The 234686-nt window shown below is 42.0% G+C and overlaps 8 protein-coding genes across 16 annotated transcripts in view; 5 read left to right on the forward strand and 3 right to left on the reverse strand.

Moving 5' to 3' along the window:
- The window catches only part of LOC308109410 (uncharacterized protein), a gene marked incomplete at its 5' end in the record, with an annotated part of 40209 nt that extends 15919 nt beyond the window's left edge, over positions 1–24290 (reverse strand). The window contains 11 exons of the mRNA XM_080462949.1: positions 589–879; positions 1523–1637; positions 2150–2244; positions 2584–2692; positions 3151–3259; positions 5674–5795; positions 6043–6138; positions 6284–6429; positions 10299–10396; positions 12157–12208; positions 24194–24290. Of these exons, the coding sequence (XP_080319075.1) occupies positions 589–879; positions 1523–1637; positions 2150–2244; positions 2584–2692; positions 3151–3259; positions 5674–5795; positions 6043–6138; positions 6284–6429; positions 10299–10396; positions 12157–12208; positions 24194–24290 (1330 nt within the window). The remainder of the gene's footprint in view (positions 1–588; positions 880–1522; positions 1638–2149; positions 2245–2583; positions 2693–3150; positions 3260–5673; positions 5796–6042; positions 6139–6283; positions 6430–10298; positions 10397–12156; positions 12209–24193) is intronic.
- A 3805-nt stretch (positions 24291–28095) lies between these two features.
- On the reverse strand, positions 28096–36113 carry LOC308109988 (suppressor of cytokine signaling 1-like). Of its 4 annotated transcripts, XM_080463963.1 has the most exons (5): positions 35852–36073; positions 34807–34862; positions 33287–33712; positions 30298–30485; positions 28112–29452 (listed from the first exon to the last, which is right to left on the reverse strand). In XM_080463963.1, the coding sequence occupies exons 3-5, from the start codon at positions 33542–33544 to the stop codon at positions 29128–29130; spliced, it is 771 nt and encodes a 256-aa protein (XP_080320089.1). In that variant the 5' UTR covers positions 33545–33712; positions 34807–34862; positions 35852–36073; the 3' UTR covers positions 28112–29127. The 4 variants fall into 4 exon arrangements, with proteins under 4 accessions (XP_080320088.1, XP_080320089.1, XP_080320090.1 ...); XM_080463962.1 differs by lacking the exon at positions 34807–34862 and having other exon boundaries at positions 28096–29452; positions 35852–36113; XM_080463964.1 differs by lacking the exon at positions 34807–34862 and having other exon boundaries at positions 33287–33704; positions 35852–36083.
- A 12073-nt stretch (positions 36114–48186) lies between these two features.
- LOC308109910 (protein kinase C beta type-like) lies at positions 48187–80839 on the forward strand. Of its 3 annotated transcripts, XM_080463758.1 has the most exons (18): positions 48187–48702; positions 49198–49229; positions 63868–63950; positions 68997–69108; positions 74311–74439; positions 74958–75114; positions 75530–75664; positions 75797–75893; positions 75985–76128; positions 76214–76387; positions 76566–76657; positions 77544–77606; positions 78354–78492; positions 78592–78672; positions 78744–78851; positions 79873–80013; positions 80450–80580; positions 80632–80839. In XM_080463758.1, the coding sequence occupies exons 1-18, from the start codon at positions 48539–48541 to the stop codon at positions 80723–80725; spliced, it is 2076 nt and encodes a 691-aa protein (XP_080319884.1). In that variant the 5' UTR covers positions 48187–48538; the 3' UTR covers positions 80726–80839. The 3 variants fall into 3 exon arrangements, with proteins under 3 accessions (XP_080319884.1, XP_080319885.1, XP_080319886.1); XM_080463759.1 differs by having other exon boundaries at positions 80450–80699; XM_080463760.1 differs by having other exon boundaries at positions 48211–48702; positions 78354–78672; positions 80450–80699.
- Positions 80840–90805: 9966 nt separating this feature from the next.
- Positions 90806–98247, forward strand: LOC308110347 (voltage-dependent calcium channel gamma-3 subunit-like). The gene is made up of 4 exons (XM_080464586.1): positions 90806–91384; positions 95882–95965; positions 96107–96247; positions 97544–98247. Exons 1-4 carry the CDS (start codon positions 91174–91176, stop codon positions 98107–98109), a joined length of 1002 nt encoding a protein of 333 aa, XP_080320712.1. The 5' UTR covers positions 90806–91173; the 3' UTR covers positions 98110–98247.
- A 6830-nt stretch (positions 98248–105077) lies between these two features.
- Positions 105078–118652, forward strand: ift56 (intraflagellar transport 56). Its single transcript, XM_080463351.1, has 18 exons — positions 105078–105400; positions 105542–105685; positions 107682–107774; positions 107934–108048; positions 109136–109185; positions 109310–109455; positions 111525–111696; positions 112240–112314; positions 112468–112570; positions 113110–113165; positions 115072–115125; positions 115225–115288; positions 115367–115455; positions 116105–116188; positions 116285–116354; positions 117162–117268; positions 117975–118108; positions 118272–118652. The coding sequence occupies exons 1-18, from the start codon at positions 105398–105400 to the stop codon at positions 118384–118386; spliced, it is 1674 nt and encodes a 557-aa protein (XP_080319477.1). The 5' UTR covers positions 105078–105397; the 3' UTR covers positions 118387–118652.
- Positions 118653–121384: 2732 nt separating this feature from the next.
- On the forward strand, positions 121385–145284 carry LOC308109878 (uncharacterized protein). Of its 4 annotated transcripts, none has more exons than XM_080463703.1 (17): positions 121385–122051; positions 124026–124142; positions 125523–125621; positions 127018–127128; positions 128411–128514; positions 130944–131571; positions 132947–133017; positions 133398–133527; positions 136080–136216; positions 136871–136981; positions 137325–137468; positions 138584–138634; positions 138768–138810; positions 139078–140592; positions 140661–140868; positions 141687–141755; positions 142894–145284. In XM_080463703.1, exons 1-17 carry the CDS (start codon positions 121746–121748, stop codon positions 142938–142940), a joined length of 3891 nt encoding a protein of 1296 aa, XP_080319829.1. In that variant the 5' UTR covers positions 121385–121745; the 3' UTR covers positions 142941–145284. The 4 variants fall into 4 exon arrangements, with proteins under 4 accessions (XP_080319829.1, XP_080319830.1, XP_080319831.1 ...); XM_080463704.1 differs by having other exon boundaries at positions 136110–136216; XM_080463705.1 differs by lacking the exon at positions 141687–141755.
- Positions 145285–145945: 661 nt separating this feature from the next.
- On the reverse strand, positions 145946–193196 carry LOC308109879 (myosin-10-like). The gene is made up of 45 exons (XM_080463707.1): positions 193028–193196; positions 188766–189147; positions 182962–183118; positions 171779–171806; positions 170402–170504; positions 170041–170070; positions 169828–169842; positions 169132–169149; positions 166095–166187; positions 165492–165555; positions 165196–165294; positions 164758–164901; positions 163710–163805; positions 162790–162908; positions 162099–162251; positions 161791–161964; positions 161329–161502; positions 160451–160565; positions 158250–158443; positions 158042–158163; positions 157860–157929; positions 157481–157641; positions 157222–157330; positions 156807–156938; positions 156467–156673; positions 156216–156353; positions 155820–155943; positions 155209–155380; positions 153268–153480; positions 152984–153128; positions 152568–152774; positions 152234–152338; positions 151807–151959; positions 151170–151418; positions 150870–151082; positions 150484–150696; positions 150244–150405; positions 149982–150110; positions 149812–149900; positions 149613–149736; positions 149437–149526; positions 149035–149153; positions 148851–148959; positions 148603–148775; positions 145946–148072 (listed from the first exon to the last, which is right to left on the reverse strand). Exons 2-45 carry the CDS (start codon positions 189108–189110, stop codon positions 147922–147924), a joined length of 6000 nt encoding a protein of 1999 aa, XP_080319833.1. The 5' UTR covers positions 189111–189147; positions 193028–193196; the 3' UTR covers positions 145946–147921.
- Positions 193197–200992: 7796 nt separating this feature from the next.
- Positions 200993–227235, forward strand: cygb2 (cytoglobin 2). The gene is made up of 3 exons (XM_080463017.1): positions 200993–201502; positions 219554–219785; positions 225167–227235. The coding sequence occupies exons 1-3, from the start codon at positions 201324–201326 to the stop codon at positions 225329–225331; spliced, it is 576 nt and encodes a 191-aa protein (XP_080319143.1). The 5' UTR covers positions 200993–201323; the 3' UTR covers positions 225332–227235.
- Positions 227236–234686: the final 7451 nt, after the last annotated feature.

Below are 234686 nucleotides of genomic sequence, written 5' to 3' on the forward strand. Positions count from 1 at the left end.
CTTAAACACTAATCAGACAGATGGTTAAAACTATGTGTGCATTATTGCTTTAAATATAAATATGTTTCTCTGCTGAATGAATAAAGTCAGACACAGACTCACTCATCACAGATACACTCATTCACCTACACAAGCGTAACCACATTACTCATAAAGGTCATCACTTGTAAATTCGCACAAGTCCTTTGGTCAGAGCAAAATCTTACACCCTGGTAGGATTGCAGGAAAATTGCTCTTGAATTATAATTTAGGCCTCTCAGTGTTTCCCAAAAGGTGAAGAGAATAAAAATAAATTCAGTTAAAATCTCTATTTACTCAAATTACAGTACTCCAAATTACAAGACTCCTCCTTCACAAAGGAGGTGAAGGGAATTTCTTCGCTGTAGGTACCGCAGTGAGGAATCACATCTTCTCAAACTGGAGATTTAGATTTATCTGTATACCACACTTGGTTTTATCATGTGAATAAACTGGTCCTTTAATAAAACACTACATCTGGCCGATAACTGACGCGCCCCATATTCAGTCTGGCATAAAGCATAGAAAAGTATCCTTAACTGTGATTTAAAGTGTTACTACGGTAAGTACCTGGCTGACTTTGCTGCTCCTGAGAAGTGGAGAGAGGAGGAGGGGGAGGAGGAGGAGGAGGAGTGGACAGAGGAGGAGTAGACAGAGAAGGAGGAGAGATGGGGAGAGGCACGTACCCAAACGAGGAGAACCGAGGGAGGGACTGTATGTTGGGGTGGAGGGGGGGAGGGGAAGGCAGATGCAAGGGGAGGACTTTGGAGGGGGGGTATGAGTGTCCGTTGACCGAGGCAATGGGGCAGGGGTTGGGCCTGCGGAGCAGGAGGGTGTGGCACTGCTGGGAGGGGGAGTGACCTGGACACAAGCCAGGAGGAGGGGAGGTGCAAAACGAAAAACAAAACAACAACAACAACAACAACACAACAACAACTGATCAGTCAACTTGAAAGAAAACATGTCTAATCACAAAAATCTCAAAATGCATAAAATAATAACGGATTGAAAATCAAAACATGAGAAAAGAATACATCCATATATCCACAGGGAATATATCTGTGTGGATTAAAACATAATAACACTGCAGCGATAAAGCTCACAGACGAAATGAACAAAAGCAGCAGAGTGGAGCGGAGCAGGGCGGGCTGGAGGGTCTAATATAGAGGGAAAGCAACAGAAGGAGCAGAAATCAAGAGGATGGGAGGAGGAGGTGCGTTCGCAGCCAGTAGAGGACAGTGTTTGATTTATGGAGATGATTGACAGGTTGGGGGAACACAGATGGGCCGACCAGAGAGGCTGATGATGTCGCAGCTAGCTACAACTAATGATTAGCTATAGCTACAGAACAGCTGCCGGACTCACACGCCAAAGCTCACACACCCGTCATCCACCCATAACACACACACACACACACACACACACACACACACACACACACACACACACACACACACACACACACACACACACACACACACACAGCTGTGGTGTGGGTGGTCACCTGCCCGCTTGATGACTTCTACCATGTTGGAGGGGAAGTAGCCCACACGGTCATTCCCCGTGCGGTTGTCGTGGATACAGCCTTTCCATCGGCCGTCGGAGTGCTGCTCCAAAACCTGAGCGCAAAGATCACGGCCTCTTTAAACTACACGTCACACGCATACGACCACCCAAAAATGTTTCACTGAACACCCATCAAAGTTCGCGTTCATATAGACTGCACCTTTATGGACTTTAGATGTTGTGAAAAACAGCCAGAACAGAGACCAATGTCACATCAAGAGCTACAAACGAACCAGAAAATTGTTTTATGCAGCACAAGGTTAATAAAAAAACAAAAAACACCAAAGTGTTCTTAGAAGTAGGACATTTCTCTGCATAGCTTCCCAATGACGGACTTTTTTCATTGTAAGTTTTAAATGAAAATTACAGTCTAAAACTTTATCACCTGACAGAAAAGATGTAGTTTATCAGCACAATCTGTGTACGAAGATTCAATTTAGGATATTGTGAATTTGTGTTGACTGCTCCCCATCAAAATGTGTGTGTGCTGCCTTTTTTTACCCAGCTGTGATAGGCTCCACAGGGTGAAGTGGGTAAAGACGGTGGATAGACGTGAGGATTGTACCGTGATAATATCTCCAGCTTTGATGTTGAGGCTGGTGAGGTCGTAGTTGTTGCAATAGTCCTTCAGCGCTCGCACCTGCATTGCTGCCGAGGCATCTGCGACACGAGAGAGAGCGGACGGCTCAGGTGAGAGTGGAGGAGAGGGAGGATCAATACTTGCATTTAGTGTCAGTACGAGTCGCAGTAGGAGCAACATAACAAAACAAAACACTACTCAGATTCATCTCAGGTTAGCTCATATTTCACTTACAGCACTATTGTGTGCCATCGTGTTCACAGAACAAGACAAGTGGATGCATTTAAATAAACGCAGCTTAGACACTTCTATTAGTCATCAGATCAATAACGTTTCTTGTATCATTGGCAGCTACAGAGAGAGAGACGTGTCATTAGATTTGTGAATGTGCTACTGGACTCGTGTGCCGTTGGCTTCACCTCTCAGTAGCTGCTTGATCTCCCTGCTAGCCTGCGTGGTGGTGAACTGGTTAACAATGTCCAGGGCGGTTTGACTCAGGGTGTTTCTCACTCCCGCACTGATGCCGCTCTGAGTAAAAGCAGAGGAGAAAAAAAAGATTAAAGCCCCAATGTCAAATTGTCTCTCACGCAGTTCATAATAGGGACGTGGCTGCGTGCACCTGCCCGCCGCAAAGATTTGTCGAGCATGCTGAATCAGCAGTAACATCAAACGTGAAACACAAAAGAGCAGGAGCGCACCCTGAAAGCCTGCTCAATAGCTCAGTTAAGCATTAGCATCCTTATGCGAGAAAAGGGCAAAAAAATAAAATGTAATGAAAGGTTTGACTATTGCATGCCAAGTAGGAGGATAGCCAGTCTGCTGCCATTTTATGTAACAAGCTAACATATCCCACAAGTTTCCTCGCACGGCTTCGTTGGAGGAATGACAAACACTGAGGTGTAAACTTGCTCAGCTAAGGAGAGAGAGGAAGCGTTAACAACTGCCGCTTATGTAAATACGGCGTGCAGACAGACAGTGGGACTTACATCCAGCAGCAGGCGAACTACCTCCGTCTTCCCACAGAGGGCGGCCTGATGGAGCGCCGTGCCCGACTCCGACTGTCTATTGATATCTATACCAGCCTGTATTAGCAACCTGGAGCACAAAACAAAAAAACACATTGATATTTAAACAATATTTAACTGAGAAGGTCAAAAACGCATCTCCGGCCACTAAAGTCCAATAAAACTTGCTGATTCATGAGTATAACTTTGACCTTAAAGGAGACATATCATGCTTTTAAATCCTTCCTTTTTACATATAAATCATACAGTTGTGGTCTATACAACGCGAAACTGCAATGCTTGGGTCTGAATTCCTCATTATTATAGCTCCACAGGCCCCTTTTCAACCCCTTTTCTGATGCGCTTCTGAGAGCAACTCGTTTTGGGGCGGTCTCTTCAAATGCAAATGACACACTTCATACCCCTCCTCCTCTCCAGGTTGCAGAGGTGACACTCGGTTCAACGTCACCCTGTTCGGCCATCTTTGTAGTTTGATAGAACAGATACAATTATCTAGCGGCGCAGAAACTTTATATTCACACATTATTAACAAAATGTCAACAACGGAAGATTTGTCCATCCAGCCATACATGTTGGAGCCAGAGTCGGACCCGGCGGAGCGAGATGAAAATGACGATGATGCACCTACAGAACAACGTCTTCATATGGATGTAACGCAATGGTGTGTTACTATATTTACACTAACTTCTCCATCCATGCCCACTACTACAATACTGCCTGTATTACAACGACTATTTAACACAGAAGTTACATTATAATCTAAAACGAGCACACAGCGCTAACATATGAAGACGGTGCAACTGCTAATGCTAACAAAACAATGACAGGGACGTCTTATCATCACACTTTTTAGCGTTATATACAGCTTACCGAAGTGCTCTGTTCGTCGTCTCCATAGATAGAAGGAACTGACCGCTCAATCAGACGAAGTCTTTCGGCAAATCCTTCTTTATACTGGCGGAGGTTGCTGAAGCAGTCGTCCTTAAAGTGATTCGCGCACACAAAAATGACCTTACCCACAGATGTGGGTACATTTCTGTGAAAAATAAAACTCAACCAGGCACTTCGAAAAGGTTCTGATGCTGGGAGACGGTGTAACGAAGCTTGTGGGTTACTACATCCAACAACCGAACATTTCCACTTATCCTCTCGTAACTTCGGTTGGACTACAAAATCGCAGCGAGAAACAAAAATGGCGGATTGCTCGAAATGTCGATGTCCTAATTTGGCAGTTCCGCTGAGAATACTGTGACGTCATTGTTCAAAAAACGTAATAGAGAATAGAAAAATCGAAACCGATCGCAAAATATGACCAAAACAGAATATAAAGATATCAACGGAGCACCTGAAGAGACTACTTTGAACTTTTCTGTACTTCTAAACACTCTAAATATACAACAAAATGCATTTAAGGGCTAAAAAAGTGGATTTAGCATGATATGTCCCCTTTAAAGTGAAAATCCAACCACTTGTGAATGAGACCACCTATTTTTATATTAAAATAATAGTGTTTTTCGAAGATCCAGTTCATTTGACTGACTTGGTCCTCGAGTGCGAGTGGACACCTACGTGGGCGGGAAACAAAGAAAACAAACCCGAGCTGTTCTTACGAGCCACGTACAGAAGCACTGCACCAGCACTTACTGTAGGTGACATTTACCTTTATGTTTTCAAGCTGTTCAAGGAGCTGCAGCCAAGCAGCTCATTAGCTGTCTGACACTCACAGTTTGTCACTTGTCCCCTGTAGGTGCTTGCTTGGTCAGTGAGTGTGGGTTCGATACGAAGTGGGCTTGAGAAGGAACTCTAAGGGTGGGTTTTCATTTTGGAGTCAGTGGCTCGTGTGTGTGTGTGTGTGTTGTGTGGCAGGCTGCTGGCCGGCGCGGTGTCGCCATCTGTTCTGTCTTTGATGGAGCACTGACTGTCAGGATTTGATCTTTCAGTTGCAAAATTAAACTTTCCATCTCTGCAGACAAGTACCAAGGCGGTTTTCAAATGAAAGATGAAATAATATCTAAATAAAAAGGCAAAGATGACAGTAACAAGTCATTTCAGAGTGATTGTCAAATCAGGTGCCGGATAAAATAGATCGAATCAAAAGTAGGAAACAGGCAGAGACACCAGGGTGAATTGAAAGACTTTGCTGCTGATTAGGTCCTTCAAAAGGTTGTCCACACGTAATATCCTCAGTGCACTTAGTAAAATTGCCTCGATGGGTGGTTAATTTCTGTATTCACTAAAAGAAAACAAACATTGAAAATGATCCATGGTTGTTGGAAAGCCCGACGGAGCCTCGATCTACACCGATCCAAAGAACGACCGGATTCCCACTGAGGCTACACAACATATCGCAAATCTATCAGTGTCGTGATTTCTGCATGTTCACCTGATGATGTGCAGCCATACTTCACATTATCTGGATTATCTTAGCATTTAGTTTTTGTTTGTTTGGTTAAATTAAATACTGGAAGGAGCAGTTGTTCACACCGTATGACGTCTATGTGTCCGTTCTTGGCAGCGAGATGCAGAGGTGACACTCCGTTGGGATCGGAGGGTTTCGGTTCCAGCATGGCTGCACACATGTTGCTGCTGAGCAACAGCTGGACCACCTGCACACAAACATAAACAACCAATGTTACATATATATATTCATCAATAAGATTATTTAAAGGCACAGCAACGCGCCAACGTGATGAGACTGGAGTGAAATTGCGAGCACCGACCACATACCCTGTTTGCATAGACTTATAAACACAATATGGTCACTGTCAAGATCACATTGTGTTTAAATGAGTTCATGTTGCATAAAAATAAATAGTGATGGATTTGTGTAGTTATTTAGTTAAATATACTCACTCCCACACGTCCAAATTCACACGCGAGGTCCAGCGGAGTTTTACCAGCTGTGTCTGAGATGCACGGATTTGACTGGTGTTGTAGTAACATCTCCGACTGTAACACACAGACACACACGCACACACCAATCTTACACATCTGCATCCCTTTACAACCGCATCCCATACATGCATCATCAAGGCCACATAATAAGCACACACACAGGCTCCAAACAATGTGACGCACACAAACACACAGTTACCCCATCGTAGTGTCCATGCTGAGCTGACAGGTGGAGCGGGATCTGTCCTTCGTCCGACTGTCCGTTGACTGACGAGCCTGCCTTCAGCAGCATTTTCATTGGCTCAGTCTTCCCCTGCCATGCAGCATAATGCAGAGGACGCATTCCTACACAAAACACACACAGACAGACGGACACGTACAAAAACACACAACGGAAGAGGAAAGCACAACAAACCACAGACGTACAAGACCAGACAAGTACATGCACACAGACACACAAAAATGAGAATATAAAGACACTTCAATACATGCAAATACACTTTATTTTCTGATTGCATCACAAAATTCATTTATCATGTGTCTTTTATTGGCAATTTACTCTCCAATGCTTAGCATATTAAAGGTTGAAATATAAATATTTTCCTGAGAGGTGAACTAGTATGTTTCAAAAAATTGAATTGTCCTTCATGGTTTTAAAGAATTGAAAAAGACTGTTTGGGTTTTGGACTGTTTGGATCGATATACAAGCACATAAAGAGCTAAATAAACTAGCAAAACAATCAGGATGACAACCGTTGGTTGCAGCTTAAAGGAAACGTAACTTTTGAGTCTGATGTGTGTCACTGCGCCAGCAGCTCAGTATCCCTCCTGGAAAGACAGTCCTACTGTGTTTGACACTCTTGGCTTTTGTAACCCTCGTAGTATTGTTTACGTAAGTGTCACGCTCATGGGACGCTCGAGACAAACAGCTACCAGACAGAGGTCAAGACAATCCCCACCAGGTTTTTAACATCAGAGAGCCTCGTGGGGACGCAGTCAACTCGGAACGCACCAGGATCCATGCAGAAAATGCAAGGTGGTGCCAAGTTCTGCTGAGCACAGTGCAGAAACGAACCAGCGTGGCTCCATTAGCAGCGCCTCCAACCAGCAGACACTAAACACCACTTTGCAGTAGTGGCTGCAAGAAGCAGTGGGCATGTTTCTCATGGCGGCCACCCAAGACCCTCCGGTCCTGATAACAGAGATGAGCCATGTCGTCAAGCTGAATATAATTTTTTTTTAAAAAAGCCTCCAGGGTCGGCTGGCATGAGGGAGGCCTGACTCAGAGAGGAGGTGCTGGCAGGATAAAGAGGCGCAGCAGCTGCATGAGTTACAGAATACTAAAGCTCAGCTATATGAAGATGACGGATGGCAAGTCACTTTGAGGAGGCCTCTAAGGTCTTTCAGTTTTTTCGTGATTTGGTACAAAAAGCACGGCCCTCAATCAGACTGTAAGAAAACGCAGAGAAATCTACAGTGCAGGTCATTAATCCATCACAGGGCAAACACAGAGACACAAAACCACAAACACTCATATTCACGCCTACAAGCTACTTTAGAGTCACTAGTTACCCTCAAATCCATGTTTTTGGACCGTATTCATTCATTCAAGCTAAAGATAAATACAAGTAACACTGATGAGCATGAAATGCGTCACATTTAAAACAAGATGAGCACCGACAATGAGGGCGTTTTTTAAATATATTTACATCTAAATGGGTTTTCTGTCTTTGGAAATATCCGAGCTCTTTTGCCAGAACTGTCCTGATAGGGTTGAAAAATAAAAAATAAAAAATAGAGCGGTTTTCCCCTTTTTCCTGTTTATGACGTCTCTATGTGTTTGTCCTGTGATGGACTGTCCAGCCTGTACCCAGCCCTGGCTTTAGTCAGCTAGGATTAGCTCCAGTGCCTCACCACCCAGGAAAAGTCCTGACATGACAGTGGGGAAAATGCCTCTGAGGCATGACAGTGGGGAAAATGCCTCTGAGGCATGACAGTGGGGAAAATGCCTCTGAGGCCACGTTTACACGTACCTGGGTATATGAAAAAACGGTGATAATTCTCTCCGTTTGGGCCGCGCATTTACACATAAACGCAGCTACGACTCACCGCAAACGAGGATTCCTGAAAACTCCGCCCACAGTGGAGATCTGGATGAACTCTGTGTCTCTGTTTGCATCGAAAGGCGGGTAGGCGAATATTTACGTCACAATTCGTGACGTCCTGTTTATTTTCCAGGATTCTGATTGGCTATCATGGCTTCATGCGTCTTGCTACACTGCCCCCTACAGGTTTAGCATGCTCATAGCAGCTCTGAAGCAGCTGTATATGTGGGTCAGTGTAAAATAAGATTGTTTTTTAAACGTAGAAAGGAAAATATTCGTGTTTTTTTAAAAACTGGGTACGTGTAAACGTGGCCCGAATGTGGTCTGCTGGAACTGTGAAGTGAAACAGACTTGCTATTTGTAACTAAAACAAACAAACAAAAGACTGACGTTAACAGTTAAATTTGAGAATGGCAGAAAAAGTATCAGTACAAAATGTGTGAACCTGCTGAGTTGTATTTTACATTCCCCTGTTGGATGATATATGTGACGACAAGCTTGTTTGTCTCTTTTCTGAACTCCGACAGCAGCCAATTTACTTGTTTGTAAATGTCATGTGAACCTAACTAGAAACTTCACGAGTTCTCAGTTGCATGAAGCATTAGCTGCAGCAATAATCTTTATATTCTGCTAATGCAGTTTAACATTAACTTGAGGTTTTTCTTTTTCTGGCCATCTAGCCAGGTTGTTTAGCTCAGTTTCTGTAACCACCAGCTCCTGGGGCCGCTGGTTAATTAGATAGAAAAGTCTATCAGCTTGCATTTTGGATTCCAAACTGTTTTGATCCAGGCAGGCTGTGGACACTGAACAGAGGCCACTGCCAATAAAACCAAAAATGTTATAGATGACCAGAAAACTGAATCAAAAGAGCTTTATTGTGAGGGGGAAAAAAATGCTGATGCTGAAATGCAGCCATGTGACAACCATCATTAGGTTTGTAAATACGAGCGACCGCTTCTTCATATTAGGATTAGATATTAGTGCTGCACGATGTCTAACGAGTACAATATGACTTGCAATAAATATATAAGTATATGATGGTGTTCATGCTTTAGGATTTAAACTTCTCTCTTCTTAGACATAATTTTAACCAGACTCATTTGGGCCTTGTTTGTTTGTTTTTTTAAATCCACATGGGTCTGCAGTTCCCACCAGCAGCATTTCAGAAGCAGCTGGTTGACGTTGTTGATTTTAGTCCGTTTTCCTTGAATATTTGTGTTTTTGATTTCTGTTACCGTTGCCACCAGGTATGAAATAATGAAGTGTTGTCAACACGATCTGGGGCAGTAGGGCTCGATCTGATTGGCCAAATATGTTGACATGCAACGGATGAATGCATAACGCATAGAAACGTGTAACTTATTAGTCTGCTTTGTAGTGTCTATTGAAAATATTGATATTACAATGACTATTAATTTGTAATCTATTGCACAGCCTTTAGTAGATTTATCCAATCACACTTGAAAATAACTGACTAAGATTGATTTTGTACTAATGTAGTGACTACTGTTTCACTGGTCTGGGAGTGGAGACACAAAACCGAGACCTCCACCACTCGGCGGGGGCTTCAGTTCAGTGCAGAACGACTGATCTGAGGTTTCCCTCTGCTGACAGACACCCATTGAAGTGGTGAGACCACCTGGTAGAGATGCCTGCCAGGTGTGTGCCTCTATTTAGAGACACACTTGGCATGAGTGACTGGGAGTGCAGAGACAGTAGGCCTACATTCTGGAGGGATTATAACTCCCATCTGCCCTGAGATTTTTTTTTTTTCTTCTTCTGCTGCTGGAATCAGCCATTGTGGGATGGAGATATTCGCTGCTCTACTTCCACTTGGCTCTCAATCCTGCCACCATGAAGTCTTCCTCCTCTGCTCTCCATTGTTTACTGAGCAAACAAATCTGTCACAACGCAAAAATATACTTTACAGAAGAAATATAACAGAATTTCCCACAAGCTTGCCGTTTATTACATAAGACGGTGTTATTTGTTACACACAGCGAGAAACACCTATTTGTTTTTCTTGTATTTTGGGCTTCATCGGTTTATTGTTTTCTGGGGAGACTCGTGTGTGTTTTGTCGTACCAATGAGACACTGTGGATTTTTACCTTTGTTGTCTTTGATATCCACTGCTGCCTGGGCCTCCAGCAGCAGAGAGATCAGCTCCTTGTTGCCACTCAGTGCTGCATGGTGCAGCGGCGACAGCCTTCACACAGACACAGATTACGTATAAAAATACACATATTCATATATGTAGTCTAAAACCTGAGCAGAACTTTGCTGAATTAATCTTCAGCGTACAGCTGCTCCGCCCCTCAGCTCAGTGTGAGCGACGGGAGGGGGGAAATGACCTACTTCCATTAATAAGCAATCTCTCTACCCCGGAGTCGAGCCTGCACACAGGGCATCTGTGTGTGTGTGTGTGTGTGCGTGTGTGTGTGTGTGTGTGTGTGTGTGTGTGTGTGTGTGTGTGTGTGTGTGTGTGTGTTTTGTGTGAGTGTGTCTAATAGTTCCCTGGTGAATATAAGAGCCAAGCCCTGGAGTCAAATCAACGACTCATCAGTCATTACACAAGGAGCTGAGTCCAATTATCTGATTCCAATCAACATAATAAAAAAGATCTTTTGCTATCCGATGGAGCCAAATGGAACACGGTCGTAAACCAAGCATGTGCACACAAAAAGCTCAACCAATCAGCAGTCTAAATATAGCCAAAATCCATAGTTGAACATTCAGGGTTGATAAGGGAACCTTTCTGAGCAAATTAGGAGCTGAGAAATGTTGGCTGTGCTTTAAGGTGACGATTACAGTGCTTAGATTAGAGCTGCTCAGTCCGCGGAATGTTTCAAAGACTGATTTCAGGCAGGAATTCATCACAACATAAGTGAGGGAAAACTATTTATTTATTCCCACTTGTTGACGCCTGCTGATCAAGACATGAATCAGCTCCCGAATAAAAAGTTCTGGTATTTCCATTTATCAAACTTTCAAACCAACGTCACAGATTCAACACAAAAAGAAGTTTTAAAAGTCTTTCTCGCTCTTCAGAGCCTGACAGACGAAAATCATCCATTATTTCACATGAAATCTGAAGTGGTCATTTAGCTAGTCTGTGACAATTTCTCACTCTCAGTCTTGATTAAAATGACTAGGTGCTTATCAGTCTTCTGCAGAGCTTGATAACTACTCATTCATTTAAATCAGAGGTATTGAATCTAAGAATCTAAAAATAGGCAAGACGCAGGATCTCTGGACCTACGGGGGGGTTTCAAAGTGTGGTGAGGGGGGGAGAAAAGATCGAGGGATCCTTTTGAGAAGCGATCATGAAAACAAAACATAACATAACTGAAGGATAAAACTATTATTTCATTAAAACACACAAATGATAGAGCGAAACCGTTGGTGTAACAGTTTTGACAATATGGCTTAATGATCCCAAAAATAGCTAACAATAATATCTTCCAATGTAAAAATCATTGGGCATCCTGCCAAAGAGACAACGTACGTCTCATTCTCTCATACTGCGACAACTTATGACTTTTAGGTGTATATTTAGATGAAAATAACTTGAACATGCTTATTTGACACTTAGATAGGAGTAACAAAGTTCTGTACTTTAAGTTTTCAGGAGCAAAAAAGCTCAAATTGATGAAATAAAACATGTTAATTGAATTTATTTTAATCTAATCACATCACATCCCCTGAGATAAAACGTCTTACACTCACGGTGCCAGAATCTGAGTGAATCAGAGTTAGTCTGATGTAATGTTAATTCATTTATTTGATTCTGTAGCTACTGACTAATGTAATCAATAATTCTGTAGTAAGCTTCTTTTTGTTTTAGGGAAAACAAAAAAGGGGGAATGAATAAAACAAGGAAGAAACAGAGCAGAGAAGAAAAGAGCTGCAATAATCATGAGGAGGGATTACAAGACAATGCAAATTGGAGAGGTTGTTGCTTCTCACCCATCTGCATCCTGGATGTTCACGTTCACCCGCTTTGCAGCTCCGAGGAGCTCTGGAGAGAGACACAAAGAGGAACAGACGCATTTTCAAATCAGTCAAAAATGAAAGTTTAGTTCAGAGAGTCTGTCCTATGTTCGACACATATCCTAACATATCCATTTCATTACATTTCACTTTCTGCTGGAAACGGGACATTTTCATACATGTGACCTCATAAAAAAGGTTCTATGTTCTTCCACAACAGCTAAAACATGCGCACTAAAAGGATATTTGTGACATTTCATACACATTATTATAATTCAAAGGCAATTTGGAAGCAAGCATAAAAATAAGATGCAGAAAACATCTAGTTAACAGTGAAGTATTTGAGGATGTAACCTCTCATGAAACCAGTTTCACACGTTTGATCACAGATAACACAAAGAGGTGTTTTGAACTTCCCTCAGTGTTTGACTTTACCTCCAGGCTCCAAATTTAACACTTAAACATGACAGAGGCATTGATCTTTCCATCTGTCTCCTACAAAAAAAACATGTAAGCCAAGATGATTAACTATTCCTATACATCTCTTGTATTACAAATGTGTCCGTAGATTTAGGAGTGAGTTCACATGTACCCGGGCTTTTCCAAGAAAAGATATTTCCCCCTCTACGACACAAAGAAAATCTTCACTGACACGGACCTGCATATACAGTATATCTGGTTCAGAGCTACTATGAACAGCCGAACCTGTAGGGGGCAGTGTAACGAGAAGCAAGAAGCCACGGTAGCCAATCAAAATCCTGGAAAAAAAACATAACGTCACACCTACCCTGCTTAAGATGCAAACAAAGACACAGAGTTCATCCAGATCTCCACTGTGGCCGGAGTTTTCAGGAATCCTCGTTTGTGGCGAGTCGTAGCTGTGTTTATGTGTAAACGTGCGGCTCAAACGCAGAGAAATATCACCGTTTTTTCAGATACCCGGGTACGCGTAAACGTGGCCTAAGTGAGAAGATTCTGGTATTTAACACTTCCTAGGTGGATAAAATGTAGACCACATAATTGTTCCAATCAATCAATCAATCAATCAATCAATCAATCAATCAATCAATCAATCAATCAATCAATCAATCAAGCTTTATTTATATAGCACTTTTAGTACAAAATAACAAAGTAAGGCAAAGAATTGGGCCTACAACTGAGCCTTGGGGCATACCGCATTTGATATGGTGACTCCCTGAGGAGCACGATTAGATGTACTTATGTATATTATCTATGAGCCAAATGTATATTTTCACACTGGTGCATTTCAGTAGAGCCTCACTGTTCTAAATCTTCAACAAATACAACTCTCTCGAACCTTGAGATTAAACTTCACGCTAGAAATCGTGTCTATGTTCTACATTTGAACCAGTTCACATATAAAATGCATTTTTTTAGGCATCAGAAAAGTGTGTATTACTGTTTCTATTCATACATTATAAGAGAAATGTAAAAAAAAAAAAAAAGTCTTATCATAACTTCTCAAAGGTCCAAGGTGACCTTCTCACATCAAGATCAGGAATCTCTTGACATAATGCAATAAATGTATATGGAAAAAACAGTACGTCAATGTCGAGTCAATTAATTGACTAGTTTCTGTGTGTGTCTTTGACCTGTTGTATGTATTCACAAAGTTTGGGTGTATTAGTGTGTACGTGTGTGTGTGTGATGATTTGACTGATTATGTGAAAGTGCACGTGTGCGAGTGTGTGAGCGAAAGATAAGATTGGTATAAGTACATCAGACAAATAGAAAGAGCAGAAATGGAGAGACGCATTCACAAAAAAACAAAAATCATTCTGAACAGGACACAGAAAAAAAAGCGGCTTGTTTGTCTTTCTGGTCCTACTTTTTTTTCTGTGTGTGTGTGTGTGTGTTTGGTCAAACCCTCATAATCCACGGGCTGTAATCTGTAGCCGTTCTGTAATCTGGGGAAAAGCTTCTCCCTCTCCCTGCAGCTCGATCTGCACTTCATCCCTTCATCCTGCTCTCACACTCTAATTTTCCCTGTAATTTGCTAAAGAGCGCGTGCTGATTGGGAGTTCTGCTGCTTCTGTTTACACTCTGCAGCTGACATCATCTTCTCACGTGTGTGTGTGTGTGTGTGTGCGTGCGTGCGTGCGTGCGTGCGTGTGTGTGTGAGAGTGTGAGGGAAATTGTGGGTCCCCCCCATCAACGTATCTTGGATTAAAATAAGACCCATCCCTTCCCCCCAGCTGATGAATCAATGAGAACAGATATCTGTGTCACCGTCAGACAATCACCGGAGCCACATGAACCCACAGTCTGACCACCAAGCTCCTTTATGACCACCAACTCAGTTATTCTGATGAATTTTGCATCATGGATTATCCACATTTCTGCTCAACATTGTTGTAAAAAAAACAATAAAACACTTGATGTTCACCAAAAAAACAAAACAAAAACCAAAAAAAAATAGAGGGATTGTTGCACAATGAACGAAACAGTTTAATCCCAATATTGGATTGAGAATACAGCAAAAAAACAACAACCGGTCGCATACTGAAACCGAGAAAATACTGCAAAAAAAATCTAACTATGAATAAAGCAAGCAGCAATATTGAAAAACAGGAACATGTTCACCACTGAGTAGCACCAGCGCTTTGCAGGTCTGGGATTGAAAGCAGTTAAACTGTTATACATTTAATTGTGGGGAAAAAACAACAATTCAAGTTTTCCCCCATCATTTGATATTTCATCTCTTTTGAGTTCAAACTGTGTCAGATGTCATTTTAGTTCGGATTTGTTGTTAATTTGGTTTAATGTTGTCTTGCTGAACAAAAACAACAAAAAAACCTTCCCTTGGAAAGGCGTGGTCGAGATGACGACATACAGTATGTCGCTCCAAAAATCTGTTAATATTGTTCAGCATTAATGGAGCCTTCACAGATGTGCAAGTCACTCATGCCATGTGCACTAATGCACCATAACATCACAGATGCTGGATTTTGAACCTATAGCAAGCTGGATGGTCCCTCTGTTCTCTGGCGGAGGACACAGGCTTCATCGCTTCAGACAAAAAAACTAAACACATTTTCATTGGTGCGATTCGTCTTAAAAGTACTTGTTTACACATGATTTCTTATTTCCATGGTGGAAATACAAAAACCATCTACATTCTTCCGATAAGTGTTTTTTTTTTTTTTTTTTTTTCTAAATAAGCTTTCTGGAGCTCTGGCAGCATTTTCATCACAAACTCATGTTTGTTTTGAATGGAGAGCTGCCTGAGGGCGCCACAGTCAGGCCATCCAATACTGGCTTCCTGCCTTGTCCCTTCACATCAAGCACATTAACTGAATCTTTAATATTATACTCCACAAATAATAAAAGGCCCAATTTTTTATTTTTTTTGGCAAAGCTTACATTCCAAAGCTTTTTTTTTTTACTTCTCTTATACTCGAATATTCGTTCTACATGTGGGATGATCCACGTTCTTTTAGAATGACATTGCTTTTCCAGTCTTTGGTTGATTTTGGCCAAAACCTTTGAAAATGAAATATAATTAGTCCATCCATCTTCTTATACCGCTTCTTCCTCTGCAGGGTCGCAAGGCACAGTGTTTGGTCAAGTTACTTGGAAATAGTAATTAGTTACTGATTACTTCCCTGACAAAGTAATCCAGTGACTTTACTGATTGTTAAATGATTGTGAAAACTTACTGCACAAAGTGAATACGCTATGAAGCAATAGACCCTTCAGCCTTGTTATATTCGTTCTGCAGATTTCATCATATAAAACTGAAACAAATGAAAGTCTTTTTTTAAAGCCTGTTTTGTTCATTTCAATCTTTCAACTTTATGCACTTTGCATCGAGCAGAAGTTTAATTAAATGCAACAGCCTCTGACTTGAATGATATCGTTGAACATTTAAATCAATTTTATGCACATTCCAGCATATTTCAATGAAATAAAGCAAGTATTTCTTCTGTGAACATGTGTTTTTGCATATTCCAGCGTACAACATATAAAACTTTTTGTGCATATCCTACTTCATTGGAATAGATAAATGAAGGACATAGTCTCTCCTGACTATATAGCAAATGATTAACTGTGCCACCGCTTATATCATTACATTATATAGTCACAATAATTATTTTCAGCATCATATTAACATTTCAAGTTTCCAAGATTTTCACATATTTGTTTTTATCCAACCTTCAAAATTTCTTACATTTGAGGTGGATTATTTTGTTGCTGTAACATTTTTTCTTGGGCATAAATCATAGACTGTCTATTTCCGACCTTTGTGTCGTACATGCATTTGTAGGATGAGCATTGAGAAGGAAGGTTGGCGCCCATGGAGAACGTGCCAAATCTTCTCTGGCAGTTTATTCTGCTGTTGCTGGTTCACTTGGGTTTAGTTTCTGGTACGACGATGCCGGCAGTCCTGACCTCAGACACACTGAACCCCTTGTGGGCTCGTCTTGGGCGAACTGTTGCTGCCAGTGACACCGACACAACCATGTTGGCTGACTCGAGACAAATGCTGGTTGATAAATGGGAAGCCATCACACAGCAGAGTGTAACCGCATGACCACCATGAGGAGGAGGAAGTGGAGGAGGAGGAAGTGGAGGAAGTGGAGGAAGTGAAGGAGGAGGAGGAGGTGCCAGGCTGTTGATGCTGAATGGTTCCTCCACTACTGAGGCTCTGGTTCATTCGGGCTTCAGATACTGGATTCATCAAGTATTTTCACAGGAGATCTGACGATTTTCGATGAACTCATATATATACTGCTGCTCATCCCACAAATGCACTGGCTTCACAAATGTGGCACCGCTAAAAACAGAATTAAGCAGGCTTTTCATCAGCCACCCGAACTGGGCTGCATTTAATACGGCGGCTGACGTATATGTTGCATCACTCTGTCCTCAAACAACCCAGCTTCTCCTTTGTTTTAAGCGCTGCTTTGAGAGCAGCCTCCGATCTTTACCCTCATTAGTTCATCTGCGTCTCATTCGATCAGCTACTTGGGAGATTTTCAAAAAAAATTTGAATTCATGTATTTGCCGTCACAAGTAAGAACTTCTTGTTTGTGCACAATTATAACGACTTTGTGATGGTGTCAGTGGCTCGGGGGTTTAAATTTTTTTTTTTTTTAATGTTAATTCAGCTCACAACATTGCAATTGAGCCCATGGTTACCGCGGTAACTACTCCATGTGCAACTTTTGCATGCCGTCAATCACTTGTCTGGGATATCATTTCACTGCGTCTCCCTCAGACTGTAACTATAGCCCTATCAAGAATGTGCTTGACATGAAATCCCATCATTTTAAATTTGAAACTCTTCAATCCGAGCTGACAGGACCAGCGAGGCAGCAGTTGCTCGCTGGAGGAGAAGCGGTCGTGATTATGACGGTGCACATTCCCCAAACCTCAGGAGAGGTTGAAGTGGAGGGTTTCTCAGGGGTCCTCATTACCGGGGATATTCTGAAGTCTTGTTTCCATCACCTCTGACTTTGCCTGTCGTCACACATTTGGGGTTTGAGCGTAACACGCAGCCTTGACAAAATGCAGGCACTCACTACATCTTTTCTTATTCTGTCTTCACATAATCGCACACAAGGAGCATATTACAGCAACCTGGACTCCCTTAAGTTTGATTTACTAAAACTGTGATGGAGGACACACCAAGGCCCTTTAAACTAAAAGCACTGAGCAAATTCCTAGATCTGCTTTAAATTGAAAGAAGTGTCATATTGTGGGTTTTATTTTTCTATTCTTCTCTGTGATCCCTGGCAGCTACCCTTGGGGGTTCAAGACCCCATTTCTGAAACCACTGTGCAAATGGACCAGTAAAGGTACAAACCATGATGTGTATAGAGCATCCATCCATCCATCTTCTATACGTGATGCCAGGCACACAGTCTGAGCTTTAAAATAAAAACTACCATCAGTGATAATAATAAAAAAGAAGCCTTGTAACAGATTACCAAACACCTGCAGAGCTCTGATCTCAGCATCAATCCAAGATCACATGGAGAGAGAGATGACACTGAGGCCGACTGAGGAAGTTCCGCCAAACCAAAAGCTTTTTGGTTGATGAAATGGGTCTGTGGTGTAAACAAATGGATGTGTACATCGGTGAAAAACATTCCACCAATGAACATGTGCGGCAAAGAAGGTACAAGCTTGGGCAAGTTTTGCCAGCATTGGGTATTTGAAATGCAGCCTTGACACTGAAAAACAGCCTAAATTCACAGAAGAAGAAGTGTGACGATTTCTCAAAGTTGAATAAAGAAGGATCTCGAAGAACTGTGAGCAAGTGTGCCTGGAGAACTGGTGATAATGCACATTATTTGAAATGTAGAATTAATGCACTGCACCACGTGTTGTAGCTTTCTTGAAATACGTTTGCGCAAATATTAGATCGTAAACTACATATGTTTTTCTATTGCAGCTGTTTTTTTTATTACTATTGATAGTATCAAGTCCAATTTTTAGTAGGAGTTGCACCCTAAAAGCGAACCCAGTGCGGGTCACTTTACTTATATTAACAAACATGAAGGTGGTGTAACATGTAATTCTATAAAGAATGGAGGCGAGGACAACATTTCCAGCTATACATTATTTTAGGTTGCAAATAGCAAACATCAATAGCCTTGAAAGACACAATAACCCTGCCAGGCACTGCAATGTGAAAGAAAAAAAAAGGTCTTTTACAATTCTGAACAAAGAAAGACAGTGCATTGCTTCAACGTGAAAGAGATACAATTATGATAAGTATGATCTCATATCTTTGAGATAAAGAGCTTTATTTTAACTGAGCCGGAGATAAGAAAAGCATTTCCAATGGTTTAAGAAGATCTCTTATTCCCACGTTTCTTTTAATGTTACGTAGATGCAAGTGAGACCCTTTTAGTCTGAAAGGATCCAAAACTTTAAATATCACCTTTGAGGACAAAGTCTGAGGCCAGTGACCCCAAACTGAAAATAGATGTTTGGTGTGGTAAAAACTATGATGACCAACAATGAAGTGATCTTGTTAGTGTCCATTAAAGTGTAGCTGAGTGTTAGATCACCCAGATAGGACCACAGGGCTGCACACTGTTGTACCCGGTGGCAGGCTCCATTATCATGATGACCAAGCACTCTATAGATTATTCCGCGGTGATCACACATGCGTTCGATGCGTCTCTCTCTGGTTTTCTGTGTTTATTCAGCTTTGAAAAGTTTGTTCTGTTCTTTTTCTTCTGTTAACTGCCCTTGATGACACCAGTCACCATTTTTTCTTTGCAGGTCCGGTAAAATGTGAATTATTTAGCCATCGTTCTTTGGGGGAACAGACAAATTATCAAAATACCATGAGATCTGTTACTGAATTAAACCAGCATTATCCTCTAAGTCATTTAAATAGACTTACAACTAATAAAAGATTCATAAATGTCAGTTTTCCTTTATAAAAATGCCAAAAATCTAATTTGTTGCGGCAAATTGGTATAGTTTGAAGTGGATTTTATTTTGTTTTATCTACCCAGTAAATATTCAAAGTCTTGTAAGAGAGAGCTGCTTATAGTGCGCTCGTTATTAGATGTAATTAAAACACTGGTGGATTTATGATCAGTGGGAAACGTTTGGACACAACGAGCAACCAAAGACCTGAAGAAGTTACTGCACCTGGCAAAGAAACAATCCAACCCACTATTAAAGAGCAAATCTGGGTTTTTTTGAGTTGATGGTTTGAGCAAGACCAAACATATTTGAAGTGAATATGATCTGCAGAGTAAAGAGAAAGAAAAAAGAAGAATAAATATCACCCGTTTCAACATTCTGCTGTGTTTAGTCCGAGCAGCCAGTCGTGCAAATTAAAGGGGGTCACATTATGCAAAATTCACTTTCTAATGGTTTTTCCAACATTCCATACCTGGAATGACGCCCCAGAAGTGAAGACAGTCTGTCCTCTGTTTCCCTGACTTGTTTCAGTTTTTAAAAAGTGTGTTGCTCCAACCAGCCAATCAGAAATCAAACCCTATAGAGTGTCATCGGGGGTTTAGCCAATCACAATCAAGCTAGGCTCTCCCTTTGACTCCTCCCACAATTAGGCAGCTCTGCTCTGGCACATGGCACCACGAGAGGAAGTACTTCCTCCTCTTCCCAAGATTGGCATGTGTGGGCGGAGCCAGTCCAGCTCACACAGACACAGCAGATTCTGAATGCAGCTCCTATGATCCAATATTCAAATGGAGGAAAATCAAGGAAAAGCTAGAAACTTTGAATAGAAGGTTTGTGGATGAACAAGACAGTGTGAAAGTGCTGAAAAGCTGGATAATATGACCCCTTTAAAGTTGGTATATGTCAATGACTTGCATGTTACACAGATAAAATATACAGAAAACATCCAGATACTGAGGACCACCTTGAACTATACGCTTGTAAAAAGAAAAAGAAAATAGACACTTTCTAAAATAGAGAGCAGACCTGTAAACTGTGGTGAGATGGTGAGGCGGTGAGGTGAGGTGGTGAGGTGAGGTGGTGAGATAGTGAGGTGAGGTGGTGAGGAGGTGAGATGGTGAGGTGAGGTGGTGAGGGAGTGAGATTGTGAGGTGGTGAGGTGAGGTGAGATGGTGAGGTGGTCAGATAGTGAGGTGGTGAGGTGAGGCAGTGAGATGGTGAGGTGGTGAGATAGTGAGGTGAGGTGGTGAGGAGGTGAGATAGTGAGGTGAGGAGGTGAGATAGTGAGGTGAGGTGGTGAGGAGGTGAGGTGGTGAGATGGTGAGGTGGTGAGGGAGTGAGATTGTGAGGTGGTGAGGTGAGGTGGTGAGATGGTGAGGCAGTGAGATGGTGAGGTGAGGCATTGAGGTGGTGAGATGTTGAGGTGAGGTGGTGAGGTGAGATGGTGAGGTGGTGAGATGGTGAGGTGAGGCATTGAGGTGGTGAGATGTTGAGGTGAGGTGGTGAGGGAGTGAGATTGTGAGGAGGTGAGGTGGTGAGATGGTGAGGTGAGGTGAGATGGTGAGGTGGTGAGATGGTGAAGCAGTGAGATGGTGAGGTGGTCAGCTGGTGAGGTGGTGAGGTGTAACTGTCAGTGTTTAGCTTCACCAGAATGTTTTGTCAAATCAGAGATCATGGGGGGGTTCCAGGGTTAATAGGCTGGGAACCACTGCACTAAACTGCTAATAGTGCAGTCCTTCATCCTAATCAGCAAATCTCAGAAATCTCAGTTCCATACGACAAAAACAGGACAAAGTATAGAAATAAGGATCAGTAGGGTCAGAAATGGCCAAGTTGAGTGTAGCAAAGAAAAACTGCAACTGTTGGTTTTGGACATTGAGTTGGATGAAACAAAAATCAACATACAGTGACATCATGAGCAAGTTTAACATGTTAACTGTATGTAAACACAACAATGTACGTGTGTGTACTACTTCTGCATTAAAAACTCCCTGATTTTGGTCATAAAATGTGATCTGATATATAAAACAAGTTTCTGCAATGCTGTGCTCAACCTGATAACACACAAACAATTCCAATTGATCGTGTCTTTAATGAACACAGTCAATAAACATTCAGGAGGCTGATGTGGAACAACAGAGCTAATGGGAGTCAGGGGCTGGCAGTCTTGAATTACAATCAGTGAAAACAAACGTGAGACAGGAGTGGCGCACATTCCAGCTACAAAAATTAGATCAATTATGATCAAATCATTTTAACAGATTCATGTCTCTTTGTAGTTTATTTTCTTTCAGTGTACACACTTCTTTTCTGAAGTGCACTTGTTCGGCAGATTTCTATTTTGGAAATATTTGTATTTCAACGGTGTTGTCACTGCTTACAAAAATTTCTGGGATTAATGATGAGCACGTGGTTGGTTGGCGGCATGTGTTGACCTTCAAACTGCAGCCACGCCAGCAGTTCCCTACCGTCTCCATGCTTTATGCTAAGCTAACCGGCCAGCAGGACGGGCGCAACGCTCGAGTTTCCTGCCAATCGACCTCTACAAGAGAGTCACAACAGGTTGAACTTCTCTCCGTCGAACTGGAGACGTAAAGTGAAGATTATTGAACAGTAATGTAGAGGGTGAGAGCGCCGTGGCGGAGTGGAGTGGCGAAGCGCGGCCCTGTCCTCTCCTCAATCCCTATAATCCCTCACATCAATTTGTGGCGTTTTGACTAACAGCCACTATCGTGACTCCGCCCCCCCCCCACCACACACACACACACACACACACACACACACACCTCACACACCCCTCTAACCTGACACACCGCTGCTCTAAACTTCATTAGCATACTATTAATAATACAAACGCAGTCAGGCACATGACTAACACCCAATGTGTCAAGTGTGGGTCTGCGTACGCTGGCCTGTAATGAGTGTGTGTGTGTGTGTGTGTGTGTGTGTGTGTGTGTGTGTGTGTGTGTGTGTGTGTGTGTGTGTGTGTGTGTGTGTGTGTGTGTGTGTGTGTGTGTGTGTGTGTGTGTGTGTGTGTGTGAAGTCAACAATCCTCCAGCAGAGAAACCTGGCTTCCTGTTTAATTATTCACACATGAACCAGGAGTCAAACACATGCATACAAGTATACACCCTCAACCCCCCCCCCCCCCCCCCCCCCCCCCCCGTCTGACACTTCCCCTGTTTATATACCTCTCCCCATCCATACCTCAGAATTTCACTCTTTCTGTGGTGCACCCTTCATCCTCACCCTCATCTCCCTCACCCTCAGTCCACTACCCCCCCCTCCCTCTTTGTCAGTGTGCAGTGGACTGAGCGCTCAGAGCTGATCTGTTCTGGCATTTGAGGAGACGCATTTTTCTTTTCCATGGCAGGAATGTTCAGAGACAAACATGAAGCAGGCAACAAGAGGAGGAGAGGAGAGGAGAGGAGAGGAGAGGAGAGGAGAGGAGGATAGAGATAACAGGAAGAACGTGAGCAGGAGAGACAGGATGAGGAGACAAGACCAGAGGAGATAAGAAAGAGAAGAGGTGAGCAGAAAAGAGGAGACAGAGGCGAAAGGGAAAGCGGGAGTTATGGAGGGGACAGAGCATAAAAGGGTGGAGAGGGCAGAGGAGAGGACATAAGAGTGTGAGAAAAAGGGGGATGGAATAAGGAGAAGGGAGGAGGGAGAAGAAGAGAAGAGGAGGGGACCGGACGGAATGAGACCGGAGGGAACGAGCGGCGAGGAGAGGAGAGGGATGGAGAGGAACCTCGTGGTGAAACGGGAGAGGAGGAGAGCAGTTTCCAAGGCTGTAATTGAAATCTAATTATCACCTCGAGTCCCAGCTGACTACATGTCAGGCACCCGCACACACGCGTGCACGTATACAAGCGCCACATGTGTGTGTGGCGGGCGAACGTCTGCACGTGTGCACTTACGATCATCACATTATTACCACCAACATCTGGCGTCTTCACACACCAATAATCCCCCTGTCCCGACAGCAGTGTGGGACCTTTAGTGTACTTCCACCTCCTCTCCCTCTCCTCTCTCTCTCTCCCTCCCTCCCTCCCTCCCTCTCTCTCTCTCTCTCTCTCTCCACACACACACACACACACACACACACACACACACACACACACACACACACACACACACACACACACACACACTTTTTTGTGCATTCATGCAGACACAAACACCGAGACGGTCAATTGTGGTAAACGGGATGACAAGCATCCCTAATTTCTAATTACATCTTGATGACTCTTCTCACACTTGTGCAACGTCATCACTACCATCCTTTCTACGTCATAGCACACCACGCATACACACATAGAGAGAGAGAGAGATGTGCGTGTGCACACACACACTTGGGCTAAATGGCATCACATCAGATTTAGCCTGCACTGTCCTGACCTGGTAATGACAGTGTGTGTGTGTGTGTGTGTGTGTGTGTGTGTGTGTGTGTGTGTGTGTGTGTGTGTGTGTGTGTGTGTGTGTGTGTGTGTGTGTGTGTGTGTGTGTGTGTGTGTGTGTGTGTGTGTGTGTGTGTGTGTGTGTTGTGGAGAGAGAGAGAGAGAGAGAGAGAGAGAGAGCCAAGAGGATGGAGGGATACTGACTGGCTTTCCCGGCCGTGGTCTCTGTAGAAGCCGCTGAGCTGTCAGCAAGTCCTCGGTCTTGACGGCCTGGAGCAGCTCCTGGTCCTTCCCCATGTCCCCTCCGTCCCGCCTCGGTCCGCCCGGTCCCGCTCTCTTCCTCTGAGCGCCCCTCTCTCCTCCGTTAATCCGCTGCTACATCCTGCCGCCGCTCCCGGCCTCCCGCTGGAGCTTGAGGCGCGGAGGGGATGGATGCTGCCCGGGACTTGGGTGCTCCGGTTCGTCCAGCGCAAAGTCCCTCTGCTCTGCCTCCTTCTCCTCCTGCACGCGGTACCACCGACACACAGCCGACCAGTGACCGACCGAACGGACCTCGCGCTCCCCGTCCGCGCAGTAACACACGCGACAGATTCCACAGATTCTCTCCGCGTGACGATTTCACCGGGTCTACGTGCGTGCCCGTGCGTGGAGACGGTGGAGCGCGAGCGCCCTCCTGCACGGCGGGTCGCTCGAGCCCGCAACGGAGAAACCTCACGAGTCCTCAATCCGCAGGATAACACGCGCGGGTCGCTGATGTTTAACGTGTGACCGTTATCGCCCCCGCGGTGCTGGACCTGCACGCGCTTAATCCAACGCGCGCACACACGCGTGCACGCTTACTCTCTCTCTCTCTCTCTCTCTCTCTCTCTCTCTCTCTCTCTCTCTCTCTCTCTATATCACTCTCTCTCTCTCTCTCTCTCTCTCTCTCTATCACTCTCTCTCTCTCTCTCTCTCTCTCTCACACACACACACACACACACACACACACACACACACACACACACACACACACACACACACACACACACACACACACAGCTTCACAGCCTCTGGCATTACATAAATAATTGTGCCAGTCCAGTTGTTGCAACCATCGTGCGAATAATAATAATAATAATAAAAACACAAGTACAATCTTATGAAAAAGGCAGGAACATTCTTGTGGACAGATCAGATCAGGATGTTTTCACACGGCTGAAAGAAAGACTGACACCTGTACCTTTGTTGGTAAACCCATGTGCTGGGGGGATTTGGCTGCAACGTCATTGGCACAGATGCCAATAAAAAGTATTGCATCCTGTGGGGAGAAGAGCCTTATGCCAGCAAACAAACCACTTAACTAACTCCTGTGCAGACAGGATGCTGTTCAACCCAACGTGTGCTTCTTGCCAATTCTGACACTACCCACTGGGAAGTTCCCCTACATCACTGCAGTTCTACTTGGCTTTTTCAATTCAAATGTTATTAGGGTCAACTAGATGCTGGCTCGATGAATCAAGCCAGTATATGACTTTCAGGTTGAGTACATAATCCGTCCACCAATGCAATAGGCCAGGGGTCTGCAACCTTTATGACCAAAAGAGCCACTTTTGTCTTTCCACCAAATCAGATTTAAGAGCCAGAAAACACTTTTAACCTTCAAAATAAAGCCAACACAGCTTAGCTTATACAGTTTCATGGTACAAACACTGTATCTTATGTTTCATTTATAAAATTTCAGTTACTAGTCTAGATGGTAAACATTTCATGACATTTCCAATTGTTTTTGTATCTGATTTTAGTGGTTTCACCCTTTTTTCAGTATTCTTTTTAGACAATATTGACATTTAACAATTCCAGTTCTTTTTAAAACAGTTTTACATGTTTGGGTTTTTTTCCTATTCCATTTATAAGCTTTTTTTTTCTTTTACAAATTATAACCATTTTAGGGTTGTTGTTGGTTTTTTTTTTAAGCACTTTAAACATTTCTTGTGGTTTTAGTTTTTTCCCCCCCTATTTTACTTGTGCCATTTTTGAAAGCCAAGAGGTGAGGGTCCTTGTGAAAATGACTGGTGTTTAGATTAAATAAAAATGAGACAAAATGCTTATTTAGGTATAAATTTGTGAAAGCTTCCTCGGGGAGCCAGAGCAGCCAAAGACCTACATGTGGTTCCACAGCCACGGTTGCAGACCCCTGGTCTAGATGAGCTGAGAACCACCACAAAATGTGACCGTATCCAAGCTGAAAGGAAACTGTGACCTGACCTACCATGTCAAAGTTGTAGATACTTCCAGATGCTTCATGACAAATGTAGAAGGTTTCAAGAGTATGAGTGAAATGTTGTTCCTCCAGCAGTGAGGTGTCTTTAGTACAACAGCCGAGCTTCTGGTGACGACACTCATTGGCTGGAAATGGTCTCCCTACAGGCAGCCAAAGTTCCCAGTACTTAACCGGCTGCTGTCGGTCAGAGGAGTTTACTAAGCTTGAGAAAACTGATTCCGTCCACTCCACCCAAACAATATTGGGAATAGTCTGGAACACTACTTACCAAAGATCAGGTGATGCTCGGAGCTCTGCTGGGAGGAATTTCTGGCTCTGCGAACCTCAAGTGAGGCTCCAGATGGGTGTTTGTCTTTTATGCCTGCAAGAGAGCGGGAACTCGGCAGAGCACATACCTTCGCCAACGCCACCTTGCAATGTTGTTCTGTTGGTTCCCATTCTTTTGTGTTACTTAAACGCGTTACAGTGAGTTGACATGCGTTTGGCCCCGAGTGGAGTGTAGCCGTGTGCTAGCAGACAGGGCTTCAGCCCTGATGGACGGCTCATAGCAGAGCTCCAGCATGTCTGTAAAGGAGTAAATAACTATCTCTCTATCTCGCTTCGCCCACTTGTGCTGTGCCAGCACCATTTCTTCAAAACACCACACATGAAGCACCAAGCGACGATGTTGCGTCGCAGATGTTGTTCACAAAGCTGTGACAGTGAAAAGCCTTCCTTTGTGCCAATTAACATGGACTCTGATTGGATTATAAGCAGTTATAGTTTTCTCAGAATCAATTGTAATTATCAATCCAATCTAATTGGATAAAACTGCTCACATGATGGGATTTTAATGACATTGGATTACTTATAGTTCTTGTAAGCAAATAATTCTACAAGCGAAATCATAGAATTTTCTCGCACCCTTTCTATTTTAATGTAAGTAAAGATTTACTGGACTTTGGCATTTCACAATTGCTTTTTTGAAAATGATGACCCCCTTTCAAAGCAGTTCAACTGACAAACACCAGCATGATACCAGTGCAAAATATGTGAAGTCCAATGTAATTTTAATTATTGAATGAGCTATAGTAAAATGAATGGATCCTTTTGTGTTGTTCAAAATAACTTCACAAATAAATGTTGTGAATCAATGTTCCACAGCACTGTCGTTACGTCAGCATGTTTGAGGTTAATGAGACGTGGATAATCGGAAGACCTGAAAAGCCTGAGTATGAACATGTCCCTGATGGAGGAGCTAATTTAAGCTAAAGGGGCCACTGCCAGTCAGATTTAGAACAGGAAATGGAACAAATTGAAGGAGGCCCTGTTATTTAAAAAAAAAAGGGGGAAATGAACATATGGACATAGTTTATGTGATAATGTCTGCAAAGTCAGTGTCAAACATAGTCTGGGAGAGTCTGGTGCCCCAAGTTTAGCAATCAATGTAAAACTTATGCTGCTCAAATGCACGACCAAGCCTAAAATATAATATACACTTTGATTTAGCCGAGATATTTCAATCTGTTCAAAAGAAGTGGTCGATCAGCCCTTCTTACGGCAACGCCTCGCTGCCTCCGTTCACTAAGCCAGACTTAATAAAGTCAGGGTTGTACTTGTGTACATTCGCCTTTGAGGAGGGGGTGGCATCACTTTCATCTTCTTTTTTTTGGTTTTAAAAACTTCTCCATGTCTGTAGGCAAGTCTCCTTCATCTGCTGCTTATTCAAGCGCGTTCAACAACTGAATGAAGCGTCACTGCTCCAAGTGGTGGGAAGCGGCATTGCGGTCCGGTGAGACATGGCAGCTGAATTGAAAAAGTTTTTGTGGCCCAGTGGTTGGTGCTCACGGCCCAAGGATGGTTAAGAATCACTGCCATACAGGCTCCACACAGTTTATTGTACCTCGACTGTGAAGACAGTATACGTGTGAAAAATCATTTCAAGTGTTGATGAGTGGTTGAACAGATTTTAAAACTGCATTAATCAATACTGTTACATCAAAAAATCAAGTGACTAAACATGACAGTGAAAGTCCCACATTAAGTAATTACCATCACTTGTCAAGGCCTTTATGAGAGTCAGTAGAAGCTGGCAGTAACTTGTTAAATGATGAAGACATTCACAACTTAGTGCTTCTTACTAGACAAGATCTTTCTGTGAAAAAAATCAAGCATTAGAAATGAAACATTTTGCTTTGATACCCTTTCAAATGACTGGATCTGCAACTTTCTGGAGATGTGTATTAAGCTGATGCTGCGGCTATTCTTAGCGGAATACAGAGCAGAACAGAAAAAGCAGCCGCAAGGCTAAACTATCAACTCTCATTTTGTGATTCATCCATTTCTGGTAACAACAAACTTTAGCTTTCTCTGTCAAATTAGGCATTTGCCCCTTAACCTCAGAAAAACAGCCAATCGTTTTCCCAGAGTAATGAGATAATTAACACATTACTTTCAGAAAATGACTCTTTTGTACTGAGATATGGAGATAATTAACCCACAGGACTGAAAATGTAATTGCAACCACAGCCTGCTTCAGTTTCCACACAAATCACATGGCTCATAAACAACATCCTTCATAAATGGTTATTGATATTGTTGCATTATTATTTAATCTGTTGACATGTTGCTTTGATAATCTTTTGTTGTCAAATGGGAATCACATCAATCAATGCAGCTTTAAACAGCAGCAGGTTTGTGTCACTTAGGATTTTTGAACACAATGTTCCAAAAAAAATCTAATTTGTACTTACCAGATTGACACGGAGTGCAAAAGAACAAACACTGTCAAGCTACATATGTTATTCATAAAAAAACAGATAAAACATAAATAACATAACTTTTTTTTACTTGTAATAACACAAATTACATCTTTGTAAATGAATGCATGTGTGTCTATATACAGTGAGGGTAAGCACAAACGTAGTCTTTAATTGGAGTGCTGAGTCCAGGTAAGGTGCTTATGTTTTCTGCCCCGTGCGTACGCACGAAAGCCCTCCTGCACATCTGCTTCAGGTGCTCTGGGCGCTGCTTGCGGTAAGGCACCGTCAGCTTACAGGCCGAAGTGGTGTAATGGGTGAGGAGAGCAAAGAACGAGACGAAGGTCCTGTGGCTGCCATAGAGACTGAAGCGGAGGTTCTTCAGCTGGACGCGGACACTTGTCGGGCCGTCGTCACTTTGGTAGCTGAGAGTGAAGAAAACATCCGACTGGCCGCTGTCTCTGCAACAAGACGGCAGCGTATGGTCAGAAATCCCCGTCAATCCATGATAACAAAATCTGTCACAACTTCGTGTTTCAGTTCAAAGAGAAATGATAGTGAAGAAAGTAGGAAGTACAAAATGGGTCAGCATTGAAAAATCATTGACCCTGACGTATTGCCGGTGTCGCCGAGGTCGATTTAGGCCGCGTTTACACGTACCCAGGTATTTGAAAAAAAAACGTAGATATTTCTCTGCGTTTGGGCCGTGCATTTACACATAAACGCAGCTACGACTCACCACAAACGAGGATTCCTGAAAACTCTGGCTACAGTGGAGATCTGGATAAACTGTGTCTCCGGTTGCATCTAAAGCGGGCGGGGTGGGGTGGGGCGGACATTGTGTTTTCTTCCAGGATTCTGATCGACTATTATGGCTTCATGCTTCTCATTACTCAGGTTACAGATTTGGCTGCTCATAGTAGCGCTGAACCAGGTGTAAATGTGGGTCCGTGTCAATGAAGATTTTCTTTTGTTGAAGTAAAAGGGGAAAAATCCATTTTTTTTAAAAACCCAGGTACTTGTAAACTTGGCCTCTGTCTGCGTCCAGAGGTCTGCAACCTGTGGCTCTTGAGCGACATGTGGTTCTACAGCCCATCTGGACTGTAGTGGCTCTCTGAAGCTTCTAAATCACACGGGAAATCACCACGTTAATCTTATTTTGATTTTAATTTGCAAAAAAAAAGAAAAAAGAAAAATCATTAAAAAGACTCTTCTTATCCTGCCAATAAACTGCTTGTAATTCAGTTTGTCCATCTCACTTGACCCGACTTTTAATCTAATCTCGCCTTTCACAGACTCGAATTACCTGATGAGGAAGGTTCCCAGAGGCGCATGTAAGAGTCGGGCGTGGGCATCCTCCATAGTCATCGGGCCCCAGTAGTAGCCGCCGTGTTGAAGCTGCTGGTAGGTATGTCTCACGAGGCGATACTCTTCAGTGCTGCTGAACGGACGGAGGTGTGTCGGCAAGTCGTCAGCTTCAGCTCCAGTCAGCGGCTGCAAACACAAGGCCACGCAGGAGAGTTAGGTGATGCCATTCATACTCACTTCCTTGTTGGTTTATTTAAGGACCTCAAACATCTTATGTCCACGTCACACGAATCATTTCATTTTGAATCCCCCCCCCCCCCCCCCCCCCCCCCCCCCCCCCCCCAGCCTTACACTGTTTAAATGGAGTGAACTCATTTTTCTATTTGCAAGACTATAACTACAAGATTCTCTGTTGTACCATGCTGGTGGGACGACTCATCCTGAAGTAGCAGTATCTTTTAAGCACAAGTACAAACAATGAGCCGTACCATCTGTTGTATATCAGCGGGGGTTTGACTTCTAGGAGTTTTCCCCACCTTTAGTTTCAGGTAGATTCATTTGTTGCCCCCTTGTGTATTAGTTGGTTTTACCCAGCCACTCCAATGAGCCTCAGGGCTCATTCTGTCAGGTCAGTTTGCTGTGTCAACACCTCCTTTTGTCATTTATTTGAGTTGATTGCCTCTTTTATTGACAAAAAAAAGTTTTTTTTTGTGGAGATAGGAAAGCTTTATGTTGGTGACCTAAAAAGAGATTGTATGTTGTGGGTCATTCATTTGTATGTGTATTATTCTTCTTAACAAACAATTTCTGTCATAATACTTTTTTTTAATAGTGATTTTACAGATATAATCATCCATCTGAAAACTTGCATGTGAGCTTACTTGGTGACCCTAAATTGCCACTCAGTGTGAATGTGAGTGTGTGGTCGTTTGACTTATGATGGACTGGCGACCTGACCAGGATGTATCCTGAGCTCACCCAGATTAGCCCCAGCACCCCTGCACAGGATTAAGCAGTATGGAAGATGGATGGATAATTGGACTTGTTTCAAAGCATCTGGAATGCAGTTTAGCAAACTTTATGTTGGATTAATAAATACGGCCCAGAGAGTCAGAAAATAACACACCCTGCACCCACTCTCATGTCAAACTGGAGATGATCCTATTATAAGACAAGGGCGTTAACCACTGAACCACCATGCAGCCCAAACACCATTACGAGCCACTGGTAAATAATGTGTGAAAATGTCACATATTAGAAATGGTTCCCCAACATTCATCATGGCTTTGGCTTCGCGAACGAAGATTCATGAAGGAGGTTCACCCCGTTTTCTCCCACAAGACCTCTCGTGGCTCATAAGTCCAATGCGAGCACGGCAGGCTCGGCTGCAGTGTCGACAGATAAAGGATTGGTCATCTGGGTCTGATGTCTGTGCTATCCGGTCTTTCCGTTGTTGTCTCTTTACAGCTAAGTTGCTCCTACGTTCACTCTCAAAGGTTGAGGCGGCTACGTTGATGGTGTGACGCCATCCAACTCGATCCTCTGCTTGTGTTTTCCACTCGCTTGGGTTTAAACCACAGATGTTGAGAGACTTTTTGAAACAGTCCTTATATCGTTTCTTTGGAGCACCCCTGTCCCGGTGACCACTCGAAAGCTCGCCGAACATGATGATCTTTGGTAGACGATGATCTTCCATTCTAGCTATATGTCCGGCCCGGCGAAGCTGTGATTTTAGAAGCATGGCTTCGATGCTGCTTACTCCTGCACGTTCCAGGACCTTGGTGTTGGTTACATAGTCCTTCCAGTGGATGTTTAGAATGGTGCGCAGGCATCGCTGATGGAAACGTTCAAGGAGACTGATGTGGCTGCGGTATGGAACCCAGGCTTCTGAACCGTGGAGAAGGGTGGTAAGAACAACTGCTTTGTACACACTGATCTTAGTGTTGGATTTGAGGTGTTTGTTTTTCCAAACTCGTTTGTACAGTCTGGTAAGACAAAGTGTAACTTAATGTTGTTTTGAAAGGCATGAAGGAGGTTTTCCTGGATGTGGTAAAGTCCCCAACATTAAAGGGGTCATATTATGCAAAATGCACTTTCCAAAAGTTTTCCAGCAGTACTAATCGTCCCCATACCTGGACTGACGTCCCAGAAGTGAAGACAGTCTGTCCTCTCTCTCCCTGGCTTGTTTCAGGTTTTAAAAATTGTGTTGCTCCAACCAGCCAATCAGAAATCAAACCCTATATAGTGTCATCGGGGGTTTAGCCAATCCCAATCAAGGTAGGCCCTCCCGTTGACTCCCCCCACAATTAGGCAGCTCTGCTCTGGCACATGGCACCACGAGAGGAAGTACTTCCTCCTCTTTCCAAGATGGGCATGTGTGGGCGGAGCCAGTCCAGCTCACACAGACGCAGCAGATTCTGAATATAGCTCCTATGAGCCAATATTCAAATGGAGGAAAATCAAGGAAAAGCTGGATTTAGGGCAATAAACTTTGAATACAAAGTTTTTGGACCAATGAGATCATGTGAAAGTGTTGACAAGCTGGATAATATGACCCCTTTAAACGTTGAACACATCGTAAAATTATGGCGCCCTCTTTGCTTTATAATGACAGTTCTCAGTGTCTATACAGCAGGGGTCATTTAAAACAAATATGCATTGAAATCGTTGTTGGAGTAGTGACAATGGGTCTAACAGTTTACAACTGGTGAACAAAGCAATGAAAACACATAAATGCATCAAGACATTAATGGAGAAACTTCAGTGATGCGATACAGATTTTGGGGGTCATTTTAAAGCTCCTGTTTGTACTTTTTGTTGTGACTTGAGCCTTTCAACAGTGTCGTATTGTCACTTCAAATGTCCGTAACAGTAAACCATCCAATCCTGGTGTTTCATTATGTGAAGCCATCTGTTCTCCGTTTAACAATCTGTATCCCGAGGCGATAAAACAGCTGATTTGCAATGAGTAAACATTCAGCACTCACCTCATCTGGGGACTCGAATTCTCCGGCGAAGTTCAGTTTGCGCCACAGCAGTAGGTTTAGCTGCGTCTCCGTCGGCTCCTGGCTCTCCGGTTGACCCGTCACTGAGTTCAGTGCTCGCTCGGTGGGGCCTGCAAGTTCCTCCGGGGCCGTCTCAACTGTGTCATTCTGCTTCTGGCTCTTTACTACGGCTCCACTGAGGTTGTCTTTGACCATCCTACACAGGCGAGTCCTCTTCTTGATCACCATCAAGACCCCCATCACTGGCTCCTTTCTGGAAAGTCATCTGTTGCTCGGCCCTCCCCGACACTCCATGTCTTTTAGAATTTAATCACGTTTTCACTACCATGATGGCAAAGTGCTGGAAAACTGAGAGCAGTCGTGATCCGTCTGCCTCCTCGAAGGACTGAAACTGAAAACACTGACAGGCTGAAACACAGGAAGATGATACACGGTCAGTCAGTCTGCAGCTTTTATTTAGATTTTAAAGGTGCCATAAGTTTCTATTTTCATTTTCTTGTTTTTTCTTGTGCGCTTTTAATCACATCTGGAGACATAGATCAACTTCCTTAAAAAGAGTTTCTGCAGACTTCTCATGATTGATGACAATCTTTCACATTATCACACAGGCTGTCACCTGATCTATGAGTGTCCAAACCCTGAAGCACTTTCATTTTCTAACAAGTGCTCTATTCTTCTTCACCACCCATGTCTTTATTTTATTTAGCCCCAACAGGTTGTACCTGCCACGGAGCAAAGCAGACACTTTTCCAGAACATGAGAAAATATTTAAATTAGCTTGAACTTTGCACAAAACTTTGTGGGCAGCTCAAAACTCAAAAACAGGAGGAGCAGCAGCATTGCTGATCTGCATACCAACTGTCTCTGCAAGGTTTTATTATTTACATTATTATATTTTTAACAAAGTATGAAATATTTAGTAAACAATGGATTTGCTCATACAAAAGGGTTATCGAGTAAGATATTGCCTATTGAATGTATTTGTCCAGTGAGACTTGAAAATAAAGAGCAATCATTATGATTTTTTTTCAATAAAGAATAAGCAATAGTTTCCTGAAGACTTAATTGATATTGATTGTTGAACAGAGAGTTTATCAGGCCTAATAAAACGTGCTGTGAGGCTTATCTGAACTTGGAGTCAAACTCAAATTTATAATTATTATTGGTAGTAGTAGTCATAAATATGACATTTATGAGTAAACTTCATGTATTAGTATGAGTATTGTATGCCCAGAAAAAATATCCTGTTTTATCCATACGTTTATTTAAAATCAAAATATGGTCTTTGCACCTTCGTTCTCTGGATTCTGTCTTTCTTTGGGATCCTTATCAGTGTTCAACATGGACTCAAAAATCGCCGGACTGATAAGGCAACAAAATGAGATTTACTGTCAACCATAAGGAGGGGCGGACTGTGATAGCTGAGGTATACTTTCACTTTGTTCTCAAGAAATAATAAAGTAAAATCTGTATCTTGGCATTAGAAACTAAAAAAGACTTACTATGCACAGGTTGTAGTTTCCATTATAAGTCAGTTTTCTTATTTCTTGCAACCCCTCTTAAAAAAAACAACAAAAATATCAGAAAAATAACTTTTGTATCGGCCACAGAGTTTGCATTTAGCAAAACTGGCACTTTTAGGAATCATCATGAGTAGGTTTTTTATTTGTTTAAATCAATCATTTTTTTTATCATTTCATAATACAGCACCACAAAGTGAACACATACAGAACATAACAAGTCAAAACAAAACACACATTTAAATAAATAAATAAATAATAAAAAGTAAAATAAATAATAATAATTAATAATAATAATAGAATGAAAAATAAATTAATCAGTCAATAATAAGAACAATACCAAAAAAAAGAACACCTAAAAAAAACAACAAGTGTCAAGCCTTTCCATTTTCACAGGTGGTAAATGGCGTGTTTATGTTATGAATCAATATAAATCAAGAAAAATTTTCAGTCAATGTATTCACAAAAAATGAAAATGAATAAATTCCTATAATCTTATTCTGTTTTATCTGAGAGTCCGACACAAATCACTTTTTCCATTCCTGATTAAAGTATGAAGCGAGGGGAGACCAATTAGTGTTTTTTGTTTTTTTTTAAAGAATTCAAAGACCCTTTAAGTACAAAACAGCCTTTCTGAAGGTTTGACTGACAAGACATTTTCACGCCACATCCGAAGATGAGAAGTTTTTAACTTGCAATGCATAGACATTATAGGGAACTCAGCATAAACGGGGTTTTTTTTGCAGACAAGGACATGAATAAAACAAATTTATTCAATTATATTCGTCATTCTTTTTGAGATTGCTCTTTAGTGTCAGTTTGCACCGGGTTTTATAACTCCTGGATATATAAGATTAAACTGTTGTGACTAGAATTTTTTCTAGTTTCTTGACAGCTGTGTCAGTCCATTTTTTTACTGGTGAACTGCTGGACCTAATTCTTAATGATTTGTTTTTAGTTTGATTATTACAGTTTCGTTTGAAAAGCACATGATTTGGTTGTATTGAGAGGAGACGTGTCTACTTACGTGCAGCCTGGAGGACGATGAGCAGCGCGCGGATTCTGACGCTTCATTCCAGCATGTCGCGGCTCCTTCTCCTCACAGATATCTAGTTTTTACTTTCGCTTTAAAAAAAACTACACGTCCGAGGCGGAACCCCTTTGCTCTAACACAACACCTTGTAAACTCGATTTCAGGTCGCTGCTAATAACGCGACTATCAACAGAGAGTGCGCACCAGCGCGAGCGCGCGCGCGCTCATGCGTTGCTTTCGCTTTCACCTTCAGCTCGAGGAGTTCCTCTAAATCACGTGATGTATGTGAACTCGCAGTTAATTATAATGTACATTCTAATAAGATTGTAGGTCCCAAAAAGGATCAAAATCACAATAAAAACAACAAAAGGGAGACGAAATAGACGCGCAGCAGCTTTTTCCACGGATAAATCATTTTAAATATTATATATATTTATATATATATATATATATGGCCGCAAGGTGGTCCATTGGTTCCCACCTTTGCCTCCTCGCTGGAGCATCTGGCCTTTCTGTGTGGAGTTTGCATGTTTTCTCCCCGTGTGCACGTGGGTTTCCTTCATGTACTCCTACTTCCTCCCACAGGTGCCCTTGCCCACCCATAGTTAGCTGGGATTGACTCCAGTGAAGATATATATACATATGTAGAAATGTGTGTGTGTGTGTGTGTGTGTATAGATTAGAACACCACAACCACGTGGTTGCTAAATGTTGAGGACACTGAAGTCTACTTGTGCCTGTAACACTTGAAATTCTACTCAATGTGAATGTGTCTCTTATTAAAATGCAGTATGTTTTAGCATATTATTGAGCTACTACCCATCATACTTTGCATTCATCAAGTTCTATTTCTTGGCATGTCGTTATGTCAAAGCAAAATACAGCTTCAGGTAAGAACAGAACTGATTCACATTTAATTTAGAATTTTACATTGACTCCTTTGGCACCCAAACAGATGCATGTGGCCCGCTACCCACACAACATAAAATGGTATCACTGCATTTCAGGTAACTGATTTCTCATTCCAGTTTAGTTATTACTTCTCTTTTCTATTCACAAGTAGAGAGAAGTATGCACTAGTTTTCCTAGGCAGCTCATTTTTAGGGTGAGTCATTGCTTCCATTTGGCAACGGTGCAAAACAAAGGATTAAATAAACCAAACCATAGTTGTCCATTTGATCTTTTTACAATCTGTCCGAATGTCATCTTAATGTGCTGCGTTTCTAACAATGTCTATTCATGGTAATCGTCGTTTACCATACATATTCTCAAAGAGTAAAACAACAGAAGAATTATTGTTTTGCAAGTTAGATCTGGACTCGTCCAGGGTGTATCCTGCAGCCGCCCACAGTACGCTGGGATCGGCTCCAGCGACACATCAAGTAGTATAGAAGATGGAAGGAAGCTCGACTTGGACTGTTTAAACCAAACTTTTACTCTTCAAAACAGACTTTACACTTGACAGCTAGTACTCCACCTACCCTTTACTCTTCAAAACATACACCTCTCTCTCTATATATATAAATATATATTTATATAGCCATCCTGATTATACTCTTAAAAGTAATCCCACCCCTCCCTCGTTATTTGGCACCTCTACCCCAAAAACCAGAACTCTATTCATTTAAAAAAAAAAATAAAAAAAAATAAAAAAGGGCCACGCTCTTAACTGCACTTTAACTCTTTAAGCAACAGGCTCTTTATAAGCAGACACATTGTTTAATAACTCTTTTTAAAAAGGAGACACTTTAAATAAGTGGATGACTTAAACATTTTAGTAAAAGCAGCAACCGAATCGTCGCGTCAAGAAAGAGTCAAACTGAATATCAAAGAGTGAAAATATGAGCGACTCAGCCTTCAAAAATGTTTGAGAGAAGGTGGTTTAGTGTTCATGAAGCAAAAAAAAAAAAGTCAAATAAATACTGGAGAATGTTGAAGCAGGTTTTTCGGCATCAGATGGACATCATGCGGTGACTCTACTTTACTGCACACACTCGGTGCTGCCATGGTAACCGGCCTGCTGCTCTCATATCACTGAATAATGATCAGACACACGCACAAACAAAAGCATTTATTAACAAATTAAGCTTTTCGGCTGGAAGATTTCTCGCTCCTCGAAGTGTCACGCCGCTTCCTTCACATCGCGGCGATAAAGCGCGCCGTGTGCGGTCCGAGTTTCAGGCAGTGGAGACAGACGTCTGATCTTCCTTCTTGTTTTCCCGGAGCACCAGGTAGACTGCTGCAGCTACGGCCGTGATCCCAAAGGTAGCCAAGGTACACTGCAGGAGAAGGACGTGTTGGTTTTTTTTTTTGGTAGTGAGGAGGCGAAAAACATCATCGAGCTGCGAGTGTATGAGTGTTGCGTGCAATTCGTACATTTCGTCGACCCAGCAGAGTGTAGCTATTAAAGTGTTTCCTCCAACCAGTCAGTTCTGCTGAAGCCGGGGCCTCAATACCAAACAGCTGCTTCTGAAACACACACACACACACACACACACACACACACACACACACACACACACACACACACACACACACACACACACACACACACACACACACACACACACACACACACACACACACACACACACACACACACACACACAGTATGAGGAAGCACTGCAGTCTGGAGTGATTTCAAAAGGTGCAAACGTTTCATTGCAATCAATCCAACAGAAATCAAAAGGCAGAGGAATTTATAAATACAATAAAGTATGACATGGTAAAGCAAACACAGTTAACCCATAAAGTTTACAGCCTCAGCCACCCAGCACAATGACCCCATCAGATAGCGTAAGAGGCATGAGCAGCTGCACTTGCTCGTCAAAATGAATGTGAAAGCATCGCAGAGAAAAGCATTCTGCTTCTCAGGGGGTTAAAAAAAAAAAGAAAAAGTATTTTTCTGTTGTCACGCCAGAGAAGTTCACATGTCGCTGCAGCATTGTGACAGGGCGGATAGTAAATCAAAGAAGAAAGTATATTTTTTAAGATAAACAATAAAATTGCATTATTGTCCATCCATCTGCTATGCTGCTTAATCCAGTTCAGGGTTGCGTCCTGCTGGAGCCAATCCCAGCTAACTATGGGCGAGGACAGGACAAACTCTGGACAGGTCGCCGATCCACAACAGGGAAAACACAGAGACACACAAACAACCGCACACACTCACTCTTATAGGCAATTTCTTGGTGGCAGACCAAGACTAAGTTGGACTCAAACATCAACAACACGGTGAGTCTCCGAACTGAGAGAAGGTTCTGCTTTCTGATTATTCTGTTACAACTACCCACAAACTCTAAAACTGGAAAACCAGTAAATACTTTACAAGGCTCAGTCTTGAAGCCGAATACTGTTGCCTGTAGGAACAGGTGACCTTTTTGATTATCATGATGACAATTAATCGGAGGGAAGACGAACTGGTTTCCTGTCCAGTGAATCACAGGCGGGGCACCGTTTTAATTAAATGACAGTGTCATTTATCAGCCTGGACTTCATGTCGGCGCAGCACCCGGTCGGTCTCCAGCCTTTCCAGGAGACCAAAGAAAGATTTCCTTCTGGTTCTAGAAGTTTCTCTCATTGCATACATTATGTTAATTAATAAAATACCTCAACCCTACTAATGCTGCATAAATAGTTCAAGAAGGAATTCTTTTTAAATCATGACTGGACAAACGTACATAATCTTTGGATTGTGCTGAAGACATGACGTGACAAGTTGACTGAGACTGAGGATTATGTGTAACTGAGGTTCAGCACGCGAAGGCTGGTCGTACTTTCTGGCTTTTGCAGGGAGTCAAAGAGTCAAATGGAGGGACAAAAGTAACGCCTCAGTCAGAGAATGGTCGTTTCAAGGTTATAAAATCAGAACAATCGACATTTGTTCAACGAAAAAACAAACAAATCAAAATGCATACAGGGGGCCAGTCTGTGATTCTAAAACGGGAGCGAGTGTGTGTGACTAAAGCAACACAGGACGTCGATGGATAAATGGAGTGACACAGCACCCTGAATCCTAAATGTGAACATAAGAACCGATGAAGGAAAATAAACTGAGCTGATGGTTGTTTAAAACTATTAGTATCATGCATACAGGAATGAAGGACTCAATCACACCTTCTTTTTGGTTCAACAGGATGTTAAGTTTTACTCTGGATCTTGGGAAATCACCGGCGAGACGCACAACACATCAGTCATCATCCGAACAACATGCTGGGACACGACTGCTTTTAAGACAATGGTATTTCAGTTCAGTTTTATTATGCCACCGCTTTCTCAAACAGCACAGCATCTAAAGTGGACTTCCTTTTTATTTTTCTACATTGCTCATGTCATAATCATGATGGCCACTGGAGGTCACTATAACTAATAATGTTATCTCCATAACACCCAAAACCTCGGGTGTCGAATTCATATTAGTAAAAAAGGCAGCACGCAGCCCTATTGGATCTCAATTGCGCCTCGTGACCGGGAGATTGTTTTCTGCTCACAGCGCTTCATTTGATTCAAAAGCTCTAAATTCATGAAAAAGTGACGCTCATGTCTGAATGATCTGGTTTGCAGGACATGAGGGAGACATGGGAGTCCTCATCAGGAGGCAGACGGTTCCTAATGTTAGTCCTGCATGGATTGTGCCTTTGGAAAAGCAAAGCCAGAGCGACAGCACGGCGCTGACGAGGCCGTTCTGCTCTGCAACACCGATTCTTCTGCTGCTGGCGTTAGCAGAGTGGAGACAGAAAATCCTTCTTTTCCCCTTAAACCCTAATACAGATTCAGTTATTGGAAACCACGGAAGCGGCTGGAGCGTGATGAATTGGAGGACGGCTTTTTAAAAAATTATTTAGAAGCGGTCGCTGCACTGCTGTCGTTATCGCAGATTGAGTTGAGAACCCATCAGGAAGGACGGGAAGTCCATGTCCCACTTCAGCTGATGAAACCAACCACTCAACCAGCCCTGGAACAGCCACACAGCATCCAGAGAGTATTCACAGCACCTCATATTCTCAACATTCTGTTGTGTTATACAGCCTTATTCAAAAATGGATTCATTCATTTTAGTCCCTAACAATTCCACACATTGACGTTCCCACAGGAACCAGTCAGGCTGCAGAAGCATATGAAGGACGGTCAAAGGAAATAAGAAGCGCCTGAGCTCAATGTTGAGCTTCATGACAAAGGCTGTGAATACTTATGTACAAACGTGTCAACGCCACACGAGCCTAAATCTACTTTTTCACAGGAAGACATGTGATTTGCTTTAAAATAATAAAAAAAAAAATCTAAATCAGGTTGTTACTGTATGACTGGTCTTGAAACTCATTTAAAAGAGGAAGTAAAAGTGGAACATACTTACATAAAAAAAAAAAAAATGTCATCCTTCTACAGTGTTTGTAAACCATTGTGGGGCCACTTATACATCCCATCATTCAATAGAAAAGAGAACAAACACACAGAGAGAAAGAGGCACTGATTTTGGCCTTTCAGCTCCTCACAGCTATTATATTATATATATATAATTGTGGCGTTTAATTTTAGGTAAATCAATATGACCGCAAACAATAACAGTCAAAACGTCACGTCATCTTCGGGTTAACACGACAATCGCTGCAGTCTGTCTTGCAAGCAGGTGCACACATTTTTACTTTTGGCAGAGCTTCAAATGTGCTTGATTTTAATCTCCTTTATTTTTAATCCTTTTTTTTCTTTGACACGATGCGTGAACTTGTGAGCTCCTTACATAAATCATCAGCGAAAATAGTGATCCAACAAGGAGGGTCACCACCTGGATCTATATTATTCTGCCTCGGTTTCACGAGGCTTTATAGTGACTTTCAGTTCAATAATACTCCTACAACTGTACTCACAGCTGGAGGGGATGGAGTTGAGTTTTCTGCCCTACTGACACGGGGGAATCGATGAAACAATGGTCATATATCACAAATGTCTGTGCCTCTGCGCTGGCTTTTTATCAAAATGAAGGCTGATTTATGAAATCTGTAGTTTGCACAGACGTGTTTTTGAACGTTTCAGCCCCTCCATGCCTGCCTGAGCTGCTCCATAGCTAAACTCCTCGTTCTTCATTCATGACTTTTTCCACGGTTCCCAGAGGATTGTTAGTTATTATTACGGCCTCCCCGTTCAGACCTCCTACCTTCCAAGTCTCACTTCACATCATATTTATTGTCTTTGGCATTTCTGAACATGCTTTACCCCGTTATTTACATTCTATTATTGCTTTTGATGTTCAGTTGTTTTATATTTTACATGCAATATAAAGGTTGAATAATTTGTTTTATATTATGTAGATGTGCCAGTTGCACATCCTGCATTCAACCACTATAGATACTACTCGGTGTGCAGGGTATTGGGTGTTTTCAAATTGCATCACAGTGAGAAGCGTGAGTTTGAATGAAGAACTTTGACACAAGCTGCCCTCAGGTGGTTAGAAAATAGATCACAATGCAGAGAGTTCAGAACGAATACCTGCCGCAGTCTACCTGCAGGTTGCACTCATACATAAAATAGCTGGATATGATAAAGACTTGGTATCTGTAACCAGAAAAGGCGCTCTTTTAAATTTTGAGAAATCCTCCAGTACAAAAGCTAAATCAACATACTGATCGATAAAATGACCGGATGACTCCTTTCTTACCTTAGTCTCTGTGATCAGATGACCGAAGCTGGTGAGCGGGATCCGCGTTTTCACAGGAGATGTCGGCATTACTGCAGACAAGTTGAATTAAAAACTATATATTACACTGTGAGTGCCCAGTAAGTCCTCATTTAAATAAACATTCACACTCTGATACTTACTGCAGGCTGGAGAGAGGACAATTACACAATTATACGGCAAGTTCCGGAAGCTCTGACAGGCAGCGCATTCTGACCAATCAGCTCGTTCTATACATGGAACTGACCAATGGGCTGCAGTGTAGTGGGCGGGACTTTTAGGTCAGTTACACAAACTGCACATGGTGGTACCTGCAGTTCTTTAAAATGAACACACGAAGGCGCCAGACTACAGTTTAATGTGAGCTGTCTGTTTAAGAATAAATAGACACAAACATTAAATTAAATTAAATTAAATTAAATTAAATTAAATTAAATTAAATTAAATTAAATTAAATTAAATTAAATTAAATTAAATTAGAAAAAGCCATCGTGGTTGTGTAGGACATTTTTTCAAATATTATGAAACTAAAGAAAAAAAAATGAGCTCAGTATTTTGTGCTTATGAATGAAGTGATGAAAAATGTAAAAGCATGTATTGTTCGCCACAAATGCCTTATTTTTGTGTGAAAGCATCTATTGGAAATGCGGAACACAAATACATTTAATGAATGAGTAATAAATACATTATAATGCAGAATTTAGTGCTTTATTGGTTGTATTCATGCTTACAGTTCTTAAAACACCACACTGTAAGTACTCCATCCACCCACACTGAGCACTTTTTCCTACCATTAAATGTTAATTGAATTTAGGTGCATCATGGGACGGAAGTTCAAGTTGTGCTCAGTGAATAATATAAGTAATTATTATGCAGGCTACAATGGTTCTACCTCTGTCCCATTAATTGTCATCCTATTTCATGACTGTCAGTATCTGCGATTTCAAAATGTTAAGTAAAAAAAAGAAAGAATATGTAGATGAAAGCAATGGTATGAGCTTAGGATTAGCATACGTATAAAAGGCCTGACCCACTTTGTTGTTTGTTATGAAGTTAATCATCTCACAATCCCTCAGATTTATCTGGTATGTTGTGACCCACCGGATTAAACGCTGCCTGAAGAAGCTGAGCTGGCTGAAGCAGCTACAATGGTAACGGGCCACACGATACACAAGTGATAAACATGCAAAGTCTAGCTATCAATTAGAACTCAATTGAGTTAAATAACCACTCAAAACATTAGTTTTTTGTTTTTTTTGCTGGGTAATTTAGTTTTTTTCATGAGTGTTGTACTTTGATAGCCAAATGAGTAATTTCAGGTTGATTAAAAAAAAATTGAAAATATAATTTCAGATATCTGGAAAAAGGTTTTTTTCAGACATTATATAATAATAATATGATTAGTAATCAAAATCCATCCATAACATTCAATATGTATCATTATAAATGCCAATGGCTGCGATACGCACAAGCTGTGATTAAAACTGAAAGATGACCAGAAATCTGATTTCACCAAAGATTTACTGGATTTTAAGAATTTTTAATTTTTTTTAACCAGAAACTAAGTTTTGCATCTCTTTTTGAAAAAGAGCAGAGTTCAGATTGTAGCTGGTTGATTTTCTGTCTTTCTTCTTATTCTCTTCTTCTTTTTTTTTACGGCTTCCAACATGTGACTCCAGTCCCTGCTCTCTGAGCTTCTACCTGCACCGTCACCCCACCCCCCACCCCCGCCGTGTTGAGAAGGAGATGCCTTTCTAGGGTAAAGAGGAGTGTGATGACAATTTGGAGCAATTTCAAATCAACAACCTAGACAGGTCTGCACAGATACCCCGTACGTGTGTCTTCCCTGGAAATCAAATGCTGCATTTGTTCTTCCTCCTGGTTCGCGCTCTTACTTCACATACCGTGGGTTTGAATCCTGGCAAGGCTTTTTTGTGTGGAGTCTACATGTTCTCAATGCGCGTGTGTGTGTGTGTGTGTGTGTGTGTGTGTGTGTGTGTGTGTGTGTGTGTGTGTGTGTGTGTGTGTGTGTGTGTGTGTGTGTGTGTGTGTGTGTGTGTGTGTGTGTGTGTAATTCCATTAGATACTCCGGTTTCACGCATGAAAAACCTGCTTTTGCGATTAATGGGCGACTTTGAATTATGTCAGTATGACTGTCTCTCTGTGTCCCGGATGCACCTTGACCTCCGTCTTACTTTAAACTCAGGTTGGTTCCAGCGACTTGGATCGAGTACCAAGCATTGATGGATGAAACGCCAGAGACCACTTTAAATCCTGATCACTTCAAATTCTATCGACTCAATTGAATTGCTCTCGTCAGTCCTTAGGAGGCTCGGTTGAGGGACAGTAGGGCCTTTCCACCACGTCCAGCTGGTTCAACGTGGTAACAACCTTACATCTGACACAGCAGTGATGATGAATAAATGGAAACTTGTGGACTGACTGCAATAAATAAACGAAAATACTGTAAACATCACAACACTGTTAAAAGTAATGGTAAAAAGGATGATAATGGGAAAAAATTAATATTCGTGAAGAAAAGATTTCACACTCACGCTGCTGGCATCAATTCACTAGTTACTTACCGCAAGTTTCATGAACTTACTCGTAAAGAATTTCTCACTGTGTCACTTGCCAACTTCCGGAAGTCGACTGAGAACACTTACCCATAACCTACCGTGAAAAATACTTTGAGATATTTATAGTACCCGGTGGTTTTATCAGCTCCTTCCTTATTTCACGTGCAGAAGGAAAACCCTTCAGGCAGACAGCAACATTTATCAAGGAAAACATCATTTAAAGAAAAGAAAGTTCATTTTCCTTAGTGATCACAACATGTGTTTTATATTTGAAGCCATCAAACGTATATCGTGGTTTTAGATATTGGTTTTTTTTTAAATTGCACAAGCAAAGGACGACTGTAACAAAAGGCACCTGGTTGAAGTTGTAAGATTATTTTTGAACGTCATGAATTCAAACTAAAAAAGACATTTTGAATTAAAACATTTCAAACAATTTAAACTCACAACAAATATATTTTACCACTGACCTGGGCTACGGTTTTTAAGTGTCACATTTCACAGGAAAAGATCTTTACAGTAACCTGCCATTTAACTGTTTCCCTTTAATTTACTATAAAATATTTTACTAGGTAGTTGCGGCCAGGTATTTACTGCATATTTGACGCAGATTTAAAAATGTTTTACATTGCTGGTTAGATAAATGAAAGCACAAACAAGGCTGCCATTGATGAAGCGTGTTTGTTTCACCGATGGGAACATGCACGTGATGTTCTTACACAATCATCTGTGCGACACAAAATGAGCTGTTTTGATTGAATCAGCGGGGAGAACCTGGCGTCGCTGCTGCTGCTGCTGCTGCTGCTGCTGCTGCTGCTGCTGCTGCTGCTGCTGCTGCTGCTGCTGCTGCGGTGACTGGACGGGCTGGCGCTCTGGGCAGGTGACAGACTAACTCCTCTTTAAGACCTTCTCTGGTTCTCTGGTGTGAAACCTCTTAACTTCACAGGTTCAAATTTCAAAAGGAAGCGGTGGTTTCCGTCATTCACACACGACTTCCTACACATTTATATGGCGCTTTTCAGAGATACTAAAGGCCCAGAGTTCAATCCAAACGTGACTAACGGGCGACTAACTCTGCCAGATATATACCAACAGATATTGCAACACAGATGAACTGAATCTCTTTCCGGCTCATCGAGTAAAACATCACAACATCAACTATGACCCGTGGCCATGCAGCTGAATAGCCGATGTAAAGTTATAAATAGATACTGGATGTGACTCTTTAATGTCTGTAATACAGAAATACTGGAAAGTTTGTAAACATACACCACAACCCTTTTTTTAGATGGTACTTCTGCTTTCGCCTTGCTCCAACTTTGCATCTTTAAAACTGCCTCTAATAATTTTCTTGAAGTGAGACACAACTTCATTCAGCACTACGTACTGCGTGATGAATGTCCAATGAGACAATCTGAAATATGAGGCAATCAGGAGTTTAAAGCAACAAGTGAATTCAGATTGAACAATAAGTGTTTCACAAATATTATTGGGTTAGTTTTAGGAATGAATAAGACTAACTTTAGGAGTGAACCTTATGTATTGCTGGAGATGTTTATCGAGGCTCCTGAGGACGTCCTCTGTCTTCTCCTGTGAAGGATGCAGAGATTATTGAAAATAATCCGTCATGTCATGGGGCTGTTGCAGCTCGCTCTCACTCGGTTCTCGTGGCACAAAGTATTGCAGATACAGTCATTTTATACATTTTTGTTTAAAGAATCTGAAAAGACTCCGAGTGAAGGCTCTGTTGTTGGATGAAGGATGAGTTTTGGACACAGCGTGTTAAAGGGACGCCGGCATTTTTAGAAAAACATCAGTAAACACAACTATGGATGGATGGATGATGGATGGATGGATGGATGGATGGATCCAAAGCTTCTAATCGTCTCAGGCTGACAGTCTTCCATAATACCAGCAGGTATATCTAAAGTGAGTTAAAACTTTGCAGCCTGAATATTGATCCAAAATTGTATGTGATTTGTTTTGTTTTGTTTTGTTTTGTTTTGATGCTTCCACGGATCTGCAAAGTCATTGATGTGATGTGCAATATAATGAACTCACAGATCCTGCTTTGGAACACGACAATGATAAAAAAAACAAAACCCAGATGGTTGAACTCTTCTTCAGCAGGAACAAGTTTTAATTTGTGAGTCCATCCATTTCCAAAGAACTCAGACCCAGTCAAGGCAGCAGCATCTATATTGTGTGTATTTATATACAGCTTGGCCTGTTTTTCTTTGTATGGTAGAATATTATTAACCTTTGCTGATGAAGCGATGCTCACAGGCAATGGCTCTTCTGAGCCGATGACCTTTAGAAAAGTAAGTCATGCAACACATGATTTAAAATTACAGGTTTCTGCGGTTTCATGTTGAGAAACATCACTTTTCAACTGTAGCACTCTTTGCCTGCACTTTCTTAGACCAGTGGTTCAATCTCTGCCCCACTGCTGGAACTGATTCCTTCTGGGAAGCAGGACAGGGCGAAGCAGAGCCACACATCCAGACTATTAAACAGATTTATCCTTGGGCCGTCAGATCATTAATCAACTGTTGACGTGGGCGACTGGTGGGGCGGCACGGCTTGGTTGGTGTGAGGTTGTCTACCAATCGGAAGGTTGCAGGTTTGTTTCCCATTTCCACCTGTCCATGTGCCGAAGTGTCCTTGGGCAAGATACTGAAACCCAAATTGCTTCCAATAGAATGACCCCAGCCTGCATTGGTGTGTGAATGTGTGTGTGAATGTGATGAACAAGTGAAATCCATCTACCACTGGTGGTTTAGCGTCTACATCTCATGCAATCCCGTTTCATATTTGTGTTATGTGTACAATTTGTCTACTTTGTTTGTTTGTTTTTTACACTTTAGAGAGCGACACCTGTAATTTCATATGTGACATAAAAGCTATTCGATTCGATTCAAATCGATTCGACCCCCCCCCCCCCCCCCCCCAATGCAGTCAAGTGTCTCTTCACTGGAAGTATGCGAGAGTTTAGGTTCAAGTGGGGTTAATGAGAGAGAGAGAGAGAGAGAGAGAGAGAGAGAGAGAGAGAGAGAGAGAGAGAGAGAGAGAGAGAGAGAGAGAGAGAGAGAGAGAGAGAGAGGTGTAAACAGCAACACATTGGGTGAGAACAGGGAAGCAGGCGCGCGGCGGCGGCGGCACGGGGACCCGCCGGAAGAAGCAGCGGCAGCAGCTTCAGCGCGAGAGTCGGACGCTCACCGACACCGGTGGCACGAGCGGCACCGAGGCGGCCAGCGGGGCGGAGAGCAGGAGGAGCAGGAGCAGGAGCAGCAGCAGGAGGAGGAGGAGGAGGAGGAGGAGGAGGAGGCACCTGCGCCGCCACTCGTTCTCCCTCGCCGCCTCCGTCGTCTCTCCCTCTCTGTCGTCTCTCTCCTCACCCCCTCGCTCCTCTCGGACCGCTTCCTCGTTAAGATGGCTGACCCAAACAGCGACGGAGAGGTACCGGAGAACGCGCGCGGCATCGCCCGCCAGGGAGCCCTCCGACAGAAGAACGTGCACGAGGTGAAGGACCACAAGTTCATTGCGCGCTTCTTCAAGCAACCCACCTTCTGCAGCCACTGCACGGACTTCATCTGGTGAGTGGAGACACACACACACACACACACACACACACACACACACACACACACACACACACACACACACACACACACACACACAGGTGATTCACTTGCTGCTGCGGCCGCACTCGGCCTGCCTCCACACTGACACCGCAGCGTTTCATTCATTGTCATTGTCATCAGAAACACCGCGGTGCGCCATCAGCCCTCCGGTCCTCCACAATGCGACAGCACCGGCGGGCCGGTGGGGGGTGGGGGGTGGGATGGGGGTTAGCGCATCAACCCCCTCCTCCTCCTCCGACTCCCACCTCTGGATGTGGAGGTCTGGTGGAGGAATGCTGCTGGAGACGCAGGGCCCCACTGCTGCTGTTGCAGTAGCAGCAGCAGCAGCAGCTGTGTGTGTTGATCAGTGTGTCCATGTGTGATTGCATGTATCTACAAGCTTGCGTCTTATAAGTCACTGCTTCTCCCCCCAAAACGTTCTCATCCCTGTCTTCTTGTCCACCACAGGGGCTTTGGGAAGCAGGGATTCCAGTGCCAAGGTAAGAGCAGTGGCTCATTCACAAATCCCTCTGCTGCATATGGCTGTGGGTGTGTGGACGGACGTTCACTGTCTGAGGGAGTGTTGCTGTGTGTTTGTGTTTGTTGTGTTGTGTTTTGGAGGGGAGGTCTGCACACTGTTAGACTGACCTGTTGGCTCCTCTGTTGACAGCACGTTGGTGTTGGCAGGCAGGTGTCAAACTCAGAGCAGGTGCTTGCCAGCAGTGATAAATGAGAGTGAGAACACTCCTCCCGAAGAGACAGTGTGAGACGTAAGAGAAGAAGAGTCGGTGGAGTGGTGAAAGCTGAGATGTCTGCTATTTGGCCGAGCAGAGACGGGAGGGAGGCGGGCAGACCAGGAAGTTAGACTCCTTGAGCTGTTTGCTCCCCCCTAACATCGAGCTTGACATCTGATTGGAGCTGTAAAATGGTGGGTTTGTGCGTAGGAGTGTGGTGATGTGTGTCTGTGGGCGGGCGGCCAGTCGTGGCGATGGTGATGATGGGTGGGTGGGCGTCTAGACACGGACCTCTGCACAAAATGGTCTCATAAACGGCCCCCTGCCGCAACGTAGTGGCTCCCAGCAATCACATACGTGCCACTGTGCTGCAGCAAATGTTGTTGTTCTGCTCCCAGTATCACTTCCTCTTCTTCACTGATTCTTCTTAGACACCCACCACAGCTCAGCTGGCTCCAGTCATGTGACCAGGTCTAGAGAGAAGACAGTTTCCTCCAGCAGCTGTTTGGCTTGAGCCTTCCCCAACTGGAGTAGTTGTGCAAAGTTGTGTCATTTTTATTTTTTGAGGGGTAAAATAAAAGAAATAAAAAAACCAACTCTCTCGTCTGCAGCTATGCTTGTAATCCAGGAAAATAATTGAAATACGACTTTGTACAACAATTGTGCAATGTTGCCCATTGGTACGTGTTCAGTTTTAGCCCTTGAGCATGTACACACACGGTGTACAAGTAGGTAGTGCTGTGGTCAGATCAGGTGTCGTCGCGGAGAGCTTCCAGCAGTTAACTGAAAACGGATAACTCTTAAATATATAGAAAGCCTCTTATGTAACAGACCCTGGGGGGGGGGGGGTGCTTGTGTAGAGTCGGTGACCAAAGTTTACAGGGAAGTTATGAAAAGTAGCTCATCTTACAAACCAACTGAAGTCAGCAACTTTGAAGGTCAGAGTTCAGGCGTCTTGATTATTTAACAATTTCAGCGGAAACTGACCCGAGAATGAATTGAGCTTCATCTGGTGGAGCTGCAGCAACAAAACACCTTTCAATAAGTTTCATTATTAACATTCAAGCAAAAAAAATTCTAAATCGTGTTATTTGCTTTTTTCAAATGTCAAGGCTTGATCATTTTTTCCCTTACTTTCCAATAGAAGTGGTTTGAAATGATTTGGATTAAAAAAAACAAAAAAACATGTCTCCTAATCAGCATGAGCAGTGAAATATCAACAGTGAAATGTCGTGCGTCTGCAGATTCTCAGTCGTCCAGCTTGTGTACTTATCTTGTTTCAGCACCAGAGTGCCTGAACTTTCTTTACATTTTTAGAGACATTAATCTCTTAACTGTTCAGTGAGAAGGTGTTTTTTTTTTTTTTTTTTTTAAACATTTTACACTGTTACTAGGCCTCTGTGATCAAACAGCTCAAAAGGTTGGTGCTGTACATTGATGATCCACGATTACAGTGAAACATAGGAAGTGAAAATGTGAGAAAGTTAAGCTGGATTAAGTAAATCCTCTAAGAGGTGAAAATGATAAAAGACGGGGTGGTTTTGTTGAGTGACGATCAGACTGAAACTCTATGCAGGAAGCAAATCTTCACCTTGGACACCCAGCAAGCAACGGTTTGGTCGTCTATCTTCTATACCTTCTAAACACAAGCTTAAAGCCTGTGCTTTTGCACACTGTGCGACTTTTGTCCGTCTCAGACAAATGAAGACAATCGCGAGGTAATCGTGGCAATATCCTTGTCTTGACCCGAAATCAGTCGTCCAGTCGTCGGGTTCCAGGGGGGCCGCTGTCATGGTCTTGCTACCAAATATAACCTGCGCTAAAATTCTGAGGGTGTCAGAAATCTTGGGGTGATTGTGGCGGCTGCTGCGACCAACCAAAGACGTGCTGATCAGGAGGAAACTAAACGCTAAAACCAAAATGGATGCTTCGCGGCTTCAATGGCAAAACGCGGCGAAAAAATCAACAAAAACTTTACTGGGATTTCCCTCGAAACACATGAATTCCACAAGGGCAAGGACTCTGCTCATGTTGGGATTTCGTGAATGGATGGCACACGTTAATCTTGCGCAATCACGTCGACTCACTTGGCTTCTGTCGCGTCCCAGGTTTATTAGATTCATGTCGTACAGTGTGGCAAGCTGTGAACTAAATAAGATTAAAATCACACGGTGTGTCGCGGGCATTAGGATCCCAACCTAAGACTGGAGCAGATCCCAGTTGACAGTGGGTGAAAGGTCAGGTACACCCTGGACCCAAACAAACAAAGGCATTTAGTTCAGACAAATATTTGTCAAATTGCTGACCACTGTCATTGTGCAGCACACGTTGTAACGTGGTTCATAGCCGGTGTGTTCAAACGATTCACAAAAAAACGCAAAGTGTATTTTAAGATCCCACAAAGCTTTGGGTTGGTCATTCACACACGTCTACATTTCAGCTCGGTTCATAAAGTTCATCATGTGCTGAAGTCACAACAAGCACGATAGTCGATTGTTGGTCCAACGACTGTCTGCTTTCCCCAAAACTACACTTTTGTTAAACATCCATCTGTTGACTCGGTGTAGAAACGATGATATCTGCTTGTGAGTTGCTCTTCATTCACATTTCTCTCCATTATTTTTTGACCCAACCTAAAACATCATGGATTACATGGAACAAAAACTGTGATTCTTAACCCCCCCCACACTTTTTCCTAAAGCTTAGCTTAAAATGACTTTTTCTTGTATTTGCAAACATCAAATTCCCCTAAAATCCACAATGGTTGCTGTGACATGCCAGTTTTGGTGACTTGTTGTTGTACGGTACCAGAAGCTTTCTGTTAGTATTTTTTGGGGCTATTTGGTGGCTGAATTTGAAAAAAATAGCGACGGGAATTCTATTGCGACACTGATTTTATGTAACCCGAGTGACTCTTGGTTTTTACTCTATCTTTTCACCACCGCTCGGTTCATTCAGGGATTTCCGTCCTCTTTAACCTAACGTGAGAGCAAAGCGGGGGAATCGTGAGCAGCTCACAGTGAGGACTGTGTGAACAGTGGCGTGCCCGTGGTTCAGAGGAATGCCAGACATGTGGTGTGGACTTGTTCTGACGTGCGGCGCTGACGGAGTGTTTCAGCAAAATACGTGTGTGTGTGTGTGTGTGTCTGTGTGTGTGTGTGACAAAGGCGTCTTCTGTGCATTGTGGGTGTGTTTGGATACCTGTTCTGCAGGTATTCAAAATCTTTATTTTTTTTTTTTCCCTGTCTTTCTTTTCTGCCTGTAGCTTTTCTCTCACTGTTGTTTATTTGTATTAGTCTGCAAATCTGAGTCCGCCAAAGGCGAAAAGAGGAAGTGAGTCTCATGTTGTTTCCTGCTCAAGAAAGAAAGAAATCTCTGAGCGGATATCGGGCCGAGACTTTCAGCCTAACTTCTTTGACTCATTGGATGACATTGGTAAAAGCCACATTAGCTTATTTCGTTCAGTTGAAATGAGTGATTATAAAATATTGATCTGAAGCAGTGAATGGAGGCGGAAAAGGAAGTGTTGGTGGGTCTTGGTACAAACTTTACTGCAAGTATTTTAACTGGTCATATTAACAGTAAAGCGTCAATGACGTTATGTGATTCTTCTTCCTGCTGAAGTCCTGCTGTTTATACAACTTATACGTTATAATACTATACTGGGATCCTGATATAGAAGCTGCTCCATGGAGTTCAGCCGTCACCAAATTAATGATTCACTTTTGTCCTGAAAAAGTCATTTGTTGTCCCGAAGTATGTTGTCTTTGCGTCGCGTGAGATTGGGTGATGTTTGTGAAAGGCTGGAGCTCAGAACATAAAACATCACTTTAGATTAGAGTCAGACTCTGGGAACAATCCTTGGACAGATTGGATCACCATCTGAGCATTGATCTGATGAGACAGCAGCGTGAGTTAGAGCCTGTGAAGACAATTACATTTCCATCTCGCTCTGCATCGGTTAGCGATGGCTGCTAGCTGGTGCTAGCTCGACGACTACTAGTGTCGCTCATCACTGGCTGCTGATTGTTTGGGGGCCTGGTGAAGCCAGCTCTGAGTCGGACCACATATCGTGTCAAATTCTTTGCTTTTTGGTGTATTCCTCTGCTTGCTGTCCTTCACCATTTCAAGACTCCATGAGTATAACTAATATGTAAATAGTAACTAGACTTCATGTGCACAGCCCAGGCTTACTGCTCCCGCAGTCTGTGTTTTAAAAAGTGTGTTGCTCCAACCAGCCAATCAGAAATCAAACCCTATATAGTGTCATCGGGGGTTTAGCCAATCCCAATCAAGGTAGGCCCTCCCTTTGACTCCTCCCACAGTCAGGCAGCTCTGCTCTGGCACATGGCACCACGAGAGGAAGTACTTCCTCCTCTTCCCAAGATGGGCATGTGTGGGCGGAGCCAGTCCAGCTCACACAGACACAGCAGATTCTGAATGCAGCCCCTATGATCCAATATTCAAATGGAGGAAAATCAAGGAGAAGCTGGATTTAGGGCGATAAACTTAGAATACAGTGTTTCTGGACCGAGACCCATGTGAAAGTGTTGAAAAGCGGGATAATATGACCCCTTTATAATTCAGTCACGTCGTCTAGGAAAAAAAAGTACAAAAATTTTATGTGTATTCAGGCTGTGATGAGCTGCATTGTCTCGTCAAAGTGAGGGAGAATTACAGCGTCTCAGGGTAAACGGTGTCCAATTGGCCTGAGTGTGAAACAGCCAGCAGCAACAACTGTCACTTATTGGTCAATATCCAAACACCTGAGTTTAATTTTGTGTTTTGCAGCAGTAGATTGATTATGTGCCAGTTTGTTTATTGTGATGCAGTCTGCTGCCTTGTGTTTGTGTCTGGATGGAAATACTGACGAATGATGCTTGTTTTACAAGAGGCCGTCACTCCAACATTTCTCCATTTGTCAACATTTGTTGACTGATGGCTCTGTAGCCCCGAATAGTGGTGGGCGGCTGTATGACAGTTAAGAGGACTTGCACATGAATGAAAAACTTAATTGGTTTATCGGACTATTGTTTTTACTGCCGTCTTGCAAGAGGGTGAACATTTAATCGTTAAGCTGACTTAAGTGTACACATCCCTGAGCAGTGGAAGCATATAGAAAGTGACTGCATTTCTGTGCTTGAGTGTCAACCTTTGTCAAATTAGTTTGAGCCCTTGATCCGGACCAAATTAGCATCAAATGATATAACTTTAGTTTTGTTTGTATTCAATTCTCTCCTTGTTTTTCTCTTTCTGTGAAACAGTGTCAAATGTCTGATGACTCATCCTGCACTGGAGGGCTTTTACTAATTCTGCATCCAATAGAAATACATATGCAGCTTTTCTGCCGTCTCCTCAACACACTCCCCCTGCTTTGAACTGTTTTCACAGCAAATACAGAATTGTGTCAGGGGGTCTTTAGCAGCTGTGGCAGTGGCTCAGTTGGTGGTGCGTCCTGTCTTCTGATCTCAATGTTCGATCCCCCATCTTTGCCTGTAAATGTGTCTTTCCTTGGGCGAGACACTAAAGCCCCATTGCTGCCGATGGTGTGTGAGCACTTTTCATGGCAGCCGTCACCATTGGTGTGTTTGAATGGGGGATGAATGTGACTGTTGATTCAGTGGAAATACGCTAAATAAGTAAAGTCCATTTACATCCATTCTACATTTACTATCTGGGAGAGGGTCCAGAAACTCTTAAAAAATGTATGAATATCAACAGTCTTGGAGAGCTGTTGCTCTGACGATCCTTTTTGAGATTGAACTCGCAATATAAAAAGGATTTTTGGGCACAGCTATTCATGCTATGAATGCAAGCCCAAGAGGTGGACTATGAGCAGATAATCTTCTATTAAATCAGTAACAGAATGCCTTTCTTTGCAGGCACAGTAATGAAACGTTTGCTGATGCTGTTGTTCTGCTAAATGTGCTGCCGACACCATATTGAATAACTGTAAAATACTATACAGACTCAGCTTAGTGCTCTTTTGCTCGTGTTAATTAAAGGGAAAAACAACCTTTGCCAACTGTGCAATAGCTCGATTTAAAGTCGATTCATTTGCTATTAAATTAAAGATCGGCACAGAGCGTAATCTATAAAGACCACAGAGTCCAAAACTTTGAGCACGATATTGGTTAAACTTTGAAACGGTGGAGTAAAATTTCAATCTACCGTGCTGTGGGCCTGGCCAAGTTATTGGTGTGTATAAACCTGTAGATAAACTGCTGAATGTAGATGCAGATCATAGTGAGGGTGTGATTAGCGTGTAGCTTGAGGGAGGGAATCTTGATTGCAGTCAGATTGGTTGTCTGGTGAACACAGCGAAATCTTAACTGTGTCTCCTAAATCTAATGCAGATGTTCAAAATGAAACGACGGACCAACGTCATGTTTTTAACAGATAATATTCTCATAAATTGTGCAAAATATAAAAATTTTACTCTTTCACTATGGTTTTATATGTACTAATATTTATATGTCTGTGGTTTTAAAATAGTTTTGTATACTTAACTATTTATTGATTTTAGACATTTCTACCTTTTAATGTAATCAAACATTTCTTTGGGTGGTTATTTTTTCCCTACCTTATTTAACTTCTTACTCTCTGTGTTTAATTGTATTCATATGCAATCATACATATCAATGTCAATATGTGTATTATTCCTTGTAGAAGTTTTTGTCAATCATTTGTGAAGCATTTTTTTTTTAGTCATGAGCTTAGAAACCGGATGCTTTAACAGTTTTGATTGGATGATAACGCTGCACGACGAGTGAGATGAGCAAAGGAAATCAAGCGTCATGGAAACATTCACCTGATTTCAAGCGAAGTCATTCAATTGGTGGGATCCTCCAATATCGAACGAATTGATCTGATAATGTCCATGTTGTGTCACGCCTATGATGATACTGGATGACTGCAGATTTTGTAGAACCGACTGACTCAAAACTCCAAAAGTGACTCCAGTGAAGTATTTTTTTTTTTTTCCCCCTCTGAGGATGTTTGGGATTTTCCCTGATCGGCTGCCTTCTCCTCACTGCTGATCTGAGTATAATGGCTACTGTCTTCTTGTTGGAACTATTGTACGTTGGGCTCCTAATTCTTCCAGTGACAGCATGAGACCAACTTATTTAGTTTCTCCAGAGACATGAACAGTTCAAGACGCTCTGTATAACAGAAAATGATCCTTCATTCCTTGAGGTGATGTGATCCCATACTTAAGCTATTTGTTTCGAGTAAAACACATCTATTGTTTTTTTTGTGTGTCCTCCATTTCAAACCCACCCCAGGTGCTTGCTGAAGGGCCAAACAATGGTGGCAATTATGGTGGAGACAAGCGGTGGCTTCGACTTTGCCCACTGAAATCCCCTTGTTTGTCGCTGGAATCTGTGACCTTGCAGTTACAAGCTTGCTTCTCCACACAAGTGTCCTTCAACCCTCGCTGGAGGGTACCAGACATGACGTCACAGCAGCAGCGTTGAACCTGATGATATTTTGTGTTTCCACACTTGGCATTCCCTGAAAATCTCAAATAGTGTCAGACTGTCAGTAATTTATTGGGACACACTTTCATGCGCAGATAAGAACCTCAGCGTGACGATTCTCTGCCTTAAATAAAAATAAAATAAGGGAGATGTGTCCAAATTGCTCTCAATAGAGGAGAAAGTGAAGGAGAAGCGTCCCATAACTCGATGAGGATTTTAATTTCTGAAAGAAATCTGCTGGCATGAATCGGAGGCTTTATTGAACATTTGTCTCAATTGTGTAAAATCATTGGCGAGGAATATTTTGCAGTTTCGATTGGTTCATTCGTCCCACTCGGTGTGTAATCGGCTCTTGACCTCGCTGTTGTAAATCAGACTGACTGTAAGTGTTCTCGGTAATGAATATATCTGAGGACCATTAGTGGGTTTGCTTGTTTTTTCTTACTTTTTTTTGAGGAACTGTGTATTTTTTTAAAATGCTTAACCGATGTGTGTTATTTTTGATTAGGGGTTATAAAACAGTCAGATCTGGGCTGTTTAACTACAGATGACAGTCGTCATAGCCTCACTGACTCTTAAGACTGCTGACATTCATCTGTAAAATGTTGGTTTGACAGATGTGGTGAGAAGGAATCTTATCGGTTCATGTCTGCGGTTCACTTTTCATCGTGATCATTGCCTGACGGGCGGTTGAAATAGTAGATCTGGCATCGATTGGATGACAGGCTCGCCGGTTTGAGATATTGATTGCAGGTACAGTGGTGTCACTGACGCTGAGAAAACAAACACATAGCTGCACAGTTCGGTGTGGCCACACGAGCACAGCCAGCACTGACCCGAATTCACCGCAAGGTAACTGGACTCGATCCAGAATGCGGTCGGCCCTGAAGTGTCGGTTGTTCTAACTCGACAGCCTGTCGAGAAGGTGCTGTCGGCTTTTAGAGAGCCCTCCAGGTGCAGGGCTACTTTTTATTTTTATTTTTTGGAGGATGGAATTGTGATTGTGCGAGTCTCCGTCTGTGGCTTGCGGACTGTTACTCTTCCAAGATGGTGGAATTTCCCAGCGCGCCTCCTGTTGATGTGAAACTGTCGTCCCGCTGTCGTCCTGCTTGGCTTTTTCGCAGGGATCTTTTTTGGAGGGGCTCTGATTTGCCGCCAACGCCGTCAATCACACGGAATGGGGCGGTGTGCGTGGACTCCACTGAAGGGGGGGGGGGGGTTTAGCCTGGTTGCTAGGCAACAGAGCAGAGACCTCCTCGCCAGGTCACTAGGCCTGTCTTTCAGTATTGTGTATGTGTGTCCGTGTTTAAGAGTGTGTGTATGTGAGAGAGACGGACGATATTTATGGACAAAAAGCTTTAAAGTGCAGCGGCATTCTTCGCCGTTTTCTGCCGCGCCGCTTCTCTCGCTCTCTCTTTCTGACATGCTGCAAACACACAACTGAATCTCCACCCCCTCACATTGCCTCAAACCCAGCTGTGCCCCCATCCCTTCCTGCCCACACACACACATGTCTGCTTCCATCTTTACGAGGACCCTCATTGGCATAATGCATACCCGAATCCCCCATGCCAACGCGGAGCTGCCGAACGCCGGCTTTTACCCGTAGTTGAACTTTCACATCGTCACTGAACCGTCAAACGGCTCCTTGAAGCTTCTTTCAGTCAGAACATCCTCTTCCCTCATATCTGGTTCTTGGAGAGAGAGAGACACACACTCTTCAGTTTCTTATCGTCCTCTCTCATTCTCCGTCTCGTTTCTCTTCTTAGTTTGTCCCTTTTCTTCCCTCTGGTCACAGTTTGCTGGCTCATCTGTATTGTGCAGGGCTGCAAATTGACGGAGTTCAACTGATTTGCACTGCAAGACGCTGTTCCGCCTCTTTCTTGGTCAAAAATCAGCCCGTCTACAAATAAACGTACAATCATGAACGCTCGGCTTAACTGCTCGAAAACCTGCACTAAATGCCTCCAGTTGCCACAGAGCCTCATGAAAATATAATGAAGGTGAATAATTAAGATTAAAGCAGAGCGTAATGTCACCCTACAGGTGTGCCCGTGTGCGCTTTTTTTTTTTTTTTTTTTTTCTTTATAGATGAAGCTCGTCAGTGTTTTGTGTGACTATGTTCCATAATCGTCTCACGCTTTTTGTAAAAATGTGAACTGTATTGGTGTCTTAAATCCATTTTTAGTGAATATTCCCTGTTATTGTGAAATGGATTAAACCAGCACTGTGCAGGGCTTTTAATGTAAAAAATACACTCGTGATACGAGGCTAAACCACAAAGTCAGGCTGCTGTAAAGAGAGTGTGTCACCCGAAACTGCCCGTTTTTATCTAAATGGAGTTTTAGTGTTGGCCGTGTTCATGTCATTGTGGTTAGCATGTGACTGATCAAAATTTAAAGGCCTAGATTTCACTTTATGTATACCCGACCCAGAGGGGAGGCAGACTCTCTGATGCCTTTCTTATGACTCAGTTGTTCATTTTAAAGCACATTTATCCACGTTTAGCTCCGTCGCTCCATGTCTGCTGAATCAGCACCGGATCTGTTCAAACAAAATTCACTTTCATTATCAGATTACTTAATCCAGGTTTCTGACGTAACTGTTATCTAAAAGTTATCATAACGTTCAGGGTGATATCTTTCCTTTTCTGTATGACAAACTCCACAACTGCTTAGTAAGTAAGAAAAAGGATGGGGAAGAATTAATCAAATTAAACATGTTTACAATCTTTCTTCTTTTTCTTTAAACCTCCATTGTATGTTTTTAATGTTCTTCGGGCATTTGAAATGGCATTTATGCAGTTCTGCACAAATGATAAACCTAAATGCTTCTCGAAATACTAAAAGGTTAATTATTGATACTCCTATATAATGTACCACTTCATTCAATTTAGGGTCGCCCGGTGCTTTAGCGTATCGCGGCTCGCTACGGGGGAATTCAAGTTACACCCTGGATAGGTCACCAGTCCATAAAAGGACAAACACAGAGAAAAACACACACACACACACACACATTACCAGGCCACAGTTACATTTGTGTTTGAAGAGTCTCCAAACGAACACCTTGAATAGTGTATTTATTGCACTTTAGACCAATCACAAGAGCTTATGGATTTAACCCATCAGCCATCAAGTGGCTGTGAGGTTGGCCTTTGCGATGCCTGAGCAACGAGTGAGTGACGCATTTGGTTGACACTTGTAACCTACTGTTATTCCCACGTCTATATTAGCACCTTCACCACATGTAATATCACTGTAATAATGAACAAAGGTATGAGGCGTTGCAGAGTTTTCTCGTATTGTGATGGTTGTGTGTCGAGTTCTGCCTGAATGCATTCAGAACTGCATCCCACACACAGCTGTGCTTGCAGGGGAGGATGCTGGATATTAATTGTGACTGTTATAGCTGTGAATTTAGCAAGGAGCAGTGGCGGCCGAGAGGTTAGGGAAGCCAACTTGAGACCAGACGTTCACTGGTCTGAATCCTACTGTTGACATCAGGGGGAGGGCGTCCAGAGTAGAATCCTGTGCCAAATCATGTCACATGGTCCCCTGTGGCCCTGATTTGAGGAGCTGAAAGAAGAAGAAGATATAATGAGAAAAGGCATGAATTTAACACTGATGCCAAAATAAAATGTGTTTTTCATGATTTGGTTAGAGCTACAAAAATGGAAGGATGCTTTTTTGGGGGGATATTTTACGTCATTACAGTCAGTTTAAAATTAAAATGTTATTTACTGTAATTTCCAGCTACTTTTTTTACACGCTTTGAATCCTGCCGCTCAAACGATGACTCGGCTAATTTATGGGATTTTACAGATGAAAGAGCTTCATGCCACCGAAACATGGGTGATGCGTTCAGGTGCATCACGTAACTCTGAACTTTCTTTTTGTTCTTTTTTTTTTTATATTAAATTGGTGGGTGCGGCTTATATTCAGGAGTGCTCAATGGTCTGGAAATTACATTAGACATTATCCCGTTCATTTTCTCTTAAGTGTAGACACCTTTAAAGTCAAACGTCAGATGTGCTTTCAGAAAAGAAGTTTTTACTTGTCCCAGCACGCGCTCTCGGGTGAGGACTCCATTCTGAACTGCCAGGCAGAACTCATCTTAACAAAGACTTGAACTTAAGATTTCTGTACATGTTTGGCTCTTTTTTGTGTACTTAAGGGGGGATAACATACATACAGAGCATGACCATGAGTACTTAATAATACAATTACAATTTTTCAAAGCATCAGCAATAAAGATTTGCTATATTGTTTTTCTCAAGCATGAAATCTCCTACAAACTTCCTAAAACTGTCAAGCCCAGTAAGAATGTGATTTCCATTTTAAGCATAAATATTTTTCTTACCACGATCCAATTTACCCCAACACACATGGCAGTTATGGACGTTATTTTGCAGTTTTTTTCCATTTCATGACTACAGTTCCTACATTTGGGTGTCCGTTTACACCACAGCAGAACAGTCACGAGAAACACAACTTTTTTGAAAACGCTTCAACTTCATTTAAAAGGAAGAAGAAACAACTTTTTTGAAATGCGACAATTGCTCCTCTGCACCACGCCCGTGGTAAATAGTTCTTCTGCACATGCTTGAACAGATGGACAACAATAACAACGTTTGTCTCCAGACTGTCTTGACTCCCAGTCTATATTCTCCTGGGACTTGGTAGTTTTACCTTTAAAGGTCTCTTTATTTATTATCATTATTAAGATTTTTGCCTCAAATCCACACCAAGCTTTACCAGTTTGAACCAGAATCTGACCCAGAAAGAGAAGCTCCTGAAAAAGTTCAGACTCTGGATGTTTCAGAATGATTGTTTAAACATATTAAGTGTCTGAATATGTTACTTAGTTTTGTCGTATGTTTTGTCACAGTTACTACCAAGCAGCCTACGGTAGCGCCTGCTAACTAAGCCCTCCACATTGGGCACACAATTGTATGCATACTTCTCTCTGGGCTCACTTCCGTTCCATATTGTAACGCAACGATCCTGAAAACATCTTCTGGTGGCAGCGTTGTCCTTTCCTAAAGTAGTTTGTGTTTCACTCCAGGAGTTCTGAGCCCTCTGGCTCTTTATTTGCTTTTAAATTGTGATTGTTCAGACGGGAAGATGGTGGATCTCCTCACACAAGCACCCAGTAGGCTGTGGCGCAGCGCCGTCGGAGCGCACTGCTGTGGATGACGATTTTGACGTCACGCGGACTCTGCAGACAGGGACCCTATGAATTATCTTATGTTGAATGTCTCCTGGTATTAATTACACTACCAGTGGGGGGCAACGGGAGAGCCTACCGTGACTGTGATTGTTCAATGCCCTCTACGATTTATGATTCGCTCACTGGTGCTCTTGTCCTCTAAAAAGTGGAAAAAGCGAGTGAGAGGGATGACACTTTTTAATTTTTTTTTAACTTCTGGGTCCTCATCCCCAGGTAGAAGAACCCATATTACCGTCAGAAAACTATTAGAAAGGGAATTTCGCATAGTATGGCCCCTTTAATGGAAAAACATTGTCCGTCTACACCTCATTCAGCATTTCTGTGTAAACAGACATCGCTGACAAAACGTTGAGTAACTGTGAAACTTTTCTGAAATTAAAATTCAAAAACGCTCATGATCATTTCCCCCACATTTTAGTGACTTTGAGTTCAGGCCTGTTTCACCAAGTTCATTAAGTCTTGCAAAAACACCAGATTCATTACATCTTTTCTGTAAGAACTCCCTTGATTTTTTTTTTCCTCTGCATGTCGTTTGGCAAAAATGGACTTTTTAAGTATTTTTAATGAATCTGAACGATGAGAGTCGTCCGGGATGCGTCTGAAAGACGCTATAGCTCTTCTGGTAGAAACGGTAGGAAATGGATCACACCGCGTCTCTAGGGAAAAGAAAAACATTGTTCAACTTTTCAATATATACTTACAGCCAGTTTTGCTTCTGTCACTGTCATTAATCTAAAAAAAAATCTCCCCATTTCTCCTCCTTCATTGATTCCCTGATTTAAGAGGTTAGTGTGAGGCGATATCGGACCACTTTTATGTTCCAGTGGATTAGTATCGGTCTGGAGTCCTCAGTAAACTGTTCAGCTGGTGTATTTCACTGAAATCCTTTATAGACCTGAGAACAATCGGCTGTAAAAGAACAAGTTATTTCTTAATTATCTCCTAACATGCCTGTTGTCGCTTCTGAAATGTGAATATTTTGTGGTGTTCTTACTCCTTTGTGACTTCTGAATGTGGAGTGCTGTTGGGACTGACTGAGATGGTTAACGCTCCTGGCAAAAGTGTTATTTCACCAAATAATCAGCCGATTGTCAATGTTTATCACCAAATCTAATCTGTTTTGTCCTTTTTAACCGCTAGTCAGCAAGCATCCGGAGATCTCGAGCATTTTTCTGTCCTTCCACTGTCCCTATAAAAGGATTTATTTAATTACTGGGTGGATGTGCTATATTAGGCAGAGTGTATAAAGGGTGTTTATTTCAGTCGCTCACTCTGCCGAATGGTTTCAAGCAGCGAGCAGGAAGCCTGCAGTCAGACCACCAGGTACAGAGCCGGCTGCCATTTGAAGCTGTGGGAAGTTTCCTGCGGCAGCTTTAATTTTATGTGGCGTGATTATGAGACGTCCCAGCACGCCACGATTTCCTGCAAAAACATCCAAACAGAAGAGATGAACCTAAATATAGACTTCCACAGCAAAGAGGGAACGAATGTGAACTGCTGAAATACGAGTGGACTATTGTGCGGTGACTAATGCTGTCTAATTGACATATTGATTCATTGCTGTTGCTTTTGTGTCACTGAAAGGAGTTTGATATTCACTTTTTTTTTTGTTTGTTTGTTTCCTCTCTCTCTCTCTCTCTCTCTCTCTCTCTCTCTCTCTCTCTCTCTCTCTCTCTCTCTCTCTCCCCCACCAGTGTGCTGTTTTGTGGTCCATAAGCGCTGTCATGAATTCGTTACCTTTTCCTGTCCGGGGGCCGACAAAGGACCTGCCTCCGATGTAAGTAAAGAAAATCCGCACAAGAACATGGAGAATATCAGGTTTTCTGGCAATCTACAAGCTGTGTCCTCATCAGCACCCGGCCACTGGCCAAAATGCGGGTGAATTAGTGAAGTGGTGGGTGAGTTTGCCCAGTCCATGGGCAGTTTGGACACCAGAGCTCAACTGAGACATTCAGCCGACCGGTTGTTGGCAAAAACGTATCTGAGCTGCTCTGAATCTGCCCAAAGTCGGGAGTCATTTCTGAGTCTTGAAAATCCCTGAAAAAGAATAAATTGTTCACAGGATGATCCATTCTTTTTTTTGTGAGGACAATATTGTATTAACTTTGAACTTTTATAACAAAGACGAAAACAGAACGAACATGACAAACGCTCGAATACAGATGAGTTAAAGGAGGGAAAACAGGAATTTGAGAATTTGCTCGTTAGATGACTAAATGCATAGTTTAGGCAGGGAACAAAAAATCACCTTCAGCTATGCCACTTTATATCAAAACACCCTTCCTGTACCAGATCTGCTTTCTCGCCTGGCAGGCAATTTTAGGAATGGTGCCCATAACTTATCAAACAGCTTTTCATTTCCTTGTCATGTTGAACTTCAATGTTCCATTAGCAGAACCTTAAAAAGCTCCCCGTACCACTCGTTCATCGACGCTGGTTTAGATTTTACCCAAAAGAACTCATCTTGCTAGAAGAGAAAGTTTGTTAAAAGGTTTGTGTTGGATATTTGGGAAAAAAAAGAAAAAAAAAGCCCCTCATGTGATGGTTCAAGAGAAACAACCCAGGATATTTTTGTTAAAAATTGCGCTGATTGGTTCTGTGACTTCTACGCAAAACTGAAGTACCAGGAGGAAACTCCACATGTAAGAACCCACTGCACTTTGTACAAAGGGGAGTAACCCCAGAATAAAAAGTAGGGGTTTGAAGAGATACGCTGCACCCTGCGAAGTATCCTGTACTCTCTGAAAGAACCCCGTCGACCTCTCCCGCAGCCTGAACTTGGCCTCTTCTCCAAACCCGACCTCGAGGTCTTCCTCCCACAAACTTATGATTCTGTCAATGCTTGATATGTTGGGGGTAAGTAATTTGTTGTAGAAGTGGGACATCATTTTTTTTATTCCAAATGAATCATAATCCAAAGGGATGATCAATTCTGATAACGTTATAACATTAATAACAACCAACAACATCATAATGGTCCTAATACCTGCCACCAGTATAACAATTATTGCTTTTTTTAATGTATTAAAGCCCATCATGAAATAAAGTGCCAATAGTGTAATTAGTGATTACATTATTGAAGTGGCATTTAAAAATAAAAAATAAACTTTCAAAATGCAATAACTGCAGTGAGGAATGTTATAATACTACATAAGTAGAACACTATTTCTTGGAAAAAGAAATTTGTTTTATGCAGTTTGCTGATCAAAAATAGGTATAGTGGATGGGATAGTCCTGATATACGATGCAGGACTCTCAATCACGGTTACAAAACATCTTTTTCTATTTTATTAGTCTCTCGGCTTTATTACATTCAGAAAGACCACATTTGTTATGTTAATGGTTATTACACTGTAGGTGTTTTTTAAATGTGCAAATTCACTCTTCTCTGTTCTACAAAATGCTAAGAGTGTTAAGATTTTGGAAGTTTATTAGATCAAATCAACATCTGTCAAAATAGTCGATGGAGGTTTGTTTTCGTCATTAACTGAAGTCGAAGGCATAAACCTGTTAGAAGTGATCAGACTTGGCTCCAGATCAGTCGTCTTCAATAGGGGCTCCATGGAGGGACAGCAAGGGGGGGACCTTACATTTTTAATTGTTTTTAAATAATGAACACAGCGATGCATACCGCAGTGTTATTTGGAAGGACATTTATTATTAAAATAAGACTGATAAATGAAGAATCATCACATCAGCCACAGCAACCTGCTGACACCATGATATCAGTAAGCCATGTGAGCCATGTGCATGATGGTCAGGCTGATGAGTTGAATGCACTTACTGAAGTCGACCACTGTTGGTGTCTATTTTGCTGCGTTACGCCAGGTTGGTGTGTCTTTGATAGCACACTGGTGCAGGCGAGCAGGTTTGCAGACACAGTTGAGTAAATCTCATGTCCGAACAAATGAGATTTTCTCATATAGAAAATTAGAATTTCTCTTCCACCGTCCACTGTGGCTAGTTGACCAAGTCTTTCATTTCCAACACTGGTAAAAAACTTTTGAGGCTGCATCCTTAGAATGCTGCATTTGAAGGCTCATTATTTAAGTTGCAGGAGGCAAACCGATTCCAATGACCCCTTCATTGAATTACAGCCCACAGATGTGTCCTCCAATTCCAAGACAATGAGACCTCCGACGGGTGTGTCCTTTAAAGACTCACAGTGTTACGTAAGAAAACAATTGTAGGTGACTTTCCATTCCTAACTGGCTTTTGTCGTGAGCGGCGACCGCCATTAATCTGTGGAAGAAGCCCCTGAACTTGACTTGATCCAGAAGACAGGAAAACACTTTCAGTTTCGTCTCTCACCTTAATGGAATTCACCAAGTGAATAAATCACAAATCGGCATGGATGCACGTCATTTCATTGAGGTTGAGAGATGTATCTCGAGCTCTCAGAACTGAAGTGTCACCAGAAATAAAAGCGTTTTGCCCATTTTCAATTCCCCATATTAAGGGACTGACGCCATAGTTGCTAGGCGACCAGTGTGCCAGTTCATGATGCAACCATGAGGCTGGAAATGCTCCGCGGACCCTCTCTTTCTCTCAGCTTCACCCCACAGACCACCCAGGCCTGGAAGGGTGCAGCCCAGTGATTGAGACGTGGCTCCCTGAAGCAAATCACTGGTGTCCAGGTTCAATATTTTGTGTTGGATCTGATGGATGATGTCAGTTTTGGGCTTTGGTGTGTGTTCATGAGCACACGTACAGAAACACACAGACACAGATGTCACCTTTCGGCCTCTGTTCTGCTGACATGTCGGCCCCAAAACCCATTAAGACACAGCGGTAAAGGGAAAATGTGCTGCTTGGCTGCCTCGGCTTAATGAGCCGATGGCTCTCGTTCACTTACGCACACTCCTCCAGTGAGTCGGTGTGGCATCGGAAGTCACTTGACTGATGTTTATTAATCTCTAACTCCTCTGTTTGTCCTTTGTTCTTTATTCACAAAGCGAAAAACGAAAGAAGTTACAGTATTTGGGTGCCGTAAAAATGATCTTTTCATACAATGGGTACTTAAAATGCACTTTTTGTGCCACTTAAGACAACATTTCAGGGTTTTAACTGGAGGGGTGTCAACTTTTCTTCACTTAGTAAGTCCCTCACTGCTATCAAAACTAGCAGTTTAATTCAAGTTTAGTTGTTTAGGTGTGAATCTCTCTGCTGACATGTTCCTATTTGTGGGTCCCTGAGCAGTGAAGGACGGGTTGAATGCAGAGAAGTAACTTCCCCAAAAGGATTAATAAATAAAGTATGCTTCCTTTATTCTTCTACACAGTGTACATATTCACAGTGACTGGATGTGCGAATGGACTTTTATTCAAAGGTTTTGATATGGAGCCAAATGTAGGTAAATAATCCTTGATTAGACCAGAGTGCCGTTTAAAAATTCATTAATGGTCCACAATTGAAGCTTGGAACCACTAATGACATATCGGTAAATATGCTGGGGCCCAAACCTCAGTGAGCTTTTAATAGTGATCATTAAAAAGTCTGTTCCGCCTGCAGTACGACTGTTCAATCACAGACGAGATCCACCAGCATGTCACACATTTGTAACGTCTGCAGTCAAAAACAGTCGTTTTGCAGTTTCACTCGGTGGTGACATATTTTGTGACAAATGCACAGCCATCAAATCAAAATAAATCCAGGCTGTCTAAATAAAATTGCTCTCATAAGCTTTATGACGGCCCCTTCAACATTGTGCTGGTGCTCAAATGCCAGATTCCTGCAGAAGCGGGTTTTTCCCGATTCGGCTTTGAGGAAGTGATCTGGCCTGCAGAGCGCTCTGACATCATTCCCGTCTTTGCGATTCACTGGAAGCCAGAACTCATCACTCGAGTGTCCAACCCTCGCTAATATGATTCTAGCTGAATGGGAGCCAACCTCTGTGGCCAGTTTCCCAAAATGATATAAAGCCCCGTCCCAGAAGAGTGGAATTGTTGTGCTTTTGAACGGCTATAAACTTTTTTTTCTGCTGTGAGACGATGAGCAGCAGCAGTTTATCTCACGGATCACCTAAAGATCTGCATTTTTAAACGCCTCTGGAGGTTCTAAACATTTTGCTTTCCGTGAGCTTTAAAATCCCACCTTAAAAGGGCAACGGGGAACACCCGAAGCTGCAGTTTTAAATCTTTAAAGAAGCCCGCACAGATGTAGGAACCCCCCAGAGATGACCTTCTTGCTGGTTTTAACAGGCGACAACACAGCACACCTGTCCTGGCTTCCCTCCCTGTCTGCTTTAGAATTGATTTTAAGATTTTGCTGATTACTTTTAAAGCTCTTCATGGTTGCCCAGTTATATTACTGACCTGCTGACCCAATACAAGCCTGCTCGCAGCCTTCTGGTCATCCCAAAGTCAAAACTTAAATGTAAGGGTGGCCGTGCTTCTCCACCAGGAGCCCTGGACTTAAGAATGACATATCCGAGGAGATGCGGCAGGCAGAATCAGTGACTTTTAAATCTCTTTAAAAAAAAAAAAGACGCTTTTATAGACTCGCTTTTAATTGAAACCTCCATTTTTAATAAAAAACTGCCCCTTTTATCTTTTTACATGCTCTCTCTTTAAGCCACCGAGGCCACTGGTTTTTTGTCGCTAATAATAATTTTTGTCGATAATCTTCCATCTGTTTTATGACTGCTTGTCCGTCTGTTTGATTGCTCATCTCCTCTCTCGCCTGACTGTTTTGTTTGTGTTTTTACTGTAAAGCACTTTGCTCAACATGTGTTCTGAAAAGTGCTATGTGAATAAAGTTATTATTATCATCATTATTGTATTATAATACCGCCGTCAACGGCCTCCTCTCTCCGTTTCTGCAGGATCCCCGCAGTAAACACAAGTTCAAGGTCCACACGTACTCCAGCCCCACCTTCTGCGACCACTGCGGCTCCCTGCTCTACGGGCTGATACACCAGGGCATGAAGTGTGACCGTACGTACGCAAATATCTGTGTATGTGTGTGACTCTATGCAAGTGCAGGAGACGGTTAATCATTTTAGAAACGTACCAAACATCTGGGATGTTTTTCTTTCCTCTGTAAACCAAGTTTAATGTAATGTTCCTGCAGCATGTTTGCTTTGTATTTAAATAAGTTGTAACGATAAGATTGTTTCTATTGTTTCTCCGTTTCTTTATTTTTTTTGCACATTATACTGAGATCTTTATAATCGGCCAGAAAAATGACACAGGCACAGAGAGAACATGCAGATTCCCCATAGAAACCATGAAGATTCACATCGCTATGAGCAGACGGAACCAACCATAATATATAAATAGGATTGAAAAGCCAGACTTTGTTTCATTCATTAGCAAAACTATATTAAAGCCAGTTTAAATGGTTGAAATAATCCCAGAGTACATAAAGTAAAGTCTGTCCTAACTTGAAGTTTTTAAAAATGTACACAAGTGTTGAATGAAAAAAGAAAAAAAAAGGGACTTCAGTTGTCTTTAACTTTTAAAACTATAACATTGACGTCTGTCAAGTTTTGGACTGGTTCAGTGCATCGCTGCTCTTGTTGGGTGTTTCCGGTCTGCCATGGTTAGTGGGAGTGGACGCTGTCCTGAGTGGTCCAGTTCACCACACCTGTTCAAACTGCTGCAGAAATAAGGTTTTGATTGACTGGTCATAATGTTCTGGCCCATTGGTTTATCCATCCATCCATCTTCTCCCGCTCATCCGTTTCCGGGTCATTGCACCGATTAAGAACCTTTCCTGCGGGTGGTGAGCCCACAGGAAGGTGGCGCCTGGCCTGGGACATGAACCCTCCACCTTGAGATTGAGAGTCTTATGCTCGACCAACTGAGCCGGCCGGCGGCCCCCATTGAATCCACATTTTGACACAAAAGGTTTATATCTGTTATCTACATATTTTCTGGAAACCTGCACTTTAATGACTCGTCTTTGAATTCCTTTACTTGTGTCACCATTCGTCTGATGTTGGCAGCAAAGACACAAACAGGAAGTGCCCGGCGTTATATAGTGGGCAGACGTTTCCTCATTGTGCCTGTGTTCAGCATTTGGTGTTGGACGGACTTTGACTTGCCTCTTCCTTTATGAAAATGAGTCCCCACTTTTCACACAGAGTCCTCGACTGGTAGTTCAGTTGTCTACTGATAATGTGCAAATACATGAAGAAGATCTGAGTTTGTCAGATTTTATTCATTTAACTGATTGTTTCTGTCTTAAAACTTGTAGGAGACTAAATAATCCACTTCCGTCCAATAGAAATATCCAGGAAAATGTTCTCTGAAGCCAAAGTGATGCATCAGCAGTGTGCGTTAACTAAACTCTATTATTAGGATGACTGAAGCCCGTTTCAAAGTTCATCTGGACATTTGGCGGTTGTTTTGAGAGATACTAAAAAAAAAAAACAACCCCAAAAAACCTGTGAGCCTCTCCTCTCAGACTTTTAGTTTTGGTCTGCACTGGGTTGTTACTGTGCCACATCAAACACTTGTTTATATCTGTGCCATCCCTCCTTGGAGTGCATCAAGTTTTAATGGTTTGCTGGCGCGGAGTGGCCCCGGGTGAATAAATTACATAAATGAATGATGCGTTTTACTAAGATACAAATAAAATCATGGAGAAGAAATTATCAGATGACACTGTTTTCCCAATATGCAGAGGGAAAACATACAGACAGCAATAACTTCTCACTTTCCACCTCTGCAGACCCTCAACCTGTGCTGCTGTGCGTCAGAGCAGCCTGCCATCTAGTGGGCAGGCTGAGCAACGACAAGAGGCTCCTGTTTTCACAGCTCAACTGCAGAAATTAGTGATTTGTTTTCTTTACTATCGTCAGGTTGACTTTATACCATTAAAAGTGCATGTCAAACTGTGATATCACCACTAGTTTGTATAAGACACTAAGAATAGAAGCTTTAGTATTTTTCTAGGTTTTTTTTTTTGTTTTTGCATGCGTGCACCTCTCTTTGCATCACTTGGTTGTTTTTACTCAGCTCCTAGATTCCAGTCAGTGGGATCATGACGATGGTTACTACAGTTAGTAGTTTTACAAATTTTTTTTTTTTTTGGGGAGATTTCACAGCTTTTAATGGCCCATTAATTTTAAAGATGTTTTTTCAATACAAATAGATTAACCCCTCCTTATAAAACGATCGTTAAAATATACTATAATTGGACCATTTTCACATCACAATCTCCTTTTCTTTTCTTTTTTTTTTCTAGTGTTTCTGATGTGATGACTCATCCCCATCGCCTGGGGGTGTTGTCTCCTTCTGCATCCAATAGAAATGTTTTCTTAAAGTTCCTTGTCCTTCTCTTGTCATTGGGATGAATCTGCACTCCGTCTCGGTGTCTCTGTGTCTCGTCTGCAGCAGCACAAGCTCCTTATATCCACTGCAACTGTTGGGGGGTGTGTCACACACAGTCACAGCTATTGGCTACTGAATATATAATCGACAGGCCCCCTCCCACTATTATGTTCTGAATACTAGTAAATAGGCAGAATCAATAACCGCTGACATTTCCTTCAGAGCAGATAACTGGAGTTTGGTATAAAGATTTTGAAAAATGATATTTAAATTCTTTGGGTTCTTATTGACGCTTTCTGCAGAGTGAAGTAATGATTGTTCTTTCATGTTGTAAATATTTACTTGATTTGTTGCAGATAGTTCTCTTATTTCTGATTTCCCATTTCCATTGATTTTATTTGTGCTATTTTATTTTCTTTCTCTTTGAATTCTCTTCCTGTATGCAAAGTTTAATGCGTCTAAATTTTGCACTGACTGTTTGGGATTTTTTTTTCATTGGGTTTCTGCAGCGTTATTTAAATTCAGGCTCTGAACATTTCAGTTTGAATGAAGGAAATCCATAACCAAAGATGTTTATCATATATTCTCGTAATGAGAAGGAATCCATATATTAACTCCTTAACAGATTATTGCAAATTCACCCCAAACAACTTTTACATTCTACATTGACTTGCATAACTCTCTGCTATAGTGCTATAATTAACAATCCCCACTTAATTTAACTCTTTACAGTTACAGCGACATAAAACATGTAAACGAATAGAAAGAAAACTTGGCTCATCAGCAAACAAACTCAAAAACCCAAACTGCTTCCGATGAACAACAAAGACTGAATTGTGAAGGAGGAACTACCCAATAGTGAAATTAGTGCAAAATCCATCATATAGCAAACATTATGCAAAGCTTAGTTGCACCAACCTGACAAATTCTTTCCAACTTAGAAAATGGCTCCGTTATTTGTGCGGGAATTTTCTCTTTCAAACTTCTCGTCCGCATTGTTTCCAGTGTGTCCGCACAATGTTCACAATGTGACAAAACTCTAATGAATCAGTCGCTTTGCCTTGTCAAATATTTTCTCCACACGTGTCCAAATATATGCAGTTCTATAACCGAATGCAAATTTGCATGAAAAATACCTTCATTTTTGTCCCAATTAAAGACTAAAGCGGACATGTGCCCAATGTGTTGCATTATAACTGTTGGGACAGTGACGATGTCGGAATAAAAGTGTAATAAATGGGCTTCTGCTGATTCCACCTCATTATTTTAATCCCACAGGCTCTCGGGCAATCGAGCCTCGAAAGCTTCATTTTGTGAGTGCGGCTGGTTGTTGACTTCTGACTCCAGGAAATTAATTTAAAAAGGTTTAATCCCAAAGCAGCAAATAGGTTTAACAGAAAAACAAACCCTTGAATATACCCTCGGCTACCTCTCATGAAATCGCATATTTAGAGGATTTGATGCGATTTCCTTTTCGTGGCTTATTTATTCTTTATTTTTTTAACCACCTGTGAAGCTGCTCAGGGTGTGCGGGGAGAGCTGAGGTCAATCCCAGTCATCCTAAAATTCACATGAAAGGTAAATTTAGAGACACTGATTGACCCAGTAAGCATCTTTTTTGGGCTAAAAATGAAGAGAAATCGCCCACATGGGCTGGGAGATCATGCAAACATGGCGCAGAAAGAGACAAACTGAATCATGGACCTTCTTCAAATTCTTCCTTATGAACCAGTTTTCCTAAAGGCAGATTTTTCTGTCCGTCACACTCAAAGCATGCGTCACTCAATACACTACAATAATGAAGCCACAATACACCAGTCTGAGTTGTCTTGTTTTTAATATATCACGACAGCCTGCCGAACCTTACTCTAAGTTTTTTGACGAGGTTTCCATCTCGGGAACAGTTCGGCAGATTGTGTGTACAAAAAAGAGTAAAAGTAAAGGAGAAGCTCTGTGTTGCAGAGGAATAATTGCATTAAATCTGAGCTTAAGGAATCTGACAACTTGAAGAGCATCTTTTAACTCTTGACAGCACAAAGTTAGTGATACAATTATTAATGATGAACACAAGAAAAAACTAATTAACTGGAAATCAAAACTGTTGATTGTTTTGTTTGTTGTCTCTTCATTCCCAACATCACAAACCGAACAACAAACTAAAAAAGTTACAAGTATTTAAAAAAAAAAAAAAAAAAGTTTTGATTGTCGTTATGTCCTCCAGAATGAGGAAAAGCATCTGATTTTATGAAGGGTTGAGATAATCTGATGAGCCTTATTTTCATGACATGTAAGACAAACGTATGAAGAATGAAACTAGAAGGCTTGAATTGTTTCAGTTTATTTTAATAAGCATAACATTAACGCACGACTGAAATGGTGGTAAGACTGAACTTTTCCATTGTTTTGTATTCTAATTTACAATCTTCTTTGCCGTCGCGTCTGAAACTGATAATCAGATGAGATCGACTCAAACCACAGCTGTGATATTTATTAATGAAGCTCTGTACACTCTGAAAAGAAAAAAACTCAAAGAACACGTCATTCTTCGAAGTCTTTTCCAAAGTTTGTCTGCAACATCCTCAAGCTTGTATTCTGACGTTAAGGCATGTGCGCTCAAATTTAAGTTACAACGATATTAGAGCTCATCAAGTCAGAAGATGAGATGAAAAAGGCAGGATAATACTTGTTTTGCTGTCTTTTTGATGTCTGTTATCTATAGAGCTGCGTTTAATCTTGGGGTCTACAACTCATTCTGATGATTGACTGTGACCGTGCGTCATATATTGGTCCACTTGTCAAGCTTCCCCCTCTGATCTGTGATTTTCACCTGATTTAAGCTCGTGTCTCGTCTCCATTCAGACTGTATGATGAACATCCACAAGAGATGTGTGGCCAATGTCCCCAACCTGTGTGGGACGGATCACACGGAGCGGAGGGGACGCATCTACATCTCTGCCCAAATCGTCGAGGAAGTTCTCACAGTCACCAGTGAGTACTCCCCGTTTCTTTAAACTAGCTTTTCTCCCGCCGATGACACACACACACACACACACACACACACACACACACACACACACACACACACACACACACACGGCACCGCTCAAAGCTCTCGATCAGAGCCGACCAAGAATGAAACTGGAAAGTCCATTAGATGATCAATGACCCAACGATTGACCCACATCCCCACCGGGACGTGCGTCCACGTGCCGAACTCTCTCTCTCTCTCTCTCTCTCTCTCTCTCTCTCACTCTCTCTCTCAGACAACTGTGGATTGATTATGGAGCACAAACTAAACTGCAGTTAAATGTTGTTAAATGTTGTCAAATGTGTCCAGAGGTAAATGGGGGCAGTCCAGAGTGGGAATGGAAGCTTCACATGTTTGCAGACTCACCTCCCGCCGTCCTCTGTAAAACCCAGAATTCACCGGCTGAAGCGCATTTTTTTCTTTCATTGCACTCATTTAAAAATGAATATATAAATCCATTTTCCTCAATTGTTCACAGTCAAAGAGGCGAGGAACCTGGTGCCCATGGACCCCAACGGCCTGTCAGACCCCTACGTCAAGCTCAAGCTGATCCCGGACCCCAAGAGCGAGAGCAAGCAGAAGACGAAGACCATTAAATGCTGCCTGAACCCGACCTGGAATGAGACGTTCACTTTGTGAGGCTCCTCTCCTTCTGTGCCACCAGATCCACACATTCAGTTTTCTGACGTCGTTGAGTGGAGCTCGCCTCATTTAAAGTTACTCTCTTGGCCTGATTTTGTTTTTGTTTGTTTTTTTTGTCACACAAGCACACACCTAGCTGGAGCGGCTGCTGAGTGACCCCCCCCCGTCCCCAATTCATCCCCGTTTCTGCTCATTGTTATTCAGGCTATTCTGGGTTACTGTGACTGCTCACAGGCGCCGACATGGAAGAGTCTCCTTTGTCGAGACGTTTACAATTTTAAGCTTCTTTAAGAAAAGAGCGAGTGATGACAGGCCTTTGGTCTTGGTTTTCAGTTTTCCACCTATTTGGACAACGCCCTTCATCTCAGTTTTTGTTTCCCTGTCCTGCTATTTGTTCCCGTTCCTCAGCCACCTCAAAGAAAGTGACAAGGACCGCCGTCTGTCAGTGGAGATCTGGGACTGGGATTTGACCAGCAGGAATGACTTCATGGGATCACTGTCCTTCGGGATCTCAGAGCTTCAGAAACAAGGGATAGATGGATGGTGAGCTATCAAGATGGAGAGTTGTATATAGAGATAACAACGGTGGGAGGTATCGGCGTGTGAATATTCAAGGGCTTTGTCGTCATGTTCTGGAAGTAATTCTGGTTTCTTATCTCATTGTTTGGGATTCAGGTTTAAGCTTTTGTCCCAAGAGGAAGGGGAATACTTCAATGTTCCCGTCCAGCCAGAGGGGGAGGAAGGTAATGAGGAGCTACGACAAAAGTTTGAGGTGAGATTCCCCAAAGCTTTGATTTGTCTTCCTGGTTGTTTATTCATCCCTCATGACCTCTTCCTTTCTCTGGAATTCCGCCTCTCTTCAGAGGGCGAGAGTGGGTCCCGGGAAGCCGACAGACTCTTCCTCCTCCTCCTCTGTCTGCAAATACGACAGCAACGGCAATCAGGACCGCGTCAAGCTCTCGGATTTCAACTTCATCATGGTTCTGGGTAAAGGCAGCTTTGGCAAGGTGGGACAGGTCTTCTGGAAAAGTGTCGTTTTGAGGTGGAAATTAGCAGAAACGTTGAGTCCTGCTTTGCTGGAATCCCTTCCAGGTGATGCTGGCTGAGAGGAAAGGAACGGATGAGCTGTACGCCGTTAAGATCCTGAAAAAAGACGTGGTGATCCAAGACGACGACGTGGAGTGCACCATGGTGGAGAAAAGAGTCCTCGCTCTGTCCGGAAAGCCTCCTTTCCTCACTCAGCTGCATTCCTGTTTCCAAACAATGGTGAGGAATATGGCCGCTCGTTTGTTGATCCTACTTTTCAACCCCCGGTTTCATGTCAGAGTGGTGTCAAGTTGTTGTCGGTCACATGTGGCGTATTTAATCAAACTAACTTGTTTAAAAAAATAAACAATTAGCCATAAATGAAGTTTGATTCACTGCTCCTTCCTTCTCGTTCAAGGACCGGCTGTATTTTGTTATGGAGTACATCAACGGAGGAGATCTTATGTACCAAATCCAGCAGGTCGGCAAGTTCAAGGAGCCTCATGCTGTGTGAGTACACATACTTATTGTAAGTCCAGCGTCCAACTGACTCAACCTTCCAGAAACATCTTTCACCTTAACCATCGCACGGTGATTATGTTGTGTCCACATTTTCCCGTCTATGTCCTGAAAGATTCTTATATCTCTTCCCTTTTTCTTATTTACTCATAAATTATTTCATTATTAATTATTTTCCTTCTTAGCTATACTGTGATCCAAAACACATTATTGTGAGTTTGATTTAAATTCAAATTAAAATGATGAAATGACCTCAATATGTATATATTTGTTTTTATTCAGGCAATCCTTTTCCCTGTAGCTGCTCAATTCTACCCAGTTTTCTTTTTTTCTTGCATATGTACGTGTGTTTTTCTTGCCTCTGTAGTTTTACTGATTTCTCTCTTATTTTTCAAGGTACTGTAAAGCACCGTGTGATCTGTACCTGAGAAAGATGCTATATAAATAACATTTACTTACTATATATAATGTGTGTGTGCGTATGAAGTCTTACGAGATATTACAATTAAAAGCTTTTGATTAACATGACAACAACCGAACATTTATCTCACGCAGACCTTTTTGTTTCTTCATCTTAACAAAGACTTTATCATGTCAGACCACGTCTCAGCTTTATTTACGCTGAAAGTAGCTCTTAATAAACACTGACTGTATGTTTAATGTTGTTTTCCTCACATGTACATTAGGCTTTATGGAATTACATCATGGATGAGTAGCAATTTATAAAATGCATTGATATTGTATATTTCACCGTGATATGCTTTGTATTCCCAAAAGAAAAAGAAAAAACACTTGAACAATACTAGTCACCTGTAACGCACCCGCAAGAAATACAGAAATGCAAATATTATTAGAAACTGTTGTTTGTATGTTTTAGGTTTTATGCTGCAGAAATAGCCATCGGCCTCTTCTTCCTTCACTCCAAAGGCATCGTGTACCGGTGAGTCACTTTTGAATTTAGAACATTTTTGGTGAATTTCCTTATTCTTTTTACCGTTAATTTGACTGTTATTATTTCGTTGTGTTTTGTTTTTTTCCGTTTTATTCACTCTGGATTAGTGTTTTAAAAGGTTTTTTTTTTTTTTTTTTTAACAATTGTTTTATATTACATGTTAATTTCTTTTGCTTTTTATGTATTTATTTGCATTTGTGAGGTGTTATTTCATTTGTTTTATTTTTTCACAACTTTAATAATCCCACTTATTTTCCCTTTTAATGCTTTTTCCCCTTCTTTTCTTCATTTCTTGCATTTACTGTTTTATTGTCCTTATTTGTTTTGTTGTCTATAAAGCAGGTTTTATTCTAAAATATCAGGAATTTAACTCGATGTGGGTTTTTGTTATTCTTCATGGTTAAATATGTTTTTCAGCTCCAGACAAATTTAATTTGGTGGTAGAGAATAATAACCCCTACCATAGAAGGTGCAAACCACTCAGTGAGACCATGTGCTGTTTTATTTAGTATATAAGTGTAAATGACGTGTGTGTGTGTGTGTGTGTGTGTGTGTGTGTGTGTGTGTGTGTGTGTGTGTGTGTGTGTGTGTGTGTGTGTGTGTGTGTGTGTGTGTGTGTGTGTGTGTGTGTGTGTGTGTGTGTGTGTGTGTGTGTGTGTGTGTGTGTGTGTGTGTGTGTGTGTGTGTGTGTGTGTGTGTGTGTGTGTGTGTGTGTGTGTGTGTGTGTGCGCGCAGAGATCTGAAACTGGACAACGTGATGCTGGACTCAGAAGGCCACATAAAGATCGCTGACTTCGGCATGTGCAAAGAAAACATGTACGATGGAATCACTACCAAGACTTTTTGTGGAACGCCAGATTACATCGCTCCAGAGGTGAGCTCACGTCACGTCCTCTTACTGATCTGTGCTTTTCACATGGCCATCTTTCACCCTCAGAATGAGTCTCACTTCTCTCTCTCTTTTTCTTTACAGATTATAGCCTATCAGCCCTATGGGAGGTCTGTGGACTGGTGGGCCTTCGGAGTACTCCTTTATGAAATGCTTGCCGGACAGGTTTGTTGGCGTTTGTAGTTTTGTTGAACGAAAGATGCTGAGACTGACGGCGTGCGTTTGCTCCTCCGCAGCCGCCTTTCGATGGTGAGGATGAAGATGAACTGTTCCAGTCGATCATGGAGCATCACGTCTCTTACCCTAAATCTATGTCCAAAGAAGCCGTCGCCATCTGCAAGGGGGTGAGAACACACGCACTCGTACGGCGCGGGGCCATGTCTGGCCCTCGCTCACTCTTCACTCCCACTCTGAAGACTGGAGGGTGCCTCCTGTCGGAGCCGTTAGTCTGAAGTGGAAGAGCTCGCCCTCCTCCACACTGAGCACACGGGAGAGCAGCTCCATTCTCTGACACCTTCTGCCTGCAGATGTGACGATCTGAAAATACAATCGCTGCATCAGCTCAAGACTTTGAGTAGAACCGAACGCAGTGTTTTATATTTGGCTTCAGCAGCTCCTGGTTAAGTTACATTCACCGAATGTAACGTATTGGATTACATTTACAATTCTAAGTATTTCCAAGTCATACAATGGTATATATTTATGGACACATGTTATTGAGGTACTTTCTAAACGGTTCTGTCAGCTTTAATCATCTCTCTCAGTTTGTTTGATCTTAACGCTTCATGGTGGACTTTTTTAAATGAGTGTTGTGTAAAGGTATGAATATGATATTTTAAGTTTAAGTGAAGCCTTATGTGCCTTTTAAACATGATAAAATAATAAATCTAATCAAAATACTAACTAAAATCACACACATGTCCTCGTTTATAGTGTAAACATCTCTAAGATCGAATAAGTTCTCTCTGAATGGCTATACAATATTGGCTCTGTGTTATTGAGTATCACAGTCCTACAGTGTTCGTGTATTATTTGCCAAAAATACCCGAAGCGTTTCTTTCTAACTGCATTGGACATATGTTTGTACATTCGCACTTCATTCCTGCATGCGATCTTTTGTTCAAACACGGTTTTTCATACTTTATCATGTATTCAAGTGATATTCAACGATCATATTAACTAAAGAAGGAAATTCTGTTGTGCCCAAATAAAGGGGGGGGGGGGAGAGAGAGAGAGAGAGAGAGCAAAATACAAGCACCTTGTGCCCTAAAGGGTTAATAATAATATACATATAGCTTTATTATTTTACGGTTGCTGTGACAACAGTCCGTGGCTCAAATCACAACCAATTTGTGTGTTTTGTAGCTGATGACCAAACACCCAGGTAAGCGTCTGGGCTGTGGCCCGGAGGGGGAGCGAGACATCAAAGAACACGCCTTCTTCCGCTATATGGACTGGGAAAAACTGGAAAATAAAGAGGTCCAGCCGCCTTTTAAACCGAAAGCTGTGAGTATCCTGGCACTCATTGTCTGTTTAGTTCTGTCTGACTGTCACTGTTTAGCCGCTATTCGCCGCGAGGAAGAAAGTAACATGTTAAGTCGAACGTTCAAGGTAAGTTAGAATGGATTGGCTCGCTCATCCCCCCCCCAAACCCAACCATCACCTGCCATTGGTCACTACACTCATAAACACAGAACCGAGGTTTGTGAGTGTCGTCACCAATGATGAAGCTGCGATGTCGTCGGCTCGCATTTTGACCAATGGAAATCCACGGCTCCGGCTGTGAGCGATTTGATTGGTTGATGTCATGTTTTAGTTGTATTTCTCTTTTTTCTCTTTGTTGTTGTTGTTGTTGTCCCCCCCCCCCCTCCCCCCTCCTTTCTCATGCTTCATCAAACTCACTCCATCCCCTCCATCTCTCTCTTCTTCCTCTCCATGGCAGTGTGGGCGTGACGCAGAGAACTTTGATCGCTTTTTCACGCGCCACCCCCCCGAGCTGACCCCCCCAGATCAGGAGCTTATAGCCAACCTGGACCAGGAAGAATTCCAAGGCTTCTCATTTGTTAACCCTGAGTACTCTCACACAACTCACTGACCATGCCACATATCACCGGGCTGCTTTAGTCCCCCCCCACCCCCAACACTTCTCTCACTCTACAAAAAAAAAAAACAACCTTTTCGTCACAATATCATGTCCAGGCGGCATTCAGCGGGGTGAAACATTACACTGGAAGCTGGACATTTTGGGAGGTTTTGGCTTTCTTGGGGGGTGGGGGTGGTGGGGGGGGGGGTTAGACGAGCAGAGCAACATCGGTCTAGTGGCAGTGTGATTAGCGTAGCTTAGCTTAGCTTTGCACAGTGCAGAAGCGATTCGGCGAGTTTTCTCAAAGCTCAAAAACATGCTGATCAGAAGAAACGCCGTCTCTGTTTATCGCAGTAAATTTGCTTGCATCTTTAGCTGCCATCCTGATTTGGCACTCACTGATACGGCAGCTCCAAAAACCTTCAGAAACTTCAGGAAAGCTCAATTTGTTAATACTATCAAGTGTCGTCTGGTGAAACAATAAACCAACTGTTCATGAGGGAGGGGGAAAAAGAAAATGTAGTCGACAGCAAAAGGGAAAAACAACCGTTTGTCGTCTTTTGTTTAATTCTGGCGAAGCAGCATCGCATCCGTTACTTTGACTCAGAAGTAAATGTAAAACATGTTTTATATTCTATATCATACCAGCACACCAGACTGAGAACGTGACCACGGTTCATATTGACTGACCGCTGCAGGGTTTTCTGTTCTCCCCTCGGCGGCAGCGGCTTCCAAACACTCTGAGACAATTAGCAGACTTGTGTCGATACAAAACCTTATTTACAAGTTTACTTATGAGTTTGTTCCTGGGAAATAACAAAGTCCGGCTTCTTTTTGATTTCCTCCATCCTAAGAGAAACAGTTTGGCTGGTATTGACCTACTTCTCTAAGTCCGATACAAAGGCAAATAACTCCCATGATTACCTTCCAAGTAATATTAAGATGGAAATGCAGACAAGTGCATCGCAGGTGAGCTAATAAGTGTCAATGTGCCAGTGGGGGTGTAGGGGGGGTGGGGGGGGTGGGAGGGGGTTTCCAGCAGTGTTTTCAGTTTCACTGTCTTTAGCCCATCGTGTTGCGCCGCTGGCTGCGTTTCCGTCTCCAGCGCGGTGATGTTGCTCTCTGCTAAATGCTGCCCGGCTGCTGAACCTGCCGTGTCTCCAGCCCCCCCCCCCCCCCCCCCCCCCCCCCCCGTAAAAGTGCGTATTGATTATGGCGCCCTGTCAGTGCTGATAATGAGTGTAACTATGATCACATGTCTGTGATTCAAACAGTGTAAGTGAAAACAGACCATCTGCTTTGCTGTGATCGTTCCAGTACTAATCAGTTTCCTAACGTTGATTTTACTTTTGTCGATAGGACCAAATACTTAAAACACTTTATGTTCCGTCAGTGTTGTGGTGAGCTTATCTGCACTTTTTTTTTTTTTTTTTTAATACATATTAATTTGAGAGGATTGAAATCTTTATACAGGTTAGTGACTTTTTGACTGAAAGCTCATTACTTCTCATTCCTTCCTGAACACGTTCTCCACCTTACACTGTGTTTTCCAAACAGAAAAAGTCATATCTCCTCACTTGTAAACAACCATCATCGGAGAACTTCACACGCAGCGGGGCTGTTTAGGGCCTTGCAGGGCGGCTAGTTTTTCTAGTTACACAGACAGGATGTCCAAAAGTGCCAAAATAAGGTTCAGAATCACGGGGATTCAGAGGTGTAATGATCCCCTCCAACTGTGAAGGAGGGCAGATATCTAGTGCCATTTTGCAGTACATGTGTAATTATTATAAAATGCATCATGACGTATCAGTTGACCTACAATACAAAACCCTCGCAGAGTCATTTTCATATATAAAGAGAATTGTCTGAGTTGTATTATACTTTTGTAACCGTGTACCAATGCAGGGTAGTAACGACGTGTCAAATCTTGTTCTTTGAGCTCAAATCAATAAAAGTGAGGCGGCAGCGAGGCGACGTCGGACATCAGTTTCTGTTTTATGACGAAAAAGGAGACGCAAGACGAGCGCTTGCAGTGATTGTGGTGATGACGACGACAGATAATAATGTATAGATGTATTTGGAGTGGTTGGGAGGAAGGCTGTGGATTGTGTAAATGTCCTGTATGACTGGAAACTGATAATATACTCACTGTGGCCTACCAGACTCACCCTGCTGTGTCCGCCTTGTTACTGCCGCAACGACACCTGAACCAAAAACACTTCAACATTTTTGGCACGTAGGTCCATTCGGCTTCACGCTGAGAGTTTGATGAGAGGCTCGATTCTACTCCTGTTTTCTGAAAGACGCGTGGCGGCCAGGAGACACGGGGAGCGAGGAGGCCTGAGCCGAGACCGACAGCTCGCAAATCTTCATCCATCCTCGGTCGGCTAAAGCCTCTGATCCCCAACCGGTCTGATTTTCTTGACCCGTCGCCCCCCCCCTTCAATGACGAGCTGCGACCCAAGTCGAGGAAAATATTCCACTTTTCAAATATATTGAACTAACGTAGGGTGCCGTTTGACGCTGTGAATGTCGAGTAGAATAGTAGAGTCATCCAACGCAAACACAAGATTAGTAATGATAATAATAATGCATTTTTGCTTGTTTTTAGTACTTTGAGATTGACAAATGTGAAGTGCTAAAAACAACAATATAGGCTCAAAGCGGCAAATTAAAACATTTAAGAAACGGCAGTAAAATAAATGAGAACGCTTAAAAAAAGAGAGAGAAGTTACCCAAAAATGTTTTATGTTGAATTAGCTGCATTTTACTTAAAACTCTGATGTGTGGATAAAAAGTGTCCACCCTATAAGCTCCATGGGGAACCAATTTTGGTCCGGTTGAGGATCCCTGAGCTCGCCGGACTCGTCGGCTCCTGGTTGCTGTTTGATATTCAGGGTCCAGGTTCTCATCCTGCTCTTCCCATGAAACCAAATAATCAATAACCAACAAACTCCTTTTATATTCATGTATCTTGAACAAATGACACGTAGTTGTAAGCAGATGCAAAAAAAATTATTTGTGAAATTTAATAAGTTTGAGGGGAAATGCTTTGCTGAAATTGGGATTTTCTCTGGTGTTTTTCATATAAAAGTCTGTCAACTAATCATTTTAAAAGTTAAAAACTACATTTACGGTGCACTGATATCACTGTCTTCTGATTGGTTGAATTTATGAGTGAAAGGAAACAGAATTTATCATCGTTCACTCCGTCTGTTGTGGCATGTCTATTACTCATGCTGACCTGGCGTAAAGTAACATTTTCCATACACCGTGCAGCCCTCGTGCATGCACACGTTATTATATGCATGCTGAGACAGACCGGCTGACATAGACCTGCAGGTGACTGTGTGTCCAACAGGTTTGTCTGTCTCTGGTTTTAATTCTCCTCAATCTGGACTGGCAGGCTCACTCTTGACGGGCCATAAGCGCTTTAGTTTGCGCCTCATCCTGTCAGCTGTAAAGCCGGCATAACTGCTCAGTGATTTCATATATGACACCACATGAGCTTTATAGGAACCAGGACTGGCAATGGTGAGCCTGACAGTCTAGATGGAGGGCAAAACAAACCTGTAGTATAGCAAAATCTACTCGAGGCAGTCCAGCCTCGTGGAGACAGACGTTTACAGGTTCTAGTAGTCTGTGTCTCCACAAATCTCAGCATGCAATAAGAAATCTAATTCAGACTCACAAATATCAATTTTCAAACACAAAGCAAGACACACACACACACACACACACACACACACACACACACACACACACACACACACACACACACACACACACACACACACACACACACACAGGTCATTAAGCTGACTTTAGCAGTGAAGTTGTGGACGAGTCATAGAGGTGGGCAAAGTTTTCAGCCCCTCTTTTCAGCTGGAAGCCCTGTGATGAGACAAAGGAAGGAGGTAGGAAACTCTGTGTGTGTGTGTGTGTGTGTGTGTGTGTGTGTGTGTGTGTGTGTGTGTGTGTGTGTGTGTGTGTGTGTGTGTGTGTGTGTGTGTGTGTGTGTGTGTGTGTGTGTGTGTGTGTGTGTGTGTGTGTGTGTGTGTGTGTGTGTGTGTGTGTGTGTGTGTGTGTGTGTGTGTGTGTGTGTCTTGCTTGGGGCTCACTGCTTCACTTCCCAATGTCAAATCCTTTTCGGTTGTGGTTTGTTCTGCAGCTGGTCTGTTTAATTGAGTCCTACCTGTTCTGGAGCATCTCTCTCTCTCTCTCTCTCTACGTTGTTGTCTTGGATCTTTTCTGCATCTGTGCTGTCGAAGTGGCTCACTGTTTCTGAATTTGTCGTTAGGATGTATTTGTACGTTTTTTAAAATTAATAAACAAACACACAGATCGACTCTGATTCGACACTGCTGACTCATGACCTCAACAGGTTTGCTTTAAAGGAGTCATATGATGCTAAATTCATTTCAGGAAGGTTTTCCAACTGTAACAATCATCCTCATACCTGGACTGACGCCCCAGAAGTGAAGACAGTCTGTCCTCTCTCTCCCTGGCTTGTTTCAGTTTATAAAAAGTGTGTTGCTCCAAGCAGCCAATCAGAATCAAACCCTATATAGTGTCATCGGGGGTTTAGCCAATCCCAAACAAAGGTAGGCCATCCCAATGACTCCTCCCACAATTAAGCAGCTCTGCTCTGGCACATGGCACCACGAGAGGAAGTACTTCCTCCTCTTCCCAGATGGGCATGTGTGGGCGGAGCCAGTCCAGCTCACACAGACACAGCAGATTCTGAATGCAGCTCCTATGATCCAATATTCAAATGGGGGTAAATCAAGGAAAGCTGGATTTGGGGCGATAATAGTGTTTTTGGACCGAGATCATGTGAAAGTGTTGAAAATCTGCATAATAAGACCCCAAACAAGTGAGTTTGAACTTTTCCAAGAATGGAATTTGAAATCATTAAAATTTTCTACTTTCAGGACAGAAACACTAAAATCAACAAGAGACTTTATTGTTAATCTCGTTACTGGCTGGGATCTGAGATGTCTGGATGTGGTACTAACATTTCCTTTATCTCTTATCACATTCTTGCATAAATGCCTCGGACTGGTTTTCATTTCACTCTTGTGAAACCTGCACTGCTGTGACATCATCACCTGCAAACCAAACTAAATACACTGAAACGGCACGTTGACGTTCATATGAACTTCACCTGCTTTGGCTTCTGCAGGACTGTTAGTGACCGTGTCACAATAATCCCGCTGGATTTAAAGGTTTGAACATCAAGCTTTAGTTCACACCTGGGACTTCAGTTTCCACTGACTTCGTTCCACCTCTGCAGATTATAAGAAAACGTGTGTGTGTGTGTGTCTTCATCGCTCCGCTTCCTTCTCTCATCTCTGTGCTTCAGTAAGATCACTCTTCCTTTTGCTTCTCGTCTAACTGCCTTTTGTTGTTGTTGGGGGGTCGTTGTGTGAAGTCGCTCTGCTCTTTTTATCTCTGTAAACATTTCCCCCCGTCCTTCTCCTCTCTCCGCGGCAGAAATCTCGCCGAGACGTCGGCAACTTCGACAAGGAGTTCACGAAGATGGCGGTGGAGCTGACGCCGACGGACAAGCTCTTCATCATGAACCTGGACCAGAACGAGTTCCAGGGCTTCTCCTACAACAACCCCGAGTTCATCATACAAGTTTGAGGAGTCCCCGTCGGCGACACGCCGCCCAGAATAAACTTTATTCCCAACGCGTCCAGCTCAGTTACATCACGCTCTCATCCCCCGTTTCATGATCAAGTAACACACACACACACACACACACACACACACACACACACACGTTCACATCTGTCAGCAGATTGAGACTAAACCCGCCGATGTGTTTCCACTTTTCAGAAGTGTGTGTGTGTGTGTGTGTGTGTGTGTGTGTGTGTGTGTGTGTGTGTGTGTGTGTGTGTGTGTGTGTGTGTGTGTGTGTGTGTGTGTGTGTGTGTGTGTGTGTGTGTGTGTGTGTGTGTGTGTGTGTGTGTGTGTGTGTGTGTGTGTGTGTGTGTGTGTGTGTGTGTGTGTGTGTGTGTGTGTGTGTGTGTGTGTGTGTGTGTGTTCTATTGATCTGCAGCTGTGTGTCTGTTTACTTAATTTCCCTCTCTTTGGCCTGTAAAAGTTGCGTCATAAACATTCCATGATCGATGTGTCACGTATGTGCTCACACACACACGTGTGTGTGTGTGTGTGTGTGTGTGCGCGCCCGCGTACAGGCTGCAGTTAGTCGGGAAAGAAAGTTTTGAATTACAGAAGTCCTGTTTTCTAACCTCATGTCTAAGTTAGTCCTAAACTTAGTCTTAAGCACGTCTTGTCTTCCAAATCAATGCAAAAAAAAAAGAAGAAAAACATATATAGATATATATATGTATAAATACTCCTCTTGAAAAAGATGCCTGTTTGGCAGCGATATTATTATTAACACACAAAAAAAAAAAAAAAAAAAGTATTTCTCTTGCTTAATCTCTCTTTCTCTTGTCTCTATGGCCCTGTGTACGCGGTGGCTTCGTGCTGTGTTGGCCTCTACAGTCGTTGTGGTGCGGCTCCTCTATGCATGCCATGTTTGTCGGGTGCAGTAGTTTCTAGATCTGCTTTCGAGGTCGCGGGGGAGACGAACGCCGCGACGCCTCCAGAATTTCTCGTTGCAAGTCCGTTTTTGTAAAAACCATGCTCACGTTTTTTCCGTTCCCACTCTGAATGCTGTGTCCACTATATCTCTTAACGGTGTTTTAACTGCGCGGCCCGAGGAGTTGGCGTCACGAAAGACTGTTTGTCCTCGGCAAGTAAATATGAGACTGTGAAATGAAACATATAATATAGATGTAATACTTCTGTATGAATTGTTTTTCGGTGTATGTGTACATAGGAATGGGGTCTAGAGCGAGAAGTGGTTCTCTGCACCCCCCCACCCACCACCACCACCACTACCACCCCCCTCCACTTCCATCTCTTCACTTCCTCTGCTTTACACCCTCTTTTTAACCCGTTTACCCACTTTCTATCTCCTCCTCTCCTTTCTCCTCCTGTGCTCCACCCCTCCTCTCTTTGTTCTTTCTTCTCCAGTCCCTCCATCTCCCGGCTCACATTCCCATCACAGCATTTCCTGGAAAGAAAGAGAGAGAGAGAGAGAGAGAGAGAGAGAGGGATGGAAGAGGGGAGAATTAAAATGTTTACTATGCAAAAGGCAGGAGGAGAGGACGAGGAGGAGGAGAAGTCTTTTATTAAGCAACCTGAGAAAATCGTGCAAAAGGAGAAGTACAAATGTGCTGCATGCGCTGTCTTTACCTGCGCGTGAGGGACACCTTCAGAAAGATATCTACATTAAAATGGATTATCATAAAACCACTTTGGTTCTTGTGTTTTTGGCATCGTTTGTTTTGACAACACTGAATAATGAATGTTTCTTTATGTGAAAATACTGAAATGTTTGAACAACTCCAGTTTCATGAAGTTTTAATCTGACTGCTGTTTGTTCATGGTTTTGTTTTATATCTTTCATTTTTTCTTTAAAGGAAGTAGAAGAAAAAAAAACCCCATAAGGATCCCCTGACATATTCTAAACAAATCCAAAATGCTCCTAATTAACTTTGTAAGTCATCATATCGATAAGTGTCATAGTTTAAAACATGTATCAGCGTAAAGGAATAAATACTCACTTTCATTCAAACGGGATCTTTTCAGGAGCAGCAGGGGAACAACTTTCATTTCTTCTCCCCGAAGAGGAAAGCTCAGCTCTCATGACTCTTACTTTGTTTAGTGCTGGACATGATGCACAAAAGCATGAATCAAGGCGACTGACCAAGTTTGACTCTCATCTATTAATTTACATGGAGGCGCCTCTTTGGTTGGTCACTGCGTTGCTTTTACTCTCTTCACCCAGCATTAAATATGCATAGTCCATCTTTTATTCATCCATGTTATGATCTGTTGGTGGTCTGAATCCTGATGAGGTTTTTAGAATGGACATGTGAAGACGACCCCCCCCCCCCCTCCATCGTTAAAAAATAAATAAATCATTTGAATTTGATATGACGGATTTATTATTCAAAATGCTCTGAGAGAATATTTTATCATCCCAATTTGCATGTGAAGAACTGGAGACTTCACAGTGTATTTTAGTCTATTCTCCTCGGAACAGACGGTAGCGGCCGGTGTCGGCAGCTTATCTGTATAGAAGAAAAATATACAGGACAAAATAAAAAAACAACGGGGACACATTTTTGCTCCGACCTGAACCACAAAACGGTGTATTCTTTAACTCTGTCCTGGCGCTGGCTGCACAAACTACAGGGCGAGCAGAGACACAGACACACACACACTCGTTATCACCCCTATAGTGGCAATTCAATGTCACCAACTGACCTCAGGTGCAGGTTTTGCAGACTGTGGGAGGACGCCCACTCACGCTTGGGAAGAACATGGAAACTCCACACAGAAGTTCCCGGCTGCTGCCCATGACCTCGCTACGAGGCTTGTAGCGCCGCTTTATGTAATAACGGTGCAATATGTAGTAAGTTAATACATTTCAACTCGATATGTAATAACGCCGCATTTTGGAACAAACTTTACCGCATTTTGTAGTAATTTGTTACATATTGTAACAATTACAAAATGCGGGTGTGTAGAGTTTGTTGCAATATGTAAGAATGTAAGAAATTGTCAACTCATTTTGTAATAATCTGCATTTTTTTTTTTTTTTTAATAAATGTTGCATTTTGTAACAACTTGTTACAAAATGCAACATTACAAAATGCAGGTGCTCTTTTTTTTGGAAAATTTAATAATTTGGTGCGTTATGTAAGAAATCATCAAAATTGATGCCTTAATTAGAAAAGCCCTGATACCATCAGGATAACATTAAGCTTTCCAGCTTAATTAGGATTTATTAAACAAACTAGTAGGACGTTGTATTGCTCAAGCCTAAATCAAAAGTAACTGTATTCATTATAATGGAGAGTTTGTTCACAAGCTAGAAACTAAAGCTTATTTATTGCATTATTACATATTGCACTACGCCACCATGAAGCCCACAAAACTATATAAAGCAACTAAATCCACAGGAACATATAAAGTCCAACTCTTCATACCACAGTGAGCTCTGATGTGTCCTTAGAAAGGGCCAAATTTATCAAATTGATTTAATTCTTTCCCATCGAATATCTTTCATCCTGATAATATGGGGAAAGTTAAATATGCAAGAAGACACTCCTGTTAATATCGATGCTAAAAAATGCCTTTTCAACATTTGAAGTCGTTAAAGTGGTAGATACTTCAACTAACTATAAAGAGGCCTGCACAGCGCACATTGGTTTGTTTCAGCCTTTGGCTGGAAACTGGAATGATTAAAACACAACCATTACTTTCATAACGAGACTACACTCATTGTAAGGCCAGAAAAATCAACTCCGTCATTTTCCCTGGCCATTCTGTGTGGAGGTTGAAAGTTCTCCCTGTACGTATGTGGGCTTTCTCTGCTTCACGGTCCCAGAATCACGCTTTCAAATAGGATTAGTGACACTAAGTTGACCTTTGGTGTGAATGAGACGGCCACTGCCTGGTTCTGTGTTTGTATGATGGATTAGAAGCATGTTCGAGGTGTAGCCTCCCTCCACCTTCACCCCGGCACGACTTTAAGATGAAGCAGGATGGAGACAAATAAGATGAAGGAAATGACAAACACTTCATAAGTTTTTCAAATTAGCAGCACACTGAGAAAGTTCCTTTACCATTTCCTTTATTTCCACCAATGCAAATAAAACGTTTTTTTTCTGTATATTCTGTAACGTACACTGAACACAAAACAATTAAATACTCTATTTTTATGCCCACCCATCCATCCATCCTTCGTTCATATTACTTTATTCAGCTTAAGGTCGATGGGTACTGGAACACTGCACATCATGGTCCCACAGCCTGGACTCGACCAGGCTCCTCCTCTCTGTGAGGAGAGAGGAGCGAACCACTTCACCACAGTATCGTTTCCCCTGCAACATTATTTATTCATGCATTTCTTTCTTTCTTTTTATTTATCTTTTTTTTTTTGGGGGGGGGGGGGGGGTCTCTTTTTGAAATGTTGCCTCAATGTGTTTTGTTTGCTGCATCTCGCTTACATGAGTGGATGAGTGGAGCTCTCCATGGTGCTGAACTGGTTTCAGTCACCACGCGCACACACACACACACACACACACACACACACACACACGGACAGGCGGGGTTATCCTGCACACTGAGCAGAGTTAAGCTGCATTAAAGCAGAAAGTATCCGGAGACGCGCCGCTGGATCTGATCAGTCAATCCGGTTCACACTTTCCTCTCTGGCTCTTCTCTTCTTCTTAATCTTTGTTGCTTGTTTGTTTTTTCCTTTAAAATTTGTAAATCAAGTTTCCAACACTCCAGGATATAAATTCTTTTTAAAAAAGAGAGAAAGAAACGATGACCCATCCTGACAGCAGCAGTCCAGCGGAGCTCGGAGTGTCCAGAAGATGTGCGCTCAGTCTGAACTTCCTGACCGGATGCGCACAAACATAAAACACCAGGAGCGACTTTTGGAGAGTTTGTGAACCGGAGGAGGAGCAGGAGGAGGCTGGGCCGACATGAGGCTGTGTAACCGCGGCGTGATGATGCTGCTGACCACGGCGGGGGCTTTCTGCGCCTTCAGCCTCATGACCATCGCCGTGGGCACCGACTACTGGCTCTACTCCCGCGGGGTGTGCCGCTCCAAGAGCCTCAGCGACAACGAGACGGTGCGCAAGAACGAGGAGGTGCTGACGCACTCCGGGCTGTGGAGGACCTGCTGCACCGAGGGTACATCACCAACCCCCCCCACCCCCACCCCCATGACCACAGGCTGCAGTCACACTGTTAACCAACTCGGCTGCAGCACATCCAAACTTTAGTGTGGAGGCTTGAAAATGTTAGGCATCAGTTGGATAAACGCACCATAATGTCAATATGTTGTACTTAATCCATTTATTGCGTCAAATAGCTCGCAGCAATGTTAATGTTCTACAACAAAATGGTTAGAGATTAAACGCCTAAAATTAAAAAAAAAAAAAATGTTTTCAAAGAAAATTCCAGCTTTTCTCAACTCAGATGTGGTTTGGTTGCAGGATTTGTAAGAATATCCACAAAATCTCCAAAAAGATGCGTAGATATACGAGTAGGCAAGGCAAATTCATTCATCTGAGATTCAGGGCTTTACAAAGAAATAAAAGAAGTTCATCAAAGCAATAAATTCTCTTAGAGTATAAGTATAACTGATAAATAGTATGAAGTATTTTAAAACTCTCCCACACACTGTCGTCCTTTTCACTGGATCAACAGAAATAAATACAACGAAGAAGCTCATTTTCTAAAAAAATAAATAATTTGCACATAAACTGAAATATCAAAATACCTTATTTTTTTTAATTCGTTAAAATTCATCAAAATGCCCAAAACCAAAGGGCCATAACTACATGATCAAAGTTTTAAAAGTAAAAAAAACCTGTTGATAGATGTACAGTAGGTTCTCACCAGTATGCTGGGTCTGACCACTGGGGAATGAAGAGGATGTGAAACAGATGAAGCATTCAGCATCGATTTGGTCTATTGTTTTGTTTCTGGCAGAATTTCTGTAGAGCTGATTGGAGGTTATTTGATAGTTTTAACAGCGAGCAGTAGAAAGTATTTATAACCCGCTCAAGTATTTACAATGTGGTTAAAGAAACAAAAAAACAACAACAACCCTGCTACAGCTAAGTGAGTTGATGAAGGTAGATGAGTACAAATATAAGAATAATAAGCAAAATGTACTTAATAAAAACATTTATAAAACACCATCTTTCATTTGTGAGTGATGATGAAAAACTTATAATTTGACCACCAGGTATTATCACTGATTATTTAAATATCATCGGGTTACTGTAGTAGGATGAAGTACAGGTACTTTCAACTATATCCTCCTAAGGAGTTGTTAATGAGAGTAATTAAAGGTCTCCTGCTTTGTCGCAGACAAAGTGGTACTTTAGTAGATATGACAGAAATATTGATTACCATGTAGAGCAGTACCACCTGAATGTAACGTGTCAGTCAGTCATTTTGATGATTGATAAGATGTTCACGCTTTTCACACGAGCCAAAATAGAGAGATAAAGATATATTGAGTCTGATTCTTTCTTTTCCTCTTTGTCGTTTTGTTTGAACAAAAACAGTTTTGCGCTACAAGAAAAAACAAAACAAGGATTGAATGAAAAAACACTTTCCTGTAACCTGCATCAGAGACATGATTGGTCTTAGAAGCTTTCCTGATTGGATTTTTATTGTTGCCCTGCGTTGCATCTTGAGCAGGAACGGGGAGGAGGGCGGCTCTCCAGCGCCAAACGGATGAAAGACACTTCCTTGATTATTTATGGCTTTATAACAGAAACACCATCTCCCCTCTCGTCCTCTGTTTGAATAGAAAACGCTCCGCTTTTTTATTTATGCCTCATTTGGTTTTCATCCATCTCTTCCTCTGCGCCGCCTTCCGGTGTTGCCGTCACACAATCTCTCATTTGGCTGAAGTGACGGGCAATAAAGCACCGAGGGGACATGGATGCTTCAGAAATCCTGACCCGTGAACTCGTGTGTTTATCAGTCGGTCTGCAGCAGATAAGGGAAAACAAATCAGACAGAAATCCAGACCTGAAGCTGGACTTTGACTCACATACAACAATCAGCAGCTTGGATGATTTCAGGTGGATGATCCGTCTGATTGGTGGTTTACACTCTGTAGTGTGGTTGTGCTTTTGCAGTAAATTGTTTGTGTAAACGTGTAATTCGACATAATATATTGTCGCATCAAAAGTGTAACAGGAGTACCCCGCTCTCATAATTTAGAAAATATTAGAAGTGTTTTTAACTTCAGCTGACTTTGTAAAACTGTACGAGTAAAGCTTTAAAACTAGTTTAAAGAATAAATTAAACTAAATGGTTACAGAGATAATAATAATAATAATAATAATAATAATAATAATAACAACCCACTTCTGAATCCTCTATTTGTGTTTGATATGAACATAGTGCAGTGATTTGTGCTTTTTATTTCTGCTTTCAATAACATTTCCTCTTCCTCCTCCTCCTCCTCCTCCTCCTCCTTCTTCTTCTTCTTCTTCTTCTTCTTCTTCTTCTTCTTCTGTTCATTTCATCCATTGAGAACTTTTTCTCTCGACACTGACAAAGTATTTTTGCTTTTGCTCGGTGATTAAAACTTTGTCCTGCTGACTGTTTGACTGAAGATGAAGACTCGTGTTCCTCTGAACAAACCGTGATGCGATAATGCGAGCGCCCGCCAGGAACAGGACAGAAATACGTCTCATCGCTCTTCATGTCACGACGGTGGATTGAATGAACGTGTTTCCAGTAGTTTTCTCTCCTGACCTGCTCGCCATGGCCGAGTTGTAACCGCCGAGCGAGTTGTGTTTTGGTCGCCATAGTGACGGTCACAAAATCAATACCACTCAATCGGTGCGGCACACAGGGACACATTGATCAATATATTCCTTGTGTGCAGCCGTTGAAAAGCATTGCTGGGTCAAACTTTACTGCGAGCAGGAAGCACCAATCCAGATGATCTTCACAGGATCAAAGTCTGCAGACGTCACGGCCTCTGATAGTGACCATCTGTTAGTCACACTGTTGTTGCAAATCTGCAGCTTTTATATTCATGGAAAAACGCGGCGGGGGACATTATAGGGTGTGGAAAATGTTGGGAATTGTGCAGTAGAAGTTTACGGTCCTTCGGTGGGGCTGCAGAGACCCTCGGCTACTTTAAGTTGTCGTCTTTATATCTTAGCACTTTTCTGTTCGCTTTGAAATTTCCACAAAACCTGCCGGAACTCTCACGGAGAAACTAAAATGATTTCTGGACGCTGTGTTGACCTCCTAACCTGAGTGCGTTCCAGTTCCAGACAAAGACTAAAGACTTTAATCAACAAGAATCTCGAAATTCCATTTTCGAAAGTTTATCATCACCAAGTGACGCGGTCATTAAAGTGTTTACAAGCATCTTGGACGTAGAGCTGAATAGAAATGATAAGGACAGAGAGCCAGGCATGTGACAGAGCTGTAGACTGCTGCTTTGAGCTGCAATTATTCAAACAGCCAAACAAGACGTCATTGATCACTGTCGAGAAGGCAAGCCCTAAGAGCAGGCTATAAAAAGTCTGGATTGTTGTTTCTATACAAATATATAAAGGGTATGGACAGACGACTCTGGAGTAGAGCTCCTTCAATAAGCACTTTGTTTATCGGTCAGAAACTAAACCCCATTAAAATAGTGCAGCTTTTCACACGATCAAGCATGGTGGAGGTACCATCATGCCCCGGGGCTGCTTTCCTGCCTTTGGTACAGGAGTCGTCGCATGAGGTGAAGAAACACTGAAATCCAGCACACCAGGGCTGGTTGTTGAGATTTATGTACTCTGGGTCATTTTGGGTCTTTGAGCAAAACAAGAGTTAAAAGATTAAAGGATTGTTAGGAAATGGAGCCAGCAACCATTTCTCATTCAAATCAAACCCAAACCAAAGGAAATATAGAACTCTGCCTCCTCTGAAAAGATTATAGGATGATCAAATCATTTAAAGAAGGATATTTATGAAAAGAGTGCATTTTCTCTCTTACGCTCTTCAGACATTCTCACTATACAAATTCTATTTATTTACATTTTCTCTAAAGTCACTGCTTGATAAGTTTCATATCTTCATGAATAATCACAAAAACATTTGATTCTGAATCGTCAACTCAGGATATTACTTTTTTTTTCTTTTAATGTTGGGGTTAAAAACTGGAATGTAGTTTTTGCATGCAGTATAGGAGATATTTTGTTATACTTCTAAACCTCTTCACACCCCTCATTCGGATCCGATGTGAGTTTCAGAGACAATGTTCTGAAGTCGTTTAAATTCAGAAAGGAAATGTGATTTTGTCCAGGTTGGGCAGCTCATAACTTTTGTGTTGGAAAACCACAAAATAAAACAACGAGCCGCTGACATGAAATGACCTTTAGAAAAGTAGTCAGTGATGTTCCTCGGAGTACATGATGTATTAAACGTTACAAGATGCTGCCAGTGACGACTCTGCAGAGGCATTTTGGTTCAGCTGTTTTCCCTTTTTCTCTTCAGCGTTTGCCAGCGGAGGCCTCGGGACCGACACGTATTGAAAACATGCAGAAATCAATAGTTTCTCTTGTAGTAGGCATCACATGATGAAACCTGCTGTTTATGCAAATGAACACAGTCATAGAAAATACTTCTCTTTCTATTCCCTCTGATGTTCTGCAGGTACGTTCCGCGGTGTTTGCAAAGACATTGATCACTTTGCTGAAGACGCAGACTACGAGCAGGATGCTGCAGAGTATTTACTACGTGAGTAAAGGGACTGCCTTTGGATTTTAAGGGTTGTTGTTGATGTTAATGATGATGTTAGTGATTTTACTGGCTAAATAAATGAAGAACTGGCTGCTCAGATGATACATGAATACTCTCCTCTGTGCCCTTGTTTCTCAGGAGCAGTACGAGCCTCCAGCCTCTTCCCCATCCTCAGTGTGGGACTGTTGTTTCTTGGAGGCGTGTGTGTCGCAGCCAGTGAGTTCTACAAGTCACGCTACAACGTCATCCTCAGCGCTGGTATACTCTTTGTCTCTGCAGGTCAGACATAAACACGGAAACCTCCTTTTTGGGGCCGAAATATATATATATACACACATATACATAAAAATATGTTTTATTTATTTATTTTTTGAAAGTACAGGAAAGCCCACTTTGTTTACATGGGATATTTAATCACCGACCCAAAGTGAACGTGCTCCACATCCACAAACATTGAAATTGAGGAAAATGCAGAAGCAGGGCAAAGAGAACAGTGAAGCATGAATAAAATAAACTAAATAAAGTGTGAAGTAAATGGAAAAGAGGCTGTAAGGACGCTGTACTGCATGAAACGATTCATTACCTGCAGATGAACTGAACCTTTTGGACAAACTTTTCTCTGCTTAGCGGAAACATTAAAACCCTCATGTGAGTGAAGCTCAGTTCTCTTTATGTTTTACTTTCCTCACCTGCGTCACTGTTCTGTGGACCTGTGGAGGGTCAGGGGTCTGCAGATGGACGTCCTTTCCCAGACGTGTGTGTTTCCCAAGCGTCCGTGTGGGACGGTGTGACGTACAGAAGGACATTTATAATATCGTTTGTTCGTTGAATGAGGCCCGAAGCACAGCGCGTGCTGTGTGTGGGGAGGAAAGATCTGTATGTCTGATCTTCTGATACTTCTGGAACAATCCAGTTTGGATGTGGTTCAGATCTTAGTAGACCTGCATTGGAAATTTTTTTAAGTCAATTCTCTGTGTGACCGGAGGCCATTTTAAAAACCTGAGAACTGGATTGATGGATAACTTGATGAGCAGCAGTATAAATGTATGGATATTCTCGCTCTAACACCCCTTCAATCTTGCTATGTCTTTAGAGTGATAATTACTTTTTGGTTTTCTTGACTTATAATATCAGATAAGACTCTGTTCAGAGTCCATGACCACAAATGTCTGACTTTGCTGCTGTTTTTTTAACCTCAAAATACAGAATAAAGTTTACCTGTTCAATACATTCAGCTATTCTATTGGATCATAATCCTTCGAGTGGAAGAGTAAGATACATTTGTGTGTCACCAGCATATTTAGGAAAACACATTTTGTTCTTATGTAGAATTTGTGTCACTGAAATCATGTCGATTTTAAACAGTAGTGGTCCCAGGATGCAACCTTGAGGAACTCCACATCTAATTTTGTTCAGGCCTCACAAAAAAAAGAAAGAATCAAAACTTTAAGTAAAACTGTGCTTGCTTTTCCCGTTGTAAATAATAGTTTCTATCGATTTGTATGTCTCTTCCGTACTCCTGTACTCAATACAAGTGCGATTCACCGGTTCCATCCCTCTGAACTTTCCCGACAGGCCTCAGTAACATCATTGGCATCATTGTGTACATATCAGCCAACTCGGGGGACCCCAGCCAGAGCGACAACAAGAAGAGCTACTCCTACGGCTGGTCTTTCTATTTTGGAGCGCTGTCCTTCGTGCTGGCCGAGATGGTGGGCGTCCTGGCCGTGCACGTCTTCATCGAGAAGCACCGGCAGCTACGCACAAAAGGCCGGCCTTCCCTGGTGAAGCCGCCCATTTCCCGCAGCTCGTCCTACTACCGGAACCGCTACTACCAGAACCGCAGCCGCCGGTACAGCTACAGGAGCAACCACAGCGTGGGGGACGCCAACTCCTTCAGGACATCGCTGGTGCGAGACCGAGAGCCGTCGATCTCGGCCGAGTCCAAGGTCACGACCCTGACGGGTTTGCCCACGCCGGTGACAGTGGGCTCTGAGTTCATGCTCTACACTTTAACCTCGCCCGTCAAGGACGGGAAGATCGACATGGCCGTGGACGATTTAACAACTTCAGCCGCTCACAACAGCAACGAGATGCTGCAGGGAAACTGTGCTTCCAACAGAAGGACCACGCCCGTCTGAGGGGGGGGGGGGGTTCAGTCGGAGCAGCACATGAAATAACAACAGATTGTCTGGAGTTTTATTGACCTGCAAATACTTTTCAATTTCCTGTTTAGCCGTGAAAAGTAAAGAAAAAGGAGAAATGTGTAAAAACTGATCAAAATGAAAAATCTGAATATGAAAATAGATTTTCAAAAGTATGTTAACCAAAAAGAAATAAAGGGGTCATATTATCCAGCTTTTCAACACTTAGACCTGGATCTCGTTCCAAGTTTATCGCCCCAAATCCAGCTTTTCCTTGATTTTCCTCCATTTGAATATTGGATCATAGGAGCTGCATTCAGAATCTGCTGTGTCTGTGTGAGCTGGACTGGCTCCGCCCACAAATGTCCATCTTGGGAAGAGGAGAAAGTACTTCCTCTCGCAGTGCCATGTGCCAGAGCAAAGCTGCCTAATTGTGGGAGGAGTCAAAGGGAGGGCCGACCTTGATTGTTATTGGCTAAACCCCCGATGACACTATATAGGGTTTGATTTCTGATTGGCTGATTGGAGCAACACACTTTTTAAAACCTGAAACAAGCCAGGGAGAGAGAGAGGACAGACTGTCTTCACTTCTGGGGCGTCAGTCCAGGTATGGAGACGATTAGTACGGCTGGAAAACATTTAGAAAGTGAAATTTGCATCATATGACCACGGTAAATTGAAGTCAACCTTTTGGCTTTAAATAAACGAGTCATATTTTATTTCCTTTCTGATCGCTCCACAGTCTTTTTTTTCTTCTTCTTTTTTTTTTTTTTTAACTACTGTCCGTCCCATTCTGAGGAAAAAAAGAAATATAGGGACACAAGAACATATTCCTGCAATCCTGTGCTCTTTGTTTGTGGCTCTGCTCCGCTTATTACACTAGCTATATCTGTAGTGGGTGCGCAGATGAGTGTGTGTGTGTGTGTGTGTGTGTGTGTGTGTGTGTGTGTGTGTGTGTGTGTGTGTGGCAATAGAAATGTGTGTGTGGCAGTCATGCAGAGAGAGACAGGAAGAAGAGGTTATTGTGAAGAGTAGAAGCAGAGATACAAGGCACATACATCTGGGAATGACATAACTGACTCTATTCTGTCCCTGTCCTCCTTTTTTAGGTGTGTGTGTGTGTGTGTGTGTGTGTGTGTGTGTGTGTGTGTGTGTGTGTGTGTGTGTGTGTGTGTGTGTGTGTGTGTGTGTGTGGGGTGGGGGGGGGGGGCTACATATGCTAGGAGATCGAAACCCCATTAAATGCATTAAAAATGTCTCTATCTGTCTCTGGCTGTGCCTGATTGTGTGTCTGAGTTGCGTAAGCGAGTGAGCATCCATAAGTGTAACAAATGGCTCTGCCCTCACGGTCGTGTCACTTGAGTATTTGTTTACATTGAATAAAGTTTATAAATCAACAGAGTCTTATAAATACATGCTTTGGAGAGGAATCCTGTGTCAGTCAAGGTGTGTTGTTTCTTTTCTGGAGCGGGGCATCTCACCTGTACGAGAGGATATTTAACTACTTGTTCTTTCATAAATGAGCGCAGAACAAAAAATGTCCTCGTCTGGAACAAAGACATAAACATCAGAGAGAGAAAATTAATAAAAATGGACCCCCTGAATATCAAGACTTGCATGTGTGTGTGTGCACATGCATGAATGAGCGGCGTTACAGATGATGACATGCAGGACAAACCGTTCAGACGAGCAGCAGGACGGACGAAGGAAGCCTTGACTCATTACCATGGCAGCAGCCACACTCAGCCGGTCGCTCCACTAAATGCTTATGAAAATGTTCAGTCGGGAAATGACCTCAGAACTCCATCATGAACGTTCCCAGTCAGTCAGTGAGCTGTACGCACGTCTCGCCTTCTATTGCTTATCCCACAATGTCGGCGGCTTGTAAGGGAACCGTGAGAACCAACCTGAGCAGAGTCTCTACTGTGATCATGAGGTTAAACTGGAATCAGCATTGAAGCATTTATTTATTCTATTTACAGTCCAAATGAGGATTAACGGATTCAGATTTGGAATCTTGCAGGACAATTTTTCCAACTCAAGGTGGCGTGTTGAGTTGCTCAAAGAAGCAACAAAACAATGACTGAAGCTCTTTTTTTGCAGATGAGTTGCTCTGCTGAAAGCCGGATGCTGGTTTATGTCGAGTTTGAAAGATCAGGTGTAAATGTACATGAACCCTTTCAAGATCCTTTACACGCAGTATTGGCCTCAACGCAGACGTCAGTACAGATGATATGAACAACTCTATAAAGTTTATGCATCACTGTCCTGAGCCAGAATCTACAAATATGTGACATCAGCATATATAGTTGTAGATATCGATCATTGATTTTTATGTTTTCATGGTTTTAATGCCAAATACTGTAAAGACTTAATTTTCTAAATGTATAAGACTGTTAAAGATGTTAATTTGTCTTTAATGGGACTGTAATCACGTCCGTAACAGTAAAGAACAGTTATCAGTGTTTGTGAAAGCACCACTGAGGCACCTCATTTTCAATTAATAAACAGCTCGGCAATTTCCTTCAGTTTATTATAATAACTGTCAGATGGAAAAAATTAAAAAACCCTGAAGGCTGCATAAACTAAAATCACCAGATCACATTAACTGTCACTCTGCAGATCATTTAAGGTGGTAGTGTAGAATTTAATTACTGTTTTTTGTATTTTTTTTCCAATGCTGCTTTGTGTATTCCTCTTAGTTCTGAGTTCCTAAGAGCTCTGAGAAAATGCAATGGAGGCTTCTGATAGGCTCAATCTTATGTCAGGGGTTTACTGCATTAACAATATGGTGGCTGAATATCCTCAGGACTGAAATGGAAGTGTGATTACATCTTTACTTACCTCATGCAGCCCAAAAACAATAAATAACTGCATTCATATCTTTGTTTAGTTCAAAACTCAACACAGGAAAAGTGGTGATAATGTGCAATTGTCTAAAATGTGTTACCACAGAAATTCCTCCACAATTAACATGAGTGCAGCGCCCCCTGCTGGCTTTATGCAGACCTCCTGAGCGATCTGTGGGAGGTGAAAGTTTCATCAGCTCCTTTGGAGATTGTTCATTTGTTTGCTTTTGTGGTCAAGTGTGTATTATGTACATTATTATATACTGGGGGAACTAATAATCGTTGATGAAAATGCTCTGTCTATGATGTTTGTTGTCTTTCTAATATTTAAAATGTACCCGTTGAATGCTAGTGAAAGTTAACCAATTCAACTCATTTCATTTAGAATGATCTGGAAACTTTGAAACTGATATGGGGAAATAGTTCCACTATTATTTTGCCAGATTAAATCCCCAATTGCAGGAAGTGCATGTGCTGGTGCTTCAATTCATACACAACACATGAGAGAACTACACACACATCTTTAGCACCTCTGGCTCCCTGAACCGTTCACATGTTTATAACTAAATAAACATTTTATTATTATTATTATTATTATTATTATTATTATTATTATTATTATTATTATTATTATTATATTTATATTTACACGCCAGAGTCATTTTCAAAAGGATTCCTATCTCTGGGATTTAAAAAAGGCATTAATAAAATGGGTGGAATTTGCTAAAACAACAAGAAATGGGAAATAAAAAACCCTAAAATTATTTGAATTTCTAAAAGAAAAAGAAAAGCTTAAAATAGCTTTAAAAAGAAAAAACACATTAAACTGTTTGAAAATTTTCAAAATATCTAAATTTTATTCAAAAACGTTTGGAAACATTTGGAAGTGTAATGACATTTTTACTATTGTAAGTTTTTAAAGGTTAATCATGTGTTGTTGCTCCTGTTACATTTGATCTGGCAGAAAGCGCCTCTTTTAGGTTGCAGAGTCCTGCACTAAACCAATGTGTTCTATTTTCACAGGTTGACGTCACACTGTTGTGATTTGATGCTTTAATCAAGCCACGGTTCAGTGGTGCACCTCGTGCAGCTTCGTGCAAGTTTGAACCCTCAGTGCAGCCAGAGAGCTCTTCCTGTGTGATATTAATGCTTGTTTAATATGAATAGCCATTGTCTTCAGTGAATTATGTCTTCACAGGCCCTGAACATTGACCCCACGAACGCTCAAAAGTGCTACACTATGTGTACACAAGATGGCAGTGTATGCTGCAAACTCAAATTTCATGAAGACTCCGGTGAGTTCTGATGAGCCACTATATGGTGATTTATTTAGTCTAAATAAAGGTTTTATTTTAATGTCACTGTCGTCTGTTGTTGCCACTACAACAAAAAATCAATTCAGTCCTTGCTATAAGAACAATATGTATCTGCCAAAATGCTACAAGTGAAATAATTCAAATAAATTCTGCAAAAGTTACTAATTGTAATATAGTTTTGAGGGCGAAAACTTTAAAATTGTGTACAAAGACGCATTATAAACTCTATCACGTTGTTATAGCTCCTCTGCCACCTCAGACGATAAATAGTCATTTGTAACGACTAGACGTTAAATAGAGGAAGATTATCATTGTGATAGAACAATGAAGATGTATACATTTGTTTTCAAAACACAAGAATCAGTTAAATTAAAAATGAGTTCACCCCAGATGGGACTCGAACCCACAATCCCTGGCTTAGGAGGCCAGTGCCTTATCCATTAGGCCACTGGGGCTTACGTCACTTATGGAGTGAGCTCCAGAGTTATAAAGTTAAGAACAAACATATTTATCACAGGACTTGCAATGCGCTTTTACGGATGTTTTGACGTTGTGAAGAGATTAATAAATGTGACTTATAAAAGATACAAACCAAAAACTCGTCGCAAGAGTGCCTTACTGCCAACCAATGAGCGCCTTACTGCCAACCAAGAGCGCCGCCATTTCTCTCTTGGCACCGGAAGTGATGTGTTCGTTATACGGGAAGTGGTATTCTTCGTGGGTCTCTGTGTTTATTCAGCGTGAAGTGGCCGGAGGATTTTAAACCACGGTCGTGTTTCTATTGCGTGAAGCAGACGGCAGATTATAAAGTAACGGATCGTTTGCAACTGACGTCAGATTTCCTATCTCCGATCCGCTTGGGTCCGCCATACAGCTGCATAAGATCATATCTCCGTATCGGATCCATGTGATTTTTCCCAAATTTATGAAGGAGGCATCGTCCTCAAATGTAGGCACGATGTCCGTTTAAATTAGTCCTCAGCCTCTCGCCTCACTGCCAGAATGTCCCAGTTAAAAAAAAAAAAAAAGGTTCCTAGTGCAAATCCCGGCTGGAGCCTTTCTGTGTGGAGTTTTCATGTTCTCTCCGAGTGTGCGGTTTTCCTCCGGTACCTTGACCCTGACTCCCTGAGCTCCACCCCCGGCCTCCATCACCTCCCCAGAGCGCTGCGATGTGTGGCTGCTGAAGACGGTCCATTTGGTGATGAAATCTCCCGTCGGGGGACTAATGAGGGACTATTAATAAATTAACTGCCGTCAATCTGTCCCGTGTAGTGAACGAGCCGACAGCGTAGAAATATGCTAGTAGATCTTTACTATATGTGTAGAGTCCCGCCAGTCTACACCATAGAGTAAAGATCTACTGGAGCATCTCTACTGTGTAGACATACACAATCTAGTGGAGGTCTTCTACTGTATTTCTATGTATTAGATCATTCTGTGTTGAAAATCCCCTCAATAAAAGCACCAACACAAAATGAAACCGAACATTGTTGTGAGCAGAATCGTTAGAACTGCGCACATAACTCCCATTTTGCGCATTCCTCAAGTTACCGGTGTGTTGTAAATAAAAGTTGTCATAAAAGATGGCGGACACGAGCGAATCAGAGAGGATCATGGGAAATTCGTGGAGTAAGTGCAAACGATCTATTGGAAATAGTTACAGTCAGAAAACTGATAACGACTTTATACTCTATGTAAAACTGAGAAGATAAAGTTAAATCATTGTCTTTTCAAAGTTGCCAATTCCCTTACATGTTCCATTTTAAATATTTTTACAAGCAACACATCATTAAACAATGTAAATACAATGTTTAGCTTGAAGAGTCTGTAAACAACTAATATATGAAAGACACTTAAACACTTGGACATCTTCTGCTAGAATTAAAATTATTTCAGCTTTTGTGACGTTTCAGTATCTACAACCCAGGTATCATTAAAGGATTCAGAGGATGAACCTATCTATGCATCCACAGGCCAGTCAATTCATAGCCATAAGAGGAGGTTTAAGGAATTATATTTTCACATGCCATGGCCCCAAACTTTGTGATATAATCTGCCAGCCTGGCTTTCATGCTCCAGTGTGGAGAAACAAGGAGAATAAAATGCCCACCGCTCAGTGAGGCGACACGATGGTACTTATAGCAGCTTTACCATGAAGCAATAGGTGGTGTTCTGCCTTTAAGGTGTTAGCTCGCTCTGTGAACAGTAAGCTCGCCCGTGAGCCGTGTTGGGAGTAACGCGTTATAAAAGTTATGCAGTTACCGTAACTTATTACCATTTGCTGTAACGGAGTAATATAACACATTACTTTGAAAGTCTTGAAGAAGAAAATTAAAATGCAGTTTGGATGATTGATTATTAATTTTATTATGAGCCAAAAATACAGTTTTTATCTGAAAATGAAAAGGCATTTATGTTAGTATATTTAGATAAATATTTGATGTCCCATAGTGAGATACCGAAACGAATGTTGAAAGGGAACTCCTCCTTGTTGCGCTGCTACCATGGCGCGCTCCTCGGTTACTAAGCAACAAAGAACAAACCGAGTGGCCAAGTTAAATGAGCGGAGCCAACCTACTTCCGGTATAGTGCCGGGTCGCTTCACAATAATTGCCATTCCAGAAGAGTGTTGCAAAATGGTAATTACATCTCAACTTTTTATTTAACCATCAACAAAGGTTTTTGATGTTCAAACCAATAAGAGAAATGGTATCGAATGGCTTTTTACCAACACACCCTTCCCCGATGTTTATACCGGCTCATAACGTCATTGATGTCTTTACATTGAAATCCAGAGAACGAGAAACCGGATGTAGGTTGATGTTAACTGGCTTAGTGACCATCCCGCTAACACCACCAGGGTATCACCGAGAAGAGAAAACACTGTATTTTTGTAGTTTTTGCCGCAGGCATGTGTGCCAAGATACTATTGAATTTACGTTGGCAACGACATCCGTCTGTTTTCAGAGAGAAATGAAAGCCAGGCGATGATAGTTAAAGCCGGGTCGGCAGCACCGCGGACAGACGGCTAACATCAGTGTTGGTCGAGCCGAGCTGTGAGCGATACCTGGTGATAAACAAACCTCAGCTCACTAGTCTGTCCACAAACAACTCCTGGAAATGGTAAGACAACGTTTATGTAAACCAGCGGAGCCTCGTTGATAACCCCCTTTTGAATATGTGACACTGGGGCGAACCTTGAAGTTACAAACTAACCTGAGAAAATCACACTTTGTCACTTGTTTTCGGGGGGTTGGTGGGCAGATCCTCTCCCGGATGAAGCCAGCCGTGGGAGGCGAAACACCGACCAGCATCGGGGAGAAGAAGAAGAGAAACAGAACGAAGGTTCCCAGTCTGGAGGAATACCTGCAGCAGAGGGACTACCTCGGGGCCTTGACGCTGTTGGAGGTTTGGAAACTTCACCCAATCCACATAATAGACATGTACACGCAGGGAGAACATGCAAACTCCACACAGGAAGGCTGGCAGGCAGGGGGCCGAACCACTTGGTCCACCCTGTGGCCTATCAGAGGCTTTAATTTGATTTAGTTTCAACAATCCCTCCAAAAATGCTACAACATGGCCCAAGATAGGGTCATGAATATCTCAGTTTTTTAAAGGGGTCATATTATGCAAAATTCACTTCCTAAAGGTTTTCCAGCAGTACTAATCGTCCCCATACCTGGACCGACGCCCCAGAAGTGAAGACAGTCTGTCCTCTCTCCCCCTGGCTTGTTTCAGGTTTTAAAAAGTGTGTTGCTCCAACCAGCCAATCAGAAATCAAACCCTATATAGTGTCATCGGGGGTTTAGCCAATCCCAATCAAGGTAGGCCCTCCCTTTGACTCCTCCCGCAATTAGGCAGCTCTGCTCTGGCACATGGCACCGCGAGAGGAAGTACTTCCTCCTCTTCTCAAGATGGGCATGTGTGGGCGGAGCCAGTCCAGCTCACACAGACACAGCAGATTCTGAATGCAGCTCCTATGATCCAATAATCAAATGGAGGAAAATCAAAGAAAAGCTGGATTTGGGGCGATAAACTTTGAATACGACGTTTTTGGACCAAAGCGACCATGTGGAAGTGTTGAAACACTGGATAATATGGCCCTTTCAAAAAAAAATTTAACAAGAACATTTAGAAACTCGTGATGGCTAAACATGCAATCATCCATAACAAAGGGAACAAAAAAAAGGCAAACAAATAAACAGAAATACAACGGGGGGAGCTACAAGCAGTCAAAAGGGAGTAAATAAACTAATACAGGCTAACAATCACAAACATTCATTTGAACATTTAACATTAAAATTAAATCAAAAGAGAAAGAGACATATCTTTGTATATTGTTTTGGAAACAGCGCTTGGCATCTTTATAAGAAAACATCATTGATTTTGAGAGAAATCCAATCTCTAATATCATCCCAACTCATGAATATCTTTGTTAGGGTCAAATGGCAAATTGTTTTGCAGCCAGCAGCATCAACAACAGCATAAATAACTACTAGAGAAATTAAAAAAGACAAGAACACTGGCATTGTAATGTTTTAAAGACTAATAGCAGCAGGAATGATGGAGTCCTTGAGTCTATTTGCCGTGTATTCTGGCATCTGTATTTGGTTGAAGACATTCAGCTGAACCGTGCTTCATAAAATAATTGTTTCAGAATTGTATTTGGTAAAACGGCTCCTTCACTGATGACAGGCAGGCTAAGAATTTGGTTTAAGAACCCATTTGAAGGCTGTGAGTTTGGATCTTGCTCATTACATTCAAGCTGTACTACATTGTAATATTGTAGTACAGGGTTACTTTTCACACGATATGTGAATCACTTTTAAATTCATTGACTTGAGCTGAACTTTTTTTTTTTTTTTAATGATTCACACTTAAATGACCCTGTTTAGATATTTAACAAATGTAATAGAGCAAGTCTGATGAACTTGGAATCTGTTAACTGAGCCCAGAGTCATAAATCTGAGGTGTTGTAATTTAAGATGACCCAGTTTAGATCCGCCTCAGTCACTCGCTGCTCCATACAATAAGACTGAAGCATAACAATGTGATCCTGTGTTGGAGAGAGGGAGACGGTGGAGGTTTTTTTTTTTTTAATGCCACCTGAAACTGTTTGATTAAAACACTTCAAAAAGAAGGACCGAAAGTAGAAATAAGTGCCAAATAGACAGAATAAATTGTAATCAGTCACCTGAGATGAAACTTTTGCTCCGACTCAGCTTTGTCATTGAATAATTAACTGCTGCACTTTCACAAAGACCTTTATAAATATATTTGATCTCCCACAGATGATCCAGCGCCATGACCTGGAATCACATTTCAGAAATCGAATGACTCCCCTTTTTCTATACAACAGACGGCACAGTGTTTCTGAGGCGTGTTCCTGTGTCATCTCCAGTTTCAGAGATCTATTGGAGAGAAAGAGGAGCATGCAGACCTCTGGATTGGCTACTGCGCCTTCCACCTGGGCGATTACAAGAGAGCTATGGAGGTAACTTCTACAGCGCACACAAAACTGTACATGAAGCCCTGCCAGGCACTTTATTCAGGTGATAAATTGCAAATTCCTCTTTGGGTAAATGTTGGAAGACGTGACTGTCGTGGCAGAGCCTGGTCACGTCTGTGACGTTTGTCCCTCTGGTCCTGTCAGGAGTACAAGTCTCTGACCATGAAGGAGGACTGCCCTGCTGAGGTGTGGGTCTTTCTGGCCTGCGCTCTGTTTTTCCTGGGCCTCTATAAAGAGGCTGAAGAGGCTGCGTCTAAAGGTCAGAGTTTCAGTGGGAGTTTGGCGACTGTGAATTCATGAATTCCTCCGCTGCATGCTAACCACTTCACCTCCCTTTTTCTGCAATGGTATTTTTCGAGGAAAACAATCCTGGCCGTACTTCGAAGCATTTTATATATATATCCAGGTAGTAACAATGCCTTTCTTACCACCTGAAGCTTAAAATAACAACCTACGGTACTAATGTGAGGAACATTTTGTCAGGCAGTGTTTGGCTGTACACTTTCCCTCCATCTCTGTCCTCAGCTTAGTGAATATGCTGAGGTTAGTGGAGAAAGAATGGAGGATAATCAATTTAGATTGTTTCAATGAATGCAGCTATTCAGTTTATATAAAGAGAAGTGAGCAACAACATAGTTCAAACTTTAACGAAAAAGAGCCGAGAAAAACGGGATAGAAGTGGATTAAGCAGATAATATATGATGTACAGGCAGAAACCTCTGGAACCTTTCTAAATCACAACCAAAACATTATTTAGGCTGTTTATGTTATTTTAATATTGTAAAGTTAACATGAATGTTTACTATATTAATCTCAAAAAAGGTCGCAAAAAACACTACCAGTCAAAATTGTAATTATTATTATTAATATTAGAAAACTCAGATTTTTTCCTTATTCATTCATTTTCTTCCGCTTATCCGTTTCCGGGTCGCGGGGGTGACAGTCTGAGCACTGTCACCCAGATCACATTGCACCATTTAAGAACCTTCCTGCAGGTGGTGAGCCCACAGGAAGGTGGCGCCCGTCGTGGGACACGAACCCACTACCCTGAGATTGTGAGTCTCATGCTCTACCAACTGAGCTAGCCGGGGATTTTTTCCTTATTTTAAATTTTTTTTCAATAAGAAAAAGATTATTATTAATGTTAATATTATTATTCAAAACTGAAAAATAATGTACATTTCAGAATTTTGACAAAAAGAAATGAATGAACAGCTTGAAGCTGATCTGCAGCGGCGGAGCTTGATCAAGCTCTTGGAAGTCACTGCTGCTCGTTCGAATGTGACGTGTCTCCGTCTTTCCAGTGCGACTTGCTGTCTAATATTCGTGTCTCTTCTTTGTTGTAGCGCCAAAGTCTCCCCTGCAAAACCGGCTGCTGTTCCACTTGGCCCACAAGGTTTGAACGTGAACGAATGGATCAGTTATCTTCTGCCTCCCGATCACTGTCGTACTTTGAATTTGGATCCAATCTTTCAGTCACATGTTGCTTTTTCGTGTCCCGTCTTCCTGCCACGTCTCAGTTTCATGATGAGAAGAGGCTGATGGGTTTCCACCAGAACCTGGAGGACGTGACAGAGGACCAGCTCAGCCTGGCGTCCATCCACTACATGCGTTCGCACTACCAGGAGGCCATAGACATCTACAAACGGCTGCTGCTGCAGAACAGGTCTGAGCTCCTGCCAGGAGGAACCAGCGGGCTTAAGGCCGGGTTCCAACACTTCAAACCTCGAGAAATTAGCTTCATCATCCTGCTGGTCGAGTTTCACATGATTCAGACCTTCTGCACCTATAAAGATCATCCAGACGTCACTGACCTGGTAGTCTGGCTTCTTGCTGACGTGCAACTTTCACTGAGTGAGATCTGTTTGGAGATTCAGTTTTTTTTTTAAATTTACTCAAAAAATACAAGTTACAACTTAAGTTTCTGTGACGATAAACAAAAACAAACTCAAAATAACTAACAAACAGAGGCGTTAACACAACAAACTGACCTATCAGAGTGAGCCATGAGGGAGCAAAGCTAGTGGCTGGGTAAAACCAACTGAGACACAAGGGGGAAACACAAATGACACAACACAAAACTAATGATGGGGAAACGACCTAAACTCAAAAACCCCCTCTGCCATGGCAAGAGATGGTATGGCTGGTTGCTTGGGTGTCGGCATAAAAGAGTCTTCAATCTGTTGCCCCGCTTTTTGCCACTGCAGGATGACACCTCCCACCAGCACGGTAACTTCAGACTCTACTGAGTGGACTTGTCCATCGCGATAAGGCATCAGAGGCCTGATTCCTAAATCGTCTGACAAAACATTTAAATGAGGTTTATACAAGATTGAGTAGAAGGCTGAAAAACCCTCTGGAGACTTGATGGTCAAGTCCACTCAGATTTAAAAAAAAATAAAAAATTACTCAGGTAGAATATACAAACTCCAATCAAACCGCAACTTTTGATCTATGATAAATAGATAAATAGTCAATACCGGATTCAAGACATGATTGGAAAAAGAAAGTCCACGTTCACTTGATATGTGTCCCACCCTGACACATGAGGAAATGCGTAGACATAATGGAGCATCATTTTATGCCTGAACTAACGGAATTACTGTCACTTCTTTTTTTTTCCAATGTGCGTTTTATCTAGGTTTGACTCTTTGAGATAAAATGTTTGCCTGCAGCATAAACAATCCTGTTTAATAATTCTGTGTTCGGATGGTAAATACTGTAGTATCCTGCTCCTGAGGACTTTATCTTCCTATGATCTCCTGATCAAATGAAACTACATTGTTCAGATAAAACATTACAAAAAGAATTTACTCTTGTATTTGAATTTGATTTCGGCAAAAGCAGAACAAATAACACTCATTTGTTCAAATAATCAACTGAAAGGGTGTAGGTTGAAGCAAAAGCTTATACACACTTACCTCATCACAACAAACGTGAAAAACAAAAACAAAACGAGGCTCCTTAGATAACTAATATTACTATTTTTATAAGACACATTCGATATATACTACACTCAAGTTTTTAATATACAGTTTATACATGCACATCAAACAAATTTACATACGTACACACATATACAGACATACATGAATATACATGACATGTACATACAGTTAATAATAATATTTAACAAGGACATTTACAAATAATGATATTAATAATATACTATTAAGTTTCATCCTTTACATTTTAAATACAATATATAGTGTGGCAATATTTAAGTTAAAGATATTCTCTATTACAATATATACCTTTTGTTATGTTTATTAAGTATCAATATATTTTATACCATTATTATATACATAATATATATTATGTATATAATAATGGTATAAAATATATTGATACTTTATTTTATACCATTATTATATACATATTATATATTATTGCTGTCCTAGGTAAAATTGTTGCTCTTCTTTCTTATAGTTACTAATGATATATGATTTAAAAATAAAATAAAAATCTTGATAGTTATCATCCATCCATTTACTCTACATCCTTTAGCTTTATCTAATTCAGGGTCGGGGGTCCCGAGCTCATTCCATCTGTGTGAATCAGGGAAAATCCTGGAAACGTCAGCGTTCAATAAAATCCCGAACGCAGAGAGACGGATAATCTCACGGACTCACCTTCACCTCTGAATCACCAAAAAGCCTTGAATGCATGTTTCTGTTATTCAAGTAAGAAATGTGAGGTGTCTGACAGCTGTTGTCTCACACTCTGTCCTCTCAGGGATCATCTGGCTGTCAAAGTGTACGTGGCTTTGTGTTACTACAAGCTGGATTACTACGACGTGTCTCAAGAGGTGCTGGCCGTGTACCTGCAGAGCATCCCCGACTCCACCATCGCTCTCAACCTCAAGGCCTGCAACCACTTCAGGCTTTACAATGGCAAGGATGCGGAGGTATTTCATGTCTGAGTGCAGCGAATTCTGACTGATGTTCCAGCGGCTGTTTTTTAATTATATGTTCTTAATGGCATTTTCATGTGTTCATGAATTCGGACACATGTCAGAATCTTTGAATTGTTTCATAATATAGCAGCGGGGCAACAAGCTGATATTGTTTTTATGGAAAACAACGACATTCGATTCTCGCGTAGTGAATTCATGCAATAGTTTATTTTTTCTGTTAAAAACAGCCACATTTGTAGTTTGTGCAATAAAAGAAAAGAAAAAAAACTAATATTGAGATTCTGTTTGTTTGCCAAAAAAAAATAGCATCATATTGTCATTATACTGATTAAATCTAATTTCTCTATTTCCTTACATTACCATTGCGGGGGGGGGGGGGGGGGGGGGGGGGGGGGGGGGGGGGGTTACTGTGAATCTTTTGTGTTTTATACTGGCTTTGGCTGCATGCTGACTCAGTAACTGCGTGACCTTTTTATTTCCTTGATAAGGGACGGCAGCTTTGACTTGTGTTTGTGTGCACTCTCTCCTTTTCAGGCTGAGCTGAAGAACCTAATCGACATCTCCTCCTGCTCCTTTGAGTTTGCTAAGGAGCTTATCCGACACAACCTGGTAAGCTCTTCCCAAAGCTCTGTGTGTGTGTGTGTGTGTGTGTGTGTGTGTGTGTGTGTGTGTGTGTGTGTGTGTGTGTGTGTGTGTGTGTGTGTGTGTGTGTGTGTGACTTGCATGCCAGCCTTGCACACGCTGAATCCCTTGCTGCTGCAGGTGGTGTTTCGTGGTGGGGAGGGTGCACTGCAGGTACTGCCTCCCCTGATCGATGTGATTCCTGAAGCCAGACTGAACCTCGTCATCTACTATCTCCGACAAGGTGTGTCCCCAGCGCAGCGCTGCCGCCTCCTAAACCCACAACCATCTGGGATTAAAGGGAGCAAATATTTGCGGGCCTGATGTTATATAAGGAAAAGTCTGGGACGTGTCGCCCTTTTCTTAAATAGTCGTCTGGGCTCAGTTGAAATGTTTCGTGTATTTTTACTTTTAAAAGATGGACGGCACAATGTTAGGGTTAGGGTGTTATTGCCTGATTATTTTTTCAAATTTCACCCGATTGTATTTGGTATTTTCAATAACTGTGAAGTTGGTGTAAGATGAAGTGAATCCAAAAACTAAATAATCTCTTAAAGATCAATTTTGCAGAATTTGAAATGTTCACGTTTTAATTCAAAATGATCAGTGAAAACACTGAAGCATGTTGAACTTATTCAGTGTTCGTAGATTTGGGATTGTAGATGATACTGTGTCACTGTGCATCGTCACCTTTTCGTCATGCAGCATTAGCAGTTGTTTTTAGTGTCAGATTCACCAGCAGATCCTTCAGAGATTCACGTTCTCTCATTCTTACGCCTCCAGGCGACGTCCAGGAAGCTTACAACCTCATCCAGGATCTGGTGCCGACCACACCTCAGGTGAATGCACGGTTTAATCCAACGTTTCACTTCTTTTAGTATTGAGAGCGTAATGAGAAATTAAAGGAGGACTGATACCGGCATTTTAATTTTTGAAATTTGACAATTTTTATTTTCAGCAGATTATTCATCCAGACTTATGTTCATCACATGTTTAAGAATCTGGTTGAACCTCCGATGTGACGTGATTTAATTTCAATGACGTTCAAACAAACAAACAGCAGCAGCATGACAAAATAAAAAAGAAAGATTGGTCAAATATTTTACGAACAGCAGAATGCAGACCTAATCATAGTTGTGAATAAAGAAAATCAGAAAACAATAATTAGTTGTTGTGAGTAAATATACTGACGTCTCTCTACATATCAATTCAGATTTATTTATAGTGCGCCAATTTCAACATAACCTTCTTATGGCTCTAGTGAAGAGAAAAACACAAAGGTCCCACATGAACATTCAGAGATGATGGTGCAGAAGAAAAATCCTTTCAAGAATGTTTTACAAAACCAGATTTAATAATCTTATGTAGTTTAGGAGGCATTGAATAATGTTAAGAGAGCAAATGATAGGACTGAGATTATGTCGCCTGTTGATCATCAAAAATAAGATTTATTCGATTTTCCTGTAGAAGATATTTGAAATGAATACAGTTTATAAGAGGATTTGTTTTGAGCAGCATAATCAATAAAACACAGGCTGCAAAAGAAAAGAAGAGGATTACAAAGTAGATACTGAGAAGGAGTACGTAGAAGTTCACTGAACTTATGAGAATCCTACCGCTCATCATTCACTTTACAGTGGAGTGCAGTTTTAAATATGTACATCTAATAAGACTGAAGACATCTTTATTTATAACTCCCATTGTACATCGTGAGTTGAAAACGGAAATGTAATTAACCGTAAACACTAAACATAGGAGTAATATCAGTTTTGCTATAATCTGCACGTTTACAATTTGTGTACAATTTGTATATAATTGTTCATTATTGTGTGTTGTCCCGATCAAATAAATAAATAAATAAAATAGTCGTACAAAGAAAAGAAGAGCTGAAGTTAATGGTACTAAGCTGATTATTATTTATGGATCGTCGTACAAATAAAAGAAAACTGAAGCGAATAGCACAGAGGATGTCATCGTTTTGAGTCATGCAGGAAAAGACGAAAAGTGAGTGACATTTAAAAATAGAGTATTATTTATATAGTGAGGTATTTCTATTTACTACCTCGTCATATTTATGCTTATAGCTTTTTGAACTGCACCAGATTTCCGACGTTATCCTCCAGACAGTTCCACAAGTCGACTCCACATCTGGTGACACACTTGATTTTTACAGCTGTTTGGTAAAACGGCTTTTGTAGGTAAAGTTTTTTCTCCTAAGTTGTACTTTGCTTCTCTTGTACAAAATAGTTATTGGAATTTTTAAAAATAGTTTTGAATTGAATACGGTCCCTAAATTTCATTGTTTTCAATTGAAGAACCGTTTGTATGTTCAGGATACGCAGCTCAGTGGAGAATTCTTCTGGCTTTTTTTTCTGCATTAAATGCAACTTGTCACATTAATATTCGACTTAATATGGTAAATTCTTCTCCAGAAGAGAAGATGTCCAATCAATAAACCACAATCATGGTAGATTAAATGAAACCTGTTAACGTGCTCCTTTTGTTCTGCTTTTTGCTCAGTTCTTCCCCCTGACAGTTTGTTTTTAATCTTCAAAAGCTCTTTAATGTCTCCTGGATCTGAGAGGAAGTGAAACTCATGGAGTGTTTTGGGTTTTGTGTCTCTTTCATGTTTTTTTTATATATTTTTTTTGGTTACTTGTTGAATTGAATTTTGATATAAGTTTGAAGCCGCGATGAAAGAAATGATCATATGGTCGACTCTGATCCTTCAGTATTTTTCCACAGGAGTATATCTTGAGAGGAGTGGTGCACGCCGCGCTGGGACAAGAAATTGGATCAGTGAGTATTTGTGGTAAACTTGGAAAGTTACAAGCAAACAGAGGTGATGTATTTGGGAGTGAGACAAGTGTTGTGCTACTGCGTTTTTTTTTCCTACAGAGTGATTACTTGAAAAAAGCTCAGCAGTTGTTTCAGCTGGTCGGCGGCTCGGCCAGCGAATGCGGTAGGCCAAACTGAGATATTATCAGGAATGATTGTTAAAAGCAACGATGTGCGAGTTTGTGGTGTTTTGTCCTTTCAGATACGATTCCTGGCAGACAGTGCATGGCCTCCTGCTTCTTCCTCTTAAGACAGTTTGAAGACGTTCTCATTTATCTCAACTCGGTCAAGGTGAGTATTAATTTGTACAAGCTGCACACACTGTGCCTCATTCCTTCAGGCTATAAGTATTATTATTGTTGTTGTGAAAACAGGTTAATAAATATAACAGTTAATGAGAAATCTTAATAATAATTTTAAAAAAACCGGCTTTGAGCCCTCCCAGCTCGACAGAAGCTTTAGAAAGTCTAAAGTCTTGAGACCCCCAAGCGAGATCACTTACTGCAGGGAAAGAGGTGATCGTGATGTGAAAACAAACGTCATGTGCAAAAAGAATGCAACACATATATTTGCAATAAGCTTCCATCTACCTACACATATAGTCCAAAATGTGCATGAGGAAAAAAAATCCCCACTATTAAAGGGAGTTAATCCACTCCAAAAAGTTTAGAAGCCTGAATTTATTATTCGCTGTCAGTTTTTTCCAGGTAACAGGCGAAGACATATTTGATAAACTGATTAACTTTGTGATGTTCAATTGTTAGATTTGGGATCATTTCCTTTCCGTGTGTTACTGCCCCACGTTTGTGCGTAAAACGAGGCCCAACGGTGCAACATGGGGCAACACGGAAGCAGCATGTGCTTCATGCTGCCAACAGGAGGCTGAAACTCTGTGTGAACTCTATTCTTCTTTCAGGATAACCGCCTGTTTCTCTTTCAGAGTTACTTCTATAACGATGACACGTTCAACTTCAACTACGCTCAGGCCAAAGCAGCGCTGGGCAACTACAAAGAAGCAGAAGAGGTGTTTCAAAATGATCAGACGTGTACACGTCGTCTCTTTAGAGGCTATTTCATCTACAGCTTCTGTGCTAATTCTTATTTTTTTTTGTATTTGTAGTATTTTCTGCACATTCGGAGTGAGAAGATCAAGAATGATTATGTTTACCTCAGCTGGCTGGCACGATGCTGTATGTATACTATTGACTCAGATCAATACTCTGCAATAAAAACCACTTCATCGCTATAGCACAGTTAATTTCAGGAGGACGGCAGGAAGACGAGAGCACAGCCATCTTTACTTTTAACACTAATTTATCCTTATGATCACAAGCTAAACTCTGGCACAGAAATGTGAGAAGCCCTTGAACGGAGTTAGTTGACAGTACAAAGCCAATCAAAACCTCCAGGGTCACCCTGAACACAACCGGCTGACAGGAGGAGAATACCGGCTCCCGATTTGGGTTTCTACCGGAGATGTTTGTTCATCGTGGGAAGGGGAGGGGCTAAGCCAACAGTTTGGTGACAACTCACCAAAACTGGAGCAACAGTAATCTAGCTGCTTTATCTGCAGTGTTGTTTGGCTCCAGCTGCACAAACACCTGCAGAGCCTGTTTATGGAGAAAAGAAGAAAGGATGCAGTAGTTTCCACCCCGATGACACGAAAAGCACGAAGAACACTCTTGGATATCTTAACTCCGTGAAAACAGAACAGAAAGACCTTTTATGCGTACTCACTGAGGCTGAGATCCGAACAACGCTGACAGATTTCTACCCTCAGGCCTTCAAAGTATTTAGGGTCACTCTTTTATTTATTTATTTTTTTAAACTCTGATAGACTTTCACTTCACAAGCTCCAAGATTTCTCTTCCACATTTGGCTTAATCCACATCAATAAAGCCTGCCCACGGCCTTTAATATTTCACAAATTTGAATCTCAAAAAGCCGAGGCTGCCTGAGAGCGATGGTTTATTGAACACTGATCTTGCTCTTGTCAGACATAATGAACCAGAAGGGGCATCTTGCCTGGGAGCTCTATCTGAAGATGGGCACGTCCTCCGACTCCTTCAGCCTGCTGCAGCTCATTGCCAACGACTGCTACAAGGTAACACAGATCTCCTTCTCTGCCTCCGAGTTGTAGGCACAGACGCCCCTAATATAAATACACTAATATATCTGTGGATCAACAGATTAGTAAATACATTTACTGTTCAAGCATGTAAGATCCGCTTTCGATTCTGCACGTCTGATGTGCATCAAAGTCACATGGGTAGCTTGATCATTTTGAATTTAAAATCCTACTTTACGTGGCCTCTCGGCCTTTTTAATTAATTTTGTAATGGAAAAATAAACTTGAATTTTGGTATAATCGTCTAATACTACTGGAGGTGATAAACTTTCCAACTTAGAGTTGTTTTTCTTGTTGTTTTGGTTTTTTAAACTATTGCCAGTTAAAATAAATAATATTTTATTTATCCCGCACTGAGGACATTTTTAACATTGAGTCACTTTCTATGTAGAACAAATACACTATTTTACAAGTAAAATACATGAGTGCTCCATTCAGATGATGTGGATTATGTGATGCCCTCAGTTACTGTAATCTTTGAGAATGATTCTATGGAGGCAGTTATCAAATCATTTGACTTCACGTTTTATTGAAGCTGTGATCAAATGGTAGCATGATCCCTCAAATTGTTCTTTACCGTGGAAGAAAGCAGTTATTTAGATGACATCTTTAGGCTTCTGGTTTGATTGGGACCAGAGAAACTAAGATGTTACCCACCCCGCCTGTGTTTCCATTGTTTCAGATGGGTCAGTTCTACTATGCAGCCAAAGCGTTTGATGCGTTGGAGAAGCTGGACCCAGGCTCCAACTACTGGGAGGGCAAGAGAGGAGCGTGTGTTGGCGTCTTCCAGCTCATACTGGCGAATAAGGAGTCCAAGTATGTTGGTCTCTTCTGGCTGCGCAGTAGTTTGGCTTTGAATCTTCTCCTCCTCTGCTGTGCTGGAGGTTCAGGAGTGTTGGTGTAAACAGAAGAGACTCACGCACTTGTTTATCCGTGACCTTGAAATGCTTTCTGACTTAATTTTGGTTGTGTCCTGTAGGGAGAGGCTTAAAGAGGTGCTCGTCCTCCTGCAGAATTCCGGAAACCCCCAGGTGGAGTACATCATTCGGGCCCTGAGGAAGTGGGCCAAAGAAAACAGAGTCCTCCTCTCCTGACGGCTTTCAGCTCAGCGAACGCGTGTTCACTGAACTCTCGCCATGGGTGAACTGAAACACAGCAGTCTTCACTATTCATCTGAAACTCACCACTTGAATCAACTGAATAAATGATATTTATACCACATGAAGACGGATTAACGTTAATCTGCTGTACTACAAACTGATGAACTTTGTTTTGGGAGTATGGATGGATGGATGAGATTTAGTTTTCAGTGTCAAGCTGTCATGGGGCCCATATTAAAAATGGACATTTCAAGAAATCTAAACTTCGATTGTGAATGGATTCAACCGGTTACAAAAGTGGAGCTAAAATAAGTGAGAGCTCCATACAAGACACTTCAGTTCAGGCTCACTACAGATATGGCCGGTAGAATTGCTCATTTATAATTTGTCAACTTAAATATCATGTCATTTAAATTAATAGCATGTGTATAATTCACCTGCATTACATATTCACAGATATTGAATAGTAATAGATATGGCATTTGGAATACAGTCAAAGAAAAAGGCCAGTAAATACACTCAAATGTTCATGATTTAAAAGGTTCTTTAGTCTATCCATCTTCAAAAACATCTTATCTTACAATTCCCACAATGCAACTCAATTGTACAAAGCTCCTCTATTCACGACTGGCCAACTAAAGCTTGTTCCCCATACAGACGATGACTGGAAACAAGCAGCGGTGCACAATGACGACAGAGACTTAAAATGATGGCAAAGACAACGATAGAGCCATAGAGGCATATAAGATGAGCACGAGATACAAGATGGTAACAGAAATATGTGAAGTGATGACAAAGATACACAATATAATCACACAAAGTTGAAAATGTTTGGCAGTATTAAATAGTCTGACAAAAATACAAATGGGAACAAAGAAACAGAACATTATTACATGATGACAAAAATAAACCAAATTACCACAAAAACACTGACGACAGACAAAGAGAAGAAAATCCACAACAGATGGAAACAACCACAAGGAGACATGAATTCACAATAAGACAAAAGCAGATGACCAAAAGGACAAAGGAATTGATCTGTTGTTTTATTCAGGCTGGTTAAACTTCATGTGACACTGGAGTGAACATAACGCAAGTAGAACCAAAACACGTGCAGACCTGCATCCAAAATGGTGAGTCATTTCGGACACGGCCAGTGATATTTGTTATTTAGGCCCTGAAAGTCTGTTGACTTTAGCAAAGACGCAATTTTACCGTCATACACGCAACTTTAGGCGTCATATTTCTGCCATAAAGTCTCAATAGACTCACATGATCCGAGAGAAGGAAAAAAGAATAAACAACGAATAAAAAGAAATGACCACAAAGGGTCATAAAACATTGTAAATTGATGTAAAAAGTTCCAAATGATGACACAAACTCAACAAAAACCATGAGAGAGAAATTGATTGAACTGGAAAAAACAATCGGAATTAGAGAAATTATGGCAACAAACACTAAATACCCGATCATTAAAAGCTATTTGTAAAACTTGAAGCAAATTGCGCTTCCAAAAATGACAACAAAGGCACACATGATTGTCACCAGAGACATTAAAAATGATAAATTAATAAATAAAGGACATAAATTCACAAGGACACATCAAATAGGATTTATAACCTTTATTGATAACTGGTGACCTGTCAGTGACTCTGAACAGGAGGAAGCGGTTTTCGCCAGTGAAAGTTTGGCGACCAAACGAAGCTGGCTGAGAAGGTTATGTTTTCGTCCATGTGTATTTATTTATTTAATAATTTGTATATATTTATGTATGTATTTTACCAACGTTTCGCAAAAACTAATCACCCGAATTGCATGAAATCTTCAGGGATGATTGGTCATCATCCAAGGACTAATCCATGAGATATTTGGATGTTGACTTCTTCTTCTTCTTCTTTTGGGTTGAATGACAGTTTGCGTCTACAAAGTCGCATTACCGCCATCTGGTGGTTCTTTCTATCTATATTGTTTCCCACCGCTGTCGTCCTTCCCATTTCCTTCTCTCTGAGCAGCCTTTTCGTCCCTGATGACTGGTTCCCTTCTACTTCTTCTTCACTTGGGTTCAAGGTTAGTTGGCGTCCGTGAAGTCGCACTACCGCCATCTGGTGGTTCCAGCTAGTCCACACCATTCCCGCCACTCAAAGAAAGAAAGAAAAGGCAAAAAGAATTTCCAAGTGCGAACCATTTCCGAATAAATTCCAAGGAACTATGAAAAAATATCCATTTCGTCTCATCAAAATAAATCTCCTTTGAAATGTTCTCGTAATAGAAGCACTAATAGTCTCCCAGAAATCCTTGCAGCCTCTCAGATCACTGAGATCAGTTGAAGTCGACGGTCTGCGCTTTATCGAGTCCCTGATCTTGTTTAAACACTGCAAACTCTACTTTCAAAAGTTTGTGAGCTGATTCAATCAAATCAGACGGGAAACGACTTTCTTTATTTCCTCTTTATATGTTTTAGGCAAAAATAAGCCTTGCACGTGTGCGTGAACTTTAAATGAATGCAGGAAACTCAACTTTTGCACTGTAACCGAAATAAATCATTCATTCATGCATTTCCGCAGGCATGTTGAACCTCACACACTTTCTGCCTCCTTTCAGGGTGAAATTAAGAAATTGGCCCACGTCCACTTCGTTAATTGCGGCTCGTATCAACAGGTGGTCCGCCTCCTAAATAAGCCGCGTCGGAGCCGCCAGTGAACTGGGTTGCCCTCTTCCGCTCAGGATTTGATGTTTGAGAAAAAAAATGCACAATTCAGCGTTTTCGTTTCTCCCCCTTGCTGAATAGAGGATGAGGGGCAGTGGAGAGGAAGCAGACAATGCCGGGGCTGCGGACCCCCCGGTGCGGCTCTGCGTCCCCCCGCAGCCCGTCCTTCAGCCGCACACTTTATAAAGGTCATTATAGTGGCGGCTGTCGGTGTTGTTATTATCGCCTGTTGTGACAGAGGCGGGTTTCGGGTCGGGGCAGGCGGTGATTGGCCGCGGTGACCCCCCGTGCGGCACCGCGCTTCCGCTCCGTGCCCGCGCGCAGGCGCAGCGACCCTCTCTTCTGATATTTTATTTACTCCCGAAACCCAAGATGGCTCCTGTGGATGTCTCAGTCCCATAGCAAATCGAGGATGCGAGTAGCTGCAGAAAAAACAACTTTTCCCCGCCCGTCGCGTCCTCTGGAGTTCGATCCGTATGCCGCGGAGGAGGCGCTAACGTCCGTGTAGCCACCGAGCCGCCGTCGGAGCTCCGCGGAGCCGTCCTCGGTCCACCAATTTGGAGTAGTTTCGCGAAGTAGCTCTTCTCCTCGCCGTCTGTCCGGAGCGAGGTGCAGGCAGGCAGGCAGGCAGCGGCGGCTCACCCAAATGGCCGAGCCGAGGAAAGTGCAGTTTGTCACCCTCTCGGCCTTCGCCGGCGGGGCGGCCGCGGAGTCCAGGAAACGCCGGCTGGAGGACGAGGCCGACTTCAACTTCGACGGAGCCGGGGAGGTCGAGGCAGTGACCGGGGCAGGGGCTGCCGCTGCCAGCAACGGTCGCCTCGGCAAGCCCGGCGACAGGGACAAGGCTTCCACCGGGAGGAGGGCGACCGTGCGGCTCGTCCTGCCCCTGTCCGAGCCCGACGACCGCTCCTCCGCGGAGTTCAACTACAGGGAACTGACCCAGAACCTGCAGGTAAGGACCGACCCCCGTCTAACTCCCGGAACACGAGCAGGCCGGCCGGGACCGGAGCCGGAGTTGATTTACGGCTCCGGGAAGTGCTTGTGTGGAGTTGTCATTGCTGAGTAAGGAGAGGGGGAAGCGGACCGTGTCCTCACCGAGGACCTGGGACTGGACGAGTCCACACAAAGACACTTTGCAACTTCACACACACACACACACACACACACACACACACACACACACACACACACACACACACACACACACACACACACACACACACACACACACACCTCCTCTTTTTAGGGGAGATGAAGCTGGGCTCGTGCAGCTACCTGTGTCCCCTTGACTTGCCCAGCAACAGCCGGGTCACTCAGCCGCGAGAGCTCGTGGAACTGCCACATGCACGCGGCCCTCTGGCTGCGGGTGATAGACAGATGATGGAAGTACCAGGATGTAGCATGGGAGCATCTCACACACACACACACACACACACACACACACACACACACACACACACACACACACACACACACACACACACACACACACACACACACACACACACACACACACACACACACACACTCCCCTCATTTCTCCTCCCTGCACCCCCCAACACAGATCTGCTCTTATTGTTTTATACCATGTGAAATTTATTTAAAAAAAAAGTTTTTAAACTTATTTATTTGCAACTATTCCTGATTTATCTTCTTTTTCCAGTCATCCCAGCTGCATGCAAAGCTCATAATGTGGCTTTGTGACATAATTTGTTGTTATTATAGTTATTTTGTCCACAGTGGCAGAAGATGATTAGAACTCCTGGTTGCTACAGGTTAGATGGAAATGGCGCGCAAATGATCACAAAAAGGCCATAAAACAACTGAATGCTACAACGAAGCATACAAACTTACCCCAAAGACGTATAAAATAATACAAAATGACCACAGTGACCTACTCTGACCTTAAAAAGATTAAAAGGATATGTCGTGAACAACCACCATGTCCTCTAAAATAACCATGGAAAGAGGCAAAACTATTCAGAATTGACGATGGACTGCAAGTAATCACACAGAGATGCAATATGTACATAAAAAGCACAGATACAGACACAGATGCACCTTTAAATGAACAAGAACACCTCAGTTGGATACAAATGTATTATAAGAGATTAAAAAGAACCATATGCACATATTGAATGACCACAGAGGTGAATGCAGCTTGCCAAATGACCAAACAGACATACAAAACTATTTAAAAGACACGGCACTTAACATTAAAGCCATAAAGAACCACAGCAAACAGGCAGCAACCTAATGCAGGGACCAAATAATCACAAAACGATCATGATCTTCACCAATAAGAGAATCGGGTGTGGATACAAATTGACTGCAAAGATATTCATAACTGTCCTAAAAACACATTAAAGAATCCAAATCACTGAAAACGATCACAGGAAGAGACGGACAGAACAAAATATAGTTTAGTTACATCAGATATGAACCAATGTCATGTTACTCAACCTGAAGACAAAACGACCACAAAGTAAAAAGAAATGACTCTTAACTGTTGATCAATTATAACCAAAACATTTTGACACAGAACGACTCCAAAAAAAAAAAAAAAAAAGAATTCATCACAGAAATGCAAAATGACCATAATGAGTCTCTTAACTGAACATCAGGAAATGACCACAAACTGCTGGCACATTAGCTTAAAAAGCCTCGATAACATCTGAGAAATATTTCCTATTTATGTCCCGAGGGAGGTTTTGTTATCACCCCGTTTTTATGTGTTTTGGCTTCATGACATCATTCCCCCGGTCGGTCCACTTCTGTTCTGGTGGTTCTGTGTTCACGTTTATTTCTCGGAGAGTTGTGCACAGGAGCTGGCAGAGTTCCAAGAGGAGCACAGCAGTTGTTTAACTCCTCTTCTGACATCCGATCGCCTCTGCTCACAGTTTTTAATCTTCAATATTCTCTCCAGGCAAAGAATAATCTTCCAAGTTTGACTTCAGCTCACACTCCCAGCAACCCCTTCAATGAGGAGGAGCGAGAGCGTCTGCAGGTTGAAGCCCTGGCAAAAAAGTTTGAGAATAAATATGTGAGTTATTACTCTTTTCTTTTTCTTTTAAAGAAATGTAATGTCCATGGTAGCTTTCGTCCTGAGGCTGGTACCGGCAGAGTTTCATAACTGCGATAACAAGACGAACAGACATGAGAAGGACGCGTTCCAGTGGGAAAACAAACATGTATTCAGGGGGACAAACAATAAAATGGTGACACGTTTTCTAAATATTCTCAAATATGTTTTTTTTTTTTTTTTTTTTAAAGTCGACTTGCACATGAATCCTTGTATTTGCAATAAGTTCTTACTACCTCTTTTTTTTTTTTTTAAAGCAGTTTTTTTTTTCCCATTTTAAAAAGAGTTATAGTGTCATTAATAGAATTTATGCACTTTGAATCACAAAGTTTCCTTCAAAAAGTTTGACAACAGGAGGCAGCAGCTCTTGTCAAACTTTTGTTGGGATCAAAAATCTGATAAAAGCGGCAGAAGAAGGGAGAAGTTTTAACTCGCTATGGACCTGATGATTAAATATGCAGAGCACATTTTCCCCATTTGCTCTCTGTCCTCGCATCCTTCAGCCATGACTGGAAGAATGATGCCCAGACGTAAGTGGCTGTAATGAGCTTTCTCTGCGGGGTGGCAGGCTTCACCCTTTGTAACGGGGTGAGGAGCTCGGTCCATAAATACATCTTAAATACTGCTTTATATATCAACTCATGGTCTCTGGGCAGCGGCGCTGATTCCAGCTGACTGTGGGGGAAGGAAGATTACACACAGGCAGACTTCACATAGAAAAGCCCCTCAGCCCGACCTGGACTTGAACCCGGGGCCGTTTCGCTATGAGGCCGCCGTGTGGCTTGACCGGTTCAGTCATCCAGCAGGAACTCAAAATGTTAGGACGTAACGGTAGAAGTAGTTTTCATTTCATAGCATTGGGCAGCTTCCCCGGTCTGCGCTCCATTCTAAATTGTGTGCAGATCTAATTTTGACATCCTCAGAGTAAATAAAACCCCTCAAGGCCTCGAGGGGGAATCTTGTCCCACGTTGGGAAGCCACGGATTTCTAGAAGCAAATGTGAAAAAAAAAAAAAAACTAAAATGTTTGGAGGATCATTTCCTCAATTGTTGAGTTTGTTTGCGCTCTACAGCAGGGGTGTCAACCACAAGGCCAAAGGGCCAAAATCTGCCTGACGGAGGACCTTAGCCCAGAAGATGACCTTGCAAAGTTTAACAACTACAAAGAAAACAATTAGTGGCTCCTATTTCTTCTTGGTTCTCTCAGGATCACACAGAGTTTATTAATCACGAGAGGTGGATGTGGCCCAACAACCAAAATGAAGTTGACCCCCCTGCCTGGTAATCATTCCTCTCTGGACTGACGAGTGTTTGCTTGTGAATATTTGGAATATTTTAACAGGGAAACACTGGAAAGAAGAGGAAAGACAGGATGCAGGATTTGATCGATATCGGGTTTGGCTACGATGAGACCGACCCTTTTATAGACAACTCGGAAGCAGTGAGTACTTCATACTCGACATGTTCTTTCCTGGTTGTCAGGTCTTTGGATTAACGAGGCATCTTATGTGTTTCTTTATAAGGGAGCTTCACATTGCTCTCTTTGCTTTATTATTGTCATCTCATTTTCTTTTGGGGGGGGGGGGGGGGTCTGCTCGTCACACTTCTGACCCACAGTACCCCACATTTTGCTGCGTTACCGTCGACATGATCTTGTCCTGGCTGAATATATATTTCCTGCCTTGTTGTATCCAAAACAGAGCCTTCAGTGGCACTTCTAAAGATAGACAGTTGTCCCTCATTACGTCCAACCTGAGACTGAGGTCTAAAAATGTCCTCATGACTCATGAAGATGTCGACGCTCCTCGTGTCCACACGGGAATATGTGGCTGTGTTTGTCTGCCTGTTTGTTGCTCAGTATTCAGGAGATTTCTCATCGTGTCTGACTATGGCCCCGTTTACACACTGGGACACTGTATCGGCAAAGTTTTTAATCCGGCTCCCAAGGTGGGAAGATCCTCTTAGTCATTATTCCCTCCTGCAGAGACTGATGAAGGCTATGAGCACTCTTACTGCTCATGCGCATATCTGTCCCCCTCCCTCCTGCTCATTCACTTGTAAACAAACATGGCCGACCGTAGTGGGTCCGTATTCTAGTTTTATCGTCCATATCAGTAGTTTAATAGTTGAGACTCTCCCCTGATAGCATCCGATGCGTCATCAGTCCATGCGGATGTCGGGTTCTCTCCATTTTCTTCACGTTTATTAGCGTATTGTTCTCTGCACATGTCTGTGTTGTTTCTTTGCAAAATCAAGCAACAGCGCCCTCCCGTGGCCTGGCATACTAACTACATTTTTGTCTCTGTGTCCGCTGCTGCAGTGTGAACTCACTCTTTTTTTTTTTTTTTTTAAACGGATTAGGTGTTGTCACGTGAAACGTTGTCATGTAAGCGGGGCCAATAATAGCCAGAATCCTACTCTTTGTATTGATTCTGTGCCATTAGATATTTGTCTCCGTGTTTTGATAGAGGTCCTCTCTCCACTCACAAACAGGCTGCAGCTATTTGAGTCACGTTTTTAAAAAAAAAAAAAATTTTTTTGGGGGGGGGGGGGGGGGCTGATATGATGGGCAAGTATTCTCATCTCTGGCCTGAAAGCGAGTGAGTTTTATTTAAAAAATTTTTAGCAACTTCTTTATTTTGGCGCTCGATGAGACGCTCGTTTTCACTGACCAGCAGAAGCGCGACATCTGCTTTGTGAAACGATCACAAAACACATTATGGGCTACTCAGAAATGCTTCAAAAACATTAGCATTTTGTTTTGTAAGCGCAGTTATTGTTTCCCAGAGTCCTGTGATCTTTCACCTCACACTGTCTTCCTTTGTTATGTTTCTCAGTATGATGAGCTGGTGCCGGCCTCTCTGACCACAAAGCTGGGGGGATTTTACATCAACACAGGCACGCTGCAGTTCAGAGCGGCCTCTGACTCCGAGGGAGACGAGGACAAGGTGAGATGACCTTAACGCAAACATAACTCAACAGGAGGCAAATATTTTGTGTTTTCAGGTTCTTGTGAATTCACGACCCAACGATTTCGTTTTTATGTCCGATTAATAGTTGAGAATATCTCATCATGCACTTTAAATCTATTATCCTTTTGTTCCCCAACAAATAACCATTTAGAGAGATACAATATCATGATTTTTAACTATTTTTGCACTATTTTGACTCTATTGAGTCCAGTTTTATTTATGTATAACCATTTGCAACATGGTCATCTCATGACTGTAAAGGGGAAGAAACATCAGCAGAAGGAGGTGGCTCTTTTCTGGCGTCCAGGATGGGGAGTTAGGGGATCATAAGAGGGCTAATTATAAGACGGAGAGCAACAAATAAGTTGACGTAACAAACGTCCACCTCCAGTGTCTGAGGTCCTGCAGGACAGACAAAGGAGAGACTCGTAACGTCAGTCACTTGAATGCCTGGAGAGGTCGAAAAATAGATAAACGCATTTAATCAAGGTCTCCCATCAGCTTCATCAGATAGGAAAGTTTCAGGCAAGTGCACATTGGTTTTATGAGGGACAATGTTTATAATCAGATGTCAAAGAAGCTCGAAACTGCTGAAATAAGTATTTATGTTCCTAATATTTTTTTGAATTTCGTCTGAGGGGATAATTTATTGCCTTTTGCGGTCAACTTTTCTACTGAAGACGTTTATAACGGTTGTAACTATTTTAATATTAATCATAAAACAATCACAAAATTTCCAAAGGATTATTTAGAAAATAAATCACATGACAGACTAAAAATTACAAGTTTATAATTCCATAAGTTTTATTCGACGGTGCAGAACGTGAGATGAATGTCACGTCATGTCATTGTTGTCCATTGGGTGGCAGTAGTGAGCCTAGTTTGTCAGATTTTACTGAACGGGCTGTACGTTATTGTTCTCCATGGCAACGTGTTAACCACAGATGTAAAAAACTACAGACAATTAAAAATAGCATCGTTACTAAGAAGAATAAATTACAAACCAGAGATACATTAGCATCACCTAGTGGTTGTTTGTATCAAAAATCATATTGTTAATGCAATACTTGACTGAATTATTTCAAATTGCATATTTACTTGTCATGCGGCTGCACAGACACTCACATTTTCATGTACGCTGTAATGTCGATCTTTTAACTTGATTCCATTCAACTTTATATTCATAGCGCCACATACAACACAGTCATTTCTAGGTGCTTTTAACAGACAAGTGACTGAAATATTATCCTGCTTTCAGAAACTGAATGCTGACAAGGAGCAGGTGATGAAGAAGAGGAAAAAGAAGGAGGTGAACAGTCTGGAGGAGAAGAACACGAAGAAGAACAAGGTCCCCAAACAAGGGTGAGTGTCATGTCTGTGACGTTGGTGTGTTGTGTTTGCAGCTTGGCCCCCGCGGTTTATATCGATGGAAAAGCTCAATAAAAACCCCCAGGAGTGGCTGAGCCAGCTAAAATATCTGCTGGGAGGACATGGCTTCGCATGCATCTGGGAGGAGGAAAAAAGAATCTCTCTTATATCAAGTCAAAGCTTCTGAAAGCGTGTCCGTTTAAAATGCCGCTGGCAGTATTTCCCCTCCACTGTATTTTCAAAGTTAACCTTTTGGTCGCATGAGGATTTGTGGGCTGCTGTGAATATGTGATGATGCATTTGTCCACCCTTTGCACAGCTCCCCCTCCCACCCCCCACCCCCACCCCGTGTGACATTACACTCCTCCGCCTTTGTGCGGACCCTCTCATACATCCATCATGAGGCGGGGGATGCTGACTGAGACGGGCTCTTAGCCGCAGCGACAAGCCAGCCACCTTCTAGAAAATGCTCCTATTATCTGTGCTCAGATATGCTGAATACTCGAGCACGCTGCCATCCTGAAAACAGCCTCTAAAAATAGCAGCAGCTATTACCATTGTGCCATTCTGAAAGTGTGTGTGTGTGTGTGTGTGTGTGTGTGTGTGTGTGTGTGTGTGTGTGTGTGTGTGTGTGTGTGTGTGTGTGTGTGTGTGTGTGTGTGTGTGTGTGTGTGTGTGTGTGTGTGTGTGTGTGTGTGTGTGTGTGTGTGTGTGTGTGTGTGTGTGTGTGTGTGTGTGTGTGTGTGTGTGTGTGTGTGTGTGTGTGTGTGTGTGTGTGTGTGTGTGTGTGTGTGTGTGTGATATCTCTGAGAGAAGGCTGCAGGTTAATCCACTGAACCCTGGCAGTTCAACACTTGCTCCACATTGCTGAGTTCTTTGTCAGCACGGTGTGACGTCTCGGTTAAAAAGTGAAAATTACGTCACTGTTTTTTTAGGATCTATAAAGTTTCCATAAGGAAACGAGAATCAGTCTGATTTCAAGCTTATCTTAGACTTTATCTTCATATTTTAATTTCATTGCAGCGATTAACTGTCATTTTAAAGACTCCAATAGAGCTCTTAATTAGTTTTTTGTTTCACATTATCGGCAAGTAATTATTATTTAAGTATGATGCCTGAAATCTCTTAAATCCTTTTTACTATCACAACGACAGGAAGTGCAATGAGCCTTTTTCCAACATGTCTTAAACTTTCCATATCTGGCCATTATTAAATATTTGTGTGTTGTTATTGGTACTTTAATCAAGTAGCTCATGATACAAATGTTTTACACGCTGGTAATTTGTGTCTGTGTTTCGACGGTCACACTGTGGTAGTAAATCTCTACTTGTCTGCTTTTAGGTTTTTAAAATTTTTCTAGATATGAAGCGATTTAGGAGTTATGGTTAAAACCATTAAATAGCATCTTCATTCATTAAGCTGAAAAAGTCCTCCAGCGTGCACGAATGAGGCCTTTTACAAGTCAGTTTAAGAATTATTAATAGTCTTTATTTAATAGCTGAGAAAAAGGCAAAGGGGCGTTTAAAAAAACTCACAAGTGGCACCAGTCAATCTGTATTACGTCGTGTTTTATTCACTGAAGACTTGATATTAGAGAGACAGGTTGGTTTGTGTTGTAAGAGTGGGTGTTTTAATTTTCATAATTAATGTTATCTTGTCCTGAGTGACTGTGCAGCGGGATCGCTGACGGCGTTTTGTATTTTATAGCATGCACACACACATTTTTAGCAGGTTTACAGGAGCTTGTGTAAAAAAAAAAAAAAAAAAAGTATGGTTTATCTGCTTCTGGTACAGCAGGAAGCAAGGTGGTGATGCTGGTGTGAAATTACAGCACTTGATACTCTTATGTTGGAAGTCTCAGTCCTTTTGATGAAGAAGCTGGCCAATCAGAAGAGGGCTGAGTGCTGAAAGGCTCATTTCACACACAGGTTTTTTTCATCCATTCATAAAGTCTTCCATAAATCCATCCATGCGGCTTTATTAGGTTTGACGCTGGCAGGAACTCGGAGCACCACACACACACTTGCGTTGAGTATTTTAAGGTTACAAATCTGGAGAATAGATGATGATCAGTACAAGATGAATAAGGATTTCAGTAAACTGTGAATCATGACAAGGGGACGTTGAGGATTATAAGATTAATAAAGAATGTTTTTAAGTTAGCTCGATGCTGTAGATACTTCACAAAGTTTCTGTTTTTGCTTTAGCGAGTCCTGCAGGTAGATAATCAGAAACCCATGTACATATCGTCTAATGTGTAGTAGTGGGAGACTGAAAGCTGGTAGTGGTGGAAAAATAAACAGAATTAATTGTTGGTGTGCTGGTCAGTTTGACTTGAGAATGTTGATGTGGTCTGAGCTGCTGTATGAATGTTATCAGTATTTTGCTGAAAGAAAACTCTTGTATGTTTTTTCCCCCACCAGAGTGACGGGTCTGAACCTCCACCGGCCAGAGAAGAAGAAGAGGAAGAAGCTGATGAAGGACTCTCTGTACCTGGCGGCCATGCTCCGACGTTTCACCCGGGAAAAGCAGGAGATAAAGAAGCAAACCCCCAGCGTGGCTCAACCCGGCCTGGTGGGAGGCGTGACCAACAAGCCTCGCTCCGACAACTCCACCAACTCCACCAACTCCACCAACCACCTGCTGCCCTCCAACTCCGCCCACCCGCAAGGCAACGCCGCCGTGAGCGACTTCTCGCTGGCAGACCTCACGTCGGACCCCGCCGTGATGTCACTGCTGGGCTCTGCCAATGAGAAGGAGCTGCAGGATCTCCTCGGCGACCTGGACTTCAACGTGTTGGACTCCGACCAGCAGCACGCCATGGTGGCGGCCAGAGAGAACGGCATTCTGGGAGTCGGTGTTCCTTCTCTTAAACCCGGAGGAGCAGGAGGAGGCGGCGGTGGAGCAGCAGCAGGAGGAGGCGGCGGCGGTGGCAGCAGCAGCAGCAGCCAGGGGCGTGGCCTGGGGTCATCCAGCGGCCTGTTCTCGCCGCCTCCGCTACCCGCCGGACTGCCCGCTCCTCTTATTAAACGTGTCGAGGACCTGCGGGCGGTGAGTCAGCTGTGGTCTGTCAGTGGGTGGCTGCAATTACCTGAAAAGCCTCTTCACCGGAGTCGAACACAAATGGCGCCGGGCCGAGGAAGTGGCACAGAATGTTTATTGTTGCCGTTCAGTCCGGCGAGAATAGCCTCCTCTCAAACGGCGGAGAATGGCGGCTCAAAGCCGGACCCTCGGGGTCTTTATGTAACTGAAGCAGCGGGGCTGGCACCAGCGTTTGAAGAAGCTCCTGGGCTCTCGCTGCTTTTATATCGCTGAGCCGCAGATCTTTTTTTAGATGTTGGTAAAAACCTAAAGAGTTAAGAAGGCAATTCAGGAGGAGGATGGAGAGGTGAAGGGAGGAGGAGGAGGAGGACGGAAAGGAAGGAAGAAAGAATAGCTGGAATATTCTTTTATTGCTTCCAAAGATAACATTCGGGAAACATCAGCAAAAACTACAGATATTTTCTTTAATTTAACCGAGAATAGTTGAGTTTATTCAGCCCATATCAAACAACAGTTTTTAGTTTTTCTTTAGGCTCAAACAATCTGGACGTGTGAACGTGTGCATGGAGCTAAGGTTTTATTTGTTTATTAATAAATAATGAGCAATATAAGCAGCAGTTAATGTTGGACCTCATGTCTCAAATAATGATAAAAAAGTAGACAAAGGATTGATGGTTTTGTTGATGTTTCTTTATCAATCAAAACAAACACATGGAAGAAACTATCATTTTTTGTTTTTTTGCGACTGATCATTTAAAAATGTAAGAAAAATCAATAATTCAGTATATCAAGGGAGAGAAATTTAACAAGTTTTTTGTTGTTTTTTTAAAACAACAATAATGTTTTAAAATGTGTTATTTCAGCCTGTTTAAATGTGAAAATTATCATAAATACCTGGTTGGATTGTAAAAAAAAATAAATTTTAGGCGGCATGTCAGAATGTGAGACACAATTTTACCTCCGAGACAAACAACTACCTGATTAACTGAGTGAATGATCAACCCAATAATTCATGATTAAACGCTCCAGCGGACTCGGCCTGGTCGTGCGTACGCCCTGTCCTGTAAATGAGTTCCACAGCTTGTTAAAAATTTGACTCCTTCTTTAAAAAAAATAAAATAAAAAAAAATGCTGCTGTTATTAGTGGCAGTGGAACTCGTCTCTCATCGACCTGCACCACAGTGACGGCAGCTTGAACCTCATTTTAAGCACGAAAGCTGTGAGTCTTGTGATTTCTAAGGTAGATTCAGGTGGATTTCTGTGTCGGGCAGGTTGAGGAGGGCTTCAGCTTTCAGCTTTCAGCTTTCAGCTTTCAGCCTCCCGGATGTGTTTATGTATTTTTACCGTTTGTGCTGCAAGCTGACTCAACCTTTTCTCCCCACAGGCCTCGCGGCAGTTTGATCAGGAGGGGAGGAAGAAATTTTTCACCCTAGACATGAATAACATTCTCCTGGAGTGAGTAGGACAGCTTTTAAATCACCGTCATCCCAAATCCCAGCTCGCTCTCCTCCTCCTCCTCCACCCCCCCCCCCCCCCCCCCCCCCCAACCCCCCCTGCTCCAGCCTTCCTCGCTCATTTTCACCAGATTTCCCCCGCCACCTCTTCTGCTGTCTTTAAGTGTTTTGTTTTCTCTCTGTCTCTCATTGTCTGCGGTAATGACATGCTTCTCATTTCCATTCACCCTGCTCTCATTCCTCTGCCACTTGCCTTTGTTCTCCTCCTCCTCCTCGCACTCCTTCAATCTCCCATCGCTCTCTTTTATTCTGCCTCATCTTTTTTTTTCCTCACAATCCTCTCTCTCTCTGTCTCTCTCTGTCTCTCTCTCTCTCTCTCAGTATCGAGCTGCAGGTCCAGGAGCAGCCTCCCGAGGTGCGCTCGGAGATCTATGCCCACATGGAGGCGTTTGTGCCGTGCAACAAAGAGGCGCTGCTCAAGCGCTTGAAGAAGCTCAGCCTGAACATCCAGGTGAGTGAGGGCCTTTCTGTGGAGGAGCCGGCCAATCCGCCTCGCATTACCTTGATTTGAAGGAGCTTTCTGCAGCAGACGGCCGCCCGATTGCTGCGTGGCCACATCAGTGGTGGCGTTTCCTTTGTCCAAACCAAAGAGCACAATGTTTACTGTGAACTTTAATAACTCCACAACAATGCTGTGGAGAAATTAGGGTTTTATTTTGACATCTGGGATCTTGTAAAATGTGTTAAGGTGTCAAAACGGCAGCAGAAACTCCCATATCACACCCGCCCAGAGAGACGTACACCCCAGTGGGACGTCCACCTCTGACGTCCAACTGAATCATAAATCACTGAATCATCATAATCAGTGGAATTTAGATTTTATAATTCAGACAAATCACTGCAGATCTAAGAAAAACCCAGACTTTATTTATTATTAGCTGTGGTCTCATTTTTAATCCATGATTATCCTTTCTTTGTCAGCGCTGCTGTTATGTTCACACTGCAACCAAAAGTGGCACAAATCTGGTTTTATTAAATTGTTTTAATTTACACAGTGAGCTTTACACTGAAAATCAGCCTCTTTCCAATTTTTGGATTTATCAGATTATTCAAGTGACCAACTGTATAATGTATCTATAAATATCCAGGTTGCACAACTTTATTTCTCCCTGATACTCTGATGTCTTTGTTCATCGTACCTGCTGATATAATTATTTTCATTATTTTACATTTATTTGTGTTAAAGGAAAAAAACTGAAAATACAGGTGATGTAATGATATGCGAGTGAACAAACAACAAGCCAAGTGGGCAACCGTGAAAGAGTGAAGACGACACAAATGTTCCATTAAATAAAGTGAAAAGACCGAAAGCGTCATCGTGTCCCACAAGACGAGGACGTTTGAGTAAATGAGGGATAATTCATTAATGATAATCAATAATCTGATTACTGTCAGCTGTTTGATTCTTAAGCTCGTGTAAACGGCCTCAGTCTGATCAGCACAAATCTTAATTCTTATGAAATCCAAACCGGGTCACTTTCATATGTGGTCAGATGCTCATCTGACATTTTTCAAAGTGACCTCAGTCCTAATGATCGTCTCCCAGTTTCATCCGACTTTTGACTCTGAAGACTGATGGAGGTCACGTTTAAATAGAAACTCAATAACAACGATCGGAATTGAGCCTTAAGATCGGAGCCTCAGATTGGAGACGGGGTCTTTGTTCATATAATTAAGTCTAACAACAACCTAATAAAGTTATAATCTGTCACTTAAAACACATTTTGATTACGAAAAAAATCAAATACGAGTTTGATTTATCGTCTCGGGGAAATATTGTGGGGCTAAAAATAAAACTTGACAGAGATCAGATATTTCAGCTCAGTCTCTCCACACGTCTCTGAACTCATTCATGCAGCCGCATCATCAAAACTTTATAATATTGAACCAAACTGCACTTTAGCCATATTTTGGTTTTGAGAAATCTGATTACAAGTACTTCAATATAAGCTGGAATACTCCATGTGTGCAGCTCAATGCTGCTTTTCACAGGTTCAGACACAAGGGCCAAGCAAAACACAGTCAACAGACCCTAAAGGAGTGTTTTAACTTTTGAGGAAAGTTTTCAGTCTTTTCCACAGCAGCTTCATTTCTGACCTCTGTAACTGCTCACCCCCTGCCCTCCATTAATAGAGTATAATATTGTTTTGTTATTCTCCGACCAGTTGTTTCTCCTCCCATCATACTGAAGATTTTAATTCCAAGTCTATTTTTTATATTTTTTTTTAAGTCAAAGCATCAAGAAAAGATTTTTCTTGTTAGTGAAAAGTCAATTTTCTCTCAAGTGTCTCGTTAAGACTCTGATGTGAGGATATATTTCTGAACCAGTGTCGTATAGAATTCTGACCCCATGGAAAAGTAACCCGCTGGTCACTTTCCTAAAATGGAAAAACTATAGAATTCTGACCCCAATATGAAACTTTACCTTTTGCTAATAAGAATGTTCTAATGTAGATATTTAATATAAATATTACTTGTTACATGTCATAAGCCACTGCTTCAGTGTATTATTTGGTCTTTCCTTTCATATACACAATATCAAAATAAGCCACTAATAAATCCTATCGCATGCACGGGGTCACTTCTCTATCTGACAATGGCCATTATCGCCCTCAAGACTGATCTCCTTGTCGCTCCACGTCGCTCTGGGATTTTGACGCAGCTTGTGATCCGCAGCCGTCGGTGCTGCTTCGCTTGTTAATGTGCAGAGATCTCAGTGTGGGCAGACGAGAGCAGCCGGGGCTGAAACAGCCTTCCTAATGTCTCCCGTCACGCACCATTAAAGCAGTGCTGTTGACACGATAAATCAAAATACTCCTCTTCTGTCTTCTGCTTTCAGTGCTTTTTCTCTTTTTATCCTATGTTACCCTTTTTATTTCTTTTTAATCTGATTGCACTTTTTCTTTTTTGTCTCCCTGTTGCTCTGTTTCCATCCTTTTCCACTCCCCTCCCTCCTCCCGTCTGTTTTTATTTTTTTTTTCTTCTTTCTCCTCTACCACTCAGTCCATCTCCGCCTGTCTCTCTCTCTTTCAGGACGACCGGCTGCGGACGCCGCTGTTGAAGCTGAAGCTGGCGGTGTGCAGCATGATGCCGGAGCAGATCGCAAAATACAACATGGAGTGCATGGCCAAGGTCGCAAAGTAAGTGTTTGAGAAGACCAGAGAGCATTGAAAAAGTTACGGTAGGAAACTCTGTCACATTGTTGGCGGAGGAAGGAATCGAGTTAGTAAAGAAAGAACAAATAAATCAATTTGAATAGAATACAGTAAACATGTATTGAAGGTATGGAGTACACGAGGAATCAAGATTTGCAAAAAGTTACTTTAAAGGAGAGTATTACAAAAAATATTCAGCTAATTTCGAGCCCACACTTAAAACAAACTATAAACGTTATTATTCTATTATTATTTATTTATAGACTTCAACATTACTGTGATTACGGGATTAAAAAAAACAAAACAAACCTGCTGCTTTCTTCAAGGTTTGCCATCTTAAAAACAAAATATTTCTTTTATCACATTGTTTTTATCTTAAGTTCTCGGTTGCTCTGCAGTGAAACAGACCGTCGGCCTCATTTTACCAAAACGTCTCGCTGGTGTTGTCGCTGCCCCTCAACAGACTGAACAGGAGCTGCTGAACGCTCCTCACAGACCCACAAAAAGCCTTTCATTTGCTCTGCGCACGTTTTTCACGAAGAGCCTGCAGATATGTGTATGATGAAAGGTTTTGCACCTTGCCGAGGCAGCCTTTCTGCTCTCCCTGACGTTGTGATGCGTCTGCCGTGTTTCCCGCAGGCAGCAGTCGGAGGAGGGCGAGAAGAACGGCTCGGAGGAGGAGGACGAGGAGAAACCCGGGAAGCGAGTGATGGGCCCGAGGAAGAAGTTTGTCTGGGATGACAAGCTCAGGTAATGACCCCGGAGCGTCCTGCTGAGGCTGCAGGTTTAGTGTGGCGTGTCCTGATTGGTTCTTCCCCGCTCCCGTCGTCCTCCACGCCGCCGGCCTTCTCTGGTGTTTGACCTTCCCTGAGGTTCCAGGCTCGGCGCCGCCGTGCTGATCAAAACTTCATTAGTGTGGAAATCGTCTGAATGAAAATGAAACAACAGGAGAGTCTTTGTCTCCACAGCTTTGCACTGAAACGTCACTGGCGACAGCCTGAAGATTAACCGTGTCCATCATCATCATCATCATCATGTGCTCTCCATCTGCAGCCTCACTGATGTCGGTTGTGGCTGATGTGTGTTTGTGCAGGAACCTGCTGTGCAGTCTGGTGCGAGTGAAGCTCAGCTGCTACGAGATGGAGAACCAGTGCTCTCTGTCTGTGGAGGACTACCTCAAGGCCTTCTTCGAGAACGAGGTCAAACCACTGTGGCCCAAGGGCTGGATGCAGACCAGGTGTGTGTCTGTGTGTGTCTGTGTGTGTCGGTGTGTATGTGTGTACCACAGTCTTAACTTGCACAACACCCTATAGTGAAACGGGTTAAATCTCTTAAACATTTTCCTGCAGCACCTTGAGACTGTTTAAATGTAAAATGTGTTACAAATAAAATGTATGATTATTATTGTTTATTATTACGTGCTGCAGCTGTTTATTAAGTCAAATTTAGGATGCTTTTAAAAAAACCACTTAGCAAGTACAACACTTTCATCTGAGAATACCGACATTAGAAGTGATCCTTTTTTTTTCTTTTTTTTTTTTAAATAAAATAAAATGAATAGCAGAACATGGCGTGTTTTACACGGTATGATATGAAAATAAGGGTTGCACAATGCATTCTTTAAATTAATTACAAAAAATGAGCAATCAAAATGGGAAATATTACAACAACAACAACAATAGGATGCTTTTTAACAAATAACACAAATATTTGGACAATGGAATCTGAGTTGGTTATTCCTTTACAGGCATTTAGTAAAAACATTTATTCACCTTAAGCAAGTAACTGAAATATGTGTGATTTTCAGTCGGTATGACGTCAACATGTTTTATCATTGTGGAGCAGACGATTGTTTCACACTGACATCGGTACTGAAACATCCTGAAGATTCTCTCTTGGGGTCGTTGTGTTTCAACAAATTCCTTAAAGGATACGGGTGTTTGTTCGTCTTAATAAAAAAAAAAAAAGGTGGAGACGGTGGAGCCGCTTAGTATGAAGGATGATCCGAAAGCGACGGCGCTCATTCACAATAATTTGAAGAATCAAATCCTCCATTTACACGAGAGGAAATAATCAAATCCAGAAAATGGTAATTGGATCGTTCCGTGCTGTAACTTGACTCTTTACAGACGACGAGATCACACTGATCTGTGTCCACCGCTGCATCATGTAGCCAGAAAAACAACACAGGAAGTAAAAATAAATCCACCGAGTTAAAACCTGCATGTTTGTTTGTTTGTTTGTTTGAGTCTCGAAGGTCTTCAGTCCTCATGTTTTACTATCGGCTGAACCCGACTCTGACCCAGTTCTTCATCTTCTTCTGTCGGTGTTCTTTACCTTTGTATTTCTCAGGATCCTGTTCAAGGAGAGTCTCGTCGTTCACAATCACCTCACTGCAAACTTGTGAGTTTTTCACTTCATTTTACTTTTACTTTATATGAGAGGATATGAACGGCTCGACGCTTCCTCTTGACTCTGAAAATATAAAAACCTCTTGTTGACATTTCTCAATTTTTTTTTCTTTTTGTTCATTCAGAGTCAAGAGGAGAATGGTGCCTGGACCCAAGGCCAAAGCCAAGGTGAGTGACGGCTGCAGCTTCTGTCATCGGCTCATATTGTGAGCATCACTGGATAATGTGTGTGAACTTCATGTTTGATTGAATCAGTTTCTTTTCACAATTTAACTTTTTTTTTTTTATTAGGTTGCCTCAATCTCGAGCGTTTTTTTTTTCTTCTTCTGTTTGGATTCTGTAGAGTAACGATCAACAGTGTTAATACCTGATGAAGCTCCTGATTGAATGAACCTGGTCAGTAAACGTTGTGATTTTGTGCTTGTTGACCTTCAGGAGGGTCTTTGGATCCACAAACCGCCGCTCGCCATGACCACCACCTCGTCCTCCTCTCTGCCCACCACTGCGTCGGCCCTGGCCTCCGGCCGCCCGCCTCCCCCCTCCTCCTCCTCCTCCGCCTTGGAGCCCATCTGTCTGTCGGATTCTCTGGACGAGGATCTGACGGCGCCCTCGCTGGACTCCATCTCTCACGCCCTGGCCTTCCTCAGCAATGCAACCAAGGGCCTGTGCCCCTCCGACAGCCCCCTGTCGCCCCCGCCCCTGCAGATGCCCACCTCGTCTCCTCCCCCCGTCACCCCCCACTACCCGTCAGCCTCTCAGCTGTCGTCCAGTTCTGCCGCGCAGCAGCACTCCCTGTTGAAGCCGGACGCCGCGCCGCCGGCAGCCGTGTCTTCCGGGAATTTGCCAACAACCACCACAACGCTACCGACCTCCTCTTCTACCTCCTTCTCCGTGGCTCGGGTCGCCTCCTCCATGGCTCGTGTGCAGGCGGCGGCTCTGACGCTGGCCTCCAGGACTGCAGACGGCCACTACGGCCCCGTCAAGGCGTCGGGCGCCATGAGCCAAACCCAGCCTCAGAGACATGTTACCATGGTGTCGCCCAATCACAGGCCGGGCTCTGTGATCGGCAAGATGCCCCCGCACCCTTCCCCTTCGCCCCCAAAGCAGCGGCCTCCCCCCACAGCGTCTCCTCTGCTGCCCCCACATCAGAAAGGCTTCGCCAGCCCAGTGGGGATTCTGGGAACGATGGGCGCCGCCACGGGACTCACTAAGAGCAGCGGAAAGCCCAGCAGCAACGGCAGCGCCACCAACACTACCGTCACCCCTTGCCCCTCCCCCGCCGTGTTGCCCCGCTCCAATACTACCTCCCACCACGGCCTGCAGTCCTTCTGCCCGCCCTCCCCCGCCACCTCCTCGCCGTCCCCCACCTCCCACACCTCGCAAGTTAAATCCCACACGCACCACTACCATCAGCCCAACTTCATCACCCCCATGCAGGCCACGCTCACCAAGTCCTCCCACAGCAGCAACTCCTCCCCCATCATCAAACTCACCCCTCGGCCTCCGGCGCCCACGCCGCCTCCCTCCTCCTCTTCATCCCCCTCTCCGTCATCCTCGCCCTCGCACCCGCTGCCCCACCAGTTGATCTCTAGCCAACCGCAGCAGCACCAGTACTCCCTGAAAACCCCCAAAACGTTCCGGCCCTCCTACAGCGTGTCGGGCGGCGGCCAGGCGAAGCAGGCGGCGAGCAGCTACAGCTTCGCCGGCGCCCAGAAGCCTCAGTCGACCACGAGCAACAGTAGCATCATCATCAACTCTAACAACAAGGCGGTCGTGTCGGCGATCTGCAGCCACCCCGACAAAACTCCGTCGTCCTCCCCCTCGGCCTTGACCAATCACGGGCAGAGGCAGCGGGTGGTGGGCGGGGCCAGCCAGGGCTCTAAGGCAGGAAACGGTTGGGTGGCTTCAGGGACTTTGGCCACGTCCTCGACAACATCACACCTCTCACAGGTTTGTGGGCCGAGCGACGCCGAGCCTCCGGCGGCGTGACGGGATGTGACGGAGTGTCTTGTGTGCAGGTATCGACGGCAGGCTCCTCCCTCCTGGGGAACCCCTCCACTCTGCCCCTGGGCTTCGGGATGCTGGGAGGCCTGGTTCCCGTCTCGCTGCCCTTCCAGTTCCCCTCGCTGCTCAACTTCAGCCCCACCGGAGCCCCGGGGGCCGCCGGCATGGGCTCCGCCCCCAGCTCCAACTCAGGATACCCGCTAGCACAAAGCGACCTAATGGGTGAGCGTGAAGACGTTGGTGTAACGTTCCACAATCATCTTTTAATCTGATTATTCATCTCTAGATATTCTCAGAAAGAGTCACTCTTTGTTATTGTTCAAAGGAACGACGTCGCATTTAATTAGCCAAGTGCTGCTAATGAAGCTTCAAGAGAATCATGAACCGTCTTCAGTTTGGGCTCTTTAACTTTTAACATGCCTGACCTTTGACCTCTGGTGCCTGAGCAGCCGAGCACGCCATCTTGGTCCGGTCTGTCTGTTTACACCTTCAGGCACGGTACCCCACCATGAAAACCGTCGTTATTTCCACGTGGGAGTAACGTGATATTCAGAGTGTAAACGTGGCGACTGCGACTCGGGACGGTGAAGAAAACCACGACCGGGTCGAGTTTTAAAAACCCGTTTAAGGCCGCTCAAACTACTTCTGCCTCCAAGAGAGAGAGAAACAATCCTGTACAGAGGATTCCATATCGCACTTCTGACTTTTCATAAAAGATTCATGAATTAAAACTGCGCCGACGTTTTGAGTCGTCATTAGTTTATTACGTTGAGTCTGACCCTCCTGCTGCAGATTGAAATGAATATTTATGAGAATTCAGTGTTTGTTTCTGTGTGAAGTTCTCTAAACCTGACGGTATCGTCATTTATACTAAACTGCTGCTCTCCTCTCCGCCTGTTTCAAACTAACCTGTCTGTCTTTTTGTGTCCGTCTCTGACGTCCACGTTGCTTTAACCCCGCCTCCTCCGCCGCCATGTTTTCCACATCCTGGTTGTTGTTGCGTTACTTTCATCTGCCCTCCGTCCTCCATCTCTCCTCAGATCTGTATAAGAGTCTCCAGTCAGGGTCGCAGGCTGCCCTACCTCCTCACTTGCAGCTTGCTTTCTCAGGTAATCTGCATTCCTCCTCCTCCTCCTCCTCTTCCTCCATCTGTTCGTCGCCCTCGCCCAGACTCCTCTTCCTCTCTAACGTTGTGCTTGCTTCAGTATCGGCGGCGCCCGGCATGCCGCCGGTTTGACCCGTCGTCTGTTCCTCATCTTTGGGAGATTCACTTTCTTTTTTAGATGTTTGTGATTTTGACGCGACGAAGAAACGAGGTTCAGTTTCCTCCTGCGAGCCGCAGACGGTTCTTTGATTTGGGAGCAGCTGCTCTGATTAACATGTGAAACCGAGATTCAGCTGCATGAATTATGAAGAGAAAAAAAAAGAAGCTGTGAGTTTCTCCAACCAGCTGCAGCTGCTCCACTGAAATCACAGATTCAGACTCTAACAACCGTCTGATCAGCTGGAGCCTCCGGGGAGCAGGAGAAGCAGCAGCCCAACAACCTCGTCAACATCTTTAAATCGAACTGATTCACCTACAGTTCTGATAAATGGCTTTTAATAGAATTCACTAAAGTTTTCTATAATACTTGTTTCTGATACCTGCGCTGCACAATGGCCTGGAAGTGCAAAACACTGCAAACTTCAGAAAACACTACCAAATCTAAAAAAAACCTCTAGATCCAGAAAACGCTACAAAATAGAGAAAAACACTACCAAATCTGAAAAAACACTACAAACTTCAGAAAACACTACGGAGAGGTTAGGTACCTACTGACAGCAGGGTCGTCACTGATTGGACGTGTTTTTTGTATTTGCTAGTGTTTTCTCTACTTGGTAGTGTATTCTGTATGTGGTAGTGTATTCACTACTCGTTACTGTTTTCTCTACTTGGTAGTGTTTCGCACTTCCAGGCCACGGCACTACAAAATAGAAAAAACCAGCACTCGTTTGTAAGATTAAATCCCCAAAAACATTCAAGCTTATATTAGAAAAATCTTCTGACGATCGACTGAAATGTTTTGAAAACAAGACGGTGAAATATTAATTTTACTTAAAATTTTCACTTTTCCTTTTAATTCTGTGTACCTGTCTCTTTAAGAGATTACTATGCTGTACTATTTTCAGCTGCTGCTTCTCACACAGGAAGAGATGAAGATGAAGATGATGATGATGTTGACGTTGTTGTTCTTCGTCTCCTCACAGATGCGAACCAAAGCCAGAGTGGAGACATGAAGAGGAAAACCCACTGACCAATAGGAGTCTCCGGAGTCTCCGCCTCCACCAATAGGATTCTTCACTTTGACTGCAGAGGGGGCGGGGCTTCACGGCCCCTCCCGACACGGACCTAAAGGAGTGGCAATGACAAATTAATTTAAGTGTATTTTCTAATGAACCGGGTACGAGAACAAGACGGAGCGAATGATGAGAACTTCTCTTCTGTTTGTTTTTATTTGTGTCAACATGTTTACATGACCGACCTTGATCACTGTGGAACGAGTGAAGGGGGAGGGGGGAGGGGCGAGGGGCGTGAGCTAACGCAGATTAATAATTTGTGTTTAAGCTCGTGTGGCGCGAGAGAAAAAGAAAAACTGAGTTTTTATTTGTTTTTCTGTCTTTCGTCTCCCGCCGGGGAAATCGTCTGTAGAAGTTTATCGTTGGTCACCTCTGCTCCCACAAATGACTGTTAAGTAGTAGCTTAAATTAATATTGATAAATTATTTGTAATTTACACAGGGACAAAACGTGTGTGTGAGAGAGAGAGAGAGAGAGGTTGAACTGAATGTGTGTGTGTGTGTGTGTGTGTGCGTGTACATAAAAGACACAATATACTGTTTGTACGACTGGTCCAGGACGTTTTCCCTCCGTCAGCGGCGAGCCGGCGGACGAGTGGCGCCGCTCCGGGTGTTTTTGGTGCCGTTTAATCACACTGGACCTTTTCTGGAAATGGAAAAAAAAAGAAAAAAAAAAAAAGACTTGAACTGATAGTTTTGTGGAGGAATCGCCGTGAGAAAGGGGAGGAGCTATAAGATTGTAGCCTACTTGAAATATTTTTTTTTTTTTTCAGAGTTAAGTTTTTTTTAATTATTTATCTGCTTACCGACTCGAACCATTTTTAATATGACAGAAATAAAACTAAACGCCTTAGTTTGTATTTGAAAAAAAGTTATGAATAAGATCTATGCAGGACTGTAAAAAAAAAAAAAAAAAAAGATGCTCAATGCAAAAAGTGGAAGTTTGTCGCTTGGCTTTTTCAACCTCTTCTCCACTTTGTCTGCGTTTTCCGCACGATTCCGCGTCGATCGAGTTTCCTTGACGTCGTGTTCAGACACGAGGCCGAGTCGACTTCAGCCGCAGGGCGACGCAAATAAACTTTAAGCCGAATCTCCAGTCAACATTTCACATATTTAAAAAAAAAACAAAAAAAAACAATACAGACTCTGGAACCTGATAAACAAGTATTTTATTACACGAAGGGGAAATTTATGTACCTGATAGTCTTTTTTTTTATTTTATCAGATAAACTTTTTGTTTTTATCTTAAATTAAGTTGAAAAGCGAGACTCGAATAGTGTGAAAAGAAAGTAAATATTTAGTATCCGTACTGTGAAAGTCCAATTCTTTTATGAACTAAAAAAAAAAAAAAATTTATTTAACTTTTTTTTTTTTTTTTTTACAGAACTGAAAAGAAAAGTCTGTCTGAGTGTTAAATAAATCTCAGAGTAACAATGTAGTTTATTCCTAAATATATTATTGATAAATATATCAAGATCTTTAACTTGAAGAAGTTTTATAGTTTCATATTTTAACTCCAGGTTTTGAAAGTAGATTTCTGGCTCCTGTTGGTCAATAAATTATAAACATTTGTGCAGAATTTCCCTTTTTTCTTCGTACGAAATGTAAATAATAAAAAAAAAACACAAAAATCTACTGGGCTCGTTTTAACTGATCGATTCATGAACAAAGTTGATCCAGTTAGCGGCGACGCTAACTTGCCTCGATGGAATGATTTGAATGTTGGCGTTATAATCCTTTGAGGATATATTCAATTAAATTAATGTCCTCTTTTTTGAAAGACGCAAGTTTAAAGAAAAAAGATTTTGTGATAAAGGTGCACTTTTTAAAAAAAAACATAAAAAACCAAACAAACTCGAAACTGTTGTGTGCGTTGGCGGGAACATTTTGGCGGGAAGAATTTTGGCGGCTGAAGTTTTTCCTCCCGGCCGTCGCGTCTGAACACGAGCACAACTCTTCTTCCCTCAGAGCCGAATACCTCCATTAACCAACCGTTCTGTTCTTCCTGAGTCTGTCCATCGCTCTGCTCTCCCTCCGTCGGACCGGCCGCACCGAGAACGACGCCAAAGATTGTTTTCCTCCTTGTAGCTCCTCTTGATGGGGTGCCGCCGGTCTAACACCCCCCCCCCCCCATGAAGTCATGTGACTGGAGCAGTGGGTGACATCTAATATATTGTTCTTTCTTTAGGGATGGGAGGATTAAAAAGAAAAAAAAAAACATTTTGTGGTTATCTGGTTAATTAATTTGGTCTTTTGTAGATTCTTTTTGTGTGTCTGTTATGAGAATTAAACAAAACAGGTGGTTTTCACAAAGACTCCTTTATTTTCTCTCCGACCGACTCGGGACGGCAACACGCCTTTTTCTTTTTAATATCAGTGACCTTTTACCTTCTTTTTTTTTACTCGTTACTTTTTTTCAGCCTTTTCTTTTCTATATTCAACATGGGGCATTTAATGATTTATCTTCTATGTTAAATATAGAAGCAAATCGATCAGCATGACAATATTTATATTTTGCTCCTGTTGGAAGTTTTCTTTTTAAATTTTGTTTAATTTTTGATCATAAACGGTGTAGAAAAATTAAAAAAGACAGAGTAATATCACTTAACACACAATACGTGTGTAGCATGTTCGAAAAGGGGAAGGAAGAAGTATAACTTTTTAATCATGTCCCCTTGACACACACTATTTACCATCTGAAGCAGAAGTTTGGTCGTTTTTTGTAATTATAACAAATTTAGGAAAAATGTAAAGACTAATGTGAACTAACAGGAATAACTAAAAAGAGCCTCTAAATCAATATTTAGAGGCTCTCTTGGCTCATTGCAGCTTTTCATTCTGATCCACACATTAAAATCCGAAAAGTTCGGGGGGTTCAAATCAAAAGAATGCGTCTTTTATTACAAATATAAAATCATTGGAAAATGTTTCTGCCTCCAAAAGACAAACCAACACAACAGCGTCACAGTTACAATGAATATGCTTTATTTTCCTTTTACAAAAACAAAACAGGAAAAAAAAAAAAAAAAAGAAGTCACTGTCTAGAAATACAGGTATACAAGAAGTAATACGCTGGGAGTATCTGCAGTGTGACGCCTGGTTGTCAACAGCCAGTCTGATGATGATGATGAGTTACTAGAGTAAACGTTAAAGCTTCCCGACCCGATGAAATCCTGCACAGCGTCTCAGTGTTCAGGAGGCATCGAACCTCTGGAGGGAAAAGCAGCTGCAGAGGCTGAACACTGGAGCGTTTGGACCCAGTCGCTCTGCGGAGGTTTTCATCACGGAGGATATGAAACGAAGCGCCGAGTAGAAAAGAAAGCAAAGCGTGGAGTTTCTTCCTCTTTTCTCCGAATCTGTAGAGAAATCGTCGCCCGCCTAATGTTCTTGTTCAGTGTCTAAGGCACTTTTAAAGAAACATACCGTTAATAACTCGACGGCCGAATCATCCGGGACCAAAGATTTAAAACAAACCAATCTAGCGGTTCTGAGGACGAGGAGAGAAACTCGGTGAAAAGCAGGAAGAACCCTGGTTTCCTCCGGACGAATCCGAAGTTCCATCGGGTCGCGTCCAAACAATGGCGCCAGTTACATTTGAGTCACGGAGCGACGGTTCATCAAACCGGGAACCAACTTGGACCATCTGGGTGAAAAACGTTTACATTTAGAGTCCACATTACCCACAATGCACCAGACACCCTCAGCGGCGCTCGAGGTGAGTTCCTGGTTCCTGGTTCCTGGTTCCTTTCAGGCCAAAACATTCAGCCACATTAAAGGCTTGAACTTCTTCCTGCTGATGACGATCATGTTTGTTCCTGAGCAGTGTTTTCTTTCTGACAAGACGAGACTTGTTATTGTGTTGGAGAATTCAGAAATATAATCAAGAACGAGATTCCGGGACGATTCGTCTCGTCTTTGCAGGTTTAAATCACGTAAACTCAACATTTCTTCACCCAGACGGTCGTTTAGTGTTTTAAGAAACTGGAAACGGATTCCAGACGTGCAGAGACGTTCAAGTCATTACTTGGGTTTTCCGGAGGTCAAAACTGAAATCTAACAACTTTAATACAAAGTTCAAGCACTGAAATGTGGTGAGACGACGACTCAAACACGTGTTTTAATACCTTTTAGTGTCACACTGACGGCGAGTGTTTCCAGTTAAGAGCTTCTTTTCTGTCTGCCTCCAGGTTGAAAAATCGCTCGGTGCAGTTTGCTGCATTTTCCAGCATCTTTGCAGCTTGGAGCCGCGTGGGGGGGGGGGGGAGGGGGCGGAGCCAAGTCCACGCCGCGGCGTCCCGACTCGCCCGTCAGTTAATGCTGAGGCGAAGCAACAGAGGAAATAAAAACACTTTTCACAGTAAAACATCGTAGCGTTTGTTCTATTGCAAGTCCCGAGACGTTTGAAGCGCCGCCGTGCTTCTGTGAGTCTGAGCGGCGTGGGGAAGGAGCGTGTGGCGCCGCGGCGAGCGAGACGTTTCCTTGTACTTCTACATTTCCAGGATGAAGAGCGGTCTGAGTTAATGTGCTCCTCTTCCTCCTCCTCCTGCTAGAAAAAGCACTTGTAGCTAAAACTCTGGATAAGTGGGCCGGATGGCGTGGAGTGAGGCGATGATGATGATGATGACGATGATGATGATGTGCGGCGGGCGGACGAGCCGGGGAGTAGCAGTGCGCCAGAGGAGGACAGAGTAAGGCAGAAGTGTCCGTTTGCCCCTGCGGTGGATTTTCCCTGCAGTGGATACAAAAAGGGCGGAGACGTGGTGCCGGTCGGGTCGCGCCGCTCCGCTCCGCCGGCTCGTCGCTTCAACCTTCTGACCAGTCGGTGGTTTGAAATGAAGACGAAGAAAAACACACTGAGCAGACGAGGAGGATCTTTGGAGAGAAGACGGGGGTCGGGTGAGGAGGAGGAGGAGGAGGAGGCGTGTGGGCGGCTGCCTGTTCACTCCATGTTGGACGCCTGCGTCTCGTTGAAGTCGCTGGCGCGGCTGTCGGCGTCGTCGTCCGACATGTCGACCGAGGCGCCGTCCAGGTTGAGGTTGCGGCGGCCGGAGCGGCCGGAGGAGAAGCCGCCGCCGACGGGGCCGCCGCGTCTGCTCGGGACAAAACCACAAGACGAGTCAGAGCAAAGGTCAACGAGGAGGAAAGACACTGGGATTGAAAAGATAGGTGCTGCGATTTCTAGTCCCGCCACAAGACTGCGCTGGCGAGCACGGTGTGGACACGCAGCTTCAGCCTCGTCTTAGAAGGAGCAAATCACACTAGGAAACATCTGGTTGAAGTTGGTCTGATGTGTCTCCACTGCTTCATTACCAAGGAGGGAAAAGGTTCATCCAGTCAGACGTTTCAGAGGAAAAGTGAGAAACAAAGAACCTCTGAAGTGTTTTACACTCTGAAACTCAGCAACACTTTATAAAATAAGCAGCAGGATCTGCTCCTTTGTGAACATCAGTGAAAAGGTTCTGCTTCAGAGAACGTCAGACTGAAGCAGCAGCCAATCAAGAATCATCTCATCACAGTAAAAGAACATTCAGTAAAGACGCCTGATGAGACAGGAAGTGACTCTGGTTTCACCAGCATCCGTCTTTGAACGGGAGTGAAAACACACTGAGGTGTGAGTTACCTGAGGCGGTTCTTCAGAGAGGTCACCTCCCGGGTCAGACACTCGCTGGCCTCGGTGGCGTCGTCCAGCTCCCTCTGCAGCTTCCTGCGGGAGGCGTTGGCTCGCGTGGCCTCCTCCTCGGCCTCCTCCAGCTGACGCTTCAGCTGCTTCATGCGAGAGTTGGCCTTCTCCATCTGGCGGGAGGCCGGACAGGGATTAATGGAGGAAGCTGCACACGTGACTCATTTCTGCCCTGGAAGAGCAAATACCTGCTCCTTGTACTGGTCGGCATGGCGACGCTCGTCCTCCACCTGCATCATCACCTCCTTCAGCTTCTTCTCGGTGCGCCGGACGATCTTGTTGGCGGCCGCTCGTTCCCTGCAGGAGCAGCAGGACAAACAAGTGAAACCATGAACTTCATCTTGTTTCTGCTGCAGCGGCTGAGTGACTCACTTGGCCTCCTGCTCCAGCTGCTCCTCCAGCTGCAGGATTTTGGCCTCCAGGGCCGTGATGGAGGCCTTGAACTTTGACTTCACTGCTCCTTCCAGTTCCGCCAGCTTCGCTTTCAACTCCTGCGTTCGTCACATCGAAGCGTTAAACTCCCAGAAATGTTTTAGTTTTTTTTTTATTTGCACACACACACACACACACACACACACACACACACACACACACACACACACACACACACACACACACACACACACACACACACACACACACACACACACACACACACACACACACACACACACACACACACACACACACACACACACACACACACACACACACACACACACACACACACACACACACACACACACACACACACACACACACACACACACACACCTTGTTCTGTCGCTCCATCTGCTGCCGGGCGCTCTCACTCTTCTGAGCGGCGCTCCGTTCTCCGGCCAGCTCGGCGTTCAGGGTGTCGACCTGAGGAGGAGGAGGAGGAGACACGTTTCAGCGGATGTTTCCGGTTTCTCCCACCAATAGGAGTCGAGTGTCGACGGCGCCGCCACCTGAACGTTGGTCTTTCTGAAGCGCTCGTTGAGGAGCTCCGTGTTGCCCTGCTCCTCCTCCAGCTCCTCCTCCAGCTGGGCGATTCGAGCCTCCAGCCTCCTCTTCTCCTCCAGCAGAGACGACCTGACGACCCACACAACCACCATGTCACCCGCAGCAGAGAACAGCGAGAAGCACAAGCTTCCAGATGATACCCACTTTCCGGAGGCGCTGTTGGAGATCTCGTCCGCCAGCTCGTCTCTCTCCTGCTCGGCGTGTCGGCGAGCTCTCTCCGATGCCGCGTGGTCCTGCAGACAAACAGTCTTCACCATCTAATCCCACCGTCATCTGTTCATCGCCATCATAAAGTAAACCATCAGGGCGTCCACCTCCTGGAGCTGCAGGATTTCAGCCTCCAGGCTCTTCAGTTTCTTCTCGTTCTCCTTGGACTGAGTGAAGATTTCATCTCTGGAGGTTCTGGCCTCCTCCAGCTCCCGCTGATAGTCCTTCATCTGAGCCTGCGGGAGCAAGAAAGTATCAACCAGTTACAGAGTTCACATTGTAAAAATAAAACAAAACAACAACAACGTGGGGTTGGAGATCATGATTCAGTTTGAATGAGAAATGGAAACATCAGTTTGGGGTTCCTACCTGGATTTTTCTCAGCTGCTTGATGGCTTCGTCTCTGCCTTTGTTGGCGGCTTCGATCTGACCCTCCACCTCGTTTAGGTCCATCTCCAGCTTCTTCTTGGCGGCGACGGCCAAACTTCTCTGCTTCCTCTCGTCCTCCAGCTCCGCCTCCATCTCGCGCGCCTGCAGGGGGAAACAACACGAGGCTTTGGACACAGTTCAAGTTCAGAGTTAAGAATAAGAACTTGCTGTGAGTTTGACCTGTTTGACCAGCGTCCTCTTCTTCTCCTCGCCCTGCTCGTCTCTGGCCTGCAGGTCTCGGTCAAACTGGGCTTTCATCGCCTGCATGTTGACTTCTAGGCGAAGTTTGGCGTCTTCCGTGGCCTGCAGCTCGTCCTCCAGCTCCTCCAGCTGAGTTCTCATCTCCTCCACCTGCTGCTCCAGCGTCCGCTTGGACTTCTCCAGCTCATGGACCTGCGACAGCGGCAGGACAAGCGGGAATGGAGCGTGGAGTGAAAACATGGCGTACAATACCAGACAGGAAGTGTTCCGGCGCTGGATTGGTAAAAACAACTTCCACTGGACTCTGGTTACACGTTATAGTTTCAAGGGTAGAAGATGTCAAACGATCAGGTAACTTCACTCACGTTCTTCCCCACGTCGTCCTTGGAGCTCATCAGATCCTCCATCTCGGTGCGCAGCTGCTTGTTGAACCTCTCCAGCTCCTCTTTGGCCTCCAGCGCCTCCTCCAGCTCTCTGGCCATGGACAGAGCCTTGGTTTCCTTCTCTCTGGCTTCAGCCTCAGCACGATCACGCTCCTCAGCATAGCGAGCAGAGATGGTCTTCTCCTCGGCCAGCATCTGAAGCGACGGGAACAAAAAGGCCTTCAGTAACCTCAGAAGCCTGAACCCGTCATGTTCTTCCTCTGGAGGGTTGACGGACTCCACCTGGTCAAACTTCTTCTGCTTCTTCTCCAGGTTGGAGACGATCTGCCTCTGGTGGTCCAGGTCCACGGTCTGGTCGTCCAGCTCCTGCTGAAGTCGGTTCTTGGTCTTCTCCATCTTGTCCATGGCCATTGTCTTCTCCTCCAGACGCTGACTGGCGAGCTCCATGTCCTTCTGGAGTTTCCTCTTGGCCTCTTCCAGGCCCTCCATCGCGCCAACGTCATCCTCCAGCTTTTTCTTCGCCTCAAACAGCTTCAGGATGAAAAGTTTAGATTGAACAAATCCACAAAAACTCGTTTTCAAGTCACCATCGTACAATTTCTTACATTTTAGTGTCACTAACGTACAAATATACAACAAACCTTGAACGGACAGAGACTTTGACTTCGCGGGGCTGTTAACCTGCTGGACCTACAGGACAGCTGCTCACAGCTGGAAGCTCTGGCTCCTGGCCTTCAGCCCACCAGTAGTGGTGTGTGTGTGTGTGTGTGTGTGTGTGTGTGTGTGTGTGTGTGTGTGTGTGTGTGTGTGTGTGTGTGTGTGTGTGTGTGTGTGTGTGTGTGTGTGTGTGTGTGTGTGTGTGTGTGTGTGTGTGTGTGTGTGTGTGTGTGTGTGTGTGTGTGTGTGTGTGTGTGATTACCTGGGTCTGCACCGTCTGCAGCTGCTTCTCCAGGCTGCGTCGCGCCTCCTCGTCTTCCTCCTGCTGCTCCAACAAAGTGTTCTTGTCCACCTCCAGCTGGCGGATCTGTCCGCTCAGGTTGAGCTTCTGACGCGTCTCCTCCTGCCGGAGCTCCTTTAAGAATGAAATCCAAGAAAATCATTAATAGAAACCAGAATGGAGCCAAATGTGATTGTAGACACAAGAGAAACGCTGACAGATGGTCAGTTTTACTTGTTAAGTTTCATTATAATCATGTAACTCATTATTGTTGTGGATCAATAATCAACCATTTATTTTATTTTTATTAGACCACAGTTAAATTGATAGAAAACAACCATCATATATATATATATATATATATATATATATATTATTTATTTATTTTTTAATAATGTTCAATCTTCACCTCAGAATCCTGCAGCTTTCCGTTCAGGTTGTCGACCTCTTTTGCCAGTTTGAGGCTCTTCTTCTCGGCCTCTTCCAACAAAGCCGACACGTTGTCCAGTTCAGACTGAAGAAAGATAAATTAAGATTTTTTTAAAAGGAAAAAACAATCTAGAACATTTAATGAAGATATTCATTGAACAAACAATATGACAGCCCTCGAAATATAAAAAGTTAGATTCTTTGATTTTCCAGTTAAACTTGAGGTGTGTGTGTGTGTGTGTGTGTGTGTGTGTGTGTGTGTGTGTGTGTGTGTGTGTGTGTGTGTGTGTGTGTGTGTGTGTGCGTGCGTGTACCTGAAGCTTGTGTGAGCGTTCAGCCAGCTCTCCTTTGACCCGCTCCACCTCGGTGGCTCTGGCCATAAACTCCTGCAGCTGTGAGTCCAGTTTCTTCCTCTTGTATTCCGACTCGGTCTTGGCCTGCTGCAGACTCTTCACTTCACAGGCCAGCTCCTTGTTGTCGCCCTCCAGACACTGCTTGCTCTTTTCCAGGTTGGCCTTGAACTGCAAAGAGGAATAAAGTTCTGCATCTTTATAGTTATGTGTGAGCGTGTTTACATGCACACCAAACAGATCTGGTTTCTGCAGTAATGAGATTTAATAACGTGATAACAAATCATTTTAACACATTAGTGCTTGTGTGACAGTTCTGGAAGTCTTTCTTGAGTGTGTGTATGTGAGTCAGTAAGTAGGAGCTGGTGTGAGGAGCTCACCCTCTTGGCCTGCTCCAGCTGCTCTGACAGCTCCTCCAGGGCCGTGGCGTGTCTCTGTCTCATGTCCTGGACCTGGGCCTCATGGTTTTTGGTCTCCTCGTCGATGGCCTTCTTCAGCTCGGCCACCTCTTGCTCTCGCTTGGTCCTGGAGTGAAGAATCAAATGGAGGCGTAAGCATGTGGAGAACACCGACCAAAATGATTTGAATAGGCCTCATCCTGATCTTTACAATGGCAGCCATGTATAGTATATGTTAGCGGATGTATAGTGTTAGCGGTTAGCACCTGAGCTCCTGCTGGGCGGCGGTGGTGTCCAGCGTGTCCTCCAGCTCCGTCTTCAGAGCTTCCAGCTCCTCGCTCAGGTCCCTCTTCAGTTTCTCAGCTTTGCTGCGACACATTTTCTCAGACTCCAGGTCCTCCTGGAGCTCGGCCAGCTGCGCCTGCAGCTCCCGGACCTGCTTCAAGGCGTTGTTCTTCTGGAGGGACTCCTCGTCGGTCCTGGACGAAACAAAATGACGACATTCGATGCTCACACCTTAACGCCTTTTCAACTCATCATTCAGAAAGAACATTCAAACTAAATGTTGAGTTACATGACAGGTTTAAGCTTCTTTTAGCAAGAAAATTTTATGTTTTTCAGGTTTGAAATTGATCATGGAAATCTATGCAAATATTCTCGTCTATGAAATTATTATTGTAAACTATAGAGTGAAATAAATGTGAGTTTACTGCATGCAGGTGTCTATACTCTGCTTCTCATTTTTGATGTGCAATAAATCCATCAGTGCACACAGGGGGGCAGTGTGGCAAACTGTACGTGACTGAAACAGAGAGTGTATGTATGTGTGTGTGTGTGTGTGTGTGTGTGTGTGTGTGTGTGTGTGTGTGTGTGTGTGTGTGTGTGTGTGTGTGTGTGTGGGGGTGTGTGTGTGATGAAACATTCCTCACTTATGTGGAAGTCCGCTGGTTACACACAGTGATTGTCACAATGATTCACAGACATAATTAACACCGCTGCTTCGATTAAAGACACTAATGACTCTCGTACAAAATGTAACAAGCGGCTTTCCAAACAAAAAGGATACGACTGTTTTCAGAAGCACAGTTGAATTCAAAATGAGCCGCGTCACCTCTGATGAAAGCCTAATTATCTGCGGCTGTGACTAAACGGATGACTTCTGAGTGTGAAATCCATCCGGCAGACGGTTTCCATCAAAACGACGCATCTGTGCGACAGTAAAACCACTGAAAGTCATGTTGAAATAATCTGCGCTGACCTTCAGAGGAACGACCTCCGCAGCTGTTTATCTCTCACATGCAGGCCGTTTGCTGAAGAGCGACTGGCCAGAAAAAGATTAACCAAACCAACGCACCGGTGAGTGTGTGTAGGTGTGTGTGTAGGTGTGTGTGGAATTAATGGAAGTTTTTTAAAAAAGTAGGACGAAAAGGTATAAATCTAACAAAATGAAAAGTACGTGTGGAAAGTTTCTCCTCAGATGTTCAATATTGTTTTGCTCCAGCTCCTGATGATCTCATGGAAAGAATAAACTGCAGCGCCCGGCAATGAGAGCATCAATCAACATCAATTTGCCTGAAATCCGAGCGTCCAGCTGCGAGATGAAAGGTTTCAGTGTCGCCGAGAGAAAACGGAGCTCAGGGAGGAGGAGGAGGAGGGGGAGGAGGTGAGCAGGAGAAATCTGTGCTCCAGTTCAGAGTTGTGGGTCTTTGTTTTGATGTCTATTTCAGGTATTGACTCCTCTGTACCACAGTGAAGGGCTGTTGTCATGGCGATGAGATGTACTGCACTACAGAGGCTGTGTGAAACTGTAAATCTCCTGAAATGAGCAACAATAACAATGAAAACATGCAGCTCGGCCTCATAACCAGGAAAGCTCGGAGAAACAAATCTCACAGTAACTGGCTGTAAAATACATTTGAAAATATCTTGCCCTTCACTTAAGAGGCCTTTTAATTAACGTCTGTGCTGGAGAATAGTTTACCTGCTGTATTTAAAAACTGATGTTAAAGTTATTTTGATATCCTGACTTACATCTTACAGGTTTGTTTTGTGCACAGATCAAGAACTGGTGCCTGATTTGGAGAAAACTGTTTCTTATAAAGTGCTACTGTGACAGGGGACTCCAATTTCCATTTATTTCATTATTGTTTTGCCTTCAGCTCAGGTTCTTTTTTCTACTTTCACAGTTTTCTCAGTCAGAGACCGACCTGGCCAGGACTGCCTGCAGTTCCTCTTCTTTCTTGGCCAGCTGGATCTTCAGCTCCTCGATCTGGGCCTGAAGCTCAGCGATCTGGTCCTGCAGGTCGGTGTTCTCAGCATCCAGTTTGCGTTTTGCCTTTTCCAACTCCTGGCGCGTTTTCTCCTCCTTCTTCAGACGCTCTGCGGAGGCACAAACGCGTGTTCAAAACACAAACCTCAGAAACAACATGCATACTGTAGGTACAGTACAAGTACAGAGGTGTGTGTTTACAGTTGATTCTCAGTGGTAAATGGAAACAGTCACAAGTTACAGGAGGTCACAGCCTGACACAACTAACGGTAATCATATTAGATGATGTTTAGCTATTCAACTCATTGGGCAGATGTAAACACCGTATTTAGATAATCATGTCTCATTAACATTTGGACTGAGTGTCCTTTAACTGACCCGTGTTACACTAAAACACAAAAACCTTTATTCTTCTCTTCTCCACTTGACCCAGGTTCTCCTCAGTTTCTGTTCATCTATTTGACGTCCCGCTCTGTCAGTCACAGTGAATATTTCTATTCTTAAACACCAAATGAAGACCGTAACAGTATCTTGCTGGGAGCCACTTACCCTCCAGATCAACCATGACCATCTCCTGCTTGTTCTTGAATTTGCTGAGATTCTTTGCTTTCTCCTCCTCTTCTGTTAGCTGAGAGGTCATCTCGGCAATTCTGTCCTCCAGCAGCTTTTTCTCCTGTTTGATTTATAAATTAAAATCATGAATGAATATGAATAAGAGGTACTCCATACGACAAAACATTTCAGCCAATTGGTGACTCTAAATTTGGGGGTGTGTGAGAATGTGAGTGACTATCAGCTGAGAAGATAAACAGATGGATGAATGAACAGGGGACAACACAACTCAAGACAAAAACAACAAACAGGATCACATCCTCAGTCTCAGACACCATCACGCTTTTAATGGCTCCAACAGAAAGGCTTCATCCTTTGACACAACAGCTTCACCTTGAGAAACTTGGAGTTCTGGTCTTCCAGCAGCAGGATGCCTTCCTCCATCTTCTTGATCTTTGCTTCAGCCGTCACTTTATCCAGCTGAAGCTTCTGCCTCGCGGCTTCCTCCTCATCCAGCTGCTCCTCCAGGTCCTGGTGGGAGGAAAGACCGCAAAAACAAAGGTGAATTTCTTATTGCATGAAAAGATTTAGAAAGATTGATTACAGAACAAAGAAAAGAGAAAGGCTGAGAGAGGGAGACTAACCTGAATGTGAGATTGCATTTTCTTCTTCTCATTCTGCAGGCTCTGGTTCCTCTCTTCCTCCTCCTCCACCCTGGACTCCAGGTCATGAAGGATCTCCTCCAGTTCCTGCTTCCTGGAAAGAAGACGAACCCTCATCTCTTCAGCTTCGGCAAACAGCTCCGTCTCTGCGTGGAGCTGCTCGGCCAAAATGTTCTTCTCTTCTATCAGCTGGAGAAAGAATGAATCACTCGTCAAAAACAGTCTACGAACGCATCCAAGCAAAGTGAAACTATTCCTTTCTTTTTCGGCCCATTGGCTCTGGTATTTGAGTTGCACAACAATATGTTTTGTTTTCTTTCACCTGTTGATGTTTTTTGTCCATCTCCACGAGCTCGTTCTCCACTTTGAGCTGCCTCTCCTTCACCTTCACCAACTCTTCATCTCTGGCTTGCAGCTCTTCCTCCTGTCTGGTTACCTGCAGCAGCGGCTTCACCTGCAAGAGACAGAGAGGAAAAAACAACAACATTAAACATTAATTTATTTTTTTATTTATAAATCCACTGAGCTCAATATTTGTTGTTGTTTTGGTGAAAGAAATGTAGCAAACATTCCATTAAGGCTTACTAAACAGATTACCAAGTCCTGGTATAGTATCTTAATAATATCCGACTAAATAATCAGTGAAACCAATGTTCTAGTGTTGTGCTGTTGGTCAGTGTTGCAACATATGAACAAATTTGTTCAACTTTGTGGAAGGAGGTTGTGGGAGGTCTCACCTTGGTGAAGAGCCTCCACCACTGCCAGTGCCGAAGCTTCAAATATGCAGCACAGTTCCTCTGTAAAACCTTCAGGGCACTCAGTTGCTGCTGCTTCTTAGAAAATGCTCTGAAGGAGGAAAAACATTATCAATGATCTTTAATCTACAGTTAGGTCAGAGGGCAAACAGAAATAATGAAACAGAAAGTTCCTTAAAGCAGCTGAATATTCTGATATTCTGGGGATAACAGTCTGCTCTCTTTATAATATTGCACTCACTTGCGTGCCAAGTATCCACGACACACGGACTGGAAGTAGACGATGATGTCGGTTATCTTCAGGTCTCTCTCCTCCTCTAGATGAGCCAGAACACCCGTCCTGAAGAAGATCTTACTCTGACCGATTCGGAACAGGTTGGGATCAAGCTCCAGGGCATGAATCTATGAAAGAAGTCCAGAAGAGTTGACAGGATGTGGTGAATTTTACCGCGGGACTTTTAAATTTGGCTTGGACAAACTAGTATTGTGACAATTTAAATAATGTTACTTTTCCATTACTATGTTCGGTACATGCAGTTAGGCAAGTGTTGATGGTCATTCGTTTGTACGACTAATCAAAAATCTACAAACTTAGAAAATAAAAGGAAAGATGGCAGTACCATCCTCTCGCAGGCTTGTTTTCCATCCATGAATCCTTTGGGGATAGCGTTGGGTGTCAGGATCTCATATCTGTACGTACACAACAGCAATACCAACTGTAAATTGAGACTGAACTTTCCTCTCTGAAAAAAGGAACTACAGAGTTGAAGAAGAAAAAAAAAAACAATTTCGTGTTTGTTACCTCTGTCTGAACTCCTGGAAGACGATCCGGTTGGGGAAGCCCTGTCTGCAGATACGAATGCCCTCCAGGACTCCGTTACACCTCAGCTGGTCCAGGACCAAGTGAGGCTCCAGTTTACCAGCCTGAGAAACAAAGCAGACACACCACGGCTTTACTCCTCTGCAAGTCCCGTACTCTCCACTGTTACGTACATAAAGTATGTATTTACTCGTTTCTCATGGTTGGGGATGATGCAGCGAACAAAGTTGGGGTTGGTGTTCCTCAGTGTGGCCATGAGTTTGGTGAGCGACTCTTTGTAGAGCTGCCCCACGGTGCGAAACATCCCCTTCTTCGTTTTGTAGGTGGCACCGAACGCCGTCTCATTCATTCCCGCCACCTGGTCCAGGCCCACGATGCGGTCAACTGGAGAGGAGACGGGTCAGGATGAGAAGAAGCCATCAGAAGCAGGGATTGACTGCAGGAACGGCGCTAACAACACAGTGGCAGAATGTTGCTACGTGGCCACGTGCAGATGGATGAAAACAACAAGACACTGATTTCAAACAATGGCAGTCTACCAAAGTAGCATTAACACTCTATTACCAATATCTGCAGAGGGGGACGGACTGCAGTCTTTTCTTGGGGCCAACAGTTCTCTATGTGGAAGCCTTTCAGACCAAACCGGCATCAACAGTGCCAGGAAAATATTTCTTCCAACGTGTCGACCGAGTAGCTGTTCACACCACATAAACTGTTTTTGTGTTTTGGATGAGGCACTCTGACGATTGTTCACATAAAGCTCATTTTATGAGCCAAGATGCGTCCAACTCTGAAAGCCCTGAAAGCCCTGAAAGCAGTGCTCGGGGGAAAACGTATCAAATGACGAGACTGAAGAACTGCAAATGTTAAGGATTTTTTAAACAAACGGTGGCGAGCTGTGCAGGACTGCAGTTCTTGCTGCCGATTTGCTCCCGAGGTGATTATCAACGACAGTGCCTCCAGGATAAACACCAACATGTGTGTTTATAATGGAACATCGCTGAGACGGATCTGAGCTCTGATTCTGCTGTGTGACTGCATTTCACTTTTTGTTCCCTCCATTTCTCATTCATTCTCAATTTGCGATTTTGACTTTGGGGTCTTCCTCCTCACCTGCTGCGAACCTCCACTTGCAGTTGTCAGTCTGTTAGGACCTTACATGGTCCTTAATCTAACAAAGGCTTTGTTATTATTAAGTTCCACACCTACTTTATGACAGGCACCAAAAATAATTTCTTGTAAATAGGATGATCAGGCAGAACCTCGGCTATGTATAAGACCTGTACCCAATGTGTTACTGTGACAGCAAACCAAACACATTTCACTATCAGCCTTAGCTCGGGCATAGGAACAGTCAGAAAGCATTAAAAATACTCCCAAAACCTCCCTAACTTTTACTTCAACTGCTCAGCTGACCAAATTGTTGCTATCCAACAAATCATCAGTTTTAGGAATAATTAGTGTCTGAAAAGTGAAATTGCTGGAAGTCAAGATGCTGAGATCAGAGCCAAAGCAAAACACAAAGAGCCACATCTGGTTTCAATTCCCAGACACTGCGATCCAATAAAATTAGAGAAATGACGGGAGGTTTAAGTTATTAAATATTTTCACTCAGGCTTCAAATCCTCAAATTCGCTGGTTGATGTTTCACGTCTCAAAGGAGGAAGAAAAACCCCCCAAAAGAAAACAGAAATAAGATTCACAAACAGCTGCATTAGATTGCAAATATTCATCACAAGACCAACATCAGCACACAAAAGTACTGGAACTAATTAAAGCACAATGACTCGACTGAAGGGAGAAACTCACTAGAGACTACCGTGACGTATTTAGGAAGTGGGCACTACGGCTTTTGGCCGAGACGACAGAGCCATGCAGCCTGGAAGCACAAGGGAGCGACTGGAGCTATGACAGACACAATGCTGGCTGAAGCAAGACACACAGCCAGATCTGGGCAAAAATATACCAACAATCTTCAAGTCACTTAAGGAGAGCTTGTATTTAGCTCCCACCATGAGCAGCGAGAGTTCATCACCTAACGCTGGTCATTATTTTGGCCCAGGTCTGCTACAAAACGACCCAGTCATTCACCTGCTGGCTCATCCAGACTAGTGACATTGTCATAGAATGAGGCCCTTTGAATGGTCTGAATCTCTACAACACAGAGAGAGAGACAGGGAGGGGAGGGCGGTGGTGGGTTAGTTCTTAGAAACATGGAGGCCCGGGTCAACAAGGCACACACAGCTGTGGTTAGTTTGCTCGAGCGACACATTTCGGCGTACTTATTTAAATTCAATAAATCCAAAGTGAAACGCTAACTGTTTGTAATGTCAATGATCTCGAGTTTTGAACACATTTAAAGTGTTCAGAGGTAGTCAAGCAGCTGATTACCATCTTTCCACAGTTCGGCAACAAATTTGTCGGTGGACTGATGAAGGAGTGTGGCGACGTTGTCATTCAGAGGGTCCATGTTCTTCATCAACCACTCATCTGCCTTGTAGTCAACCTGTAACAACAAAGGTGGTTCAACTCTGTAAAACACAAATATAAACCTTGTTTCTGAAATCTTTTGGCTTATTTTGCACAACTAATTGGGTTGCACATAACTTTACAGCAACGTATTGATATTTTTGTTTGGTTTATGTACTTGAGAGCCTCCCACAGCTCTGCAGATTAAAAATGCATATGTTTGTATTTTAATGTCGCCCTAAACTAAATTAAACTAAATAAGCAAGGTTAAATTTAATCTTAACAGTATATTTGAGGAATTTACTGCAAAAAAAGGACAAAAATTTGTCAACATATCTTATTTAGTTTAATAGTTAGAATATCAATCTGAGGTTTGAGTCCAGTTCCATTTGACATTCCTTTAGTGAGCGGTGACTCAAACTTTTGTAAAGGTTTGCAACTTTTGGCTATGAAGATTCACCCCCCCCCCCCATACAGCAGATGTTTGTAAAGTTACAAATTTCACTTTTTGAAATATTGTTGTGGAAAACAAAACAGTTCATATCCACAAGTTTCAGGATTTTCCCTAAAATAACTTTACAGGAGACTCAGATGTCAATGTTTTTATCAGAAGCTTGCATGCTCTCTTGCTGTGTGAGTTATTTATAGTCCTGCGCAATTTTTTAAGACAGTGACACAATAGTAATAAAATATTACCAATTTCACCATCTTCCACATCTTTGCACTTCTGCACAGCAAACCACTTCTGCCAGAAAATCACCTCCCGACCGTGACTCTTAGACGGACAAAAACAAGCGTACCCTGCCAGCGTAGTGGATGATGCAGAAGTCGGCCTTGTCCTTAAGTTGGCGGGGCTTCTGAAACTTGGTGTGTGTGCCCTGCTCCTGTATCAGCTTGTCCACAAATGTCTTGTCCGTGGCCTTGGGAAACCAGCACTCCTCATCCAGCAGGGCCAACACTCCTGGAGGGTTCGCCTGAAGGAAAATGGACAGGACAGAATTTAAGACTCCAGAGGGATGAGACAGTAATGTGGCCAAACCAACACCTGCAAAACGACTTTTCTGTCCTGGTTAAGGATATTTCTCAGGGCTTTTCTACTTTCACTAAGCTGGAGAAGGTCACACTCATTAAATTTTATTTTTATACACAATTGTTCTCCATTAAGTATCACATAAAAGTCTGTTTCAAAGATAAAAGCATCTTAAATTTTCAAAATTGGAAGTTATGTATAGTTTCATGGACCGCTGACTGGGTGTACTGACCGGCCTCTCGATGAGGTCGATGCAGGGCTGCAGGTCGAGGCCGAAGTCGATGAAGCTCCACTCGATGCCCTCCCTCTGGTACTCCTCCTGCTCCAGGATGAACATGGTGTGGTTGAAGAGCTGCTGCAGCTTCTCATTGGTGTAGTTGATACACAGCTGCTCAAAGGAGTTCAGCTGCAGGAAGTGACCAGAAATACAGCACTGTTATTGGGAATCCCTAAAAAAACTCTTACTAATAAAACCAGTTCTCAACGTTTGGACAATCATTCAAAATCAAGGATTATTTTTGACAAGATTGGAAGCCAAACCTGGAAAATCTCAAAACCAGCGATATCCAGAATGCCAATGAAGGAAGCACCCTGCCGTTTGGTTCTGTCCAGAGCTCTGTTAATGCGATGAACCAGCCAGCGAAACAGACGCTCATATGTAGCTTTACCCAGGGCCTCGACAGCAAAATCAGCCTGGAGCGAAGAAAAAAAGACATAACATAAAGCAGATAAAATAAATAAATAAATAAAAAAAAAATCAAATGACCTGATCAAAGTGTGAAAAGTAAAACAAAAACAATGTGTGCTTTGCTTCACTGATCAGCTTTTGGTTAAATAATTGTAATTCAGACAAGCTGCCTCTACCAATGGAACCTGATGTTTTGGGAAGACAGCATCAATGTTCAAAAGACTTTTGATGTGTGTATTGACTTTTGTTAAGTCTTGGGATAAACGCCGCATTCAGTGAGATGCAGTAGCAAACATCAGAAAACAGTGCTACACACTAAATGGCCATAAATGACTCATGAACAGGTAATGCAGTTTTAGAAGCTTCACAGAAAGAAAAAGATTTACGGACATTCAACACGGAACCGGTCAAGATATCAGAGAAAAATCTACTTCCCTGCTAACGAGATAATAAAGGGACACACTGTATTTACACTGGTAGTATTTAGAATGACAGACAGGAATAAAAGAGTACACATGTTGGGTTACTGACAAAGACACTGACCTGCTCTTTAGTCTGTGCTTTCTGCACGTAGTCTCTTCCCACTTTGATCCGTGGAGAGAGGATGGCTCTGGTGAACTCCATCACGTTCAGACCCAGCAGGTGACACAGCTTCTGAGCAGCTGGGAAGTAAAGTAGGAAAAAGCAGACAGAAACAAGTTAAGTGAAATCAGGACGAATTGGTGGCACTTCAGGACAGTTTAAACGATATGATTTCTTTTAGTCAAAACAATTTACCTTGCAAACCGACAATGGAAATGCGTGTGTGTAGTGTTTTAATGTAGAAACCTTAACTTGTTTTGACTTTGAGAAGATTTATTTTTCTTTGCAGCTATTCACAAAGAAGGTAGGGGATGTCAACCATTTGCACTTAAATTAATATCATAATATATTCCAGTCTAGATATGAAATGTAGCAGGGAAGATTTCATATTTTACATGGCACAAGCTTGTGGAAATGTAGAACAAGTAGGATCCAGTTTAGTTTGGCCAAGTCCCACTGCTAACATCTGCTTCAGGCCACATTCTGCTGTTGAAGTTGGGAATATCTGGCTGAGCTGCATTATTGGCACCAAACTCGTACTCTCCAATCCCTCCCTCTAAAATGTGCAGTGCCACATGTGAAGGAACTGAAGGCCTTGCCCCATTTCCTCCAGGAGTAAATCCTCTCAATGATGTGGCTTAATGGCACCATGACAAGGCTCAGAGAGAGGAACGATATAAATCACGGGGCCCGCTGCTCTGCGGACAAGGTGCAGAGTGGGAGGGAGGCCTACGGTGGAAGGAGAGGAGTTGAAGTATATATGGGAAGAGGAAAAGGAGGCGGAGAGGGTATTGACCTGTAAGCTCCTGCTTACAAGGTCATAAAGCAGATATAACAGGGCTGCTGCTGTAAGACTTTTGGTTCAATTCTGAAAAGCTTACCAGTATTATCAGGCATAGAGGCTTGGTCAGAGTTCCTCTCCTTCTTGAAGATGACGTTACCAAACTGGAGCACCGAGGAAACCACCTTCAACATGGCTACAAAAATCAACAGTCAGGAGGAAACAAAGATAGTTCTATCAATGTGAATCTAAAAAGTTTTCATGTACTTTCTTCAACAGGGACACTATGTAAAGTGGCGTATTATTTTTGATGAATTTAACAACCATTTTGTGAAAACATATATAATTAGAGCATCCATGCATCTTCTATACTGTGTTATCTAACTAGAATCACAGCAGGGGATGAGGCCCATCGTAGAAAACTATGGACAAGTCCATCACAGGACGGAGACAGAGACAGACAACCACACACACTCATAATCACACATACGGACAGTTTACAGTTACGAATTCACCACCAAGTCATGTTTTTAGACAAAAGAAGGAAACCAGAGAAGGAGAACATGCAAACTCCACACAGAAAGGCCTAAAACTGGACTTGAATCAAAGAAATCCTCGACTCTACTGTACAGCACACAAAAAACACATTTCCTGAAATACATCTCCCAAATCTGGCATTTCTCTATCGATAACCAAATCCCTTTCATACAAAACCTCTCCATCTTTTCACAACAAAACATTTGCATCGTCTTAAATGAACTTACCCAGTGCCATTGATTTATTAAACAAATATAAACAAGTCTAATCAAAGTTGTTTTCAATTGACCCAGTGGACTCAGTCACATAAAAAACCATTGTTTACAACTCAGTATATTTAATCTTCTTGTTTCTAATGTGTGGAAACCAGCCCTCCTTTATAGTTTGACATGCAGCGCCTCTAGACGAACCCTTTCTCGACTGATCAGATTTCTCCATCAAAACAATATATCACAGAGGTCAACAATATGGAGGCATTTCTCTTAAAAGAAACAGTTTCTAAAATCCTTTAAATTGAAGCAGCGTCAGTAAAAATCACCCACGTCAAAGATTCGGACGGAGAGCAACGAGTAAAGCAAACAATCTTATTTAGATGCAACACATAGAGATACCCAGAATTTCCTCGTGACCAAAGCTCATGATGTGCATGGCTTCCATGGTCTCCTGGAAGTTGTCTTTGTCTTGCTGGCCAGGGATCGGGACGTTTCCGTTGGACAAGAAGCGGTAGTTATTGAAACCTTCCAATAGCAGGTCCGCTATGGAGAAAAACATCAAAAATCATTTTTCCACATGAAATATTTTGTCCCATATGAGAATTTACAAAAACTGACATGAAAACTGTCATTTTTAGTGGTGGAAGTACACAAAAAATTATCATTATTATTGACAACATGAGAAACCTTAAGTGAGACAAATAATGAACTTGTTAAAACTCACTAAATACTGTTGTTATAAATCACGTTTGTCTCACACAAATTCATGCAGCCAAACAGTTAAGACATATCTGTTCAGATGGTGTCAATGTCGCTCAAACTCAAAGAATGACTCACATTTGAGATGTTCTCCAGCTCCAGCCAGCAGCTGGTAGAAAATGTGGAAGGTGCGCTCATCTTTGGCTTGACGAATAGCTCTGGATTTCTCCAATAAGTCTGGCACAGAGCCGTCAAGAAAAACATGTTTGGTGGCTCAGAATAACTGACGTGTGGGATCAAAAAGGTAATCCGAGAGAAACTGATATGTGTGATTGGTTTACAAGTAAGGCTTTAACAAAATGATTCTGTCAAGATGTCATCCAACTTTTATTGCCTAGAGAGTCTGAAATGTTCATTCTTATAAAGAAGGATACAGGTTTCAATATTGGCCCCGACGATGTATCCGGTGACATCAAAGTTGATCCGGATGAATTTTCCCTGCAGAGATCAATAATAAATACTCAACACAAGACAGATAACAACCAGCAATCACAGCTCTGCTGTAGGATAAACAGAAGCATCACAAGTATCTGCTGAATGAGAGAGTTGAAGGTCAGTGAAAGTCAAAGTGATTCCCTCATCAACATGGACGCAGGTTGAAGTGAAAATACATTTTATCCTGTAGAATATTATAATTTACTTCTGAACAAGTTTTAAAAGATGACGAAGGAGTGGAGCCAGGACCAAACTCCTTCCTGTCTCACATCACTAATAAGAAGAGTGGCTTCTGTCTTTGGAAGTCCAGTGTATCAAAGGCTTTATAATGACTGCAAGGCACCAGACTCTGTCTTTATGGGGTCTAAGTGCTGCCAGTGAGGGCAGAATGATTGAATTACTTTGAAGATTCACAGACATGTGACTTATATCTTATTCAGGTGCCAGATTAGGATCACTGAAGGTTTTGCTGTGACACAGATTGCTGTCATAATGCTGGAGTAGGTGATGAGCTGCTCATTAAAATCATTTTTCATACTTACAAAACGTGACGAGTTGTCATTTTTCACAGTCTTCGCGTTCCCAAAGGATTCAAGAATAGGATTGGCTTGTAGGAGCTGACGTTCCAACTCACCCTAAAAGCAAAAAACACATTTTAGAGTAGAACTATTTCCCCACCTGATAGTAAGTAAAAGGAACTAATGTGTTTCACTGACAGCTGGAAAAACAAACATGAACATGCAGACGAAGACGGCAGACGCTGTGGTGTTGTTTATAGAGAAAGGTTCAAAAACATCAAGCCCACAAAGATAAACTCAACAGAGCTAGAGAAAAGAAACAACTTGTGTGAAGAGTGTCACGGTCAAACAGGTTTATAAACAATGCTAATCAGAAAAACTAAACCTATAGCAATAATCCATCCACGAAGAGGTATTAATAAGAGACAACTTAAAAAGTTAATTGTGTTCATCAAGTTTATCAAGCAACAGATTGGATTGTGTGCACTTTAAAAAGTAAAAAAAAAGAATCTTCCCTCACTCAAGTCGATTCATTATGGCAAAACATGCATCACCTTTTAACGTAATGTGTGTTTTATTCTGGAGTTGATCTACAGCTGAACCAAACTAACTATTTCTATGGAAGCCAAGTGGTGCAACTACAAAGGCTTCACATTATTCAGTTTGAGTTCAAGAGACCACGACACCAGAAAACCAGAATACAAAACTAATATTTGTTTGTGACAGGATCTTCCTCGAGAGAATCATTATATATTATATAGATTTTAATTTCTGATGGTCCCCGTCTGCACATAAAAATCTTCCTTGCTTTTTAAAAACAATTTTAATTGCAGAGGTTTTGTCTTGTAAAGTTCTATCTACAATCCACCTCAACTGAGTGTCTCAAGATTAATTACTGGCGTGTGACGTTTAGTAAAAGACAACCGATGTTGCACGCCGGGTCGCACATTTCCAAAACTTACAAAGGAGACAGCTGAGCTTGTTTTTGGTGAAGCTGAACACTTTAAAAAGCTGAATAAATAAATAAATAAAGGCCTTATGCAGATGTTTAGACAGGTGTTTCCACTATACTTCCATCTCAGCCACACTGTAAGCTTCGTCATGACCAGAGAATCTAACAAGAGAGAGAAGAAACGTTTCTATTGCAAGCTTGGATTTCTTTGTGGCTGAGTGAAATATTTTCCCGACAGGAATAGCTCAACACACTGAAGGCTCGCATCAGCCATTTTCCACAGAGGGGAAGTGGGGAATCAGCACTGTGCTCAGGATGCGAGACATATAATGTGATCTTTGGCTAGAGAGCGTGATGGGCTGCTTTTAATTGAGTTTTGGAGCAACTGGAATAAAGCAGGGCTGAAGTGGATAAACCAGGTCCTTGTCTGTTAGGGCGGCGGCGCAGCCCACAGAGGGCAGAGGTTTTCAAACCAAAAGCCTTTGTTTCTGTATAAACACAGTCCTGCTGTGCAGCAGGCTCGTCAAAACTGCTCATTGGTTGCCTTAACTCATCGGTGTGGTCGGCTGTGCACACACAAACAAAGAGCTGATTACAAACACCGGTGGGGGTCCAATGGCAGCTTTAGGACTTGACCCACATTCCTGTTGCAAAGTGAGCATGTCAGACGTCCGACAGCCAACACAAGTGGCTCCTCCACTTGAGACGGCCAATTGTTGGGACAAAACGCTAAACTACAAAACCTGCATTATCATCCTGGACTGCAAAACACATCCAATGTTCTCTTGCGAATCAAAAGAGATTCTTCACCAACAACATTCAAACCTTTCTCACTGAAGAACTACAAGTTTGTCTTATTTTACAGGCAAATTGTGAAATAAGACTTTAGGGCAGATTTGATTGAGGCAAAAAAGATCAGTCACAAAAGTCCCAGTACATCTTGTGACACTGAGGCCAGTTGGAGATGTGGATTCACTGGAACACAACATCTGCTTCGGTGGTCACATGGCTACATTACACATATTACAAGTGTCTCTTTCCACAAGCAAGAAAAAGAAGAGAATACTGGATAGAAGTAGGCCCATGTGGGGAACTTATTTGGATCTGACCAACACCTTGAGAAAATGTTAAAAACAGTTTTGAAGAAATCACCACTCACAAGAAAACCAGTGGATCATATTTAAGGTTACATATATCTCAGAGTTAACTGATCTACAGTGTCTTACACGCAAATAAACAGTATGAAATGTATATCTTAGTAATACTGAGAAATAAAATATATACTTGAAAAGGCTTTCTTCTTCGTGTGGTCAGGTGTTGTTGGTGTATTATTAAATATTCATTTAATAGTATTTTATTCTATTTTTCCCAGATTTTGCATGTTCAACCTAAATAACATTCGCAAGCGAGAGGAAGTGAAAGTCAGCTACTGTTCAGCTCACTACCAAAGGTTTGTAAAAAAAAAAAAGGGGGAATTCTGCCTTGTTATTATGCTCTCAGGACACAAATGTCTCCATGTTTACTTTGATCAAGGACAGCTTGCCACAGAAGAAACACCACCTTAATAATGTTTGAATTTTGAGAAAGATAATTGGTGAGTTGTGACTGAGCGACGATGCCTTTCCTCCAAAATGATCTACACGATGAGATTAATGAGTCTGATGACATCGAGTAACAAAGTTAGAAGTGTATCTTTTAGTTTAAACCTTGCATATGCATGGCCTGATCATGTTGTTTGACTAAGAAAATTTATCAAATTAAAAAAAATAAAAATCACAATTACAAATTTGAATCAATTAGTTTTTCTTTACAGCACCTTGAGATTGTGAGTTTCTATGAGAAAAGTTGTCTTCATGTTAAAAGTGATGCCCATTTTACACAATTAAATGAAAAACCGATGTTATCATATTAGTGCAGATCGTGCAATGCAAATGTTAATGCACACTACAGCAGGTGTTCATGGTGAATGGAAAGCAACTACTGCCCATCTTCAGTGAACATTAAGGAGTTAAAAGCCTCTTATATTATCTGAAAGGTGGAAACAGAGTGGGTAAAGTGCCCCCTATAAATAAATGAGGTGAGAGAGGTGAGAAACTACATACTACTCACATAAAACAGGGATCCACTCTGTAGGATATGGGGAGATTCAGTTGTTAAATAATTACGAACAAATGATATATTACATTTATGTAATGGATACAAGTCAACCAGCTAATATAATTAAACATTTTTAAACAATGCCTTAATATCGCCATAAGCTCTACAGCGGTCTATGAATGCAGCAAGCAGCAGGTCTAATTATAGTACTTGAGTGGTCTTTTATCCTGGCCCTCAAGACCCAGAACATTGCTAACAGGAAGTTAATGGTGCCCTTTGTTTCAGGTACACTGTAATTCAGTTGCTCTACTTATCAGCACATGGGCAGCCTGCATGGCTCTGGGTCCTGATGACCAGGAAAGAGATTCACTTAACTCCTCCAGATAAAACGGTCTGATTCAAGACTTTTACTGTGATACTCTCAGCATCTAAAGCAGAAAGGCACGGTCAGCAGATCTATCTCAACGGCACAGGCATATATCTTAAACTACCACATGACTTACTGTCTGCATCTTAATGTTTTTTGGTAGCAGTAGAACAATACAAGCAGCACAAAATGACAGCAAAGAGCTTACGTGTGGCTACTACAACAGATAATCATTGCATGCATGTGATTATGTTTCACACTAATGGCAAACATATTCACGGTACACATCACAACAAACACCAGAAAGACAGTCAATCGTGCCACTTTACAACTTTACTTACAACTGCATTTTGTGCCTATTGGAGAAAAACAAAGTGGATGCTAAATAGGTTGTATTTACATTTAACAACAGCCGTTCAAGGCAAACTTGTGACTCAGGAACTACAGTAACTCGAGAGCTTGAAAAGGTAAATCAATCATTTCGTTTTGTTGAAACAGAATGTTAAGTGTTGCATGCACATGAACATAATGTGTAAGAAAGCATAAGAACTTGCCTGTAGTTTCACTGGTTTAGGTGATTCTGGCTGTTTGTCACAGATAAACAAATGTAAATTGTTAGATTGTGTGCACACACATCTGGTGCACAGAGCCTATCCCCTTACTACAGGAAGTATAAACATGTACCAACAATCCCACCTTGACCAAACTTCTCAGCATTTAAGTCCATACTAAACATAGTGTTTATTCTCGTGTGATTTCTAGTTTAACAATCAGGACGACACTTTTATACACACGTAAAATCAATTACTAACATTTACAGCATGAAACCATAGACTTATTGAATTCAACCTCGAAGAGGGAGCTGCAGAACCAAATGAGGGTAATGAGAAGGATTACATCTGCCAGAGTACTCACAGGAATGTTGTGATCTTTTCTTCCTTTGTGGCAGGAAGCAACATGTGCCAGGTACTGAATGACTTTTTTTGTGTTTTCCGTCTTACCGGCTCCCGACTCTCCTCTGCAAACACACAAGCAAAAAGCAGACACACACACACACACACACACACACACACACACACACACACACACACACACACACGCACACACACACACACACGCACACACAAAAAAAGATATTTCACATTAGATATAGTTGGAAATATTACCTACAGGTTTGTGCTTAATGTAATTTACATCAAATCTGGACAATTTTCATTTGGGCAATAAAGCACCATCAATACTTTAAACCAAAAACGGGTTCATATATTATCACATGTATATTTCTCTTCATTCTGCAAGTGGGTCCAGAGTCAGCAGATGTGGTTGTTGGCATGCATTCTCTGATCCCTCATACGTTGAACATGGCACAGAAAGGCAGAAGAGACATGTTTCCGAGCCCTGCAGTAACTTTGGCGAGACAGTTCAGATTTAGAGCATACCTGAGGTTTTACAATAAGTGCACATTTGCATACACCAAGTATGCACAGAATATTGTTTTGATTTCAGACTGAGCGAGTGTGACGTGGCTGTGCGTCAGGAGTGTGGGAGCAGAGTGGAGGTGCTGCCAGTCTTGTCAGCTCCACTGAGCAGATGGGGAATCATGCAGACTGCGTCAATGTGTCGGCTGTTGGCCTTGGCCTGCCGCGTGTAACATTCCTCAGCTCCCCATTCCAGAAGTGCTGACCTAATACCAAATTGTGAGGCTTATAAAAAATGTTTTTTATTTTGCAATAAGTGTGGTGTCTATGATGTACGCTTTTCACAAGACAATGAGCATAACTGTGCAAACAAGTTTATGCAATTACATCATGTTCAGCTGCTTATTTTGATATTGAGTTACTGTTCAAAATTAAATACAAAATAACGATCACACTAATAAAGCATGGCTAGTGAATAAGCTTCATAACTGAATAACTGAGAAAAGAGTCATAGTAGGATGCAAGGTGTCCAGGACAAGTTATCTCGATTCCTGTTTGTGTTTAGATTAGACAAAATGGCACAAGCGGCCTGTTCTTCTAGCTACATGACTTGTGTCTTGATATCCTTCCTTGGCATTTCTTTGGCTACATATCTGTCATCTGTAGAGTGTTGACGCTGAATTGAAGCCAGAGGGCCTTGACACAGTCATGCCAGGCATTTCTGAAATCTACATTTGTCCCTTTTCTCTTAAGTAGCAGCAGTCTGGTCAGTGTCAATGAGACACTGTGAAATAACTCTCAAGACCTCAGGCAACGATCTCAATTCAGCAGCAACCTTCGTTGAAAGTAAAAGTAATTCAGCTTGTTTACTTACGTGCAAAGAATGGACTGGTCCTCTCGATCTGTGGGTAGCAAGAAAATAAACATAATATCAGGATATGAAAAATGTTCATAAAAAAATGTAGATACATCACAGGATGGTTTCAATGTTAGTGTTGCTAAAAAACGTAATTTTAACCAAGAAAGATTGATTATAAACATTTTCTTTCAAATATATCGTGGACATGATAAACAGCAATAACAATAAAAAAAATAAATACTGAAGGGAACACAGCTTGGATATTAGGAGAAACACAAGCGAGTCACATCTGTAGAATATCTGTACTTAAATTTAAGTGCAAGCACCCCGCAGTCTCTTACGTCTCTCTCCATTAGTGAATAAACAGCCTGTAAAAGGATGAACCCATCCAGCACCATTAGACACCAATGAACCATCAGTCCGTTTCTAATGAACACAAAATAAGAAGATTTATCTGTCCCAGATGTTTTGACAGTGAACATGGTTCATGGCTGAACTAGATGGCAGATTTAAATAAGGTTAATGCTGCCTAAACAGTTTTGATTGTTGTATGAGTACAACAGCTGAAGGAAGATTTCAATAGAAATATTTAATAATGTATTTGATTCAAGTATGAGCCCATTGAAGCTGCCTACAAGTATTTCTTGTAAACTGTGTTGAAATCACATTATCATATGAGAATTGAAGAGACTCCATCAACCTGCAGGGTTATTCAGTGTGTCGTGTCTTATGAGTTTGCAATGAGACTGATTCATCTCTAGGCCTTAAGGAGGGGAATTAATGGTGATGATGTCATGGGAAACCAGCACTTTGCCGTCCCATCAATGCAGCCGTGGGGAGAGGGCCTCCTGTCTGGTCACATGGTTGGCTGAGCAGCAAGAAGTTAGACGATTAGATAGAAGTCACCAGACTCTTCACTCTGCACTCCACTAACTTGTTGTTGCAGTTTATTCACAATTTAACTCTATGGCCCTGTCGTCTTTGGCACAGAGGATAATAAACAGAGACCACATCATGATTAAAGTAATATTTGATCAGATATCACAATTAATTTTTATTCATTTTTAAAAACAATATTTAATTTACCATATTATTCGAAATCAGGCTGCCTGTGAATAAATTGACAGCATCAAATAAAACAAGAGTCACCTTGAAAACGATCTGAATAAGATAAACCTGAATTAAAGTAGTGCTAAATAGCAGCTACGGGATACGTCTGTCAAATATCCTATTTACCGAGGAGTTTAGAACACCAGTGACTGACTGATCTGACAGCTTAAGATTGAATTGTTTTAACTTGAGTTAAATGGAATAAGTACAGTATCAGAGTATCTGCATGTTCAATAAGTTCTTTAATCTCGGAGGTCATTAATATTGCAGCTGGATTTCAAAGTCTGCAGGTTTCCAACTTGAGGGAGTCATCACTGGCTGGTGACTGGCAAGCTGATGCTTTCGTAGGTTGGCTTGAAAACCACAAGATATCAATAGTTCAAGAAACGATGCATCGTTTCAGATCCTTTTCCCTCAAAAGGCTAATTCTGGATTCACCATTCACTTTCATGGAAAGATGGGCTTCAGATCTGCCTGATTGAGTGCTGCAGTTTACGAAAGACATAGTGATTATTTTACTTTAAATGTCTCGGTAAAACACAAAGATCAAACATGTCAAGAACAAAGTGTATGGTGAGTTTTACTATTGTCATTTACAAATTTTTATTTTTTTTATTCATTTATTGAATTGAATTTATTTATTTCACCTTTCACTGCTATTTCATTCAGGCTATGTGTAAAAGACTTGTGACACATGCACAATAGCATGAGCAACATGGATAATCTGTTCTTGTTTTTCAAATAAAAAGTTCAATAAGAAAATTAAATGAATCAAGAAGAATCCTTTTTTTTCTTTTTACATTTTAGTCATTAAAGTTGTGGTGATTACTTCACTACAGATAACTCACGGTATATACTCTCTAACGACAACTTTCCTGATGCAAACACAGTTTGTAAGTATGGTTTATTTTGGACAGGAACATTTGAATTTTTCCACAAAGACTGATGGGAACCTCTCGGCACAATGATCAAAAAGTAAATGGCTGAAGAAGAGACCCTGCGTCTATACAAAATGACAAATGCATGATCTCCAGAATGCTACAGGTGTTTCTTACACTTGGTATTTAATGTACGGTATGAAAGTGGTTCATCTAGCACAGGCATTTGTTTTATTTGATTGTTCGTACTATATTTTCTTTAATTACTAAGTAGAACGACAGGGTTTTTATATATTATATATACATCATTTATAAGTATTCTTCAATGATTTGCCTGTGTAAAGGACTGCTCAACTATTACAGTGATATGAGAGTTATGCAGACAATACAGTGTGTGAAAATCATAGTGAAGCATAGTGCACAGAAATGTCTGATTGGCTCTTTCTTCAGCCATTATTTTGTCAACCTTGCACTTTATCCACACAAAGGAAGTTTTAGAAATGATTCTAAGTAAGAAATTTTGAAATCAAATTTCATACAATTACATCTCTGATCAGACCTTATATATTTGTGTTTTTATATCAAACGACAGACATGCAGGCTAAGGATTTAGTGTCTCCAAGATGTACCGTCTTTGCCCTGAGTTGGCCGAGATCGGCTCCAGAGCCTCTGAACTGGATGAAGCCCTGGAGAAGATCTTCTATATTTTGACTTCTGGTCAGTAAAGACAACTTGTATAAAAATACCCTGCTAAAATGTTCTCATTCATGACCAGATGCCAAGCCTGTACTCTTCTTACTCATGCTGTAAAATGAGTCATTCAGTGCTTGCTGTGTCCCAGGTGGGACGGTACTGCCAGTAAAGCTTTCCTGCAGTGCTGACTGGAATCTTTTGGGGTAGAATGATGTAAGGTTATCTGACTAAGGATGCAGCTGGATGGCTCATCAGGACAACCCAGGTTGGCTTTGACCACAATCTTCTTCCTTTATATACTGTAACGAGGACAATCGCCATTAAACACCTACACTTAACATCTCTTATGCAATGACAACTAGTCCACTGAGCATGTAGGCACCTTAACAAGACGCTTTGTCAAGACTCTTCTTACATTCACGCATGCTTATCTAAATTGGTTCCTAACAAAACACCCATCTGAATGTCTTCTTTATCAGAGTCCCTGCAGACAGTGGAAAGATATGATCCAGTCATTGTTAAACCGCTCATGTCCATTCGTCAACTAAGCCGTTGCGCTGCGACCTTAACAGCCCCTCGTCACTGTAAAGCACAGATTACTGGTAGACACTGTGTCTGTGCTGAACTACCAAGAGAGGAGCGATTTCCATGAAATTACTTAATGATCATAAGAGCTGTTTTGTGGCTTTCGCATGATTGCCAAGGCTGTTGCAAGCATCACATGATTCCATTATGATGTAGGGTAGTTGCACTTTCCCCCAAGATACAAAAAAGTGATATTGGCTTCAGCTGACCTGAGGAAACTATTTGAAATAATGAATTTTGATCTTTCAAAAGCAAAAAAAACCAATTGGATCATAAAAAGCACAAGATGATATAAAAGTAACAGCACACTATAATCAATGTTGGACAGCAAAAAGATCTCATCAATGCATGGCTAATATAGATGTCAGTTTGTTAATAAAGTGGAAAACTTGAATCAGTAGCGATAAACACGGATGCAGCATATTTTCCTACTTAAAATGATGTTATGATCTCAGCACAGCCACTGTGAACTTTACTGAATTCTGCAATGTGATTAGCTCTGCCAGAAAAAAAAACAGTGTCTAAAAAAAACCATAATATAACATTGTAATCAGGAGAAAACAACATTCAATATATTTTATCCTTGTAGTCCAACCTTTGGGGCGGGTGAGACCAAAATTAAAAGGTAACATTTCTAGGAAATATTTTACTAAGGCTTTCAATATAATTAGGCTGATATGACTTTGATCCAGTCAGCAGTATTTCATTTACCTGAAAGTAACAGCGAGCTGGTATGGAATCACAGGAGTAAATACAATGACAAAAAGCAAATGGAAAAGACAAAGACAAAACAGGAGAAGCATTGACAAAATGGATTAAGCAAAGACAAGATAGAAAAAGAATGTGACTACCTTTGTATATTTTTTGTATTATTGATTCTCTTGATATTTCCACATTTATTTCCTATTAATTGTGGCACTCCTGTGATTCGATAAGCTGGAGACTATGAAAGTCTGTGTTTGTCATTTTCAAATACGTGTATTTAAAAATTAATCTTGCAAATATAGAAGTCAAAAGTGTGGTATTAAAAGGAATATAAAAAATCATATTAAATAATTTTGTAACAGAGCCTAGAAAAGGTTTTCCTCTTCATTTATACAATTATTCATTCAGAAATGCTGCCCAACACCTAATCTGCTAACTGTAGTTATCTATATTCACAGATCAAATCAAAGCGTACACATTGATGACATTTAGCCACAAACTGGCATTAAAACATTTTTTCCTTAAGAGTAGGAAAACAGTCATTACTCAGTTTACCAGGAGGAATTCACAAGGCCATATGCTTTTCTTCTTATTTCATTAATTTCAAGCAAATGTTAAACTCCTTGGGTAGGAATGTCCATCCAGTTGAAGTAGAAAATAAAATGTTTAAAGTAAATGGAACAAACGACACAAAGGTTGATTAAGTTAGACTTGGAACAGCAGAGGTCTGCATCAATGCTCTTACAAACTGGTGACACTGAAAAATGTTAGGATGTTTAGCAGCTTTCACATTAGCACATTGACTCTGTGGGTGGTGTTTCTGTATGTAATGGCGGGAGGGGGTTGATCTTAAGTAACGACAGCAACCTCACTGTGAAGCTATAGCATGCTGGGCCCTGGCCAGTGCCTGCTATTGACAGCTAATGCCTGCATTTAAGAGCAGCAATGAAGTGCAAACACTCACCTCAGACATGCTGACCGAGCTCTTACTGAAGTGTCACAGTGACAAAACAAGTCATAGAACCACATATATAGGAACGCCCATTAGTTCAACGTTATGTAATAGAAACAACCTTAGAATTACTATGGTGTTGTCTCATTACCAATAAATAATTAGAGCTCTGGACCAAAACCTCAACAACCCAAACCCAAACACAGCCGAACCAATACTCGAAACTCAAGATTGTTTCTGACAGAAACTAATTTGTCACACACAAGAGTGCCATAGCTAATCTTTCTGGACACCCAGGATATATTCCCAATAAACAGAGAAGTGTGACACCATCAAAGAAATCTTCTTGAAAGGCTCTTCACCTCTATGTGGCCCTTTTCAAGTACTCAAGTTTATTACAACGCCAGTCTGGTGTATGCTGAGCGATGCTACACTTTGAATAATGGCGTATCATATATCTGTGAGAGATGCACCACTCCAACAGATACAAGACCAGCAGCAGGGTGAGAAAGATGTCAACCACAGCTGGCACAAGGTGGAATTACCTGTTGGTCTGCCGATAACATTTAGTCCATGTATATCGTTTAGAATAAAAAACTAAAAATCAGCCGTTAAAGAAGGAAACAGCTTTGTACAGTCAGAAACGGACAGGAGTCATATGCAAAGCATGTCGGTTTGTAGCCCGTCTTCTTGAGTTTGAGTAACAGCTCGGCCCCTGCTGCTGTGTCACATTTAACAGAAAGGCCTGCATCTGATGGCAAAGCTAACCGCTAACAAAGCTAAAACCAGGGTTTGATTTTGTGTCTCCTGGACGACATATCATGTGAGTTATCATCTTTGAGAGGAGGTCTGCTGCTCAAGATCTGATGTCTGTGAAGTGTATGTATGGAGTAAAGCTCCATATCTGTGGGAAATGTTAGTTTTCTAATGATGAGACGCGATAATAAAAGATGACTATAGCCTGCTGCTGTTCTTATCTGCATCCCACATGGAGCTTTGTTGTCACAGACACAAATAAGTCGACATAGATACATATAAGAGGACGCCTCATTAACTGCCACTGCCAATTGGAGCATGCGCCGCACTGAGGAAATCCACTACAAAAAGCAATAACTCTATGCCACATGACTCTGTTTGTTCAGGATTTATATATTTTTGTTTATGGACACCACAGCCTGAGAAAAACAAAACAAAATTAGGTTGAAAATTCAAATGGAAGACATTATTATGTTCATTAGTTATGATTTACATTTGAAATGTAGCTTTACACACTAAAATACACGTTTAAGATATTGCACTGAATAAATTAGGTCTACAGATCAAAATACAGTTTCTCCATGTCAACTGCTGGCTACATGTCTACCATTTGTAATAAACTAAACTGTGTATGAATCCAATGGAAATTCAGTGAGTTCTGACTATTCTAATCACATAAAGACCTCCTTCATCAATAGAAGGAAATGCACAGGTCAAACAGTTGTCTACTTGTACGTTTGCACTTTTCACTGTCTAATGCGTCTGCTGCATTCGTATGACTGATATTAAGATTCTCAGATGCACAGAGTTGTGTAGAAATAAGGCATGAGAAAATGCACTTATTTTCTAATGCGATTCTAATTCTGTTACTCAATGAAGCAAAATTAACGAGTTGAAGTTCCAATCCTACTTTTATTTATTCATTTGGATGCATTGACAATTACATCTATTAGACTTTCTCCAAGAATTAAAGTTCCGAGTGTACACTATACCAGGTCTGCATTGAAGTCCACAGATGGAGCCAAGTTTTGGGATGAAACGTAGCATTTAGCATAACACAATATAATCTATCATAGACTATCTTATAATACAGAGGAGGCTTGTGTCCCTTACTTTGACACATGACTAATTAATGACACTTATCAAAGATAGCCATGGGAACGTATTACACCTTCAAAGTCAAATAAAAACCAGTGTTGAAAAGTGGATAACTCCTCACCACAGAATTTCCCCTCAGTAATGTCATAAAAATCAAAGCAGTCAGTTCATTTCAGTGGCATCGCTGCAAAATGCTAAAGGTGCTGCCAAGGACAGATGGAAGCAAGTACAGATCCAAGTGTTAGGCTTTCTTTATGCAGCATTTCTGAGAAGGGTAGTCTGTAATCAGATTTGAATTTATTTTTTTATCAAGGTATTCATGCAAACTGATGGTAAATGCTTCAGCAGTCTGATGTAGGAAACCACACCTGGTGCAAAATAATAAATTGAGTCTTATGAGTCAGCCAAAGAGGTGAATAAATCAGTAAGCCTGACAGGTAAAGAGGTTAAATCATATGTATTATTCTAACATGTAGATTCTTCAATACCAAAAACCTTGTCAAGCAGAAATTACAAATAAAAGATCAAATCTGACTATTGTAAAGTTGAAGATGTCTTTTTACCAGGCTGGCTGATTTCGGTTTACAAGAGATCATTCAACTAGTTCACAACACAACAATAGTACTCGTTGGTATTTCAATACCTGTGCTGATACTTTATACTCCAAAAACTAAATAAATTAATTCATTGCGTTTCAGATGATTACAAGTTTATTAACTTAAATCATAATCCTTTTATCCAAACTAACATATAATTCAGGTGTGTGTGTGTGTGTGTGTGTGTGTGTGTGTGTGTGTGTGTGTGTGTGTGTGTGTGTGTGTGTGTGTGTGTGTGTGTGTGTGTGTGTGTGTGTGTGTGTGTGTGTGTGTGTGTGTGTGTGTGTGTGTGTGTGTTTTGGCCATTGGGTCCATCCAATGTTTCCTCCCACCATTGTGAACTTGACATATATATGATTTTAAACAGTGGTTGAATTAAAACTAACTGTTATAGCGTCAGCTGGGGTAATTATTTTTACCTAAGGAGTTTCTTTACTTCCGATCAAACAGTGATGCTTGTTATATTGTTGACTGAGAATTTCAAGTTCACAAAAAAAACAAACCAAGACAACTTTTCTAAAGGATCAGCAATATCCTCTATGTGTTTAACTCAGACTGATCAACACCAAAAAACAGGTCGAGCTCAAGAGTCTGGCGTCAAGATTTGGTTCAAAAGGCCATCAAAACTATAACAAGTGAGACTGATTATTTCCAGGTGGGCAGGTGTTTACTGCGAGAGAGTAGCTTCCAATATAAACCTCACTGAGCTTGGTCTAGCACACATTTCTGGAAGCAGAGTGGCTCATCCACAGGTTTCACTTATAAACTTGGCATTCTTCAAATGATTCATCTAATATTTTTTATAATACCAGCAATTTGGCTGATATGTGACATGAAGAGTACTTTTGGGGGGGGTTTCCACAAAAGATTGATAAATACATTCAAAATCATTTATTTGTGTTTTGGGGGAAAACCTCAATAATTCAAGATGGATTTAGCTGAATGTGACCGAATGCCCTGATTAAACACCATTTCCATTGGACAAAGACTCCCTGTTTCATACCTCCACCTGGGATGCTTTCAGCGCTGTTGATGCATGTCCACTACTTAAACACATCTGACTTGCTGACATGAACATTCATTGAATGCCTCAGTCATGGGAAAGAAAAGGACCAGCATTCCCCTACAACACATTTCCACATACAATAAAATTAGCTCCCTGACAGGGCAGTGAGGGCAGGCAATTATATAAAGTTTATCTGAACTAATCAATGACAGATGTGCAGTCGGGTGGAGAGAACAGTCTACACCCAGTCTTTGTTGGGTAACACTTCATTTAACCTCCCATCTCAGCAGTGACTGGTTTCACTGCAATGTTGCAGTAATTAACAGATCCCTGCCAGGTTTATACACCCTTCAGTCATAAATATGACTCTGCAATCTGCTCAGCTCCAGAGGTCATAATTTAGAGCCAAGAAGAAATTAATCACCTGAAATGGTATTTCTTGACAAGATGGCAACTGACGGTGCAAAACCTGAGCATGAAGTGTAAAAGGTCCAGCGTTCATCACAGCGGTTTAATCATTCCGAGGCAACAGAGAAGCAGCTTGAATAATGTGATTGTCGACAATCTGCCAGAGATTTTGATTAACTTTTGTTGTTGGTTATACTGGAGCAACACCAAGCATTTTTTTTTTTCTGTCTAGTAGTTTTATAATTTGCGAATAACTCATTGTCAGTTTTTTATTTTTTATTTTTTTTGTGGTGAAGTTTTACATCAAAAAGATAAATGAGTCTAAAACAGCTTTCTGTCTTGTGTGAGTCACTGAATAGTGTTTTTTCCCGTCGAGTGTATTTGATCACTCTACCTGTGTTGGGATTAAAAATGACAAACACCCTCTGAGTAGAAAAACCAGACTTCCAACGTCTGGAACCTCGAAAACACAGAAGGAAACTCAAGGCATCTGCCAGTGTTTAGCTTTCCCATGACTTTACTGTCAGTTTGGAGGAAAGAGAAAAAGAAAAAAAACCACCAATGCTAATCTATACAGCTGGATATTCTCACATATTAACCAGGTTGCTGAAATGCTCAGGGCCACAGCTGAGCAGCAGCTGGCCCTCCACTAATCTCCAACCTACAAACCTCCTTTTCACTCACAACTCTCTTAATTCTGATATGACCACAAATGGGTTGGAGCCGCATTTAAAATTACAGGTCACGGCTGCCTACTTAAGCGAAGTACAGTAAACCCGGCCAGCGCTTTGAAATGCTTGAGGGCAGAGGTCACTGCTTCGCTCAAGCTGAAGAAATAACCAACAAAAATATGTTTGTATCAAAGCTCTGCTAATTGGCCATTTCACCCCCCCCCCCCCCCCCCCCGATGCATGACCACATGGAAACAGTTTGCAGAGACGAGAGGGTGTGAAGAAATGGAATGGTGGTAAAAAAGAAGAAACTAGCAGGAATGAATGACAGATTGGCAGCGGAGCACAGGTTACTGAGATATACACTGGTCAGTGTTTGCAGCATCAAATAAGAGAACATATTACAAAGTCTACTCTATTTACCCCCAAAATAAGTTTAGAAAATACAGCCACAGCAGGGCACAAACAATTCTCAACATTAAAGAGAAGAATTCATTAATAACATCAGCAAAATTATGTTCCAATGCATTAGCCAGTGAGATAAAAAGGTTCCATTAATCTTCTTCTTGATGTTTTAAAAACGTCCTTCTGTGAAATCAATATGGAGAGAGAAAAAGCCTAAAAGGACTGACGGAAGTGTCCAGTTTGTCACCACCCCCACTGGTCAGCCCGAGCAGTTGCACAAAGGATCTATTGTTGAGCACAATGGGGTCGCCCTCACTGTTCTCGCTCTCTGATCCTAGTCAGTCACTGCTCAGAGAGGCTGGAAGCTCGCCAACTGAGAGGCAAGGATCCTCCAAGACATTGCTCAGCCTGGACGGCCTTCACTTGCTCGTATTCCTGTTCCTGAGAGGACTAAAGCAAAACTTGGCAAACAAGACAACTAGAGTAGATTGGATGACACAAATTCTTCTTCTTTTTTTTTTCCTCCAGGAAAAATATCAACCAGAAAACCCAAAGAACTACAAATCTGTAGTAAAACTTTTGGACTAAAACATTAATAGATTGCTTCTGACAAAATGTGTTTTCAATTAATGGATGTGCTGTTTATCCCTGTTTACTACAAAGAAATGGAAAAACAACGTATTGGTTTTGCAAATCGCTTCAGGAAAGTTTTGCGTTCAGACGGCAACGTTTTGAAAACACAACGGAAACGCCAGAAAAGCTGAAAATGCAGAATGTTTCCTTAAAATAATCACCCACGCATGCACACATGATATAAACATTGAAGTGTTTTTCAACCGTCTATCATAGAGGAGAAACATTTTGAAATCCCAAAGAATGAGCAGTACAAACAGCACTACGGAGTCCACTAATGTTATTGTTGACTTACTCACACACTTGCAGAACTATTTACTACGACCTTAGTACAAAAAACCTTGAAAGCTGTGGGGCTTTAATTTATCTTTAACACAACCCGATATGCTCCATGTCAGTGTCATATCTTCATACTACAAATGTTTAATCTTTCAGAACACTTCTTCTGATGGTAATCACACTGCTGCCACACATCTCGGATTTTCTTCAGATTTTCCTCAAAAACATCAGTAAAATTCATGAATCCATCCACCCCTATTTTATGTTTAAAATGCATCGAGTAGATATGACCTTTGATTGAACTCAAAAGAAAACCAATAAACTGACATTTCAGTGGCATTTCAGCGTGTGTTGAAGTGGTTATTCCTATGAGTGTGTTGGACTTGGATAAATCATTTACACAGCAGTGAGACTCAGACTTACCTTGTAGCATGCATCTGTACGCAGACTCTGAGATGGCGTATATGTGGGGGGGCATTTCATGCCTCTTTCTTCCTCTGTACATCTCAATGATGTTCTCTGAATAGATGGGCAGGTTTTTGTAGGGATTTATGACCACACAGAAGAGACCAGAGTATGTCTACAAGAAGAAAAAGGAAACATGGTGGACTGTTAATTCATCGGCGATTGTGTCATGGTTAATACACAAAATATTTTTATATTCATGAGGATTGACTGTATTGAGCAGTAAATATACAATGAACAAGCATTAAAAAACTGGGATCCTTTCAGTGCACTGAGCATGACATAAGGAACTTATGAACTGGAACATCAAGCAAAATGAGGATTTTACCAAATGTCTACAACAATTTCCTGCGAAGTTTAAAAATACTATTTTAATTAATTACCCTTCCTGTTACTGCAAGCTTAGATTGTACCACACACACATACTGGACTGTCAAAAAGATATGACAATACTACTACTATTCATGAATTCTACTTATACACTAGCAGTAAAATGTTGAATGCTACACATTTCCTCATCTACTCATACAGTAAGTGCCATTTAAGAAATAATCTTATTGTACAAGGAGTTTCTTCATGAATTTACACTCAAGTTTGGCCTGCTTACAATACTACCAAGCATTCAATTGAATTTAAGATTCTTATTTCATTTACTTCTGATAACTACATGAGCCATTCAGTTTATAATCTGGTGTCAATTTTACCCAGAAATCCTTTCACATCACAACTGAAATGCAAGAGGTGGTGGTTTTAATCCACGACAGTCTATCTGCACTTCAGCTCTGTAATGCATACAGACTGGCCAGGACAGGGTTAATCCTTGACATCTCTGCTACTGCTGCTGCAACATTACAGGAGAGTTCACGAGGTAGACTATATAGAACACATGCTGCCATATTCATTTTGATGGATGAATCACAACCCTCTCTTATGCTAAATATTAAAATGCACTGACAACCAGCACATTATTTGGCCTCAGTCTGATGGCAGCTTGTTTACGATCATCCTTCTCCTGGACCCATCCAACTGTTTTTAACTCATCTTCTCTGTATGTCCTTTTCACCTTTTTGAGTTCCATGCTTGACTGAGCTGCAAAGCCGCACTATTTTGAGTATGTTGTCTGCGGGAGCCAGCGGACTTCATGGGGCCCAGTTCCAACTAACCCAGTTGTTGAACTGGAACAATAGCAGCACAACTAAAGCATGCGGTGCATTGCGGTGTGGATTGTGTACATGAAAGACGAGGGGGGATAGCCAAAAGAATTCAGAAAAACAGAAACAACATAACTGACACCTGGCTGGGGATTTTCAACACACACATCTATTCATACAGTACACTTATCTGCACTACGATACTGTACAGCCTGAAATAGCACTGTGATGGTACAGCAACATTCAGACAGAGCTGGACAACTTTTTACTGCAACCACTGAATACTGTAATAAAGCCTAAATGTGCAAAAAATGGGTTGAACCTGCAACACTCACAAGAATTCACTTACTCATTCAATATAAATGAATGTATGCCACTTGTGGTGGTTGTATATTGTTGTCGCTCACATAACACACAATATCTCCAACATCCTGTATGATTTATCATACATATACTCAGTGCTCAGTCAATGTCAACAGTATTCATACCTACCATTTGTTTGTTGTCGTGCTTGTTCCTTTTATTGCATACTGCATTTATAGTTTCATTGGCTCCCTTGTATATATCTTATCTTTTTGTCTTGTTCTACTTGTACTTTGCGCCACAAGAGTTGACTCTTAAGCTTGTTGTATTTGTATAATTACAATAAAATCCTTATATTCTACGTGTCTGGAGAAAAGGGGGAGTAATGTTACCAGATGGCCACTGACCCCCCCCCCCCACCTCTTCCCTGTGCACAGATGCTTTAGACACGACAATGTGCTGCAACCTACTACAGACTACAGACCTATGGCTACAGAGAGATTTGTTGCTTTGAAGTCACCAGTGGTATTTGCCTCTTGAAGTGTGACTGCTTTACATCGGTGATATTAACATTACTATTCTAGTACCCACTGTATGCTAGATTATATTGAATGTACATGTTGGCATATGTTTACAGTATATATAACAGAGACTGTGCTGTAATAAACCCATTCAGGACCCCCTAGGGTGGGCACTACGCCAAGCAGACAGATCAGCGATCCTGACCCAGCATGGACCACAAGCAGCGAGGAGAGGGATGACTCAGCCTTGATGTTAGATCTCAGGGGGGTTGTTTGTGGGATTAATGGGGCTCAGAGTAAGGGGTGGGTTGGCCGTCTGCACAACTACCGATTTAAAAAAGAGATTTCTCGTTGAGGAACGTATAGGCAGAGAATGATTACAAACATAGTTAATAGATGACTACTAAAGTATGTATGAGTCTGTGTGTTAAGACAGCCTTGAGCCCACGACCAGAGTAAAACGTTGGCACTTCCAGAATTTTCCCAATAAATGTCCGTGAGAGAAGCAGTGCTTAGCAACTGGGCCTCTCATAATGGATAAAGATTTTTGGACTCCTTGTGTATAAATGAGTGCCTTCCAGTCTGACATCACTGGACCTCACCATGTCTTTGCAAGTATCTTTGCTGTGTTGGCAAAGAATTTAAGAAGTATGTTTGTCAAATATGGGACATTTTAATTATGTCCTTATTTGCCCAGAAAGACTGAAGATTCTCCAGGATTTACATTTGCTCCAATTCTTGAGGTGCTCTAAATCTGTCTCCTAACAGCGCTTGATTGAAATGCTAAACCTGTCATCACGATGGGGCTTTGCATGCTTGTGAGACAGAGTCCACCATAATTTAACCAGCTTGGACACCACAGAGGACACATTGCCTCCCTGGTGAACACAACAAAAATGACTGAGGTCATCTCCCCACATGGTAGAGACCAATGACTACTATGTCACAATTGAAAAAATACACAATGAAAAGGATCTCTAATTACCACAGGTTAACAAAATGTACTGCTGTGAGGGAGAAGCGTCATTATCTAGATGTGAGGATCAATAAAGCAAGAGCTGCTGCACAGCCAGCTCATAACTTTTGTCAATATGTGGACAAAAAAGAAAATCTCAGACAAGCCTGACGGTCAGTTTCCTGATGAAAGGCGCTCAAAGGAGACTTTGTCCACATTTCTGTTGTGAACAAAGACACTCCAATAAAAGGTGGACACTTAAAGAAACAGACACAAAGCTCTCAGCCTGGAGCTGCCACACATCCGCTTCAGGATGCACGCTGCAGCCCTCTGCTAACAAAGCATGAGCATATAATGGCCTGCATTCAATAATACATCATGGTGGCATCATGGATTCTTCGGTTTCTCTTTTTACTCAGCCACTGGATCCGCCTTTGTGATCAACCTCCTTCAAAATAACATTTTCATGTTATACCTTCAGTCCATAAACTCCTGTTGCTTTAGAAACATCATAATGATCTCATTTGTATTTAAAAGTCTTGTGTGAATAGATGTCAGGAGAAACAGAGTCAGGAGTGCTGGAGCAGCTGACCCACAGATCTTTGTGTCTCCAACCCAACTTCTTGGTCCTTTACTTTGCACTTGAGGGGCTAAAGGCCGATATATACGTCTGCGTCTACAGTATGCCTTGGGCAGTGTGTAACCTCTTACACTCCCTTCACCCCTGGAAGTCCTGTGTCAAGTTTGTAGGAGTCACAAAGTAGTTCAATGCTATAACGCTACAGGTGAAGGAGGCTCGGTCGTGAAACCGCATGAAAATCGTTGGTGGTGTTCATTTTCCAGTTGCTCATTTGCAGTCAGCTTAAGCAATTTGGCCTAAAGATTGGCAGAATGTCAGCTTCAGGTGAAAGCCAGCAGACTGCAGCGGCGACCTGCAAGCTAGCGTCCTACACGGTGTCGTCCATATTATCAAAGCTGTGCAAAGAGTTTTGGATGGCATGGCAACCAGAATTCTTGTCCTGCCTGGAGGGGGGGGGGGGCAAAAATGATTCCTGCAGCAAAAATGACTGCACACAGAGCTCAGAAAAAAAGGCTCCTCTGTGACCTTGTTGGTCAGCTATAAACAGACACACTCTACCCATTAATGTCACATCAGGTTTTTTCTTTAACAGCACAACTGATGAAATTCAGTTATTTGAGCAAAACAGATGTTGCTTATCAGTGCACACAAAGAGCTCTGTTAAGGCAGTTTGGTTACAGTGTGACTCGGCACTGACCTTCCTGAGCTAAGACATGGGACCGCAGCTCCATTATAAGCCCTCTGAAATACAAACTTTTTCTTTTTAGTCGGGCCTTAAAAAATCTGGATTAAACAAAACCTGAACTTGTAAAACCTCCCGCACAGCCTTTCAGAAGAAAGCTGGATTTCTTACATTGTACCATCAAGTTTGAAGAGGTTAACTCTTGAACCAGTTTTTATCTTTGGCCCCAAAAAAATAAAAACAACAAAGAGATTAACTAGGATCCATCTCACTCAGCTTATAGTAAGATTTTGAATAAAGTTATAGTCAGCAAAGACAGTCCAAAGCTTCCAATGCAACACTCTCCGACTTTGAGCCATCATATTCACTAATATATATATATATATATAAATGATACAATTTGGCCTCAATTTGAAGTAATTTGAATTTATCAGACAAGTTACGGTCAAATTTTCCGTGGGGATTCAATCACATGAATAGTAGGTAATGTCACCAGATGTACGACACTCTCATATTGTTGATATATTTATGTCTAGCTACATAACCAGTCACTTGTGGTATAGTCAGTTGTCCAAATATATATTAATATTTCTACTACACTGCACATAAGAGATACGGACTACAGCACAGCTGAAAGTCAATCCCATAAACATTTGACCAAACAGGACAAAGTTCCACATTCACAACAGCTAGCTTGTCAGATAGTGTCTGAAAAGGAAAACACAACAAAACAGCTCTGAGCACAAATGGAACAGACTGGAAAGGCACACTTGAGCCTTTTGAATGACTTAAAACAACAATATTTTATATTGACTTCCTAATCATTTACAAAGGACATGAGTTTCATTGGTGCTTAAATAGAAATTCAGCTTTTTTCAAGTATCTGCTCCAGGGATATTTTTTCATTTTCTCAGTGTGAAAGGGGACCTGGCTCCTGGCCGGGTCTCAGGAGGCCTACACGCTCCGTGCATGGGCTATTCCAGGAATGCATGTTGTTAACTGGGTCATAATCGCAAGGGTAATCGGCATATTACGTACGACATAATCGCTTGTTCACTGAAGGGGATGCGTTTGTCACTCTCTTAAATTCGTAGACTGAAATATGAGACGATTTGGAAATAAGTTGCATTTTTCTTAGAACGCATCAGTGTAATTAATGTGCACTTTAGTTGTATTATAGACCGAGTCATCTCAAAAACCACACAGTAGAACTATAGCGACACACATGAGCTTGTTCACATGAGGGAACCTCTTACTGTGGTAATATGCATTATGATACAGTACACCATTAAAACTTTTTTAGATAATTGGATAAGCTTCATATTACAAAGGTCACAAAACTAAACTTTTAAATGGGTATTAGCAGTTGTTGTTGATCAGTTTCTTAGTTGATATCCTCTAGTAACGTGTATAGTTGGGATGTGACAAAGACCAAGAATTTGTAAGTTTGGACACCACATGTTTTAAATGACGAAGTCTATGCTTTTACATTGACATTGAAACTTTTAGGAGACTGATAAAGATAAAGACGATCAGAGCACAGTACTTTTTATGAAGAGAAGTGACTTACATAGATGAGACCAGAGTAGTATCGGTCTTTAAGGTTATGAAGCACAGACGCCTCGTTCAGGCAGGTGAGCTCTGCCATGTCCTCAACCTTGCTGAACTTGGGCGGATTCATCTTCTGGATGTCGTCCTTGTTGACCACCGCCTTCTTCCCATTCTCTGCCAGCTCCACCACCACCTCCTCCCCGCGCTCCTCGCGAACACTCGCAGCCTCGAAGCCGTGGCGTTCCGACGGGATCCATACTAGCCTCTTGGCTGTCCAGTCAGCTTGTGCTGCTGGGTTGTAAACCACAGCGCGGTCCACAAAAAGATACCGCTCTGGGTCCTCCTGCCCACTCCTCTGTGACATCGCTGCTGGAAACCAGAAGCAGACCACTCTTGGACACCTGTGTGGAAGAGAGAAAGTATTAAATGTACATTACCAACACAGAGAAACCATGCATTGAATAAAATGTCCTACAAAATGATTTTTCCTTTACAACAGACGAGTGATTGTATCTCTAGATTCTTAAAGCAGTCACCTTTATGCCACAGAGATGGGAGTCAGTTCCAGGATTACTTTTAATACACACCTGTGCTGTAATTTCTCAGGCTGGTAAATAAGCCTTGATGTGTGTTGGTTACAGCACCTGTTGTCTTCTCCTATTACGAACCCCTCCCACTCGTTTTCCAAACTAACTCAAAGTCACCATGGAGTTCAACACAATACTGAACAAATTAACAAGTGTGTGTGATTGTCTGTTATTCTCTGGTTGCCTTGTGATGGACTGGTGACTTATCCAGGTTGTATCCTGCCTTCATCCATCGAATCGAGTCTGGCAACCCGCAACCCTGAATTGGGTATAATGTCATCATGGATGGATGGATGGATGGATGGATGGATGGATGGATGGATGGAAAGGCTATACAGAGAAGCTTTGGTCAAGCATTGCTCTGTGTAATGATGCATTTGAATCGCTAACGTTTGAAGGCCTGCGCTATGAACAGATTCTACCTTCTACCACGGTCCTTGTTTTTATAAAACATATCAATTCTCATATAATTCTATTACATTTTTTGGAAAAACCACACTCTCATTCATCGACCGTGCTTTACAGTCAGAGAGATATAAAAAGAACAGTTGCTGGTTGTCAGGTAGAACAGAATCAATGACTTTCTGTGAGCTTGAAGTCGCTGCATGTTGCTGCTAAATGTTGGCAGTGAAAACAATCAGATCACAATGATCAGACTCCTCCTGTTACAAAAACAAAAGATTTCTACCAAAACACCTTAAGGTGACAATAACTAGTTATATTTCTACATAATGTTATTTACCAAGTTTCAATGAAGAAGTCTTAACAGATAAATTTCAAAGCATGTCCAGTGGAGTGACAGGTGTCAAAGCTTATCACGGTCATCATCCAGTGTTTGGTGCAGGCCTGTCATTACTCTGCAGGGACTTGTGACGCTGTTGTTGATGAGGATCAGACATTATTTTAATTTCCTTCTATCATAGAAATGCGAGTTATCTAAACACATGGTACTTGGCCTTTCCTACAGCAAAACAGTGATTATGAGTGGGAGTCCCTATGATATCTAAGATAGAAAGGTACTTTATTCTGATCTAATGAGGAATTCTAACTAAATGAACACGTCAATGTTAATTGTTTGTATTCAGGCTTTTATTGTTGTTAATTCTCTTATGTAGTAGGCCTGTGAATTTTCCCAGAAGGATCAGCTTTGCCCACACAGACAGTTCTGTGAGTGTCAAGCCTCCATCCTCATGCATAACCAACCCACATACACAGTAAATTCACAATTTTAGCCGTTTCTGAAGAAAACCTGTTTCGCTTCATTAAAGCAAAGTAAAGAAACAAAGAATAAAAACATTAAACCCCCACAAATGACACATTTTAGAAAGTCAATCTCAATCTATGAAACAGTCGAAAAGAAAAGCGAATTTGATCATTAGGTAATCAGCAGGTAATTTCTGAAAGGAAACATGCTAAATGGTTTCTGCTTTAACTTCAAGAGGATTTGTTAGTTTTTTTGTAGTTGAATTTTTAAGTTGTTGGTTTTTTTTTTGCTCAAGTCATTTACCCTATTTGAGGACATTATCTTCAGGTTCAAGCAATGATGATCAATATTTTGCTTTTAAAAATATACAATTCAAACAGACCAAACAGTTAAGAAAAATTACAAGTTGATTATTGAAATATTTTGATGGGACAAAAAAGGTAACTTGAAGGCATATGTTCAGCTTTAAGCAAGGATGACAAACATTTTACTTTATGTTTACATTTTAAATCCCAAATGATAAATCAACAGATTATTGGAATTAATGAAAAATGATCGTGGAATGTCATCTTATGCTTTAAAAAACAAGAGAGATCCTTTACAATTCACTGTGACTAATCAAAATAAATACTGGTAATTAATTGAGCAGTAACTGCTGGTTTTTATGTAGCAGGTAACCACTGTCAGCTTATTCAAAAGAAAAAATTTAAACAAAAAGGACCAAACACCCCTATTCTCACAATTTATGAATTACTAATTATTCAAAATGTATGAAGCTATAGATGAATTTCTTTAAATTAGATGTGTAAACTGATTTATTACAGTGTGGAAATCTTTTTTTTTTTTAATATATAAAAAAAGTAAAAGATTAAAATTCTCCATCTATGTATTTGATTTCTGTACTATAACCGAGAACTGGACAGGTATTGCTTTTAATTGTGCTGATCAGGCGCCATTCATGTCATCCTTGTTTGATACTGTAAACTATTAATACAAGTCTTGCATTTCGCCCGTTGCAACTCGATGGGCAATGATTCCGTAAAGGAGGATGACTTTGAAAATCCAATAAACCAAGTGGAGGTTAAAAATAGTAGACGAAATAACTAAAGAGGAAATAAGTCAGAGCAGGGTAACTGTTGTATAAGTTGGCACTTGATGCTCTCAACAGCTGATGCAAGGACTCGTCTGTCAGAAAGCTCCATTCAAGCTCCTGTCTTATTAATCTAAGACAACCTCATCTGGGATATTTAACCTACAATCTAGTCCCAAGCTTAAATCAGGCACTATTTAGATACAGATCTGGGTCAGGTCATGGGGGGGGGGGGGCTGTGTGTGTGTGTGTGTGTGTGTGTGTGTGTGTGTGTGTGTGTGTGTGTGTGTGTGTGTGTGTGTGTGTGTGTGTGTGGCTGCAGGCTGTTGTGTCTATGCATCCTTCCAGTCACTTTCAGCTGTCAACCGAGAGAATTACAATACAGATGTGCAAAATGTTGATGCAGCAACTTCACCTTCATTTGAAATCTATACCATTACCTTTTTGGGATTACACTTTCTATATTTCACTTGACCTTTACCTACTTTTCCTCATTTATTGTTTCTTTATTCCATCATAGCCCATTTTAAGAATCTACCAGGAATTTCCCTTTCAATCCATTTTCATACGCCTTGTTGTCATTAGAAAAATGTCTTCGTATTCCTGAATGACATTCAATGTTGTCTTAATGTCATTTGATCAGCACATTGATTTTACAGCTTTCATCTTATCATCTCTGAGTCTTTGTCTGCTCGTCTCTAATTGATCCACACTTGCTGTTGTTGATTTGTTTTTAACAGACTTGTCAGTCATCTGTCCGCGAGGTGCCTTGAAACACTCGCTCCTGCACTAGAGATGCTCTGCGCTTGGAGGTTGGACGCGTTGATCGGGTGTCAAGTCGTGGAAGCGGCTCGTCGTGTCCAGGCCAAACAGCTGCAGCGGCTAAGGTTAGCTGCTAGCGTTAGCTCCAAAGTTGATCCCCCCAGAAACCCGGAGAGGCTCCACGAAGCCCCGCGGACTGTCCGACTGCACGCCACCGAGGGGGCTGCAGAGGACCCGCGCAAAGTATTGTGAGGCGAATTGCGGCTGGTGTGGATCGTCTCGGTTTGAGCGCAGACGGGAGTTTGCGGGATGAAGTGTGCAGCCTCCCATCGTGGGTGTGGGAGGCTCACGCGCAGCCGTCTGGGTGGGGATGGAAGCGCGCGGACAATGACCGCGCCGTTTCACCGCGGCAGCTCGTATAACACCCCCCCCGCAAACAGTGTCTCTGAAGGGCGAATACTAAGTGAAGAGCTGTAATTCAACCCCGCTGGAGGGCTTTGCGGCGCCGGCTAACGCTAGCAGAGCTCCCGGTCCTCCATCATTAAAAAGTCATGGCACAATAATCCGCTAGCTAACGGTTACCGCCGCTAACCGCCACATCCCCCGCTGAGAGCGACCGGTGATAAGGCTGGACTCACCGCACGTAGTGGGTGAAGACACCGCGCTTCGGTGCCTCTCGGTATCCCGGTGGAGAGATAAACCCCAGATGCGTGTTAACAAAGTCCCGTCCTTCGGCCGCTCTCTCATCAGTGGTACTCCTCCACCATCCAGCACCCTCTCAACCGAACTCTCTCTCCGCTCCGGCCCGGGAGGAGGAAGCGCCGCACTTCTCTCCGGTCACGCCCAACCAAAGCAATGTCGGATTTTGATTGGATGGAGGAGTGCAATGCCGCGTTGTGATTGGTGGAAATTGAGGTCCCAGCCCCAAAACTTTGATAGTTGATGAGTGCCGCCCAAAGATCAGAACACCTGCAGGCCGGTGATGCTGCTGCTGCTGCGGCGTGACGCGGCCCAGGGAGGCCGCCAGGTGGGGTCCTGGATTCCACACACGGTGGCGCAAAGGTTTAGGATGCAAGACTGTAAAGGAATCTAACATGTTTCGCATTCATTCTGAGGCTGGATTCTTTAGGATCTTTAACTTTTATGGGATCTAAAATATATATATATATATATTTTTTTTTTCTCAATTCGGTTTTTGGTTTGAGTTTACTTTGATGTATAAGGTGGTTAAAAAACAAGTGGCCCTATCTGATGGTTTTGTGAATGTTTGAAGAAGACCTTTTCTTGCAGAGTTAAGATAAACTGATTGTCTGCTTCATATATATAAAATACTCATGTAAAAGCACAAGGGCACTTAAAAAACAAATGGACGTGAAATATAGCTATGATAACATATACGATTTATATAGATGGATAGATAGATGATAGATGGATAGATAGATAGATGGATAGATAGATAGATAGATAGATAGATAGATAGATAGATAGATAGATAGATAGATAGATAGATAGATAGATAGATAGATAGATAGATAGATAGATAGATAGATAGATAGATAGATAGATAGATAGATCACTTACGATGTATTTTTTTAGTCGTGCAACTAGGATTCATTTTCATTACTTCAAGTCATTCATTGGTGAATGATGTATAATCCAGTTTAAAAATCTATATCTACATCTACATCTATGTCCATTTCTATCTCTCCATATATATATATTGTACTGGACTCTATTATAATGAATATTCATGGCATTCTGCAACATTATTGCCCTTTTCTTTCTTTCTTTCTTTCTTTCTTTCTTTCTTTCTTTCTTTCTTTCTTTCTTTCTTTCTTTCTTTCTTCAGAATTTCATTGTATTCATGATGATGACAATAAAGCCTTTGAATCCTGAATCTTAAATATACTGTAAGTATGTATGTATAGATAGGCGTATGGAGATTAATTTATATTGGGTAAAAGTATATTCATTATTCATATTAACTAATCTAAACAGATTTTTTTTTCTTTTTTAAATGTGTTTGTATTTTGTTTCATACCATAGTTTTGACATGTCTGTAATAAAATTAATAATAAATTAATGCTGTGTTCTATTTCAAATGGGAGTTCATATTTTCTGTTTTTATCACGGAGGAGTAAGTAAATGAGGAAATATTTAGATTTGTTTTATGATCCCATTATTTACATACTACTCATTTTATATTCGCATTTATTGTTTTAGTCTTGTCCGTTCCATTGTTTATTGTGCATTGCTGCTATCACCAATATATCCAATTGAACTAAATTATCATATAACGGTCTTCAATTAACTGTATAACGTGACATTGGATCGCTCCAGAGTGGGCCTTTTCCAACTGAGAAGACAGTTTACTATTTAAATAGTGCTCTCTGTTGATTAAAAACAGATATCACTACTAAAAAGCGAAACTTCAAGATATAAAATGCCATTTTGATATTTTTGCAACAGGTACAATGCAAGAGATCTGAACTTTGACAAAAAGGAAGATGATCACTTATAACTGTGCAATAAGTGGTGCAATAACTATAATAATCTATAAAAACGTACTTACTATGTAAAATACATCCACCCCCATATTCTGTACATGTCCACACTTATAGGCACCGTGTGCATTTTTTCATTTTTATTATATTGTATTTTATCTGCTTTTTTTAGTTTATGCTATGTTTGCTTCTTTTTCTTTACTATCCTGTTGTACCACTGCAAATTTCTCCATATGTGAGATAAATAAAGGGATATCTTATCTTATCTTATCCTATCCTATCCTATCTTATCTTATCTTATCTTATCTTATCTTATCTTATCTTATCTTATCTTATCTTATCTTATCTTATCTTATCCTATCCTATCCTATCCTATCCTATCCTATCCTATCCTATCCTATCCTATCCTATCCTATCCTATCCTATCTTATCTTATCTTATCTTATCTTATCTTATCTTATCTTATCTTATCTTACGCAAACCACGGCACAATAAAATAAACTATTTCAGCAGAAAATACTACGTATTACAAAAAAGATGGCACCATATTTATCGTGGAGAGAAAAATGACATCGCTGTGGAATGGGGACGGCGAACCAGCAGGCTGAAGCATCAAGGTGATGTCTGTGTTTCTACAATAGAAAAGTAAATTACCTGCAAAGAAAAGAAAAAGTTGCCTGATTAAAAATTCATTTCAGAACTAGAATCTCCCTGGTTTCTCCAAAGAATCCGTCATTACCGAGGTGAATATGTGTGTATATAAGCTCATTTATTAGTTTTTTTATGGTCACATAATCTTTCGTCACTCAATGGTATCGTTGCAGTTTTCTGCCTTATATATCACATAAAACCTCTACACATAGCTGCTAATATTCGTTTGTATTTTGAATTTTATCAAAAGCAGTCTTGTATATTCTACTGAAAGTAGTTTGTATTCCGCTCTTGCCAGACTCTTATTAGTATGTTGGACTCCTGAAGTAATTCACAAAATGTTTCAATGATACACACCCATTTTCTATATAACTTAATCAGGATAGGTGAAGGCAGGATACACTCCGCTTCCAGGCCGTCACAGGAAATAAACAACAACAACAACAACAACACAGAGAGACAGACACATTCACACATACAGGTCATTTACAGTACAAAGAGAAAACCACACACCTTTAGAGTTATAAATAAATAAAATTACACACGTTAACAACATGAACAATTTCCAGTCACTGATTAACCTCAGACATAAAGGCCCCTAGGCCCAGACTTGAACCAGTGATCTTCTGTGAAGTCTTCACAAAATCAAACAATACGGAGAAAATCCTAAACAATGCGTCAATTGTATAAAAAATTATATAATGATAACAATAATTATACGTTTTTTGTTTTGCCTGAACTGTGAGGTGGACACAACCCTTTTCGGTACATTACATGATCATCCCGTAGATTACCAAAGAGTTTGAATCACGTTTTAATTTGATTTGTAAGTTGTTGTTTTTCCCGCAGTATCATATTTAACATCTTTTTAACGTCTCATACTTTCAGAGATGCATATAGAGATTAAAATAAGCCTTGAGACTCTCAGATTTGTTAGAGTACAGTAATTCCCCCCCCTGTTTTTTTACCCTTCCAGTCTCCCAAAGAGTTAACCTGGCCTGGCCCTGTTCAAATGATTTCACATGCTGTATATTAGAGTGCAGCAGGCAGCAGAGGGCAGCAGAAGTAAAGGCAAAGCTGTTCTTCCTCTCAGGCTGACAGATTCAGATCAGGTCACTGGACCGCCACACTGTCATTTCCCTGACACTGTTGTGTCATCTTCCTCTGACCAAACTCAATTCTCACTGCTGTTAAACTCAGACGAGTTGGACACGTTTTAATTTCAGGTATATGACAGAATCTGTCTGTCGTCCTGTAGGACAGACAGATTGAAGGTTCGGCCGTGTAGTGAAGCCCGTTTAATGATCAGCCAGCTTCTCCTCGCATATCAAACAGGTTTCCACTGCGGTTGGTCAGAAGTATTCTTCCCTGGATCTCCCGTGTAGAAAGGAGCAGCTTAGTTTGCGTGGCAGATGCACGGTGCCCGAATGAGTTATCTCATCTCATCTTGATGGGTGACAGAGTGACACCCTTCGGTGTGGCTCAGGAATACTGCCATTTTGCAAAATGCTGCGACAGCTCCGTCTCTCAATTGTTGGCTTCTCCTGTCGCCTCTGTGGCATAATAGACCTGTCATCAGCATCGTCCTTCACCACCCCTCTCCTGCTTTTGTCTAGACGGCAGCTTATCAAAAAACAAATCTTCATCTTTTCTTTTTTTTCTTTTCTCCTCCGGAGCTTCGATAAGGAATGTCAAATGTGGCCATTTCAATACTGCCACGCCAGATTGGATTGAGATAAAAGTGTGACCTCTTTGGGCATTTCAGTTTTTCCACACAGGTGCAAATGAATGAGCTCGCTTTGCTCTGTCACTGGAAAGAATCTCCATCTTAATGAGTAAATTGTTCCCACCACTGTTTTGGAAATAGGCTTTGCCTGAATAGATCATCTTGTCATAAATGTTATATTATATATTGTAAGTGTAAATATTCTTGATTTTCTATAGTAACTTGTTCTTCTTCTCCTCAGTTTTTCCCCCTCAACGCCACTGAAGTGATTACCACTGATTATTTTTCTATTGCTGCCCCTGTTAGTGAGGGTTATACACTGTATTCCACTGCAGTTTGATGTTTGCTGCGGAAATTACAAAACACCATTTGTGCAAACTCACAAAATCAACAATATAGACCGTCAGAAGGAAAATATAAACAGAAACACACACAAAAACTTGATTATTTTTTCTCCCTTTGTCATTGGAATCTTTTACTGAGAATCCATATGGTACAGACAGTATTATGGTCATGCCTACTGTTACTAATATTGTTTTGGGTTTTTTTACACTCCAGTATTTGTAGATTCTGTCTGATGAAAGATGAGACTATTGTAAACGGTGTAAACAAAATAGGAAGGCTTTCAAGTCGATGTCTGGTCATTCAAAACGACTTCATTAAAGTTACATTAAAGCAAAAATAAGCACTTTGATTAGGTGGCAGTTAATATATTGGCTGTGAGCACATCTGCTCTGTTTCTTCTTCAGTCCTGACTCGTCCTCAGCTTCCTCTCCGCCGGACAAACTGTCCGCCTCGACGTTGGACACGCAGTTTGTAAAGAAGCAGATCTTCATTTGTGCTTTACCGTCAGTATACTTCCTCCCAGAGCGGCTGCCTTCACACATCCGTCATCGTCACAGTGACTTGAAAGGTTTGCGTTTGGAACAGTGAGCTGCTGGCGATATGAAGAGGTGGACAGGAAGTTGTCTCGGTCAATTTAACTGGCGATAAATCAGAGACTATCGTGATTTAAAGGAGATTCCGCACAAAACTTTTACTTGCCCCTGAACAGTTTCCTCAGAAAGTCTGGGTCTCATACGAGAGAGAAACATGACATTTACTCTGCCAAAACTAAACGGCTCTTCTTTGCTACTGATTATTTCAGAATATTCTACTGGGAATTGTAACATTATACAATATATATGATGCACAGATGGGCTGGCACTTTTTAATCTCATTGCACTCGTTTCTATTCAATTCAATTCAATTCAATTCGATTCTAGTTGATTCGATTCTATTCAAAAGCTCTTTGTAGGTCGATTTCATACAATACTGCATGTGATATTACTGCTTTGCCTTTATGTTTACTTTTGCGACTTTAGTTTTTCTGCGTTGAAGCTTGTGGGTGTTCGTACATTTGAATCATCATTATCAGACCAAATGTCCAAAAGAATTCCAGCATCCAGAGTAGCTTATCAAATACATGCACTGCTTTCTTTCTTTCTCTCTTACTTATTTCACTAACCTCTGAAGTTTAGCCCAGCGAGAGGAGGTACGGTTGGCGGCAGACGTGTGAGCAGCTCACTGATCAGAATGATTGGCAACTGGAGCTCAAGCTTCCGATTTCTTTGGGAGATGCCGAGTTGAAACAAATTCAGGGTGATAGCTGAAGCAGAAGAAGGGCAGAGGCAGACTTTCCAGGATCAGTTCTGGTTGGTGTCTCCCCCTGCATCAGACCAGCCACTGGAACACTTTAAATATGAGCCTCACAGCAGCAGAGATTGGATATGAGATGGGAACTTTCCAGCAGCGTCGTGTCGGTACCAGTAGTTATCACATTCCTCAGATAGGGAAGGTTAAACACCATTACCATATAGAAAGCAATGATGACGGGAAAGTTACGTCGGTTATGCACATTGGAGCAGAGCGATATTTCATTTCAATTCAATATGTAAATCTGAATGTGGAGGCGGCAACTGTTGATGTTTTCTTCCTCACAATCCAGAGAACAAGACAGAGGGAATGTGTCTAATGCGGCTTTTAAATATTGTGTTAAATGCAAAGTTCTAATGAGGCTGGAGATCATGATATTTCCATTTTAGGACCTTGATAAAAGCACTGAATTGCATGTGGATGTTTTTTTTTTTTTGTTTTTTTAATCTTTTCATCTTGAGAAATGTTTATCACTTACTGGAGTCCTGCAGTCTATTAAACCTGAAATGTAGTGATATTTAAATCCACTCTGGGGCAGCATAACACACCGAGCCATCAAAGCCTCACCTTAATGAATTGTGATAGTGAAAGTAAAACGAAACAATTAATCAGTGGATGTTTAAATGACTTTGCAAAGACTTTCAGTGTCATTCAGCACATTGTTTAGGCTTTATGGCCCCCAAATGTATAGTTTGTGTTTATTGTTGCTCAGAGCACACTATGTTCACTGAAGACTGCACTCGGTCTGTTCTGCATCAAACAGTGTTGAGTTCAAACTAAAAAGACGAACTGATCCGTGTCGAGGCTCCAGAATCTGTGACTGGTTGTTTCTTGTGACAGACATAGAGAACAGTTGTTCCAGACATGAAGAGGCATTTCAGTTTTTCTGATATGCCAACTTGGCAAATGTCAAGTATTGCTCTTCTTAGGCTCCACTTCCGTTCTTCAAAAACTTGTGGATATTAAGAAAATCTTGCTGTGTGTGCAGTTTGGCTCTGAGCGGCCTGTATCTGCTCATCAGAGCTTCTTCTTCTTCTTTTTAGCAGATTTAAGTGTTTTCAGTCTAACTGAGAGAGGGAATGTTCTTGGCTTGGTTCTTCCACCGAAGTTAAAGGGCCCAGGAATTCACTCAGGTTCAGTTGGTAGAACAAGTCATATTCCAAGCCCAAAGGCTGGTAGTTCGATTCCCCGTCTCGCTCCCATAAGATCCTATTTGAAGCCTAATTAGCCTTTGTACAAAGTATTGTGATACCGGGTTGGATTCTTACTTGGAGATCAGTGCTATAAGACATGATATGTGCACATTATCAGAATATGAGTGACTTGACTGGAAAGTGGATTTCTTGCTTATCGCCTCATATTTTTTGGGGTGGAAGGATAAAAACTGATGCAAATAATTAAGTTTTGATGCCTGAATTGTGTCTTTTGTTGTACAAAGCTTTTTGAGTGCATAACATCCAAAAACATGAAACAAGCGGAGGATTGGAGTGATTGATCGGGGACTCAGATCATTGTGCACAGGTAGTTGATTGTAAAGTAAAACATTGTACAGGAGCTTGAGAAGAATCCCTCACTGACCAATCAGACAGAAATAGCAACACGGTGAGACACAACAGTGTCATCAGCGTAAAAACACAATGTCTGTATGATCTGAAATTACTTGCCATAGTGCTTTTCTAAAGCACACCTCTGTTGTGTCTGTGTGTGTGTGTGTGTGTGTGGGGGGGGGGGGGGGGGGGGGGGGGCATCCTCTCTCTCCTCCTCCTCCTTTTATCTCTGGATTCTCTCTCTCTCTCTCTCTCTCTCTCTCTCTCTCTCTCTCACACACACACACACACACACACACACACACACACACACACACACACACACACACACACACACACGCACACACACCCACACCTCCAGTAGAGTCAGAGGACCAGAGGAGAGGAGAAGTGACGGGAGGAGCAGCATCAGCATCCCTCACAGGGGGAGAGAGGGAGAGAGAGAGGAGGAGAGAGGAAAAAAAGGGAGGTGGGGAGGTTGAAAAGGAGAGAGGGAGTGCAGGGGACAGGGGGGAAAAGTAGTTTTCAGTTGGAAGGACTTGGTGGGTGGCAGCGGGGGGGACTGGGAGCTTCATTTTCCCTTTTTCTTCTCTTGGCTGTGATTTTTTTTTTTTTTTAGATCTTTTTTGGGGCGCTCACCTTGGAGGTCAGAAACCGTAACCACGAGCCCCCCCGCCCCTCCTCCTTCTTCTCCCCCCCCCTCCCAGCTCCCGCCGTGGGGTCTCAGCTCTCAGTCTCCCTCCCCCCCTCCCTCGCTCCCTACCTCCCCCGGGCGCTGCTGGGAGCCTCCGGGCTGCTGCGCCGCAGGAGGATGTCCCGCAGGGAGTCTCCGCCGCCGCCCTCGCCCCCTCCGCGGCTGGTGGGCGTGCAGCGTGAGGACCGTCCGGAGCGCGCGGAGCCGCTGTCCGACGCCGAGACGGAGATCATCCAGGACACGTGGGGGCAAGTCTACAAGAACTGCGAGGACGTGGGGGTGTCCGTGCTGATCAGGTGAGTTTGCCAGTAGGAAGAAAATCCTACATTTAAGGTGAAATCTGGATGTTTGTGGACAGAGACGCTTCAGTTTGATGTCACTGTATTCCTGCTTGCTTGAGATTTAATGAGCAGAATCCGAATGGACACACATGTTGTCATTATCTGTCATGTCCAATTAGTCACTAGGAGGTGATTTTGAATTCTTTCTTATTTGTGTCAACTGAATTAAGCATTAGACCCCAAAACCTTGAATAACTGATTGCTGAAGTTGCTGAGAATTTATTGACACTTTTTATTTTTTGCCATCAAAGGTTATTTTGAAGGTGTGATCAACCTGTATATCAAGTTATAGTCTTGATGGTTTTGCTTTGGTTTGTTTCATTCTTACGTTTGTTTTTGGTTTGATTTGAGTGGATCTCACTTTGAAAGTGCATTTTCATTTCCATGGTCAAGTCAAGTGCTTTATTTATCGCACACAAGAATTATAATGTGCAGTGAAATGCTTTGAGTACATGTTCCGCTCCAAAACAACCATTTTTTTATAGGATAGAAGAGTGAGAACACAAATAGAGAGAATAACACACTAAGTTACGATACTACTACTAATAATAAAGGAAATTAAGGCACATGAAAGAAAAAAGATGAATAAATATATAGTGCAAGTACACAATATAGACAAGCCAAAATGTCGGGTCTATTTTCCTGTAGGTTCAGCAGGCGGACAGCGTGAGGGAAGAAGCTCCTCCTCATTCTCTGTTTGCCTCCAGGCAGCGGTATCGCCGCCCTGCTGGCACCAGAGAGTCTGTGGCTGGGGGTGGGGGTGGGGTTGGGGCTCATTCGGAACCTTCCTGGTCTTTCGCCTGCATCATTTGTTGTAGATGTCCTGCAGGTTGGGGAGGGTGGTTCAGGTTCTGATGGTTCCCCGACGAGCGGACCCCCCGCCCCCCCAGGGCCAAGAAGTGCTGCTGGGTGCTGCTGCCCCTCCAGGTGATGATACTCCAGCCAAAATACTCTCAATGGTGCAGGTGTAAAAGTTTCTGAGCACGTTGAGGGGAGTTTAAAGTCCCTCAGACGTCTGAGACGCCGGTCGTGGGCGAGACGCTGACAAGCTTTTGGTGATGTCACGTATTGCTGAGCATCAGTCGGGGTCAAAGTCAAAAACTGTGAGATGGGGCAGGTTGGTTCATGGGTAGGAGTATACTTCGGTTCTGTTTTGTTCTTCTTTGCAAAATCAGTCCTCTTGTAAGCATTTTGAGCTTTTCTGATTATTCTGTCACACACATAATGCACCTTTAGTTTTCCAATGATGAATTCATTCATTTCACATGCTGACACACAACCCTCCCCACATGCTGCTTTCTTAGTATCGTCTCCTGGCCCAGATAAAGTTGCCACCACCATATGATGAGGCTGGTGCCAAATTACAAGCACTAAAGCGTTCCTATAAACGGAAGAGGCAAGTAAAATAAATAAGGAGATGTGAATTACAAAAAAAACCCCAAAAAACAAGAGCCCACGTGTATTAATTGTATGTTACAGAGTAATCCTAACCATTTCCTGGAGTATTTTCAAGGGATTAAATATTTTTAGTTTGGTGCCTTGCTGCTTCACAGGTTGAATTTATCATTCAGTCTTCATACAAAAACTGCCAGAGCAGATTTCACCTTCAGCTTAGCTTCGCCGCCAAGCATTTGTTCAACCATGCGTCACATGATTCGAGCTAGACAGTCAATTAAAAAGATTATTGCATTCATAAAAGATGATAAATGCTTCCTGGGCATCCCATTTATATGCTCAATAAAACTCATGAGGTCTATAAGTCAATTATTTATCAGGCAACCAAGGCAGTACTCTGATGTGCTCTCTCTCTCTCTCTCTCTCTCTCTCTCTCTCTCTCTCTCTCTCTCTCTCTCTCTCTCTCTCTCTCTCTCTCTCTCTTCTCAAAAACCTGGCGACCTGAGGAAATCTGTGGAAATCAAAAACCAAACCTTTCCATGCACAGTGAGCAACACTAGTGCTTTTAAGATTCTTCATTGCAAACATCTACAGGGAAATGAATGTATGAGCACTCAGGGGGAGGATTGGTCACTTAGTGCAGTATCTGTTACTCAGTATGAGGATCCACATCATATGGATGTTTGGATTTGGACAATTCTGTGTTGCTAGTATCTTCAAAGAAAACGATGTGTTGATACTTTACGAAATCAAATTTATTTTAAGAATGTGAATTCAAATTCAAAAATTTCCGATCCAAAAATAATTTAACTCCTCTTTAATACACATTAGGTCTTCATTTACAGTGTGTGTTAAAGGGCTAACAGGATTATATCCTGTAATACACCGTGCACAGGGACGCGTTAATGATACTAATTTAAAAAGGAAACACTTAATCACGCCAGATGACTCTTGCTCATGTTGTTAAAACAAGTATTGATTTTGAAAAACGAATAATTTATAATATGAAGACTTGGTTTGACCCTAGAAGTCTCCACATCGTGACTGCGCTAAACAACACACACACACACACACACACACACACACACACACACACACACACACACACACACACACACACACACACACACACACACACACACACACACACACAAGTAACTGAGCTGTGACAAGTGCAGGGAAGGAGGGAACACAACATTCCTCTCATTACGATGCTGAAGAAGAGCTTCACGGTTCACTTCTTCTCCTCTCACTTGACAGGACACACACCGTCTCAGAAACAGTGAATATATTGAATATGTATGTTTACATTTATTGAATGGAAAACAGACGATCATTTATTTTAAATCTTTAATCACATAAGGGGTTTTTGTTTGTGGTATTTTTATTATTTGGTATTTTTTTCTTGGGATTTCCTTTGCTGCTCGTCTCTTAAGGAGCCATGATCTGTTCACAAACATTAAATTAAAACATGTGATCTTCTCCAGACAGTGATGCCTCGGGGCAAAGTCCTTCGGTCAAAACAACTGTAGATGTACCACATTGTATGTTTTATACATATAAATATGTATTTATATCAAAGACTGAGGATTTCTGAAAGCCTGTAAGGGTCTGATAATAAGGACAGACCATCGTAGCCAAGGAGACTGATATAGTGGGACAAATAGATTTCATGTTTTGGGTGAAGTGAGGAGAAACCTCAAGGCAGACAGTAACATGGGCAGAGAGCATTGTGTGTGTGTGTGTGTGTGTGTGTGTGTGTGTGTGTGTGTGTGTGTGTGTGTGTGTGTGTGTGTGTGTGTGTGTGTGTGTGTGTGTGTGTGTGTGTGTGTGTGTGTGTGTGTGTGTGTGTGTGTGTGTGAGTTGTGCTATGTTCTGTGGATGACAGCAACAAGCTTTGGCACTTAAATGTCTTCCTCCTTGTCACTTTTCTTTCACTACTTTCAATTTCTCAGATCTTTCTGTCTGCAATTCTTTCCCCTCCCCCAGCAAGGTGACATCTTTGTCCTGTTTTAAACCCAGTTAGTGACGATGTCCCTCTGAAATCATTCGCGTCATGTCATCGAGGCTCATTACATATCAGTTTGGTTTTTTTGACTCTGCTGCAGATACCTATTCATAACTAAGAGTCTTTTATAGCAGAGAAATGGCCTACATATTGTACTGACAACTAGCTGGACAGTGATAGACTATAATTAATCAGTGCTGCATATAATAGTTATTTTCCATTAAAGATTTAATCTCATAAATGTCAAGCCAAGAACATTTTCTAGAACTTCTATTTCCCCACTGACCTTTAGAGGTCCTTGAAACTGGATCGCAGTATCCACGAATACTGTAGGTTCTAGTGAGTATTTTTAATGAAAAAAACTACAAGTTACATAATTTAGAAAAGAAAATTCTTTTTTTTTTTCGCAAGAGGATCCATTTTTAAACTTTATTTCTCAGATTTAAAACCAACACTTAACAGTAGACAATATGTTAAAATGATAAAGTACAGATTACTATAGACAAATTTAAAAAGATAAAATGCAAATTTTCCAAAATAGATTGGAACTAAGTGCAATAGCTATATTATAAGAATATTAAGGTGCATTAGTTCACAGCAAAAACTTTAAAAACACGAACACTGATGTATAATAAAGAATAAAAATGATAACAAAAAACAGTTTGGACCTTTTGGCTCGATGTGGAGCCCCCTGGCTGGCTCAGTTGGTAGAGCATGAGACTTGAACTCTAGGTAGTGGGTATGTTTCCCACGCCGGGCGCCACCTTCCCGTGGGCTCACCACCCGCAGGAAAGGTTCTTAATCGGTGCAATGTGATCTGGGTGACGGTGCTCAGACTGGATCAATGGATGGATGGATGTGGAGGACGTTTCGAGCAGAGAAACTAAAAGCTTGTGTTCCCAGTCGAGTCTCAACACGAGGAACGTGCAGAAGAAAATTGCCGCTGGAGCGTAGGGAGTGATGGCTGCTGGTTCTCTGGAGAAGAGCACATAAGTAGGAGGGAACCAAGCCAAGAACCCAACTGTAGGCGTTAGAATTGGTTGTCCATGTTCCTTCCTTCACCTGTGGTCATAAACCTTTGGTCATGACCCAGAGGATGAGCTCACAGATGCATGCAGGCAAATCTGACTTTCTTTTCCCCAATCCTCAAAAAAGGAACAGCTTAATGTAAAGCCACAGTTTTTAATGTGTGCATTGTTTATACTGCGTTAAAATTACATCCACCACTGGATGGAGAGTTGACCTTCAGGTTTTAATCTGCCATAACATTAAGACCACTCACAGCGAGCAAATGGACATTTAGTTCAATAAGTTGAGTCAAAGAACAAAATGGAGCAATTTGAGCAAGAGGCCAAAATCTGATGGCCACTCGACTGGGTCAGTCCAAAGCTGCAGAACCTGGTTGATGTTCCTGCGCTGCAGTGGCCCGTATCTATTGAAAGTGGTCCAAGGAAGGAAGAGCAGTGAACCAGTGACAGCGAGGAGCTGAGGACCATGGGAATTGTGGCAAGTGGGAAACAGTTGAGGCCAAATTGCTGCTGGTTATGATTAAAAAAGTGTTATTATGGGAAGTTTGCTGCTGCATAGCTGCAGACCTACTTGAGGCGATCTCTGTTCACCATCCATCATCAGACAACAGTGGACTGGCCTTATGAATCTGGTTCTATTCTACATCTTGGTGGCTGCATGTGCGTGACTTCAAAGAGGAACACATGACATCAGGATGCTTCAGGTGCAGGAGACACGTGTGGCAACGTTTTGCTGAGAACCTTGGCTCCTGTCATCTCTTGGCGCTTTTCCCAGATGGCCTGACTCGACTCGCAATGCCTTTGATGGTTTTCCATCACGTGTTAGTACCTGGTACCAGGTACTTTTGTGGTACTTCCTCGACCGCGGTTCAGCTGGTGGCAGAAGTAGGTCTCCAGTTAACACAGGCACCAGCTAAACCGAAACACCGGACAGTGAACAATAAAGCACGACTGTGAGAATACACATTTTGTAATATTAATAATTTGAGCTGATGTCCAACACAGATTTGTAACTCCACTCTTCCAAATGCATGTTGACGCCACATCAGGAGAGACAGATTCTATCGGGGGTGATTATCACGACGGGGAGAAGCTATGCTGACTCCGCCCACGCTGCGGTTTTACTATATTGTAATGAAAAATGACCGAAACTGAGTTGAATACAGTTGGACCGAGAAGGTACTAGTGGAAAAGAACCATAAGTGAATGTTATTTTGCCACAAATTGCCTTTCATGGAAACAGCATGCCTTTAAGCCTTGATGGCGGTGGCTTGCAGCAGGATAATGCACGCTGCCACAGAGCAAGAACGCTTCACAAATTTCAGAAACGGTAAACGAGCACAACAACGTGTGTGAGTTGTTGACCTGGCCCCTTTCCCCCAGCTCTCAATCCAATCAAACAGGTGGGATGTGCTAGACTAGGGCTGTCAAACTCAATCCAGTCACATTGAGCCCGATATGATCTCCATGGGCTGCAACAGTAAAATGATGCACGAGCAAAATAACTGATAAATACCAGCAAGACTTCCCTCATTTTAGTGCAAATAAAATATCAGTCCACCTATTTAAACCACTGCCTTCAAAATCTGCAGTGAACAGCTTGAATTTTAATCAAAACAAAAGATTTCTGTAGCTTTTAGCCTGTTTTCATGATGGTGGTGCTATTTTGTCAGCAATCAGGTCAGTACGGAAGAGTTTTAGGGGCACTGAAGAAAAAAAAAAATTCGGAGGCTACAAAAAAACAAACCTTCGTGGCCCCAGAAAAAGTCGAAAATCAAAGTCGAGATTTTTTTTTTTCACGGAGAGACCGTCTATCCGTCCCTCATCATTTGCCCGTAGATGTGAATCCACATTAAATCACTTAATTCTGACTATATCGGTTTGCTTACTGCTTATGGACGTGTGATTTTACACAGGATTTCCTTGATTAATAAGAACACATTTAAATAAGCAGCCCGGGATCCGTGCCTTTGTCCTTCGTACTCGACGAACTTCCGCGATGGAACCAGGCAGCAGGCTGCTCCGTCTCTTCTAGTCCTGATACTGATGATAACTGCATCGTGTTTATGAGCGAGATTCTGTCCTGAAGCATCTTTTCATCACTTCATTAAACCGCCTGCGATGCATTTTGAGGAAGCAGTCACACGCGCTGGCATGTGGATGGACGGACTTTTTTTTCCACCGTGAAAAAAAAAAAATCTCGACTTTGATTTTCGACTTTTTCTGGGGCCACGAAGATTTTTTTTTTTGTAGCCTCCGAATCTTTTTTTTTCTTCAGTGGCCCTAAAAGTCTTCCGTACATGAGTATGATGTCTTACAGCAAGTATTAATGCTGCCATCTTTGTTGTGGTTCACACTGCGTTCGTTGCATTATGACCTCTGTTGTTGTCGAAGCAGTGCGGCACCCAGTGGACACATTTATAACTACGGTTACCTTTATTGAAAAATACACTTATTGGTTTCTCTCTTTACATTTTGCTTTGTCAACACATAGGCTGGATGGGATCGGATTGGCTGGTTTGTCTGATTGTCAACACTTGGGTGTGCAGTGTGTAACCTCAGGCTCACTCAGGGTCAGATTCCTGTGCGGTTGAGATCTTATCGTTAGGCGTGTTGCACTACTTGTCCCATGAGAATGCCCATTTACATTTTCGCGTCGATCCATACGCCTGGATGCATCGAGAGAATGGACGACGACAAAAGCCTCAGCTGATCTCGCCAATGCGTACAAATGCAATTGCACCAATGAGTGAGAGCACCCCAGGCGTCTGCAGAGCAGTGCATATGGCGGTTTTGTGGATACAATCAAACCCTCCATACTTACAGACGGCACTGTTACAGCCATGGTGCTGACAGAGGTGAGTGCCTGACATTTTTATTGTAGAGCGGAAGGAATCTGGGGAAAGTTTCACCGGATTAAATGGAAGTTTTTCAAGCTGCGTTCAAAACAAGATAACACAGCAAGTTACACTATTATTGTGTGTTTGAGTTCAACGATGCAAAAAAGGAAACGGTGTTTACAAACAAACTGAAAGAGGCATTTAAAAATCATGCGAACGCACTAAAATAACACAAAAATACACATATGACATGGATTATGCAGGTTTTTCTGTGTGGATGAGGTGGCACATAAACCATCTTTAAATCGTTCTTTAACCACTGCAGATTGATGTATTACACATGACAGTTATAGAAACAATTAGAAATAATACACATTTCCATGTGAAAACTAAAGTAAAGCTGATGGCGGTGGGAATATTTCTTGTCATGGTAGTTTTTATAGTATTCTATAGAAAGAGTATAGTCATGAGCACAATAAAAATCACCAGAAGGAAGTTTTCATAGAGATTAAACGCATCCGATCCAAATTCTACTTCGATTAATTCACTGGTTAACAAAATATTTAATCGAAGACTAAATGTTGCAGCTGTTATGTGATGGTATAGAAGAAAAATGTGAGAAATTACCAAAACAAGTGTTGTTGATCCAATGGGGACCACAGGGTCCGTCCCTTTGGTCTCTATATTCTGATTAAATAAATTTGGTCCAAAAACATTATATTCAGATTTCTAGCTTCTCCTTGATTTTCCTCCATTTGAATATTGGATCACAGGAGCTGCATTCAGAATCTGCTGTGTCTGTGTGAGCTGGACTGGCTCCGCCCACACATGCCCATCTTGGGAAGAGGAGGAAGTACTTCCTCTCCTGGTGCCATGTGCCAGAGCAGAGCTGCCTAATTGTGGGAGGAGTCAAAGGGAGGGCCTACCTTGATTGGGATTGACTAAACCCCCGATGACACTATATAGGGTTTGATTTCTGATTGGCTGGTTGGAGCAACACACTTTTTAAAACCTGAAACAAGCCAGGGAGAGAGAGGACAGACTGTCTTAACTTCTGGGGCGTCAGTCCAGGTATGGAGACGATTAGTACTGCTGGAAAACCTTTAGGAAGTGAATTTTACATAATATGACCACGGTAAGTAAAAACCACTGCATGTAGCCATGATGCTCAGTTATAGATTTCCCTCAATCACGTATGTATTTATTCTTCATTACCCCTAAGTACATTTTTTTCCACTGCCTGCACTCTACTTGAGTAATTATATTGTTTAAAGAATTAATAAAGGCGTCTGAGAAAGATCCAGGATCATAGTAAAAGGCACCATTGATACATGGGTCCATCTGGCTTCTGAAATATCAGTTTACTTTTATTTGTTTCCCCCTTGAAGCAGTTAATGACAGGGGGATTATCTTGAATCACTTCCATAGGGGTTATTCTTATTTTCTTTTTAATTATCTATCTGTAATTAAGTCGTCACTGTGGGCTCTCAGAGTCCGGCATGTTAAAAGTACGTCCTTGAAATTCCACCAGTGCAGCTTAATGCTGTTTGTGGTATTTTCAAGATATATAGAAACACTTGCGGTGTAATCAGAGTGCTATTAACAAGCGCTGCTAATGACGCCTCTTATCCCTGATGACTTAATTTAAATGCAGAGTCAGGTACAGCGTTAAATACTAATTACTTGCTCAGCCTTGGACAAAGCATTCCTCCACTTACAGTATATTGATGTACACAAAATATGTGTGGTTCACTTATTGTCTGGCGTCATTGACGCTGAAAACATGGACACAAAGAGATGAAATCAAATGTGACAATAATACAAACCCGGATGGAAAAAAAAATAGAGATCCGTTAATGAGAGTAAATATTTTAATTATTATGATAATTCTAATTATTTTTAAAGAGCCTGGAGCCAGAAAGCAAATAATAAGAATTGTCATTAAAGCTGAAGGTAAAACAAGAACTTAAAAAACAAATGACTTCATTAATTCACTGAAGTTGAAAGCTCCCAGGACAAATTTGACAACACAGAAATCTCTGTGGTAACTACAAAAATAAAAGCAATAAAAATAAATACCATCCATCAATTCATCCATCAGGACGCAAGAAAGACATCAACCACTTAACCTCAACTGCATTATTTGGACTATTACATACACAGGCAGAACATGCAAACGCCACACAGAAATACACCCGAGCCTCGACTCCAACAGGATGACAGTGATGGCGGAGCCCCAACTACTACGTCAGCAGGTCGCCCAACATTTACTGTGCCATTGGTATTTGTCAAATCTGGAATTTCCAGGCGCCCACAGCATGCTAACAAGCTATTTAGACTTTTGTAACATTGCAACTTTGCAAAAAAGAATAATCTGATCTCCATGTGTCGGGCCTCAGCACAAGAAGTAAAAGAACAAAACAAAACAAAACAACAAGTCCAAATTTGTCAATCTGCAGAAAGAGCCATTGTTAAAAGTTTGTTGTGGGGTGGAAAAATCCTTTAAACTCGAAATACAAAACTTTGTTTCTAGATAAATTCCAAAATCGTTTCAAATGACGGCGATTTATGTGGTATTGAATTCTGAGGTAATTCACCGCTTCAATTTATCACGTTATAGTGCTTGTTTGTCAGTGTGAGTAATGCTGCAGGAAGCCATTCCTCAGGTTTGTGGAAACAAGTTCTCATGCTACCTCATGCAACGCGACAATCCAACAGAGGACAGGGACTTATGGGTTATCTGCTGTTACTGTGTGTGTCTCCATCAAAGCTATTCTTCACAGTCTCAGGTATTTTCGGGCCGATGTCGACTTTTGAAATGCTGCACTTTTACTTCTCACTACTTTCTAACAGGCACACTCCTGGTTTGTGAGTGCAAAGACCAGAATCGATGATCTCGAGAGAGCAAATAACACACATTATAGACCATATAGAAGATCTATAAGATGTAGCGACAAAATAATGCGAGTGAAATGCATCCTATCCTGAGAATTATTCCAGCATTGTACATGAAACATGTGTGGTTTACATTAATTGTATACTTTTATTCCACACGAATGGCATTTCAGGGTATTTTGGAGTATTGTTAGTGGCTTAAAAGTGGAACATAAGTCAAGAAACAGTTGAAACACCCTATCCTGAAGTAACTCCTAGTATTTTAATGATGGCCCTATAAGTAAGGAGTTAACAAGAAATAAGACAAAAAAAAATGTAAGTATTTGTGTTTGTGCGTGCCTATGATAAATCTGAATGAGACACATGCACAGGACAGATAAGGCACTACCAATTCACGGCGTGCTGATGCCTAATTACAAAGTAAAGACCTTTTGCAGACAATTGCTATTTAAATTGTTTACACTTTTTAAATTGTGAAGCTTTTGTGCCTTTAAATGAGATCTAATTTGATTCAAGAATATGCCGATGTGTTTTTAAATTATAATAGTCGCCATGCCGGTGCTCATTAAGGATCAGAGGCGCCATCGTCTCTCCGCTGAAACAACCAGAACAAAAGAAAGCTCCTCTGTGCCTGGTGATGTGCGCCTCGCAACTCACCTCCAGCCATATTTTCATTTTACATACTGCAAGCCATGACTTGGCAACCGGGGGATTAAACCTTTATCGTCTTGGCACAAGAGGACAGGCGCAAAGAGGGCGACTCGTCCCTCGCCGAGGGAGGAACGATCAGAGGAGAAGGCTGCATTTCTTTAAGCGCTGCAGTTTAACTTTCATGTTTGTGTGAGCGGAACAAGAGGCTCCGAGACCAAGTCTGAATTCTTCCCGATGCTGAGGAAGAGAAGTGTGTACGTATCGTGACAGCTGGCAGAGCCAAGCTATCGGCCCTGCAGGCAGGCTGGGCCTTGTAAGTCTAGCATGACACAGGATCTGGGATGTGGATGTAGAGTAGCAGGGCGGCCCAGGGCCAGACTCTTGACAGGGAACGTACCAAGCAGCTCTGGTTGGCTCCGGCGTGGACAACATCTAAAGTGGGTCATGGCAGGAGTGTGTGTGTGTGTGTGTGTGTGTGTGTGTGTGTGTGTGCGTGTGTGTGTGTGTGTGTGTGTGTGTGTGTGTGTGTGTCTCTGCATGTAAATCCGTCTGTTTTAGTCCATGTCTGTGTGTTTCTGAAGCTCCATATAAACAACACCACTTTGCATTGTCAGTGAAAAACCAGCAACACTTAATCCATCAGATTCCTCAAACACCCCCCCCCCCCTCTCTCTCTCTCTCTCTCCCTCTCCCTCTCTCCCTATCTCTCTCTCTTTCTCCCACAAGACAATTTACACTTTCTTTGTTTATCTCTGCACTCACATCGACCAGAGTGGTTTAACAATGGAATCCACTGCATTCTGCTCCTTAAATAGCTCTGGTTGTACGTACCACCCGCAGCGCAAACAGCACAGAAACATCAGGGATGGGTGTGATGCTTTTTCCACATCGCAAGTCTTAAATTTACAGAACAGTTTAAAGAAAATACATCTACAGGTGAATCTGGACAAGAACTCACTTTCCTCTCAATAGGAAGTGAAGCCAGTTCCACGGGGGTGAAAGGACACAGAGCTTTGCTGCTATTCTGTCACAAGCAAGGGAAACTGCATTTGACTTTTTCTACTACGGCTGTCAAAGTCAGAATTCATGGTCTGTACAAAACTTCCTCTCTCAACTTTTTATCTTGAACCTGATAGATGCCCGTGAATTTTTTTTCATGACCAAGGTTATTCCCATTTTATTTGATATTCCAAGCATGTTGGAATATTAAGTAAAAAAAAAATAAATTGAAAAAAACTTAAGTTAAAAATCATGCTATTTGATGAAAATAATTTTATGGCAGTTAACTGCCTGCAACAATATAATTACTTTACATCAAAAGATAAATGAAGTGATCATTTTATAATTTTGTTGCCACGGATTAGTTGGAGTGAATGAAAGCAATTTTGTTGTAATCCTCATTATACGTTAAGAGTTACTGCACAAATTAGTGTAAATCTGGTGAATGCTTTTCCTGTATTAGTGTACAGATCAGTTAACATTAATGTCAGACATAAACATGAATATTCAACCACTAACATGATTCACGATGTATTTCTGGCCTACTTAAGTCACGTTAATGATGAAATCAGCGCTCCAGCAAGACTGTTTGCAGCCGATTGTTCTCATCAAAAGTTGACAAACTCTCACTGAAATGTTCCTGTTTACACGTGTAATGTGTTATTCTTAGTCAATCACTCACAAATGCACAACACAATCTATTTATACGAACATTGGCGTGCCTCGTTGAGACTTGTCTTAAATTACATCTCAAATTGTAAAACTCTATCAGAAGATTTTCCTCAAAGTGGGAAAACTACAACTCTAGTTTTGTTAACGAAGATTGATCAAATCTGGAGAAATCTGTGTGCATCAAACTCAAAGTTTATTAGTGGATGTTCAACATCTTCACACCTTCAGGCGACACTGCAAGAAAAATAGACTTTAACACAATATTAAATTTTTCTGGTTTTACTTGTAATTTGTAATTTTTTTTGGGGGGGAGGGGCAATTCATATCCTTCACAGCTCCAAATAATGTCTGAATTAACACCTAAAGTCATGGCTGTTGGTCTTTAACCAACATTTAGTTCACATAAATGTGGGAATAGCACATTTAAAAAAGCGGCATTAAACAGTAAACTGACGCTCTGGCCAGTGATTATCGATCGAAGCTCGATTTGAATCACTCAAGAGGGAAACAGTTACTCATTATGCGTCTGGTAAATGTCAGTACCAGCATCTGCAGAAACGGAGGGGATTGTCACAGCTTTGAACGCCCCACACTTCTTCCCAGCTTTCCTAATATTTTCGTTTCCTCTCGGCGTCTTTGGGCTCGGTGCGCTCACACATGCAGAATTAGATCCGCTCGGAAATTAAACACCACTTTTCTGCACACCTGCCTCCAATTACACTAAAAGAGTCTGATCAGTGCTGACTGCGGGGTCTCATCAGCGCTTCTGCACTCTGAAGGTTTCTGTCGGGAACTTCCTGTTCACACTGATGGCGCAGAGGTGAATAACACACTTTACAGACCGGGGGGAGGGGAGGGGGGGGGGGGGTGAGCTGCATCTCAGTTAAAACCCACTCAGTGAGGAGGGAAAAAAGTGAGATTGATGATTTAAATTATCGCACGTTGAGCATTTGAAGATCCCAGGATACCGTCTTTGGGTGACACTTCGGCGGTAAACGGTACGAGGCGGGAAGCGTTGCCGCCTCGGGGTCTTCGCTGGTTCAGTTTGGATGTTGTGCTGCTCATCATGACGGATCTTCGCCCGCTTTATTGCCCAGCTTCTGATGGGATTCATCCCATTTTGCCCTAACAGATGTCGAAGCTGCCATCTTGTTGCTTTTATTGCCTGCAACAATTCAAAATAGTTGCAGCGATAAAATCTGCAGGCAGATTTTACTTATCGTTTTATTCCTACGCCCTTTTACTCCTGCTGCTTTTTCTCTTGTCAGGATTTTAAATTGTCTTTCTCGTCTTACTTTTTTATTTTTTTTTGTTGAAGTCCTAAAATGGAAAAATCTGACCTGAAAATGACAGCAGGAGCATTTCCCTCTGCTCCGTTATATGTCTTTTGTCTCGCTTCTTTCAGGGCGAGCGAAGAACTCGTCCAGGAGAAGACATTTTATTTTATCTTATTTATTTTATTTGCAGCCAAGCAAACTGGTGACAAGACATGGAAGTGAAAGACGTGATCAGGGACATTTTTGTTTTTCCAATCAGTTCAAACAAATTAATCTATTGCTTGTATGTTGTGGTGTTAATACAGTGAAAATATACTTGAAGCATCAGTTAAGTTATATATGGCATGCAATATAAAGGTTTGATAAGAATAAGGACAAGTTACATGCTTGTTTTTGAAATATGTTGTGTCAGTTGTGTCCTAGAAGAAGAACTTTATTTTTTTTTTATTTATAAAGGTGATTTTCTTGGGACACATGTTCCCCTTTTAACACACATAAAACAAAGTCACGTAAGGTTATGTAAAGTTAAAGAACATATATCAAAATGCTTTAGTATGACGTTTCACACAGAAATTAAAGTCACGTCACACAATAAGAATTTCCCATGGAAATCAGATCAAACTGTTTCATTTCCTGTTCGAGTTGATTAAATGCCGACGGTGCGAAATAACGGAACTCTTTTTGTCCTCATTCTGCTCAAACTGAGGGGCCATAGAAAGGTGACATCCTGCCAGCGACGCGTGATCAATTTGTACGAATGTAAATGTCTGTGTAAGGGACACCGATGGAGAATTGATCAGCAAATACAAAGTGCAGTGATGGGTGGGATGTTTACATCCAGTGATAAATCTCAGAACTCTTAATAATAAGCTGAATCAAGAGAATGTAACGTGGCATTCTGGCATCAAATATCAACACGACTGAGAAGAAGGAAGCAGCAACGAACTGTTACCAAGCGATTAAACAAGACGTTAACATTTAAGTTGAAGGCTGCTGCAGGTAACGCCCATGACTCATCATGTATGTTATGCATAAGTAATCTATAAATATATTCTTTTCACACGTCATATGTTTAGTTTCATAGGTTTCCGCATGTCCAGTGTTTCTATCGTGACATGTGAGCCTCCATTATGAACCTTGAATGTGTTGTTACACATAAAAAAAAAGAAAAGTCCTTAAAAACTACTACGTCATTTGCATTTATTTGTGTGAACACAATAGAAAAATGTGGTCTGGGATTCAACGAGGAGGAAACATATTTAGGATATATCTGTTCCCGGTTCAGTTGTGCCTTAATGTGCCGTTAGACTGTTTAAATGCAGCAGACATGAATAGTGACTCATACCAGCTGGACACTCTCTCATTCAACACCTCCATTATACTAATTATTATAGCAGATAACAACAGAAGAAAAAAAAAGCCACAGAGAACATTTATTTAATTTGTGTTTCATCAAGCTCTGTAATTCTAGTTTGAAGGAAGTAGAGGAATCTCACATTCTTTGAGGAATAAAAATATTACCATGCAATAAGTAATGGCCTTTGTACGTGTCTGCAAATGAACTTGAATGTCGGTAAAGCTTCAGATTTATTATGCATGTGTGAAAGTAATAAATTCCACATGCTCACATTACTTTGATTAAGTAGTTTTTTGTGCATTAGCACTTTTTCTTTTGTTTTTTCTTACATTTCTACTAGTATTTGAGTGTATTTCACAGCATGTAATCTACTTAGCTGTTTTTCCCCGAATCATACGTTGCTTCCGAGTTCCCTCACAATTTAAATTAACATTAAAAAACCTTTTGATCTGCAATTTTGTAGACAATGAATATATATTTTTAAAAGACTAACAAAACTAAAGAGAGGAGCAATTCTTACAGTACAAATGGTTATATTATTGTTAGATACTCTGAAACTCTGAACACAGATATTTTACTCATGTGACTTGAGACGAGTGCATACTACAGACAATTACAATACAATTTCAAATACTACAACTAATATTACAATTAGGCAGCTCTGCTCTGGCACATGGCACCACGAGAGGAAGTACTTCCTCCTCTTCCCAAGATGGGTATGTGTGGGCGGAGCCAGTCCAGCTCACACAGACACAGCAGATTCTGAATGCAGCTCCTATGATCCAATATTCAAATGGAGGAAAATCAAGGAGGAGCTAGAAACTTTGAATAGAAGGTTTCTGGACCGACCAGACCATGTGGAAGTGTTGAAAAACTGGATAATATCACATCTTTAATGACATGACTTAATTGTTTGTGAGCTATTGCATTTGTAATATTTGAACGGTCATGAGGAAAAATTCACCTTTAGACACAAGAACTTGTCCACTTGGACGTTTATGATGGAGATTTTCCCTTACAGACTTGGTAATTAAGCTTGACTTCTGATCTCTGACCACCAAAATGTAATTTTAACAATCTGTGAGAGTTGACACGTCTGCTGGATTTGAAAAAGTTCCTTGAAGGCAACAGTGACTGGAGATATCGTCTTAACAATCCAGGGAAAGATACAAACCAACAGCCTCGGGTCTCGACGTCTCCAGCCTCGAGCTGTTGTTGAGCAGAAGCATGAAAAATAATCAGAAATGTACTTGTGTTGTACAGGATTAAATGTGAGGTGGACAGAAAGTAATGGAAAAATATGTTGAGATATCAGTGTTGGGGGTATGTTTACCATGTGGACTGCCTCCGCTTGTTAACTTATGCAAATCAGCACGAAACACAAACAGCTGATGCTAAAGGGAAAGACTTTTGTGGTAAGAAACTGTGAATATTAAACATTGTTTGCGCCGAGTGGAGAGTCAGGGGGTCACTGACGTTATCAGAGATGCATCCTGAGGGGAAGCACAGCGGTTTTCATATCAATACCATGAATTGGCATTTCAGTTTGACCTGAAACGTTGACACTGGTCGGCGGCGCTGAATTAAAATTCATGGGATCATTAAAGCCAATGTTTGTCCAGAACAAAGTGCTTCGGAGAAAGGACACACAACATCATCAGCCAATATTAAAAATTAAGTATTACTGCCTGCCTGTTGTGAGGAATTCCACCAACATGGCAGGCGGATCAAATGACTCGGTCAGTTTTAATAAAACTCGCTCTGGCTGTGGCTTTTCTCAGTAAGTGGATTGTCCACGTCTGCTCAAGAAGTTGTGTTCTTAGGAAAATGATGCATTAAGATAAATACGGCATGTTTTAGACAAACAAGAAGTGGATGTGTCTTGAGAGGCTTCACAGTTTCACAGGTAGAGAAACAAAACTAAAAAAAAATCTCATTAATTCAACCACAAGAGAGACGCTGAAATGGCCTCTGGTGGGGAAAACCTGAAGTAAAAAATATATAGCAGTGTATAATTGTAATGGAATGTATGGTGAGTGTATCTTGGATACACACAGTATATTCAATAGTTATGTTACTTATTTTTTAAAAAAAAGAAAGAAATTGCAATTATTAAGTAATATTTTAAGGAATTGTTTATAATCAGTAGTTTTCAACTGTCTATATTTCTATTCTACTTTGTTAATTTTAAAATCAACTGTTTCTACTGAATTTCTATATCAAATGAGTTTAATTTACGACGTGTCTTGACCAGATCGTTGTTGTAAATGAGAACCATTTCTCAATTAACTCACCCGGTAAAATAAAGGTACAATAAATGAAAAAAAATAAAAAATCTGTTTTAACTCAAATTTGCATTACATTTATTTGAAACACACATAATTTTGTTGTTTGTCTGAGAAATGTGCCTTTAAATTTAACTATTTCATGGAATCAAATGTCAACGCAAATAATTTGTGTTAAAAGGAAGCGTCCATCCCCGCGACCCTGAACAGGATAAGCGGAATAGAAGATGGATGGATTGATGGAAGTTAACACTTTTCAATAGTTTTTGTACTTTTGAGTATTTCTCAACCACAGGATTGTAATTGATGTATTTTGCAAAACATAGGAATGAGAAACAGAATTCACTTTTAAAGCATTTTTTCCACTGATGTAACCGTCCCCAACATGATTTACACTGTTAGTCACATTCACCCATTCACACACCCATTCACACATCCCACTGGACGTGGTTTATTATATAAAAGAGCCAGAATAAATCAATATCAACCTCAATATCATTCATTGTTACTTGACACTGAAATATCCACTCCTACGCATAATTTTAAACATGAAGACAAAAATCCTGGATTTTCTGTTGTTTTTCTATTTGTTTCTTTAGATTCTTCGTCAACTTCCCATCGGCCAAACAGTACTTCAGCCAGTTCCAGGACATGGATGATCCCGAGGAGATGGAGCGGAGCAGCCAGCTGCGGCACCACGCCCGCAGGGTGATGAACGCCATCAACACGGTGGTGGAGAACCTCCACGACCCGGAGAAGGTGTCCGCTGTGCTGGCCCTGGTGGGGAAGGCCCACGCTATCAAGCACAAAGTGGAGCCCATGTACTTCAAGGTCAGTGTTTGGGAATGATCTACTCTTTTCTTTTTTTTCTTTTTTAGTGTCACTGCATGGAGTCATGGAGTTGAAAACGGCGCCTGTTAGGAAGCTGATTTTACAACAGTGCCCTGAATTAGAATTGTCAAGCGCTGTGTAATCTGAATAGCAGCTGTTTAATCAAGTTGTTTTTTTTTCCTTTTTCTTTTGGTTAAGTGGGTCTTGAATCCTCAAAAGACAGGCAAGAGATTTTCTCATTACCAGCCTAATATCAGAAAGGAAATTGAACTCTCCCTGATTCAAACTTAGTCAGACCAGAGGAATCAGTCCTGCATTGCTCTTGTCTGTTTGTTTTGTTTTAAATGCAGCGATTTCCTGTAATAGACTAAAGAGTGTAAAACTGTTGTTTTCAGGTATAAAAGTGATTCTTAAGCCACAGAAGCTACACGACCTGTTCTATATCACTCCTGCTGTTCTTAGCGACACTGTTCAGGGACACAGCCACTCAGTTTGTTCCAAGTAAAACTCACTTGATTGGCAAAGCTTTGGTGCAGATTTGATCCCAAATCAAAAATGACCTAAACTCATGATGGTAAATTTAAAAACCAGACGAGTGAAGAAGCAGAGAGTGAAAAAGACATGAGCAGCGAGAAGAGCGCCGCTGGAGATCAGCAGAGAAAGCACAAGAACAAACACAGTGCCATGTGGGAAATGTCTACACGATGGCGGGAAACCATCCGAAAATGCAAGGATGAGACCGAAAACATAAAATGAGCGAACCTAATAAATCCTCCTTTAATGCTCCTGTTACGTCTGCCAACGTTGCTGATTACATGTGGAGGCAGAAGAAGGACCCGGTGTTTAATATAGACCATGTGGTTACGCAACTCTCAGTGTGAAATCCAACGTACTTCCCTCCTCATCTGATGGAAGTGAGAAGTATACAGCTTCCCTCTTCAAGTCCTTGACTGTTTGTCTGCAGTCGCTTCCCAATGCAGCTGTGAAGAGAAACTAATTGGCAGCTTCCGACTGCCTTTAAGATACTTTCTGAATTGATCACTTGTGAAAATAGCAGATTTGTCACGCTGAGTATTTCCTGAACTCTTATCCACCCATCTCTTAGTTTATTATATAATATTTCATATCCAATCTGTTCCCTGTCAAAGCGTCAAACAACACGCGTACGTCAGTGTTACAAAAATGTTGGTACATGAAAATAAATAGTCTCATCATTGGTCATACGAGGCAAATAAAACCTTGTGATTGAGCCATCTGTTCTGGTCTGCTGGTAAAAATATCAGTGTTAATGCAAGAAAAACACAACCTGCTTTGTTCTGGACCAGTACATCACACCACACGCTTTAAATGAAGTTACCGATAAACACTGATGCAAATTACTTCTTTTCAATTTAGGAAAGTGAATTTATTAGTTCCGGTAGTTACATGAAAAGTAGCGCTGTCAGCGCCGTGTGTTCGTCTGATGAATTCACTTCATCGCCATCATGTTATTCTTTTTTTATAGCAAATGAAAGGAAACAGATTTAAACGAGACTCGTACAGACAGAGGTCATTAAGCATAATGCACATTAATGGAGGAACATTGGTGAAACTCCTCACCCCCCGTCCAACCCAGACTTTCTCTCTCGTTTCATATCCTATACTCTGTCTTTCCTCACCTCTGTTGTCCTTTTCCTTCTGTCTGCTTTGCCGTTTTCATTCTTTTTATGTGGCCTGTCCACCCACCGCTTTCATGTGGCACACTTGTCATTTTCAATTCTCACCTGTCTCGCCTACTTTTCTGAAACACTGAAATAAATTCCTTTTTTTCCCCTCCAGTCGTTCTGTTCTCACTTCATGCTCTGAATATTTTTCCTCTACATTACTGACCTGCTATTACCTCAATGGGAACAAAGACTCTCCGTCTTTGTCTGTTATTATTTGCTGCAGCTGCAGGCCACATGTTTGCTGTTTCAGGATTTTCTTTCCATCTCAGGAACATCGAGGACATTTCTTTAAATCTAACTCTCACGCAATGCAATTTCATTTGAGGCTCTTACATTGGCTCCTGCTTGTTTTCCATCTCTCATATCAGAATTGTATACACACTTAAGTAGGGTACATAAATGGTCAAAACACAATTCCACCCTGACCATTCATAAAATCAATTCTCCATCAATTCACACACTGAATAAAGAAACTATAGAATTGAGCAAAAAAGTTGAGTTTAGAAATAAAGTTACATTAGATATTATTTTTATTTGACTATTTTTGAATCAATGATTTTTGTCTGTTCAGACTGAAAGGAAACAATGTGCAGTTATAGTTCAGATCAGCACGACATGGCTTGTGGAAAATATGTAATAAACGTGTTTACAAACATTCCGTTGATGACAAACAATGAGAAAGGAAAAGACCCAAACCAGCAGGTCCGACGAAGTTCAGCTCCATTTGACTCAAACAGAAACTCTCTTTACTATTTAAACTAAAAAATGTGGAATTTCCTCTTCCACTTTTTATTGTTTCCCTCATATAAGTCCACAACATAGAAGCATAAAATACATTAAAACTAAATTATATTAATTTCATAAGGTACAGAGAATAGGTAAGAAATGGGAGAAATACAAACAAATTTGCTAATAAAGTATTGACGTTAGGTAAAAGTGGTCATAGTGATAACAGTATTAAAAGTAATTAAACTAAAAAAAAAACCAGTTAAACCAAGATAGCATTATACTAACTAATATAAGATAAATAATCTGTAGGGAAAGTCTTTTTTCTTCCTTTTAATTAATCCCCACTGACCCACTGTAATCCCACCCCACTCCTGGCAGTCAGGGACGTTGCACTGTAAATGTAATTTTGGTTCATGCACGTCATATACAGTATAAAAACATGGAATTTCTGTAATTTTCATTAAAAGAAATATTGCAATCATACAGAAAAAAGCACTTTCCTCATTATTAGTTGTGTATATTGATCTTCCCCAGATCACGCGTCCGTGTTGCAGTGATTATTTTAACAATCTTTCTTTTTTTTTTTTTAAATTGTGCCTCAGTTTCACCATGTTTTAGTTATTTCAATATTTTATCTTGTTGCGTTCTGAAAGGTATTTTTAACCATCTGTTAACCATTAACCAGTCAAGGTTTAGCTTTCCAACCTCCCACCGTGAATTATTAAAACGGTAAACTATCAAAGCACTACCATCCAAAATCTAAACATCATCAATTGACAGACTTTCTAACATGAAGAGTAAAAACTGCTGCTCTGCCATCAGATCACATCAGATCAGGCTTTTTGATGAACATTTGTGGTGCTCTGAAAAACTGTGTGAGACACCCTATACTGGTGATGTAATTCTCTCTGACCAAACTAAATGAAAGTTTCAATAAAGACTAGTAAATTAGTCTAGGATAGAAAAAAATAGAAAACAGTCAAACTCTTCCAGGGTGCATTCAGGCTAAACGTATTCCCACATTAATGTGCTGAAGCTTTTACATTCAACAAAGACGCTTGGAAGGTCACTGTTGTGATGAGCAAATTTATCTTCTCATATTGAGCAGGATTACAGCCACTGTGGGTAAACAAACAAAATAGGCTGCAGCAGCAGCAGCAGCAGCAAACATCCTTCCATCTAACTCAGGGGCGGCCGAACAGCCAGGGGCCAAGAGCCACAAAAATGACTTGGGCACTACAAACAGCCGCATCATACAAATAAACGTCCTCTCGCCCACAGACAAGAAATGACAAAGTGAAAAAAAACACATGATGCATGATGGCTCTCCATATGGAATTACAAAACAGTTGGCACGGCGAGGATTTGCAGCATTAACAGGAATAATTTCATCCCCTCGGCCCACAAAAACGTGCAGGGACCGTCTGCAAACTGCGAAACAGCGAAGACAGATACTCATAACCAAATATCGCTGTTGCAGTTTGATCAAGTGAAGGCCGCAGTGATTTTCGTGACACTGCAGTGAACACCAGTCATGTTATCTGGTATTTCTTTGGTATTTATCTTCGCTTTTGCAGCAGTTTGTTATTTTCAGACGATCCCTGCTCACTGGCCACTCAGCCGGCTGCTCAGAGAGCAATGTTGTTTCTCCAAAGAAAACTACTTGTGACGAAAATGAGCTTGTAGCACGTCGTCTATCTCACACCGATTTGTGTGTTCGTGACATTTTGTTAAAGAGTTATTGATGCTGGAACTTTACAGGAGCAAGAGAGACGTTGCTTCATGTTGTTGTGATCTGAGTGATGCGTTTAGCTCCGGGTAGAGAAAATCTGAACTCCGAGTTTCGCACGAGAACTATTTCTAGTTGGAAGAGCCGCACTACGATGGTTTTAGTTCGAGCTGCACGCTAACCGGCAAAGAGCCGCAGGTCGGCCACCTCTTCTAACTTCTATACTGTTTGATCCAAACTATCCCGGTGGACTATTGGCTCACGCAAAGGAGAGCTCTGCAGGTCACCAGTACTTCACAAGACACACTCAGAGACACAGACTGTCACATTCACACCTACAGGAATCTTTATATCACCGATTAACATAAAACACAGGATTTTGGGCGGCTGCATGACAGTTACTGGTTTATAAATTGTTTTGACAAAATGATATTTCTATCGAGGAGGCGGAAAAATGTCAAGCTTAGTTGACTAATCGCTCGTATCCAGACTTCATACCAATAGCAAGAACATTACATCATAGACACACACACACACACACACACACACACACACACACACACACACACACACACACACACACGGTTTAATTTCTAGATTATTGTTTTTCCATTTATCTCAAAATTTCAAGGATAAACTGATTAGGGGCTCATATTATGCAAAATTCCCTTCCTAAAGGTTTTCCAGCAGTACTAATCGTCCCCATACCTGGACTGACGTCCCAGAAGTGAAGACAGTCTGTCCCCTCTCTCCCCCTGGCTTGTTTCAGGTTTTAAAAAGTGTGTTGCTCCAACCAGCCAATCAGAAATCAAACCCTATATAGTGTCATCGGGGGTTTAGCCAATCCCAATCAAGGTAGGCCCTCCCTTTGATTCTTCCCACAATTAGGCAGCTCTGCTCTGGCACATGGCACCACGAGAGGAAGTACTTCCTCCTCTTCCCAAGATGGGCATGTGTGGGCGGAGCCAGTCCAGCTCACACAGACACAGCAGATTCTGAATGCAGCTCCTATGATCCAATATTCAAATGGAGGAAAATCAAGGAAAAGCTGGATTTGGGGCAATAAACTTTGAATACAATAATACAAAGACTGGCGACCTGTCCAGGGTGTGAATTTCACTCTTCTTAAGTTTATGTAAACTGTGACACTGGTTGGTGGAAACACACAACCACAAGTTTTCTGTAGTCAAGAAGTTTCCTTCTCACCTTCTCCTCAGATCCTGTGTGGCGTGATACTGGAGGTGTTGTCTGAAGACTACCCAGAATCCTTCACGGCCGAGGTGCAGATGGTGTGGACCAAACTGATGGCGGCGCTGTACTGGCACGTGACGGGGGCCTACACGGAGGTGGGCTGGCTCCAGGTCTCCAGCTCGGCGGTGTGAAGGACGAGGAGGAGGAAGAAAGAGGAGTGAAAGGAGTTTCCCGTGGACTTTCTGAGATGAGGAGGAAGTGCCAAACGTGTGTGTGTTTGTGTGGAACGTGGGCGCAGGGTTGAGAGGAGTTTGGTTTCACGGAGACGCTTCAGATTAACGTGGTAATCTGTGCAACGTCGATCTTTATTTTGGCGTCGGCTCGGTGCCGGGCTTCTTGGCCGAACTTCCCAGAGGTCAGTTGGACACCAGACGATGTAGCCAGACATCATTAGACTCTTCCGCTGTTAGTGCTAGCTTATGTGCGTGGTGCTTTGGTGTGTGTCTTTAGCAAAAAGAGGCTATCACTGCTAATATCCAGTAAACATTTTGTGTAGCATGAAATCTCTTTTAAACAGCCATCAAGTGTCTAGACGAGAAAACCCCAAACGTTTTAATGAATTGGTGGTTTAATTAGGTTGACGACGGAACCTCAGCCCCGCCTGCAGGCCTGTCAAGCTTTTCAGTCCTTCAAAACGCAGAATCACACGAGCAACCACAGATTTCTGACCTCCGCCAGGAGTCCACATGGACTCAGCGGAATGACTGCCTTCATTCACTTATTTAGTTTGGTGAGCTCTTTGAAAGGACACAAGATAAGATAATATACTGTATTGTGAAATGAACATTTTCAATTGGAACAATTATTCTGTTCTGGATCGCCAACAAAAGTTAGTGAGTTCCTCCTGTGATCAAAATGCTCCTGTGCACCAATTTTCATGAAGAGCCGCACAAGAGTTTTTGAGATATCTTGTTAACAGACGAATAAACGTAGGTGGTTTTACAACCTCCTCGGCGGAGGTAATAAAATACTGGGATTTGTAAATCTTAAAATTGTTTAGATATAATTTCTATTCCTTAGATGTTTTAAAAGTATACTGGCATGGTAGCATTATCTCACATTTATACTGATTATTGGTACAAAGGGGCAGATTATATAAGATTATTCTTTCTTCTGCTCCTTTACATTCACAAGTTTGTAAACTGTTGTGTTAATATTAAATAGATTTAATTCTTTTTTTAAAGAATGGAATAAATAAAATACAAACAAAATACAAATACTCAAAGTTCAAAAGCATTTTGAAACATTATTTTGTTGTTTCATAAAATCCGTCCAATTGATTTTTGAATTTATCAAAAGCAAAGAAAAGTTAAAGTTTACATTGAAACCTTCACAGTATTTACAGATGATCTCCTACAGAATGCACCAAACATTTCCAACCTTTAAAGTCTCAGATTTTGTCGTCAGGAAAAATAAAAAAAATATGTTTTCGAGGGAAAACAAATTACATTTTGTGGAAAAAAAGAACAACAAAAGGGATTCAATAGCTCATCATCACACACAAGATTTCCAGAGCTCTGCTTTAAAGTGTCGCTGTACATGTGTGTAATAATGAAATATGGTGAGATGAGTTTTCTAAGGCAGCAGAGAGCGATCACACTATCAGTTGTTGCAGTTACAGTTTATTTGTTGTTGTCCTCGGCTGGACAAAATACTGGAATCATGGCTTGAAAACATATTAACAAGAATTAACACGACTTAAACACATTTTGAGATTGTGTTGACGGTATAAGATGCCATTACAGCACCAGAGACCCTAACTTTAGTCAAAATGGGCAAATAAGTGCAAAGAGTTGTCGAGACTTTATTAATCCAATGTTCAAGTTCAGCAAGTGTGTTTATCTATGGGATTCACTGTAAAAAAAAAAAAAATTAATTATGTGAGAGCAATTCTGCAGAATCTGAATCTGTCAGTTGTTTATATAAACCAAGTATCATTTTATAATGGCCAGTGGGTACCGTTGACATTTTACTGTGAAAATTGGTTGAAAAAAGTCAGAAACAGAACAAATCAAGTCTCAAAAATATGAATTAGAAAAAAATATAAATAACTGACTTAGTCGCAATTTAACACAAATTTCATCATGCTTTTCATACTGGCGTGGGGTTACAGGAGAACACAGATTCATATCTGCATGCGATTCACTGTCACCGACTGACCGAACCAAGAGATTCTGAAGAAATCCTTAACATACCTTGGACCAGTTTTAATTTAATAAATAATCAGAATAATATGAATTGCATTGACATTGGTTCATAAATGATTTTATTTTCTGACCTTCCCATTGTCACTGAACGTACCTTCCTTAATTACAATAAAATATATTCACTTTATCTACTTTTGCCAACACCTTACATCTTAAATTTGCCACACTGAAGCTTGGCAGGTCTGCTGGACCCTTAACTCATATGGGACTGTTTAAGGTCGGGTATTAATGAGCTGCTGGGGCAGAGGGGGATACGTCTTTATCAAAGCAAAAAGCAGATTATCACTTTAATTTAATTTCTGTGAAAACCTGCGACTCCTTCTCCGAGTCGCGCAAACGAGAACACCTCACAGTGTTGCTGATAGCTGGAAGAGAGGTTTAGAGGAGGGATGATTTTTAAGGGGGCAGTTAGTTGTTAAAGCCCCGGCTTCAGGACCATGGAGCTGCTGACTGTTAATAGATCCTCTTTGTGTCCTCCTACAGTATATCCTCATGTTCAGGGGCCCCGGGCCCCTTTATCTCTCTACTTAATGTCTTGTTTAACTTTACTGAGATGTTGTTTGTATCAGTGTACGGTGGGCAAAGGCGCGCATACTCTCCTGCCTCTGTTTACAACTCGTCGACGCGCTCGGTTGACGACAGCTGTTTTTACTTTGCCGTTAAGTCTTGACTAGCGACAATGCTTTTTGCTTTCTTATGGCCGGTCACTTTGCTCTCGGCCGAGTCTCACGTTTAAATTTGAGCTGGAAGATGGCAGCAGGTGGACACATTCATACACAGGATTGTACTAATATTTACAGGACTGTCAGCTAGTTTACCTCCTCAATCCCCATCAGCGTGACACGTTGCTTTAAAGGCTCCATTAAGGGCTTTAGAGACCCACTAGAAACTCGTCCGCTCAGCGCTGTTGGTCTGTTTCTTCAACTGGAAAAATGATGTTCAAAAAACATACAAACTCCTCAATGTGGCTTCTTTGCTCCCAAAAAAAGAATTGGGATTTCTTTAAATTTGACAAGGAGGAGACAGTTTCTTCCCTCACGCTGTAGCTCAGACCGTCCTCACCTTACTTAACCTCGCCATGCCCAGCTGCCAGTCCCGCTCCACTCAACTCCCAAACATACCTAGCAAATCTGCTTAGGATGGACATTTGATCCAATCTTGGGTTTGCATCTGCTCCGTTGACGTCCTGCGTCTCCCATCTGACCCCCGCCAGCATCAGCATCTGGCATTAATGAGGAGGTAATGAGTCTCCTCTCCTCCTCATTTGGCCATTCATCTACTGTAACTTCCCATTGCCTCTGGTGGGACGCATCGCGAGGGGACAAAAACAATTACGACCGGACAGATGGGTCCCAAAGCAATCACCCGGCCGCTGGCCATTCACAGCGATCGTTCAGAGAAATCTCTTTCATTGACTTGAGAACGAGTTCAGTGCGCTCAACAATGAATATCTAAAAATGTTCCCTAATCTAAGAGACACATTTTGGTGAGTGGTTTTCCTTATGTGTCCCGTCATGATTTCCACTGTTGAAAGAAATGCATCAAAAAGCAAAGGGCTTATTCAATTCTATCAAGATTCATTGAGTCAACGCAGTGAAGGGTGAGAAATGATTTATTCTTTAATTGACTGTTTTGCCAAATCACAATAACTTTTCATCATCTTTAAATTCTATCAAACAAACGGCCGTCCAATTTACTATATTAGAGAGCAAACTGGATGAATCTGAACGACGACTCTCACTGCACACATTCCAAATAACGTCTGCTATGAAGCGAGGCTCACATGGACACGACAAACCCGACAAAACTGATCACAACAGCAACCTAAAGTCAGGAAGGGGTGGAGTCAGGAACAAACTAACAGAATATACTGACAGGAAAGAAAACAGGCAGGCAGGTAGCCCGAGCTACCAGCTGAGGAAAACGAGACACAGCAGGAGCAATCAGGGGACGTACTCACTCGGACAAAGTAACTGCAACAGAAACACCAGAAAAGCTCAAACACCAAGCGAACCTTGAACCAAACAGCAGGAACCCGACCGACCTTCCCACTGTTTGACCACCACAATAGAGATATCACTTAGGCCCCGCCCACACCGCAGGTCTTCATGTTCAATTCAGGTTTTTTTCACTGGGATCCGATCATTTCAGACTCGACGTGCCGTCTGAACGTGATCGGACTGGATGCTTCCGGGCCTCAGAGCGCAGAAGACGACGTGAAGTCACACTGAGCACACTATTTACACACTTGGCATGCCGGTCAACACCCGGGTTACCAGATGTGACTCGCTGTTTCCAGCCCAAACAACATGAAACCCACACACCTCAATAAAAACCAGCATGTGTAATAATCATGTTCAAACCAGAAAACTATTATACGTGTGACAATAAACACGCCATAAACACACAAATGCAAAAAATAAACAAGGTAAAAGAGATTGCCTCCCCAATTAGGGGATATCCGCCAAATCTGGCAACACAGGTCAGCGTGTAGATCCATTTTCAAGTGGTTGTTTGGTTGTTTACGAGTCGACAGAATCTAGACGACATGACGCTTGAAAGAAGAAGGAGAATGAGGTAAAAAGAGTGCAGAGCTTTTATTCTGGCGGAGCCGCTTCCTCCGGCGTTTATCCGTGGCGTCAGTCACACGTCAATGACAAAGCAGTTGCATGGAGAAAGAGATCCAAATTGGTACCAATCATGAATGAGGCCTGGGTCTGGTGTCGAGTCTGTAAAAGAATCTGAATTGGGTCGCAGTACAACATCTTCATCTCTTCATTCTCACATGAAAAGTTTCCTTGATTAAACTGCTTTGGTACAATGTTTATTACCCTCAGATAACCACACAACTCAAGTTGTTCGTCTAAACTTTGCGATCTTGAGATAATGAGACTGGAACAATAATTAAAACCACGTCTTCGGCGTTTGTGAACGCCGGCTGTTTACACTCGGCTCCCGCAGAAGTTTATTAAAGTCTCCCATTAAAACGCCATCCCTTCATGCTGAGCCGGAGAGTTGTAAGCTGGCGTCACGCAGAGACGAGTCAGACGGGTGGATGACAATTCACACGAGCGTCAAACGAGCCTCAACGTAAACTACTTCCACTTTGCCCGGCTGCCTCCGGAGGTGGTGAAGCCGTTGTCAGTCATAAATGAGCCGTCGTAAAAGCACACCGCCGGTCCTTCCTTCTCTCTTTCCTGACTTCTGACTTCTCTCAAACGCTCGGCAGCCGGGGGTCCGGAAATATTTATGTTACACAAACTTCCTCTGACATCTTGTTTATTTAACGCTGCCGGCGGTGAAACTGATCCACAAATACACCCTGAGCCGAGCGCTAACGAAGCCTCGGGTCAGGTGACCCTCGCCGTCTGCGTGCGGCTCGTCGCCTCAAACACTAACACACAATTATGTGCAGACACACACCCAATTACCCGCACTCGCTTTCCTCGCCGTCACACGTGGTCGGACATGCCTCCGCATGCCGAGTGCAGATCTTTTTCCGATAAACATTTTCGGTCATTTAAAGCAGAAAATTTGCCTTTTTGTTTTTTTTTTCATATCTCCTCCACACGTTCTCTCTCTTCCAGCAAATAAAGGTGTCACGGCATACCTGCAACCAACTGTGTGTTTTTGTTGTGTAATGTTTCCGTCCAGCAGTTGAGAAGTTGGGACTTTATATTTTTCTAAGTATATTTCCGAGAAAGGTTCTGTGTATTTCAATACTGTGTATGCATACGTCATTGTATACTGCGCTGTTGTTGGGAGCGAGTGCAGTGGCTTTGTAGTGTTTTGAGCATGTTTGCACAGACTTGTACCTTCGCAGACCTGGTGAAGTAAATAATGACCATCAATAAAACATACTTGTAAATTTGCCTGTCATTGATTTTTTCTTTGCTCCACACAGAATTGGGCCTCATGTCGCCGTTGAAACTGAAGTCTCAAATCTCAAATGTCAGTTTCCACTTGTTACATAACGAGATGGCGCCGGTGAAGTCGGCCGCCGTCGTACCTGCTCCAGCACCTTTACAAATTTTCTTAATTGTTGTTAAACTTTTTATTTATCCTTTTATACGGTCTTCACCGTGGCACGTTCTGGGCATATCAAATAATATTGGTTTGTCACCATTTTACCCATTTTATTTATTTATCTTTCATGTGCCTTAATTTTCTTCTTTAAATAAAAAAAAAAAAGTATATTATTAAAGTCATATAGTGTGCTATTTGGTGTGTCATTTTCATTTTGTGTGTTCTAGATTTTTATTTAAATTCTTCCACCCCATGAAAACTGTTGTGTCGGTGCGGAACAGGTACTTAAAACATTTCACTGCACATTATTCGACGTATAATTGTTGTTTGTGACAAATAAAAGGACTTGACTTGATGTGTCCAGAGAACCAGTCGTTTCCTGCAGCCGGTCCATCGCTGGCCTCGATCTTCACCTGGAAAACCTGTTTCATTCACATATTTGGTCCACAACTTCATCCCAAACTAAACACAGCTGGGTGAGGAGGGCAATCGAAGGCGACAGATCGTAGGACAAAATCACAACTAACAGTCCAAAGCAACCGGAGTCAAGTAGGAGAATTTCCTAGTATAAACCTCAGGGAGGCAGAATACACAGGAATCACATTGAGGGCAATTAAAAAAGTTTAAGACAATTTTATGACATTATTCTTGCAGGAAGAGACAATGTCACAGTACAACCTTTGAGTGATTGTCCAGGAGTTTGTCTAACGATGAAGTCAAACTTCCTAAAGGCTGAACTGTTTTGAGAAAGATCCACCTGCTTCCTGCACTGGAGACGCTGAAGGTTACAAAAAGTAGCACCGAGGTTCCAAAAGTGCTGACAAAGGCCATCCTTGAAACTCAGGCTGCAAAATGACACATGATTCTTGATGAGACCAAAACCAGATTTCCCCAACAAGACATCAAATAAAGAAAAGAGTTTGTGTATGATGGTGGAGCAGAGCGGTGGATTGAGCAGCTCTCTACAACGGTCGCTCGCCTTTTTATTTTATTTTTTTACTTCCTTAGAGCTTCTCAAAATGCCTCAAAAAAAAAAAAAAAAAAGAGAAAAGAAAAGAAAGGCTGCAAACCTCCTCTCTCTGCTCTTTAAATTCTCAAAACAAAACAATAAAGTTTGACATTCATCCTTACAACGAGCCCCTGAAGAGGACTTTTGTTTTCTTAATCTTGATAGCAAATGCGTCTGTTGGGCATCAGCTTCCATGTAAATGTGTGCTTGTGTAGGGCGAATGTGTTGGGTTTATTCATTCACAAAAAGAGAGTTCACTATATGCAAGCACACTTCATCCATTTATCTTCTACTCGTTTTGTAAAGAGCTGGGGCCTGTCTTATGGATCCCCCCAATACGGCTTCATTCAGTGGTTTTTACAAGGATTATAATAAAGCTTCACATTTTCTCAATTCATAACTTGGTTTTTCATCTCAAACTAATTTTCCCAGTTAAATTAAGCTAAAAAAAAATAAGAAATATCATAAGAAAAAAAAGCAAAGTATGAAAATAAATTAAATAAGACCTGAAGCTGTTAAGAAAATAAAATGTTAAAGAGTGACGTGGGAATGAAGCTGAAAGAAGCGAGTGTTTCAGAAGCGCAGCGCTAAGAAAATGAATGCAGTTTCTCCACAGGAGGTTTGAAAGGTTCATAACATGGCAGCAGATCACAAATGTAATTTCGCCCTGAAACCGTTCAGAGCTTCATAAACCACAAAAACCCTCTGAAATCAATTCTTGGCCGCATGTGAAGCGGGAGCAAGGATCGGTGGCCCGGCGTGATGAGTTCCACTTTCCTGCGTTCGCCAAGATCACAGCATCAGAAACGCAGGAGAGTGGATTTCATTTTTCAACAAACCAGCGTGTTTTCTCTACGTCCTTGATTCTTGTTTGAGCCCGATCCTGCCGTTTAAATATCGTTATTCAAACAGAAATCGAGCTCGAGATGAAGGTGAACTCGACCCAGATAACCCGGCTCGGCTCGGCTCGGCTCTCCCTGCAGGTAGTCAGTACAGATAGATCCCACGCTTGGCAGTCCCACTGTTTCATGAACAAGAGATAATTAAATGGAATGAGATGTAAATGTTTTTAATCAATGATTAATGGTTGCCTGTTCGGTGCTTTGCGCTCCAGGCGAGACTCTACCGAGGCTCCAGTGGGAGGTTCATGCAGGGAGGAAGACGCTCATTTCTCAAATCCATACGGTAATTTATTCAAACTCGACATCTTACTATTAAGTGGCTGAAAAGACTTTAATATATCTGTTATCTGCTGGCTGATGGCTGCAGTGTAATGTGGTGGTTAACATCTGTTTTAGGGGTCTTGTTGTATGTAGTTTGCTCATTAGAACAGACTTATTAATTATTATTATTTGAATGATGAGGTACCGTTTATCATCTGGCTTTAGATTTATTTGATCTCAGGATCGTATCGACGAGGTGGGGAGTGAGAATTTAACTGCTTGGTAAAAGTCAGTTCTTGATGTTTTGAAGCGTCTGTATCTCCAGGGTGGGGTGAGGCCGGGCTCTTGAATAATACACCCACTTTCTCTTCTTGTCAGTCTTTGAGGGGAGGCGGGTGGATTACTTGTGATGTGGCCTCTCACCCACTGCAGATCCGTACTGTTCTCTGTGTCACAGCTGTGTACATTATGCTTGTTACGTCAGGTTGAGTTAACTGGAGACTTTAAATAGTAAATCGGTGTTATGAATGTCCCTTCTCTTTCTGTGGACGCCCTGTGATGAAGCCTGTCAGAGGCGTAACCTGGATCTCACTCATAGTTAGACTCCAGCAGAATGGATGGATGCATTGATTTAAATACTGGAGTGTGCATCAGGTTTTATAGAAAAAACAACAACGCTTGGCTGTATCTTGAGTTTTGACAGAAATAGACACAATATTTAAGAATCGATTATCACCGCCTTCTTCCTGCAGCAGGGACAGGTGAGTGTCAGAAAATAGTTGTTCTCCCACCAGCGTTTCCATCGTGCGCAGCGTGAACGACAGGACATTGACTTGTCACCATGGCGACACATCTTTCCCACTGCTGCATATTGTCACATCCATACAGGGCTGGTAACCTGAGTTCACCACATCCCCTGGACCGCATGTACAAATTCTTATCAGAACACACGCACGCACGCACGCACGCACGCACGCACGCACGCACGCACGCACGCACGCACGCACGCACGCACGCACGCACGCACGCACGCACACACACATGCCAGCAGGTGAGGAGTTACTGGGATCCCCGGTGACTT

The sequence above is a fragment of the Lipophrys pholis genome (assembly GCF_963383615.2).
Source record: "Lipophrys pholis genome assembly, chromosome: 5".
Lineage (NCBI taxonomy): Eukaryota > Metazoa > Chordata > Actinopteri > Blenniiformes > Blenniidae > Lipophrys > Lipophrys pholis.

What these genes read in the sequence shown, in the direction of transcription:
- LOC308109988 (XM_080463962.1), bottom strand. Translation starts at nt 33,544, where the DNA reads ATGGGGGTCTTGATGGTGATCAAGAAGAGGACTCGCCTGTGTAGGATG. An exon ending in AATTCGAGTCCCCAGATGAG is followed by an intron (nt 30,486 to 33,286) that starts GTGAGTGCTGAA and finishes TTGTGTTTGCAG; the next exon opens with CCGCTGACTGGAGCTGAAGC. An exon ending in CTGGGAACCTTCCTCATCAG is followed by an intron (nt 29,453 to 30,297) that starts GTAATTCGAGTC and finishes GTCTTGTTGCAG; the next exon opens with AGACAGCGGCCAGTCGGATG.
- LOC308109910 (XM_080463760.1), top strand. Translation starts at nt 48,539, where the DNA reads ATGGCTGACCCAAACAGCGACGGAGAGGTACCGGAGAACGCGCGCGGC. An exon ending in TCCAAAGGCATCGTGTACCG is followed by an intron (nt 77,607 to 78,353) that starts GTGAGTCACTTT and finishes GTGTGCGCGCAG; the next exon opens with AGATCTGAAACTGGACAACG. An exon ending in CGCCTTTTAAACCGAAAGCT is followed by an intron (nt 80,014 to 80,449) that starts GTGAGTATCCTG and finishes TCTCCATGGCAG; the next exon opens with TGTGGGCGTGACGCAGAGAA.
- LOC308110347 (XM_080464586.1), top strand. Translation starts at nt 91,174, where the DNA reads ATGAGGCTGTGTAACCGCGGCGTGATGATGCTGCTGACCACGGCGGGG. An exon ending in GAGGACCTGCTGCACCGAGG is followed by an intron (nt 91,385 to 95,881) that starts GTACATCACCAA and finishes GATGTTCTGCAG; the next exon opens with GTACGTTCCGCGGTGTTTGC. An exon ending in TATACTCTTTGTCTCTGCAG is followed by an intron (nt 96,248 to 97,543) that starts GTCAGACATAAA and finishes CTTTCCCGACAG; the next exon opens with GCCTCAGTAACATCATTGGC.
- ift56 (XM_080463351.1), top strand. An exon ending in TGGTGCCGACCACACCTCAG is followed by an intron (nt 113,166 to 115,071) that starts GTGAATGCACGG and finishes ATTTTTCCACAG; the next exon opens with GAGTATATCTTGAGAGGAGT. An exon ending in ACTACAAAGAAGCAGAAGAG is followed by an intron (nt 116,189 to 116,284) that starts GTGTTTCAAAAT and finishes TTGTATTTGTAG; the next exon opens with TATTTTCTGCACATTCGGAG.
- LOC308109878 (XM_080463703.1), top strand. Translation starts at nt 121,746, where the DNA reads ATGGCCGAGCCGAGGAAAGTGCAGTTTGTCACCCTCTCGGCCTTCGCC. An exon ending in AACTGACCCAGAACCTGCAG is followed by an intron (nt 122,052 to 124,025) that starts GTAAGGACCGAC and finishes TATTCTCTCCAG; the next exon opens with GCAAAGAATAATCTTCCAAG. An exon ending in GTGTCGAGGACCTGCGGGCG is followed by an intron (nt 131,572 to 132,946) that starts GTGAGTCAGCTG and finishes TTCTCCCCACAG; the next exon opens with GCCTCGCGGCAGTTTGATCA.
- LOC308109879 (XM_080463707.1), bottom strand. Translation starts at nt 189,110, where the DNA reads ATGTCACAGAGGAGTGGGCAGGAGGACCCAGAGCGGTATCTTTTTGTG. An exon ending in GTACAGATGCATGCTACAAG is followed by an intron (nt 171,807 to 182,961) that starts GTAAGTCTGAGT and finishes TGCTACCCACAG; the next exon opens with ATCGAGAGGACCAGTCCATT. An exon ending in AGCTGGAGCAGGCCAAGAGG is followed by an intron (nt 152,775 to 152,983) that starts GTGAGCTCCTCA and finishes TCCTCTTTGCAG; the next exon opens with TTCAAGGCCAACCTGGAAAA.
- cygb2 (XM_080463017.1), top strand. Translation starts at nt 201,324, where the DNA reads ATGTCCCGCAGGGAGTCTCCGCCGCCGCCCTCGCCCCCTCCGCGGCTG. An exon ending in GGGGTGTCCGTGCTGATCAG is followed by an intron (nt 201,503 to 219,553) that starts GTGAGTTTGCCA and finishes TTGTTTCTTTAG; the next exon opens with ATTCTTCGTCAACTTCCCAT. An exon ending in TGGAGCCCATGTACTTCAAG is followed by an intron (nt 219,786 to 225,166) that starts GTCAGTGTTTGG and finishes CCTTCTCCTCAG; the next exon opens with ATCCTGTGTGGCGTGATACT.